Source organism: Aquarana catesbeiana, linkage group LG04 (genome assembly GCF_042186555.1).
Source record: "Aquarana catesbeiana isolate 2022-GZ linkage group LG04, ASM4218655v1, whole genome shotgun sequence".
NCBI lineage: Eukaryota > Metazoa > Chordata > Amphibia > Anura > Ranidae > Aquarana > Aquarana catesbeiana.
Window position 1 is genome coordinate 434,729,499 of NC_133327.1, and position 288,358 is coordinate 435,017,856.

The following is a 288,358-nucleotide window of genomic DNA, read 5'->3' on the forward strand; positions in this document are numbered from 1 at the left end:
ACGACTCTAGGTATCCGGATCAGAGTGTCACAGGCATCATGGGTATCTCCCCGGTGTCAGCAAGTAAAACACAAAGAGAAATCTTCTCTAAGAGTAGTCCGTTTATTTAAATAAGAATTGTGTGGTAACAACCACTATTAAAAAGCGCTCACGGGCGCTAAAGCATACAGTGTCCACAGTACACAGTCGGGCTGCGGTGCACAAGCAGACCCGACATACAGACGGAGGCAGCGGGTGACGTCCGATGATAAGCTCCTCCCCCCGTATGCGGCGTTATGTCCTATTGGACTTCGTCAGCGAGACCCCTCGCTGACGAAGTCCAATAGGACGTAACGCCGCATACGGGGGGAGGAGCTTATCATCGGACGTCACCCGCTGCCTCCGTCTGTATGTCGGGTCTGCTTGTGCACCGCAGCCCGACTGTGTACTGTGGACACTGTATGCTTTAGCGCCCGTGAGCGCTTTTTAATAGTGGTTGTTACCACACAATTCATATTTAAATAAACGGACTACTCTTAGAGAAGATTTCTCTTTGTGTTTTACTTGCTGACACCGGGGAGATACCCATGATGCCTGTGACACTCTGATCCGGATACCTAGAGTCGTTGGGGTCTTTTCCTATGGAAGCTTACCTTTGCCTATTGACATCAGGATTTGTGACTCGGCTCCAGTGACAGTATCCAGGACACCATCATCCCTGAGGGGATATACGTGAGTTTGACCTCTGCTGTGCAGAGGTCCACAGCCTCTGGTGAGCACATACACATATCGCTCTTGGATCGTATCTCCTCAGGCCATTGAAAAACAGATTTCATCTGTTTGTAGTGTTATCTTGGGGACTTTTTTATTCATTTATTGTTTTATTGCGCTGCACTTACCTTGTTTTATGTCAATTCTCAGGCTTTGTTGTGATTACCTGTAGTGTTCAGCTTGCAATTTGGTGAGGGTTTTGGTGTTTGCGCTGATTGCCATTCTATTATAATAAATCCTGAATGACTTTGTTTACTTTGTGCTTGTGTAGGCCTTCCACCCTCACAGAATAATTACAAATTATATTTAGTTGGGGGGGGGGGTAACAAGATGAGAACCTGTAGTAGGATGTCAACCCCCTTCCTGCTGACTAGATGAATATATGCGGCCTCACGTAAATGGGTCTTTATTTATGCATATCTCTCTTTGTGCTGGGAGTGCGCCACACAGCGAGCTCCAGGAACAGAGACCAGGCTCTCACCAGGTACTAACAATCGGGGGCTCAGGACTCCCGGTTGCTGTGATAGCCTCTCACTGTGAGCCTGCCCCTGTGTTTACTTCCTCTTTAAGGGCCGGTTCACACTGCTGCGATGCGGGAACCCTGCAAATCTACTGCGGTTCCCGTATCGCATGTGTCCCAGCGGAAGTTCACACTGACCTATACGAACTGCTGGGAGTGTCATTCCTTTCATCAAGGTAAGAAAAAAAAACATAAATTGCCTCTCCCCCCCCCCCCCCATCCCTAAATGCTTACCTGACTCCTCTTACCAATCCATCACTGTCCCGGCTGCAGCATGCTCTCCTCTTTTCCTGGTCTCACAGGAGACACTGAGGGTTGGAAAGACATAGGTTCCTTCTGCGGTCAGTCAAACTCCAGTGAAGTGGGGGTGTGGCTTACCTGTGCTGTTTGTGTCTATGGATGCACACAGCCCGGCTACAGAGCATGCCCGCACAGGTACCCCCCATAACACACAGCTTGCTAAGGGGGAACTAACTAGATAAGGGAGAAGTGGACTTCCAGAAGAGGAGGTAAGAGACTGCTCTGAGCAATACTGTTGCACAGAGCAGGTAGCCTTTATCATTTTTAGTGTTTTACTTGTGTTCTAGGGCTAGCATCTTAGTCAAGGAAGTAAATAAAAGGGATTTCTGAGGAGAAATTAGAGCTGCACGATTCTGGCTAAAATGAGAATCATGATTTTTTTGCTTAGAAGATAGATCACGATTCTCTCACGATTCTCGCGGCGTAACATCATCTTTCACATTAAAACAAAAAAATTGGGCTAACTTTACTGTTTCTTTTTTTTTATTATTCATTGAAGTGTATTTTTTCCCCAAAAATTGCATTTGAAAGACCGCTGGGCAAATACAGTGTGACATAAAATATTGCAGCAATTGCCATTTTATTCCCTAGTGTCTCTGCTAAAATATATATAATGTTTGGGGGTTCCAAGTAATTTTCTAGCAAAAAATATTGATTTTAAACTTCAGAAAGAAGTGTCAGAAAAAGATTTAGACTTTAAGTGGTTAAACTTCCTGCATTTACATTTCCACAGAAGTTCTTTCCCTTTGATCTAAGAAGGAAGCTTAGTTACAATGTTTCAAGTTAAAAGACTTGACAGACTTCCCAGATGCTTTCTTTTGACAGCTGAGTGAGCAGATAAAGTCTCTCCACTTTGTTTATAAAAAAGAATCAGCAACCTCTGCAGGATCATCAGGGGAGGTGAATCGAGATCACGATTTTTTAACGATTAATTGTGCAGCTCTAGGAGAAATGATTATGAAAGTTTTGTTGGTGTGGAAGGAAATAATTATTTTTTTACAACATAAGCCAAGTTGTATTTCAAGATCATCGGTCTTTTAATTGTGTTTCAGATACTATATACAATATATTTTGGTTTTGCTTTTTAATGCAGTCTGTATTTTTTGCATATTATTATCTACCCAAGCATGCCCAGATTATAATTACAATAAGTAATTTTGTATTTTTTGCTTTTCTATTTTAGGTGGTATTGGCAGGGAGCAAAGTTGAAGCCTTATGTCGATTTTATGACTAAAAATTATCCACCTGGCTTCAGATATGAAAACTTTGGACCCCAGTTCACAGCAGAGTTTTATGATCCACAGCAGTGGGCGAATACATTAAAAGCATCAGGGGCCAAGTATGTTGTTCTTACTTCAAAACATCATGAAGGTAAATTGCAGGATGAATTTTGTTTATTATTTGTCATTATTGACAATGCACCAACATATACCTAAAGTGAAAGTTTTCATGTCAAAAGCATTGTTATTGTATACAGTTTCAGCTTTCTTAAACCATTATGGATTCTTGATTGTTTTCTTAAAAAGGGACAGAGCTCTGGAAGCTGTACCCTCAAAAAAGGCAGGCATAGGGCAAAGGACTTTTCACCAGCATTTTTTTTTAGGTCTGTCTTGTTCTGCCCTGTGCTTAGTTTTTTTTTTCTCTAGTCAATAGGAATGGAAAAGCAGCTTGCTGCAGCATAAGCTCACATCTATGCATGTTGCTTTTTAGCGTTTCTGCAGTGCTTTTTGCTGTGCTTTCTGCGATTTGCGTTTTCTATGGCTTTTTTTTGGGGGGGGGGATTTGTTGTTGGGCAGATTTAAAAACAGAAATTGTGGCAAAATCGCAGTAAAAACCCACTGCATGCTTTTCTGCAGCTTCTCTGTTGAAGTCTTTTGAACCAAAAAAGCAGTGTTTTGCGTTTAAAAAGTCCCTGACCCTTTCCAAAAATGCAGAGGCACAAAAATGCATTGATGTGAACAAGTTCCATAGTAACCCATGTTAAAAAAATGTCCTGCGTTTCTGCGAAAAGCATGAAAAAACATATTGATATGAAATGAGATCACTTGCAGGTCAGAAGCAGCTGGAAATTAACTTATAAGCATCTTTTAAATGCAACTTGATTGCACCATTTGTCCATCTACACCCCTTTCACATGGGCACTTTCAGGCAGCAATAATAGGGGGTTGAGGAGTGTTTTTAAAGTGGTTGTAAACCCTCACATATACCAGTGAAGTGACTGGCCTCAGAGAGATTAAACAAATCCTCTTACATACAGTGTCTCACAAAAGTGAGTACACCCAGTATTTTATTCTATCTTTTCATGTGACAACACTGAAGAAATGACACTTTGCTGCAATGTAAAGTAGTGAGTGTACAGCTTGTATAACAGTGTAAGTTTTCTGTCCCCTCAAAATAACTCAACACACAGCCATTAATGTCTAAACCACTGGCAACAAAAGTGTAAAAAATATCCAAATTGGGTCCAAAGTGTCAATATTTTGTGTGGCCACCATTATTTTCCAGCACTGCCTTAACCCTCTTAGGCATGGAGTTCACCAGAGCTTCACAGGTTGCCACTGGAGTCCTCTTCCACTCCTTCATGACTACATTATGGAGCTGGTGGATGTTGGAGACCTTGTGCTCCTCCACCTTCTGTTTGAGGATGCCCTAGAGATGCTCAATAGGGTTTAGGTCTGGAGACATGCTTGGCCAGTCCATCACCTTTACCCTCAGCTTCTTTAGCAAGGCAGTGGTCATCTTGGAGGTATGTTTGGGGTGGTTATCATGTTGAAATACTGCCCTGCGGCCCAGTCTCCGAAGGGAGGGGATCATGCTCTGCTTCAGTATGTCACAGTACATGTTGGCATTCATGGTTCCCTCAATGAACTGTAGCTCCCCAGTGCCCATAGCACTCATGCAGCCCCAGACCATGACACTCCCACCACTATGCTTGACTGCAGGCAAGACACACTTGTCTTTGTACTCCTCACCTGGTTGCCGCCACACACTCTTGACACCATCTGAACCAAAGAAGTTTATCTTGGTCTCATCAGACCACAGGACATAGTTCCAGTAATCCATGTCCTTAGTCTGCTTGTCTTCAGCAAACTGCGGGCTTTCTTGTGCATCATCTTTAGAAAAGGCTTCCTTCTGGGACAACAGCCATGCAGACCAATTTGATGCAGTGTGCGGTGTATGGTCTGAGCACTGACAGGCTGATCCCCCACCCCTTCAACCTCTGCAGCAATTCTGGCAGCACTCATACGTCTATTTCCCAAAGACGACCTCTGGATATGACGCTGAGCATGTGCACTCAATTTCTTTGGTCGACCATGGCGAGGCCTGTTCTGAGTGGAACCTGTCCTGTTAAACCGTTCTGTGGTTTTGGCCACAGTGTTGCAGCTAAGTTTCAGGGTCTTGGCAACCTTCTTATAGCCTAGGCCATCTTTATGTAGAGCAACAATTCTTTTTTTCAGATCCTCAGAGTTTTTTGCCATGAGGTGCCATGTTAAACTTCCAGTGACCAGTATGAGAGAGTGAGAGCAATAACACCAAATTTAACACACCTGCTCTGCATTCACACCTGAGACCTTGTAACACTAATGAGTCATGTGACACCGGGGGAGGGAAAATGGCTAATTGGGCCCAATTTGGACATTTTCACTTAGGGGTGTACACACTTTTGTTGCCAGCGATTTAGACATTAATGGCTGTGTGTTGAGTTATTTTGAGAGGACGGCAAATTTACACTGTTATACAAGCTGTACGCTCACTACTTTACATTGTAGCAAAGTGTGATTTCTTCAGTGTTGTCACATGAAAAGATATAATAAAATATTCACAAAAATGTGAGGGGTGTACTCACTTTTGTGAGATACTGTAAATTGTACCTTTTTATTGCCTCTTCTTTACATCCATTCACAGTGCTGAATTACAGCTTGTCTGAAAGTTCAGGAAAAAGAAGGCAGTAAGCTGAAGTCACACTCTGCAAAGCTCAGTGAGGAGAGCTGATTGGAGGGAAGGGAAGGGAAGGCTGTCAATTAGCTGGAGCTCCCTTCCCTGTCAGCATTCTTCTCTTGGTGTCAGAGATCAATGGAACGATCCCCGCTGAGCAAGCGGATGTTCACGTAGCGGATCATCACTGATCCGGCTCGTTTGAAAGGACCCTTAAAGTCTAAACCTTTTTCTGACACTTGTTTCTTACAGTTAAAATCAGATTTTTTTGCTAGAAAATTACTTGGAACCCCCAAACATTAAATATATTTTTTTAGCAGAGGCCCTAGGGAATAAAATGACGATTGTTGCAATATTTTATGTCACACTGTATTTGCACCGTGGTCTTTCAAACGCAATTTTTTGGGAAAGATACAGTTCAATCAATAAAAATAAAAACGAAACAGTAAAGTTAGCCCAATTATTTTGTTTAATATGAAAGATGATGTTATGCCGTGAGAATCGTGAGAGAATTGTGATCTATCTTCTATGCAAAAAAATTGCGATTCTCATTTTAGCCAGAATAGTGCAGCTCTAAAGGGCATGTCATAATTTTGCTAGGCATACCACCTGCACTGACCCCTATAGATGTAAATGGGGCTTCAGCATTAAATCCCTCTTCTAACAAGCGTGTGGGAGGCAGCATATTCCCTCCTATCACCTACTAACTGTGGGCCAGCTGCTGCTGACAGACTAGCTAGGCCCATGTCAAAGAGGCCTAAAGGGGTTCCTAAACTTGTGCTGTGTAACTAAATGTAAGGCACCAGTGTTAAGGTTACCATTGCATTTTGGTAAATTGCAGTGTATTAAACAAAACCCTGCTTGTTGGAGTCTCCAGCAAAATGCACTTTCTATAGGGTTGCTTGATAACATATGTAAAACATGTCGGAATTGCATAAAAAGAAAACACACTGCATTGTCACGCAGAGATGTGAATGCAGCCATAAAGATTTGGCAACCATATCCTTGGGCACATATAACAGATGTTGACATTCTATACCCCAAGCTCATTGTGTGGGGTAAGACAAAAGCAGTCATACACTGATGCATCCCTATTATACACAGGTCCAAAAATGATCTTTTACCCAGTGATAATTTTGTCTTTTGGAGACAGTCATTTACATGTATTTTTGCCTTTTTAGGTTACACTTTGTGGGGCTCTAAATTTTCATGGAACTGGAATTCTGTGGATGTAGGATCAAAGCGGGACCTTGTTGGGGAGCTGGCTGAGGCCATCAGGAATACCACAGACTTGCATTTTGGACTTTATCACTCTCTATTTGAGTGGTTCAACCCGCTCTTCCTTTTTGATAAATCTAATTCTTTTAAAACACGCACTTTCCCAAACTCAAAGTCCTTACCTGAACTGTATGAACTTGTGATGCAATACAAGCCGGAAATTCTGTGGTCAGATGGAGATGGTGATGCCCCAGACACATACTGGAACAGTACTGGTTTTTTGGCTTGGCTCTATAATGAAAGGTATGATAACCATTATTTTAGGAAAGGAGGGATAATGTCATTATATCCAGGCAGACTATGTAAGAACCGATTGTGCGAAAACTCCAGTATGAGTTTTCAGAGCTGATGTGTAGGAATTTATGGCAAATTGTGCCATGAGTAAGTGTGCAAAAAAAAAGCTTTCCTTTCTCTTTCATTAAGGAACACAAGATTGCAGGGCCTGCTTGGACAGTGACTTGTGGGCACTGGGATCTGCTTGTAGAGCTTTGCAGATCTTTGTTTATTGTGTTAACTACGAACATACAAAGGAGAGATGGAAGCACACAATGAAAGCCGGTCAATGTCAAATATGACAGGAAGGATTCAGCTCGATTCCCCCAAACCATGTTCCTCTAACGCTTTTCTCCCATAATGGGCTTAACTGTAGAGATGACCTCTACAATCAAACCCATGACACGTGAAACGCATTAGTGGGATGTGGTTTGAGGTTCGGAGGGGGGGTGGAGCTGAAGCCCTCCCATCATATTTGAACATGAGCTGCTTTCAGTGTGTGCTTCCACCTCTCTTTTGTATGTTTCTAGTTAACACAGTACACAAAGAGCACACTGGTGCACAGACTGTAGGCCATCCAGTAACACGCCCATCAAAAAAGCTTGCCATCGCTGCAGGATCTTGCATACATCAATTTTTTGGCACATCGGGATAAAAATCCAACACAACAGACTTTCAGCCAGAAGAGGAGAAGATCTTGAATACCCAGAAGCGCTGGGTATTTTGAAGGGCTCCAATAGATAAAGGGAGCGGCTGGCAAGCATAGCGAAGGTCAATGGGTAGGGGGTATTAGCTTTCAAGAATACCTGTCACCTTGCACTGAATGAGCAAAGTAACATTCTTTTGAAGGAACAACTCCAGGCATCCCGAAAAATCATAATATGAGCCACTGAATAACGGAGAGTGCGTAGACTGCTATACACAATACCATGTTTACTATAGCTGTTTATTCTTCTTTTGTGACAGCAGACCATTTCTTAATCTTTTTTTTTTTTTTTTTATATAATTTAGCCCAGTTCGGGACAATGTTGTGACTAATGACCGATGGGGATATGGTAGCATTTGTAAACATGGCGGCTATTACACATGTAGTGATCGTTACAATCCTGGGCATCTGCTACCTCACAAATGGGAGAACTGCATGACCATTGACAAACGTTCCTGGGGATACAGGCGGAATGCTTTAATCTCTGAAATGCTGACCATTGAAGACCTGGTGCAGGTGGGTTCTCACATACATTCTGCAAAACTGTTGTGGGGTCAGTTTACAAAGCCTCACGAGTTACAAGTGTAATCAACCTCCATTTTTTTGTGTCAAAGCTTAAAGGAGAGGTACAGCCAAAGCACGTTTGGATGTATTTCTCCTGTGCAGCACAGGCGTGCAGTTCGTTTTGCATTCCTGTGACCCGTTTTCAGCAGAAGCCCGCTGTCTTCTGACATCACAGAGCCGGTCCAGGCTCGGGCAAGATCACTATAGTGGGGTCAGGATCCGCACACATGCCTGGACCGGCACCTGGCTCAGCCTCTCAGAGCCACTAAGAGCCTAAGCCAGCTGTGCCCCGTCGCCCCCACAACCCAGCGCTCCAGTGAGTGAGGAGTGGCAGAGCACAGTGACTGACAGTCAGCAGCTCTTTGCTCGGGGAGCCATGAGAGCCGAGCGATCTGCAGTGTTAGATTGCTCGGTTCTCAGTGTTAGAGCCAGTGGGGGACAGATGCTGCATCCACCTAGATAAGTATGAAACTGCAAAAACCCCATACTTCTCTTTTAATTGAACAAGCTGAAGTTAGAAGCTGATTGTTTACCATGCACAGCTGCACCAGATTTTGCACTCTCCAATTTTAGTAAATTGGAGAGTTTATTTAAGTTTATCTATAGCAAACATTATTATTTAAGTTTTGCATGGCACATAGAAGGGTAATGCTGGGTATACACGTAAAGTTTTTGTTCAACCCAGCGGGCTGAATGAAAAAAAAAAAACTTGAGAGGTCGCCATACTAACTAAGCAATGTTAGTGCAGCGATCTCCACCACTGTGCCTTTGTGTTCTGACAGGGGGCCTGCCCCCTACTAGAACACACTGATCAGAACTTGCAGACATTGGATGGTTTTCCAGCAAGACCATTGGACAAAGGCCGGTCAGGCAGCTGTACACACTGTCTCTGCTGAACCAGCCGATATTTGGGTCGTGTGTACCCAGCATTAGAACCCATGCTAGGTTTTATTGCAGTCTGTGCCCACTTTCACCAGGTCCACTGTTTTGCCATGATGACCACTGCCATCAGGACAGAAAGTGATGGGAAATGTAAACACTTTTGAACATCAACAGATGTGAAGTGAAGGTAAAACTTCCAATGGGGCAGCTATTCTAGTGACAGCTGTCTCAAAAGGAGACTTCCCCTTATTTGAGAAATTTCAGTACCCGAACACTGACAGGAAAAAACTGGCATAGCGTTCCTTGCTAAATAAGAAATGATTTACAGATACACTTTTAAAGGCACTTTTAAACATTTAGGTTTTCTAATGGCAACAGCAACTCACTCACTGACCCAGAGGAGCTTACAATCTAATACCTCCAACACAGTAAGTAAGGCACACACATTCCCTCGAGGATGAATATGGTGAGGCCAGATAACCTACCAGGGATTACCCTGGAGCCAGCAAAAAAAAAAACCTATGCAACAGGGAGAACAAAAGGGTATATAGGGGATTATTTACTAAAGGCAAATCCATTTTGCACTACAAGTGCAAACTACAAGTGCAAAGTGCACTTGAAATCGCACTGAAAGTGCACTTGGAAGTGCAGTCGTTGTAGATCCGAGGGGCACATACAAGGTAAATAAAAAACAGCATTTTAGCTTGCACATGATTGGATGATAAAATCAGCAGAGCTTCCCCTCATTTCAGATCTACCCCTCAAATTTACAGTGACTGCACTTCCAAGTGCACTTTCAGTGCAATTTCAAGTGCAAAGTGGATTTGCCTTTTGTAAAAAAAAAAAAAAAAAACCCCATACTGTCCCTTATTGGAACTGAACCCAGCACTCCCAACACTGCTAACATTTTTTTTTTTTTTTTTCAGCTTTGGAAATATGATATTTGAAATGCTGTATTTCATAGTGTGCTGGCATGCATGTGTCATCATGTACTATACTGTTGTTTAATAACTGTTTTTCTCACTTTCTAGGAGTTAGTTGAAACTGTATCCTGTGGTGGGAATTTGCTGTTGAACATTGGTCCAACGCATGACGGTCGAATCCCGGTAGTATTCGAGGAGCGCTTGAGGCAAATGGGTAAATGGCTTGAAGTAAATGGAGCAGCTATTTACAGCACAAAGCCTTGGAGAGCACAAAATGATTCACTGACTTCAGGAGTCTGGTGAGAATGAGAACACAATAAATAGATCAGTAGAACAAACCTGTGATATATTTGTACTGTTAAGAGTGGTGCATGTCTTTGTGATTTTTCTTGTTTGCCCCTGTTCTCTTTTTTCCCATTGCTAAGAAACTTTATTGTGCACGCTGGATAACATTTTATCCACAGAACAGTTACTGTATTTATTGGCGTATAACACTCACTTTTTCACCATGAAAATTGGGTGCAAATAGCGTGTGCGTGTTATACGCCAATACGTCAATTTTAGCTGCCTCGGAGGGGACAGGGAAGGGGGGCGGGACGAGCGCCGTCAGATTACATACAGTGAGAAACTTCTGTTTACTTGGCGTCCTCTGTAATAGGAAGTCCCGTCTCCTGGGCCGCCATTGGACCACTGTTCTGTCTATCATAGGAGATTCTCACTGTATGTAATCTGTCAGCGCTCGTCCCGCCCTTCTCCCTGTCCCCTCTAGGCTGCAGATGGGCATTGATCAGGCTGCACTGATGGCAATGGTGAGGCTGCTGCATTGATGTGGATTGGTGAGGCTGCATTGATGGCACTTGTGAGGCTGCAGATGAGCACTGACCCTTATTTTGCTTCAAAGTTCCTTATTTAAAATGTAAGGGTTTTTTCCTGAAACTACCCTCTTAAAATGAATGTGCGTGTTATATGCCTGTGCATGTTATACGCCGATAAATACGGGTATATGCTTTATCCACCAACAATGCATGTGTTTTTTTTTTTTTTTTTATAGATAAGCAGTAATACAGCTATCACAGTTGCTAAATTTAGACTCTACTACTACTGCATTCTTGACTTTTCAAGTTTTTGGGTTCTGCAGTATACGGCTTACTTTAATATATAGGATATTATGTTTATTAGGGGGGATGCATTATGTCTTGCAAATTATGCACTCTATTCTGGTTTTAGTTAAGATAAATAGGCTTAATCAGACCTTTTAGTTTCATTGCAGTGCACAGAGCCCATTCATTTATTTATTTATTTTTTTAGGGCCTCATTCACATGGGTGTACCTTCGGGTGTACCAATCTGTTCATGCATGTATGCACATGCACTGGTTTTGTGTGCATTTGCATGCAGGCAGTTCCATTCATGTCTATTGTCCATAGCGGCTTCACAGGCACAGCCGCTCATCCTAGTTTGACAGCCATGCTGATGCGTGTCCCTGAACAAACACTATCTGTTTGGGGATACGCGCCCGCCCAGCTATCAAATTGAGATGAGGGGCTGTGTCCCTGCATAACGTTCATCCCAATAGACATGAATGGGACTGCTTGTATGCACCTGTGCATCCCATGCAGGTGAAGATGACCCTTTGCATGGGTGTACAGATAATTACAACCATGTAAATGAGGCCTAAAACACCACATCGCAATGCATGTAATGAGTATTGTGGTGTGCTGTAACAGGGGCCTGTGTGTTGGGGTGCCATTCTAAATATATGTCCCTGCAAAGCACTGCCCAAAATGCCATGTGTTACTGTGTGTTAAAACAGTAAACGCACATTACCACAACACATACAGTGCCTTGCTGTCGCAAGACTTGAAAATTGCTGTTCACAGAGGCTCTCCATCCAATCTGACAGAGCTTGAGCTATTGTGCAAAGAAGAATGGGCAAAAATGTCACTCTTTAGATGTGCAAAGCTGGTAGAAAAAGACTTGCAGCTGTAATTGCAGTGAAAGGTGGTTCTACAAAGTATTGACTCAGGGGGGCTGAATACAAATGCACGCCACAGATATTTATTTGTAAAACATTTTGAAAACCATTTTCATTTTCTTTCCACTTCACAATTATGTGCCACTTTGTGTTGGTCTATCACATAAAATCCCAATAAAATACATTTACGTTTTTGATTGCAACATGACAAAATGTGGAAAATTTCAGGGGGTATACTTTTTCAAGGCACTGTAGGTCCAAGAAGACCTTTTGGGTTAGTTTTTATGTAATTTTTTTTTTCTTTAGTTCATGAGTTTTTAAGCTGTTTATAAATTGTATTCAGGTAGTAAAAAAGGCAAATAAAATACAACAATCTATGACAGAAATTGCAATGTTTGAAAAGATGGACTTTTAAAGGCACGTATATAGATTTTTAAACAAAATTAATTAATATGCATATATATATATCACAATATTACAGTACATATATAGCGTCAAACATAAAAGTTGGACTACTAGTGGTTGCCCTAATGTACAGACTAGATATCATTTTACTGTGTGACAATACTGAAGATGCATCCACACGAGGATATCCTCTTAATTGGGGTTCCACTTCTCCATTAATAGATTAAAAACAGTTCTGCTCTACATGTTTTGCGACTATATCCGACACTTCTTCAGGAGCTTGAATATTTCTATATGGAAAAATATTTTTAGTAACAATATATTGTATGAAACAACTTTACAATTAAAAAAAAAAATAAAAGTAAAAACGAATTGCTGCAAAAAATACATTTGATGTATCTAAACTCACTTGCGCCGTAGGTACCAGGCAGCAAGACTCCCCCCAAGAAGAGAGGGGAACAAACAACCACCAGGGCCTCCAGAACCAGGAAGTAACCGCAGTTAGCACATGAGTTGGGGTGTGGGGACATACAAGGTAACTAAAAAAGTAATAGGAAAAAGGGGGGTAGTATATCATTGGGGTAAGTGGCCCCGGGTATGGTGGTATATAACTGTATACTAGGGTACTCCCTCCCAATACTCACATATAAAGCACACTTGGCTTGTTTGATTAAAGCAGGCTTTCTTGGCAGTTTTATTTTTTTTTTATTTTTTTAAATTTTTTTAAAATTTTTATTTAGGGAATGCAGATTATACAGAAATGCAATGAATCAAACATGTCAATCATCTTTTTCTATGGTTAGGCTATAATAATAGCTCATCAATTAAGTCAATGTACAATACTGGGTCTTGGCAGTTTATATAGGGCAGGGATATGCAATTAGCGGACCTCCAGCTGTTGCAAAACTACAAGTCCCATCATGCCTTTGCCTCTGGGTGTCATGCTTGTGGCTGTCAGAGTCTTGCTATGCCTCATGGGATTTGTAGTTCTGCAACAGCTGGAGGTCCGCTAATTGCATATCCCTGATATAGGGCCTTGCAGGTCTAGACGCAGAAAGGAACGGGCAGAGAAACAGGCTCAATATCAGAACAAAAAGTACAGGCGTACTAGTAATGCAAATAGTGCAGCAAGGAGCATGGATTTACCTTGAAGCCGTTGCTGGTATTATAAAACAAAGTCTGCTACTAGTAAAGAGTAAAAAGAGTTTTGCTGCTGACAGACAATGCAATGCCAAATTGATACTGTACTATTCGGCACATGCATGACCTACCTGAATGATGAATTCTTCCCAAATACATCCTGGGTAAAGCCAGAGGAGCGAGGGACGTCCATCTACCTCGAGGCACCTGGGGAAATGGCGACCTCGCCTCTGTTTTGTATGTCCTGGCCGGGATCATACGCCAGAACGGCGTCTGACGTCGCCCAGTTCAGCCGAACGCATTGCTGTTTTTAAGCTGTTTTTTAAATTGTATTCAGGTATTAAAAAAGGCAAATAAAATACAACAATCTATGACAAACAATTTCTAGAGTACCATTGCTTTAGTTTACAAGATAACACCACAGAAGCAACCTGCTTTGAGACACACTTTGTCTGATTGAAACTTTGGATAGAGAGATGTGTCACATTTCTGATGACTCCATTTATGTGTGTACATTTCAGCTTGAACTGATAAGTTCTCTAAAAAAGCTTTTTCATCAAAGAATTAAACAAACAGCCTGTGCAAAAAGGAGTCTATTGCGCCACGTGCCTGCCAATTACATAAAAAAAAAAAAAAATGATTGTCCTTTTTGTGGTATAGAAATTATGTACACCACAACTATACTTTTAATTAAAAAAAAAGTAGAGCTGGCACAGCATTACCATATTTTACAATGCATTCTCTATAGCGCAGGTACAGTATGAAAAGTCAACTACTTATTGGGACATTTGCTATTTAGTGTTTGATTCTTCCTTAACTTTTTCAATTACAGGTTGAAAAACTTAAAATAAGAGGCCAACTGGTTGCTTTACAAATAGAAAGAAATGCAGGAACAGCAATTGCAATAATTCTCCTTGTGTACTGTTTGCATTGTGTGTCCTCTATTCCTTCATTGTAGTGAAAATGCAGCAGTGGTTAGGACTGCTGAATGGGAAAGACAGCCATGTATACAATTCTGTACAATATTTTTTTAATATAAAGGTTAGGTGGCAGTGGACGCTCTATATAGATATAAAATATTTGATGAAAAAAAAAGAGAGAGCCCAAAGAACACTGATCACTTTATAGGACTCTGTTCCAGCATACGTTACAATTAAAAAGTGGTGCTGTGCTTTTAAGCTGGAAAGACAAATGTGTGAAGATGGTCCTCGCTCAGGTTGCACAGCAAGTTTCCATTTTCACACTCTACTTCACACATGTATACTGCATGTTTTGACAGCTTGATAAAGAAATAACCTAGACCAGTGGTTCACATCCTGGGGACACCTCAGTGTGTACAAGTGGGCAACTCAGATGCTTTATCCAGTATTGCTGATTGCTTGATTTTGACCACTTTAGACTCCATTCACATTTGTGTGACACCAAAGTCGTGTGATTTAGAGTGCGACTTTGATCTTTACACTCTACTGGATCAAAGTCTCATCAAAGTAGTGCAGGCACCTTTTCAACGTTGCTGCAACTTTAAGGGCCTTGACTTGTCATGCCAATTTGTATCCAAAGTCGTGTATTGGTTGACTTGGTTCACACTGAGTTGTGGGAATGAAGCTGTGCGAGTTCAGCTGAACTCGCACGATTTCACTCCCACATGTCAGTCTCGGTTTCAGCTGCGACTTCAGAGACATCTGTGCAAGTTTCTGCACAGATGTCAATGTAAATCGCAGCCCGAAATCGCAAAAAGTAGTATAGAAACTACTTTTTGAAATCGATGCAGCGCCGTACCGATTAGGATGGTGCCATTGCCACTGATTTGACATGCGATTTGACATGTCAAGTCGCAGCATGTCAAAACGCTCTAGTGTGAACCAGGGCTAAAGGCTATCCCCAAAGCTCACACTCCCACACCCAAGACTTCAGACTGTGTCTAACTTTCAGTTAGAGAAAACTTCCCCGCTAGAGAAGTTTTAAATCTGTCATGATTTTCTGGGCGGTGAATTAGCAGGATTCCTTGCATGAAGCATGGACTGATAAAAAAAAAAAAAACATAACCTTTTCTAGTTTACAATTCATAAGCAAGTATAAATGTGTGTGGTAAGAGGAATTGGCTCAATATGTGTTGACAATGGTAGACCATGCATGGGACTCCTAGGAACAATCAGGTTTGCCCTGCACTTTATTCAATAAGGCAGCAGACAAACACAGTTTAAATGCAGGATGGGTTGTTACAGTAAGTCCACAGCATAAATAAAACCTCTGCATATCCAAGCTAGTAACTAAACTCAGATCAGTTCCTCATTAACAGGGTGCCCCTCAGTGGGTTGCCAACACAGGCAGCCCTTATTCCTTTTTTAGTGTTTTGTTGGCACTCAGCCTTTTCAACTTGCAGCAGATAGAGGGAGAGATACCCGAGCATCTGTAAGCTTGCTTAAATAAAGGCATCTGCAAAGCTGAAACAAATAACGAGTTTTGGCTACCAGGTAAGATGTGGGCCCTAAATGGGGGTTTTATCCCACCCAGAGCTCTACAAAGTCTCCAGGCTTAGGATTCTGAGAAAACAAAAAGTTTGTTATAATTTCTTCTATTGAGGGACTCGGGAAGCCATTCACCTTTGGGTTATACAGCTAACTAAAGAAGGAAAAAACTGTAGGGCAGCCCAGGATAACCGTTCCAACTACGAATGCATCTTAGCTATTTGCTAGTGACTTCCTTTCTTCAGCTCTGCTGTGTAAAAAAAAAAAATGGAAGGCACACTTCACTTAGTGTGAGTCACGTGGCGTGCATCCTAGGAGCTTCTATGTGGGATGAATCCTCTCCTTTCTACAGTGAGCAGTGTTTGGCTGTTAGCAATATTGGAGCTTCAGTTTTCTGTTCTTTCTATCTTGTTTCAGAGACCTTTGGTTTCTCATTCCTTGATCAAAAACCTTGTACAGAGAATCCCTGATGTACTTCCCCTTTTCCCTTTGACTCTGTGATCTAAATGTGGCCCTCTCTGTGCTTTCAAAACAATTGCTATTTAAACTATAATGCCCCGTACACACGGTCGGACATTGATCGGACATTCCGACAACAAAATCCTAGCATTTTTTTCTGACGGATGTTGGCTCAAACTTGTCTTGCATACACACGGTCACACAAAGTTGTCAGAAAATCCGATCATTCTGAACGCAATGACGTAAAACACGTACGTCGGGACTATAAACGGGGCGGTAGCCAATAGCTTTCATCTCTTTATTTATTCTGAGCATGCGTGGCACTTTGTGCGTCGGATTTGTGTACACACGATCGGAAATTCCGACAATGGATTTTGTTGTCGGAAAATTTTATAGCCTGCTCTCAAACTTTGTGTGTCGGAAAATCCGATGGAAAATGTGTGATGGAGCCTACACACGGTCGGAATTTCCGACAACAAGGTCCTATCACACATTTTCCTTCGGAAAATCCGACTGTGTGTACGGGGCGTTAGAGACCATCTTCTCTCTACTCCCACCCAGCAGGTGGTGTTCCTTGTAGCCATCTTCTCTGCAAGGCTGACAACAACCCTGCCGGGCAGTTCCTCACATAATATAAATAAATAAATAAATAAATAGATATAGATATAGATATATATATCTATATATAAATATAAATATCTCTCATATATATATAATACGCACATAAAGAAAGGACAGCTAGCTGACCCTCACTCTTGACGCAGTTTCTTTGTTAAAAAGGTTGAGAACCACTGAACTATATAGTATCTACTACCATGGTGCCCAACTTGTGGCAGTTTGGCATTTACTGTTCAACTATTGGGGCCCCTGCAGACATTTTTTCAGTGTTTTGGTTTACAGTGGCGAGGGGAGTGGATATTCTTTACATTGTATTCTAGTAGTTGAATGGTCTTGTTTTAACTATTTTCACGCTCTTACCTAATGTGTGCTGTCCATCCATTTTTTTCCGTATTTTTCATTATAATGCATATTTATTAGAGCAATAACAAGTAATTGGGGGCTATGTGGAGTATAAATGTGGACGCATTGAATTGTAAACTAGTGATGTCTAGCAGTTTTATGTGTTTGCAGCTCATGACTGACTTTTGAAGTATGTCTCCAGTTTCCAATAAGCCCTATAGCATGTGCCCAGTCTGTGACCATCTCTTAAAGCATGCCCATAATCTCTGACCATCTTCTGTTGCCTGACTGCAATCTCTACCAAGTTTTTGTAGGATTACAATCCACCGAATTTTATGTGCAGTCCTTTGTCATGTCAGGAGCTGTACTTTTGAGGCCTCATATAACGAGTAAATCATCAACCACTGAAATAGTAGGTTTAATGAAAATATACAGAGTATTAAAGGAAAATTGTAACCAACAGGTATACATGCAAGCCTAAAGAACAAGCTGTGTTTGCTGTATTTCTGAAGTGGCCCGCCAACCGGAATATTGTACTAGGAGAACCCAAGGCATCTGAACTAACAGAGGTTAGTAGCCGTATTCACCAATGTATATGTGGGTTTTACATGTTGGTTTTTTTTTTTTCAGTGAAAACATTAGCTACATTGCCTATAAAAAAAAGCATTCACCCCCTTGAAAGTTTTCATGTTCTGTCATACAACATTGAGTCACAGCTGATTTTTTTTTTTTCTTTTTTTCTTTTACACTAATTAACAGAAATATACTTTCTGATTTCAAAGTGAAAACCTCTCTGTATATTGATTTAAATTATTATATAAAATTAAAAACAAAATAACTGACTGTATAAGTAACTTTTTCTTTTTAGTATTCCATGAATACTATAGGCGTTTCACTATCATAATTTTCTGAGAGTGAAGTAAAAAACAAAAAAGCTAAAACTTCCATGACATCTCACCTGCACATTGCCACAGGGCACCTGGGAGACTCTGAAGATAACTGGAGAATAGCCAAAAATAACGAACAAGGCTCTATAGCAGGGATATGCAATTAGCGGACCTCTAGCTGTTGCAGAACTACAAGTCCCATGAGACATAGCAAGATTCTGACAGCCACAAGCATGACAGCCAAGGGCAGAAGCATGATGGGACTTGTAGTTTTGAAACAGCTGGAGGTCCGCTAATTGCATATCCCTGCTCTATAGTATGAGACCAAAACTGAGCTTATTGCAAATCATTACAAAACGCACCACTCCCACTTTAAAGTGGTATTAAACCCAAAAGCAAATATTTATTATATTGCTGCTTACCATTTCTTAAATGTGATGGCTGCATTCGTTTTATTTTTTAAGCTTTCTTCTATTTTCACCTGGTGATCTACCTGTAGTCTGTAGTCTTTCAAAATAACTAGCTCTTCAACAGAATGTATCAGTTACAGAGATTAGACAAACCATTTAACCTTAGCAGGGGTGCTTACACTAATCAGTTTTTATTTATGTAAAACCTTTATCCAAAAAGGGGAAAAAAACTGCTGTAACTGCTTATAAAGTAATACCTGGAGTTTGGCTTTAATTTATTAGTGTATTTAATTCCGATAGTAAATCTAACACTTCTCTCCCCCACACTGACAATGTTGCTGTCCAAAGGTGCCCCCTGTACTTATTCATCCGGAGAGGGGGCACTTTAAGGCTCGATTCACACCTATGCATGTTGCTTTTGAGCGTTTTTGGAGGTTTTTTTTTCATGCTTGCCACGTTTTTGAGCAGCTTTTTTGCCGCGATTTGCGTTTTGTTTTTTTTTTTTTGTTTTTTTTTTTACAGTTTTTTTTTACAGTCTAAAAAAAAAAAAAAAAAAAAACGGCAAAAACCGCAAAAACGCTGCAAAAACGGTGCACTTGCGTTTTTGATGCTTGTCCATTGAATTCTATTACATGCAAAACGCTGCATTTTGCATGAAAAAAAGTCCCTGACCCTTTCCAAAAATGCAGAGAAACAAAAAGGCATTGATGTGAACATGTTCCATAGGAACCCATGTTAAAAAATTCCCGTGCATTTCTGCAAAATGCAAAATGCATCAAAAAACGCGCTAGTGTGAATGGAGCCTAATACAGGAGTTGTGTTACTGGACAGATCACCAGGTGAAAACAGAGGGATAAGGCCAAAGAATAGAAAATGATGCAGCCACCACATCTAATGATTGCTTCAATATATTACATTTTTGGTTTAGGGTTTATAACCACTTTAAATCTTGGTGGTGGCAGCATCGCACTGTGAGGATATTTCTCTGCAGCAGACCCTAAAAAGCAGGTAAATGTAGAGGGTAAAAGGAATGCAGCAAGAATCAGAAAATCAGATTCTTTCTAAAAGATCTGAGCAGAGGTAGAAAATTTGACAATGACCCAAGCATAAAGCCAAAACGACATAGTTGCTTAAAAACAGGAGCGTTAATGTTCTGGAGATCTGTGAGTGTATATGCAAATCAGATGTGTTTTGAACCACAATCAGTTTGCATAACACGTGAACCAGACCGACTTTCAATGGACTCGGTCCACATACATGCGGGCCGGTTGCGGTGCAAATTAAAAAAGGGTCCTGTGTGTTTTTCAGACCGGTTCAGGTGCGATTTCTGTGTCAAATTCACACCTGAATCTGCTTCTGAACCACTGAATGAAAACCGCATTTGACTTTGCACCAAAACTACATTTGCATATTTGTGAACCCAGTCTAAGGGCCCCATACACACTATTAGATTTTCTGAAACTCTTAATGTTTGACCTCCATATTATATGGTTTTGGTAAATCTGAAGACAAAAATCTGCAGAAAATCTAATAGTGTGTATGGGGTCTAAAGAGTATTTCTGTTCACTGGGTTAACAATATAAACCCACTGTAATTCAATGTTATGTGAAAAGCCTCTATTATCAACAAACTTTACCTCAAATTGCCTACATTCTCGCAAGACTTTAGTATATAACATGCATGATATAACATTGTTGTGTGCATATGAGAGCGATAGTCTGACCATCAGCTGTTGTTTCCTTGTGGAGTTGACTCTATAGCCCAGTGGTTCTCAACCTGGGGGTCGGGACCCCTTCAGGGGTCGAATGATGATTTGCCAGGGGTCACCGAATCCTGGGCTGTTCCTGAAGCCCGCACTGCTTTCCCAGCCTTTTTGCGGCTGCCCAGCTGGGCTGTCCCTGGAGCCCGCGGCCGCCCACTTAGCCTATTCTCAGCCGCCCATTCAGTTCACAGCATGGCTGGGGGACAGAGACTAGAGGTCAGCTGACTGGTGAGGAATGTGAAGTGGGAGGGGCTGGAGGAGACCCTATCTCCTGATTTCGGCATAGGTGCCACTGTTACGAGACACCACAAAGTCAGAGACACAGTGAGTAACCTGTGATTATGGTTGCCATTAAAAGTGCCCACTACAGTTCTCAGATCAGCAGATGACCTTGATCAAGAGCACCTAAGTTGGCTGATCAGAACTCCCCACCAGCACTGCCACTCATCCCATTCCCCCCACTCCCCACCAAGGAGTAAGAGAAGGAATAAAAATAGAGAATACATGGAAGGAAGAGGAAAAGAGGGGGAGGAACAAAGAAAAAGGGAGAGAAGAATAAGAGAAAAGACGGCTAGAGAGAGAAATGGGGAAAAAAATAAGAAATTAGGATGGAGAAAGAAAGGGAAACAAAGAGAAAGAGTGGTACATCCTAAAATGTACCATAAGGGGTTTCAAAACTGTGCGAGTGGAAGGAAACCAGGGAGCGCTGAATGTCCATTAAGGGCGCAAATTACTTGTCTTGCCTTGGGTGCTGACCACCCACACTACGAAAATAATTTTACTGTTGGGGTCCCCACAACTTGGGAAATTTTATCAAGGGGTCAAAGCACTAGCAAGGTTGAGAACCACTGCTATAGCCAGTCAGTGTACCACCAAGCACGCTGGTTTTTTAAGCCACCAGAGGATGTATAGTTTTGTTTGTTTATTTCTTATGTTTCCTGACTTTTTCTTATGTTTGCCTGACTTCCTACGAAGGGTATCACTAATAAAAGCCATAAATGCAGTGCAGGGCTGGAGCCTTGTTAAAGGGAGGAAAGCAGTGGCCCTGCTGTTTGATATAGGACATGCCCAATTATATTTGTAAATCCATAGCTGTTTAGTGTGTTGCATAGGGACTATAGGGCATGGTATTGCCCAGTGTTTAATATCTTGCTGGCCAGTGCTTTGGACTATTGCCATTTTTTCCTGTGTTTTAAAACATCCATTCTTGTACCTTAAAGCAGAACTACACTGCATCTGAACACCAAAAACTGTATTTAAATAATCTTTAACATTCAAAGCAAACTCCCCATCCCTCCATATCTCCATGCTTTATGCATTATTTTGCTGAGAAATCACTTTGAAAAACACCCCCAAGCATTTCTGGCTGTGGCCATCTTGGGTAAGGGCAGATAATTGATGTAACATTTACTTCCTGGGATCCATTTGCCCTTAGCTCAGGCATGAGGGTGTGCTTAGCTGAGAATCCCCCCCCTCCCATCCTGAAAACTCCTGGGATGTATGACATCATTTGCATAGGCCTGGAAACCAGGAAGTAACTGATAAAATGTAATAAAAAGTTTAAAACAAGTAAATATGACATACCTTCCTATCTATTTACTAATGCTATCAGCATAAAGATTAAAAAATACTCAACGTTGATTGAGAGAGTGAATTTCCACTTCCACTTTAATCTACAGTATAAATCCTCTTTAACCTCAAATAAGAAATAAACCTTTAAAAGACAACTAAGACATTATTTATTTGGTCATTTATGGATTTATTTATTTTTTCCATGCGTGTCTTCTGAGGTTTTTCTTTGGACAAAGTAGGATTGGTCTAGTAAACTAATGTACAGTAAACATGCTTTTTTTTCAGGTTTACTTGTTGGGGTATGATGGACAGCTTGAATGGATAGCGCTTGGAGACAAAGGAATGGTTGTTATATTACCCAGACTTGGACCTGCAACTCCTTCTTGGGGATGGACTCTCAAAATATCCAATGTGAATTAAATTGTAGTAAAAGCCACATAGCCGTGTACATAGCTGGGAGAACTGTACATATTTTAACTACCGTACTTAAAATAAATGCTTTCTATTTGTGCGACTACAACTCAGGAAAAAAAAACGATTTTATGATGATACACTGGGTGCTCTGATTTTCCAAATAGAGGTGGGATTTACTTGTTTCCTCATGAAGAATATGTCTGATGTTTTTACTACTTAAGAATACTTTGTTAGCAAAATGAATAAAACTTACTTTTAAAAAAAGTTATTTGCTGACTTTTCAACAAGGTAACCTTAAAATACCAATGGAATCATTGTAGTTTGTTTCAAAAAGCCAACCTTTGCATTGTAGAACTGTTTCTTCTTTCTTCCTTATCCATTCGGTGGTCTGCACTTTCCGGATGGCTCCTCTTTTAACATGCTGCTTATGATTGATCTATAGATGCTTTTCAACTGCATTAGGAAGCTACAGGAAGCTGATACATAACATAACAAGCATTCACAGTAACCTCTGATTGCCATTACTTGTGTATGAAAGACAATTATCAGACATGGTCTGTACAGGCCTAATTTTCATGAAAGTGATTGCTGATGGAAGAAAACATTCCTGTCATGGTACATTCTTATAGCCATATATTGCATTTGCAGTAAGTGGTAGTTTAGCGCAGTGGTTCTCAACCTCAGTCCTCAAGTACCCCCAATGGGCCATGTTTTAGGAACTTCCCTAAAATAGCTTTTATCAATACCATGAGGATTAAAGTAGGTGTGGCGCTGTTCTTGTATCCAGGGATCTGAGTGCTCCAAATCACACTCTAACCAGTGACCTTTGTCTAAACAAACTTAAGTGCATTAATTATATAAAGAGACTGGTGCTACAATCAAACATAATTCATATTCATAATGTGCAATCATGAAAAAAGTGACTAGTGCTAAAAAAAAACAAAAAAAAACAACAGATGATGTATACAGTCCTTATATAAATATAAAGGTTTTCCAAAGTGACAAGTGCAATTGTGTGTCCTTTGTGCTAAATGAACCAATTGATGTATACAGTCCTTATAAAAATCTATACATTTTTTTCAAAGTGACAGGTGCTCTTCAATCATGTGTCCTTGGTGCTGGTGCTTCTTACAGTGCCCCAATGGGTAATGCACTTACCAAAGATACTCACCCCTTGAAGGGGTATTACATGTTCACAGCACTTAAGTTTGTTTAGACACAAGTCACTGGTTAGAGTGTGATTTGGAGCACTCAAATCCCTGGATACAAGAACAGCGCCACACCTACTTTTTTAACCCTCAATCTTATACTCCACCTAGATGGTTGTATTTGTAGGGGCGGCAGTTCTCATTTCACCAAATTATTTTAGCCATCTACACAGGACCGCCCATAATCTCTTCCTGATTTATCAATACCATGTCATTGATTTAAAGTAGCTGTGCAAAGTAAAGGAAAACCTGAAAACATGGCCCGTTGAGGGTACTTGAGGACTGAGGTTGAGAACCACTGGTTTAGTGGACAAGTCATTGTTCTAGCTTTAATAACTGCCACAAAAATAGTTAAATACAATAAAAACACAGAACTAGTAAAAAAAAAAAAAAAAACTATTTTCAAGCTCTCTGATAGATCTGAAGTTTAGTAAACAGGTTAGTTAATAAAAAAAAAAACTGGATTTTTGTACTTACTGTAAAAGTTTAATGGAGTTCATTAAGGGACACATAATTCAATATTTGGAGACAATTGGGATATACTGCTGTCTACAGAATTTGAATACTGACAAAGGAAAAAAAAAAAGATGGCCAGCTAGGTATAACCTTTCCTTCTCCCAGCATGCTTCAGTTTGGTAGAAAAGCAGCGTTTAGGAATAGGTCAAAAACATAGAGGTGTAGGACCTGCATCCCTTAATGAACTCCATAAAAAGAATTTTAAGGTAAGTACATCCTGTTTTCCTAGTTTATTAAGTGATACAGAGATCAGTATTCAGAGATTTTTTTGGGCCCATGTAAGTAAAACAAAACAGTAAACCAGAGGTAGCCCGCAGCTGAAAGAGCTGCTTGAGGGACCTTATGCCTGAAACTTGTACAAGTACAGGAAAGTTGCCTGATCCCTAAAAGCTCAAGAAGCACAGATTTAGGAGAGTGCATAGAAGGCACACTCAGAGGTGATGGCAACAAGCAATGCAACCTTGTGAGTCTACAGTGGAATATTCCTGATAGGTCCAAAGGGTGGTTTTTGAACAGCCAACAGAACCAGTTTAAAGACCCCGAAATCATAGGAGGTTGTACAGAAGGAACAACATGAGACAAGCCTCATCCAAAAGTCCTAACCAATGAATGGGGGACTAGTAGTCTTATGCATGTTCACAGCAGGCAAAGCTAGAATACTTTTCTGCTTCTCTTGCCAAAGCCATACTTCTGGTCCCTGCCTGATGGTTAAGCTACGCCACTGCTGTGTCATTGTTTGACTGATCAGATGATCCTCTAAGACCGGGAATGCCCAGGATTGCAGAGACAACCAAATTGCTCAGAGCTCTGGAATGTTGAATGGCACAGGCGATCCCTCTGGTTATCTGCTGTGACATTGTCCAACTAAATCCTGAGCGTAATTGATCGGAGATCCAGAAAAGATTCCGCTGGTAACTAAGTACCCTGCACTGGCAAGGTGCCTAAATTTTCTCCCGAGCCCTTCACAGGCTGGCATCCCTTGTTAGGAATTTCCAAGACAATGGCAGTACAGAATTTGCTTAGTTCAGAATTAGAGTCTTGAGTCATCATGCCAGAGATAACCTGTCCTTCAGTGTCAGGCAAATCAGTATGTTCAGAGACTGAACTGATTTGTCCCACAACGACAGAATGTTTTGTTGTAGGGTTCTGAAGTGGAACTATGCAAATAGAATTGCTTTGAAGGAGGCTACCGTCAAACCCATAACTGTTGTGTAGAATCGTAGAGTTGGACAGCTCCTGGACTGAGATCGGGGAGTAAGAAGTATTTCTTGAGGAAGAAAAACTCACAGTTGGGCTTTGTCTAAGACAAGATCCAAATATTCCAAGCGATGTGTCTGTTCCAGTGCAGATTTTTGACAGATCATTACAGGCGAATATTGAATGATCATTATGATTTATTTGTGGTTGACCATGTGTCTCTTTTCTTTACTTTTTATACATATGTTGTTGATGTTTTGCTGCATTAAAGTCCCATGGGAGATATTTTCCTTTTTGCATTTACCTAAGGGACCTAGCAGCCTCTGACTTATGAAGATGCACCTATTTTTCTATTACTCTGGATGAATGAGCACTGGGGCACCTTCGAACAGCAGCCTGGTCAGTCTGGAGGGAGGGGAGTGTTAGATGTACTAGCAGATTTAGATACACTAACACATTTAGGGCCAAACTGCACCTCACAGTGCAGTTACACAAGCCATTACAGCAACTTTGTTTTTTTTTTCTTGGGGGGAGGGGTGTTACATGAATAAATAAAAGCTGATCATTTTAAGCACCCCTGACAGTGGTAAATGGTTTGTCTCAACACTCTAGCTAATGCATATACAGTAGAGCTTTTTCTGTTAAAAAAAATAAGAGACTTACTGGTAGGGATGCACCAAAATTTCGGCCGCCGAAACATATCAGCCGAAAATGGCCCTTTCGGCAAAAAGCCGAAAGAGAATTTTTGCCGATACCGAAAGGGGCGTGGTGCCGCCTATCAGGGGGGCTTCCTAGATCGTAGAAGAGAGGAGAGCCGCCGCCTGTTTGATTACAGCGCCGGGAACATCACAGCTTTCATTTCAATAGCTGTGTGTTCCCCGCTGCGCGCCGTCACATACAGCCCCTCCCCCTTGTCCGGGCACTTTGGGATGGGTGATCTGTCTATCAAAGTGCCCAGACAAGGGGGAGGGACTGTATGTGACGGCGCGCAGTGGGGAACACACAGCTATTGAAATGAAAGCTGTGATGTTCCCTGCGCTGTAATCAAATAGGCGGCGGCGGCTCTCCTCCCTTCACTGGCTGCACTCCTGGGGACACTGGCTGCACTACTGGGGACACTGGCTGCACTACTGGGGACACTGGCTGCAATGGGGACACAAGCTGCACTACTGGGGACATTGGCTGCAATAGGGACACAGGCTGCACTACTGGGGACACAGGCTGCACTACTGGGGACATTGGCTGCAATGGGGACACAGGCTGCACTACTGGGGACACAGGCTACAATGGGGACACAGGTTGCACTACTGGGGACACAGGCTGCAATGGGGACACAGGCTGCACTACTGGGGACATTGGCTGCAGTTGGGACACTGGCTGAACTACTGGGGACACTGGTTGCACTACTGGGGACACTGGTTGCACTACTGGGGACACTGGCTGCACTACCGGGGACACTGGCTGCACTACCGGGGACACTGTCTGGCTGCATCTGACGGGCACTGGTGAGGCTGCATTGATCTCTTGTATCATGTCCGCAGTCTCCGACTCTCTGACCATGTCCGCAGTCTCTGACCATCTCCTGTACCATGTCCCCAGTCTCTGACCATCTCCTGCACCATGTCCTCAGTCTCTGACCATCTCCTGTACCATGTCCCCAGTCTCTGACCATCTCCTGTACCATGTCCCCAGTCTCTGACCATCTCCTGTACCATGTCCCCAGTCTCTGACCATCTCCTGTACCATGTCCTCAGTCTCTGACCATCTCCTGTACCATGTCCCCAGTCTCGGACCATCTCCTGCACCATGTCTGCAGTCTCTGACCATCTCCTGTACCATGTCCTCAGTATCTGACCATCTCCTGTACCATGTCCTCAGTCTCTGACCATCTCCTGTATCATGTCCCCAGTCTCTGACCATCTCCTGTATCATGTCCCCAGTCTCTGACCATCTCCTGTACCATGTCTGCAGTCTCTGACCATCTCCTGTACCATGTCCCCAGTCTCTGACCATCTCCTGTACCATGTCCTCAGTCTCTGACCATCTCCTGTACCATCTCTGCAGTCTCTGATCATCTCCTGTACCATGTCCCCAGTCTCGGACCATCTCCTGTATAAAAATATTTTTTAAAACAGTCACTTTCGGTATCAGTGTTTCAGTATCCATTTTGGTTTTTGGGATAAAGGAAGATTTATTTTCGGTATCGGTTTCGGCACCAAAAAACCCATTCGGTGCATCCCTACTTACTGGCTGGATCAGCAGATGAAAATAAAGAAAAAGGCTAAAAAAAGGAAACTAATGCAGCCACCACATCTAAGGAGTGGTAGGCTGCAATATAATAAATGTTTGCTTTTGGGTTTAATATTGCTTTAAGTCACATTATATTTAAAGGAATAGTCCCTCTTTTGTAAAATATTTAATAAATGTGCTTACATTAGCCGCTTCAGCCCTGGAAGATTTTACCCCCTTCCTGACCAGAGCACTTTTTGCGATTCGGCACTGCATCGATTTAACTGACAATTGCACGGTCGTGTGACGTTGTACCCAAACAAAATTGACGTCCTTTTTTCCCCACAAATAGCTTTCTTTTGGTGGTATTTTATCACCTCTGCGGTTTTTATTTTTTGCGTTATAAACAAAAAAAGAGCGTCAATTTTGAAAAAAAAAGCATTATTTTTTACTTTTTGCTATAATAAATATCCCCCAAAAATATATAAAAAACATTTTTTTTCCTCAGTTTAGGCCGACATGTATTCTTCTACATATTTTTGGTAAATAAAAATCGCAATAAGCATATATTGATTGGTTTGCGCAAAAGATATAGCGTCTACAAAATAGAGGATAGTTTTATGGCATTTTTATTATTAATTTTTTTTTTTTACTAGTAATGGCAGCAATCTGCGATTTTTATCGGGACTGTGACATTATGGCGGACACGTCAGATTATTTTGACACATTTTTGGGATCATTGTCATTTTTACAGCGATCAGTGCTATAAAAATGCATTGATTACTGTAAAAATGTCACTGTCAGTAAAGGGGGTAACCACTAGGGGGTGATCAAGGGGTTAATGTGTTCCCTAGTGTGTGTTCTAACTGAAGAGGGAGGGGACTGTGTAGGGGAAGGAAGATCTGTCACTTCTCCCCTCAGAGAACCAGAAACTGTGTGTTTAGACACACAGATTCCGGTTCTCCGTGTGCCCCGAGCGATCGCGGGAGGCCGGCGGTGATCGCGACCGTTGGGCACTCGCATCAGCTCCGTGGGTGAGCAGGGGGCGCGCGCGCACGCCCCTAGTGGCCAAAGAAGGAAGCGACCTAAGATAACGGCGATTCGCGCAGCCGAGCCATGTTGCCGCAGTACAACTGCGGCGGCTGTTTGGCAAGCAGTTAATAAAATAAAAAATTTGCATTTAATAAATGTTTGCATTAAAGCTTGCAGAGAATTGCAGCTGCAATACAGGTGCAATGCACAGCACAGGCTTTTGGAGACTCTCTCCCCAGTCCCAGGTCTGTAAGCACGTATGGAGGGATTAAACACTTAACTACAAGTGCAGTGACTTAATCGGACTTACAGTAGCTCCATTGAGAGCTGCAAGTCCCCCTGCTGCAGTGCCAGATGGGACTTTAAATCTTTCTATTCACAGATCACTGTAAATGAATAATGCAACTGTGCAGGCAAAACCATGGGTGGGGCTAGGGAACGCTACCATCGTTCTTGTTACACTCTAGGTGTAACATGAAACATGATCTTTCAAATGGAGTATGTTTTTAAGGTACCCCCTTTTCATATTGACCATTCTTCTAAATTCTAAGCCATTATCTCCAGTGTTTCTTTTAGTGTATGTACCTATAATATACATTGTTGCAATATAGATTTATAGTTAGACCCCTTTCACACTGAGGCGCTCGAAAACTGCACATAAAACATGGGGCGTTTTTGCAGCGTTAGCGGTGTGAATCAAACAAACCATTTTGTGGCATTTTGAAACGCTTTTTGTGCACTTTTCAGGCACTTTTGAAGCGCTTCCCATTCATTCCAATGGACAGGGGTGTTTTTGAGGCGCTTTTTTAAGCGCTCCAAAGATGCTGCTTGTAGGACTTTTTTCCTCGCCCCACCAGCGCACCGCCCCAGTGTGAAAGGATCCATTGATATTAATGGGAAGCAATTTTCAGGAGCTTTTCTGGCGTTTTTTTTTTTTTAAGGTGAAAGCGCCTCAGTGTAAAAGGGGTCTTATTCAGCAGTACTTAGTGCAAAGTATAAAGGCCCGTACACACGATACGAAAATTGGATGGAAAAATACGTACGACGAGCTGTCTGACGATTTTCAGATCGTTAGTACGGTGCTTTCGACAGCCGATTCCGCTTTTTTGGCAGACAAAAGCTGGATGTGCAGACTATACAATTTATGTTGGATGTGAACTCAACGTCTGATTTTCATTTTATTAGTACGGTTTTCGTACAAAAAAAATCGTAAGAGCAAGATTGCGCATGCTCAGAAATGAAAGAATACATACAAAACGATTCAACACATTACGTGACTTCTAACGTATTCTGTTGTATGTAAATTTTCGTATTGTGAGTAACCTGTTCACTTTCGACATGAGACTAGCATGCCAAAAAAAATCGGACGTTCAGTTGTCCGAAAATCTAAGCGTGTGTACGAGGCTTTAGGCTAGGTTCACATATGTCTGGCTGTGGTTTGCAGTTTTGTTCACTGGTTCAGGTGTGCTTCAGGTGCAAATTTTTACTTGAAGTTGCACCTGAAGCGAACCTAAAATCACACAGGACTCTTTTTAAAAATGGACCGCAGCCATTCCAGAACATATGTGAACCGACTTCATTGCAAGCAGGTCCGGTTCACGTCTAATTCGCATATATGTGAACCAAGCCTTACACACATAGATTTGTTTCAGTTTTAAATGCACATTTATTAGCAAACTGAAAATGTTCTCCTCAGGCTGGGTTCACACTGCTGTACAGAGTGGCTCACAGCAGGGGTCCGATGCGTCCCTGTTCACCGTTTCAGGTCCAAATTTTTGCCTGGAGTCGGACCTGAAACAGACCAGAAGATACACAGGGATCCTGTGCAATTCGCTCCGGAGATGTGTGAATCGGCTCCATTAAGAGCCGGTCACAATCTCCCGACATGCAAATTAGATGCGAAGAAAATAGCATCCAATTCACATATGTGTGAACCCAGCCTTAATGTTTCTTTTAGTGTATCCACCTCTAAAATATACAGTATATATTGTTGCAATAGAAACTTCAGTAGTACTCAGCGCAAATATCATGTATACATGACACACGGGGGGTGAGTTACTAAAACTGGTACACAGAATCTGGTGCAGCTGTGCATAGTAACCAGTCAGCTTCTAGCTTCAGCTTGTTCAATTAAGGCTCCATTCACACTTGTACGACTCTAAGACCCCTTTCACACCGGGGTGGTTTTCAGGCACTTTAGCGCTGGAATTAGGCTCTGCTAAGTGCCTGAAAACCACCTCCCATTCATTCAAGTGTAACTTTTCACAGTTGGGCGGTGCGCTTGCGGGTTGGCCGAAGCTAGCTGTCGAAAAGCGCTGCTTAAACAGCGGTAAGGCACTCCTGAAACTTGCGGCGCTTTAGCGCGAACGCGGCCCCAGTGTGAAAGGGGTGTAAAGTTACACGACTTTGGAGTGCAACATTGGATGGGTGTGACTTGGATGTGGCTTGTCCCCCTGCAAAGTCAGACCCACATTTGCATGTAAAAAATTCAGGTACGGCTTTTAACTTTTGAGGGTTAACATTGAAGTCTTTGGCCCTATAGTTGCATGAAAGTCAGACCAAAGTAGTGCATATACTACTTTGAAGTCGCTGCAACTTTAACGTGATTGTAATTGATCACCTTGTAAAAAAAACATTTAGTTTAAAATAGAAATAAAATGCAAAACTAGTGTTTGTATAGATATAAAAAAAAAACATTATAAATACCCTTTTCCCTTTTTTATAAGTGATCACATTCCCTTTGTTCTCAGCAACACACTGATCTTCACAGTGAATGGCTGTGAAGCGGGGGGCGTGTCAAGACAAATCTGATCATTGGAGGAGAGTGCACTGGCAACGCCGTGCTCTCCTGCTTAGTGTGGTCAGTTTTTAATAGAAAAGTAAGGGAACTAGCAGGAACTCCAGGGATTTCACACAAAGGAAGCAATACAAAGAGAACAGGATACTTTTTTATACAAGTACATGGTACAGCAGGCATATATCAGGAATATGAAGTGTTGGGGTAGCAAACACTTTAAGTTGCACATAGGATAAGTTATCATTGGAAAACATGGGGTAGGACTTATGCAACTTTAGACATCAAAGTCGCATGACAAGTGTGAATGGGGTGTGAGCTTTGACAATAAACTTAGAAGCGGATTGTTTACTATGCACAGCTACACCAGATTCTGTGTCACCGACTTTAGTAAATCTCCCCCACAGTATTTGTTTCAGCAATTTATAAACTTCCATAGTGTTTATGTCTTATTACAGGTTACTGTTTTTATTTCACAAGCTAGAGGCTAGTGCACTGTACTATTGCTCAGCTGTCAATTGTTTTACCATATCTGTGTAGTTTCCATTGCCCAGGATTGGCCAAAATTGGGGGAATTGAGCAAGTGAGCCTAACTCAGTTATGCTTTAGAGACTCGATTTTGTATTTTATATTCACATAGAATTTCCTTTTAAAGTTGCTATTGCTTCAACCACATTCTCACGGGTACATAAGAGATAACATTTAGTATTCTAGGAGCACAGCCAGCACTGAATGAACTCATTCATAATGTATTTCATTATTGTATTATCATATAAACATTTTCATGCATATAATTTATACACAAGTTTATATCACGTTTTCTGAATTTTGTTTTGCCCTTGGTTATACTTGTTTTTTTCTCAAACAATAGGTGCTGGAACTCAACCACGACCCCCTAAAACCCCTCCCCAAATACACACCCTCCAAATCACATCAAATAGTGGTTGTGGTCAAATTTCACATACAGTAGAAGGGTCTTAAAGGGGCATTAAATACCAGGATTGCATTACATACAGAGTGCAGAGTAGTCACTTGTAAACACAGAAACCAGACTTCTGTGTTTACAAGTGATTGTGGTGAGCAGGTACCAAAGGGTCTGAGCCATGAGCCAGAGGTGGTGGAACTGAGTACCACCAAGTTCCCCCTGAAAAAAAGCCCTGGTTATACTTTAATAAATATTTTCTTTGCCCATAGTATACACCCTAAAATCTGGCCATAATATGTGGTCTGCTCTGTGTAAGTTTATCAGAAAGCTAAATTTGTTTCCAGGTAACCCATAGAATCATACATTGCAACATTATATAAAATGAGTTCATTTTAGTGTGCAGTTCATGTAGATATGTGTTTATTATTTGTACTTGTTATCAGCAAAATCTTAATAGGAATTTGCCTCCTATAACGTTGTAGCATCTAGTACAGAATTTTCATGTTAAAGGAGAAGTCCAATCTGAGCTTTTTAGGCTGGGCTTCTCCTAAGGGTCACAGGAGTGCAATTCGTTTTGCACTCCTGTAACCCGTTTTCAGCGGAGAATGGTCTGAAGTCCGCTGACGCCGCTGCCATCAGTCGACGAAATGCGTCATCCCGACTTCCCAAGTCTGGATCCACTAGGTGCCTTGATTGATGGCAGTCTCAGCATCTCAGAGAGCGGCTGAGATGGACTCTCCCCGCTCCTCCACAGCTCATAGCTCCAATGAGTGTGGACAAGCAGACCAGGAGTGATGCTGACTGACAGTAAGCTCTGCTCAGGGAGGAGTGAGAACCGAGCCATCGGCGGTGTTCAGTGGCTCGGTTCTCAGTGCAGAGAAGCCGGGGGACAGTTGCAGCATCGGTCGGATGCTCCATCCACCGAGGTAAGTATGATTAGAAAAAACAAAACAAAACATACTTCTCTTTTAAGTCCCGTACACACGTGATGAATATTGGCCAAAATCAGCTGGTACAGTAGAAACCAGCCATCATTCGTCCTGTGTGTACAGCTCCTTGTCTGACAGAAGCCAATCTCATGACCGGCTTCTGTCAAATGAGCATGCTGGAAAACCAGCAGCTGATCGGCATCCAATGGCTGCTAGCACTGACCAGTGTGTTCTGGCCGGAGGGCGATCCCCCTGTCAGAAAACAATAGCACAGCGAGGAGAACGCTGTACTAACATTGCATAATTAGTACAGTGACTGCCTCAATTTTTTTTTTTCGTTCAGTCCGCTGGGTTTGGCAAACTCCATGCAAACACCCTTTTTGATGTTATATTATGTATATGTAATTTTATAACTCTGGGCTTTTTTGGTAGTCCTCTTTGATATATGTATGTCTTTTTCTATACTCCAATAAATACTTATTTTTTTTATCAATATATGTGTATGGTACATAATCAGGGAACCACCATTTAACGCCCAATCCCTCAACATTTCTCCTTTCCATATATTTAATGTATAGGTCTGGTGCACTCTGATAATTTGTTAAGCTATTTTAGCCAAAGGCCTTGACTATATATTTACCGTGCTCTATTTCCAATAGGAAAAAATCCTGTAGCACAGAGCACAGGAACATGTGCTATAGTTTTCTACAAAGAAGTTCAAACACATCCTTCAAATACAGTATTAGAAAGAAAGAAAAATCAATGGCCAGATTTTTATTAGAAATCTTTCCTGAAATTGTGTGGCTATCCAAGATTTTTGGCGGGGGGGTCACTGAGTGTATAGAGGAGGTTACTGCTATTCATATACAGCCAACAGAGGAGGTGTGTCTCTTAGGACTAGTTGACGCCCTAGCTCCGAGAAGAGTGACATGTACTTTGTTGACATTTCTACTTTACTATGCTAGGAAACTAATAGTGCTTTCATGGAAAAAAGTCTGCCCCTTCATCTATTTCAGCATGGAAGACTCCTACCAACAAGGCCGCCCCCCTATCTAAGGCTACTTACATTAGCAGAGGTATACCATAGAAGTTCGATAAGGTGTAGGGTTGTTGGATGAACAGTGCATCCACGGTGTCTGATTAAGGGGCTATTCTTGTGATGAATATATATCGTAACCTATAATATGTGTGGATACTGATCTGGGGATGTGGGTAGTTTGCCGTCTTACCATTGGAGTGACCGTGGGCTCATGCATCAACATGTCAATAGTGCTGAAATATTGCAGGAAGGGTGGTATTTACTGGTTGGGCCAAAGAGGTATTTACTCTCTCACTGGAGTTTTATATTTTGTACATGGGGGTCTTTACTCTTGTTCCTTTATTCATAGATATGGGTCTTGGGGTTGTACAATGAGCCAAATGCTGAAGAAGTGTATTTTGTAATATTGTGTGTGGCCCGTTGGACTTTCTTTGTTAATGTTTCTTGTAATTATTATTGCAAAACTTGGTAGCTGCCAGGCTGTCATGCTGAATCAATTACTGTAATTCTTTAAGTCCCTTAGCTATAACAAGAAGTAAGCAGACAAGTATTTCTGCCTTTACTAATATGCACAATTATGCTGAATTAGTGAGTTAGCAATCGCTTAAGTCAGCTGTTAAGAAGAACATCCAGGGAGCAAGCAATTTTCTGAGATGGTAGCCCACATCTTTCTATTGCAAAGGTTTACTTTATGGGCTTGTTTACACTTGCGGTTGGGGGGGGGCTGGGGTCAGTAAAAATACAGGGCTGAACCACATTTTTACCGCACCCAACTTTTCGCCCTTAAACTGCAAAGGCAGTGGCCAGGGGTGGACAGCTGCTGCATCCATGATGCTTTACTTGGCAGCAGGAATTAAACCCCCTGTAAAATTTTTCAATTGAATGGGGCTGTGCTGCAACCGCTCCCAAACCACTTGCATTTTTAGCACAATAGTGCAGCATTTAGGGGGCAAACGGATGATGAAGAGGTGACATATCGCCTTCTTAATGCCTGTCAAATGCAGTCCTTGCCACATGTGTTAACAAGCCCTACATGTCTGGCTACATATACTTTAAATGGATCATTGTGCATTGAAATTGATTGCTGAGGCTGATTCTGTATTCATTTATGCTGGGAATTGGATTCACCCTTGTCTGCATGTAGTAGATAAAATAAAAAAAACATTGGATGTAAAATTATCTATCTGGCCAATACTATACAGTGTATAAGCACTACTTGTATACGTGTTTTTTATGTCTATAATGCTTTAGAAGTAATCAAACTAGATAGGTCATGTACCTTTATTGTAGACGTTTATTATTGCAACTTATAAAGTATGTTTCTGCTCCCAAAAATAATAAGTAATACCTTTATTGTAAAACCCATATTAAAATAAACAGAATGCCCTACTTTGATATAAGAACATTGTCCTGCAAATATCAAATGTTTTCTTTGCTTTTACTGCTAGTTTACAGTACAGATTAGCCATTTTCTGCAAAACAAATTCATAGAAGATTATGTTTTATAATTACAGTAAAATCGTATTTTGCCATTAGTATGGATAGCGCCACTATACTAGGAATACCATTCACCGCACTGTGGGTGCGATAACTGGCTTATAGCCTGGAAGAGCATTGATTTTACACTCGCTAGTCCTTTTTTCTTCTTCTGGTTTTTACATGCCATGTGTAGGACAACCTTAATCCACCTCCCCTAGTAGCTGTTCTTCACAATGTACAAGACATTAAGCTCTCTCTCTCATATGACATGCTTTAGACCAGGGGCATGCAACCTTTTAACCTTCCTGGGCTAAATTGGAGGCTCGGGCCACGGCAGCTCATTCATTTGAACGGGCTAATGCTCCTGCGTTTCATGCAGGAAAAAGGATCCTGCACCATTTTTTAATCAGTCAGAAAATCTTCGCTTTTAACCACTTGCCGACCTTATCACTTATATACAGTGGCAAGACAGCTCTACTGCGCTGCATACCTAACACATGATCCAGCACTTCTGGGTTGGGAGCGCACAGGTGCACCGCTGGCGGCCCGCTTCCACTGTGATTATTTACAGGGAAAGCCAAACAGCGGGTACCGCGGACTCGATGTCCGCCGACACCCACCAATCCTTCAATACAGAGGCAGAATGGCAGTCTGCCTATGTAAACAAGGCAGATTGCCATTCTGTCAGTAAGGAAGGCATTGATCCTGTGTTCCAGGAAAAGCAGGGACACGGATCCATGCCTTTCCCTAATAAAAGCACCTCCCACAGTTTAGTAAAACACTGGCTAGGCACACATTTAACCCTTTGATTGCCCCTGTTAACCCCTTCTCACCCAGTGTCATTAGTACAGTGACACTGCATATTTTTAGCACTAATTACTAAACTAGTGTCACTGGTCCCCAAAAAGTGTCAGTGTCCTGACTGCTGCAATATCGCAGTCCCTCTAAAAATTGTTGATCACCCACACCATCTCTCCTCTTTACAAAGCGAATTATCCAACTTGTTCGCTAAGTTACTGGAGGATGTGCAGGCATGGTCTGATGTAAATCTGTCATGGATGGGTAGAATTGCCTTAGTGAAGATGACAGTTCTGCCTAGGTTACTTTATTATTTTCGCACTTTGCGTATCCAGGTCCCGGTTCATGCCACGCGTGGGTTCCAATCCAAAATCTTTCATTACATTTGGGGAACCAAAGATTCCAGGATAGCTCGGGCCACAATGTATGCTTCTAAGGATTCGGGTGGACTAGGCATGCCTGATTTTAGGAAATACTATGTGGCTGCACAGCTCACGCCACTGTGCCAAATTCATAGCCAACATTATCGACCAGATTGGGTTTCTATAGAGGTCTCTGCTTACAATAGATCTTGTCCGTTGGATTCCACCAAAATATCGTAAAGCTATACTGTGCGCCACGCTCTCCCACTCATTACATGTTTGGGACACGAGCTGTAGGAGATGGCCTTTGTGCTTCACACATTAATTGTACCGTATAGGCGACTATCTCAATCAGAAGGGCAAACCGCCCCCCCCCCTCCTATTTTATAGGCAGTCTGGAGATGCCCCCCCGGAGAGCTTCCACCTTCCACTTGCAACAAATTTACCACTTTCTCAACTCTCTGCAGAAGGAAAGCTCTGACTTAGCAGTCTGAACTATGTTTGAAAACAAATACATACAGGGTGCTGCTATGCAAGGGGTGTCTCCATGCTATACAAACTGTTGGTTGACCAATGCTAGGTTATCTTACCAGGTGGCATGGGAGAGGGATCTGTCCATAATCCCTGAGGTAGAGGACTGGCGTAAATGGAGTATGCGAATCCATAAAGGGATCCTTAATGTTGCCTTGATTGAGGCAAGTTACAAAGTCCACACCAGATGGTATTTAGTGCTGGAGCGCCTATCAAAAATGTACCCTGGCACCTAGTCTACCTGTTTCAGGGGCTGTGGCCAGATAGGTTCACCAATGCATGTTTGGTGGTCATGTCCCAAGAACCGTTGTTTTTTGGATAAGGGTTCATTCATTTATTTTTACAGTCACAATGGTCAACATCACTAAAGATGCGAGTATTGCCCTACTAAATAAGCCTGTTGAAAATGCTCCACGACATACTCAGACCATGATCTAGTTTACGTTTAAAGCAGCCAAAATCGCGATAGCGACAGTGTGGAAAAGTCCAATCATAGACATTGCGATAGTAAAACGAAAACTCACATGGATCATGTTGAATGAAAAAATAGTCAGTGTCATACGAGATAAACAATCAATTTTTGACAAAATATGGTCCCCTTGGCTTACTTACAGGTTCCGAATGACTGAATCTTATAGTACGAATAAGTTGATGCTGGATCCCCGGACTGTTCCATTTTTTTTTTCTTCTCCACTTTTTCTTCTCCTTTTTTTTCTTTTATTGTTCCCTTAATTTTGGCCAGCCTTGGCATCGTCCGCTTAGCTTTTTCTTCTTATTTCTTAAGTTCTTGATGTTCATATTTGGGGGTCTGGAGTCCCTTTGTAGAACCGTTACAATGCTTGGCAATGAGCAATACTTTGCGAACCAGGCTCTCTAGACGTGGGCCTTACTTCATGTTGGGCCTACTTCCAGGGATTACGATTTAAGATGGTCTTGGCCTTGATATCTTGGCTTTTGTTGTCTCACACTATGATCCAAAGGTTTATCATATGGAAGACCACTTCCTAGTGTCCACAATAGTTTTGATGTTTTATACCCATTTACTAACACAAAATATGTTATTCCGGTTCACTTCTGATGGTGGTCAAATGCTCACTCGTGAGCTTACCAAATACCCACCTAATTGCCAAGATTTTCGATGTTTTGTTTCCCCCCCACTTCTGTACCATTGTTTATACAGAGCTTGCAATGATTGTTCGCTGTTCTGCACAGTACTCTTGTTACTTTTACTGTTTTTAAAACATTCATAAAAACGATTGAAAACAGAAAAGTCGTTGCTCGCTGCCATTACTAATAAAAATATAAATAAAAAAATATCCCATAGTTTGTGGACGCTATAACTTTTGCGTAAACCAATCACTATACGCTTATTGGGATTTTTTTACCAAAAATTTGTAGCAGAATACATATTGGCCTAAATTATTGAAGAAATTTGTTTTTTTACCTTTTTTATTTTTTTTTTCAAAATTGTCGGCCTTTTTTTGTTTAAAGTGCTAAAAATAAAAACTGCAGGAGTTGATCAAATACCACCAAAAGAAAGCTCTATTTGTGGGAAAAAAAAGGACATACATTTTATTTGGGTACAGTGTTGAACTGTCACGTAATTGTCAGTTAAAGTAACGCAGTGTCATGTCACGAAAAATGGCCTGGTCAAGAAGGAGGGTAAATCTTCCAGAGGTCAAGTGGTGAACAGCTGTGATTCCTGCACCCGCTACCACCTGCAGTAGTGTAAACCTAGCCTAAATTCATGGTGTGACAGACCTAGCCGGGACAGAGACTTTTGGAGAGGACTGAATGCTAGCCTCTTTCCTTGCGATTATGAGCCCTCGCATTTGGGGGAATGTGTATTGTAGTTAGGGAGTCACATCAGCTGCTTTAAGGGATTAGTTAATTAGCTCACGTTAATTTATGTTTCTGGTTACAGGTGTATTATTACAGTAATATGAGCAGGAGGGAATGGGCAGCACAGTGGTGTAGTGGTAGCACTCTCGCCTAGCAGTAAGAAGGGTCACTGGTTCGAATCCCAACCACGACACTACCTGCTTGGAGTTTGCACTTACTCCCTGTGCCTGCGTGGGTTTCCTCCGGGTACTCCGGTTTCCTCCCACACTCCAAAGACATGCCGGTAGGTTAATTGGATCCTGTCTAAATTGTCCCTAGTATGTATGAATGTGAGTTAGGGACCTTAGATTGTAAGCTCCTTGAGGGTAGGGACTGATGTGAATGTACAATGTATATGTAAAGCGCTGCATAAATTGACGGCGCTATATAAGTACCTGAAATAAATAAAAAATAAATAGGTAGGAACCTCCTCTTTAACTGTATATAAGACTTGTATTCTTGTTCTAATAAACTGTCTGATGTTTTACCCTACACTGAGCTACGACTAGTGAATGAGAAAGCTAAGGGGTCTTGGATAGTGTGGTATCGGACAGAGGAGCGATACAGTGGACAGACTCATCTTGAGTATGGGGGTCCGTCACAATTGGCTGGCAGCGGTGGGATGTCTCCTGCAGTCTGGGACATCCAAACCACCACCAGGATTCAAGACCCGTGCAGCCGCAGAGGAGCGATACGGGAAACGGCCAGCATGAGAGCAGAGTTTGGGAGGAGGCTGCAAGGCATGCGGAAGCAACATCGGGGACCAGCAACGGAGCACACCATGCTCGGCTCGGGGGGATGTGATTGGTCGGCAACTCTGGCAAGAGAAGCTAAGCCACGAGCGGCACCATCAGGGGAAGATCCTTCCCTCCTTCACAGAGATGTACTGGACGCAGTACCGTGCACGAGAGGTGTTCCTGAGGGAACGACTGTGAGATGGGTGGAAGTCGGAGCTTAGAAGATTGGTCCCAAGAGGAGATGAGGCTGGCCGCCAGCTAGAGCCCTCCTGTGGTTTGCGGCTCAATTGTGGCCAGGTACAGCAGATGGCAGCCCGACAGAAGGCGTTGGCTACGGCGGCGTGGGGCTGCTCCATCAAAAAATGTACGGAGACCCAGACTTTGGGAGCGAGGAGGAGTGGCGGACTTCTGAGATGAGGCACTGGACCTCCCTGAAGAGGCATGTGACTTGGAGGAATTGGAGTTCCTGGTTGAGCAGGAATAGGAGCTCGAGATTGCCTACAAGCAGCTGTTTGGCGGTGATCAGCAGCCTGGCATGGCTCCCGTTGCCTGGGACTGTCTGGGAGAAATAGCGGACAGTCGCGAAAATGCAGAGCAAATGGGGCCAGGGGTGCCTCTGTTTTCCCGTCCTAAGCGCAATGGAAGAAGCAGCGATGATACAGAGGGCACTGCGAGTGCTAGAATGCCAGAACGCACCGGAGGTTCCCCAGGCAGCGAGACAAGCGAATAGAATAAAGGTCTCAGAAGGGGGGGGTTTAGACGGGCGCTGGAAGGCTGGTAGATGGTGATCAGCAGCAAGTCTAGAGTATCACATCTGGTGCCCCAGCAGAAGAGATGGCTACGAGGCTGAGCGCCGCTGGCCTCTCTCAGAGTTGGATTCGGAGAGTCCGAGAGATGATCTTCGGGAGCTGTTTCTCCAGCAGCAGATATCCCCACAGGGAGTGGAGAAAGCCATTCTCCCTCCCCAGCAATTAAACACTACCCCAGTGTTCATCTTCCCAGCAGAAGTGCTGGCTATGGGGCAGAGCGCTGTTGGTCTCTGCCCAGCATCAGAAAAAGAGACAGGGAGTCCGGGAGATAGTCCCTGCAAGATGCCTCCCCAGCGGCTGGTAACTACCCCAGGAGAAAAGCAAGTACCTTTTCCTCCCCAACAGTCGGCCAGGGTGGAGGAAGCATTCTTTCCTCCCCAGCACAGATCCGTACACCTGGGAGACAGTACCACAGACATGTCATCCCAGCAGTCAGATGAGGGAATGGAAAAGGAAGCAGCCGGCTCACCTCCCCAATGGCAGCTACACAGTTTGGGAGTGGAGGAAGCCAGTCTTCTGCCCCAAAGGTTAGCCGGAGCAGAGAATGTGGAGTCCCCAGCAGAAGTACTGGCAACAGTGCAGAGTGCTACCAACCTCTTCCCAGCACCGGCAACAACTATGGAGTTCCAGGGACAACCTGAAGTAGTGAAGCTGCTGCTCCCAGCTGAATCACTGGCAACAGGGCAGAATGCCACTGACCTCTGCCTTGCACCTAATTTCTCTACAGCTTCAGGAAGCTGGGGCAATTGGCCCCTCTGCCCAGCGGCAGACCGAGCCCCGGAATGTTAATTGGCAGCCGAACAGAGTCAATGACCTCTGCCCCACACCTACTGATGTCAACTACTCCTTGCAGCCAAGATTAGAGATCATGCGGACTGACTATGTGAGTTCACTCTGCCTGACTAACACATGTCCAGACCAGGTGGAGGTCTGGGACCTTGTTAGTCGACTTTTGATGGGGGAAAAATGTGACAGACCTACCCGGGACAGAGACTTTTGGAGAGGACTGAATGCTAGCCTCTTGTCTTGCGATTATGGGCCCTGGCATTTGGGGGAACGGTGCTCTTTGTGAGCTGTATGCCTGGGGACCCCTGAGGTGGTGTTACTTTGGATTCAGGTCCATGTCCCACCAAGACACACAGACTCTGGGAACCCTGTATATGTATATTCTTGTTCTAATAAACTGTCTGATGTTTTACCCTACACTGAGCTATGACTAGTGAAGGGGAAAGCTAAGGGGTCTTGGATTGTGTGGTACCGGACAGAGGAGCGATACGGCGGACAGACTCATCTTGAGTACGGGGGTCCGTCGCACATGGACAGTTTGTAAAATCCATGATTTATACATCTCTCTGTGAATATCCATTACAGACATGCAGACTGCATGTTCATAACAGACATTCATGGACAGATGTAAAAATCATGAATTTAACAAACTGTCCTTAATTTAATGACAGTTGGCAACCCTGGTATGTGCTGTGTAGAGAGATAGAGGGGAAGTTATAGGCAGGGGGCGCAACTAAAATCTGGGGGTTGCAGCGCACCCCAGCACCCCCGTGATACAGCCAGGTGGAATTTACTTGTCTGGCGCTATGTGGAGTCACTGCATTTGCTGTTGCTTTTACAAAAAGGCACCCCCGACCTCCCTTCAGACTCAGTGATGTTGAGATAAGGACTCTGTTGGAGCCTGATCCTGGACTGTCTGTGATGGCTGCTGCGGCCTCTATGCATATACGGCCCTGCCTTTTCTTGAAGGGCATTTCTCCAGCCATGTCCGGGCTGCATTCTGAACTCTTCTGGGTCGCAGGTTGGACACCCACGCTTTAAATAATTATTAGCCATTTGGGTTGGGGATGGCTAGGCGGTATATACTGTATAGAAGAACATGAATGGTCAGGGAAGCCTGGAGTGGTGAAAATCTACCTGAACAACAAGAGATCAACGATCAGTAAGGGTGGAGCATTTTTTTAAGGAGATAGCTTAGCATGGCCACATTAAAAGGTATGAGTAGTAGAGTAAGTAAAGTCCAACTAGTAGTTACCTCACCCTTCCCCACCCCCCGGGCCATCCCACATCTACTTCCCCCCAATACACACAGCCACTCATATTCCTGAAACATCATTACAGCTTCTTATGGTTTTTCAGGAAGCACACAACACACTGCACCCACCAAGCAGCCAAAAAGGTGACAGGGACTTTCTTCTTTTTCTCCCACTGACCAAATGCAACATCTTTCCTGGTCCAGGCGAGAGCAGCCTGCACCACCTCCCTGCTCTCTCCTCTTCCCCAGCTTCGGCTTGCCACTCTGACTGCTATCTGACAGGAGTATCGAAGCTGCTGTCATTACTCTTCTCAGTGGGGTGGTACAGACAGTAAAGCCTAGTTGTGATCTACCAGTGACATGGCTGCCATCACTGGGTAGATTGAAACTGACCTGTTCCCAACCCCTGGTCTATATTATCATATGTCCAGCTGTGTGCACTTGGACCACATAAAAATCCAGGATGATGCTACTCAGCAGAGTGCAGTTAAACAAAGCTCTGTTGGGTCTAAGTAGCTTGTGGGCCATTGGTTAGCAATCACAGGTATGGAATATGTAAACAGTTATTAACAAATGTGTCAGTAGATCCACAATATAATTTAATAAAACAAAATGCATCATCCCACAGCAATCATTCTGAACTGCTTATTGTTCTGCAATAATGAAAGCAGAATTTTGAAATTTTCATGCACATCACCACACGTTGTATGCCCTCATGCTTATTTTTCAGTAGCAGTACAAACAAAAAATGCACCCAAACTGCAGGTTACACTAGTTATCTCAGTTAGAATTACCATAATATTGCTTGCTGCACTCTGCAGAATCTTATTTATAGCCTGATCTTCAAAATGTACACTACCGTGCAAAAGTTTTAGGCAGGTGTGAATAAATTGCTGTAAATTAAGACTGCCTTCAGAAATAGAGGTATTAATAGTTTATTTTTTTTATCGATTAACAAAATGGAAAGGGAAATCTAAATTAAATCAATATTTGGTGTGACCACTTTGCTTTCAAAACAGAATCAATTCTTTTAGGTACACATGCACACAGTTTTCCAGTTTTTGAAGGAACCCAGCAGGTAGGTTGTTCAAAACATCTTGGAGAACTAACCACAGATCTTCTGTGAATGTAGGCTGCTTCAAACCCTTCTGTTTCTTCATGTAATCCCAGACAAACTCTGTGATGTTGAGATCAGGGCTCTGTGGGAGCCAAACCATCACGTCCAGGATTCCACGTTCTTCTTTATGCTTTAAGATAGTTCCTAATCCCATTGACTGTATGTTTGGGGGTCGTTTTCCTGCTGCAGAATAAATTTGGGGGCCAGTCACACACCTCCCTGATGGTATGGCTAGATGTTTAAGTACCTGCCTGTTTTTCTCAGCATTGAGGACACCACTGATCCTGTTCAAATCTCCAACTTCATTTGCAGAAATGCAGCCCTAAACTTGCAAGGAACCTCCACCATGTTTTACTATTGCCTGCAGACACCCATTATTGTACTTCTCTCCAGCCATTCAGCAAACAAACTGCTTTCTGCTACAGCCAAATATTTCAAATTTTGACTTATCAGACCAAAGCCCCTGCTGCTATTTTTCTGCACCCCAGTTCCTACATTTTTCCATGCCAGAGGTATGGCTTTTTGGCCGCAATTCTTCCACGAAGACGATTTCTGGCCAGACTTCTCTTCACTGCTGGACATCTGATATCAAAAGGAAGTAAGCATGATGCATCTTTGTTTTGTATCTATTGAGATCACATTGCAATAATTCAATGAAGCTTAGACCTCCGTGGTGTATTAACCACTTGTTGACCAGCCGCCATAGGTCAGCTCTATTGCACGAATTGCCATACTGGTACGTTGGTTCGTGTAATAGATACAGCAGGCGGAGCAACGATGTCCGCAGGCCACCCGCGATCGCTCCACAGAGAGGTAGAACAGGGATCTGTCAATGTAAACAAACAGGTCCCTGTTCTGTCAGGGGAGTGTAGAGAGATCGTCTGTTCCTAGTGATCAGGAACAGCGATCTCTCTTCTCCCAGTCAGTCCACTCCCCCCACAGTTAGAAACACCTCCCTAGGGAACCCTTAACCCCTTGATTGCCCCTTAGTGTTAACCCCCTCCCTGCCAGTGTCATTTATACAGTAATCAGTGCATTTTTATAGCACTGATCATTGTATAAATGTCACTGGTGCCAAAAGTGTCCGATCTGTCTGCCGCAATGTCAGTCCCGAAAAAAAAAAAAATATATATATATATAATAAAAATGCCATAAATCTTTCCCCTATTTTGTAGACGCTATAAATTTTGTGAAAACCAGTCAAACGCCTTTTGCTATTTTTTTTACCAAAAATATGTAGAAGAATACATATTGGCCTAAACTGATGAAAAAATTTGTATTTTTACATTTTTTGGTGGGATATTTATTATAGCAAAACGTAAAAAATATTTTTTTTTTCAAAATTGTTGCTTTTTTTGGTTATAGCGCAAAAAATAAAAACGCAGAGGTGATCAAATACCACCAAAAGAAAGCTCTATTTGTGGGAAAAAAGAACATCAATTTTGTTTGGGTACAACATCGCAGGATCATGCAATTGTCAGTTAAAGCGACGCAGTGCCGTATCGCAAAAAATGGCCCGGTCAATAAGGGGGTAAATCCTTCTGGGACTGAAGTGGTTAATGTGCTTTTACTAAATGAAAAATAAAATGCTGTACATACAAAACTATTACAATTCTTTTAGGAATACAATACAAGACTGGAAGATATACAATACAACAAGCAAAATGCAACCTACTTCAAAGCAAATAAGCAGAAACTATGATGTGTAAACAGTAAAAAATAAGCTGAAAACTTACACTGTAACTCCGGCTACTGTGGGTCCACAATCTCCGTAGGCAAAGAGGATCCCAGGCTTAATCCATAAGTGGTTGCTGGAGATCAGGTGAAAGCGTCGAGATCAGGTGAAAGGGTGGGGCTTTGATAAGGCTTCCAGTGAGCTTTGCCATAGACTTCTATAGAGGCTTTGAAGCACCACTAAAGCTACATTGGGTATAATTTTTGAAGCAAAGCAAAAGCAAGGTGTAAACAGGACTGTAATCTAACCATTTTATTTAGTGACAGGGCTTTGACTAGCGTTCAGAGCGCTTTACCAAAGCCTGTCCTAAGCCTTGTTTTGAAGCAAGTGTAAACTAGCTGTTAATGTGTGTTGAAGCCGAAGCAAGTGTAAATGAGCCCTAATTCAACCTCGAGATAGAACTGTTGTATCATACACGTCAAAGGTCATACATGTCAAAAAGTCAAGCTGTGTTTGACCAGGTTACAAAATAGATTAGTTCAACTGTCAACCGAAATACAACAATGGTATCTATGTGACCGTTGTATCCAGGGCATTTGATAAGTATCCACTTAAAACACTCCAAGAAACCTAATGTCTGCCTCCAAGACAAACATCTGAACATAGTCTTCTTATGCAAGTCTGAGAAAAAAAATAAAAATAAAACAGACATATATTTGAATCAAATGCAACACAGTCTTTCATCTGCTGCGTTAAGTTTCCTTGACTGTCCACTGCCTCTACGGACCTCAACGTTGCACGTTTCTTTGTGTTTTTCAAAAGAGCTTGAACATGCACACCTTGAGACCCCCCCCCCGTCTGCTTTGAATTTTTTTCCTGGGGGAGACCTCGCTGATGCAGTAAATCTACCTTGTGTCTTGTTGCTGTTCTTAGTCTTGCCATGGTGCTTGACCTGCAACATGAAACGGTCTTCCACAACCTCACCTTAGTAGCAGAGTTTGGCTGTTCCTCACCCAGCCCCATGCACAGCTATTTCTGTTTCAGTTATTGACTGTTTCTTTATTTTATGTATACATTCTGTATTTTTCCAGATATATAGAAACAAAACAGGTCAAATTAACATCAAGAAAATACAAAATTTGGTAATAACAATATTATAGTTATATCTATAAGATTAATAAAAAGCTCTATTTAAGGATATATTTAGAAATAAATTACTCATATGATTTCTAGATCTATACTTAAGGTTAGTTCTGCAAAATAAACAGTAGTCAGGAGGTGGATAAGAAAAAAAAAAAAGAGAGACTTAGAGAAAATTCCTTTACAGTAACCAAGGTGTCCAAATTTTAATTTTAACTGTTTCAACCTACATATGAAACTGATGCTCATTAGAACCTACTTGGTGTAACTGGTTAATCATACTCTAAACCTACAAAACCACAGACTTTGTGCAAGTGTACAAACTGCAAGTGTAAGATTTGATGCTGACTTGGAGCCAAAGGGTCATCACACCAAATTTTGATTTGATTTAGATTTATCTTCTGTTCACTCACTTTGCAATTTGTAAGTTGATATATATATATATATATAGATATAGATATATATACATATACACACACACACAGCATTTCTTCACATCTGCCTAAAACTTTTGCACAGTACTATATTTTAGAACCAATGGCATCCAATTGTCACAATTAATGTTCATTAAAAGTTGATTAAACATAGGCTAAACTGTTTGAAACTTGCTGTGGGTATGGCTAGCAAAGCAGAAGGTGTTCCATCCAGAAAAGCAGCATGAATATGGTAAATTCATCACAAATGTACTTACTGGCAGCAGCTAGGCCTATTCATCAGTAAAAACCCATTTTTATTACCAATAGGTTTAGCAATATTAAAATATTTTACAGTGCAGCAATATGCTGGTTACAACAATTGGCTAGTAAGGCAAGTTAGGAGTCTTATTTAAACACAGTGTGTTAGCCATGCCACATTTGTTTATAACTTTACTGACTCACTTATATGAAAATGCAGATTAATAAATTACTTAAACTAATAATTAAAGACTCATATGTTGAATACTTCTCACAAACCTGCAGCAAATAACATGATGGAAAATATAAAACAGATGTTGATTCTGCACTGACTGAATGTAAAAATTGCTGTCCATTGTCGCGTTAGGCAAAGTATCCATTCTTCTGGTCAGGATGCAGTCATTTTACCTTACTTTAATTAAAAAGGAATGGTACGCACAATCTGTAAACATTAGTGTTCCTCTGGATTCTGAGGAGAGGTCTGGCACATTGGTGCCCAGTGGAGTGACACTACTTCTCTAGTTGCTGGGGTGTGCTGAAAGCCTCATACACATTAGCAGCAAAGTCCTTCACTTGTTCCATGAGTAGTAGTTCCTGCAGGGTAATCACAATACAGTATGTGTGCGTACAAATATTAAAAGGGGTGCGTATCCTTTGTAAAATGTTGTCATCTTTGTTGGAGCTGCAACTATAACATCCAACATAATATTTCTAGAGATATATTCAAATTTTGTCAAAACTTGTAAGTATAATCACAATAGTACTTATTTAATAGTGTCTAAAGGAAGTAATTTTGCTGCCCAGTGCAACTTATACACAGCAACTACATAGCTGGATAAAATCCCACGTGTCAAGTATTCATAGTTCATTTAAGGTATATAAAAGGGGGGCAAACGCTATACCAGCTAATTGTACAATCTCTGTACGATCTCCTTTAGATTTACCAAAACATAATAATTAGAGAACACACCTATCTATCTAATCACTCTGCATCCAATCAGGCAGGTCCATGCACTACATTGTTGATGATAGCTCTAAAGGAGATTGTACAATCAGATTGTATAGTGTATGGTGAGCTTTACAGACTTCCAGGAACACACTTCTTCTGATTTTAGTACTACAGCTCTGCTCCACATAGGCCATTATGTGATTGCGCATATCCTGCACACCTTGCCAAATCAACGATCTATGCAAGAAAAAGGTAAGGTACAAAATGATCGATTAGCAGAAGTCAACATCGGTTGTATATTCAGGGAGAATCGTGCTCACCGACAATGACTGCATGGAATTACAGAGGTGGGCAGAAGCAATCCCCTGGAGGGGGAGGGCAGGTGCAGGGAGTGATTTAATGTGGTTAGCTGCACCAGGTACTTCCTCACTCTATGAAAGCGTCCATACATGGATTGAAATTCACCTGTTTCAGCAGGGACTGGCTGAATTTCGAACCAGGTATGGGCAGGGAGGTTGTATAGTAGTCCATCAACTTCTGTACAACTACCCTGTTGGTTTTTCCCTGCCGGATCAGTGCCACTGGCTATGGCCTGCAATGCTGATCGGTGTAATCTGACAGCAGGGAAGTCTCCTCACTGTCAGAATACAAAGCTCAGTGGGAGGATTTCCCCATCCAAACACTTGAGTGTGTGGACGGGGGAATCAAGTCATTTTTTTTCCGTTCCACCCCGCTCATCTTTGGGCTAACAGTTCTCCCATCCTGCAGGACAAATACCAGGAAGTCGTGAAGGTGTTTTCTATAGAAGAAACTGAAGGATGAGGTAATGCCTGCCCTAGGACATAGAAACAATTTTAATTTTCTGCAACAGAAGTACATTAATGGTATATTGCTACATAGGGAAGCTGTACTTTCACAAAAAAAAAAAAAAAAAAAAAAAGAAGGTGAACTTTGCTAATAAACAATGCCAACTCCTAGCAATGGTAACACCTATATATTGTTCTTTAGAAAGTACAGAATGGTAAGAGCTTTGAGGACTTGTTAAATAATTAATGCAGGGTTTCATTTTATCATACTCTGCAGTTTTTAGCAAGGAAAACACTTGAAGGACCAATTCTGTGGTGTTATTGCATTTTAGGTTATATTTATAGTTAAAGGAGATGTCCAGCCTGAGCTCATAGGGCTTCTCCTAAGCAATTCGTTTTGCACTCTTGTGGCCAGTTTTCAGTAGAGAGCCGATTGAAGTCCGTTCTCTGCTGACGTCACCAATATCAGTCCAGGCACCACTTCATCCTGACTCTGGGAGTCTGGATCTGTCAGGTGCCTGGACTGATAGCTATCTCAGCGAGGCGGTTTCTGATGTCACAAAAGGGGAGGAACAAGAGATGTTCCTCTCACTCTGTCTCAGACATTGGAAGTGGACAGTCATGTTATTACCAGGCTCCCTGATTGGACTGGAAAGAGGCCTGTAAAACTGATCCAGTTGCTGTATAGGCACTTGGATCACTTTTACTTTATTCAGAATCACCTGCTCTAAAAAATTATATTTTGATCATTGCTGCAGCAATGACTGAGATATCGCTGCTCCCATACCAGGATGTATATATACACGTACGGTGAATAGGAAGAAGTTAAAACTCAAGATAAGCACAAAACATGCTATAAGTATGCTGGACTTATAGAGGCAGGTAACAGACAAATAACTACAAATGTCATATGTATGCTCAACCTTATGACAAACCTTCAAAAGCTAATCTTGTTCCACAATTCCTTTTTAAATCTGTTAACTACACCAACTGATCAAACATTGCACAGAACATTACACTACTTTGAAGAGCCATGCCAGAAAATTATACTTTTGATTCTACTAAAAATGTCACTTTCACATGTTTTTTTTTTTTCAGCCTCTAAACGCACCTCTATGTTAGCCTATGTGGCCATGCACACAGAGTTGTTTACAGGTGTATTAAAAGAGCAGTGTTTAGAGAGGCTGAAAAAAACAGGATTTTTATAACAGCTTACCTGTAAAATCCTTTTCTTGGAGTACATCATGGGACACAGAGCACCATAGTAATCACTATGTGGGTATATAGGCACCTTCAGGTGATGGACACTGGTATACCCTATACAGGAAGTTCACTCCCTATATAACCCCTCCTCCTACCAGGAGTTCCTCAGTTTTTGTACCAAAGCAATATACACAAATCCCAAAAGAAGGGCGGGACCTCTGTGTTTCATGATGTACTCCAAGAAAAGGATTTTACAGGTAAGCTGTTATAAAAATCCTATTTTCTTTATCGTACATCATGGGACACAGAGCACCATAGTAATCACTATGTGGGACGTTCCATAGCAATGCTATTTTAGGGGAGGGAGAGACAACCCGTAGGGCACCCACAGACTTGAGGACCTATACTGCTGCCTGTAGCACACTGCGCCCAAAGGCGATATCCTCATGCCTTCTTACATCCACCTGATAAAACTTGGTGAATGTATGTACTGAAGACCAGGTTGCGGCCTTACAGATCTGAGCCATGGAGGCCTGGTGACGCATTGCCCAAGAAGCACTAACCGCCCTAGTAGAGTGTGCTTTGACTTGAAAAGGTGGAATCTTACCCCTTAAATCATAAGTCTGAATTATAACCTGCCGAATCCACTTAGCAACAGTGGATTTCGACGCTGCCTGTCCTTTCTTAGGACACTCTGGCAGTACAAATAAGACATCAGTCTTCTGAATCTGAGCAGTCGTCTTTAAATAGACTTTGACCGCTCTCACCACATCAAGACAATGTAGTGACTTCTCTTCCCTGGAATATGGTTTTGGAAAAAACGATGGCAGGACAATATCTTTGTTCATGTGGAAACCTGAGCCCACTTTTGGCAAAAAATCTGGACGAGGGCGTAACACCACTCTGTCCTCATGAATAATCAAGTATGGCTCTTTACAAGAAAGAGCAGTCAATTCCGAAACCCTCCTTGCTGAGCATATAGAAACCGAGAACACTAGCTTCCTTGTCAGAAGGACTAAGGGAATATGCTGTATCGGTTCAAATGGCTGTTTTTGCAACACTGACAAAACTAAGTTCAAGTCCCAAGGGTTCAAAGGTGATTTAACTGGCGGATTAAGCCGCATCACCCCTTGCATAAAACCCCAGACTAAAGAATGTGTAGCAAGCGGTCTTTGAAATAAGACCAATAAAGCTGAGACTTGGCCCTTAATAGTACTCAAGGCCAACTTCATCTCTACCCCTAATTGTAGAAAGGCAAGAATTCTGCCTATGATATACCTCCGATGGTGCCAAGCCTTGGATTAGGCTTTGGGACACCCTTGGGGACAGCCGCATTAACAAGTCTAAAGCTTGAATCCTTTTGTTCCAAGCAGACAGGATACTGTTTTGCAACAGTCTCGAATGGAACTGGGCATAGGGAACCACTTTGAATGAAGCCACCATCTTTCCTAACAACCTCATGCAAAGCAAATGGAGGGATCTCCTTTTGACCTGACTATCCGCACCAGCTCTCTTATGGAGTTGATCTTTGCCTGAGGCAAGAACACCTTTTTCTGGGCTGTGTCTATGATTAGACCCAAGTACTCCAGCCTTTTTAGCGGTTTTAAGGAAGACTTCTTCTAGGTTGAGAATCCAACCCAGACTTTCCAGGTAACTGGTTGTAATGCACACGCTTTGTTCCAAACGAGCCACCGACTGGTCTATTAGCAATAAATCGTCTAGGTACGCAAAGACTGTTATGCCCTGTGCCCTTAACCTGGCTAGAGGTGGTGCCAGGACTTTTGTAAACACCCAGGGTGCTGTAGCTAGCCCGAAGGGCAAGGCTACAAACTGGAAATGCTGCTGTTCTACCCTGAACCACAGAAACCTTTGGTGAGCAGGAAATATAGGGACATGCAGATATGCATCCCTGATGTCGATAGACACCAGAAGTTCTCCTTCTAGTAGGATAGACACCACTAACCTGATCGACTCCAAAGGAGCGGATCTTCAGGAACGGATTTAGATTCTTTAGATCTAGAATGCGTCTGACATCTCCATTTGGTTTTGGTACCGTAAAGAGGTTTGAATAAAACCCCAAACTTTGCTCTTCTATGAGGATTTGTATGATTTGTATGATCACCCCCTGAGCCAGTAATTGGTATAGTGCCCGAAACAGAGATAGCCTTTCCCCTGGATCTTTGGGAACGTTTGACCTCAGAAAACGACAGTGGAAACTCCTGAAATTCTAGTTTGTACCCTAGGGACACTGTGGAGATGACCCATCTGTCCTGAATTTTCTCTTGCCAGAATTCTGAGTATTGCAGAAGTCTTCCCCCCCACTCTGGCGAGGGGGGACCCCTCTTCATTAAGAGGCTTTGGAATTCTGCTTTGCAGGTTTCCGCCCCCAGGACTTCTTTTGTGCCTGGGCCTGACCCTGAGGCTTTCCTCTAGAGTCTGATGGCGAAGGCCATCGCCACTGCCTAGAGGCAGATGCCCCTGGCGCAAGAGAAAGAGTCCGCTTACATGCAGGGCATTTATACGTTCTTTTTACTGGCAAAAGAGTACTTTTCCCACTAGAAATCATTTGGATGTATTTGTCCAAATCATACCCAAATAGCCGATCACCATGAAAAGGAAAACCAGTCAGGAGCTTTTTGCATGGTGCTTTAGCTGACCAACTTTTTAACCACAGGATCCTATGCATGTGTACTAGCACAAGTGCAAGGTAGGACGCCTGGTGAATAGAATAGTTCATGGCGTCTATGGCAATACATAATGCCCTTGGCAGTTCGGCCAAATCCCGGGCTTGTTGTGCAGGAACCTCCTTAACGGCCTGTCTAAGCTGGTCCTTTAGGGACTGACAGATGCCTATTGTAGTGACTGCAGGCTGAGTAACGGCATCTGCCAAGGAAAAGGAGGATTTTAACAGGAATTCCAACTTTTTATCTGTTGGATCCTTAAGCATCTGTGCATTGTCTACTGGACAAGTTAGACTCTTATTCACACTGGAAATTGCAGCGTCAACTGCTGGTACATTCCATTTTTTGGTGAATTTCTCCTCCATGGGATAGAGTGCTGTGAATCTCTTTGGAGGGAGAAAAATAACCAGTTACACTTACTGGTAACGGTGTTTCTGGGAAGTCTTCCAGGACGGCACCCTGAGAGATGACTGGTCCACCTGACAGGAAACACAATCAATCAAGAGGTTAAAGGCCCCCGCCCCTCCCGATGCTCCTCAGTTGTGACAAAGTATTGACCCACACCAGTGCACGAGAGTGAAAAACATAACCACCACAACACTCTAAACATTACATCTTTCCTAAATAGAACGGGTGGGAAGTAGGCCTGCCATCCTGGAAGACTTCCCAGAAACACCGTTACCGGTAAGTGTAACTGGTTACTTTCTCAAGTCGTCTTCCAGGACGGCACCCTGAGAGAAGAGCAAGTAGCTCAGGCCTACCTTTAGGGCGGGACCACCGCTTGCAGGACCTTCCTGCCAAATGCCAGGTCCTGAGGAGATAGTAACTCCACTCTATAATGCCTCAGGAACTTGTTCTGGCTTGACCATGTAGCGGCTCTACATATCTGCTCCACCGAAGCTCTGGCCCTTTCCGCCCAGGAGGTTGCCAGAGATCGCGTGGAATGCGCTCTAAGATTTCTAGGAGCTGCTTTACCTGACTGCTCATAGGCTAACGAAATGGTATGTTTAATCCATCTAGCTATAGAAGCCTTGGATGCCTGTTGGCCCTTCTTTTGGCCAGAAAAATTAACTAAAAGATGGCTGGACCTTCTGAATTCCTTAACCCTTTCTAGGTAGGATAATAAACAGCGTCTGACATCCAGACAATGAAAAGAAACTTCCCCTTCACTTTTGGAGTTACTACAAAAGGAAGGCAGCACCACTTCTTGAGTCCTATGGAACTTTGATGCTACCTTAGGGAGGTACAGGGGGTCCTGCCTAAGTATAACCCTGTCCTCGAATAAAGAAAAAAATGGTTCTTTAATAGAAAAAGCCTGAATGTCACCTACTCTCCTAGCTGAGGTGATTGCTAGTAAAAAGGCCAATTTAAAGGTCAGGATCCTAAGGGGGATCTGATCTATCGGTTCAAATGGGGCCTTTGTTAACCCCTCCAGTACTAGTGTAAGGTCCCAAGGAGGACACCTGGACATTTGAACAGGGGACAACCTCTCCCTGACCAAGAGAAATCTCTTGATCAGGGGGTGTAATGCCAAACGTTTCTCAAGGAAACAGGACAAGGATGAAACCTGCGCCTTAAGGGTCTTGGTTGCCAAACCTAGATCTGCTCCATCCTGGAGAAATTCTAAGATAGCAGGGATCTCTCTTTGAGAAGTCCCTCTCTCCTGGCACCAGCGAGAGAAAATCGCCCAGGTCTTGGCGTAAATACGCCTTGTGACTGGCTTTCTACTAAGGAGCAGTGTATCCACTACTCTGTTCGACAGTCCCTTCTCCCGCAGGTTCTGCCTTTCAAGAGCCAGGCCGTCAGCTTGATGAAGCTGGGGTCTGGGTGGCGGACTGGACCCTGAAGGAGAAGGTCGCCCCGGACAGGGAGGTGAAGCGGTAGGGCTATGGACCAACCCTGCAGGGTTGGAAACCAGGCTCTCTTGGGCCACCAAGGGGCTATTGGAATCAATTTGCTTTCCGAGAGGAACAGTTTTTGAAGGACCCTCGGAATTAGTCCCAGAGGGGGAAAGGCATAGGCCAGTCGGAAGTCCCAGACCTGCGCGAACGCATCTATCCCCTCTGAGCCTCTCTCTCGAGCAAGGGAAAAGAATCTCTTTACCCTTCTGCTTTTCCTGCGGGCAAAGAGATCTATCTCTGGAACGCAGAATTGCCGACTTACCAGGGAAAAGACCTCTGGATTCAGTTCCCATTCCCCCTGCAGAATCGGCTGCCGACTGAGGTAGTCTGCCTCTACATTTAACATCCTCTTTATGTGGATTGCGGAGATGGAAGGAATCCGACTTTCCGCCCAGGACAGGATCTCTGCTGATAGGGATAGGAGTGTTGTAGATCTGGTACCCCCCTGATGATTCAGAAACGCCACTGCCGAGGCATTGTCTGACAAGACCTGCACCTCCTGGCTCCTGATCCTTCCCTCGAAAGCCTTTAGTGCTTCTCCTACGGCCAACAGCTCTCGAAAGTTGGAGGAGGCCCTTCTTTGTTCTGAATCCCAGGACCCCATAGCTATTAGATCCTCCAGGTGGGCTCCCCACCCCCAGGAACTTGCATCTGTAGTTATCCTGAGAGGCTGAAGTTGGCTCCAAAGGAGGCCCCCTTGAAGCCTCTGAGGAAGGAGCCACCAGTGAAGGGAGTTCTTTACTTCGACCGGGATAGCTATCTCTATGTCCAGAGAGTCTCTTTTTCTGTCCCAAGAGGATAGAAGAAAGTGCTGGAGGGGCCTGGAGTGTAGCTGTGCCCAAGGAACTGCTGGGATAGCTGACGTCATTAGACCCAGAACTCTGATGATGCCTCTGTAGGAGATGGTGCTTGCCTGTAACAGCGACGTGACCGCTGATATGAGGCCCTACCTTGCCCTCAGGAAGAACTAACTTTTGCTCTGAGGAGTCCACCAGGAAACCCAGATACAGCTTTGTCTGAGCAGGAGTCAGAGAGGACTTTTCCCTGCTGACAATCCATCCCAGGGCTTCTAAGGTCTCCATTACTCTGGATAGATCCAGAAGTAGTTGATCGCGACTTAGACTGTAAATCAAAATGTCGTCCAGGTAGGGAATCAATGCCACTCCCTGGAGGTGCAGAAAAGCCACCACCTCTGCCTTGACCTTTGTGAAGACTCTCGGACTGGATGCCAGTCCAAAGGGGAGGGCTGTGAACTGCCAGTGTTGCACTCCCTCTGGAGAGGCGATCGCAAATCTCAGGAAGCTTTGATAGCCCTGAAAAATGGGGAAATGAAGGTAGGCGTCTTTTAAATCCAAGGTCACCATAAACACTTCTTTGAGGAGATGTCTCCTGAGAGAATAGACACTCTCCATGCGGAACTTCTTGTAACGAAGAAAAACATTGAGGTTCCTTAGATTTATAATACGATACCTTCCTGAGGGTTTTGGTACCACGAAAATGTGGGAATAAAACCCCTGACCCTGCTGGTCCACTGGAACAGGTATTATAACCTCCTGACTGGCCAGCTCTCTTATATTCTGAAGGATTCCTACCACCTTGCAGGGATCCCTGGGAAGGCAGGTCAAGAGAAACTTGGGGGGTGGAGGGGAGAGAAACTCCAATCTTTAACCCTCTCTTATGATCCGAAGAACATAGGGGCTTTGGGTGATCCTTTCCCACTGAGAGGCAAAGTGGGAAAGTCTGCCTCCTACCGGAAAGTAATTTGGGGGTCTTGTCAACTGACTTCTGGCTGGAAAAGAGAACGCCAGTCTTTTGTTTGCCTTTTCCTGCGCCCCAACGTCTATTAGGGGAGACCTTTTTCTCGGAGAAGCGATTCTTTGCCTGGGGGCCACAAAAAAAAACGCTTCCTTTCTCTCCTAGGTTTGGTAGGAAATTTTTTCCCTTTTTCGGTAGATCTGGCTAAAGCCTGATCTAGGCCAGCACCAAAAAGGAGCGTCTCTTCAAAAGGGAGACCACATAGATGGGTTTTGGATGAGCTATCCCCATCCCAGGTTTTAACCCAGAGGGCTCGCCTGGCTGAGTTTAGTAAGGCACCTGTCTTCGTGGTTGTACGCACTGTTTCAACTGCAGCATCTGCTAAATATGCGACAGCATTCCCTATGACCACCAGAGAATCCAGGACTTCCCTGCATTTGGAGGTTCGGGATACGTGGTCCATTAATTTACAGACCCACGTGTCGGCATTCCTTGCGATGCAAGCTGAGGCCAATGCGGGGCTCATAGCCGCAGCGTTAGCTTCCCAGGCTCTGCGTAAAATGGTTTCAGCCCTGCGATCCATTTGATCCTTTAAATTACCGGTATCTTCGAAGGAAAGATCCGACTGCTTAGAGACCTGTGCTAAGGAGGCGTCTAGTCTAGGAGTTTTGAAAAACTTTTCCTCATTCTCCTCAGAGAAGGGGCATCTACGCTTCCAGGTTTTATATTTCAGAAGCCTTCTTTCTGGTTCTTTCCATTCCCTTAAGATGACTTCCTTAAGGGCGGAATGTACCGGAAGGACCCTGGCCTGAGGTTTAATCAAGCCTCTATACATCCTATCCTGAGTGGACACCTGTGCAGCAGGCTCCTGAATCTCTTCTGAGGCATAAATAGCTTTCAGAAGATCTTCCATGTCATCGGCAGAAAATATATGTCTGCTAGACCTGGATTCCTCCCTCCCATCCTCCTCTTGGCTGTCCACCACCCCTTCATCAGAAAACTCCTGATTAGGAACTTCTAAATCACACTCTTCCTCTGAATCGTGGGGGAGTGGATACTTCAGTACATCCACCCGATACCTCCTAGAGGAGGCAAAGCTCTCCTGGGAAGAGGCATCCTTACTAGAGTGAGCCTCTGAATCCCTAGGCTTAAGGGTGGCCTGAAAAGACTTTAAGGTGGACAGCATCTCAGTTTGCACAGTAAGGAATTCCTTCATCATCTGAGATGTCTCCTTCCCTGTCAACTTCTGTATGCATTTAAAACAGAAGGGCTTTGGATGATCTGGGGGTAGCCTGTCATTACAGTTCCCACATCTTTTAGAGTGGGTGGAAGATTTCACAGGACGGCTGGCAACCTCACGGGCAATAGCATTGTCCCCTGAAAAACACACAGGCATACACTGTAAGAATCGGAGGAGAAGAGTTGGGGTACCCTCCCCTCTAAACCTCCGGAGGCCGGTCAGACTCACCCCCTGTGGTCTCTTCCATGGCCGCAGACCCTGCAGGTCTCTCCTTCTCATGTACCATGCTACTTCCGATCTCTCCCTGGAGGTGCTGCATACAGGAACGCAGAGGAGACATGGGCGCCTGTTCCCTGTGGCTTTTTATATCCTCTGTATACTGGCTGCATCGCGCCACCGCCGCCGCCATCTTGCCGAAAACCGAAGTGGTACCGAAGTGGTACTGGACCTGAGGTCACTTCCTGCTGCAGCCTTCCCACTCCCTCCTCTTAGAGGAGGAAGTGATGTCATTCCCTGATCTTCAGGGAAATGGCGCTGAGCGCCAGGACGCTGAGCTACACTCAGCAAGGAGAAGGTCGCCCCAGAAGAAAAAGCTCTCCATGCAGAGCTTCTTGCCACGCGACCCCCGCGAACGGGGAGGGGAATCTAACACGCTTCCTATCATTTTGGATGGAGGATGCGATTAAAGCCACTAATCTTCCTTCTAGGCCCTGCAGGGCGGAGGAAAATGCATCTTCAGTCACATATACAGGGGCTGAAATGTGAGAAGCAGCTGCACCACCAATTGGTTCCAATGACTTACCCTGGCTTGCCATATCTGGTATTTCATGAGCAGATGACAGTGTGGAGGCATGGCTGGAATTCCCAGCGCCTGGGGATGGAGTTTTTGGTACCTTTGTGGTGTCTTTTTTTGGGAGCCATAGTGCTGAGCATAAAAAGCAAAGGCACTAAATTAATGCACAACTTGCTGAGCAATAGTCTAGCAAAAACAATGCTGCTAATAAAGTTCAGCTTTGGTGCTGAGTATAAATGTTATTTCCTGTAGTGGAAATGCCTGTATGTAACCTTACGTGCCCCCAGCGCTCCTGTGTCCTATGTGCCAGACTGCAGCTGTTAACTGAGAAGCGTCTGTGCCTGTCTCTGTTTGTTGCCAGCGCCTGCGCTGTGTGCTCCTCGTGGATTTACATCCTGCACACGGCGACGTGCCTTAAGCCACGCCCCCTATCATTCAACACGTCCTCCCCCGTTTAAACTAGCCGTAGTTCGCGCGTGCGTGAACAGCATCGCTGCTTTGATCAGTGGAAACCCAGCGGGAGGGGAGGAAAGGAGGGCTGGGGAGGCAGGATTTAAAAAACAAAAAAAAAAGTTATGAGCTTCTGTGGGGATAAGCGAACATAGGAAAGCCGCTGCCCTGGGTCCAGCCCTGCAAAGAGAGGCGTTACAGGCAAAACCTCGTGCTTCATATACGAGGCCCGGGTACCATTCGCCTTGGCCTCAGTGGCACTTTGGATGGATCTTGTCTTTGGAGGCTATTTAAATCCAGCATGGATCCCTCCTGGAGCTCCTCAGAGCACATCTTCACTCGTGACCAACACCTTAGACACTGGCGAAAAAACTGAGGTACTCCTGGTAGGAGGAGGGGTTATATAGGGAGAGAACTTCCTGTATTGGGTATACCAGTGTCCATCACCTGAAGATGCCTATATACCCACATAGTGATTACTATGGTGCTCCGTGTCCCATGATGTTTGATAAAGAAAACAAAACCTCATCACTTGCACGTTCATGAGGGGAGCGTTTGAGCAGAAAAAAAAAAAACACTTGCATGCCTAAATGCTAGGCCCATATAGTGCTTCTATAACAGCTTACCTGTAAAATCCTTTTCTTGGAGTGCATCAAGGGACACAGAGCAATGGTATTTACTATATGGGTATATAGGCACCTTCAGGTGATGGACACTGGCACACCCCAGACAGGAAGTTCACTCCCTATATAACCCCTCCTCCTACCAGGAGTTCCTCAGTTTTTGTACCAAAGCAATATACAAAAATCCCAAAAGAGGGGCGGGACCTCTGTGTCCCGTGATGTACTCCAAGAAAAGGATTTTACAGGTAAGCTGTTATAAAAATCCTGTTTTCTTTATCGTACATCACGGGACACAGAGCCATAGTATTAACTATATGGGATGTCCCACAGCAATGCTATTTGAGGGGAGGGAGACACAACCTGCAGGGCGCCCACAGACTTGAGGACCTATACTGCTGCCTGCAGCACACTGCGCCCAAAGGCGATATCCTCATGCCTGATAAAACCTGGTGAATGTATGTACTGAAGACCAAGTTGCGGCCTTACAGATCTGAGCCATGGAGGCCTGGTGATGCATTGCCCAAGAAGCACTAACTGCTCTGGTAGAGTGCGCCTTGACTTGAAAAGGCGGAATCTTACCTTTTAAACCATAAGCCTGAATTATAACTTGCCGAATCCACTTAGAAATAGTGGATTTCGATGCTGCTTGTCCTTTCCTAGGACCTTCTGGCAGCACAAATAAAACATCAGTCTTTTGGATCTGAGCAGTCGTCTTTAAATAGACCTTGACCGCTCTCACCACATCAAGACAATGTAGTGACTTCTCTTCCCTAGAACATGGTTTTGGAAAAAATGATGGTAGGACAATATCTTGGTTCAGGTGAAAACCTGAGACCACTTTAGGCAGAAAACTTGGATGAGGACGCAACACGAGCCTGTCCTCGTGAATAATCAAATATAGCTCTTTACAAGAAAGAGCAGCCAATTCTGCAACCCTCCTTGCTGAGGATATAGCAACCAAGAACACTAATTTCCTTGTCAGGACTAAGGGAGTATGCTGTATCGGTTCAAAGGGCTGTTTTTGCAACACTGACAAAACTAAGTTCAAGTCCCAAGGGTTCAAAGGTGATCTAACTGGCGCATTAAGCCGCCTCACCCCTTGCATAAAAACCCGGACCAAAGAATGTGAAGCAAGCGGTCTTTGAAATAAGACCGATAAAGCTGACACTTGGCCCTTAATAGTACTCAAGGCCAGCTTCATCTCTACCCCTAATTGTAAAAAGGCAAAAATTCTGCCTATGCTATACTTCCGAGGGTCCCAACCCTTGGATTCACAGCAGGAAACATAAGCCCTCCAGACTCTTTAATATATGATTCTGGAAGCTGGCTTCCTTGTATTAATCATAGTAGAGTCTGACCCGGATAGCCCACGTTTCTTCAGAATGTGGGTTTCAATAGCCAAGCCCTTAAATTTAGAGACCGTAAGGTAGGATGGAATATCGGCCCTTGTGAGAGTAGGTCTGGACGTAGTGGAAGGGACCATGGATCCTCCACCGCCATCTTTACGATTTCTGCATACCAGGACCTTCTGGGCCATGCTGGGGCTACAAGAAATACCGTCTTTCTTTCCAGCTTTATCCTGCAAAGAAGTCGTGGCAGCAACTGAATAGGGGGGAATGCATAAATCAGTGAAAACTGATCCCACGGGGTCACCAACGCATCTGTTCCGCATGCGAGTGGATCCCTTGTCCTGGACACAAAGTTGACCAACTTCATGTTGAACCTGGATGCCAGAAGATCTACGTCCAGTCCCCCATTTTTGGCAAACAGCCAGAAAAATGTCGGGGTGAAGGGACCATTCCCCCTAGAGCAACTGCTGGCGGCTCAAGTAGTCCGCCTGCCAATTCTCTACTCCCAGAATGAAAACTGCCGATAGGCACGGGACATTCCTTTCTGTCCAAGTTAGAATATGGTTCACCTCCCTCTGTGCTGCGAGACTCTTGGTGCCCCCTTGGTGATTGAATTAAGCCACAGCTGTGGCATTGTTGGAATGGATCCTGACAGGACAACCCCGTAACCTGAATGTCCAGGCCTTCAGGGCCAGATGCGCTGCCCGAATCTCTAGGATGTTGATGGGCAAGGTTCTCTCGGTCCTTGACCACTGTCCCTGGACAGTTGCCTTTTCTAGTACTGCTCCCCAACCTGAAAGGTTGGCATCTGTCGTTACCACTTTCCAGATAACTGGTCTGAAGGATTTTCCATTCAGCGGATTCTGGGTTACCAACCACCAACTGAGGCTCTGGGACACTCTTGGGGACAGCCGCATTGACAAATCTAGAGCTTGAACAGTTTAGTTCTAAGCAGACAGGATACTGTTTTGCAACAGTCTCGAATGGAACTGGGCATAGGGAACCGCTTCGAACGAAGCCACCATCTTTCCCAACAACCTCACGCAAAGGCGAATGGGGGGATCTCTTTTCGACCTGACCATCTGCACCAGCTCTCTTATGGCGTTGATCTTTGCCTGAGGCAAGAACACCTTTTTCTGGGCTGTGTCTATGATCAGACTCAAGTACTCCAGCCTTTTTAGTGGTTTTAAGGAAGACTTCTCTAGGAAGACTTCTCTGGTCTATTAGCAATAGATCGTCCAGATATGCCAGGATTGTTATTCCCTGCGCCCTTAGCCTGGCTAGAGGTGGAGCCAGAACCTTTGTAAATACCCGGGGTGCTGTAGCCAGCCCGAAGGGCAAGGCTACAAACTGAAAATGATCCTGTTCTACCTCGAACCGCAGAAACCTTTGGTGAGCGAGAAATAAAGGAACATGCAGATATGCATCCCTGATGTCGATAGACGCCAGAAGTTCTCCTCCTTGTAGGATAGAAAGCACCGACCTGATCGACTCCATGCGAATAGAGCGGACCTTCAGGAATTATTTAAGATTTTTTAGATATAGAATGGGTCGGACATCTCCATTCGGTTTTGGTACTGTGAAGGGGTTTGAATAGAACCCCAAACCTTGCTCCTCTGTGGAGATTTGCATGATCACCCCCTGAGCCAGTAATCGGTCTAACGCTTGAAACAGAGATCGCCTTTTCCCTGGATCTTTGGGAAGGTTTGTCCTCAGAAAACGAGGCGGTGGAAACTCCCGAAACTCCAGTTTGTACCCTAGAGCTATCATGAAGATGACCCATCTGTCCTGAATTTCCTCCTGCCAGACTTCTGAGAACTGCAGAAATCTTCCCCCCACCCTGGCAAGCGGGGGTGCCCCTTCATAATGAGGCTTTAGAATTCTGCTTTGCAGGTTTCCGCCCCCAGGACTTCTTTTGTGCCTGGGCCTGACCCTGAGGCTTTCCTCTAGACTCTGAAGGCAGAGGCTGTCACGACTGCCTAGAGGCAGATGCCCTTGGTGCTGGAGAAAGAGCCCGCTTAAAAGAAGGGTGTTTATTCCTTCTTTTGACTGGCAAAAGAGTACTTTTCCCACTTGAAATCTTTTGGATGTATTTGTTCAAATCATCCCCAAAAAGCCAATCCCCATGAAAAGGAAAACCAGTCAGGAGCCTTTTGCATGGTTATTTCGGCTGAAAAATTTTTCAACCACAGGGTCCTACGCATGTGCACTAGCACAAGCGCAAGGCGAGACACCTGGTGAATAGAATCTTTAATGGCATCAATAGCAAAACATTATGCTCTTGGCAGTTTGGTCAAGTCCCGGGCCTGTTTTACAGGAACCTCCTTAAGGGCCTGTCTAAACTGGTCCTTCAGGGATTGACAGATGCCTATTTCAGCGACTGCAGGCTGAGTAACTGCACCTGCCAAAGAAAAAGAGGATTTTAACAGGAATTCCAATCTTTTATCTGTTGGATCTTTAAGCATTTGAGCATTGTTTAGTGGACAAGTTAGACTCTTATTCACACTGGAAATCGCAGCGTCAACTGCTGGTACATTCCATCTTTTGGTGAATTTCTCCTCCATGGGATAAAGTACTACAAATCTTTTTGGAGGGAGAAAATGCTTATCCGGATGATCCCATTCAGCATAAATAAGCTGTTCTAGTAATGCATGGACGGGAAACGCATGCAAAGTCTGTGGAGGTTTTAAGGAACCCAAAGAAGAAACTGAACTTTCGGCTGACTCAGTTAGGGGCAGCTTGAAAGCAGAACGAACCATATCCGTAAGAGACTGTACCAGCAATTTTTATGATTGCGAGGCTGAAAAGGGTTCATCCCCCGTTGATTCCTCCGAAGAGGAGTCATGGGATTGTCTTTCCTCCTGATCCCCTGAGGGTAATACCTCATCCTCCACCCACTGTTCCCTTGTTAAAGGGTCTGCGGTGGGGGAAGGGGATCTACCACGCTTCCTATCCCTTTGGATGGAGGATGCGATTAAAGCCGCTAGTCTTTCCTCTAGCCCTAACAGGGAGGAGGAAAAGGCATCTTCAGTCACGTATACAGGGGAAGCAGTATGTTAGAAGCAGCTGCAACACCTACTGGTTCCAATGGCTCACCCTGGCTAGCCACTTATGGTATTTCAGGAGAAGATAACAATGTGGAGGCATGACTGGAGTCCTCAGCGCCTGGGGGTGATGTTTTTGGTACTTTTTTTGAGGTTTTGCACTGGCCTTTTTGGGAGGCATAGTCCTAAGCACAAAAGCAGAGGCACTATTTAAATGCACTATTTGCTGAACAATAGTCTAGCAAAAGAAATGCCGCTAATAAAAGTTCAACCTAGCGCTGAGTAAAATGTCTTTCCTCTATTGGGAATGCCTGTATGCAGCCCTTATGTGCCCCACTGCTCTTGTGTCCTGTGTGATTAGCCAGCGTGCTCTCCAGCTATCCAGCTGAGGAGAGTCTGCTCTTTGTACTCAACTTCCTGTGCTGAGTACAGGGCGCTCATGGATGCTACGTCCCGCACACAGCGCCGCGCCCATGCCCCATCCCCTCCGTACATCGCCCGCCCCCCTCCCATTTTAAAATTCAGATATTTCCCATGCGCGCGGCATTCAGGTCTGTCACTCGGCAACCCAGCAAGAGGGGAGGAGAGGCAGGGTCTAATGGTACTACTTGCGCAGAGTGGGGAAACAAATAGAGCAACGGGAGCAGCCACACCCCCCGCGGGAGGGGGGTTTCAGGGGGAGCACAAACCATTGTTTTACTACCCAATGCCTTAGTCCCTTCAGGGGGGAGAAGTGCAATATGGCAAATCTCTTTCCTGCATTAGGAATCCCCGCTGAGACAAGCTGCTGCTAAGCCCACACACATGCTGTGACACTGAGCTGAAGTGAGAGACAACGAACTAAGGTATGTGCATTTACTCCCTCTAGTGGAGATTTAAGGCATGAAGACATTTTACCCAAGGAAGAAAACCATAGGTGAACTTTTTACAGTTCCTAGGCTTCTTTCCTTACCTTATCCTCGCTGCAGGACACCGCTGATGACAGACGGATCCAAACTTCACCCATCACGGTGGGCTACGTTTAGCAAACCTTCAAGGACCGGGTCCCTTTTTTTCGGGGTTCCACACCCTTGGACCTGTATAGCACCCTGCCAGGAAAAACTTTAGGTAATGTGAGCATGACTAAAGCACTGGGTCCCGGGGTCAAGCCCTGCAAGGAGAGGTGTTACAGGAAAAACCTCGTTCTTCTTATACGAGGCCCAGGTACCATCCACTTTGGCCTCAGAGGCACTTTGGACGGATTCGGTCTGTGGAGGCTATTTAAATCCAGTAAGGATCCCTCCAGCGGAGCTCTTCAGAGCACATCTTCACTTGTGACCAACACCTTAGACACTGGCGAAAAAATAGAGGTACTCCTGGTAGGAGGAGGGGTTATATAGGTAGTGAACCTGTCTTGGGTGTGCCAGTGTCCATCACCTGAAGGCGCCTAAATACCCATATAGTTAATACTATGGCTCTGTGTCCCATGATGTACGATAAAGAAATTAGGATTTTGGCCATAGAAATGAAAGAACGCCCATATGCTTATAGTGATGTCTAAAAACCATTAATAATTTACATACCTGCACAAAGTGATTGGGCATCTCGCTACATATTGAGTGGATCTGTCCGTTGACAATTGGAATAACTTTGGCCAGAGGAAGACTAATGGTAGAAAGGCTTAAAAAAAAAAAAAAAGGAAAATAAAGAAAAAGTACTGCGAAGGGTCAACATACTTACACAAGTATATAGGGTCTCTGTACAAAATGTATAACACTGGATTAATCTCAAATATCTGCTGTTTCACGCGCTTTTACAGTTAGGCCTGGTTCACACTGCCGCGACTTTGAAGACGACATTCCAGAGCAACTTTGGCACGGCTTGCATACAACTTTCTTAACAGAAGTCAATGCAAGTCGTGCCGAAGTTGCACCAATTTGCACCAAGCCTTTTTCTAAGTTGGAACGACTCAAGTCGCTCTTATTAGATCGGTTCTATTGCACTTACTGGGGTGCGATTTGTCATGTGACATGTGCTTTCAAAGTCAGATACATACATTTCTGGGACTTCTTTTTTCTTTAAAAGATAATATGTATATGTCTGATGCACTTTGCACCTGCACCAACTCAGTATGCTTAACTGTGGACACATTTTGTCAGCTATTTGCAATTTATAGTTGTTTTGATCAATCTATTCTATTGTATGCACCATGCACTTTATTGCAATTCATTATATATATATATATATATATATATATATATATATATATATATATATATATATATATATATATATATATATATATATATATATATATATATATATATATATATAAACATTTGTATTATGCACTTTAAAATGATTTATTAAAGTGGTTCTAAAGCCTTAAGGTTTTTTCCTTCATGCATTCTATGCATGAAGGTAAAAAAACCTTCTGTACTGCACACAATCCCCCCTTATACTTACCTGAGCCCGATCCTTATCCACCAATATGAATGAGAGCAGTGGCTCCCATCGCCGTCTCCCTCCTCACTGGGCAGATTGATGACAGCGAGAGCCATTGGCTCCCACTGCTTTTCTTCTTTAGTATTCAAGTTTCGAAAGTACAGAGTAAAGACCTTGGCATCATTTTTTAACAGTGTAGTTTTTATAGTCCATCAAACATACAGTATAGGCAAGCACAATTCGCCTCCTGCTCTTTCAAGGCCATTTATCAAAGATCTGGTGTCGACGTTGCCTTATCTACGTTATTGATTTTGATTTGTATAGCAGACTACACGGTGAGTTATCCACCTTACGCATTACACTATACTCTGTATCCTTATGTCAACTTCATAATATAGGCCTCAGAGTACATCCCCCAGACCCCTGCCTCCCAGCAATCAGTTGGGGAAGCCCGGTCCCCCAAGTCATGGAGGAGCGCAGTCCAAACCCCACAATGCCAGGGTCCCAGAGGAGAAAAGGGGGATAGATGAGAGGGAAGGAAAAAGAGAATCAGAGGGATTAGGAGGTGGGATTGGGGGGAGGAAAGGGGGAGACGGGGGCGGGAAAGGGAGGACTCCACGCTCCTTGTTACGTCAATCAGGAAAGGTCCTAGTTAGTGATTGTCCGGGGATCATTTGTTAAGTATCTGATCCATGGGTCCCATACTTTATTAGACAACTTCAGCTCCCACTGCTTTTAGTCAAATTTTTACCCAGGGAGTAGGGGCGGGGCCCAGCCGCCTGATCTGTGTCAACAGATGCACACAGGGTGGCTCGGGAGCAAGCACGAGTGCCCCAAGTTGTTTGCTATTGGGGCATTCACCAAAGAAGAGGGCCGCAGCTGGGGACCCTAGAAGAGGAGGACCGGACTGCTCTGTGCAAAACAATTGCACAGAGCAGAAAAGTATAACATGTTTATTTTAATACAAAAAAACCCAAAGGTTTAATGTCACAAAGGCACATTGCACTTTACAGTGAATAATTGAAGTAAGGTTTAACATTTTATTCATTTATTGAATAGTTGGGGTGCACCTTTTCACATATACAGTATATTTTTTTGTTTGAGTCATTTAGTGTTTTCAGCTTTTTAGGTAGACTGGCACAAAGTTTTTTTTTTTAACTAGCAGAAGAATTTGTAAATTGAAACAAAATACTTCAGGAGAACTTGAATTTTATTTTTTTTTTTAAGATTCCTGCTTTAAAGCAAAACTTAGAAGAAATAAGTACCTGTCTGCTGGACTATGCTGGGTAAGCTCTTGTTGATTAGGTCGAAAGAACTCAGCGATGCTGTCAAGAAGCCTCCCGAAGCCTCGACTTAAGCATGAATTCAGCACTGTGCTAAAATCCTGACTGTGAAAACATCAGACATATAATAATTACATAATAGAATTCATAATGCACTCTTTATTTCTGGATGACTATAGCTGCAGCTTTTTTGTTTTCGTCATGTAAAAAAAGCAACATTTTGTAACATTTGGCTCTGGAAAATGTGAATTTCCTTCTCCCATTTCAGTGGGAAGATGCAACACCTCACAACTCTATGACAGAAATTTCATGTACACATTTATTCTTGTGAAATTTATTTGCTCGTCTGAAATAAGAACCACTTTAAAATATTGAAATCAAAGGAATATATAAATGGGAGGATAATTCTATATAAAATGATAGAACACTGCCACATTGAAGCCTGGAAACATTTTCTTCAAAAGAAGACTAAAAATGACTACAGCAGAGCATCCATCTTTATTGATGGGACTTCCCATATACCATTATAGTGTATTTTTGAAGCTGTAGCACATAAAAATTGGTACTGCTGCAGTTGGAAAAATGGGCGAACGGTGTGTAAAAAAACACCTTGCAGGCCCATTCATACTTATCTATTTTCCCCTTTTACTGCACAAAAATACATTTTATAGAAAAATTCCCTTCACTACTATTTGGCTAGATCATATGTACGAGGGACAATCAAAAAGTTTGTGGAAAATAATTTTATTAAGAAAAAGAACACAAAAAAAATATTTTAAGAAAGCAATTTAATATGTGCTTATAGAAGAGTAAACTTGGACTTACATGTTGTAACATGTATGAACAGAGTACTATTTAATGGTTTTAGATCGAAAAGTATGTCAGTGTAAAATCAACCCTCTGTGGAGCAACATTAATTCTGATAAAATGGAAGCAAGAACTAAATTCAAATGTATGAAAATTGGTTGGAAGAATGTAGACATCTTTACCACTTTGATAAAAGTTTATGGAGAGGATTCACCAAAAAAAAAAAATCAGCAATTTACAAAAGGATAGCCCGTTTCAAAGAAGGACAAGACAGAGTTGAAGATGATGAATGAAAAGACAGACCATCTACATCAGTTTGTGAGAGAAAAAAAATGAATTCTGTTCGAGATTTATAAGAGGGTGACTGACGATTAAATGGCGGAAAAAATAGATGACATCCTAGACATCTCAGTAGGTTTTGTTCTTACAATGTTATCTAAGTAATTATAGCGAAAGCAAACTGCTCGTTGGGTACTAAAACTGTTGTGCCAAGATCTGCAACAGACAAGAGCAGAGCATTCAATAAAATGTTGAACAAATGGGATCAATTCAAAGGACTTTCTGAAGTGAATTGTATCTGGAGAGGAAACTTGGCTTTATCAGTATGATCGTGAAGACAAATCTCAGTGGAAACAATGGTTACCTAAAGAAGGAAGGGTTCAGTCAAAGCAAAAGCAAGCCTGACAGGAGGAAAGATTATGACGACTATTTTCTGGGATATTGAGGGAATTCTGCTAGTTGACTTTTTGGAAGGGAACATGATGGTAATATCGGCTTATTATTTAAGTGTATGGAAAAAATTAGCTAAACAGCTAGCCAAAAAGCGCTGTGGAAAGCTTAATCGGAGAGTCAACTTCCACCACAACAATGCCCCTTGCCCATTCCTCTCATCAATTAAAGGTAGCATTGCAAGCCTTTTGGTGAGAAATCATTAGACATCCAACGTACAGTCCTGATTTAGCACCTTCTGACTTTGGCTTCTTTCCAAACTTGAATTTTTTTTGTGTGTGAGTGCACTCTCAGCCCAGAAACATTGGCTACCCAGCGACGCATATGTGCAGTGCATGGGCATTAAAGCCCACCCGTTTCCCCTGTATACAGTGGGAAAAATAATTATTTGATCCCCTGCAGGTTTTGCAAGTTTGCCACTTACAAAGAAACAAAGGGTCTATAATTTTTTATCATATGTGTATTTTAAATAAGAATATCAACGAAAAATCCAGAAAAAAAACACATAATACAAATGTTATAAATTGAGTTGCAGTTCAGTGAGTAAAATAAGTATTTGATCCCCTACCAACCAACAATAATTCTGGCTCCCACAGACTGTCTACTGCATGTGCTCATGTGGTACACAGATTAGTCTTGCCAATGTAAGAAGGTGCTCCTAACGACAACTCGTTATGTGTATAAAAGACACCTGTCCACAGAATCTTTCTTCCATTTAAACCCACCATCATCGGCAAGACCAAAGAGCTGTCAGGGGCAAGATTGTAGACCTGCACAAGGCTGGAACGGGCTACAAGTTAATCAGCAAGAAACTGAGAAGGGGACAACTGTTGGAGCGATTATTCGCAAATAGAAGAAATACAAAATAACCATCAATCGCCCTTGGTCTGGAGCTCCATGCAAGATTTCGCATTGGGGTAAGGATGTTCATGAGAAAAGTGAGGGATCAGCCCAGAACTACACGGGAGAAGCTTGTGAATGATCTGAAGGCAGTTGGGACTACAGTCACCAAATAAACCATTGGTAACACAATACGCCGCCATGGATTGAAATCCTGCATCGCCCGTAAGGTCCCCCTCCTCAGGAAGGCACATGTACAGGTCCGTCTGAAGTTTGCCAATAAACATCTAAATGATTAAAAGAAGGATTGGGAGAAAGTGCTGTGGTCAGATGAGACCAAAATTTAGCTCTTTGGCATTAACCCCGACTCACCGTGTTTGAAGGAAGAAAAATGCTGACTATGACGCTAAGAACACCATCCCTGCAGTCAAGCACGTAGGTGGAAACATTATGCTTTGGGACTGTTTCTCTGCTAAAGGTACAGGCCGACTTTGCCGCATTGAGGGGCTGATTGGCGGGGCCATGTATTGTAAAATATTGGATGACAGCCTTCTTCCCTCAGCCAGAACACTGAAGCTGAGCCGTGGATGGGTCTTCCAGCATAACAATGACCCAAAACATACCGCCAAGGCAACAAAGGAGTGGCTCAAGAAGAAGCACATTAAGGTCATGGGGTGGCCTAGCCAGTCTCCAGACCTTAATCCTATAGAAAATGTATAAAAGGGAGCTGAAACGTTGAGTTTCCATTCGACAGCCAAAAAACCTTAAGGATTTAGAGAAGATCTGTAAAGAAGAGTGGACCAAAATCCCTCATGAGATGTGTGCAAACCTGGTAACCAACTACAAGAAACGCCTTACCTCTGTGCTTGCCAACAAGGGTTTCTCCACTAAGTACTAAGTCATGTTTTGCTTGGGGATCAAATACTTATTTTACTCACTGAACTGCAACTCAATTTATAACATTTGTATCATGTGTTTTTTTCTGGATTTTTGGTTGATATTTTGTCTCTATCATTTAAAATACACCTATAATAAAAATTATAGACCCTTCATTTCTTTGTAAGTGGGCAAACTTATAAAAATCCTATTATTTGATCCCCTGCAGATTTTGTAACAGCTTACCTGTAAAATCCTTTTCTTGGAGTACATCACGGTACATCGAGCACCATAGTAATTACTATGTGGGTTATAGACCACCTTCAGGTGATGGACACTGGCACACCCTAAACCGAACGTTGCCTCCCTATATAACCCCTCTCATACTGGGAACACCTCAGTTTTTGTAACAAAGCAATATACGTATACACATACCCCAGAAGAAGAGGGGCGGGACCTCTGTGTCCCGTGATGTACTCCAAGAAAAGGATTTTACAGGTAAGCGGTTATAAAAATCCTATTTTCTTTATCGTACATCACGGGACACAGAGCACCATAGTAATTACTATGTGGGACGTCCCATAGCAATGCTATTTGAGGGGAGGGAGAAACAACCCATAGGGCGCCAACAGACTTGAGGACCTATACTGCTGCCTGCAGCTCACTGCGCCCAAAGGCAATATCCTCATGCCCTTTTTTACATCCACTTGATAAAATCTGGTGAATGTATGGTAAAATCTGTTGAATATATGGACTGCAGACCAAGTTATGGCCTTGCAGATCTGAGCCATGGAGGCTTGTGATGCACTGCCCCAGAAGAACTAACTGCTCTAGTAGAGTGCACTTTGACATGAAAAGGTGAAATCTTACCTTTGAACCGTTAGGCCTGAATTATAACTTGCCAAATCCACTTAGCAATAGTGGATTTCGATGCTGCCTGTCCCTTCCTAGGACCCTCTGGCAGCATAATAAAACATCATCATTCAGACCTGAGCAGTCTTTAAATAGACCTTGACCGCTCTCACTACATCAAGACAATGTAGTGAGTTCTCTATCCTAGAACCTGGTTTTGGAAAAAAACGACGGTAACACAATATCTTGGTTTAGGTGAAAACCTAAAACCACCTTAATAATTAAATATGGCTTCTTTACAGGAAAGAGCAGCCAACTCCGATAGCCTTTTACAGAGGGTATAGCAACCCGAAACACTATTTCCCTTGTCAGACGGAACAAGGGAGTATGCTGTAACGGTTCAAAGGGCTGTTTTTGCAATACCGACAAAAAACGAAGTTCAAGTCCCAAGGGTTCAAGGCTAATGGCTGAATAAGCCATATTACCCCTTGTATAAAAACCCCCTGGACCAAAGAATGCGAAGCAAGCGGTCTTTGAAATAAGACCGATAAAGCCAAGACTTGCCTCTTAATAGTACTCAAGGCCAGCTTCATTTGTACTTGTAGGAAACAAGAATTCTACCTATGTTATATTTCTGAGGGTGCCAACCCTTGGATTCACACCAGGAAACATAAGCCCTCCAGAGTCTATAATATATGTTTCTGGAAGCTGGTTTCATTAATGAAGGTAGAAATCATTGACCTGGAGACACTACGTCTCTTCAGAATGTGAGCTTCAATAGCCAAACCGTCAAACTTAGAGTTTGTAAGGTAGGATAGAATATTGGTACCTGTGAGAGTAGGTCTGGCCGTAGTGGAAGGAACCATGGATCCTCCACGCCATCTTTATGATTTCTGCATACCAGGACCTTCTAGGCCAAGGATATGCAATTAGCGGACCTCCAGCTGTTGCAAAACTACAAGTCCCATCATGCCTCTGTCTCTGGGTGTCATGCTTGTGGCTGTCAGAGTCTTGCTATGCCTCATTGGACTTGTAGTTCTGCAACAGCTGGAGGTCTGCTAATTGCATATCCCTGTTCTAGGCCATGCTGAGGCTACAAGAACTACTGGCTTTCTTTCCAGCTTGATCCTGCAAAGAAGCCATGGAAGCAACTTAATAGGAAAAAAAGCCTAACTCAGTGAAAACTGACCCCATGGGGTCACCACGCATCCGTCTCGCATGCGAGTAGATCACTTGTCCTTGACATAAAGTTGACCAACTACATGTTGAACCTGGACGCCAAAAGATCTATGTCTGGGATCCCCCATCTTTGGCATATAGCCAGAAAGATTTTGGGGTGACGGGACCACTCCCCCGGGAGCAACTGCTGGCGGCTCAAGTAGTCCACCTGCCAATTCTCTACTCCCAGAATGAAAACTGCCGATAGGCACGGGACATTGCTTTCTGTCCAAGTTAGAATATGGTTCACCTCTCTCTGTGCTGCAAGACTCTTGGTGCCCCCTTGGTGATTGATATAGGCCACAGCTGTGGCATTGTCGGATTGGATCCTGACAGGACAATCCCGTAACCTGAATGTTCAGGGCTTCAGAGCCAGACGCGCTGCCCGAATCTCTTGGATGTTGATGGGCAAAGCTTTTTCGGTTCTGGACCACTGTCCCTGGACAGCTGTCTTTTCCAGTACTGCTCCCCAACCTGAAAGGTTGGCACCTGTCGTTACCACTTTCCAGGTAACTGGTATGAAGGTTTTTCCCTTCTGCAGATTCCCGGATACCGAGCACCAACTGAGGCTCTGGAACACCTTTGGGGACAGCCGCATTGGCAAATCTAGAGCTTGAACCGTTTTGTTCTAAGCAGACAGGATACTGTTTTTCAACAGTCTCGAATGGAACTGGGCATAGGGAACCGCTTCGAATGAAGCCACCATCTTTCCTAACAACCTCATGCAAAGGCGAATGGAGGGATCTCTTTTCGACCTGACCATCTGCACCAGCTCTCCTATGGCGTTGATCTTTGCCTGAGGCAAGAACACCTTTTTCTGGCCTGTGTCTATGATCAGACCCAAGTACTTCAGTCTTTTCAGTGGTTTTAAGGAAGACCAGTTTGAGAATTCAACCCAGATTTTTCAGGTATTTGATTGTAATGCGCATGCTTTGCTCCAAATGAGCCACTGACTGGTCTATTAGCAATAGATCGTCTAGGTACGCCAAGACTGTTATGCCCTGTGCCCTTAACCTGACTAGAGGTGGGGCCAGAACTCTTGTAGCTAGCGGGGTGCTGTAGCTAGCTCCAAGGGCAAGGGCAAGGCTACAGACTGAAAATGCTGCTGTTCTACCTTGAACCGCAGAAACCCTTGGTAAGAGGGAAATATAGTGACATGCAGATACAGTCAGGTCCATAAATATTGAGACATCGACACAATTCTAATCTTTTGGCTCTACACACCACCACAATGGATTTGAAATGAAACTAACAAGATGGGCTTTAACTGCAGACTTTCAGCTTTAATTTGAGGGTATTTACATCCAAATCAGGTGAACAGTGTAGGAATTACAACAGTTTGTATATGTGCCTCCCACTTTTTAAAGGGACCAAAAGTAATGGGACAGATTAACAATCATCCATCAAACTTTCACTTTTTAATACTTGGTTGCAAATCCTTTGCAGTCAATTACAGCCTGAAGTCTGGAACGCAAATACATCACCAGACGCTGGGTTTCATACCTAGTGATGCTCTGCCAGGCCTCTACTGCAACTGTCTTCAGTTCCTGCTTGTTCTTGGGGCATTTTCCCTTCGGTTTTGTCTTCAGCAAGTGAAATGCATGCTCAAGCGAATTCAGGTCAGGTGATTGACTTGGCCATTGCATAACATTCCACTTCTTTCCCTTAAAAAACTCTTTGGTTGCTTTTGCAGTATGCTTCGGGTCATTGTCCATCTGCACTGTGAAGCGCCGTCCAATGAGTTCTGAAGCATTTTGCTGAATATGAGCAGATAATATTTCCCCAAAACACTTCAGATTTCATCCTGCTGCTTTTGTCAGCAATCACGTCATCAATAAATACAAGAGAACCAGTTCCATTGGCAGCCATACATGCCCACGCCATGACACTACCACCACCATGCTTCGCTGATGAGGTGGTATGCTTTGGATCATGAGCAGTTCCTTTCCTTCTCCATACTCTACTTATCCCATCACTCTGGTACAAGTTGATCTTGGTCTCATCTGTCCATAGGATGTTGTTCCAGAACTGTGAAGGCTTTTTTAGATGTCGTTTGGCAAACTCTAATTTGGCCTTCCTGCTTTTGAGGCTCACCAATGGTTTACATCTTGTGGTGAACCCTCTGTATTCACTCTGGTGAAGTCTTCTCTTGATTGTTGACTTTGACACACATACACCTACCTCCTGGAGAGTGTTCTTGATCTGTTGTGAAGGGTGTTTTCTTCACCAGGGAAAGAATTCTTCGGTCATCCACCACAGTTGTTTTCCATGGTCTTCCGGGTCTTTTGGTGTTGCTGAGCTCACCGGTGCGTTCTTTCTTTTTAACCACTTGAGCCCCGGACCATTATGCTGCCTAAGGACCAGAGGTCTTTTTCCAATTTGGCACTGCGTCGCTTTAACTGCTAATTGCGCGGTCATGCAATGCTGTACCCAAACGAAATTTGCGTCCTTTTCTTCCCACAAATAGAGCTTTCTTTTGATGGTATTTGATCACCTCTGCGGTTTTTATTTTTTGCGCTATAAACGGAAAAAGACCGAAAATTTTGAAAAAAAATGATATTTTCTACTTTTTGTTATAAAAAAAATCCAATAAACTCAATTTTAGTCATACATTTAGGCCAAAATGTATTCGGCCACATGTCTTTGGTAAAAAAAAAGTCAATAAGCGTATATTTATTGGTTTGCGCAAAAGTTATAGCGTCTACAAACTAGGGTACATTTTCTGGAATTTACACAGCTTTTAGTTTATGACTGCCTATGTCATTTCTTGAGGTGCTAAAATGGCAGGGCAGTACAAAACCCCCCCAAATGACCCCATTTTGGAAAGTAGACACCCCAAGGAAATTGCTGAGAGGCATGTTGAACCCATTGAATATTTATTTTTTTTGTCCCAAGTGATTGAAAAATGACAAAAAAAAAAAAAAAAAAAAATATTTACAAAAAGTCGTCACTAAATGATATATTGCTCACACAGGCCATGGGCCTATGTGGAATTGCACACCAAAATACATTTAGCTGCTTCTCCTGAGTATGGGGATACCACATGTGTGGGACTTTTTGGGAGCCTAGCCGCGTACGGGGCCCCGAAAACCAATCACCGCCTTCAGGATTTCTAAGGGTGTAAATTTTTGCTTTCACTCTTCACTGCCTATCACAGTTTCGGAGGCCATGGAATGCCCAGGTGGCACAAAACCCCCCAAAATGACCCCATTTTGGAAAGTAGACACCCCAAGCTATTTGCTGAGAGGCATATTGAGTCCATGGAATATTTTATATTTTGACACAAGTTGCGGGAAAGTGACACTTTTTTTTTTTTTTTTTTTTTCATAAAGTTGTCACTAAATGATATATTGCTCACACAGGCCATGGGCATATGTGGAATTGCACCCCAAAATACATTTAGCTGCTTCTCCTGAGTATGGGGATACCACATGTGTGGGACTTTTTGGGAGCCTAGCCGCGTACTGGACCCCGAAAACCAATCACTGCCTTCAGGATTTCTAAGGGTGAAAATTTTTGATTTCACTCTTTACTGCCTATCACAGTTTCGGAGGCCATGGAATGCCCAGGTGGCACAAAACCCCCCCAAATGACCCCATTTTGGAAAGTAGACACCCCAAGCTATTTGCTGAAAGGCATGGTGAGTATTTTGCAGCTCTCATTTGTTTTTGAAAATGAAGAAAGACAAGAAAAAACATTTTTTTTTTTCTTTTTTCAATTTTCAAAACTTTGTGACAAAAAGTGAGGTCTGCAAAATACTCACTATACCTCTCAGCAAATAGCTTGGGGTGTCTACTTTCCAAAATGGGGTCATTTGGGGGGGTTTTGTGCCACCTGGGCATTCCATGGCCTCCGAAACTGTGATAGGCAGTGAAGAGTGAAATCAAAAATTCACGCCCTTAGAAAGCCTGAAGGCGGTGCTTGGTTTTCGGGGTCCCGTACGCGGCTAGGCTCCCAAAAAGTCTCACACATGTGGTATCCCCGTACTCAGGAGAAGCAGCAGAATGTATTTTGGGGTGTAATTTCACATATTTCCATGGCATGTTTGAGCAATATATCATTTAGTGACAACTTTGTGCAAAAAAAAAAAAAAAAAATTTGTCTCTTTCCCGCAACTTGTGTCGCAATATAAAATATTCCATGGACTCGACATGCCTCTCAGCAAATAGCTTGGGGTGTCTACTTTCCAAAATGGGGTCATTTGGGGGGGTTTTGAACTGTCCTGGCATTTTATGCACAACATTTAGAAGCTTATGTCACACATCACCCACTCTTCTAACCACTTGAAGACAAAGCCCTTTCTGACACTTATTGCTTACATGAAAAAGTTTTTTTTTTTTTGCAAAAAAATTACTTTGAACCACCAAACATTATATATTTTTTTAAAGCAAATGCCCTACAGATTAAAATGGTGGGTGTTTCATTTTTTTTTTTCACACAGTAATTGCGCAGCGATTTTTCAAACGCATTTTTTGGGGAAAAAACACACTTTTTTTAATTTTAATGCACTAAAACACGCTATATTGCCCAAATGTTTGATGAAATAAAAAAGATGATCTTAGGCCGAGTACATGGATACCAAACATGACATGCTTTAAAATTGCGCACAAACGTGCAGTGGCAACAAAATAAATACATGTTTAAAAGCCTTCAAAAGCCTTTACAGGTTACCACTTTAGATTTACAGAGGAGGTCTACTGGAAAAATTACTGCACTCGATCTGGCCTTCGCGGTGATACCTCACATGCATGGTGCAATTGCTGTTTATGTTTGACGACAGACCGCCGCTTGCGTTCGCCTTAGCGCGAGAGCAGGGGGCGACAGGGGTGTTTTTTTTTTTTTTTCTTTATTATTTTTTTGCTTTTTTAATCTTACTTTTAAACTGTTCCTTTCATATTTTTTTTTTTAATCATTTTTATTGTTATCTCGGGGAATGTAAATATCCCCTATGATAGCAATAGGTAGTGACAGGTACTCTTTTTTGAAAAAATTGTGGTCTATTAGACCCTAGATCTCTCCTCTGCCCTCAAAGCATCTGACCACACCAAGATCGGTGTGATAAAATGCTTCCCCAATTTCCCAATGGCGCTATTTACATCCGGCGAAATCTAAGTCATGAAATACTCGTAGCTTCCGGTTTCTTAGGCCATAGAGATGTTTGGAGCCACTCTGGTCTCTGATCAGCTCTATGGTCAGCTGGCTGAATCACCGGCTGCATTCTCAGGTTCCCTGTTGAGACAGGAGAGCCAGAGAAAAACACGGAAGACGGTGGGGGGGGGGGGGCATTCCCTCCCACGGCTTGTAAAAGCAGTCTAGAGGCTAATTAGCCGCTAGGATTGCTTTTACATGAAAGCCGACCGCTGGCTGAAAAGAATGATACCAAGATGATACCTAAACCTGCAGGCATCATTCTGGTATAACCACTCAAAGTCGTGAATGGCGTACCTGAAGACAAAAAAATGGTTAACAATGGTTAACAATAAAGCACAGTAAAGTGTAAATAATTACACACCTGAAAAACAAACATGATAAAACATAATAACAATAACAATAACAATAAAACATTGCAGAATAGAATACAGTAAAAAAGAGCAGAACAATAGAGAGAGAGAATAGAGAGAGAGAGAACAATAAAACAACAACTATTTTTTTTTATTTCATATTTTTTTTTTTTTTTACACTTTTTTTGTAACTAACTTTTATAACGGTAACCGGTTCCAGGTTCGGGTCTCTCAAAATGCGATGGCATCTTGGGAGACCCTGTGAAAGTGTGCCTAGTCTGTGCAATGCTGTACCCTACGCTAATACTCAACTAGTGAATGGTAGCGTTCAAAACATTCACCAATGCAAGACCAGGATTGTCAGGACAGGAGGGACAATAATAGCGGGTGTCACGCCTATATCCGCGCTCTTACTGCAGACACAACATCTTTTTTGGGGAGGTTCGTTGGGTAGGGGTACTCGGGAGGACATAAAAATGCCTCTCATGCAGCCGACTGCATTTGGTTGGGGATGTGAATGGGGGAAGTACGGGCGCTGCAGAAGCGGTGGGTTCCCAATTAGGATTGGCGAATGCAGCAGGAAGGGCACTATGGGCACGATGGGCCTGTGTTTGTCTTTTTGGTGGCAGCGGGACACTACTTGTGCTTGCCACCTCACCAGCTTCAACTGCACTTATGGGACTCGCCACGTCACCACGTGTTACTGCAGTGCTGGTTTGACTACGACCGGGGTGTACTAGGCCGCTGGCGCTTGCCAGTTCACCAAAACGCTACCAAAAAACGTTAGCGATCGCAGGGATCAGGCCTGACTCTGCGAACGCTGCAGTTATGCGTTTAGTGTTTTGTAAGTGTCAGTGATCGATCGATACTGCACTTGGGTGGGCTGTGCCGGGCCGGGCGGAGGGGCAAAACGCAGGTGCTAGCAGGTATCTGGGCTGATCCCGCTAACACTGCGTTTTTGGGAACCCTAAACTGCTGGTGACGCTAGTATAGATCTGATCGGATCAGATATTGATGCGATCAGATACTATACCACTAAGGGAGGTGTACGGTGCGTGCGTGGGTGTTAGCGGTACTGGCGCTAATCTGACGCTGCCTGGGGCTGGTGCTTGCCAGTTCACCAAAACGCTACAAAAAAAACTGTTAGCGATCGCAGGGATCAGGCCTGACTCTGCGAACGCTGCAGTTATGCGTTTAGTGTTTTGTAAGTGTCAGTGATCGATCGATACTGCACTTGGGTGGGCTGGGCTGGGCCGGGCGGAGGGGCAAAACGCAGGTGCTAGCAGGTATCTGGGCTGATTCCGCTAACACTGCGTTTTTGGGAACCCTAAACTGCTGGGGACGCTAGTATAGATCTGATCGGATCAGATATTGATCCGTTCAGATACTATACCACTAAGGGAGGCGTATGCTGCGTGCGTGGGTGTTAGCGGTACTGGCGCTAACCTGACGCCTGGGGCTGGTGCTTGCCAGTTCACCAAAATGCTACCAAAAAAACTGTTAGCGATCGCAGGGATCAGGCCTGACTCTGCGAACGCTGCAGTTATGCGTTTAGTGTTTTGTAAGTGACAGTGATCGATCGATACTGCACTTGGGTGGGCTGGGCGGAGGCACAAAACGCAGGTGCTAGCAGGTATCTGGGCTGATCCCGCTAACACTGCGTTTTTGGGAACCCTAAACTGCTGGGGACGCTAGTATAGATCTGATCGGATCAGATATTGATCCGATCAGATACTATACCACTAAGGGAGGCGTATGCTGCATGCGTGGGTGTTAGCGGTACTGGCGCTAATCTGACGCTGCCTGGGGCGACGCATATCACCGCCGGGCGATCAGGGGGCTAAACCTTTATTCGGTAATAAACGGCGGGTGCCCTGACACTATAAAAAATAAACGAACTAACCAGCGTCATCCGTAACGGTTATACGGTGATCAGTGGTGAAAGGGTTAACTAGGGGGCAATCAAGGGGTTAAAACATTTATTAGGTAGTATATGGGGGTCCCTGACGCTATAAAACGCTGACGGCGAACCTAAATATTTACCTCACTAACTAGCGTCACCAGCGACACTAATACAGCGATCAGAAAAATGATCGCTTAGTGACACTGGTGACAGGGGGTGATCAAGGGGTTAAAACTTTATTAGGGGGGGTTAGGGGGGTACCCTAGACCTAAAGGGGGGTAATACTCACTGTCCCAACACTGTAACTGTCACAAACTGACACTATGCAGTAATCAGAAAAAAAAAAAAAAAAAAAAAACTGCTGGTGTCAGTTTGTGACGGGGGGGGGGGGGGGGTGATTGGGGGGGGATCGGGGGGCGATCGGGGGGGGGATCGGGGTGTTTTGTGTGCCTGGCATGTTCTACTGTGTGTGTGTGTGTTGTGCACTCACATAGATGTCTTCTCTCCTCGGGCCGGAACGGAAAATACCGACCCGAGGGGAGATGACATCACTTCCTTTGCTGCTGTTTAGCATACAGCAGCAAAGGAGTGTTCTCATTGGCCGGCGGCGATCGCGAGGGGGGGGCCACAAACGGATGGTCTCCCCCTCATCACGGATCGCCGCTGGACAAAAGACGACCGCCTCGGGCACCGGGGGGGGTCCGATCGGACCCCCCACCCGCGGAAGGCAAATCACGTACATGTACGTGATTTTGCCTGTCCGTGCCACTTTGCCGACGTACATCGGCGTGAGGCGGTCGTCAAGTGGTTAAGGATGTTTCAAACAGTTGATTTGGCCACACCTAATGTTTTTGCTATCTCTATGGTGGGTTTGTTTTGTTTTTTCAGTCTAATGATGGCTTGCTTTACTGATAGTGACAGCTCTTTGGATCTCATATTGAGAGTTGACAGCAACAGATTCCATATGCAAATAGCACACTTGAAATGAACTCTGGACCTTTTATCTGCTCCTTGTAAATGGGATAATGAGGGAATAACACACACCTGGCCATTGAACAGCTGAGCAGTCAATTGTACCATTACTTTTGGTCCCTTAAAAAGTGGGAGGCACATATACAAAACCTGTTGTAATTCCTACACCATTCACCTGATGTAAATAAATTGAAGCTAAAAGTCTGCAGTTAAAGCACATCTTGTTCATTTCATTTCAAATCCATTGTGGTGGTGTATAGAGCCAAAAAGATTAGAATTGTGTCGATGTCCCAACATTTATGGACCTGACTGTATGCATCCCTGATGTGGATAAACGCCAGAAGTTCTCCTTCTTGTAGGATAGAAACCACTGACCTGATCGACTCCATGCAAAAGAAGCGGATCTTCAGGAACTGATTTAGATTCTTTAGATTTAGAATGGGTCTGACATCTCCATTCGATTTTGGTACCGTAAAGAGGTTTGAATAAAACCCCAAACCTTGCTCTTCTGTGGGGATTTGTATGATCACCCCCTGAGCCAGTAATCGGTCTAGTGCCCGAAACAGAGATTGCCTTTTCCCTGGATCTTTAGGAACGTTTGACCTCAGAAAAACAAGATGGTGAAAACTCCCGAAATTCTAGTTTGTACCCTAGAGACACTGTGCAGATGACCCATCTGTCCTGAATTTCCTCCTGCCAGACTTCTGAGTATTGCAGAAGTCTTCCCCTGACTCTGATGAGGGGGGGGCTCCCTTCATAATGAGGCTTAGGAATTCTGTTTTGTAGGTTTCCACCCCCAGGGCTTCTTTTGTGCCTGGGCCTGACCCTGAGGTTTTCCTCTAGAGTCTGACGGCAGAGGCCGTGGCCACTGCCTAGAGGCGAATGCCCCTGGCACAGGAGAAAGAGTCCGCTTAAATTAAGGGCGTGTATTCTGGCAAAAGAGTATTTTCCCACTGAAAATGGTTTGGATGTATTTGTCCAAATCCTCCCCAAATAGCCGACCCCATGAAAGGAAAACCAGTCAGGAGCTTTTTGCATGGTGCTCTGGCTGACCACTTTTTTAACCACAGGATTCTACGCATGTGTACTAGCACAAGCGAAAGGTGGGACGCCTAGAGAATAGAATCTTTAATGGCATCTATAGCAAACATAATGCTCTTGGTAGTTCGGCCATATCCCGGGCTTGCTGCACAGAAACCTCTTTAAGGGCCTGTCTAAACTGGTCCCTTAGGGATTGACAGATGCCTATTGCAGCGACTGCGGACTGAGTAACCGCACCTTCTAAAGACAAAGATGAATTTAACAAGAATTTCCAACCTTTTATCTGTTGGATCCTTAAGCATTTGTGCATTGTCTACTGACAATTTAGACTTTTATTCACACTGGAAATCGCAGCGTCAACTGCTGGTATAATCCTTTTTTTTGGTGAATTTCTCCTCCATGGGATAGATAACGGAGAATCTCTTTGAAGGGAGAAAATGCTTATCCGGGTGATCCCATTCAGCATAAATAAGCTTTTCTAGTAATGCATGGACAGAAAATGCATGCAAAGGCTGTGAGAGTTTTAAGGAACCCAAGGAAGAAACCAAACCTTCAGTTGACTCCATTAGGGGTAGCATGAAAGTGAAATGAACCATCTCCATAAGAGACTGTACCAGCAATTTCTCAGATTGCAAGGCTGAAAAGGGTTCATCTACCATTGTTTTCTCCGCAGAGGAGTAAATCGGTTTGTCTTTCCTCCTGATGCCTGAGGGTAACACCTCATCCCCTACCCACCGATCCCCTTACAAAGGATCTAAGGTGGGGGAGGGGGAGCTAACACACTTCTTATCCATTTGGATGGAGGATGCGATTAAAGCTCCCTCTAGGCCCTGCAGGATGTAGGAAAAGGCATCTTCAGTCACATATACAGGGGCTGAGATGTGAGAAACAGCTGCACCACCAATTTGTTCCAATGACTCATCCTGGCTTGCCCCAACTGGTATTTCAGGCAAGGATGCAGTGTGGAGGCATGGCTGGAGTTCCCAGCGCCTGGGGGTAAAATCTTTGGTACCTTTTTTGAGGTTTTTGTGGTGTCTTTTTTGGCAGATATAGTCCTAAGCACAAAGAGCAGAGGAACTATTTAAATGCACAAATCGCTGAACAATAGTCTGACAGAATAATTCCGCTATACAAGTTCATTCTAGTGCTGGGAAAAAATGTCCTTCCATATTAGGAATGCCCGTTTTTGCACTCTTACATGCCCCACTGCTCCTGTGTCCCGAGTCTAGCCAGCTTGCTTTCTCCTTGCTGCACAGCCAAGGAAAGACAGCTCCAAGCAATAACTCCTCTCTGCGCTTGCGCCATGCGTCCTTGTGGATGTTTATGTCCCACACACGGCACCGTGCCTAGGCCCCGTCCCATCCGTACAACCCGCCCCCCCTTTTGTTTGAATTTTCAAATGTTCCCGCGGGCGCTTTCGGGCAGATCCAACACTAAGGAAGGGGGGGGGGGGGTAGAGGCAGAGCCCAAAGACAGATGGTAGGGGAGTAAAACTTCTGGAGCTGAAACCGTGACCTCGCACCCCCCGCGGCGGGGGGTATTACAAGGGGCACCACAACAATTGCTGTTCCCTAACCCCTCATGGTCCCACCAGGGGGGGAGAAATGCAGGATGGCAGATCTCTTACCTGCAAGAGGAATTCCCCACTGTGCAAGCTGCTGCCACACACGGACTGACATTGAGCTGAAGTGCAGACAACAGATAAGGTATGTGCATATACTCCCTCTAGTGGAGGATTTAAGGCATGACAACATTTTTTCCTTAAGAAAAATCATAGGTTCCTATGCTGCTGCCCTTACCTTATCCTCGCCACAGGATACTGCTGAAGTCAGACAGATCCAAACTTCACCCATCACGGCGGGCTGTGTTTAGCAAACCTTCAAGGACCCAGTCCCTTTTTATTAGGGTCCCACTCCCTTGGACCTGTATAGCACCCCTCAGGAAAAACTTTAGGTAATGTGAGCATGACCAAAAAGCCCTGGGTCCCGGGGTCCAGCCCTGCAAAGAGAGGCGTTACAGGCAAAACCTCGTGCTTCGTATACGAGGCCCATGTACCATCCACTTTGGCCTCAGTAGCACTTTGGATGGATCCGGTCTGTGGAGGCTATTTAAATCAAGCATGGATCCCTCCTGGAGCACCTCAGAGCACATCTTCACTCGTGACCAACAGCTTAGACACTGGCGAAAAAACTGAGGTGCTCCCGGTATGAGAGGGGTTATATAGGGAGGCAACTTCCTGTTTAGGGTGTGGCAGTGTCCATCACCTGAAGGTGGTCTATAACCCACATAGTAATTACTATGGTGCTCTGTGTCCCATAATGTACGATAAAGACAATTATTTTCCCCACTGTATATGTATTATGCACAAAAAGGTTGATGATGAGGATAGGATACTGCACACCAAAGGTAGCCCACTCTGTTGGTTAAGGATCGGCTTTAGCCCATCTCGTCCCAGGGCACGCCCCTCTGACACGTTTCATCCCCCCACAGGACTTAATCATTGAAACTCTACGTTTAAGCCATATGGGAGGGCAAAATATGTCAGGGGGGCAGGGCCTGAGAGGAGACGGTTTGAAGCCGCTCCTTTACTCATAGATCAGCTGTCTTTGGTGTGCAAGTATCCTATCCTTGTCATCGGGTATCTCATAGCAAGCCGCGACAAATTTCCTGGATGCCAGCACCCGTTAGCGAGTGAGAGCCACCAGATGAGTTTAAAGTTGTGTTTTGTGTGGCGCTCTATGTGTTTTGTGAAGATGCAAAAGAGGTTGCTTTAGGCAAATGGTTAATATCCCCTGTGTAATTTAGTGCAATTTTATTGTAATTTAGGAACCCAAGATAACAATTTCTTAGCCCAATATAATAAACCTTTTACAAATGTAATGTTACATGTTATCTGAAAGAACCTGCATGTGCTTATGAAAAGTGTTACGCTATACAGTCGTTCCTTGAAGTTTCTTTGTTACATTGTTGACACTATGATTAAGGTGTACCTAAACTCAAGAACAAAAATGTAACATACCGCAGCTTACCAGTCCTCAGATGCGGTGACTGTATTCATTTTTTTAAATTTGGGGCTTTTTCTCTCATTTATTTTTACCTAGTGATTCTGCCAGTAATTCACTAGCGTGACAACTTTCACTCACTGTACTGTATCTTTGGAGGACTAGCTTTGTCACCCTAAATTGCTCACTCTCAATTTTAACTATGGAATAAACCCCCCTCTCCTCATCTCTGTAATACAGAGGGGAGATGCTCTGTAGCTCACAGCCGTGAACTGTAATTGGCTGATAACACTATTTAGGATAACACTGCAAAGTACACAGGGCAGCACTAGATTTCTGGCAGTATCAACAGGTAATTTTTTTGCACTTATGTAACACATTTAACAGTGAGGGTAGCGCTGCACTACATACTGTATTTTGTTACTGGAACACATATAACAAAACACTTTCAATGGTATACTGAACAAATCAAAAGAGAGCAAATAAGAGATATTCATTTTTACATACACTTTAAGAGCAAGATCACTTTTACGTGCAAGCAATGGACACAACATACATCCTTTACCTTTCTAACATATCCCTGGTTTCATTTAGTAGCCGTATTGTAATGACATCTTTTTCGGTCAGTCCACATGCCTAAAAAAACAAAGGTATACATAATCAGCAAAGACAACAGGGTTACAAGCTCTGAATTATTTAAAAGAGAAATATGTTTTTTTTCTTTTTTTTTTTTTTATATTCATACTTACCTAGGTGGATGCAGCATCAGACCGATGCTGCAGGTGTCCCCTAGCGTCTCTGCACTAAGAACCAAGCCACCGAACACCGCCGGTGGCTCGGTTCTCACTCCTCCATGAGGGGAGAGATGCTGCCTGTCAGTCAGCATCTCTTCTGCTCTGCTCCTCCACGCTCGTTGAAGTGCTGAGCTGTGGAGGGGCGGGCAGCGGCCATCTCAGCGACTCGCTGAGACTGCTATAAGTCGAGGCAGCTGGCGGATCCACACTGAAGTTGGGATGACACGCTGCCTCGACCGATTGCAGTGCTCTCCGCTGAAAATGGGTCACAGGAGTGCAATACAAATTGCACTCCCGTGACCCTTAGGAGAAACCCAGCCTAAAAAGCTCAGGCTGGACTTCTCCTTTAATGTTTGTCTCATTTCTCTAAATGGAATACAATGCACAGGCAACATTGATTCCGCTGTGTTTAAAAGGGGTTACTGAATGATGCAGCTAAATAAAACTAGAACTGGGATAGAAAATACCTGAGATGTTAATGGGTTCTCTTCATCTGCCATCATAAATCGACACAACATTGACTTGCTTTGAGATGCCTTTACAGCTGGTGTTTCACAGTTTTCTTCCACCAACCTTCGTATTTCTTTGATATGTTGCTCCAAATCCATAAGAGAGAGAGAGTGCTTCAGAGATAAGCTGTTAACAGAGTATAATCAATGTACCTGTATGCTAACATTTTTTATTTCTAAGACTCTGAACATGAATTTGAGATAAAAACAATTTGGTTGGTCAGGAAGTTTTAAGCACCACACTCCAAAAATATCAATGAAGAAAATTAATGAAGACTCAATGGACTTTTAAGGTGCTAGAATAAAAAAAAAAAAAATCTACAGAATCTAATTAAAAATACATACAACATACAATTTTTGCTATACCACAACAAGGACTGTACATTATAACATTTACAAAACACACACACACATTTTTTTAGAAGAGTTTCCACTGGTAAAAGGGGAATAGTCTTTTCGGATGTGTTTTGCACTTTTGTTTCTTAAGGAGATCAAGAAAAGAAGATCTGTTTAAACACTGTCCACTAACTTCAATGGCAGAAAAAGTGAACAGAGGTCAGCTTCAAATCCCCAACAGGGAGAGAAGAGCCCTCTGGGATAACCCTCAGGAGCCAGCGATTGGTGTCTGTGTATATTTCGATTTTTTATTGCTATACACATCAAAATGTTTGGATTGGTTGACATAATAAAGAAATAGGTGGTAAATGAGAAGAGTCTATATACAAAGGAGCTGTGATTGCAATGTTTTGTACATGTTATCATGTATTTGTTATGATGCCATAACGGCAAGCTTTTCATGTTATATTATATGTATTTTTAACAAGTGTTGTAAATAAAAAAACAATTAACATTTTATGTGCCAGTGATAGATTAAAGACAAATTCAACCCCAGCATGTATTAACCACTTACCGACCCACCACAGTAAATATACTGCAGCGGAGCACCACATGCAGGCACAATCTCATACATGTACGTCATGTGCCTGCTCCGGGTTTAGGAGCATGCTGCACGCCCCCCCGTGACCGCTCCACCAGACACAGCAGATTGCAAGTCCTGTTACTCAGGGCCTGGTGATCACAATATCAACAAAGCCGTTAGAATGAATGAATTAATAACAGCTGTGCTTCCTATGCTGTAATTACATATACACATATATACATACACACATATACATACATATATATATATATATATATATATATATATATATATATATATATATATATATATATATATATATATATATATATATATATATACACATAAACATATAAAAAAAATATTGGGTTTTTTTTTTTTTAATTTCAATCTTTCTTAGTTTATATTGCGAAGAATAAAAAACCCATTGGTGATCAAATACCACCCAAAAAAAAAGCTCTATTTGTGTGAAATGTTAAAATTTTCATTTACGTACAGTATTGCATGACCACGCAATTGCAAGTTAAAGTAGCACAGTGATGAATAGCAAAAAAATACCCTCACGAAGGGGGTAAAACCCTCCGGAGCTCAAGCATTTCTAAAAAAAAATAAAAAAAATAAAAAAAGTACCTTTCTTTTGTCTGAGGTCCTCAAGCTGGTTATGTGACAGGAAGGGTCACGTTTCCAGCACTGGGTGGCACTTGATGATGCAGAGAGCACTGCTTACATGATGATAAGAGCATCATTCTCTGCATCAACAAATTATGAGTGCAGGGCATCATGGGGACACAACCACTAATGGATCCCGCAATCACAGGAAGCTGGTTGAATGGTGCTGGGATTTTTCGATTTGGAAGAGAAATGGCACTCAGTCGTAGAGCAGTTAGTCTGTGAAGAACGGTGCTGGAGAGGAGGCAATCATAACAGCAAGAATACTGCTTTCTTATTTTTACAATTGTGCTAAAACGCCTTAAAACCGCCTCAGTGTGAAAGGGGTCTAAGGGTTACAAAATACACATGCTCCTTTATTGTAGTTTTTAAATATTTTATTTTACCAACAATACAAATTACAGTAAATGAAGGCTTTTATAACTAGCAGCTAGTTTGCTTCACAGGAAATGGAAAGTTTGTAACCTGTATGAAATCTACTTCTAATTAGACTTACCTGCCAAGCACCTTCTGCACTGCTTGTTTTACTATTGTTATCAGTTCTGTCAGGCCTGAGGAAAAAACATAATAGATTATGCCCTCCACTTCCGGTATAAGCACAGGTATTCTGACACAGAGAAACAGCCTAACATCAGATACTTCAAGATTGAAATTATATCGTACCATCTCCTAGGAGGTGTTGAATGCTAGACAAATACTGTTGTTGTACCTCTGGGGATGCTTGGAGACCCTGGTAAAAGAATAAAATGATGTTTTACTGTCAAGTCACCCATGTGTGTAACACATTTAAAAAGCAGCATTTCCAGTTTTCTGTTCAAGTAAAGAAAAAGCTTTTTTCTCCTTTAATTTTAGACAAAAAAAAAAAAAGGGGGGTTTTAAAGGCTAAGTTCTACTTTCTGAACATGTTACACCCATAGTTAGGGGGTTAGCATGCACCCCCCCCCTCCCGACAGAGGGTGGGGGGATCCTTTCCATGAATTTTAAATTTGAAAACACGGCAGCGTTATTCATTCACAGTTTCCTGTGAATTAATAGACCACAGGTACCAACAGCTATTGCTGCTGTCGGCTTGTAGTTCTCAATAAACTGTGAGGGGTCACTGGTGAGCGCTCTCGTAGTTCCTTGATCCTCCTGCTCTCAAGCAACTGCCTGCCCACATCGGAGGTATGAGCAGGCAGCAATCCTGGGAATCTGCAGAAGCCTGGCATTGCACCCACGATCTGATGATATAGGGCGCAATGCTCTGCAAGCTCCCTAGAAAAGAAATAATAAATGCATATTTTTTTTACTGACTAAATTTTAAATTTTTTTTCAAAAGCTGAAACTTATCCTTCAACTAGTCTCCCTACACTATTCAGTATATATCAAATACATTTCAGTAGGGATGCACCAATACAGATATTGGTGCGGATACCAAGCATGCCATCGCACTGCAAAGAATCACATGTGATTTGAACAGGAATGAGGTGTGAAAGGAATCACACTGCATTTCAGTTCAAATCGCATGCGATTCTTTGCAGTGCGATTTGCGCCCATTTATTTTGTATTGACACAGATCGCACCGCAAAGTATCGCTACTCGGTATCGGCAAGAACTTGACCGAAAGTATTGGTACTCATACGCGTCGATAAAAATAAACGGTATTGGTGCAACCATACATTTCAGCAATTTCTACAGGAAAAAAAAATCTATAGACTAGAGCATCGTGTGGGGGATGTGTCTAAATCTTGAAGTTAATAGATTAGTCTGTCGGCTTATATAAAGGCCTAGCTTAGACCAATGCACAGACAATATGCAGGTGTGTTTCTTGACTTACATTACAGGGTTTTCCTCCTGATGAGTTGTCCAGATAGATGTATCCACCGATAATATTTAGCTGAACACGAAGCAGAACAACCAGCATACATGTGCTATAAACTGTTCCTATACTCCTGGTAAAACCTGAGAAATTACAGAGTAGTGTACCCTTGTGTTAAAACTTTGATACCATTTATTCATAACAAAAAAGGGACATCCCAAATTAATTAAATGTAGAAAAATGGAAATTTCACAATCAGATTTCACATTAGTTCTGTTGTATTAGTACATACAGTATATTGCAAAACTTTTTTTTATCAAGGAGAGAAAGCCATCAGGATAGAGAGATAGAGATATATATATATATATATATATATATATATATATATTTTTTTTTTTTGGGGGGCACTGCAAACACAAGAAATTGGTTGCTAGTATAATGATCAGATCAATAGTGCTCACATGCTGCAATTGTGAAGGATGAACACTGATGTGATGTGGGTTTCGCACAGGAATCACTGCGTTTCCCACATCACATAGCAATCACACTGTGTTCATGCGATCAGCCGCGGGTGTCAATAAAACCCGGTTTACACTGTCACATCGCATGTGACTTGCACAGGAATCGCACCGCATTCCTGTGCAAATCACATGCGATTTTGTGCGGTGCTATTTGAGACCATCATTTTGTATGGCTCAAATCGCACATTTATGTGAAAGAGGTGCAGGCACCTTTTTTTCCCCACAATGGAATCAGATCGCATGGGTGTTCATACCCATGCAATCTCATTCAGGCAAGCGCACTGTTTTGGGACCTGCTTTTGTGGTGCAGGAAATGCAGCAATTCCTGTGCATTTTCAGCATCAAATTAATGTGAACCGGCCCTAAAAGTTAACAACACTCCAAAAGCAGGTTGCAGAATACGGTGCGTTTGCCTGAATCAGATCGCATGGGTGTTTATACCAGTTTATATGTTTATATCCAGTGAAGCAAAATAAAAAAAAAAAGGTACCTGCACCTTTTTCATGCGGATGTGGTGCGATTTGAGCCATACAAAATGATAGGCTCAAAAAATGCACATAATCACATTTGATTTCCACAGGCATGCAATGCACTATTCCAATTGCAAATGTTTCTGTTTCTGGCTGTGTATATAAGTGGGTGCTGAAGCAACCACCAGCTGGAACCGTAACTAATAAGACAGTGAGTGAGTGAGACAATGTCATCAGCACACCATGAATCCCCAGAATAGGTCCAAAGCTTTATGCAACGACAACAAATTGCAATGTTTCGGAGCCTCGCAAGATCCCTCCATCAGGCATGCAAAGGGGTCCTGCAAGGCTCTGAAACATTGCTATTTGCTGTAACGATGTGATTAATGAATAAAGCTTTGGACCCATTCTGGAGATCAATAGCGTGCTGGTGACATTTTCTCGTTCCATAGGAATGTGGTGCGATTCCTGTGAGAATCACATGCGATGTGACAGCATGAACTGGGGCCTCTTTCCCATGGATGGTCAGTGAGGATGGTAATAACAGACAGATGGGCCACTGAACCAACCATTCACCTAAAACCTACCATACAGCTGGTAGGTGCTGTATACATGCCACAGCCACAGTGCTTTGTCTCATGGTCACAACAATTTGTTGAATTTACAGCTCGACAATTTAAGTCAAAGGGGCAGCACTGCAAACACAAGCCAAGTGCTTGACTTACAGTTTTGGTACGTTAATAGGAATGAAACATTTCCGTTCAGCAAAGAAAAAAAAAAAAAGGAGGACAGAAAATAGGATTTTTTAAAACAGCTTACCTGTAAAATCCTTTTCTTTCGAAGGACATCACGGGACACAGAGCCACAGTAATTACTGATGGGTTATATAGGTATCACTGGTGATTGGACACTGGCACACCCTATCAGGAAGTTCAACCCCCTATATAATCCCTCCCCCTTGCAGGGATACCTCAGTTTTTGTAGCCAAGCAATATAGTGTATTAGAAGAGGGGCGGGACCTCTGTGTCCCGTGATGTCCTTCGAAAGAAAAGGATTTTACAGGTAAGCTGTTTTAAAAAATCCTATTTTCTTTCTCGAACATCACGGGACACAGAGCCACAGTAATTACTGGGATGTCCCAGAGCAATGCTACCTGAGGGGGGGGAACCACGACCAATAGGGTGCAATCAGACCTGAGGACCCTGTACCGCTGCCTGCAGCACGCTACGCCCGAAGGCGATATCCTCATGCCTTCTCACATCCACCTGATAGAATCTCTTGAATGTATGAACTGAAGACCAGGCTGCGGCCTTGCAGATTTGAGCCATAGAGGCCCGGTGATGCACTGCCCAAGAAGCACCAATAGCCCTTGTGGAATGTGCCCTGATCTGAAACGGAGGAATCTTCTGTTTCAAACCGTAAGCTTGAATGATCAACTGTCAAATTCATTTAGAAATGGTAGCTTTTGACGCTGCCTGTCCTCTATTGGGACCCTCTGGCAGCACAAACAAAACATCCGTCTTGCGGATCTGAGCAGTTGCCCCTAGATAGGCCTTAACTGCTTTTACTACATCCAACGAATGTAGAGATCGCTCTTCCGGAGAACAGGGATCTGGAAAAAAGGAAGGTAGAACAATGTCTTGGTTTAAATGAAAATCAGAAACCACCTTCGGTAAAAAACTAGGATGAGGGCGTAGTACCACTCTATCCCTGTGTATAATCAAATAAGGCTCCTTACAAGAAAGAGCTGCTAATTCTGATACTCTTCTAGCAGAAGAGATGGCCACCAGAAAAATTAATTTCCTTGTCAACAAGACTAAAGGAATCTGACTTATTGGTTCAAAAGGCTGTTTCTGTAACACAGCCAGGACCAAGTTCAAGTCCAAGGGGTTTAGGGGCGCTTTAACCGGGGGGTTAAGACACATCACCCCCTGCATAAAGTTTCGGACCAAAGAATGCGAAGCAAGTGGCCGCTGAAATAATACTGATAAAGCAGAGACCTGGCCCTTGATGGTACTCAAGGCCAGCTTCATCTCTAATCCCATCTGTAGAAAATCAAGGATTCTACCTATGACATATTTCCTGGGATGCCAACCTCTGGATTCACACCAGGTTATATAAGCTTTCCAGACTCTATGATAAATCATCCTGGAAGCTGGCTTCCTTGCATTAATCAAGGTAGATATGACAGGACCTGAGAGCCCACGACTCTTCAGAACGTGGGTCTCAATAGCCAAACCGTCAATTTTAGCGTTTGTAAGGCAGGATGGAACGCTGGACCCTGAGATAACAGGTCTGGGCGTACCGGTAGGGTCCACGGGGAACCTACCGTCATCCTTACTATTTCTGCATACCAAGTCCTTCTGGGCCAAGCGGGGGCCACCAGAAGTACCGACTTCCTTTCCTGCCTGATCCTGCGAAGGAGTCGTGGTAATAGCAGAATAGGCTGGAATGCGTAAATCAGTGAGAACCGATGCCACGGAATCACCAACGCATCCGTCCCGCATGCAAGAGGATCTTTTGTCCTTGCACAAATCTGTCTATCTTTGTGTTGAATCGGGATGCAAAGAGATCTACATCTGGAATCCCCCATCTTTGGCATATGGCCCAAAGGACGTCGGGATGCAGAGACCATTCCCCTGGAAGTAACTGCTGGCGACTTAGATAGTCCGCCTGCCAATTCTCTATTCCCGGGAAGAAAACTGCCGATATGCATGGCACATGCATCTCTGCCCAGACTAAGATCTGGTTCACCTCCTTTTGAGCAGCTCGGCCAGGGGTGCCTCCCTGATGATTGACATAAGCCACTGCTGTGGCATTGTCGGACTGGATCCTGACCGGACAACCCTGTAGCCTGATAGTCCAGGCTTTTAGAGCTAGATGTATCGCCCGGATCTCCAGAATGTTGATGGGTAAGGTCCTCTCTGTTTTGGACCATACCCCTTGGACCGCAGCCTGTTCCAGAACTGCTCCCCAACCTGACAGACTGGCATCTGTTATTACCACCGTCCAGGTAACCGGCAGAAAGGATTTCCCCTTCTGCAGGTCTTCGGGTATGAGCCACCAATTGAGGCTCTGACGCACCGCATGCGACAGGTGCATCGGAAAGTCTAATGCCTGAACTTTCTTGTTCCAGGTCGACAGAATACTGTGTTGCAGCATTCTTGAGTGAAACTGAGCATAGGGAACTGCTTCGAAAGAAGACACCATCTTCCCTAGTAGCCTCATACAAAGGCGGACTGAGGGACCATTCTTGGTCCTTACTGCCAGAATCAGCTCTCTCAAAGCAGCGATCTTTGCCTGGGGTAGAAATATTTTCTCCTGGCTTGTATCTATAATCAGACCTAAATACTCCAGTCTTCTTACTGGTTTTAGGAAAGACTTTTCTAAGTTGAGGATCCAACCCAGGTGTTCTAGATACCTGACTGTGGTCCTCAAGTCTCCATTCAAAGAGGCTACCGACCGGTCTATCAAGAGCAGGTCGTCTAGTTATGCTATAACAGCTATACCCTGAGCCCTTAATCTGGCCAGAGGAGGAGCCAAGATCTTTGTGAACAGTCGAGATGCAGTGGCTATCCCGAAAGGCAGAGCCACAAACTGGAAATGGCGCCCTCCTACCTCGAAGCGCAGAAACTTCTCCTCCCTGCATGGTGGGAACTACTGTTCGAATTGATTCCATGCGGAAGGATTGAATCCTTAGGAATCGGTTCAGATCCCTTAAGTCCAGAATGGGCCTGACATCCCCATTTGGCTTTTGCACCGTAAAAAGGTTGGAATAGAAGCCCAATCCCTGGTCCTTTGCGGGAGCTATCATAATGACCTCCTGCGACAAAAGTCGCTCTAACGCTAGAAGGAGCGACTGCTTCTTCTCTGGGTCTCTGGGGACACTTGATCTGAGGAACCGAGGAGAGGGAAATTCCTGAAATTCCAGCTTGTACCCTAAGGTTACCGTGGAGATTACCCATCTGTCCTGGAAATCCTCCTGCCAGAGCTCTGAGAACTGTCGCAGTCTTCCCCCCACTCGAGTGAGCGGGGGCACCCCCTCATGCAGAGGTCTTAGTGTTTTGCCTAGTAGGCTTCTTTCCCCAGGACTTCTTTTGTCCCTGGGGTTGACTCTTGTCTCTGGACCCCGATGGAGGCGGCCGTTGAGACTGCCTGGAGGCTAAGCCCCCGGCGCTGGGGAAAGAGTCCGTTTGAAAGAGGGACGCTTACCCTTCTTCTTGACAGGTAAGAGAGTGCTTTTCCCACAAGAGATTCTCTTGATATAGTTATCCAAGTCCTCTCCAAACAATCTTGCACCACGAAATGGAAACCCAGCCAGTAGCTTCTTACATGGTGCTTCGGCTGAACAATTTTTCAACCATAGGATTCTACGTATATGCACCAACCCCAGTGAAAGACGGGAGGTTTGCATGATAGAATCTCTAATGGCATCAACCACAAAGCATAAGGCCACTGGAAGGTTAGCAAACCCCTGGGCCTGCTGTTCAGGTAATACTTTGATGACCTGCTTAACATGGTCTCTTAAGTATTGACAGACTCCAATCGCTGCTACTGCAGGTTGGGCCACTGATCCTGCTAAGGAGAAAACATCCTTCAATAGGGATTCCATCCTTTTATCTACAGGATCCCTGAGCATCTGAGCATTGTCTACAGGACAAGTCAGGCTATTATTTACGGAGGAAATGGCGGCATCAATAGCCGGAATTCCCCACATTTTAATAAACCTTTCTTCCATCGGATAAAGTGTTGAAAACTTTCTCGGTGGAAAAAAACGTTTGTCTGGGTGATCCCTCTCAGAATAAATGAGCTTTTCAAGTAAAGTATGAACAGGAAAAGCATGTGCTGCTTGGAAAGGTTTCAGTGACCCCAAAGCAGAAGAGGATTCTTTAGCAGTTTCAGGTATGGGCAACTTAAATGTGGAGCGGACCAATCCAGTGAGGATCTGCACTAAGACTTTCTCCTCTTGGGAAGTCGCAGAGGGTCCCTTTCCACCTGATTCCTCCGAAGAGGGATCATCCGTCCCATCCCGATCCTCTGAAAGGGATTCATCTCCTTTATCCCAGAGCTCCTCTTCCTGAGGGTCTTGGGGAACAGAGGAAAGCCTAGTGCTTTTTCTTCCACTGAGTGAAGACGTAATCACGGCCATTAATCTTTCCTCTAGACCATTAATGGTTGAGGAAAAAACCTCTTGTGTAATATATACAGGGGCTGAAGTGCCAGAAGCAGGTGTAGCCCCTGACCCCGATGGCTCTCCCTGGCTAGCCGTCCCTGGCCCATCTTTAGGGGGGGGAGGATGCTGCCGACAGGGGGCCTTCAGAACCTGAACGAGATCCCCTAGTGTCTCTGGTTCTTGGGGTGCTTGAACCTCTTCTACCCATAGTGCAAAGCAACAAGGTGTGAGGTATACAAATGAACACTGCCTGCTGAGCGATGTAGTCTGGCTAAAAGCCTTGCTACCCAATGCTCAGTCTGGTGTTACTTCAGTAAATGCTGCCTAGGAGAATGCCTGTGTCCCACCTTACATGCGACCGTCAGCTCTGTGTCTCTCAGAAGGCTGAGTGCACCTGTACAGAGTGCCTTTAATAGCCTGCAGCTGGCCTGAGTGGGAGTCTAAGCACCTGTGCTGACGTCCCGCCCCCCCCTCTACCGCCCCCCCCTCGAGTTTTGAAAAAAAACGAGCGTTTCCCGCGCTGGCCGACTCTCCTGTCATGCTTCTGGAGGAAGGCTGGGAGCGGGGGGGGGGGGGGGGGGGTGGAGGGGAGAGGCTGGTAGCAAGATCTGCCTGAACGGCTATATTCAGAGATGGTGGCCATCAGGCCACAGAGCCTGGGTGGTATAACCACTTTCTAGACCCCTGTGGCCCCTCTCTAGCCTGGGGGGGAACATTCAACCATGAGAAATCCCCCCTTCCATCTTACCTTGCAGCCGGCCTGAGATGCTGGGATACATGTGCAGCGAAAATAAACACTGAGACAGACAGTCAGCATGTGAAAGTTTGTGCTCTTGGCAGCCCCCGGTGGTCACAATAGGCATAGCATGCATTTACCTTAAAGGAGAAAAGCCACTAGAACTCAAAAATTCTGTGGAATCTCCTCTTACCTTATCCAGCCGCAGGGTGCTGTTTACACAGACCCAATCTTCACCTCTCACGGTGGGCTCCGTTTGAAAAAACCGTCAGAGACTGGGGCCCCCTACGAATAGGGGGATCCAACAGTTCTGGGACCGTAAAGCACCTCGCCAGAAATTAGGAAGTTTAAAGCCATTTTCTGATCTGCGGGGTCCAGCTCTCTAAAAAGAGAAGCATTACGGGTAAAACCTCGTTTCTTCGGACACGAGGCCCGGGTACCAGCCAATTCGGCCTAAAAAGGACACTTTGAATGGATCCAGTTCGCCTGGCTTGCCCCAGTATAGGATATCAGAATATTCCCTTTGGAGCTCAGCACAGGACATCTTTACACGTCCATCACCTAAGACACTGGCGTAATAACTGAGGTATCCCTGCAAGGGGGAGGGATTGTATAGGGGGTTGAACTTCCTGATAGGGTGTGCCAGTGTCCAATCACCAGTGATACCCTATATAACCCATCAGTAATTACTGTGGCTCTGTGTCCCGTGATGTTCGAGAAAGAAATTAAGGAGGCGACAGGATCATCTGAATGACTGGAAGCAGCTGCTTGCCATCCTTTGAAAAGTAATTAACTGCAAATTGTTTTTTATAGACACCCCAAGATATGGTTTCAAATCACCCCAACTGCAATCAAAACAGACCTTCCATGCAGAGATATCAGTGCTGTTCGTTGCTTAGCAATATATGCTTGGACTTTAGCTTTCAGCTAAAAGTCAACACTATTGCCATGATTGACTAAGATCAATCACTGAAAAAACAAAAAAAAAAAAAACACATCCAATCTCCATAACTTATACACAATTACAAACACAAGAGCAAATGGATATGTATTGATATATAAGATGTGTACATAATGTTTAGAGATTTTAGTGCAGTCTGGTCAGCTGGTTACTTTTAACATAACTGTCTGTCTATGTGTATGAATTTGTCTATTTTTAAAGAATAAAGATGTTGGTATTTTTTTCAATTGGGGGCTGTCACTATTCATTAAACTACGTTTTTCCTTCCTGGGTAATATAATATAGGCTTTACCTCTTCACGAACCAGTGAAGAGGTAAAGCCTATATTATATTTTCTTGCAACCCTACTCAACAAGGGCATAGGATCAGATATTTGAATTGGACATTTACTAAAAGCCTCGGCTCTCCATAGCAGTCTATGCTTCCCTGCATGACTGTGTCAAAGTAGCAATCCAGGGGTCTTAGGGAAACATGAGGCATTGTGTAAGAACAAGTCACATTATACTTACTCATAATCTTTAAATCTTCCCAAATTTCTATCTTGTTTGTTGGTCTGTATCACAAAACAAATAAATTATGTTTAAATAAATATTTCAACTTCAAATGATTTTAAATGAATACAAATTGAAAGAAAAAATAGTTTCCACGCTAAAGAGACTGTAGAATAAGGCCTCATGTACACTGTACAATGGGTAAACAGAGGTTTAGGAGCATTTGGGCATTTCCTGCATTATAGGCATTTGGGAGGGTCAACTGATTTGAAAAATCTGTTATCTGTAAAAAAGGCTTCTACATGCAAACGCTGCTCATAAACGCAGAATGTAACAGTGGCAAAATAGACGTTTTTAACTGTCAGTTACTGGCTGTCAAGTTCCAGCATTCAGAAGGAGTTTTCAAATATCCTGTGTACATGAAGCCTAACAATGGAACAGAACAAATCATACAGACTCTGCAGCAGATACTTAACTGTATCCAGAGATGGGAAATAACACAAGAACATATATAGGGGTTGATTTACTAAAACTGAAGAATGCAAAATCTGGTGCAGCTCAAACCAATCAGCTTCTGTTTTTTTTTAGCCAAAGCTTAATTGAACAAGCAAAAGTTAGTTACCATGCACAGCTGCCCCAGATGTTTCACTCTCTAGTTTTAGTAAATCAGCCATATTGTCCAAAGTAACTGGAGGGTTTAATCAGTTAATATACAATTTTTGGGCATGATCCAGATGTTTGGGCCTCAGCCATACATTCACATGTGGTGAGAGACAAAAAAAGTCTTAGTTTTTTTAGCTCCTCAAATATACAGTGGATTTCGGCACAGTGAATTTTGGCACATTGGATCTAAAACAATCATAGAAACACTATATGAAAGGAATGGTCAGCTGGTGCTCAGTCAACCTATGCCCAATAAGTCTGCACCATGAGAGCGGTATTAAACCCCTAAGCAAGAGTTTTATGTATTGTAGCTTACCAATTATTAGATGTGGTGGATACACTTGTTTTCTTTTTTATTTTCCCTTTATCTTCACCTGATGATCCAGCTAGTAAGTCTGTTCATTTTCAACTTCCTTTACCAGACCAAGCTGTCCAGCAAAAGAGGCAATGTTAGGGGTAATAACTGCGCCAACAGACACCAATGCTGGGGGTTTATTATTGCACTCATTGACACCACTGCTAGGGATTATTACTGCATTCACTGACACCAATGCTAGGGGTTATTATTGTGTCCACTAACACCAATGTATGGGGTTTTTACTAAATCCGCTGACACCAATGTTAGGGGTTATTGCGTACAAAGACCTCAATACTGGGGGTTATTTTTGCACTCACTGAAACCAATGCTGGGGGTTATTTCTGCAATCACTGACACCAGTGCTGGAGATTATTGTACTCCAATTTTCCATCTTTCCTCCATTTAAGCATTGTGATACGTTGCAAAAAATGCATGTGAAAATGCACTGCTATTGTGAATCTCTCTAGAAGAAGTATCGGGGGCTGTACTTGGAGTTGCCACCAACTCAGGTTTTAAATCACCTGTCCAGTTTTCCGCCTGAAAACCGGACACATTATGGCTCCCTAAGATAGCTGGAGAGAGAATTGGGTGTTCTCCTCCCTCCAGCCTGCAGGAGGCGATAGAGAGCCGGCACAGCTCAGTGTCAGCGCGGCACTGCAGGGGAGTGAAGACTAGAGAGAGCAAGGAGAAGCTGTATTGTTTGCAGTGGGTGATCTGTAAGTGTGGGGGGGGGGGCAACATTGATGTGTGGAGGAACACCAGGGGACTGTGATGTGTGGGGGGGGCTCTAATGGGGGCACCTGATGTCCCCCCCCTTGAGGCCCCCTATAAGTTGATCACCACTGCTGTAATTGAATAGGTAAGCTGCTTCCTATGGTGGCACACCTGTGAGCTCACTCCCAACCCTGTATCAAACAAACATAATAAACAATGGTTATAGGCAGAAAATTCACCTCAGCTCCTGCAGTTTAAGACATATAATTTTCAAAGTAATTTTTAGAAGCTACAGTATCACTTTAGGGTGGAGGAACTTGACTAGTGAGCACAGAGTCTTGATCTCAACCCGATAGAACACCTTTGGGATGAATTAGAGCGGAGACTGCGAGCCAGACCTTCTCGTCCACATCAGTACCTGACCTCACAAATGCTCTTCTGGAAGAATGGTCAAATATTCCCATAGACACACTTCTAAACCTTGTGGACAGCCTTCCCAGAAGAGTTGAAGCTGTTATAGCTGCAAAGGGTGGGCCAACTCAATATTGAACTCTACAGGATAAGACTGGGATGTCATTAAAGTTCACGTGTGTGTAAAGGCAGGCATCCAATACTTTTTACAATATAGTATATATGCACATACACATTGTATAGAGGTTGACTTTTTGCAGCATTTCTAAGCTAGCCATAAGTTTGCCAGCTTCAGTAGTTAATCATGTGACCCAATGGAGTTTCTGTTGATCAAGGCACACCATAGATTTATATCTGCATAGAGAAGTATTTTAAACAGCTAAATATCAACAGAGAGATCTGTAAATTCTACAAATCTCTGTAACAAAGTTGCTAGTGTGAGAGGATCATTAGCAGCACATTTTAAATGCAAGTTAAAAAAAAAAAAAAACCCTACTTGATGCATCTTGATGAAGTTTCCAAAATGCGTGTTATGTACATTTTATTGGGACTTAACATTGAAAACTTTTCTAAAGCACACCACGCCTAAAATGTGCAGATGTGAATGGGGCTTACAAGGCTTATGTCACAAGCACCCAACTACAAAAGGAAACTTTGGGCACAAGTCAGTTATCCCAAACGTATGCCTTCAGATCTATAGAGAAAACCAAAATACCCAGAGCACATGGGATTAAAAAAAAAAAAAAAAAAAAAAAAGAAAGGAAAAGTCATACTGTACAGAGACAAAACCTATATGCTGCGCACTGGTAAACGGGGGGTATCCATGGATATGACAAAGGTTAGACACATTATTAGACTGTTTTATTCTTCGTGGTTAAACAATAAATGTAATTTGCTGATTTTTTTTGGAAGCAAGATTTATCTATTTACCTTTGTCATATCCATGGATAACCCCCATTTACCAGTGCACAGCATATTAGTTTTGTCTTGGTTACTTTGGATTACAGTCCTCTTAGGTTAATAATTGCATCTTTACCTGCCCTACAAGTGTTTAGCATCCAGTTGTGGATTAAATTGTACAGAGAGAATATATATCAAAACTGCAAGGTAAAGGGTTCGGTTTACCATTAGGCAAATCAGGCCTGTGCCTTATGCCTAGTACACACGATCAGAAAATCGAAAGACAAAAATCGGAGGGATCGTACAATAATTTGATCATTAGTACACAGATTTCGATAGTCGATCACAACAGTTCATCCAACAATATCCGGAGGGATGAGTATGACATTTTTTTTCGGACGATTCCAGATCATCTGATTTTTGTTCATTCAGTACAGTATTCATTTGAAAAAAAAAAAAAAAAAAAAAAAAAAAAAAATCGGAAGGTCAAGACCACGCATGCTCGGAAACGAAAGAATACATTACAACACATTCCATCACTTCCCAAGTTGTATTCAGTCGTACAATTAATTTTCAAGTACTCGCCGATACCGATTGCCGATACTGTTATTTTTAATGTCACGTGGCAGTATTTATTTATTTATTTATTTTTTTTTTACAATTTTTTTTTTTTTTTTTTTTTACAATGCTTTCTTTTTTTTCTTTTGGGGGGGAGGGGGTGGACGCTGTCTGTGTGTTTTTTTTTTATTTAAATTTTTATTATTTTTTACAATCATTTTTTTTATTATTATTTATTGCAATACTTTTTGTTTTGTTTTTTAATCAGCCCTGTTGGGGGGCTTTGGTGAGATATCAGGGGTCTTAAAAGACCCCGGATATCTCCCCCTTGAGACAGAGAAAGAGACCGAGGATAGAAATTCCCCAGTTCCTTTCTCTGCAGCCTCAGCTGCACTGAAAATGAATGGAGAGAAGACAGCGGCTCCTCTCCATTCATAAACGGAGACATCTTAAATCACAGGAGATTACAATGTTTGTTATGTGAATGGACAGAGTCAGCTGACTCTGCCCATACACAAAGGAGGGAGGAGGACATGGAGAGAGACAGCGAAACGGAGGGGGACAGCGAAACGGAGGGGGACAGCGAAACGGAGGGGGACAGCGAAACGGAGGGGGACAGCGAAACGGATCGGGACAGCGAAACGGATCGGGACAGCGAAACGGATCGGGACAGCGGAGGGGGACAGCTGAACGGAGAGGGCATGGAGGATGCGGTGACAGTCAGCGGTGATCGCGTGTGGGAGAGTTACAAGCACCGATCACCACTGTATAGATTTCACTAAAGCAGCTGAAAGCCGCTGGGGGGAGAAGCTTGTAACTCCCCCACGCGCCGATCACTGCTGACTCTCAAGGTATCGGGGGAAGCATCTACGGGCAGGGTCTGCGGGCGGGGGGCTTATCGAAATCTGAAAGCCCCCAGATCCTGGCCCCCCCACCTTATGTAAATGAGTATCGGGTACATTATACCCCTACCCATTCACCTAAAAAAAAAGTGTCAAAAATAAAAAAACAGTACACAGGTTTTTGACAAAGTAATTTAATTAATCAGCTCTGGCGTTTCTTCCGATTTCTTCTCCCCTCTCTGGCTCTTCTCCCTCCTCCGGAGAGGTCTTCTCCCCTGCCAGTTCTTCTCCGAGCCTGGTATGGTCTTAGAGGGGGAACCCATGCCGTTTAAGTTTTTTTAAATTTGGCGTGGAGTTCCCCTTCAAGATCCTTAGAGCACAAGTCGCATTCCAAAGTCAGATCAGTTAAGACGATGATCCAACTTTGATCAATGGGCTGAAGTAGGATCAAAGTCGGACCAAAGTGGTGCAGGAACCTTTTTCAAAGTCAGACAGACTTGTGTCGGACCAGTTAAGACGGCTCTCATAGGGAACCACCGATTTGCATACGTCATGCGACATCAGCTCCTAATGTAGGAGCGTTTGTCGTAACAGTGTGAACCCGGCCCTAGGCAGCATGTCCTCCATATAAGTTATTAGCTACACGTTTCCCATCATTTGTTAATTTGACACCTGAAAAATACAAGCCATAATGTGGACTACTACTAAATCAACTGCACCTGTAAAATGGCAGAAGCAAGGTGAGAAAGGGTACACAATGCAAAAAAGTAAAAAAATCCCATTAAAATTAACGAGGAGATATTTTTACTATAGAAATTAATTAAAAAAAAACTGTAATACCTGCTTTTCAGAAGACTTGTTAGGCTCTCTGAATTCAGTTGTTGCATTAAAGCTTCCTTCAAAGCAGGGAGCATTGATAAAACTATGATGGGAAAGAGAAAAATATTATAATAAATTAGTGTTCCAGTATGATATTTGGTAAAAATGGTAAATAAGTATAAATAAATATGAACTTCTGTGACACATACTATGTTGCACTGAACACAAAGAGCAATATTGCATATGCAGAAAGAAATGCGAATTACACAGCTCATCTACAGCTTATATAAAGATCACAATTTGTAACCTTTAACTAAGCCAAAAGATAAAAAAAAAAAAAAAAAAAAAACTCAGAATGTACCACTTTGACTTTTGTTCTTCCTAACGCAAATTGGGAGTACTGAGTTAAAGAAAAAAAACCTGCTCGACAAAATGTTAAGCCTAAAGCAGAAGATAACGCTGCCAGCATCCTGCTTCATGTAGTCTGGACTGGATGTTGAATGCAAGGAATTCAGTCCAAAGGTATGTTTCTTCCTTATCGAAAGAAAACTAACTATAAAGGTGGAAATTGATCTGCAAACATTCAGTACAGGAACTCACAGAAAAAATGCACATAATTTGATGAAGTCTAGCAACAATTTGACTGAAATGCTACATCAGATCAGTAAATATTATAATACATTATTCAAAGACAGTTTAACAAAATAAAAACAGTAAATTAAATAAGTCTAAAATCAGGCAGCCCTTTCTAATAGTATAAAACAGCTTTGCATCTTCTGTAAGCCTACTGATATACTGCATGGTCTGTCATTTTATTTAAGCCCTGCTACCTTTTCCTCAGCTTGCACACTATATGAAGTATGCTCAGTACAGTGATACTATTGCTGCAAAAAAGTGGCCTATTTACAGTGGAAAGTGGATACTGCTATTTGCTCCCCACTTGACAGGACAGGGTTTAGTCCACACTGCCCCTGCATGCATGAGTAATTCATAAAACGCAAGCCATGGTGTGGAGCCTATGGTGGCTCAATAAAGGCTTTCTGCATAATGCTGCAGAGAACACTCCATGATGGTGAAGAGGTCAGTTCCATGACAGATGTCATGTGACTAATCTTTTTTCCTGCAAGGTTTTTTAATTCCTCATTCCTTGAAATGAGTCCAAAACAAGTGAAGTGCTAAACACATTTAGACATCAAAGAAATCCTGGACAGCAGCACTCCAAAAATATTTGCCTTTATTCAATAAAGTGTCATCCAAAATACAGGTCACAGCAAAGTGGAACAAAGCTTACGCGTTTCGCACTACAGAGTGCTTAGTCATTGAGCTATGACTAAGCACTCTGTGTAGTGTGAAACGCGTAAGCTTTGTTCCCCTTTGCTGTGACCTGTATTTTGGATGACACTTTATCGAATAAAGGCAAATATTTTTGGAGTGAGGCTGTCCAGGATTTCTTTGATGTCTAACTGCTACAACATTGCCAGCACCTGAACTTCTAGACTGAAGGAGATGCCTTTTACTTTGGTCTGACCCACCTGGAGCGGTGATACTCTCTGCTAAACACATTTGTAAAGCACAGTGTTGTGCTTATCTGCCCCCCCCCCCCTCCAGTGCCACATTTGGCACCTTTCGGGGGGGGGGGGAGCGCATAGCTGTTTTTAACAGCTACCCTGTCCCCACTTCAGTTGGACCTTGCAGCGGCAGGGTACATCAGAAATTTGGCCCCCTCCTCCCCCCGCTGTAGGGCCAGTAAGAGAGCGCAGCGCTCTTTGTGCATGCGCAGTAGGGACCCGGCCGTGAAGCTTCCCTTATCGGTAGCACCTGACAGCCGATGGAAACATTGGCTGCGGTGGCGACATCTCTGGATTCCAGGACAGGTAAGTGTCCTAATATTAAAATTAAATATACATTTTTGGAGGGGGAGGCTGGGAACACCGCTTTAATATTTGGGTGTTCCTTATGAAACACCATAAGGCACACCTCTGCTTTATAAAATAGGTCCCTGTGATGTATTTACCATTTTGATTTATTTTGTTCACATTAAACATTATAGATTCATCAGTTTGATAACGTGTGAGCAGAATAAAAATAATGACCTGTCATGTTGCATGTTCTCTGGTTGCTTTCGAAATGATACTGCCTCCTTGCCTGGGCAATGTACTCAGCAGCTTCTCTCTCCTGGATTTCTCTAATTTTCTTCTGCGCATACTTCCCCAGAAGATAAACACCTAGAAAAAAAAAGACCTAATGGATTATCTTACATGCCAATTAAAAATATACACACAGATTGCATGCCTGTCACTTTCTCGTTGTCCCATCTGTAAGAAATAAAAGGAAACATTACAGAAGATGCAGTTGCTGATCTTGTGTTGTAAAAATGTTAGTTGCCTGGCTGCCCAGCTAATATAATAATTTCAGCGTTTCTGAACTAGAACAAGCATAAACATTAATTCTGACACTTTGGCCTGAATGGCAAGCATCATGTCTGGAGGAAAAGAGGCACCGCTCATCACCGGGCAATACCATCCCTACAATAAATTTTTTTCAGCGGCAGCAACTGGGAGACTAGTCAGGATCAAGGGAAAGATGAATGCAGCAATGTACAGAGACATCCTTGATGAAAGCCTGCTCCAGAGCACTCCAGACCTCAGACTGGGGCTAAGGTTCAGACTGGGGCGAAGGTTCATCTTCCAACAGGACAAAGACACGAAGTACACAGCCAAGACAGGACAACTTTGTGAATATCATTGAGTGGCCCAGCCAAAGCCCAAACTTGAACCGATGAACATCTTTGGAGAGATCTGAAATTGACTGTGCACTGACGCTCCCCATCCAACATGATGGAACATGAGAGGTCCTGCAAAGAAGAATGGGAGAAACTGCCCACAAATAGGTGTGCATCATACTCAAAAAGATGTGAGGCTGTAATTGGTGTTTCAACAAAGTATTGAGCAAAGGCTGTGAATACTTAAGTACATGGGATTTTTTTTTTATTTTTAATAAATTTGCAAAGATTTCAAACAAACTTCTTTCACATTGTCATTATGGGGTATTGTTTGTAGAATTTTGAGGATAATGATGAATTGAATCCATTTTGGAATAAGGCTGTAACATAACAAACTGTGGAAAAAGTGAAGCCCTGTGAATACTTTCCGGATGCACTGTACTTATTTTATTGAAAAAGCTAACGTTTCAAATCATTTAAAAAAAAACACATTGACTAATCTAGGTAACAGACACAATTTTTTATCTTATAAAGTTCAACAGAAATCTTTATTTTTTTTTATATAGATTTTTTTATTTTATTGCTGCCAGTGCATGTAGTAAAGCAACATAATGAATTGAATCCATTTTGGAATAAGGCTGTAAAATAACAAAATGTGGAAAAAAGTGAAGCGCTGTGAATACTTTCCGGATGTACTGTATTTATTTTATTGAAAAAGCTAAAGTTTAAAATCATTTAAAAAAAATACATTGACTAATCTAGGTAACAGACACAATTTGCAAAATACAAAATTAAGAAAATTAATATAAGTGGCGCTAACAGTGACACTCTAATGCAGTGGTTCTCAACCTAATGTGATAAAGTGACCATACATTTGACCAATCAAAATTATAGTGTCATAAGAAAATCACAAAAAAAAAAAAAATCACCCTGTGTCAATAAAAATATATAAACATAAAGTCCATAGGTAAGTGACCACCGTGGATGATGTGCAGATTTATTAAGGTATTCACCAAATCACACGTGACAGTGATTCCTTTCCCTTCAGATTCAGAACTCACCAAACAAAAATGCCTCACACTCTCGTGTTTTGGCAAATAAGCGTGATAAACCTTACACTCAGTTTAAACGAGTAATCCAATTTCCATCCGTGTGTGTGCCATTTCAATCCACATGTAAATGAAAAATAGGATTTTTTAAAAACAGCTTACCTGTAAAATCCTTTTCTTTCGAAGGACATCACGGGACACAGAGCCACAGTAATGACTGATGGGTTATATAGGTATCACTGGTGATTGGACACTGGCACACCCTATCAGGAAGTTCAACCCCCTATATAATTCCTCCCCCTTGCAGGGATACCTCAGTTTTGTAGCCAAGCAATATAGTGTATTAGAAGAAGGGCGGGACCTCTGTGTCCCGTGATGTCCTTCGAAAGAAAAGGATTTTACAGGTAAGCTGTTTTAAAAAATCCTATTTTCTTTCTCGAACATCACGGGACACAGAGCTACAGTAATGACTGATGGGATGTCCCAGAGCAATGCTACCTGAGGGGGGGGAACCACGACCAAGTAGGGTGCAATCAGACCTGAGGACCCTGTACCGCTGCCTGCAGCACACTACGCCCAAAGGCGATATCCTCATGCCTTCTCACATCCACCTGATAGAATCTGGTGAATGTATGAACTGAAGACCAGGTTGCGGCCTTGCAGATTTGAGCCATAGAGGCCCGGTGATGCACTGCCCAAGAAGCACCAATAGCCCTTGTGGAATGTGCCCTGATCTGAAACGGAGGAATCTTCTGTTTCAAACCGTAAGCTTGAATGATCAACTGTCGAATCCATTTAGAAATGGTAGCTTTTGACGCTGCCTGTCCTCTATTGGGACCCTCTGGCAGCACAAACAAAACATCAGTCTTGCGGATCTGAGTAGTTGCCCCTAGATAGGCCTTAACTGCTCTTACTACATCCAACGAATGTAGAGATCTCTCTTCCGGAGAACAGGGATCTGGAAAAAAGGAAGGTAGAACAATGTCTTGGTTTAAATGAAAATCAGAAACCACCTTCGGTAAAAAACTAGGATGAGGGCGTAGTACCACTCTATCCTTGTGTATAATCAAATAAGGCTCCTTACAGGAAAGAGCTGCTAATTCTGATACTCTTCTAGCAGAAGAGATGGCCACCAGAAAAATTAATTTCCTTGTTAACAAGACCAAAGGAATCTGACTTATTGGTTCAAAAGGCCGTTTCTGTAACACAGCCAGGACCAAATTCAAGTCCCAGGGGTTTAGGGGCGCTTTAACCGGAGGATTAAGACGCATCACCCCCTGCATAAAGTTTTGGACCAAAGAATGCGAAGCAAGTGGCCGCTGAAATAATACTGATAAAAGCAGAGACCTGGCCCTTGATGGTACTCAAGGCCAGCTTCATCTCTAATCCCATCTGTAGAAAATCAAGGATTCTACCTATGACATATTTCCTGGGATGCCAACCTCTGGATTCACACCAGGTTATATAAGCCTTCCAGACTCTATGATAAATCATCCTGGAAGCTGGCTTCCTTGCATTAATCAAGGTAGATATGACAGGACCTGAGAGCCCACGACTCTTCAGAACGTGGGTCTCAATAGCCAAACCGTCAAATTTAGCGTTTGTAAGGCAGGATGGAACACTGGACCTTGAGATAACAGGTCTGGGCGTTCCGCTAGTGTCCACGGGGAACCTACCGTCATCCTTACTATTTCTGCATACCAAGTCCTTCTGGGCCAAGCGGGGGCCACCAGAAGTACCGACTTCCTTTCCTGCCTGATCCTGCGAAGGAGTCGTGGTAGTAGCAGAATAGGCGGGAATGCGTAAATCAGTGAGAACCGATGCCACGGAATCACCAACGCATCCGTCCCGCATGCAAGAGGATCTTTTGTCCTTGCCACAAATCTGTCTATCTTTTTGTTGAATCGGGATGCAAAGAGATCTACATCTGGAACCCCCCATCTTTGGCCTATGGCCCAAAAGACGTTGGGATGCAGAGAACATTCCCCTGGAAGTAACTGCTGGCGACTTAGATAGTCCGCCTGCCAATTCTCTATTCCCGGGATGAAAACTGCCGATATGCATGGCGCATGCATCTCTGCCCAGACTAAGATCTGGTTCACCTCTTTTTGAGCAGCTCGGCTCCGGGTGCCTCCCTGATGATTGACATAAGCCACTGCTGTGGCATTGTCGGACTGGATCCTGACCGGACAACCCTGTAGCCTGATAGTCCAGGCCTTTAGAGCTAGATGTATCGCCCAGATCTCCAGAATGTTGATGGGTAAGGTCCTCTCTGTCTTGGACCATACCCCTTGGACCGCAGCCTGTTCCAGAACTGCTCCCCAACCTGACAGACTGGCATCTGTTGTTACCACCGTCCAGGTAACCGGTAGAAAGGATTTCCCCTTCTGCAGGTTTTCGGGTATGAGCCACCAATTGAGGCTCTGACGCACCGCATGCGACAGGTGCATCGGAAAGTCTAATGCCTGAACCTTCTTGTTCCAGGTCGACAGAATACTGTGTTGCAGCATTCTTGAGTGAAACTGAGCATAGGGAACTGCTTCGAATGAAGACACCATCTTCCCTAGTAGCCTCATACAAAGGCGGACTGAGGGACCCTTCTTGGTCCTTACTGTCAGAATCAGCTCTCTCAAAGCAGTGATCTTTGCCTGGGGTAGAAATATTTTCTCCTGGCTTGTATCTATAATCAGACCTAAATACTCCAGTCTTCTTACTGGTTTTAGGAAAGACTTTTCTAAGTTGAGGATCCAACCCAGGTGTTCTAGATACCTGACCGTGGTCTCAAGTTTCCATTCAAAGAGGCTACCGACCGGTCTATCAAGAGCAGGTCGTCTAGGTATGCTATGACAGCTATACCCTGAGCCCTTAATCTGGCCAGAGGAGGAGCCAAGATCTTTGTGAACACTCGAGGTGCAGTGGCTATCCCGAAAGGCAGAGCCACAAACTGGAAATGGCGCCCTCCTACCTCGAAGCGCAGAAACTTCTGATGAGCAGGAAAAATGGGCACATGCAGATATGCATCTCTGATGTCTATTGATGCCAGAAATTCTCCTCCCTGCAGGGTGGGAACTACTGTTCGAATTGATTCCATGCGGAAGGATAGAATCCTTAGGAATCAGTTCAGATCCCTTAAGTCCAAAATGGGCCTGACATCCCCATTTGGCTTTTGGACCGTAAAAAGGTTGGAATAGAAGCCCAATCCCTGGTCCTTTGCGGGAACTATCATAATGACCTCCTGCGACAAAAGTCGCTCTAACGCTAGAAGGAGCGACTGCTTCCTCTCTGGGTCTCTGGGAACATTTGATCTGAGGAACCGAGGAGAAGGGAATTCCTGAAACTCCAGCTTGTACCCTAAGGTTACCGTGGAGACTACCCATCTGTCCTGGAAGTCCTCGTGCCAGAGCTCTGAGAACTGTCGCAGTCTTCCCCCCACTCGAGTGAGCGGGGGCGCCCCCTGATGCAGAGGTCTTAGTGTTTTGCCTAGTAGGCTTCTTTCCCCAGGACTTTGTTTGTCCCTGGGGTTGACACTTGTCTCTGGACCCCGATGGAGGCGGCCGTCGAGACTGCCTGGAGGCTGAAGCCCCCGGCGCTGGGGAAAGAGTCCGTTTGAAAGAGGGACGCTTACTCTTCTTCTTGACAGGTAAGAGAGTGCTTTTCCCACAAGAGATTCTCTTGATATAGTTATCCAAGTCCTCTCCAAACAACCTTGCACCACGAAATGGAAACCCAGCCAGTAGCTTCTTACATGGTGCTTCGGCTGACCAATTTTTCAACCATAGGATTCTACGTATATGCACCAACCCCAGTGAAAGACGGGAGGTTTGCACGATAGAATCTCTAATGGCGTCAACCACAAAGCATAAGGCCGCTGGAAGGTTAGCAAACCCCTGGGCCTGCTGTTCAGGTAATACTTTGATGACCTGCTTAACATGGTCTCTTAAGTATTGACAGACTCCAATCGCTGCTACTGCAGGTTGGGCCACTGATCCTGCTAAGGAGAAAACATCCTTCAATAGGGATTCCATCCTTTTATCTACAGGATCCCTGAGCATCTGAGCATTGTCTACAGGACAAGTCAGGCTATTATTTACGGAGGAAATGGTGGCATCAATAGCCGGTATTCCCCACATTTTAATAAACTTTTCTTCCATCGGATAAAGTGTTGAAAACTTTCTCGGCGGAAAAAAACGTTTGTCTGGGTGATCCCACTCAGAATAAATGAGCTTTTCAAGTAAAGTATGAACAGGAAAAGCATGTGCTGCTTGGAAAGGTTTCAGTGACCCCAAAGCAGAAGAGGATTCCTTAGCAGTTTCAGGTATGGGCAACTTAAATGTGGAGCGGACCAATCCAGTGAGGATCTGCACTAAGACTTTCTCCTCTTGGGAAGTCGCAGAGGGTCCCTCTCCACCTGATTCCCCCGAAGAGGAATCATCCGTCCCATCCCGATCCTCTGAAAGGGATTCATCTCCTTTATCCCAGAGCTCCTCTGTCTGAGGGTCTTGGGGAACAGAGGAAAGCCTAGTGCGTTTTCTTCCACTGAGTGAAGACGTAATCACGGCCATTAAACTTTCCTCTAGACCATTAATGGTTGAGGAAAAAACCTCTTGTGTAATATATACAGGGGCTGAAGTGCCAGAGGCAGGTGTAGCCCCTGACCCCGATGGCTCTCCCTGGCTAGCCGTCCCTGGCCCATCTTTAGGGGGGGAGGATGCTGCCGACAGGGGGCCCTCAGAACCTGAACGAGATCCCCTAGTGTCTCTGGTTCCTGGGGTGCTTGAACCTCTTCTACCCATAGTGCAAAGCAACAAGGTGTGAGGTATACAAATGAACACTGCCCGCTGAGCGATGTAGTCTGGCTAAAAGCCTTGCTACCCAATGCTCAGTCTGGTGTTACTTCAGTAAATGCTGCCTAGGAGAATGCCTGTGTCCCACCTTACATGCGACCGTCAGCTCTGTGTCTCTCAGAAGGCTGAGTGCACCTGTACAGAGTGCCTTTAATAGCCTGCAGCTGGCCTGAGTGGGAGTCTAAGCACTCTGTGCCGACGTCCCGCCCCCTCCTCTACCGCCCCCCCCCCCTCGAGTTTTGAAAAAAACGAGCGCTTCCCACACTGCCGACTCTCCTGTCATGCTTCTGGAGAAAGGCTGGGGATGGGGGGAGGAGGGAGGCTGGTAACAAGATCTGCCTGAATGGCTATCTTCAGAGATGGTGGCCATTAGGCCGCAGAGCCCGGGTTTCTAGACCCCTGTGGCCCCTCTCTAGCCTGGGGAGGAACATTCAAACATGAGAAATCCCCCCTTCCACCTTACCTGTTTGCAGTCTGCTTGAGACGCTGGGACATAATCAGCGATTACAACACCTGAGACAGAGTCAGCATGTGCGGGTTTGTGCTCTTGGCAGCCCCCGGTGGTCACAATAGGCATAGCATGCATTTACCTTAAAGGAGAAAAGCCACTAGAACTCAAAAATTCTGTGGAATCTCCTCTTACCTTATCCAGCCGCAGGGTGCTGTTTACACAGACCCAATCTTCACCTCTCACGGTGGGCTCCGTTTGAAAAAACCGTCAGAGACTGGGGCCCCCATCAGTAGGGGGATCCAACAGTTCTGGGACCGTAAAGCACCTCGCCAGAAATTAGGAAGTTTAAAGCCATTTTCTGATCTGCGGGGTCCAGCTCTCTAAAAAGAGAAGCATTACGGGTAAAACCTCGTTTCTTCGGACACGAGGCCCGGGTACCATTCAATTCGGCCATGAAAAGACACTTTGAATGGATCCGGTTCGCCTGGCTTGCCCCAGTATAGGATCTTAGGATATTCCCTTTGGAGCTCAGCACAGGACATCTTTACACGTCCATCACCTAAGACACTGGCGTAAAAACTGAGGTATCCCTGCAAGGGGGAGGGATTATATAGGGGGTTGAACTTCCTGATAGGGTGTGCCAGTGTCCAATCACCAGTGATACCTATATAACCCATCAGTCATTACTGTGGCTCTGTGTCCCGTGATGTTCGAGAAAGAAAAATGCACTAATAGTATAACGTAAAACCAGATTTAATACTGTGTGCACTTCAATCATTACACTCACATAAAATCTCTTAAAAACGAGCAAACTTCACAGCAACATCACATCACAATCCTCCTGTGTAAACGCCCAACACCAGATGCAATAAAGGTCACGGCGGACCTGAGGTGTGCGGATGAAATTCTCACCACCACTCGCTAATGCTCGCTACTCGGGCTTGGATCCATGCTCTCAGACTTAATCCAGCGCGTCCTCCGTCACACGCTGTTACCGATGGATGCCGTACAGCCACGCCCCGACATGTTTCGTCATACCTGACTTACTCATGGCATTGGCTGTACGGTACGGCACCTCCTCCTCTTATACCCCTTACGTCAGTCCCGGCTAAAGGATACGTAACTCTCAACTCCGCTCACCAGGTGTCCCCGCAGCCACAATACATCCCGTATTGGGTCGATCAACATCAACAGGAGAGGCGAATACATCTGAATACACATTTCTAACTATTACAACAGTAACAGTGATATGCGCCGGAGATCAGCAACTTCATTAAAATTAAATAGTGGAATTTACAAATAATAAAAATACGGCATCCATCGGTAACAGCGTGTGACGGAGGACGCGCTGGATTAAGTCTGAGAGCGTGGATCCAAGCCCGAGTAGCGAGCATTAGCGAGTGGTGGTGAGAATTTCATCCGCACACCTCGGGTCCGCCGTGACCATTATTGCATCTGGTGTTGGGCGTTTACACAGGAGGATTGTGATGTGATGTTGCTGTGAAGTTTGCTCGTTTTTAAGAGATTTTATGTGAGTGTAATGATTGGAGTGCACACAGTATTAAATCTGGTTTTACGTTATTACACTATTAGTGCATTTTTTCATTTACATTGGGCGGCACAGTGGCGCAGTGGGTAGCACTTTCGCCTAGCAGTAAGAAGGGTCGCTGGTTCGAATCCCGACCATGACACTACCTGCCTGGAGTTTGCATGTTCTCCCTGTGTCTGCGTGGGTTTCCTCCGGGTACTCCGGTTTCCTCCCACACTCCAAAGACATGCTGGTAGGTTAATTGGATCCTGTCTAAATCGGCCCTAGTATAGGTATGAATGTGAGTTAGGGACCTTAGATTGTAAGCTCCTTGAGGGTATAGGGACTGATGTGAATGTATAATATATATATGTAAAGCGCTGCGTAAATTGACGGCGCTATATAAGTACCTGAAATAAATAAATAAATAAATAAATTTACATGTGGATTGAAATGGCACACACACGGATGGAAATTGGATTACTCGTTTAAACCTGAGTGTAAGGTTTATCACGCTTATTTGCCAAAACACGAGAGTGTGAGGCATTTTTGTTTGGTGAGTTCTGAATCTGAAGGGAGAGGAATCACTGTCACGTGTGATTTGGTGAATACCTTAAGAAATCTGCACATCATCCAAGGTGGTCCCTTCCCTATGGACTTTAAGTTTATATATTTTTATTGACACGGGGTGATTTTTTTGTGATTTCTTATGACACTATAATTTTGATTGGTCAAATGTATGGTCACTTTATCACATTAGAGTGTCACTGTTAGCGCTGCTTATATTAATTTTCTTAATTTTGTATTTTGCAAGTTAATATAGTTTATAGTATTTATGTTTAAAGTGGCAGCTTTGGAGGTTATACACTTTATATACACTTTGATACACACACATTCCTTAGCGCAGTGGGAACCCAGGTGGGGCGTGATTTAGTACTTGGCTACCATTATTTACAACAGACACAATTTATCTTATAAAGTTCAACAGAAATTATATATATATATATATATATATATATATTTTTTTTTTTTTTTATAGATTTGTTATTTTATTTCTGCCAATGCATGTAGTAAAGTAACATAGAAAACAAGGTGATGCTAGTGGTTGTTGCAACAGTTACTGCACCATACACTAGTGTTTAAGTTCATATTAAGGAATTACCTCCTGCAAATGCACCAAAGAAGAGGAATTTTTTCTTATGACGCTTCAAGAAATTCCAGACAGACAGCATTGCTCTTGTTAAAAGGTCTAGAATGAAACAAACAAAAGGATAAAGTGAATTAAAATAATTTTGTTTTATGGTACATTGGCAAGGTTAGAAAAATGTTTTTTACGTTCTCACCTATTACCACAACAAATTCAACAGATTTTTATGATGTGGCTTGTTATTAAATTCACACAAGAGTCACTGAACATACCAATAAATGCCACTAAAAAATGACTATAAGACATCCCCCTATTAGGCTCCATGCACACTGGAGCTCATAAACGGACGTTTTTTGGAGTTTGGGTGTTTTTTTTTTTTTTTTTAAAGCCCATAAACTTCACTCTATGTTATCCTATGTGTCCATGCACACATGGACGGTTTTGGACGTTTATCAGCAGTGAAGTTTATGGGCTGTTTTCTGAACGCCATAAAATCACATTCAAGAGCAGTACTGGAAATGCCAGACACCGGTAAAAGGTGTTAAATGAGGGTTACCGCAGTAAAAAGAGCGTTAAGCTTCGTTCGGAAGAAGAAGAAGAGCAGAGGGAAGAAGACGATGGAGAAGACTGGGAAACCGCTAGCAAAAGAGCAGGCAAAAGAGCAGAAGACAACGGAGAGCGCGGAGAAGAGGCCGTAGAGCGCAGAGAAGGAAGAGACCCCGGAGCTGCCTAATAAAATTACTTTAAAAACCTGTCTAGTGTGTTTTATTTTTGACACTTTTTTCAAAGTGAATGGGTAGGGGTACGATGTACCCCATACTCATTCACATACGGAGTTGGGCCGGGATTTGGGGGCCCCCTTATTAAAGGGGGCTCCCAGATTCCGATAAGCCCCCTGCCTAGAGACCCCGACAACTAACGGCCAGGGTTGTCGAGAAGGGCCCTTGTCCTCATCAACATGGGGACAAGGTGCTTTAGGGTGGGGGGGTGCAGGCCCCCCCCCCGCCCCGAAGCACCTACCCCCCCATGTTGAGGGCATGCGGCCTGGTATGGTTCAGGAGGGGGGCGCTCGCTCGTCCCCACCCCCTTTCCTGACCGGCCGGGCTGCGTGCTCAGATAAGGGTCTGGTATGGATTTTTGGGGGGGGGTCCCCCACGCAGTTTTTTCAGCGAAGAGGGTTCCTCTTAAAATCCATACCAGACCGAAGGGTCTGGTATCGTCCGAGGGGGGAAACCCCACGCCAATTTTTTTTTCATTTTGGCAGGGTTCCCCTTCATTCTCAGCACACAAGTCGCACCGCAAGTCAGATCATGATGATCCGACTTCTGGTGCGACTTCTATTCAAATCAATGGGCTCCCATAGGGAACCACTGATTTAAAATAGAGGCAGAGAAATGCTGCTAAAAGCTAGAGCCGCTGAACATGCATTACCGGCAATGCAAAATGCTGATAAAATCACGTTTTTCAACCAGCCTTTTCTGCCAGCAATCTAGTGTCCAGAAACAGCTTTTTTGAGTTCCAGTGTGCATGGAGCCTTATCGTACAATAAACACATGTTGTCTTCAATACATTACTAAGCTCCAGTGACAAGTGAAGTGATTTGGGTAAGCCACCGCAACTGGATCCATGCAGCCCAGAAGAACATTGGACATTAGTGCTGGGTGGTACTTTTCAATAGGTTTAAGAGAAAACACACTTGAACAGATATATATCTGACAGGTTAATATAAGCAGTACAACTGTCTCCAGATGAAATAGAGCAGCTAAAGCAGGAACCTAAAGAATTGCAAAAGACTGAAAATCAAAGTATGAATAATAGAAAATCTTTATAATCCCAAGTCAGTTCTGAGGGAGTGACCTAAAGGATACCCACAGTGAGTGGCAAGGGCAGTGTTCCTGTATGCACAGTGCCCACAGTGAATAGCAGTGCCAATGCAGCTGTATGTGTAGCAACCACAGGAAGTGGTATTGGCTATTTTGATGTTTGCAGCGTATCCGCAGTGAGCGGAAATGGCAATGCTGGTGTATGTACAGCACCCACAAAAGCAGTGCATATGCTGGTGTATGCACAGTGCCCACAGTGAATAGCAGTGCCAATGCTACTGTATGTGTAGCAAATACAGGAAGTGGCATTGGCAATGTTGATATATGCAGAGTATCCACAGTGAGCAGAAATGGCTATGCCAGTCTATGTACAGCACAGTGAATGGCACTGCCAATGCTGGTGTACATTGCTTACAGTATGTGCCAATCACACTATTGCTGTATGTGCAGTGCCTGCTGCAAGTAGCAGTGCAAATGCTGGTGTATATACATGGTGCCTGCAGTAAGTGGCAGTGCTAATACTGCTGTATGCACAGCTCCATGGGCAGTGGTAGTGCACATGATAGTATATGCACAACACCCATGGCAAGTGGCTATGCTAGTGTATGCACAGTACCAATGCTGCAGTATGCAGAGCACCTGCAGGGAACGGCAGTGGCAATTTTGATGTATGCACACTGCCCACAGTAAGTCTCAGTGCTAAAACTGCTGTATAAACAGCTCCAGCAGGTAGACGCAGTGCACATACTGGTGTATCCACAGTACCCACTGCATGTGGCAGTAGCAATCCCAGTGTATGCCCAGCGCTCAAAGCAATTGTCAAAAGCAGCGCTATTAATACTGTGGGCAACAGCAACACTGGTGTATGTACATCAACCACAATAGCAGTACATATTCTGGTGCATGCACAGTGCCCACAGTGAATAGCAGTACCAATGCTGCTGTATGTGTAGCAACCACAGGTAGTGGCTTTGGCAATGTTAATGTATGCAGAGTATCCACAGTGAGTGGAAATGGTAACACTGGTGTATGTACAGCACCCACAGTGAATGGCACTGCCAATGCTGGTGTATGCACGGTGTCGACAGCAAGTAGCAGTGCAAATGCTGGTGTATACATGGTAACTGCTGTAAGTGGCAGTGCTAATACTACTGTATGCACAGCTCTATGGGCAGTGGTAGTGCACATGATGGTGTATGCACAGCACCCATGACAATTGGCAGTGGCAATACCAGTATATGCACCTATAGTAAGTGGCAAAGGCAATGCTGGTGTATACAGAGCACCCATAGTAATGCTTTATGCACAGTGTCTGCAGTGAGTGTTGGTGACAATGTTAGTGTAGGTCTAGTGCAGTGTAAAGTGTCACACTTAGCTCCTAGCCGTCTGTCCCCTAGGGCCTGAACCTGAAAGCAGGGCAACACCCTGGTCTCAGAGCAGCTTTCCATTATCTCAAGTCCCAGCAGGTGAGCAGGGGGTACACGTGTGCAGCTTTGGGGCATTGCTGTATCTTATCATTACACCCCCTGCTGCTCTCTTATACAGCCATGTAACAATACCTTCTCTCTGGATTCTCTGCTCTCCCTCCCTGACTGGTAAATCTGGTATTCAGCAGCCTCTTTCTTCCACTACTCCAGTGTGTCTCTCTCCCTCTCCTCTCTTGCCTCCTTCTGCGCTCCAAGCCTCGTTCTGGCGGTGACTACTTCCGCGTTCCACACCTCCTTCTCTTCTTCCAGCTACAAGTCTGCTTCGCCTCTCCCTTCACCCCAGACCCTACAACCTTGTGCCGTTTCAAAACAAAACTTTCTTCAGATATGTACGTATTGTATCACAATTCCAATATGGCAAGCAGGATGACAAAATATTTTCCTTTTGTTTTTTGCAGAACGTAGAAGGAAAAACATCGAGAACGAGGCGTGGAACGCAGAGACAGGAACTACAAGAGAGGCATGAGAGATACTGGAGGTATGGAAGAGAAATAATCGGGAGACGAGGTAGTAGTTCTTATATCCTGTATAATAGAGCAGGGGATGATAAAGAGACCACATATGTGTCTGTATATAAATAGATATAAGGAATGCACTGATATTGGTATTGCATGCAGCTTTAAAATCACGCTACTTCATAGTTGCCAACACTCCTGATTGGCCCGGGACATTCACAGAATTCAGACCCATGTCCCAGTCTGAGCCTGTCCTGGGTAGAATCCTGGAAAATAGGCTTTGTTCTGGGCTTGGGGTCTGATCCCCCGTAAAAAAGCCACACCCATTACCTGGCGTGAGCATGGTTAGCAAAAAAGATGTCATCCCGGGCCGCTCACATAGGACTGGGTGAGGGAGGGATGTAAGAGAAAACTTCAACCACCTACTGGCTAAGGAGGTAGCAGGAGGTGGGCTGCACCGCGTCCCAGCCAAAGGGTACACTGTCCATTACAGCCGTGTTGTGGCATGGAGCTGCTGTGGAAAGAAGTTGATTGAGGTGAGGAAGAAATCAGTGGGGTTTATTTACTAAAGGCAAATCCTCTGTGCACTTGGAAGTGCAGTCGCCATAGATCAGAGGGGAAGGTCTGAAATGAGAGGAAGCTCTGCTGATAATCCAATAATGTGCAGGCAAAAATGCATTTTTTTTATTTTCCTTTAGTAAATAAACCCCATAGTGTTATGGCTGTACAGTTCTAAAATCTCACTCTCTCTGCAAAGAATAAAGGGGGTTATTTACTAAAGTACTTACTTGGAAGTGCAGTCGCTGTAGATCTGAGGGGGACATGCAAGGAAAATAAAAAAACAGCACATGATTGGATGATAAAATCAGCAGAGCTTCCACTAAATTCAGATCTACCCCTTAGATTTAGAGCGACTGCACTTTCAAGTGCACTTGCAGTGCAAAGTGGATTTGCCTTTCGTAAATAACCCCCAAAGTGTGTTATAGCCAAACTAAAACGGCTGTATTTAGTAGGCAGCAGGGGCAGTCACTTCACATGGAATCCAGATCACTATCTCTTTCTCTCTCCGTCCATCCCTCTTTTTTCTTTCTTTCTCTCTCCGTCCATCCCTCTTTTTTCTTTCTTTCTCTCTCCGTCCATCCCTCTTTTTTCTTTCTTTCTCTCTCCGTCCATCCCTCTTTTTTCTTTCTTTCTCTCTCCGTCCATCCCTCTTTTTTCTTTCTCTCTCTCTCTCCCTCTCCCCCCCAACATCTTTCTTTCTTTTTCTTTCTTTCTCCCTTTATCCCTGTTTTTTTTCTTTCTCTCTGCCTCCCTCCATCCCTTCTTTCTTTCTTTCTCTCTCTCTCTCTCTCTCTCTCTCTCTCTCTATATCCCTCTCTCTCTCTATCCCTCTTTTTTCTTTCTCTCTTTCTCCCCCAACATCTTTCTTTATTTTTCTTTCTTTCTCCCTGTTTCTTTTCTTTCTCTCTGCTTCCCTCAATCCCTCTTTTTCTTTTTCTCTGCCTCCCTCAATCCCTCTTTTTCTTTCTCTCTTTTTCTCCCTATCCATCCCTCTGTCTTTCTCTTTTTCTCCCTCCACCTTTCTCTCTCCCTCTATCTTTCATTCTTGCTTGCTCACTCTCTCTTTCCATCACTCTTTTTTCTCTGCCTCCCTCTATTCTTTCTCTCTCCCTCCATCCCTCTTTGTTTCTTTTTTCCTCTCTCTCTCCCTCCATCACTGTTTCTTTCTCCATCCCCATTTTTTCTTTTTCTCCCCCCCCCCCCCCATCCATCTTTCTTTCTCTTCCCATCCCTCCTTCTTCCTCTCTCCCTCCCTCTTACTTGATTTTTCTCTTTTTTTTTCCTCCCTCCATCTTTCTTTCTCTTTCTTTCTTTCCATCCCTCTTTTTTTCTCTCTGCCTCCTTTTATTTTTTCTTTCTCTCTCCCTCCATCCGTCTCTCTCTCTTTTATTTTTTTCTCTTTCTTTCTCTCTTTCTTTCTTTCCCTCTTTCTTTCCCTCGCTCTCCCTCTCCCTCCACCCCTCTTTTTCTCTCCCTCCATCCCCCTCTTTTTCTTTCTTTTTTTCTCTCTCTCTATTCAATAAGAATACATATTGGCCTAAACAGATAAAGAAATTTGTTCCTTTACATATTTATTTTAATAAAAAGATAAAAATGTTTTTTCAAAATTGTTGCGGTCATTTTAATTATAGCGCAAAAAATAAAAACCGCAGAGGTGATCAAATACCACCAAAAAAAAGCTCTATTTGTGGGAAAAATGGACGTCAATTTTGTTTGGGTACAACGTCGCACAACCGCGCAATTGTCAGTTAAAGCGACGCAGTGCTGAATCGCAAAAAGTGGCCTGGTCATTAAGGGGGAAAATCTTCCAGTCTGTAAGTGGTTAAGCCACGCTTGACATTTAGCTCAATATTTAGCGTAATTCAAACCACGCCCATTTTTTTCACTTCTACTAGGCCATGCCTACAAATGAATGCCTCTCCCCTAATTAAAATAGTCCCTAACATTTTTTTGAGATTGTTGGCAACTATGCTAATTCAGCACAGTTTCAAAACTGCAAAAGTGCAATTTGGACCTCCCAATTTTATTGCGGCTTACAACTTCATTTAACAGAAGTCAATGCAAGTCGTAATGAAATCGAAAAAGTATGTAAACACTGTGTAAATCCATCTAACAGCTTTTACGATCTATTCTGGGTTACTTCAATTTAGTGATATAATTGAAGCTTGCGCCACCTGTGATGTGAAAATTCTTTAGACCATCTCTTTTCTGCACTGCCAGGACCCATTGGGGTTGATTTATTAAAACTGGAGAGTGCAAAATCTGGTGCAGCTCTGCATAATGACCAATGGCAGCTTGTTCAATTAAGCTTTTACACTAAAACCTGATCGGTTGCTCTGCACCAGATTTTGCATCGGTTTTAGTAAATTAACCCCATTATGCTTGGAAATGATTTGCTCAGTGGTTAGAAGCAGATCTTGAAAACAATGGAAATGCTTACCCGTGGTTTTTAGCATTATATGGGATGTTTTTGCATCTGGACATACAATTGTTATTTTTCTTATATGTTTTCAGTGGTATTGCTGTGAAAAGAATTCCAGATGGATACAACCCAATATTTAGAGGAGCCATCCGAGATAACCGAAGAGATGAAAAGTTGGATGGAGAAGGCTTTTCAGATGGTAGGAACAATTACAAAAGGCAATATAACACCTCTCTCTTTATTTAAAACTCACAGCCTGAACCAATGACACACAGCAGAATAGATCCATGGATTCATTTTGTGTGCCACCTTTTTGAAGAAAAAGAAGAAATTTATCAGAGAAACTGTGTTTCGTGTCGTTGACTTCTTGTCACCTTACACAACACTGGTCATTCTCTACTGCTTAAAGTATTTTTATTCACAGATATGCCACTTACTGGGTTTCTTTTCTCATCCCCTGAAAACTCTAGATTTCTAGTATATGCCCAAATGGACGGAGATAATGCAACAACTACATATAGCACTGTTAGTCAAATTTGCTTAGATCACACATCTTCCCGTTCTGATATGTGGTCAGGCAACTAAACATATTGATCATATCTGCATGTTTTATGTATTGAGTTGGAACTACATAACTTGGCATTGGTTCTATGAGGTAGCAAGCAGATATGCTTATTAATATGGCCAATGAGTGTTGAAGAGAACGGTTTGCAATTAATTTTCCTATTTGTACCCAAGTACAATAAAGAGAGAACCCATGGACAATCCTTGGTTTGTAGGATCGACCCAGGTCTATATAACTGGCACCTCTACTGTAGGTAACTGTTAACACATTCTGTTTAAATTTAGATGCCTGGAAATCCCAAAATCTCAGGAAAAAGAGCTTCTTTTTATTTTCTCCAGACATGTAGTGATTATTTTTATGTTGCCATGGCTACAGCAAATTGGCAAGTTGGGTTGCTCAGTTTAAAGCTAGGGCAAGGTGTAAAAAATAACAAACAGCACCAGATCTCATACATCATACATATCAGTGCAGTGCAGTGTATTGCTGTCTCCCAGGGGCACGCTGGAGTATTTGTATCCTGAATATGCAGCGATGGGATTGTATTGAGCCTTCAGCATTGCTGATACTGAATCCAAGATCTAATTGATGCATCCGGTGTTGGCCTTCCTCCCTCTAATGGCTGTTCCCATAATTAGTAATACTGTTTACATGCCCCTGCTGAGATATTTAGCTATATCTAATATACTTTCTAACTGCTGATTGAACTTTCTCATCCTACCGTGACTTGCATGATTTTGCATTTCAATTTAAGATAGAGAGACATATTCCCTTCTCTGTCTCATCTGTGAACCTTGGCCGTGTCCTGAGGAAGCCTAACGACGAAACGCGTAGACATACAAGGGCTCACTGCACAATAATCATAGATGCTATATGTTACAACTGTCATTTTGTTTTTTAGATATTTGTATTTTTCAATAAATTTATATTTTTTATACTGCTATATCTTCTCCATTGTTTCTTAGCCTAAAAAGTCTGCCTCCCTGGTAATACTCAGTACTACCTTATGTTGTATTTTCAATTATACATATCATTGGTGGGCCAGCTCAGAGACACAGAAAAAGAAGATAGTCACCGATGACATCTACTTTAAAATGGTGGCACGGATTTCAATGAGATTTGCAAAGAAGCAATTAGACACGTGAAGAATAAAACATTTTTTTTAAATGCACGTTCTTGTGATTATTGATGGCAGTTTCATAGAGAGAGTATGGGGGTGGGGTTTACCTGTTTTCAATGCAGTGTCATTTACACATTTTCTGTTTTAGGCCCAAGATGCTTTGGACAATGGTGAGGTCCCTGTTGGATGTCTCATGGTATATGACAATCAGCTTGTAGGACAAGGAAGAAATGAAGTTAATGAAACAAAGAATGTAAGTTTAGATGCCATTGATTGTAAATATATGTTTTTACAGCATAATATTGTGGGTTTCTTCTGAATGGATATAACATTATGTTGGACGGCCTAAAGAAAAACTGTTGCCCAGATTTTAACAAAAATCTTCCAATAAGAATACATGTGCATTTAAAGTAGTTCTAAAGTCTAACAGTTTACCTTAGTGCATTTCTTGCATTAAGGTAAAAAGCACCCCAATAACTGTTTCCCCCTAACACTTATCTGGGTCCTGTTAGCAATACATCGCTGTCTCACAGGAGACACAGACAGCAGCAGAAGCCATAGGCTCCTGATACTGCGAGAAGGAAGTGGGGGGGGTGCCTATGGACATGCACTTTTTTTGTGTGTTAGCCCATTCAAAGGAATGGGCTAACCTAATACAAAGCTGCCCTAATACAATGCATATTAACGTGCAGTTTAATGCACATGTGGTTCCACACCGCAGATGTGTAAACCCAGCATAAGTGAGAGAACAGGGTGGAAACTTCTGTACTGCATAGATTAAAGAGAGATTTGGAAGGTGCTGCAGAGCTGTGTAAGGGAAGAACCTGCTTCTCAGCTGAGAGGGAGGTTGGGTGATGAAAGAAATAAAAGAGGGGCTGCAGACCTGTGGAGGAGGTTGGCTTAGTGCAGCTGGTCTAGGAGAGAGATCAAGGTGCTGCTGAGTTTTGATGATGATCGTGCAGACTATGTAGAGTAAGTCCCCATTAGCTTCTCCTCAGTGTGGTGCATTATGGGTATGTGCACATTACATTCATTAGGAAATGGCAGCCAAATGCATTAACCCAATGCAAATCCAACACATGTATTGCAGCACACCACAACGCACATTATACTAGCTGGGTAGGGCTGAATGGAGCACCTTACAGCTAAGGTGTGATTTAATACAAGAAATACAGGATGATTATAATGTAGCAATAATATGAGGAATGCAGGTTGAGCAAAATATTAAGGGGTTACATTTACTGAGCGTAATCTGGTTTTGAGTACCAGCCACATGTAGTTTACCTACTACAATGTGTCATGTCATTTATTTGTACAGTACAATGTAGTTTGCAAAATTATCTTCAACACTTATTCAGATTGCACCCCCCCCACCTCACTTCTATTATTTTGAGGAATTTTTATGTATATGTAAATAGAAATTGCAGTACATGCAAAACATTTAGCTATTTGCTGAGTAGTTTAGTTCAATAATACTCACTATAAGGCCCCTTTCGGATGGAGTGAATCCGTCCAAGCGGAATCCGTCTGCTCAGCGAGGGATCTCTCTGCTGATCCCAAATGAGCAGGCGGGTGACAGGTCCGCTATGTAGAGCGGACACGGACACAGCCTGCTCCCCTCTATGTGGCCGTCGGATGGAAATGGACTGCATGTTTCTATCCGATCCACTGAACTGATGGCGAACGTATCTCCATACGTCTATTTTTAGCGGATTTTATCAAATCAGATCCCTGGCGGGTGTCAGTGGACACATGTCTGCTGACATCCGCCTCCTCGTAGAGAACAATGGGTGGTCCGATTGGGTCCGATGGTGTGAAAGGGGCCTAAGTGTTGAAGCTAGTTTTGATACAAAAATGTGCAATAGGGTTGATATCCCTGGAGGTGTCTAACATGGAACATGATTATGGATTGATTATGGATTGCTGGAAGATTGATCAAAGCAGTGGAGACTGCAGTTCAATGTTTCTAAATGTAAAATAATGCACCTAGGGAAAAATAATCCCTTGAGAGAGTATAACATTGGGGATACAGTGTTGGCCAACACTACAGAAGAAACATATTTGGGGGTACTTAATTCAGATGATTGCAAAATGAGCAAACAGTGTGACCAGGCAGTGGGAAAAGCAAATAGAATACTACAATGGATCACTAGAAGGATCCCCAGCAGGAGGAAGAAGGTTCTGATTCCTTTATATACAGTGCCTTGAAAAAGTATTCATACCCCTTAAAATATTCCGCATTTTGTCATGTTACAACCAAAAATGCAAATGTATTTTATTGGGATTTTACGTGATAGACCAACACAAAATGGTACATAATTGTGAAGTGGAAGGAAAATGATAAATGGTTTTCAACATTTTTTACAAATAAATATGTGAAAAGTGTGCCGCGCATTTGTATTCAGACCCCCCCGAGTCAATACTTTGTAGAACCACCTTTCACTGCAATTATAGCTGCAAGTCTTTTTGGGGATGTCTCTACCAGCTTTGCACATCTAGAGAGTGACATTTTTGCCCATTCTTCTTTGCAAAATAACTCAAGCCCTGTCAGATTGGACGGAGAGCATCTGTGAACAGCAATTTTCAAGTCTTGCCACAGATTCTCAATTGGATTTAGGTCTGGACTTTGACTGGGCAATTCTAACACATGAATATGCTTTGATCTAAACCATTCCAGTGTAGCTCTGGCTGTATGTTTAGGGTTGTTGTCCGACTGGAAGGTGAACCTCCGCCCCAGTCTCGTCTTTTGCAGACTCTAACAGGTTTTCTTCTAAGATTGCCCTGTATTTGGCTACATCTATCTTTCCATAAACTCTGACCAGCTTCCCTGTCCCTGCTGAAGAAAAGCATCCCCACAACATGATGCTGCCACCACCATGTTTCATGGGGATGGTGTGTTCAGGGTGATGTGCAGTGTTAGTTTTCTGTCACACATAGTGTATTGCTTTTAGGTCAAAAAGTTCAGTTTTGGTCTCATCTGACCAGAGCACCTTCTTCCACATGTTTGCTGTGTCCCCCCACTTGGCTTCTCACAAACTGCAAACAAGACTTTTTATGTCTTTCTTTTATCAATGGCTTTCTTGCCACTCTTCCATAAAGGCCAGATTTGTGGAGTGCACGACTGATAGTTGTCCTGTGGACAGATTATCCCACCTGAGCTGTGGATCTCTGCAGCTCCTCCAGAGTTACCATGGGCCTCTTGGCTACTTCTCTGATTAATGCTCTCCTTGCCTGGCCTGTCAGTTTAGGTTGATGGCCATGTCTTGGTAGATTTGCAGTTGTGCCATACTCTTTCCATTTTCGGATGATGGATTGAACAGTGCTCCATGAGATGTTCAAAGCTTGGGATATTTTTTTTATAACCTAACCCAGCTTTAAACTTCTCCACAATTTCATACCTGACCTGTCTGGGGTGTCCCTTGGCCTTCATGATGCTGTTTGTTCACTAAGGTTCTCCAACAAACCTTGGAGGGTTTCACAGAACAGCTGTATTTATACTGAGATTAAATTATACACAGGAGTACTCTATTTACTAATTAGAAGACTTCTGAAGGCAATTGGTTCCACTAGATTTTAGTTAGGGGTAAAGGGGGCTGAATACAAATGCACGCCACACTTTTCAGATATTTATTTGTTAAAAATTTTGAAAACCATTTATCATTTTTCTTCTACTTCACAATTATGTGCCACTTTGTGTTGGTCTATCACAAAAAATCCCAATAAAATACATTTAGTTTTTGGTTGTAACATGACAAAATGTGGAAAATTTCAAGGTGTATGAATACTTTTTTAAGGCACTGTATAATATATTAATGCAATTATACAAAATGAATCTCATAGTGACTGAGTGAGTATGACCACCATGTAGTACAGCATTTATTGATAGTTTTTATGATGTGGGTTTAATGACACTTTAAATCACTAAACCCAGTACCCTGCATTCACTATATATGGTCTCCCACAGTACACAGGACTTGGAAATACAATTATTTTAGTAAATATAAACGGCTAAATACCTTTCCTCATCAGCAGTATATAGCGTGTAGGAAGAGTTTTCATACTGCACTGAGCTGTCCTATTTGGATCCAGAACCCCTGACCCTCTGCCTGGATAGTGCTGATGAGCCCTGTGCTGATCGCATGCACTCTCCCAAGAACAAAAAAAACTCTCAAGCAATACACACCAAACTGAGCATGTGCAGCCTGACTCCAAAGGCTCTGTCTTATCCGGACGTGCTTTGGAGTCAGTGGAAGACGATGAGGATCTGTGCATACAGGATCAAGCAGCCTTTTTACACAATGCAGAGGATTAACCCCTTAGGTTCCACAGTGAGTATAACAAGTATGCTTTACTGCATATACAGGCTGATTTTACTGTTGTGGGCTTAATAACACTTTAAGGCCTGGTTCACACCTATGCATTTTTTAGTGTGTTTTCAGTTTTGCAGAAACACACTACAGTCCATTTAACATGGTTTCCTGTGGATGTATTTCAAATCTGTGCATTTTATGGAAAGGGCCAGGAACATTATGTAGACAAATACACAACTCCTAATATAAAACAAAAAGCAGGGCATGCAAATTCAATACATGTGGTTACTGTGGGCTCTGGTGGTTCAAAACATACTTCTTTTCCCTCAGAATTAAAATGGTTGTAAACCTCAGACAGGACATATGAACAAAGCGTATCCCTTTATAGTGTGTGTTTGTCTCAAGTAAGAGCACTAAGTGCAATTTCTGTCCACTGCCCCATTCCTCTGCTATAAGCATGAGCCACTTCTGACAAGTTTTCCTGACACCAAGAGAAAAAAGGTGACAGGAGGGAGCTCCAGCTGATAGACAGCCTCAGCTCTGTTTCTGTGCGCTGTTTGAAGAGGGTGTGTGCCTTATCTCCAATCAGCTCTCAGAGCTCTTCTTGCTGATGTAACTTCAGCTGTCTGCTCCTGCTTTTCAGAGCTGAGAAATCCTGTGTAAATTCTGCACTTTGAATGGATGTACTGGAACGACAACTACAGCTAAACATGTACAACTTATGTAAGGACATTTGTTTCATCTCTGTGTATCACCTGAGGCCAGTCACTTCACTGGGTATATGGAAGGGTTTACAACCACTTTAACCACTTCCGGACCAGCCGCCACAGTTTTACTGCAGCAGGTTGGCTCCCCTGCGCGAAACCATGTAGCTATACGTCGGCCCGCGAGGTCCGGATAGCAGGTGCGTGCGCACCCGCTGCACAGCGGGGGTGCCGATGCTCGTGGTCGACGGTCGCAATGACCGCCGGCCACAAGCGATCGTGAGCAGGAGACACAGAACAGGGACGTGTGTGTAAACACACACGTCCCTGTTCTGTTCTGACAGGAGTGACAGATCGTGTGTTCCTAGCTAGGAACCACGATCTGTCCCTTCCTCTAGTTAGTCCCCTCCCCCTTCAGTTAGAATCGCCTCACGGGCAACACAGTTAACCCTTTCACCGCCCCCTAGTGTTAACCCCTTCACTGCCAGTGACATTTTTACAGTAATTAATGCATTTTTAATCGCACTGATCGCTGTATTAATGCCAATGGTTCCAAAAATGTGTAAAAATTGTCCGATGTGTCCGCCATAATGTCGCAGTCACAATAAAAATCGCAGATCGCCGCCATTACTAATAAAAACAAAATAATAATAAAAATGCTATAAATCTATCTCCTATTTTGTAGACGCTATAATTTTTGCACAAACCAATCAATATACGCTTATTATGATTTTTTTTTTTTTTTACCAAAAATATGTAGAAAAATATATATCGGCCTAAACTGAGAAAAAATTTGCTTTTTTAAAAAAAAAAAAAAATGGGGATATTTTTTTTAGCAAAAAGTACAAAATATTGTGTTTTTTTGAAAATTGTCACTCTTTTTTTGTTTATAGCGCAAAAAATAAAAACTGCAGAAGCGATCAAATGCCACCAAAAGAAAGCTCTATTTGTGGGAAAAAAAACAACTCAACATTGCATATCCTGCCCCCATAGACCCAGTTTTTCACCAGTTGGGTGCTGCCATCTGTACTCTTACATAGTTGTAGCCATGTTTTCTATCACACCTTGCATATCAAAGGTACCTCTGCTCTTTTTGGTGCAGTGATTGCTTTCAGCACATATCATGAGTCGGAGAGGGCTTAGCTGCTGATGTTTGACAACATTTCAAAATCTGAACACCAGTAGCAGTGCTATTTAGTCTGCTTAGACTTTGCATTTTAGGAAAATGACATTTAATTCAGCTTATGGAGTGGATTATGCTGAAGGTACCATTATGTTTATGTAACTGGGAAATGGAAAGGTTCGCTTTAAGAATATAGTGAAACAGATTATCTCCTGATTTTAGCTTTTTATAAATTCACATGCAACTTTCAACAACACCCCTATTTGCTCCTTTAGTTTACATAGTAATTCTTCATTTTCTCTAATAGCTCAAATATACATTACAGTCATTTATGAAAATTGGTAACCATGCCAACCAGATATTTGTTTAATGTTCTACATTGCTCGAGAAGATGACAGAATCTATTTGGTTGCTATGGAAATGCCAACTATTTCTATGCTTTCTTTTCTGTTTCCCGTTATATCTGAAGTAGGTATGCTTGACTCACACATTCAGATTTAATATGCAGCGTAAAGTTCAGTAACCTTTAGCATCAAATCATATTTCACTTAAATGGAATATGATCAGCAATTGGTTGCTATGGATTACTTTTAGTATGCACATTTTTCTTTTGCTTGATAAAATACCCAATTGTCTTAGCTTAAGTAATGGTAATATACAGTTACCCAAAGCAGCCTATCAAGATTGCAGCAGTTCATTAGTTGAGTAATGAAAGTAAAATTCTGTTTATTTGCTATGAGTTTTGGAACCTGCGTTTAAATTCTCAAAGGTCACCATATTTTTATGTGTAGTTGGGTTGGGTTGATGAAATTGATTACAGGGTTATTTTCATTGGTAAATTTGCCAGCATTGAAAGCTCAGGGAAAATAATGTGTTTCTGATTTAAAACTTCTTAACTATCCATCTCTGTTACAGGCTACACGCCATGCTGAAATGGTGGCGGTTGATCAGGTTCTGGACTGGTGCAGGAAGAATGACAAGAATTCCGCACAGGTTTTTGAAAACACAATTTTATATGTGACAGTTGAACCATGCATCATGTGTGCTGGGGCTCTGCGTCTACTCAGTATCCTTCTCATTTAACTGGTATGTCCTATGTAATAAGATATAAATGGCATGCATAAGAAGCAAAACAAGTGCGCTGTGCTTATGTACTGAATGATTAAGTGATAAGGCTTTTGTAATCTTCTTAACTCCTTAATCTGTCTACTAGTAATGACAGAATTAGTACATGAAACTTATTACAGAGCCTTAGCAGTCAGATCTAACCAGTGCAGAAATATTCACAGAACTAAGGGTTTGATTTACTAAAACTGGAGAATGCAAAATGTGGGGCAGCTGTGCATGGTAGTCAATCAGGTTCTAACTTCAGCTTGTTCCATTAAAGTGTTTGTTACAATAATAAACCGGGCTGATCCTGCCTGGCTATGCCCCGACACTGTGGTCAGTTTACGTGCCTCCGTCAGCCGCAGCTCTCCTCTCCCCCCTCCTCACCTGTCAGCTCCATTCACTCTCCAGCCCTCCCCTCCTGCTGCTGTCGTAATGCAATAACCTTGGTACAATCCCCTCTGCTATATGAACTAATGTCCCCATATATCAGGATCGAAAGAGGCGGACGGTCACGGGAGCGCTGATTGGCACTCGGGAAATGAGGTACACAGTGGCATTTTTATTTTTAAAAACACATGCACTGGGGACATTTATTTCATATAGCCGAGGGGAATGTAGCAAAGTTATTGAGTGCTTTAACAACCACTCAATCATACTGCCTCCCTGGCAGTATGATTATGTCAGATTTTTGATACTCAAAGTGGTACAATTGTTTTGCATGGAAATTTGTCGTTTTATATTGTAGGCCTGTAATTCTTAGGAATAACACACTTAAATCTGTTCAAACAAGAGTCTAGTACAGTGGTCATCAACCCTGTCCTCAGGGCCCACTAACTGGCCAGGTTTTATGTATTACCTTGGTGAGATGCAGACTAGAATACTGCAATCACTGAGCAGCAAATGATATAACCTGTGATGTATTTCAGTTATCTTGAAAACCTGGCCTGTTAGTGGGCCCCGAGGACAGGGTTGATGACCACTGGTCTAGTAGACATCCCGGGTATGATAAAGTTTGAAACACAAAATTATAATAAATAATTATAACAAATAATAATATAATAATAAAATGTATTCAATAATGTAATCAAATCAAAAACACCACAAATCACTATCGCTCAATTCTGCAAGTGAAAGTCTTATTTATTATCGCTGTTTTCTAGCTGGTCTAAAACTGCTTTTGATGTAAAGGGACAATTTTGGTTGCTATGGACAATCTCCAGTTTCCAGGCAGAAAGAACAGTATATATAATATAAAACTGCATGCGGGGCACTGGACCAAGCACTAGGGACAAAGGGGATGTGAAATAATGTGATACAGTAATGTAATCTGTAAGATTACAGTGTACTTTATGTATAGTGTGTGTTTTTAACTTTTTGAATTTGGCACCGTGCTCCATCCCCGTGCGTCGCGACGCTCACAGGGAATAGAGCTCGGCACTGTGATAGATCGAGCGGAGGACACAGCTCGCACACACAGCGGGAGGACATTCCAGGATCCTGGGGAAAAGGTAAGTAACTTTACCTGGATCCTGCGATGCGATCCCGAGTGTGGCTCGGGGTTACCGCTTTTGGTACTGAAAATTCACCCCGAGCCAGACTCGGGAATACCGCCGGGAGGTTAAGCTTTGACAAAAAAAAAAAACTTGAAGCCGATTTTTCCAGTTTTGAAAATCAACCCCTCTTGATTTTTTTATTTTATTATTTATTTATTTTTTTATATTATTATAGTACATTGCAAGTTCTTTTGCTATTGCAGGAAAGTGGGCGCCCACACAAATTATTTTTCTCCCCTCAACCACACAAAAATCTACTTGCCCTACTATGCCCTGCTCCCGGTGCCTCCTTGGATATGCACGACACTCATCTCACTTATTCATAGCAGATGGCAGAGAAGGGTGGGCTAAGCAGCATGTCATCAGAGGCGGCTTCCCAAATCTGAAGAGATAGCTGCCTCCTGATGGCGCCATAGAAAAGAAGATGGCGGTGCAGGACCCCTGGTGGTGTCAGCAGAGAAGTGGGATGCAGCAGGACAATGCCGGATCTGCTGGGTGGGTGAGTATCTGAGTTGAGTATAACTCAGCATTGGGAAAGCAGGGATTAAAAAAATGGTAGGGAAGGGTGAAGTTCCTCTTTAAGCAGGCATAGCTAGGTTGTAATATAGAAAGATACCTGTAGATTACAATAAAATGTATGCATAGCCAAAATGTCTCATGGAGTTAAAATGTCAATTTCTCATGAACTGCTATTTTACTGGATGTCCACCTCAAACAGCAACTTTTTATGCTGTCCCTGATAAAACCACTGTTAACATCAGTCAGAAGCTACCAGTATTTTTAGAAACAAAAACCTGTCACCTAGTTATTGTAAATTGACTTTCACATACAAAATAGCACAAAATCGATAATGTATTGTACATAAAAACTGATGGTCTACAAGATTAATACGCCCACACTTAAAGTCCCACCACTGCACCAGGAAAAATACATGAAAATAAAGAAAGCTGCCACTGATTTAACCCTGTGTGGGTTGATGTTTGTTTGCCAGACAAGAGAGTGCAAGGCATTATCATTTGGTGAGTGCGTTTCTAAAGGGGAGTGGAATCACTAAATGCACGTGGTGTGGTGGAAGATTTGGAGGACCACAGTTCTATTTTACTTCATTTGGAGCCATTTTGGCCTATTTATGGACTGTTTAATCACAGACTGTTATTGCAGTCACTATTCTTATAGTGACTAACACTTGTCACTGGGTGTTCATTGTACAGTACAGTATTTAGACACTAGCTCCACTATTTACTTTAAGGTAAAAGGTAAATACTTTTTTTTAAATGTATTGTACACGCAGTCATTTTAACAGATCTGTGAGCTAAAAACTTTGGTGAAATGAAAAAAGAAATTGATAAACTGGCAAATAGTACATAGGAATGAAAACATTGCATATGTTAGGCTTTTGTAACTTTTGTTGTTTTTTTTAGTGATGCCCCTTTCATTTTGGGTGCTCACTCTGCATCTATTCTACTGAAAACAAAAGTAAAACAAAAATTTTTACATTCACAAAATCAATAAATACCAAGTCATTGTAAAGCCAGATACACACTATAAGCAAAATGGACAAACAATTCCTTATTCCGACAAGATCGTTCGATGTTCCCATAATGTGTACACAACTTTCGTCATCCGATTCAGACCTCCCAAACAAAAATTTCCACAGTGACAAACGCCAACATTTTTCTAGTACGTGAACAGAACTAATGATATGAAAGACTGCTCATGATCATGAAGCAGCGTACAACCCAGAAGAACATCAAGAAAATAAATGCAAAGGAATATTTGTAAGCATGATAGCAATTCAAAAGACATGAATGTCAGTGAACAGTGGTTTCGGCCCCCCTCGACAGCGAGAGAACGAATAATCCAAAACACTCTGACAGTATGGTACTGAAAGGCCACACGTACATTACATGACTTCCTCATCCACACTACAATTTTCTTACAGCAATACGAAAAATGCCTCCTTTGTAAGAGAATTTCCGTACAGTTAGCACTCTCGGGTTCGACCTGGTGTGAACAATCAAGTAAAACCGGACGATCGTTTGTCCAATTTTCTTATAGTGTGTACCCAGCTTTAGGCTTCAATGGGATACCTGGCAAGAGCATGCCCTAAGTATATTTTTTTGGAGCTATTTTCTGTGTATGTACCCTAATGCCATAAAATATTTATTTTTCCTTCCTTAACAAAGAATTAGGAATTCCATTGGTGGTATACGGTTGCCACAATGAACGATTTGGTGGATGTGGATCAGTTCTGAATGTGGCTGCAGATGACATTCCAGCTACAGGGGCACAATTTCAGGTACCGGAAAAAAAAATTTCAACTGTTATAAATTGCATTTTGAGTTTGTAACTAAAACCATCTAATTTAACCTGGGTTCACACATGTGGTGCGGGAAACGCTGCGATCCCTGCACGTTTCCCGCACCGCATTGCAATCACAGTACATTTGAGATTTGATGCAGGTGTCAATACAAAGTTAACCCCAAAAGGGATCGCAAATGCAGTGTGGTTTGCCTGCACTGGATCATATGGTACAAAACGACCATGCGATCCGGTTGCAGTGCAGCTCCAAAAAAGGTGCCTGCACGTCTTTGGTGCCATTTGAGGCCATTCAAAATGATGGGTTATAGTGTGGACCAGGGCTTACTTGAATTAAGAAGGAAACAAAACTCATGTACAAGTGTTCAAGAAATTATCTTTTACATTGGTCAAAAAAACTCCACAAAAAGCGTTACAGTAAAAGTCATTCTGTGATGTTAATAATGTGATCACCACCAAGAATAGCCATGCATAAGATAGCTGTCAAGTTGTTAAGGGTTTGAATGGCAAGGCAATGAGTTTTCTTAAACTGGAGTTCCACCTTTGTTTTTAAATAACTACCTTGATGATCGCACCTAATGCTATTCATAATGGAATGTGTATGAAATGTACAGTATCTCTTTTAATGTGACAGCATTGAAGAAAAGACACTTTGATACAATGTAAAGTAGTGAGTGTACAGCTTGTATAACAGTGTAAATTTGCTGTCCCCTCAAATTAACTCAACACACAGCCATTAATGTCTAAACTGCTAGCAACAAAAGTTAGTACACCCCTAAGTGAAAATGTCCAAATTGGGCCTATAGTGTCAATATTTTGTGTGGCCACCATTATTTTCCAGCGCTGCCTTAACCCTCTTGGGCATGGAATTCACCAGAGCTTCATAGGTTGCCACTGGAGTCCTCTTCCACTCCTTGATTATGACATCAAGAAGCTGGTGGATGTTAGAGACCTTGCGCTCCTCCACCTTCCGTTTGCGGATACCCCACAGATGCTCAATAGGGTTTAGGTCTGGAGACATGCTTGCCCAGTCCATCACCTTTACCCTCAGCTACTTTAGCAAGGCAGTGGTCGTCTTAGAGGTGTGTTTGGGGTCGTTATCATGTTGGAATACTGCCCTACGGCCCAGTCCCCGAAGGGAGGGGATCATGCTCTGCTTCAGTATGTCACATTACATGTTGGCATTCATGGTTTCCTCAGTGAAATATAGCTCCCCAGTGCTGGCAGCACTCATGTAGCCCCAGACCATGACACTCCCACTACTGTAGGCAAGACACACTTGTCTTTGTACTCCTCACCTGGTTGCCGCCACACACACGCTTGACCCCATCTGAACCAAATAAGTTTATCTTGGTCTCATCAGACCACAGGACATGGTTCCAGTAATCCATGTCCTTAGTCTGCTTGTCTTCAGCAAACTCTTCGCGGGCTTTCTTGTGCATCATCTTTAGAAGAGCCTTCCTTCTTGGACAACAGCCATGCAGACCAATTTGATGCAGTGTGCGGCGTATGGTCTAAGCACTGACAGGCTTACCCCCCCCACCCCTTCTACCTCTGCAGCAATGCTGGCAGCACTCATACGTCGATTTCCCAAAGACAACATCTGGAAATGACGCTGAGCATGTGCACTCAACTTCTTTGGTCGACCATGGGGAGGCCTGTTCTGAATGGAACCTGTCCTGTTAAACTGCTGTATGGTCTTGGCCACTGTGCTGCCGCTCAGTTTCAGGGTCTTGGCAATTTTCGTATAGCCTAGACCATCTTTTATGTAGAGAAACAATTCTTTTTTTCAGATCCTCCAAGAGTTCTTTGCCATGAGGTGCCATGTTGAACTTCCATTGACCAGTATGAGAGAGTGAGAGCGATAACACCAAATTTAACACACCTGCTCCCCATATACACCTGAGACCTTGTAACACTAACGAGTCACATGACATTGGGGAGGGAACATGGCTAATTGGGCCCAATTTGGACATTTTCACTTAGGGGTGTACTCACTTTTGTTGCCAGCGGTTTAGACATTAATGTCTGTGTGTTGAATTATTTTGAGGGGACAGCTAATTTACACTGTTATACAAGCTGTACACTCACTACTTTACATTGTGGCAACGTGTAATTTCTTCAGTGTTGTCACATGAAAATATATAATAAAATATTTACAAAAATGTGAGGAGTGAACTCACTTTTGTGAGATACTGTAGCTATTATAAATCATGATCTTTTAAAATAAACTCACTTTGTAGTCCCCAGGGAGCATGCTCTTATCTTTAATGTGGCCATCTGAAGCCCACTCGTTCCTTCTTCCGGTATACGGCACTGCTGGCTACCCAGTATGCATCTCCCGATCTTATGCATGCCCATATAGTACAAAGCACAGTGCAATGCTACAAGCGGTTTTATGTCCGCCCGCCCAGTGGCTCCTGGGATATGAGTGTCATCAATCCCAGGAGCCAATGGGCGGGTGGACATGACATAAACAGGAAGCAGAGGATTAAGCTTACATAGAAGGTATTTGCGTTGCTGAAAAAAAAAATTGCCTGGAACTCCGCTTTAATGTGAAATCTTGGGTGTTCCCAAAAGTAAACTGTGAACTTCAGACAGGCAAAGTGAGTATAACATGAAATTACAGATCAGAGCAACATAAGAAGGGAGGACCCCCACCATGCCAACATCCAATAGATATATAGAAAGGTTGAAAAGAGTAATTGTAACTCTCTTAAAAAAAAAGCAGACTTTCTGGGCATAACATGAGGCAGTAATTATAAAAATGTATCTTTATTACAAAAATATTAAAATGACATAAATGTGACAAACAACAACACCCTTTACTTGACAAAGTCAACAGATACCCAATAGAACAGACATGAAGGCATGGATCCTTTCAATAAGTTGGTGAAAAGTCCATGAATTGTGCAGAAAGCGGTATGTGTATATATCAAGGGGTGAGGTCCATGAACTCCTCTATGCTTTTTTCTGCTAAAAGGTAAAAAACCACCTGCATGCATCTTTCCCCCCTTATACTTGCCTGAGTCTGATCTCTATCCAATCTTGTGCCCAAGAGCAGCCAGCGGGTCTCTCTCCTCACTGGACAGAGATGCAGCAGCGGGTGCCATTGCTGCTGTCAATCACAGTCAATGAAAAAGGGGTGGGGCCAAGTCGCACTGTCTGTGTCAGTGGGCACACAGAGCATGGCTCGGAATCAAGCCCACATAAGTGTCCTCATAGCAGGCAGCTTGTTAGGGGGGCACTCAACAGGGGGGAGGGGCCAGTACCGCCAGCGGGAGACCTGAAAAGAGGAGGATCTGGACTGCAAAACCATTGCACAAAGCGGGTAAGTATGACATGTTTTTTATTAAAAAAATAAATAAATTGGTTTCCAATCACTGTAATCACAATTTGCTATGTTGTCTAATATACACTCACCAGCCACTTTATTAGGTACACCTGTTCAATTGTTTGGTAACACAAATTGCTAATCAACCAATCACATGGCAGCAACTCGATGCATTTAGGCATGTAGACGTGGTGAAGACAACTTGCTGGAGTTCAAACCGAGCATAAGAATGAGGAAGAAAGTGGATTTAAGTGACTTTGAATTTGGCATGGTTGTTGGTGCCAGACGGGCTGGTCTGAGTATTTAAAAAACTGCTAAACTACTGGAATGTTCATGCACAATCATCTCTAGGGTTTACAGAGAATGGCCTGAAAAGGAGAAAATATCCAGTGAGTGGCAGTTGTGTGGATGAAAATACCTTGTCGATGTCGGAGGTGAATGGACAGACTGGTTCGAGATGATAGAAAGACAACAGTAACTCAAATAACCACTTGTTACAACCAAGGTATGCAGAATAGCATCTCTGAACACACAACACATGGAACCTTGAAGCAGATGGGCTACAGCAGAAGAAGACCACACTAGGTGCCACACCTGTCAGCTAATAAAAGGAAACTGAGGCTACAATTCGCACAGGCTCACCAAAAATTGGACAATAGAAGATTGGAAAAACGTTGCCTGGTCTGATGAGTCTCAATTTCAGCTGCGACATTCAGATGGTGGGGTCAAAATTTGGCATAAACAACATGAAAGCTTGGATCCATCCTGCCTTGTATCAACGGTTCAGGTTGGTGGTGGTGTAAAGGGGTGGGGGATATTTTCTAGGCACACTTTGGGCCCTTTAGTACCAATTGGCATCATTTACACGCCACGACCTACCTGAGTATTGTTGTTGACATGTCTATCCCTTTATGACTACAGTGTACCCATCTTCTGATGGCTACTTCCAGCAGGATAATGCACCATGTCACAAAGCTCAAATCATCTCTAACTGGTTACTTGAATTTGGCAATGAGGTCACTGTACTTCATTGGCCTCCACAGTCATCAGATCTCAATCCAATAGAGCACCTTTGGTATGTGGTGTAATGGGAGATTTGCATCGTGGATGTGCAGCCCACAAATCTGCAGCAACTGCATGATGCCATCATGTCAATATGGACCAAAATCTTTGAAGAATGTTTCCAACACCTTGTTGAATATATGCCACAAAGAATTAAGGCAGTTCTGAAGGCAAAAGGGGGTCCAACCTGGTACTAGCAAGGTGTACCTAATAAAGTGGCTGGTGAGTGTATATTTCCTTTATCGTACATCATGGGACACAGAGCCTTAAGTAATTACTTAATGGGTTATAGGCTACCTTCAGGTGGTGGATACTGGTATACCCAATCCAGGAAGTTCACTCCCTATATAACCCCTCCTCCTTCCAGGAACACATCAGCTTTTTCGCCAGTGTCTAAGGTGTTGGTCACGAGTGAAGATGTGCTCTGAGGAGCTCCAGGAGGAATCCATGCTGGATTTAAATAACCTCCATAGACCAGATCCGTCCAAAGGGCCATTGAGGCCTAAAAGGATGGTACCTGGGGCCTTGTATCCGAAGCACGAGGTTTTGCCTGTAACTCCTCCCTTTTTAGGGCTGGACCCCAGGAACCCAGGGCTTAGGTCTTGCTACATTACCTAAAGCTTTCCTGGTGGGGTGCTTCACAGGTCCAAGGGAGTTGGAACCCCGTTTTAGGGACCCGGTCCTTGAAGGTTTGCTAAACGCAGCCCGCCGTGATGGGTGAAGGTTGGATTGTCTGTTAATTCAGCAAATCCTGCGGCGGGGATAAGGTAAAGGAAGAAACTTAGGTATTAAAAACACCTATGTATTCTTCCATTAAGGAAAAAATTTTGTCATGCCTTAATTCTCCACTAGAGGGAGTCTATGCACATAACTTACTCTGTTGTCTTCACTGTAAAGCTCAGTCAGTCTGTGTATGGCCACAGCAGCGTGTGCAGGGGGATTCCTCTCAGGTAAAAGAAATCTGCCAAATGTTTTCTTTTCTCCCCCTGAAGGGACCAGAGGGTTAGGGGGACATCAGCGGTGTAGTTGAAATGCTGTTACTGTTGTGTGTGCCTGCTACAAACAGGTCTCTGCCTCCCCCCCCCCCCCCCCCGTGTTGGGTCTGTAGACCTGAAAACGCCGCACACGAACGCAAGAACAGTTTTAAATGTAAAAAGGGGCGTAATTTTTTGGGAGGGGCGGGGCCTAAGCGTGGTGACGCACAGCAGGCATAAACAGATAAAACTACAGCTGTGACAGTCTCTCCTCGGCTGACGAGGAGGAAACAGCCTGCACACAGGGACACAGGAGCTGTAGGACACGTGAGGGTTGCAAGCTGACATTCCTGATACAGGAAGGACACTTTTTTCCCAGCACTAGGCTGAACTTTATAGCGGCTTTAAATGCCATGACTATGTTCAGCGATTAAGTGCAATTGTATATTGCCTCTGTTTTTATACTTAGGGCTATGCCTACCAAAAAAGACACCACAAAGACCAAAAAAGTACTAACGGTTTCACCCCCAGGCGTTAGGATCTCGAGTCGCATTTCCGCGCTGTCATCCTCGCCTGAATTACTAGTTATGGCAAGCCAGGGTGAACCATTGGAACAAATTAATGGTGCAACTGCTTCTCACTTCTCAGCCCTTGTATACGTGACTGAAGATGTCCTTTCCTCCTCCCTGCAGGGTCTGGAAGGAAGATTAGCGGCTTTAATCGCATCCTCCATTCAAATGTATAGGAAGCGTGCAAGGGGAACAGTGGGCACAGGATGAGGTGTTACCCTCAGTCAATCAGGAGAAAAAACAAACCGATCATTCCTCTGTGGAGGCAACAACGGTAGATTAACCTTTTTCAGCCTCTCAATCTGAGAAATTGCTGATACAATCTCTTTTATGGCGATGGTTCGTTCAACTTTCATGCTACCCCTAACGGAGTCTCCTGAAAGCTCGGTTTCTTTCTTTGGGTTTTCTTAAAACCCTCCCAACCTTTGCATGCGTTTCCTGCACATGCATTACTAGAACAGCTTATTTTTGCTGAATGGGATCACCCGGATAAGCATTTTCTCCCTCCTAAGAGATTTTCGATTCTCTATCCCCTGGAGGAGAAATTCACCAAAAAATGGAAAGTACCAGCAATTGACGCTGCGATTTCCAGTGTGAATAAAGGCCTAACTTGTCCTGTAGACAATGCACAAATGCTTACAGTAGGTGACCGCGATATTGTGTCAATCTCGCTGCTTTTCTCTGCGAGATTTGACACCTACGAGACCTGTCGCGGGAGCCAGCGCCGAGATGGCTCACTCATCGGGAAAGGAAAACTTTTTTTCCTTTCCCGATGAGCGACAGGCAGTGCTGACAGGTGTCTGGTATAAATCCTGAGGGGGAATGCTGCGCCAAATTTTAAATGAAAAAACCAGCGTGGGTTCCCCCCCAGGGCCATACCAAGTTGTATGGATTGTAAGGGGAACCCCCTACGCCGAAAAATCAGTGTGGGGATCCCTCCAAAATCCATACCAGACCCTTATCCGAAGCATGCAGCCCGGCCGGTCAGGAAAGGGGGCCGTTGGTTGTCAGGGTCTGCGGGCGGGGGGATTATCGGAATCCGGGAGTCCCCTTTAATAAGGGGGCCCCCAGATCCCGGCCCCCACCCTATGTGAATGAGTATGGGGTACCCCTACCCATTCACCTAGGAAAATAAAGTGTTAATAAAAAAAACACACCACACAGGTTTTAAAAGAAATTTATTAGGCAGCTCCGGGGGGGGTGTCTCTTTCGACTTCGGGGGTCTTCTTCCGACTTCTTCTTCCGGTGTTCCGCCTCTTCTCCCGGGCCCCTCCACTATCTTCTTCCAGCTCTTTTGCTAGCGGGGGCCCGGTCTGCTGCCGCTGTCCGGTTCTTCTCCCGTATCTTCTGCCAGACTCCCCCGCTATCTTCTTCCAGCTCTATTGCTAGCGGGGGACCCGGTCTGCTGCGCTGTTTTGTCCCTTCTTCTATTCTTCTGATGTTGACATGATGCTCCCTCTTGCTGGAATGGTGTGTCCGTGCTGCGGAGCCATTTATAAAGGTGGTGACCCCGCCCCCTTGTGACGTCACAGTCCCAGCATGCGCAGGGACACTGGCATCATAAGGGGGCGTGACCCCAGAGTCCCTGCGCATGCTGGGACTGTGACATCACAAGGGGGCTGTCACAGTCCCCATACTCATTCACATAAGGTGGGGGGCCGGGATCTGGGGGCCCCCTTATTAAAGGGGGCTCCCGGATTCCGATAAGCCCCCCCGCCCACAGACCCTGACAACCAACAGCCAGGGTTGTCGGGAAGAGGCCCTTGTCCTCATCAACATGGGGGCTAGGTGCTTTGGGGTGGGGGGGCCCCCAGGGCGCCCCCCTCCCCCAAGGCACCAACCCCCCATGTTGAGGGCATGCGGCCTGGTACTGTTCAGGGAGGGTGGGGGCGCTCGCTCGTCCCCACCCCTTTCCTGACAGGCTGGGCTGCGTGCTTCGGATAAGGGTCTGGTATGGATTTTGGGGGGAACCCCACGCTGATTTTTCGGCGTAGGGGGTTCCCCTTACAATCCATACCAGACCTAAGGGCCTGGTATGCCCCTGGGGGGGAACCCAAGCCAGTTTTTTCATTTAAAATTTGGCGCGGCGTTCCCCCTCAGGATTCATACCAGACACCTGTCAGCACTGCCTGTCGCTCATCGCGAAAGGAAAAAAAGTGAATGAGCCAACGCGACATGCACAGTGCCCTGTCGCCGAGAACTAGCGTGATGGGATCGCGCTGGAAACACAATCTCGCGGTCAGGTACTGTAAGGATTCAACAGATAAAAAGTTGGAATCCCTGTTAAAATCTTCCTTTTCCATGGCAGGTGCTGTTACTCAGCCTGCAGTCGCTGCAATAGTCGTCTGTCAATCCCTAAAGGACCAATTTAAACAGGCCTTTAGGTGTCCTTTTATGAAACTGAGATCAGCGGCGATCCCGAGTCTCACCGCTGATCTCAGCGCTTTACCAGTTTATGAAACTGAGATAATCAGCGGAGAACATGTTCTCCGCTGATTATCTCAGCAGAGTGAGAATTCACAGAAACGGCCAGTTTATGAAGGTGCGATCTCCACACCTCACTGGCGATCTGTGACAGAATTCTCACTTTCTGATTCACCATTTCAGAAGTGGAGAATCAGAGTGAGAAGCCTGAAACTGGCTGATATTCTGGAGAAAGAAAGAAGTCTTTTGACTTCTTTCTTTCACCAAACAGTCAGAGCACACCTTCCCCACCATTACACACCCCAAAACCAGCAGGATAGGAATTTATAGTGTATATATGTGTATATATATATATATATATATATATATATATATGTGTGTATATGTATGTATGTATGTGTATGTGTATATATATATATATATATATATATATGTGTGTGTGTGTGTGTATCTATATCTATATATATATATATATATATATATATATATATATATATATATATATATATATATATATATATATATAATATATTTTTTTTTAGATGTTCACGTCTCTGGCTGGGTTCACACTTGTGTGATGCGTGAACCAGCGTGATTCCTGTGCGGGTTTTCACATCGCACCTACATTGACATCTGCGCACCACTGCGGGTGTCAATGTAAAGTTAATGACACCCCCAGATCATTTCACAGATCGCAATGCGAACTATGTAATGGTGCAGAAATCGGATCGCATGGGTGTTCACACCCATGCGATCCGATTCCAGTGCGGACCAAATAAAGGGTCCTGTACCATTTTGGTGCAAATGCAATATGATTTAGGGCCAGTTCCCACTGCTGCGGTGTCCGAGATCGGATGTGATTCGCACCGCAGTGCAAAATCACATCCGATCTCTGTGCGATGCGATTTCAGCCATACAGATAGTATTGCTAAATTTGCATTGCCCTCGGACCATACTCTTACAGGACCCTTTTTTTGGTCCACAGCAGAATTGGATTGCATGGGTGTTCACACCCATGCGATTCGATTACTGTCCGAGTTTGCAGATCGCACTGCGATATGCGAACTGATTTGGGGGTGTTAACTTTTAGGCCCAGTTCACACTTGTGCGATGCCGGACATCGCACAGGCATCGCATGTTATTTGCAGCACACTGCCATTCACATTACATGCGATGTCTGTGCGGTGCGATATCAGCTGTACAGATAGTATGGCTGATATCGCACCGCATTCGGTGCAAACACGCACAGGACCCTTTTTTCTGTTCGGACCAGAATCGGATCGCATGTGTGTTCACACATATGCGATCCGATTCATGTCCGAACTGTCAGTTCGCAGTGCGATATGCAAGCTGATCTGGGGGTGTCCTTAACAATGTATTGACACTCCCCAGCGATTCGCATATGGCAGTGTGAACTGACATGCGAGTCGGTGCGATGCGGGAACCCGCAGTGGATTCGCAGTGTTCTCGCATCGCACCAGTTTATCAATTTTTATGTTTATCTATAATGAAATATATTTTATTTTAATTTATTAATAAATATTTATACTTGTATACTTTATTAAAATTATTTTTTTAATGATTATAAATGTATTTTGCATTTATATGAATGGTGTATAGCTGCATTACATATGTGCATTACATTCATTTACTATACACCATTCACATTTAAATAGGAACATGTATGATCTTTAAATATTGATAAAAACAATGTTTTTTTTATAATTAGGTTAATGTATATTGTGTAGGGGGAATTTATCTTTATTATTTTATTAATATGTTGGGGAATAATGTGTGCTGATTTGTGTTAAACTTTTGTATTTTATGGTTCCTCATACTGTAATCCCGCTACATCACACGAGATTACAGTGAGAGGAGCCGTTCTCAGGAGTTCCCGGCGTTTGTAGATCGCTCCTCAACTCAACATGAGAAGCGATCTACACACTTTCATAAACAGGCACTCAGAGGAGAGCGATCTCCTCTGAGAATGCCTGAGAACTGAAAAGCGGTATTTTACCGCACTTTCATAAAAGGACACCTTTAGAGAGCTTCCTGCACAACAAGCTCGGGATTTGGCTGAATTACCAAAAGCATTATTGTCATGGTTATGCAGTAATCTTTCTCTGTCAGTTTACCTGCTCCTCATGTGTTCAGACTAAGAGGCCAGCCACTCACACCTGGCTGGTTTTATAACCTCTCCTCTAACCTCTCCAGGCCCTATCAGGGAACCCTATATTAACCTGTGCACTGCAAGTCAGCAGTGCTGATCAACCATTGTGTATCCTTTGTGTGTTTGGCTTCCTGTTCCTGCTTGCCGTGTGCTCTACGTTTATTTCTGTTACCGACCTTGGCGTGTTCTCAACTACTCTGCTCGTGACCCCGACCTTTGGTGTGGCCCCGACTATCCCTGTTTGCCTGTGACCCTGAACCGTTGGCGTGAACTCTGTTGTCCTTGTCTGCTTGTGGCCCCGACCTTGGCTTATTCCCTTACTATACTTATCCTCCTGTTGCCTACTGTGGGCGTGAGCTGGGTTACCCTCGCGACCTGGAGCCAGTTGCAGCCCAGTCCATCCTCACCACTAGAGGCTCTGGTAAACACCTGCTGGCTCTTAGACTCCGTGCCCTAGGGAATCTTACGCTCTAACCCCGGTGGGATCTGTCTTGGTGTTCCAGCGGCCTTGCCTTCCTTACCACCTTGACTCCCATCCGCAGCAGTCAGCCATAGGGTCCACTACTTTGCGGTGCACTCCTGATCCCAACGGTGTGCATCTGTCACCTAGCCTCAAGGTGATATGACAATTATGCTTTGCCATAGATGCCATTAAAGATTCTATTCACCAGGCGTCCCGCCTTACGCTTATGCATATGCGTAGAATCCTGTGGTTAAAAAATTGGTCAGCTGAAGCATCATGTAAAAACCTCCTAACTGGGTTCCCTTTTCATGGGGAGCAGCTATTTGGAGAAGACTGGAGGAAAAATTTACAGCAACTTGTTTGGAGAGTAGTTGTAGAAGCCACCTACCTTTTTAATGTTCATATAATGAAATATTGAAAACCACCCTGCTCTTCAACACTATATGAATCACTCCTTTCTATGCACCCCTGAAGAAGTGCACGGTGATACTAGCCAAATCAATATTTCATTCCGATATGCATTTTTAACTATGTATAAATTATTAATAATATTTTTTTCTACTACTATACCTACATACAGTCAGGTCCATAAATATTGGGACATCGACACAATTCTCATCTTTTTGGCTCTATACACCACCACAAGGGATTTGAAATGAAACGAACAAGATGTGCTTTAACTGCAGACTTTCAGCTTTAATTTGAGGGCATTTACATCCAAATCAGGTGAACGGTGTAGGAATTACAACAGTTTGTATATGTGCCTCCCACTTTTTAAGGGACCAGAAGTAATGGGACAATTGGCTGCTCAGCTGTTCCATGGCCAGGTGTGTGTTATTCCCTCATTATCCATTTACAAGGAGCAGATAAAAGGTCCAGAGTTAATTTCAAGTGTGCTATTTACATTTGGATCTGTTGCTGTCAACTCTCAATATGAGATCCAAAGAGCTGTCACTATCAGTGAAGCAAGCCATCATTAGGCTGAAAAAACAAAACAAACCCATCAGAGAGATAGCAAAAACATTAGGTGTGGCCAAATCAACTGTTTGGAACAGTTGAACAAACAAAGAACGCATCGGTGAGCTCAGCAACACCAAAAGACCCGGAAGACAACGGAAAACAACTGTGGTGGGTGACCGAAGAATTATTTCCCTGGTGAAGAAAACACCCTTCACAACTGTTGGCCAGATCAAGAACACTCTCAAGGAGGTAGATGTATGTGTGTCAAAGTCAACAATCAAGAGAAGACTTCACCACAGTGAATACAGAGGGTTCACCACAAGATGTAAACCATTGGTGAGCCTCAAAAACAGGAAGGCCAGATTACAGTTTGCCAAACATCTAAAAAAGCCTTCACAGTTCTGGAACAACATTCTATGGACAGATGAGACCAAGATCAGCTTGTACCAGAGTGATGGGAAGAGAAAAGTATGGGGAAGGAAAGGAACTGCTCATGATCCAAAGCATACCACCTCATCAGTGAAGCATGGTGGTGGTAGTGTCATCAAACGTTTCTGCGGTTCGAGTTAGAACAGCAGCATTTCCAGTTTGTAGCCCTGCCCTTCGGGCTAGCCACAGAACCCCGGATGTTCACAAAAGTGCTGGCCCCACCTCTAGCCAGGTTAAGGGCACAGGGCATAACAGTCGTAGCGTACCTAGACGATCTATTGCTAATAGACCAGTCGGTGGCTCGTTTGGAGCAAAGCATACGCACTACAACCTAAAACAAGCTAAAAGGGCTGGAGTACTTGGGTCTGATCATAGACACAGCCCAGGAAAAGGTGTTCTTGCCTCAGGCAAAGATCAATTCCATAAGAGAGCTGGTGCGGATGGTCAGGTCATATGGCGATCCCTCCATTCGCCTTTGCATGAGGTTGCTAGGAACCATGGTGGCTTCATGCGAAGCAGTTCCCTATGCCCAGTTCTATTCAAGACTGTTGCAAAACAGTATCCTGTCTGCTTGGAACAAAACAATTCGCTTTAGACTTGCCAATGCGGCTGTCTCCAAGAGTGTTCAAAGCCTCACTTGGTGGTTATTAACCCAGAATCTTCTGAAAGGAAAATACTTCAGACCAGTCATCTGGAAAGTGGTAACGACCGATGCCAGCCTTTTAGGCAGGGGAGCAGTACTAGAAAAGACAACTGTCCAGGGACAGTGGTCAAGAACTGAAAGAACCTTGCCTATCAATATCCTAGAGATTCGGGCAGTGCGTCTGGCTCTAAAGGCCTGGACTTTCAGGTTACGGGATTGTCCTGTCAGGATTCAATCCGACAATGCCACAGCTGTGGCCTATATCAATCACCAAGGGGGCACCAAAAGTCTCTCAGCGCAGAGAGAGGTGAACCATATTCTAACTTGGGCAGAAAGGAATGTTCCATGCCTATTGGCAGTCTTCATTCCGGGAGTAGAGAATTGGCAGGCGGACTACTTGAGTCGCCAGCAGTTTTTCCCAGGGGAATGGTCTCTTCACCCCGACATATTTCGGGCTGTTTGCCAAAGATGGGGGACTCCGGACGTAGATCTTCTAGCGTACAGGTTCAACATGAAGTTGGTCAACTTTGTAGCCAGAACAAGGGATCCACTTGCATGCGGAACAGATGCGTTGGTGACCCCGTGGGATCAGTTTTCACTGACCTATGCATTCCCCCTATTCAGTTGCTGCCTCAACTTCTTTGCAGGATCAAGCTGGAAAGAAAGCCGGTAATTCTGGTGGCGCCAGCATGGCCCAGAAGGTCATGGTATGCAGAAATCGTAAAGATGGCAGTGAACTGGCTGCAGCCATTCGCATCAACCCTGACATCTGTGGGGTCTCATTACGCCAAAACAAATACAAAATGTCCTTATTCGCAGACGACATTCTGCTGACTTTGACTAGACCCCACATTTCCCTCCCAAACCTACACACCCTGCTTAAGGAATTTAGCTTCCTCTCAGGCTATAAGATCAACACAAGCAAAATGGAAGCTTTGCCCATACTCATCTCACCCTCAGATCTTATCTCCCTACAACAAAATTATTCCTATCATTGGTGTACGAAATCCCTCAAATATTTAGGCATTACCTAACCTCCTCATATTCAAACCTTTACCAGGCCAACTTCCCCCCTCTCTTCCGCGACATTGACCGACTCCTGCGACAAGGACACATATCCCATCTCTCTCCTGGGTCGCATCAATGTCCTGAAGATGTCTATCTTGCCAAGACTCCTCTATCTATTTGAAACCCTACCGATCCCCGTTCCAATGTCACAACTTAAAGCTACCCAGAGGTCATTCCTTAACTTTATTTGGCACTATAAAGCTCATCGAATAGCTAGCTCGGTCGTACTTGCCCCTAGATCCAGAGGTGGGTTGGGAGCCCCGGACCTCCTCAAATATTATTTTGCTACCCGTCTAAAACAGATCCTTGTCTGGTCACATAGAATGGCATCCAGTATCTGGTTGGAAATTGAAATGAACATTACTAGTCCAGTCCACCCCTGCTCCATGATTTGGACAAATTTAGAGATCTCCATAACCCAACTTAGAAACTTATGCCTGCACTAGATGATTTTCACTCCTTCTCATCCCCATGCTCACCCCTGTTAAATGTGCTGTTTAATCCTGACATACCGGATAGTTTATCATATACTCGAATGCTCCCATGGACACAGGCTGGAAGTCCTGCAAATATTGGAACAGATCCGCAGAATGGAACACCTCACTGCTACTATCCATGATACACTTCCTCAATTTTCAAAGATTTGGGACCTGTGGGACCACACAGAACTCAACCCTGAGACTATCCCATTACCTTCCAATAGCACAATACCTTCTTGAACATGTATGGTGAATGCTTTACTCCCCCGACCCCTCCCTTCCCCCCTTCTATGTGGGAATCCTATGGAGCGCCTCTATCGGGTATAGGCACTCCTGAGACCCCACAAACCCTAGTGAGCAACAATTTCTATGGTGTGATATACCATTATACCTAGACTGTCCCCTCCCTGGGTCCTTCCCCATTTCGCTCCCTCATTACGCCTCCCTCCTTATGATCTATATATCTGTCATATTGTAAACCTGCAAAGTTGGTAACATTGTAATCTTACCTTTAAGGCTTCGGCCTATGTTATATACTTTTTGAATGATTGTACTAATTTTGTACTGACAACTGTTTGACATTGCCTTCCCTTCTGTATTTTTGAAACCCTTTAATAAAAAATACAATTTAAATTTAAAAAAAATACAATTTAAAAAAAAAAGATGGCAGTGAAGGGCCCATGGTCCCTCCCACTACGGCCAGATCTGCTCTCACAGGGACCGATATTCCATCCTTCCTTAAGGCCTCTAAATTTAACGGCTTGGCTATTGAAACCCACATTCTGAAGAAACGTGGGATTTCCGGGTCAGTTATCTCTACCCTGATTAATGCAAGGAAGCCAGCTTCCAGAACCATATATTATAGAGTCTGGAGGGCTTATGTTTCCTGGTGTGAATCCAAGGGTTGGCACCCTCGGAGATATATCATAGGCAGAATTCTTGCCTTTCTACAATTAGGGGTAGAAATTAAATTGGCCTTAAGTACTATTAAAGGCCAAATCTCAGCTTTATCGGTCTTATTTCAAAGACCACTTGCTACACATTCTTTAGTCTGGGGTTTTATGCAAGGGGTGATGCGGCTTAATCCACCTGTCAAACCTCCCTTGAGCCCTTGGCATTTGAACTTAGTTTTGTCTGTGTTACAAAAACAGCCATTTGAACCGATACAACATATTTCCTTAGTCCTTCTGACAAGGAAGTTGTTTTTTTTTTTTTTTGGTTACTATATCCTCAGCAAGGAGGGTTTCAGAATTGGCTGCTCTTTCTTGTAAAGAGCCATATTTGATTTTCCATGAGGACAGAGTGGTTGTTGCGCCCTCGTCCAGGTTTTTTACCAAAAGTGGTCTCAGGTTTCCACCTGAACCAAGATATTGTCCTGCCATCGTTTTTTCCAAAACCATGTTCCAGGGAAGAAAAGTCACTACATTGTCTTGATGTGGTGAGAGCAGTGAAAATCTATTTAAAGGCAACTGCTCAGATTTGTAAGACTGATGTCTTATTTATTCTGCCAGAGGGTCCTAAGAAAGGTCAGGCAGCATCAAAATCCACTGTCGCTAAGTGGATTCGGCAAGTGATAATTCAAACTTATGATTTAAGGGGTAAGATTCCCCCTTTTCAAGTTAAGGCGCACTCTACCAGGGCAGTTAGTGCTTCTTGGGCAGTGCGTCATCAGGCCTCCATGGCTCAGGTCTGTAAGACCGCAACTTGGTCTTCAGTGCATACATTCACAAAATTTTATCAGGTGGATGTAAGGAGGTATGAGGATATCGCCTTCGGGCGCAGTGTGCTGCAGGCAGCAGTATAGGTCCTCAAGTCTGGGGGTACCCTCCGGGTTGTGTCTCCCTCCCCTCAAGTAGCATTGCTATGGGACGTCCCATTAAGTAATTACTTAAGGCTCTGTGTCCCATGATGTACAATAAAGAAAATAGGATTTTTATAACAGCTTACCTGTAAAATCCTTTTCTTGGAGTACCTCATGGGACACAGAGGTCCCACCCCTCTTTTGGGATTTAAGTATATTGCTTTGCTACAAAAACTGATGTGCTCCTGGAAGGAGGAGGGGTTATATAGGGAGTGAACTTCCTGGATTGGGTATACCAGTGTCCATCCTATAACCCAATAAGTAAGGCTCTGTGTCCCATGATGTACTCCAAGAAAAGGATTTTACAGGTAAGCTGTTATAAAAATCATATTTTCTTTATTGTACATCATGGGACAGGATTTTACAGGTAAGCTGTTATAAAAAACCTATTTTTGATGTATTCAAAATGTTGATTAGTTGCACACTGATGAGCATATTTTGTTTTATTGAGATATACTTGAATTTTACCTTCAGATAAAACACTGCTGTTTTAAGATTTCAGATACCTATTTTTTTTTTTTTTATATTCACTTTTTTTATTATATAATTTATCTTATCCCATCTTATCTATATTAACTTTTCAAAAAACAGTGTATTAAAGGATACAGTGCTAAGAAAGCAGTGGAAATGCTGAAAACCTTCTATAAGCAGGAAAACCCTAATGGTTAGTGTCTCATTTCTGTTTCAGTAGGCTAGTACATTAGATCGTTCCTGAATTAAAATTTTTCTTGCTTTATTTTTCAGCACCAAAATCAAAAGTTCGCAAAAAAGAGTAACCATCAACTGAAGAAACAGAACAGTTGCTTTGTAGCTGCAATGCAGCATCACACCACCAGTAAAACTTTCTATTCTTGATAAACAGAAGTGTATAATTTTATCTACCTCATTAGGAGCTACTGGACCAAGCTGCCTACTTGGCAGATTAACAAGTGTTTTTTGATTAGGAAAAAAATCTGCCTATGGTCATTAAACTCATATTTTTGCATGTTTCTGATATAAAGGAACTTTATGTATATACATTTTTTTTTTAATAGTATGTCTTGTGCTTGTGTTTGTGTGTGAAAAGCCAAATTATGTTCTGCATATAAAGCATCCTCAGTAATACAAAGCAGACCAGAAGAGGTCAGCACAGCTACAAGCACACACAGTAGTACAGAGAAAACTTGTTCCTGGATGCTACACATTCCTATCCTGAAGTGAACCATGTAGTATGTTTTTACTGTTCAGCAATAGAAATATAACTATGGAAATCTGTCTTAAGAGAAATGTTAACTTTGTTCTGAAAATGTAATCTTAACTGTTACTGTAACCAATGGCTTAAAAAAAAAATAATATATATATATATATATATATATATATATATATATATTTTTTTTTTTAAGCCATTGGTTACAGTAACAGTTAAGATTACATTTTCAGAATATACATATATATAATATGTATATGTATGTATGTATATATATATATATATACACAGTGGGGACGGAAAGTATTCAGACCCCCTTAAATGTTTCACTCTTTGTTATATTGCAGCCATTTGCTAAAATCATTGAAGTTCATTTTTTTTCCTCATTAATGTACACACAGCACCCCACATTGACAGAAAAACACAGAATTGTTGACATTTTTGCAGATTTATTAAAAAAGGAAAAACTGAAATATCACATGGTCCTAAGTATTCAGACCCTTTGCTCAGTATTTAGTAGAAGCACCCTTTTGATCTAATACAGCCATGAGTCTTTTTGGGAAAAATGCAACAAGCTTTTCACACCTGGATTTGGGGATACTCTGCCATTCCTCCTTGCAGATCCTCTCCAGTTCTGTCAGGTTGGATGGTAAACGTTGGTGGACAGCCATTTTTAGGTCTCCAGAGATGCTCAATTAGGTTTAAGTCAGGGCCATTCAAGAACAGTCACGGAGTTGTTGTGAAGCCACTCCTTCGTTATTTTAGCTGTGTGCTTAGGGTCATTGTCTTGTTGGAAGGTAAACCTTTGGCCCAGTCTGAGGTCCTGAGCACTCTGGAGAAGGTTTTCATCCAGGATATCCCTGTACTTGGCCGCATTCATCTTTCCCTTGATTGCAACCAGTCGTCCTGTCCCCGCAGCTGAAAAACACCCCCACAGCATGATGCTTAGAATTAAGGCCAAAAAGTTCTATCTTGGTCTCATCAGACCAAAGAATCTTATTTCTCACCATCTTGGAGTCCTTCAGGTGTTGTTTAGCAAACTCCATGCAGGCTTTCATGTGTCTTGCACTGAGGAGAGGCTTCCGTTGGGCCACTCTGCCATAAAGCCCCGACTGGTGAAGGGCTGCAGTGATGATTGACCTTCTACAACTTTCTCCCATCTCCCGACTGCATCTCTGGAACTCATCCACAGTGATCTTTGGGTTCTTCTTTACCTCTCTCACCAAGGCTCTTCTCCCCTGATAGCTCAGTTTGGCCGGACAGCCAACTCTAGGAAGAGTTCTGGTCCTCCCAAACGTCTTTCATTTAAGATTTATGGAGGCCACTGTGTTTGGGACGACCAGAACCCTTCCTAGAGTTGGCTGTCTGGCCAAACTGAGCTATCAGGGGAGAAGAGCCTTGGTGAGAGAGGTAAATCCAGGAAGTTCAGCAGGGACCAGTTGAATTTTGATCCCTCTATGGCCATTCCCGCTTCCCAGGAGTTGATCTTTCTGTAGAAAGGGAATGTTGAAAAACTTTTGTTCAGCAGCTACACTCGCTGATCAATGTATTCTGACAGTGGAGATTGCCGCTGTCAGAATACAATGGCACAGGGGGAAGATTTCCTCTACCCATCTCAACTGTGTGGATAGTAGAATCTGATAATATTTTTTTTTTTTTTCAGCCTGAGTGGCTGAATGAAAAATCTATAGGCAGCCTTAGAGGCCCTTGTCTATATAGATGTTTAGGGTGAGTGACGCAAGAATTTTTAGCCAGATGGTGAGCATGACAGCCAGGCAACTAGCTTTTTCAGAAGATGTTTCAACCAAAATTGTACTGATCATGTCTTTTTTTCCCCCAAGAAATTCTTGTGCATGTGTATATTTTTATATGATTTGTATGCACAAAGAATTGCGTACAGTTTTTACGCTCTATGGAATAAAATATTTCAATACATGTCTAGGTTTTTATTTACTTTAATTAGCTCAGTGTTAAACATAAATGATCTTCTGTTTAGCGATGCATGTATACATTTTCACTCATTTATTTTTCTCTTCTCTGCATTTTACTTTTGTACATTTTAGGTACAGTAAAACCTTGGATTGCGAGCATAGTTCGTTCCAGAAACACTTGTAATCCAAAGCACTTGTATATCAAAGCGAATATCCCTATAAGAAATAATGGAAACTCAGATGATTCGTTCCACACCATTTATTCATATAAAAATGATTATGGCAATGCAAAATACAGTATAAACTGTAACTATATTGCTACACTTAGAGGCACAAAAAACACAAATAAAAAGAGCAGCACCATCTAAGTGTAGAATTTTTAATGTAAAAAAGTGGTATGACACTCACAATGTTAAAAACAATATCCCATGTTAAGGAGTCTGGTGCTCATCTGTGTAAATCCACTGGTGTATACAGTGTGTGGCCAGAGGTCAGGGGACACTGGTAGCTCCCAGCGCTTCATGGAAATCTCAGACACTGGGGAACTATTGGGGTCACTTCTGGGTGCTCCGAACGCGTGTTACGCCCGCCCCACCCGATTGGGAGTGTCTCCCGAGTTCTCCAGAAGCGCTGGGAACAACCAGCACCCCCAGACCTCTGGCCACATACTGTATACACCAGTGGCTTTACATGGATGAGCACCAGACTCCTTAATGCTGGATATTGTTTTTAACATTGTGAGTGTCATTCCACTTTTTTTACATTAAAACTGTGATCCTTCTACTGCTCGTATATCAAGTTAGAATAGAAAAAAAAATGTTTCTTGTCTTGCAAAACACTCAAATATCACGTTACTCGCAAACCAAGGTTTTACTGTATTAGGGATGTGTCATTGTTGATATATATGGTTTGCCCAGTTTATATTGTGTTAACTTTGGGGCACACAAACACAAAACATTACCCAATTTAGCCCTACACATGATCAGTTTAGAGTTAATAATGGGCCTAGAATTATTGCTCCCACTCCAGCATACACAGGGTTATGTGATGTGTACCATCAACGTTTTTGTGCATAGGTGCCCCTGACACTTGCTTCTCTTTTTGTACATGCATACTGTGGAAGTTGGGTGGGTCTGAAAAAAATTTGGAGGGAATTTTAAGTTTTTGTGTTTGTAACTTAATTTTTTACAATTTTTATTTTGATTAACTTTTGTGATGATTTTTTAGTGACTGTTTCTCCTTTAATGAGACACCAGGGGTCTAAAAGACTTTTCACCTGTTCACCAGTGAAGATGATGGGAGTGCAGCTTCTGCCCCAACCATACAGGCTGGGGAAAATGAAAGGGGGACCCGAACACACGTAACTTTAGAGTCAGCAAGAAGAAAGGAAGGAGAGCGGATGGATGTTAGCTCTGTTCCCTTTACCCACCCAAGGATAAGTGTCAGGGGCACACAGCTGTTACCTGGGGTGTTTGGAAGAAAAATAGTGGCTGCCTTGATCCCCTTAAGTCTGGATTTCGCCCTCAACATTTCACAGCAACACCTCTTCTAAAACTCACAAACGATCTACTAAAGGCTAAAACCAACAGACCATATGCTATTCTGTACTCCTACTTCTGGAACTCTCTGCTACCTTTGACACAGTGGACCACCCCCTCCTCAAAAAACTCCACTCATTTGGTCTCCTTGACTGTATTCTTATCTAGTTCTCATTATACTTATCCCAAAACATTTTCAGCGTCACTTACAATTTTACTATCTCTTCTCTTCCCTTCTCCATCCAGGTCCCCTATCTTTTGGTGTGGGCTGTGTGTCCCCTGGTTCTCCTATTCTCAAATCCTATCCTAGATCTCCTATTCTCAATTTACACCTCCTTCCTGGGTCAGCTGATAGCCTCCCATGGCTTCCAATACCATTTATATGCTGATGCCACCCAAATCTATCTCTCTACCCGGCTCACTCCATCAGTCTCCACACGCATCACTCATTTACCGACTGATATCAGCCTGGATGTCACACCATTTTCTCAGACTCAATCTATCCAAAACTGAGCTCATAATATTTCCTTTCCCTGACTTTTCTGTAAAGATTGATGGCACAATTATCAACCCGTCCCTACAAGACAAGGTGCTTTGTGTAATCCTGGACTCTGCACTATTCTTTCGGCCCCACATCCAATCACTGTCCAAAGCTTGCCACCTCCACCTACGCAACATCTCCAAAATACGCCCCTTCCTAACCAATGACAACACAAAACTTCTAACTCCCACCCTGGTCATCTTTTGCCTTGATTACTGCAATTCCCTCACTGGATTATCTTTACATAGGCTATCCCCTCTAGTCCATCATGAATGCTGCTGCTAGACTCATCCACCTTACCAGCTGTTCAGTGTCTGCTACTTCTCTCTGCCAATGCCTCCACTGGCTTTTGCTCCTGGCTACATCACTAACCTAGTCTCAAAATACAAAACCAAATCCTCTTTGTTCCTCCCAAAACCTCCTGCTCTCTACCTCTCCGGCGCCGTATGTGAGGGACAGCTCCGCTCATCCCGCAGGGTAATCAGCATACAAAGGCATAGCAGACCTCACCCCTCGCAAAAAAGCCCCCGCACGATCGCCCAGCAGCACTGTGCATGGAACGGTACCTCACACAGCCGCGATCCCGCTCCGGCTCACGATCGAGGGACACGTCTCCTTCTCCCTTAGGGAACTCTAAAATGGCCACCGCAGCAGGTCCCTCGTCTCCTTCACAGAGCGCACACAAATCTCAGCGATCAGGTACTCCCAGCACAAACGAACTTTCCTGTGAAGACATGGAGGATGGTGATCTGGGGAACCAGGGGACACACAGCCCACACCAAAAAGATTGCTCAGGCTGTAGCTGCTCTTCTCTCTCCCACTATAATGCCCGCAGTGGACAGAGCAGTATCCACAGGCATTTTACAGCTGAGAAAGGAGCTAGGAGAGCACTGACAGAGGAAGAACAGCGAATATCCTCCATTGAAGATGATCAATACCACATGAGTGCAGATATGGAAAAATATTCCCAAGCCTAGCAGCACTTGCACGATCGAATGGAGGATTTAGAGAACCGTTCCAGAAGGAACAATCTGAGGGTAATCAGCCTTCCTGAATCCCATAAACAAGGCTCGCTCCTCGACTTATGCACCTCCACCATTCCAGAAGTCCTCGGAATAAACTGCAGATGCACTGGGCCCATCGGATCAGGGCCCCTGCAAATGATCACAAGCACCCAAGACCAATTATAGCGAAATATCTCAACTACGCGGATCGCACAGACATTCTACAAGGCTTTCGGAAAGCTAGATCCGTCATGGTGGAGGGCCACAAGCTCCTCATCTTTGTGGATTACTCCGCCGAAGTGTCACGCAAATGCAAAGAATTCCAATCGGTATGCGCAGAGCATTACAAAAGGAGCGTCCGCTTCACTTTAGCCTACCCAGCTACTCTCCGCCTGCAAGCTCCGGATGGAGAACAGCTCACCTTCCAATCGCCAGAAAAGGCGGGCGCATTCCTGCGCTCACTCTCATCTCCACCCAGGCGAAACCCATCTGAATCGTACGCAGAAAAAGTGAAGTTTGTGCCCAGAGAGCAAAGGGGCCCCAGGAAGGACCCCCCCAAGCGTCTGAAGCCCACCTCTCTAAGTGATCAGCAAGAACCTCGCTGAAGTTAGCACCTGATCGTTACCTCACTTTTAGGTGTTTAGAGTACTCTCTCCCACCAGTCTTTGCTCCTCAGAAGCCTTTAACCTTTGAGAGAATCAAAGGAGTGCTGCTCTAAAGCTGTCGCACACTCCATGTTCTTTTAAGTTCTTTTTACAGCAACTTTTCCTGTTGTGATGTTTTTGTCTTTTTTTTTTTAAATTGTATGACATACTAATTTACTATGTGTTCGCCCCTCTGGCACGGCTTCGGAAAATAGTTCTTGCCCTGATCCCTTCCACAGGAGAGGAAGTATGCTCCTTCACCACTTGCTCTACCCCATCGAGATACCCACAAATCAGAGCAAAATGACAAATCCCCTCATCAATTCTTGTATTCTGCGGGGGGCGAGGGCTAGCACTCGTCCCACTTCATTACAGCCTGCGGGCTGGCGGTTCGCTGGTGGTGAAATAGCATACGGAAAAAAGTGAAGTTGCGTAATTGTTTATCTCTTGTAGTTAATCTTTTTTCCCTATCTTTTCTCTTTCCCTCATCTGCACCCAACTCTCTAAAGAAGGGATGGTTCCCCCCGTCGATAATCCAGAACTCAACACTACTCTGCACGAATATGAACTCCGTTCATATGATCCAGGTAATTCTAACATTCAACCACCTACACTATATACCCCATTCCTGACCTATGGCTTCTTTACAAATTACATCCTGGAAATGTTAAAGGGCTTCCCTCCCCGATAAAAAGAATGAAGATCCTAAGACACTTAAAAAGATTAAAGTCAGACATAGCACTGCTACAGGAGACGCACTTGGTGGAAAGTGACTTCTCCAGAATGCTTTGGGTAGGAAAGGTGTTAGGATCAGCTTCCAAGGGGCGCAAGGCAGGTACACTTATACTCCTACACAAAAAAGTAGCATACAAATTAGTCTCAGTTAACAAAGACAAAGAAGGCAGGTTTGTATCAGTCCACCTGAAATTCCAATCGAGAGAGATGAGGATAACTAATATATTCCCCGAACAAGTCTTATTTCACCAATTTAACTTCCCAAGTAGCGAAAGAGGTCAGCATACCACACCTTATAGATGGTGACTTCAACTCAGTCTTACACAACAGCGAAGATAGATCTAGCCCCCACCACAGACCTAGACCGTCAACATGTGAGCAATTCACCCACTTCTACCACATGGTTAATGCTCTTCAACTGATAGATACATGGAGACTTTAACATCCCCTAGATAAGGAATTCACTTTCTTCTCCCCAGCACATGACTCCCTTGCCAGACTTGACTACTTCCTATGCACCCCATCCCTTTTGAACAGGGTTAGGGACTCTTCTATACACGACATGACAATTTCAGATCACTCCCCCATCTCAATTACCATGGACGTTCTCCAGACCTACCCAGAATACAGACAGTGGTGGTTTCCGGGTCACTTAGCCCAAAATGCGAGTTTCAAAACAATGCTAAGTGAGGCTTGGCTGGAATACTCACACAACAATAGTCCACAGGAGGATAACCCTAATCTATTCTGAGAGGCAGGGAAAGCGTTCATCAAGGGAAGGATTATATCCTTTGCATCGGCCCATAGGAAATCCACCCAAATACATTATTTGGAGGCCAGTGACAAACTACGGACAGCCCAAAAGCGACTAAACGATCGAAACACCCCAGTGGTGCTCACTACGGAAACCATCGCTACTCCACCGCCTCTGGCTTTGTCCAAGGATCACCTCCTATTGATCTTCAATCCTCACATTTATTTACGAAGTGACTAACTGGCAACCCAAGAAAGACCCTATGCTCCTCCTGTTCAGATACCTCACACCACAATCAGAATCCCTAAACACATCTAACCTGCTGCCTCAAGAAAATCGTCAATGGTTCCTCCTAACGCTGCTCATAGCCCGCAGAAACATCCTTAACCATTGGATTGTTACTGCTCCTCCGAAAGTATCCGGAACGATAAGTTCCCTCAAATCCCTGCTTTTTCAAGAAAAATTGGATGCCATGATCCAACACAAATGGCCTAACAACAAATTCACGAGAAAGTGGTCATCCTTTATCGACTGCTGTCTGACACCTTCAAAAAAACACCACCTATACTCGACATCACTCCCTCTTATCTAACAAAATCACACCCCGACCGTGCACCTTAATCACAAGCAGACGTGCCTATCCTCCCCATAAGCCTAGACACCAAGAGCTTTCCTTCTCTGAGAACAATTTGATCAGTTTTGCTTGGTCGACTCCACTTTGAGTTAATCCGTTGTCTGTTAGGATCTACACATTAGATAAACTTGTGTGTGAATTATTATTAATGTCCATGTATATAATCCTGGGTTTTTACCTGGGGCCACCGAAGGGAGACAACTAGCACCTGTCCCAAGGTGGTGTCTCCTTTTTGTTCCATCTTACATCCTTCTTCCCTTTCTCCCTCTCACCTCTAGCTGTTCCCTCTCTTCTTCTTCCATGCTCCTTTGTAGCAATGGCTGTTATTATCATTGCAGAGATTACTTTAGTTATCTGACTACCTTGTTTGTTAACTATTCCAACTGTCAAAAATATCACAAAACTAATAAAATATCTTTAAAAAAAAAAAAAAAAAAACTTTTCTGAGCCTCTAATAACCTATGGAACTTCCTACGTCATTCTGGCCTACTCTGTCTACTTTTAGATGATCGTTCTGAACGCGGTGACGTAAAACACGTACGTCGGGACTATAAACGGGGCAGTAGCCAATAGCTTTTGTCTCTTAATTTATTCCCAGCATACGTGGCACTTTGTGCGTCGGATTTGTGTACACACGATCAGAATTTAACCGATCGGATTTTGTTGTCTGAAAATTTTATATCCTGCTCTCAAACTTTGTGTGTCGGAAATTCCAATGGAAAAAGTCAGATGGAGCCCACACACAGTCGGAATTTCCGACAACACAATCCAATCGCACTTTTTCCGTCGGAACGTCCGACAGTGTGTACAGGGCAATAGAGTTGCAGTGTTCAGGGCCAGGCAGCAGAAGTCATAACAGTTAGAACAGTTAGACACAATGTGAGAGCTGAATGCAGTCACCCAGGCACTAACCTGCCAGGATCTATGTGGCATTAGCAGAAATCCAGGACTGGTTTTTATTCTTTCCCACTTTAAAACCAGAGAAAAGGTTTTGACTAGAGTACTACTTTAAGTCAAGATAAGTAGATGTTGCTTTTTTTAACACCTAACATTCACACTATTTGAAAACTATACAATTTTTTTTTTTTTTTATCCTTTTTCACAAAATGGACAGGCAATGGGGCTAGGACCCAAAGATGCAAGGATGGAAGCCCAGGTGTGATACTTTCAACACGAGCTAGAGACTTTTCAAATATACACTATATTACCAAAAGTATTGGGATGCCCGCCTTTACACACACATGAACTTTAATGGCAGCCCAGTCTTAGTCCATGGGGCTCAATATTGAGGCATACTGATGAAGCTGGGGACTCCCAGCAAAGCAGATTGATGTCATGCTCCTGTGCGTCTAGCACCATTCCTTGCATTCTCTTGGCCTCAACGCTATCTGGCTTCCATGGCATGAACATGATTGTAGGACTGTGGGCACGGAGCTACAGTGCCTGGCCGTAGGCTTATCGGAGCCGACATACACACCAAGTTATGAAACAGTCAGCAGCTTGGATCCATGTGTGGCGTGCTGTTGAGCTGCCACGAGGAGAGTCGGCGGGAGCCTGGATTTGTCATACTTGCATGAACTTCATACCGCAATCATGGAGCTCACAAGCTGACACCAGGAAACGTAACTATGCAATGAATTATCACTGTGCATCCTGTCTTCTCCCTGCGGCATTGAGATTATTTGGTGGGAGATTTACATAGGATCCGTTTATGCTTGACCCTTGATAGCTTGCCACTTCCTCAATGCTACAGCTTGTTGTATAAGGTGTTTACCATCATTCCCTCCATTTGCCTGGATTTCGGCTCATGTGTTCATGTGACATTAGTATTATATTTCATGGCCTACCTAAGGGACAGTTCCATACACAATTATGTACCTTCATTCCAGCCATAGTCTATAGCCCCCTGGATTTATAAGTCGCTGCAATTATTGATCGCTACTCCATTATTACTAGAGTTGCAGGGCTACCCAGCTACCTGTGTCTGCTAGAGTTTTCTATTTCATTATATGCTCTATTTATGACTTGACCATTATATATGTGGATGTATGGATGGTGTCTAGATGTTTATTTGTTACAGACAATGGTTTCTTTTTAGATGGTGGAAGGAGGAGGTTTTGTTTATTTAATTTGTTTAATTGGTTATGATATCAATAGACTTTTGTATTTTTAGATTTGTTTTTTCTTTATATTGTGGTACTATTTCCTTGTGACTCAACTGTGTGGTACTTGAACTGTACCCCTCTTCTTGGTACAGTTCCATTCTTTTCATATGCTGGCCTTTGCCACCGAGCCCCACTCCTATTTTGGAGTGAGTGGATGAGTATCAAGCAGTACTGTTTTGTACCTCTCATATATTTTGGCTCCCGACAATTTTAGTAATTTTAATATTGGGTTCAACTCTTCTGGGAAGGCTGTCCACAAGGTTTAGGAGTGTGTCTATGGGAATGTTTGACCATTCTTCCAGAAGTGCATTTCTGCAAGGTTTTAGATGTTGCTTTATCACCTAACATACACTCCATTTGAAAACTATACTATGTTTATTTTTATCCTTTTTTACAAAATGGCTAGGAGCCAATGATTCAAGGATGGCAGCCAGATATGATATTTTCACGATGAGCAAGAGACTTCTCAAGTATATTTCTGGAAATGCTTATTTACTGTATTAGCAAGATATAATCACATGGCTATAGGTCAATGAAGGATTCTAATTCACAAGTAATGTATGGAGTACAGATCAAGCTTGAATATCACTCACGGCTCTTGGTACATTTAATTTTCCACTGAGTAGATAGCATTTGTGCACAGTATCATCTTCCATCCTGGTCTAAAATAAGACACATTTTCTGCACAAAAACAAAATCTATTTCATTTTAAGTCCTTGGGGGAAATGAAATCTCAGTCTATGAATGTTAATGCTTTCTGTTTATATATTCACCTATTAAGCTGACATTGCTCATTGTACTTGCATGTCCTTGTCACAGCATCTCTCACCCTGAAGGAGCAGCACACAGAGTTATGGCTGTGGATGATGTCTGTGAGTGACAGTCCGCACATAGGATTTTAAGCTGAGATGCAGCTTGACACCTTTTTCCGGCAGAGAGCAGGGGCTGCTGTCACTTCTAGGTTTACTGCTATCAGAACAGAAAGACACAAGCTACAGAAGGATTTCTGATTGACCTGCAGAGCATCCAAACAACAGTGCCCAGACACACAGGGAGGGCATATGTGCAAAAGATAAATCGGTTACTTCTGTATAAAGCATTTATTGATGCCCTATTCATTTCCAGTAAAGATTATGTGTTTTATTAGTGTACACATTGTGACTTTTATTTATTCCACATGCCTTTTTTCACATTTAAATACAGGCCAAAAATATAGTGCCAGGTTTTAGGATAAATTGCCAGGGGTTCTTGAGCGTTTACAGGAAAGTGTTTTTTTAATGGAAATTATAAAGCAGGCTTTCCCAAATTTTTTAACGTAGAGGAACACATGAAATAAGTTTAAGGTCTCAGGGAACCACTTCTAATGATTAGTATAAATGCAGAGTGCATTGGAAATAAGCATATTTTAAGGTGTGAGAATTAATATTTTAAATCCCAGGGGAACGCTATGCAGAAAATATATTTTTAGTAATCATATTGAAACAAAACAAATAATATCCACAAAAGAAATGCGGTATTTGAAAATTGTGTTTCCTTCAACTGGTGTGCCATGAAAAAGTTTCCACTTACATTAGTGGCAATGAAATGCTTCCTTACATTGACAGTCAGTGGAGATGGTGGACTCTTATGCCGTGTACACAAGACCGGACTTTCGACGGACTGAATCACGTCGGACTGTTCGACAGACTTTCGACTGACTTTTCGATGGACTTCCGTCGAATCGGACTTGTCTACACACAATCACACCAAAGTCCAACGGATTCAACCGTGATGATGTACGACCAGACTAGAATAAGGAAGTTCATAGCCAATAGCTGCCCTAGCGTCGGTTTTCGTCCGTCGGACTAGCATACAGACGAATGGATTTTTCGACCGGACTCAAGTCCGTCGGAAAGATTTGAAACATGTTCTAAATCTAAAGTCCGTCACATTTTCGACAGAAAAGGTCCGCTGCATTTCCGATGAAGCCCACACGCGGTCGATTTGTCTGATGGATTTGTTTCGTCGGACAAGTTTGCTCGAAAAGTCTGGCCGTGTGTACACAGCACTAGATCAGTGAACAGGTGAGTAAGGACTACCTTTTTTTGTGGTCATTGGTAGAAAGTCCCCCCTATACTTGTGGTTAGTGGGAAGAATGCTCCTTGCATTGGTGGTCAGTGGGAGGAATGCTCCTTAATCTGGGGGTCAGTGGAAAGAAGTCTTACATTGGTGGACAAAGGGAAGAATGCTTCTTACATTGATGGTCAGTGGGAAGAATGCCTCCTAGCAGCTGAAAACATCACTGGGATCCAAGGTTACTTATCTGAGAGGCAGAGATTGTCATTGCTCAATGAACCCCTAGCAACCTCTGGAGGAACCCTAGGGTTCCACATATCTCTGGTTGAGAAAGGCTGCTCTAAAGATTTTGGGTCAATGTTATTTATTTATTTTTTAATAAGTATTCAAACTGACAATTTTATCCTCTTTTATTTCACTATTGATATAATATGCCCCTGAAAATGGGGCCATTTATGATTGCTCATGCTGTGATTACCTGCGGATAATCACCCCTGGAAGCAAACAATTACATGCAAATATTCACAAATATTGCAAAAGCGTTTGACACAGTTCCCCACACACAGCTTGGAAAGATCACTTTGTGAATGGATAGAAAACTGGCTAAAAGACAGGATTCAGAAAGTAGTGGTTAATGACTCTAAAGCCCTGTACACATGATCGGACTTTACGACAACAAAACCATAGACTTTTGTCCGAAGGGTGTTGGCTCAAACTTGTCTTGCATACACACGGATAACGTGTTATTTATTATTGGCCTTGGAGTTATTGCTTTGACATTTTTTTTTGGTTGAATAATGATTTGATTTGGTATACTTTCTATATTTTAGGATGCATAGAATGCGCGTTTTGGTTAAGTTCTATTGGCAGTTAGCATGTCTAATTTTTTTTTTTTAATTTTTTTAATGCACAATAAAAAAATTTTGGAGAATAATACTTGGCTATGTGTTTTACTTCAAATGACAGTTTGGTAGTAGGAAGTTACATTTTAAAAAATAAAATGTAAAATTGAGAAGGGACACCATAGTTGTATCTTTGATCTTAAAAACTAGGGGATAATGGTGTTTTGGTAACTTGCCCAAATAAAAAAAAAAAAAAAAAAACAGAATAATATTATTCTTGATATCACTAGAAAAAAAAAGCCTTTGAAAATTCCTTTGCAATAGCTCCATCAGTATCACCAAAGCAGCTTCATTATTATCCCATTAAAGAAGAAGAGAATTGTGCGGTGCATTTGGAGATATCATAATTTGCCATGTTACGAATGTTAATTCTCCATTACAAATGCTAGTTTACAAGACCAACCGCTTCTGCTTCCGTGCATGCGTATTTGTACTTTGGACTTTTGTCCGACGGACTTGTGTACACACAAATGTTGGCTAGCATGTTCTCAAATTTTCCGCCAACAAATGTGTGTTGTCGGAAAATTTGAGAACATGCTAGCCAACATTTGTTGGCGGAAAGTCCGACAATTGTCCGATAGAGCATACACACGGTTGGACTTTCAGCCAACAAGCTCACATTCAACATTTCCCATCGGAAAGTCCGATCGTGTGTACGGGGCATTTTTCTGAATGGTCTAAGGTTATCAGTGGTGTACCCCAAGGTTCAGTGTTGGGACCCTTACTTTTTAATATCTTTATAAACGTTATGGGGTCTGGGATTAAAAGTACAATTTCTGTCTTTGCAGATGACACTAAGGTATGTAGTGGAATAACGTCCTTACAGGACGTCTCCAATTTACAAACTGACATCAATGCACTGTCTATATGGGCAACTAAGTGGCAAATGAGGTTTAATGTTGATAAATGTAAAGTTATGCACTTAGGGGCTAAGAATATGTGTGCGTCATACATACTGAGGGAAGGTACAGTTGGGGGAGTCGATGGTGGAGAAGGATCTGGGGGTTTAGGTAGATCATAAATAGGGATGAGGCGAACACCCCCTAGTTCGGTTCACAGCAGAACATGCGAACAGGCCAAAAATTTGTACGAACACGCGAACACCGTTAAAGTCTATAGGACACGAACGTGAAAAATCAAAAGTGCTAATTTAAGAGGCTTATATGCAAGTTATTGCCATAAAAAGTGTTTGGGGACCCGGGTCCTGCCCCAGGGGACATGTTTCAATACAAACAAAAAGTTTTAAAAACAGTTGTTTTTTCAGGAGCAGTGATTTTAATAATGCTTAAAGTGAAACAATAAAAATGAAATATTCCTTTAAATATCTTGCCTGTGGGGTGTCCTTAGTATGCTTGTAAAGTAGAGCATTTTTCCCATTTCTAAAGGAAAAAATGTCATTTTGAACTACTAGCAGCTGTATTGTATTGTCGGGTCCCGGCAATATAGATGAAAATCATTGAAAAAAACATCCCCCCCTCAGTCCATTACCAGGCCCTTTGGGTCTGGTATGGATATCAAGGGAAACCCACACCCAAATTTGAAAAAAAATGGCGTGGGGGTCCCCCAGGCACTACATACTCTGAACAGCAGTATATATACTATATGGCCTGCCCTATATACTCTTCAGAAAATTGGGCCTTAGGTGTTGGTGGTACCAGAACACTAAGCCCTCACAGATACTCTTGGTGAGCGCAGGAACTACTCTAACAAAAATTTTAATTACATGCCCCTGTTAAACAGGGGCAAAAAAAATTGGGCCTTTGATGGTGGTTGTGGTGGTACCAGAACACTGTAAGTCCTCACAGTTACCCATGTTGGATGCAGGAACGGGCCCTGCTATGAAAAATTATATCAAGAATTGTAATTTCATGCCCCTGTAACATCATCAAGATTGAGAATGAATAGGATAGTCATCATAGGCAGTCTTCAAGGGATACCACATCCATAGAAAATTCAATCAGTTACATTAGCTTCAGGTGCTTGATAGCTGCTGATCCAAGACTTATTCATTTTTATGAATGTGAGCCTATCAACAGTCTGAGGACAGGTTCACTCTATGATCCGTTACAAACCCTCCAGCAGTACTGAATGTGCGTTCAGAAAGAACGCTGGATGCAGGATAGGCCAGTAGCTCAATTGCATATTGAGTAAATTCTGGCCAGTGGTCCATCCTCAAGACCCAGTAACCCAGTGAATGCTCTGTTGGAAAGGTCTCCAAGTCTGCTCTTGCGCCTAGATATTCCTGTACAATGTAATGTAGATGCTGGCGATGGTTGCTTGAACCGATCAGACCTTGGCGCTGAGAACTGAAAAATTGTTAAAAGGCATCGGTCACCCGGCCACCTTTTCCACCGCTCTTCCTCTGACTGAACGAAGCCTCAGCAACACGTCGTCCAGCACCAGGAAATTGTAACCTCCAAGCGTCTAGAAATGCATTGCACAAACCTTTCTTCAAGTCCTCTTGAAGATGTTTGGTCCTCTGCTCCTTCTGCGAAGGCAGGATGAGTTCTGCAACCTTACTCTTGTAACATGGATCAAGAAGGTTTGCCAGCCAGTAATGATCCCTCTCTTTGATACCACAAATCCTAGGGTCCTTTCGCGGGCTTTGCAGAACCAGGGAGGCCATGCAGCGTAAGTTTGCAGAGGCATTCGATTTTGAGTCCTCTGGGTCACTAAGGATCACATGATCTGTAACAACCTCCCCCCAGCCACGTACAACTCCTTGGGTTTCTGGGGACTGAAAACCATCCCTTGAAGACTGATGCTGAGTGTTGTCCTCCATGTCCATGCTGACACAATCCTCCTTCTCCTCTTCTTCCTGTGTGTTTGGTGGGCCCGCAGGAATGCTATCTGATTAAAGGGGGCTTTGAGAGGTAAGGAAGTCCTCCTCTTTCTCCCACTGTTCTACCTCAAGTGCCCTGTCCATTATTCCATGAAGCGTGTGCTCCAACAGGAAGACTAGAGGGGCAGTGTCACTGATGCATGCAATGTCGCTGCTCACATCCTTGTGGCCTCCTCAAATGGTGACAGGACAGTGCATGCATCCTTGATCAATAGCCACTGGTGTGGTTAAAAGAAGCCAAGCTCCCCTGACAGTGTCCTGGTGCCATACTCACACAGGTACTCATTGATGGCTCTCTGCTGCGTGTGCAGCCACTGCAGCATTGCATAGTGGTGGTTCCACCTGGTGGGCATGTCACAAATGAGGCGGTTGGTGGGCAGGTTGCATTCCCTTTGAATGTCAGCCAGCCGAGCACTGGCATTGTATGAACGACGGAAATGACCACAGACTTTTCTGGCCTGCCTCTGGAGATCCTGTAAGCCTGGGTACCTGCTCAAAAACTGCTGTACCACCAAATTCAAGACGTGTGCCAAAACATGGAACATGGGTCAAGTGTCCCTGTCGGAGGGTTGGTGCCTTTGTTGCATACAACCATTCCTGGCTGAAGCTGGCATGGCGTCAACCACCTCTTAGCCTGCCCCTGCAGAGCTGACAGAATCTCTGCCCCAGTGTGGCCCCTGTCCCCAAAGCAGACCAACTCAAGCACCGCTTGGCATCTTTTTGCCTGACTGCTTGTGTAGCCCCTTGAACGCTTACCGAGCACCACTGGTTCAGAGGACAAATCTGCAGAAGAGGCCATAGAGAAAGAAGAAGAGGAGGGGGTAGAGGAGAGAGCTGTGGCAGAATCACCACTAGCATTTTAGAGGCGTGGTGGCAGAACAAGCTCCAACAATAGAACAAATATAATATTTGAAGTTGGAGAGTTCACAATATACACCGCCTCCTTTAAATAAATAAAAAAATGACCAAAACAAAATTGGAGTTTAAAAGGTGCAAACAATCAATAAAAATTGATATTACAAAAATAGATAAATTTTGCAATCAGCAACTGGGGTAGGGAAATTTTCCTGCTAAAATCAGATGGTGGTGTACTGCTAGCAGATTGGCTGCAAGTACTTGGGACACCTATTGCTATACCTTCATTCCTCTCAGTGCAAGTTTTTGAGATGACTGGAGGTATAGTGGGGTTGAAGATCCCAGAGGAGGAGCAAGGAGAAGTCCACCTTTTTCTTTGATGTGGGCCTTTCAAGTGCTGTTGCCAATGAACTGCATGGCAGGTCTTCATATGTCTGGTCAAGCATGTGGTGCCCAAGCGGCTGCTCTTCTGGCCACGCATGATCCACTTTAGACATAGGTTGCAAACAGTAATGGTGCGATCTGCACACATGTCGAAAAAGGCCCACGCCAAGGAACTTTCAAAAGTCAGCGGGGAGTCAGCAGCGCCCTGCACCTGCGGAGCTCTGCGGTGTGATGCAATAGGGTGACTGCCCTTAAGCTGCCCCCTAGAGGACATCTTGCCTCGTTGGAGTTGTGCCTCCTCCTCCTCCTCTCTTTTCTCAGGCACCCAAGTACAGTCAGTGACCTCATCATCCCCTCCCTCCTCATCACTGGAGAAACTTGGCAGTATGCTGCAGCTGGGGGAACATGACTGCCAGTTTTTTGTCCTTCTTGGCCACCCCCTCTCTCTAGGCTCACGTTACTCCCTTCCTCAACCTGGAAACCAACATCGGAGCCTTCAAATTGCTGTGCATCCTCCAAAAGCATGTACCCGACACTATGGTCGAATAATTCTCAGGACTCCTCCATTCATGATGGTGGGGCTACGGAAGGAGTGACTGTGGACAAGGAGCCGGTGGAATAGGCTGCTTTGGCAGCTGCGTTGGAAGGCAAACTACTCTGAGCCTGGGTGACAGAGGATGAGGATGGCTTTGTTATCCACTCCACCAACTCTTCTACTAGTTCTGGCTCAATAACGGGGCCAGCAGTAGAAAAAAGCGTGCCCCACGGCCACCTGCAGAGAATGCACCAGCACTGTTGACTGTAGACACAGAGGCTGCTTGCTCTCTTTTAGTGGCATGTGAGTGTCTGCCTCTCCTTTGTGGCCTTCCGGACATGATGTATATTTTGTTTTGCAACACCACACTACACTGTTTTAGATACTATGTACCCCTACTCATTCACACGGGGGTAGGAAATGGGGGCCCCCTTGTTAAAGGGGCTTCCAGATTCCCATAAGCCCCCCTCCCGCAGACCACCACAACCACGGGTTGTGGGGAAGAGGCCCTTGTCCCCATCAACATGGAGACAAGGTGCTTTAGGGGAGCAGAGCCCACCTTCCCCAAAGCACCCCTTCCATGTTTAGGGCATATGGCCTGGTATGGTTTGGGGGGTGCTCACTTGTCCCCCCCTTTCCTGACCTGCTGGGCTCCATGCTCTGATAAGTCTGGTATGGATTTTTGTCGTGGGGTTTCCCTTCAAAATCCATACCAGACTCGAAAGGCCTCGTATGGATTGGGGGGGGCCCCATGCAATTTTTTTCAGATTTTTTTAATGCCGGTAATTATTTTTGTTACTCTCAGCTGTCAGCCGATGACTCATCGGTTATTAAGGGCCAGCCGATACTTAACAACTGACAGGTATTGGTTGTTAAGGATGTTGGCAGCTGCCCGCTCCTTAACAACCAGTATGCATTCCTTAAATATCACAGGCCTCGACCACTACTTAATTACCGCATGCATTTAATTATTTATTCCCTTCTGTGAACTGAGTTTAACGCCTGTTCATGCGGTATTTACCAAGTGTTTTGTGGTAAATACAGCAGAACAGTATAGTGAGGTGACAGTTTCAGGATGGCATGCAGTATTTAGGGAAAATGTGTCTGGACACCTACATACCGCATGCAATTTGGTTCTGTGAATGTGTTTTTACACAAGCCTTTTTTTAAAATGGCATGTTTAAATTATTTTAAATGATTTATTATTAGTTATTATTTTAAATCTCCTTTACATGCAATATGACTTTGTTGGTGGGGGTTTTTAATAGAGCAGACCAACCATGTTCATAGAAAATCTGCTTTAAATGGTGACAGTGGAATTTGCCTAGGCAGCATGCATCAGCACAGACAGTTATAGTTTCTTTTAGGAAAGCCTCTCAATACAATAAGAACCCTCTCTGACATGACCCTGTAGCATGGAAGACTAGTACATCCAGTGGCACATCCTTGACACCCAGTAAGTTTATTGGAATTGCAACTTGTTAGCCTTTTATTTACAGCCTTACAAGGAATAAGAAATGGGCTTTAAATCTGTAAATATTGTATACAAAAAATAAATAAATAGTGATGTGAAAATGTTAATATGCAGCTGCCAAGGCCATGAACTAGAGGAAGGTGCTGATTTTGCGGGTATGAAAACAGTTTTAGTACCAAACTGAGATACACAGGCACTGGGCATGGATGTTTTTTCCATCAAATATTTGGCATGGCAAGAATGTTACTGGAGATTGTGGGATGGGTGTTGGTGGTGCTTTAAATTTCAAGGCTTCATTCTAGTAAAGGGAAGGCAGCTTATGGCTATAGAATGGTATGCTTAACTTTTCCTGCTGCCTGCCCTTCCCCTCTTTTCCCTGGAGAAAGATATACCAGAAAAGGCCAGCAAGGACCATCTCCCACCATGTGATGCCCCTACATAATCTAATTGGGCCCCCCTCCTAGTTACAAATATTTTTTCAAACGTTACATTGCTGTCTCTGCCCATGCTTGCTTTCCCTAAAGGCATAGTTTACCTTTTAATTAAAAAGGCCCATGCAGACAGGGGCCCCAAGTATATGATGATACAATGTGTCTTTTTGCAAAATAAAGCAAAATGTGATTAGCACACCTGTAGACCTCTGCTTACACTTCAAAGCCCCCCCCCCCCCACTTTGTTCCCATCTTGTTAATAATAGATCCTCTCCTCATGCCATAATTAGGAAAGCATAGACCTGCCGATCAGGTCGACCTGCAAAACTGAAAGGTGGACCTGATCAGATTGTCCATGTGAAAGGACCTTTACTGAGTTTTTCTTTCCTTTAAAGCAAAACAGGGAAACCACAATCAGAGTACAGAAATGAGAAGTTAGAGTAACATATTATAAGAGAGGGGTAGAGGGGGCCCCTGAATGAGGTATAAACCATTTACCTGATACACAATGTTTCCAAGAGGCATACATTAAATGAACACTGGAAAGAGAGACCACATAGGGATCCTAAAGCCTCGTACACACGTATTTTCAAAGTTTTTTTTTTCCTAGTGATAGCAAGAATAATATTATTATGCTTGTTATTTTTTATTTTTTGTGCAAGTTACCACAACACTATTATCCCGTAGTTTTTAAGATCAAAGATACAACTATGTTGGTGTCCCTTGTTAATTTTACATAATATTTTTTTAAATGCAACTGCCTACTCCCAAACTGTAATTTGAAGTAAAACACATAGCCAAGTATTATTCTACACAATTTTTTTTATTGTGCATTAAAAAAAACCCAAAAATTAAATTAGAGATGCTATCTGCCATCCAAATATAAAGACTTTAACCAAAAAGTGCATTCTATGCATACAAAAATATAGAAAATATAACAAATAAAATCATTATTCCAAAACAAAAAAAAAAGAAATTAGTTACATAGTAGGTGAGGTCGAAAAAAGATCGTCATCAAGTCTAACCTATGTGTGTGATTATATGTCAGTGTTACATTGTATATCCCTGTATGTTGCGGTCGTTCAGGTACTTATCTAATAGTTTCTTGAAACTATCGATGCCCCCCACTGAGACAACCTCCTGTGGAAGTGAATTCCACATCCTTGCTGCTCTTACAGCAAAGAACCCTCTACGTATTTTCTTCTAATTTTAATGAGTGGCCACGAGTCTTGTTAAACTCCCTTCCGTGAAAAAGTTTTATCCCTATTGTGGGGTCACCAGTATTGTATTTGTATATTGAAATCATATCACCTCTCTAGCGTCTCTTCTCCAGAAAGAATAAATTCAGTGCTCGCAACCTTTCCTCATAACTAATATCCTCCAGACCCTTTATTAGCTTTGTTGCCCTTCTTTGTACTCGCCCCATTTCCAGTACATCCTTCCTGAGGACTGGTGCCCAGAACTGGACAGCATACTCTAGGTGCGGCCGGACCAGAGACTTGTAGAGCGGGAGAATTATTGTTCTATCTCTGGAATGAATCTCCTTTTTAATGCATGCCAATATTCTGTTTGCTTTGTTAGCAGCAGCTTGGCATTGCATTGCATATCTTCTACTAGGACCCCCAGGTCCTTTTCCATCCTAGAATCCCCCAGAGGTTCTCCCCCAGTGTATAGATTGCATTCATATTTTTGCCACCCAAATGCATTATTTTAAATTTTTCTACATTGAACCTCATTTGCCATGTAGTTGCCCACCCCATTAATTTTTTCAGATCATTTTGCGAGGTTTCCACATCCTGCGGAGAAGTTATTGCCCTGCTTAGCTTAGTATTGTCCACAAATACAGAGATTGAACTGTTTACCCCATTCTCAAGGTCGTTTATGAACAAATTAAACAGGATTGGTCCCAGCACAGAACCCTGGGGGACCCCACTACCCATACCCACCCACCCATACCCACCCCTCCCCATTTATCACCACCCTCTGAACTCGCCCTTGTAGCCAGTTTTCAATCCATGTACTCACCCTATGGTCCATGCCAACTGACCTTATTTTGTACAGTAAACGTTTATGGGGAACTGTGTCAAATGCTTTTGCAAAATCCAAATACACCACGTCTACGGGCCTTCCGTTATCTAGATGGCAACTCACCTCCTCATAGAAGGTTAATAGATTGGTTTGGCAACAATGATTCTTCATGAATCCATGCTGATTACTGCTAATGATACCGTTCTCATTATTACTAAAATCTTGTATATAGTCCCTTATCACCCCCTCCAAGAGCTTGTATACTATTGATGTTAGGGTAACTGGTCTGTAATTCACAGGGATGTATTTTGGGCCCTTTTTTAATATTGGTGCTACATTGGCTTTTCTCCAATCAGCTGGTACCATTCCAGTCAGTAGACTGTCAGTAAAAATGAGGAACAATGGTCTGGCAATTACTTGACTGAGTTCCATAAGTACCCTCGGGTGCAAGCCATCTGGTCCCGATGATTTATTAATGTTAAGTTTCCCAAGTCTAATTTTAATTTGTCCTCTGTTAACCATGGAGGTGCTTCCAGTGATGTGTCATGGGGATAAACACTGCCGTTTTGGTTACTGAAGCCACTCGAAGACTGAGGAGAAGAATAAATTCAATACCTTTGCCATCTCCCCATCCTTTGTAACCAGATGTCCTTCCTCATTTTTTATGGGGCCAATATGGTCTGTCCTCCCTTTTTTACTGTTTATATATTTAAAGAATTTCTTGGGATTTTTTTGCTCTCCTCCGCTATGTGTCTTTCATGTTCTATCTTAGCCTTCCTTATTGCACCCTTACATTTCTTGTTGCATTCTTTATAAAGTCTGAATGCTGATGATGATCCCTCAACCTTGTATTTTTTGAAGGCCTGTTGCTTTGCTTTTATATGCATTTTTACATTGGAGTTAAGCCATCCTGGACTTTTGTTCGCTCTTTTAAATTTATTACCCAATGGGATTCATTGGCTAATGCCCTTATTTAATATGCTCTTAAAGCAAACCCATCTCTCTTCCGTGTTCTTTGTTCCTAAGATTTTATTCCAATTTATGCCTTCTAGCAAGGTTTGTAGTTTAGGGAAGTTGGCTCTTTTAAAATTCAGTGTCTTTGTATTCCCCTTATGTTTCCTATTTGTGTGATTTATACTGAAGCCAATTGACCTGTGATCGCTGTTACCTAAATTGCCCCTTATTTCCACATCTGTGATCAGGTCTGTGTTGTTGGTAATCAGTAGATCCAGTAACGCTTTATTTGGTGCGTCTACCATCTGACCCATAAAATTGTCCTGCAAGACATTTAGGAACTGGCAAGCCTTAGATAAATGTGTGGTTGCCTCCGCCCAGTCTATGTCTGGATAATTAAAATCCCCCAATATAATAACACTTCCCATCCTTGCTGCTAATCCAAATTGTGATATAAGATCTGTCTCCCCTTCCTCCATCAGGTTAGGGGGCCTATAGCATACTCCCAGTATTATTTTCCCCCTTAACTTCATCCCTTTGGAGCTCTACCCATAAGGATTCCATCTCCTCCCTAGCTCCCTAGTGATGTCATCTCTTACATTCACTTGTACATTATTCTTGATATATAGGCATACCCTCCCCCTTTTTTACCCTCTCTTTCCTTGCGATAAAGGGTATACCCTTGAATGGTTGCCAGCCAATCATGAGAGCTGTTGAACCAGGTCTCTGAAATTCCCTCAAAATCCAAATCCTCCTCGTACAACAGTATCTCTAGTGCACCCATCTTGTCCGCCAGGCTCCTGGCATTGGTCAATATGCCACGTAGTTTAGACCGGTTGCATATTATCCTCTTATTGGGTGTTCCAAGATTGCAACTAGGACTTGCTATTATACTTACCTTGGGTTTATGTGCTTTGGTCAACCTACCACTAATGCCCCCAATACTACCCTCTGGAATATGTTCCGCACTGACTATCTCTACCTCTGGACCCTCCTCCCCATCGCCTAGTTTAAAAACCCCTCTAACTTTTTGCCCATCTTCATTCCCAGCTGATTTGCACCCTCCTCATTTAGGTGCAGTCCATCCCCTCTATAGGACTGGTTATCGACTGAGAAGTCGGCCCAGTCCTCCAGGAACCCAAACCCCTCCTTACTACACCAGCTCTTCAGCCACTTGTTTACTTCCCTAATCTCCCTCTGCCTTTCTTGTGTGGCTCGATGTACTGGTAATATTCCTGAGAATATATCAGGGTACTCACCGAAGCCAAAATGCTGGGAGCGGCTTCCCTTGCAGCTAAGCGCACTATACCCCTGGAGATGGTACAGAGGGTGTAGGGCACAGAGAGGCACGGGTCGCCAGCAGGTAGATAACTCTTGAGAGGTGGACTCCTGCAGCATGGAGATGAGAGCAGCGATGAATCTGGCCCTGGAACTGGAGAAGAAGACCCAGCTGGGGTTCTAACACAATGGGAGCTGAACAGAGTGCAGGAGATCAGGCACAGAGAACCCAGTAATAGAAAGTCTATGGTGCAGCCCGGGAACATACACTGGAAGCAAGTGGATAAGGAAGTCCTTTACACAGGCCGAGGGTCAAACACAGCAGACAGTAATCGGAGGAATCCTGAAGGCGAGCTGGAGGTGGTGCACTGGAGAGGTCAGCAGAGGAGTCCGTTAGACAAGCCGGGGTCATACACAGGAAGGCAGGAGAATCCAAAGACAGGCCAAGGGTCAAACACAGGAAGCAGATGATACAGAAGTCCTTTAACCACTTGACAACTGGGCACTTAAACCCCCTTCCTAACCAGACCAATTTTCAGCTTTCGGTGCTCTCACATTTTGAATGACAATTACTCAGTCATGCAACACTGTACCCATATGAAATTTTTGTCCTTTTTTTCACACAAATAGAGCTTTCTTTTGGTGGTATTTAATCACCGCTGGGTTCTTTATTTTTTGCGCTATAAAAGAAAAAAGACTGAAAATTGGGTAAAAAAATGAAATTTTCTTTGTTTCCGTTATAAAATTTAGTAATTTTTCTTCGTAAATTTTGGCCACAATTTATACTGCTACATATCTTTGGTAAAAATAAGTACAAATCGGTGTAAATTATTTGGTCTTTGTGAAAGTTATAGAGTCCAAAAGCTATGGTGCCAATATCTGAAAATTGATCATACCTAAATTACTGACGGACTATCTATATTCTTGAGACCCTAACATGCCAGAAAAGTACAAATACCCCCCAAATGACCCCTTTTTGGAAAGAAGGCATTCCAAGGTATTTAGTAAGAGGCAGGGTGAGTTTTTTGAAGTTGTCAATTTTTCCCACGATTCTTTGCAAAATCAAGATTTTTTTTTTCTTTTTTTTTTTTCCACAAAAATGTCATATTAGCAGGTTATTTCTCACACACCGCATATGCATACCACAAATTACACCCCAAAACACATTCTGCTATTACTCCCGAGTATGGCAATACCACATGTGTGAGACTTTTACACAGCGTGGCCACATACAGAGGCCCAACATGCACGGAGCACCTCCAGGCGTTCTGGAGCACCCAGGCCAATTCTGACATTTCTCTCCTAAATGTAAAAATCATCATTTATTTGCTAGAAAATTACATAGAACCCCAAAACATTATATATGTTTTTTTTAGCAAAGACCCTAGAGAATACAATGGTGGTTGTTGCAACTTTTTATCTTGCAAGGTATTTGCGCAGCAATTTTTTGAACGCTTTTTTTGGGGGAAAAAACAGTTTTGTGCTTAAAAAAAAAACAAAAACAGTAAAGTTGGCCCAATGTTTTTGCATAATGTGAAAGATGAAGTTATGCCGAGTAAATAGATACCTAACATGTCATTCTTCAAAATTGCAAACGCTCGTGGAATAGCGCCAAACTTCGCTACTTAAAAATCCCCATAGGCGACGCTTTAACATTTTTTACTGGTTACATGTTTTGAGTTACAGAGGAGGTCTAGGGCCAAAATGATTTCTCTCGCTCTAACGTTCGCACCGATACCTCACATGTGTGGTTTGAACACCGTTTTCATATGTGGGCGGGACTTACGTGTGCATTCCCTTCTGCATGCGAGCACACGGACAGGGGCACTTTAAATTTTTTTTTTTTTTTTTTATTGTTCATTTTACTTTATTTATTTTAGTTTGACACTTTTTAAAAAAAAAAAAAATTTTGATCACTTTTATTCCTATTACAAGGAATGTAAACATCCCTTGTAATAGGAATATGGCATGACAGGTCCTCTTTACAGTGAGATATGGGGTCAATAAGACCCCACATCTCACCTCTAGGCTGGGAAGCCTGAAATAAAAAAAAAAACAAAAAACAAAAAAAAAAACGATCCTGGCTTCGATCGTAGTGGTGAGGCGGTAGAAGCACCGGAGGGCGGCGGGAAGGGGGGGAGGTCCCCTCTCGCCTCCCATAAGAACGATCAAGCAGTGGAATAGCCGCTATGATCATTCCTATGGTGTAGGGAATCGCCGGCTGAAAAAGATGATATCTGAATGATGCCTGTAGCTGCACCCATCATTCAGATATCCCCACACAAAGTCAAGGACGTCGTATGATGGCCGGCGGGCAGGAAGTGGTTAAAACACATTTTTTTTTAACACAAAGTTGTCCAGTTATACAATATTTCGAACACATAACATGTACATACCAAAAAAGGACACCCCGAAATAGATTCACCTACTCCCCCTGAGTACGGCGATACCCCATGTGTGAGACTTCCACAGCCTGGCCACATACAGAGGCCGAGTACAGCTGAATATGGCCGAGCATGGCTGCGCATGGCAGGGTATGGCTGCGCATGGCAGGGTATCGCCGAGTATGGCTGGGTATTGCAGGGTGTTGCAGAGTATTGCGGGGTGTTGCAGAGTATTGCGGGGTGTTGCAGAGTATTGCGGGGTGTTGCAGAGTATTGCGGGGTGTTGCGGAGTAGTACAGAGTATTGCAGAGTGTTGCGGGGTGTTGTGGAGTAGTGCAGAGTATTGCAGAGTATTGCGGGGTGTTGTGGAGTAGTGCAGAGTATTGCGGGGTATTGCAGGGTATTGAAGAGTATTGTGGGGTGTTGCGGAGTATTGTGGGGTGTTGCGGAGTATTGTGGGGTGTTGCGGAGTATTGTGGGGTATTGCAGAGTATTGTGGGGTATTGCAGGGTATTGAAGAGTATTGTGGGGTGTTGCGGAGTATTGTGGGGTATTGCAGAGTATTGTGGGGTATTGCAGAGTATTGTGGGGTGTTGCAGAGTAGTGTGGGGTATTGTGGGGTGTTGTGGAGTATTGTGGGGTATTGCGGGGTATTGTGGGGTGTTGCGGAGTATTGTGGGGTATTGCGGGGTATTGTGGGGTGTTGCGGAGTATTGTGGGGTATTGCTGTTTATTGTGGGGTATTGTGGGGTATTGTGGAGTGTTGCAGAGTAGTGCGGGGTATTGTGGGGTATTGTGGGGTGTTGCAGAGTAGTGCGGGGTATTGTGGGGTATTGCGGGGTATTGTGGGGTGTTGCAGAGTAGTGCGGGGTATTGTGGGGTATTGCGGGGTATTGTGGGGTGTTGCAGAGTAGTGCGGGGTATTGTGGGGTATTGCGGGGTATTGTGGGGTGTTGCAGAGTAGTGCGGGGTATTGTGGGGTATTGCGGGGTATTGCGGGGTATTGTAGAGTAGTGCAGAGTATTGTGGGGTATTATAGTATGGAGGGATGGCTGAGCATGGAGGGATGGATGGCTGGATGTGACTGTATTTGTCACAGAGCAGCGTTGTGGGCACTACAGATGCAGCCCACAACGCTGCTACCATCCGATCCCTCCCCCGCTCCTCCCCTTCTGTACCGATCGGTACACAGAGGGGAGGGAGGAACCGGTGTCATGACATGACGCCGGTTTGTTTACATGTGATCGCTCCGTCATTTGATGGAGCGATCACATGGTAAACGGCCGCGATTAGCGGCCGTTCACCGTGATCCAGAGGACCCGGCGGTCACGGAAGTTCTCGGGTGCGCGCCCCAGGGGGCGCGCGAGAGCAGTATTCTGGGAGGACGTCCATGGACGTCCTCCCAGGATAAGCCGACCGCGCTGTGGCCATCTTTCGGCTATGGCCCGGTCGGTATGTGGTTAAACAAGCCGAGGTCAAACACTGGAGAGAAGCAAGGTAGGCCAGGTCAATCCGGGTCACAACAGGCAAATATAAGTAGCAGGAATCAGGAACGGAACACAGGAAGCTGAAAGACAAACCAGCAATTAAACGGGGAACAGATCAGTCTTTATATAGGCCAGCAAGCGGGTGTAACGCTGACGTGCGAACGTTCGTTCGCCATTACACCATTGCGCCGTGTCGTGAACCCGTGTGTGCCGCTATATTGCAAACCCGCATGCGCCGAGGCGCAGCTCTGCCGCGCAGACGCACAGGAACTTTCCGATGTTGGCAAGCTCTTTTTCTGTTACTTCTCTGACAGAATACTAACTTGGAGGTCCTTTTCCTCAATTTAGCTCCCAAGTCCCTAAAATCATTCTTTAGGACACTCCATCTGCCTCTGACTTTGTCATTGGTGGCAACATGCACCATGACAGCTGGGTCTTCCTCAGCCCCTCCCAGTAATATGCCCACCAGATTCGTGATGTGCCGAACCCGAGCACCCGGTAGATAACATACAGTTCGCGCTTCAGGCCTTTGTTACAGATTGGACTCTCTGTCCTTCTAAGAATTGAGTTCCCTAATACCAGAATCTGTCTTTCCTTTCCCTTTGCTCCCCCCCACTCTCACTGGAGAAATTCTTCCCCCGGCAGCTAGGAGAGTCCCTCAGCTCCAGCAGTGCTGGTCCCTGACTGGTTTCACCAATGTCACTCAATGGAGCCTGCTTATTGGGATGCTCCAGCCCTGGATCAGCCTTCCTGGCACTTCCCCCTCTACCCTTCCTTACTGTCACCCATCTACTCTTTCCTAGTGCCTGCATCTTTTTGTCTCCACTCGCCTCTGTGCTGGCCCCTTCCAGCACCTGCCGTGTACGTTCCTGGCTCTCCTTTAGTATAGAGGGACTTCTCAGTGCTGACAGTTGCTTCCCCAGATTCAGAACCTGGGCTTCCAGGGAAACAATGTGCTTACATTTTGCACAGCAGTATTCACCCTCGATCGGATAATCAAGGAACGCATATATGCCGGAAGATGTACAATGAGTCACCTCTCCACACCCGCAGGGCATTGTACCTATTAAATTTAATGAGGATTGGGGATTATACCCTGTCCAAATTACCTAACAACTAGCTTCCTAATACTCAACAAGACAATATACAGGTACTCAACAAGACACTATACAGGTACAGGCAGTAACTGGTAAAGGGCTGAAAATCCCCAGTCCAGCGGCCTTGTTGGGGGTCTTGTGGCTGGTATTGCCACTGTCCGCCCTGCTGCTGTGGTGGGTGGGGTGGCTGTGGAGGTGGTGGATGTGGGGCCAAAAAATCACACAGATGTGTGTTTTCTTTAATTTGGCCCCTAACCCCCTTGTTGAGGAGCTGCAGGATGAGTTCCTCACACTTGCTCCTTTGCTCACCATCCATCTGCCTTAATTTATTGGCAGTCAGCATGGCAAATCCCGCAGCCTCATCTGGGTCTGTCCTAAGGGTAGTAGTGGCCTGGCTGAGGAAGGCAGCTGTGGCCTCGTCCAGATTCATGCTCTTCCTGGCCCTTTTAGCAGGTGGGCGTAGGGGAGGGATCTGGGACTCTGGCTGCTGGCCACAGGCTCCTCTTGACTGACACTTTCCTGTGTATGAAAATGAGACATAATTAGAATCTTTTTTAGGGTTTGGTCATCAATCACACACAATTTTGATCTCCTCACTATTGCAAATTGAATGTGGACAAATAGAAAAGACTATCATTCTGACACCAGCATTTTTTATTCTTGTACAAATCATTTTTTGGTCACTACTGTCTATTGATATGGAAACCACTTTGTGGCAGAAATATTTTAACAATAACGTCTAGTTATCATCATTGTATTTTTCGATACAAATATGTTCAACAATGCTATACCTGGGTCACGATGGGCTCCTGCACATCTTCATCCTGTGCAGCAGGACCTGGGTGGACCTCTGGAGCTGTGGCCTCAGCAGATGTCGAAGGGAGTGTAGACAGCGATGGCCTGGGTTCTGTCTGGTTGGACAAAAATGGCAGGCTGTGGTAATACCACAGCCTGGGGACATATATGTCTTCTGCTGATGCTTCAGATCTCTGTGAGTCCATCACCTTGTTGAGCTCCCTTTTAAAAGTACTCCTCAGGTTTGATATTTTTGTCTTGACATAGTTGATGTCTGCCCTGGGGTACACTGGCTTCACCAACTCAAGCAGTTTCTCTAAAGCTGCCTTCCTCAAGATTTTATTTGAGTAGTCTCGACTCTTGACCATCCAGAGACAGGGCAGCTCCCGGTACAGGTCAATGAATTAGGGCAAAAAAATCAGGCGCAGTATCCGTCATGATAAATGATATGATGCCTGCAAGACAGAACACAAGACAAAACATAATGTCTGGCTTAATTCATAAGCTGCTCCCAATCTAGGCCTTAATCTAAGAAGTAAACGCCCCTAACCACCTATGCCCAAATTTCCAATTGTCTCTTTGTTTTCTGGCTCCTTTGGTGTGTTGTCAATGGCGATCGTTTGTCCTCCACTCTAAGATCATTCCTAATGTCGTTCCACCGACTGTGCGTTATGGCTTTATATACACTGCGCATGCGTGAAACTCCGCTCTCAGTGTGTCATGGTGCTGGGGCGTAGCATCTCTCTTCTGCATGCGACACACATGGCGGAACATTCAGGAGGGACAACATGGTGGATTCGGTGGATTCCAGGCAGCCCTGCGGTGGTGTAGCTCATAGGAGGCACAAAGCAACCCCCATGGGCCATGATGAGATGATGGAGATGGTGTGCATCCTCGAGAAGCATGACTACAACTGCAAGCTGCACAATTAGGAAAGGCCCAACAGCCAAAAGGACAGAATTTTGGAAGGTCATCGGCATTTTGCAGGGCGATTTTTCGGTGCAATGAACAAAGGACCAAATCAGAAAATTATGGTCTGATCTCAAACACCGTGAGCAAGACCAGATGGAGTCCATACATAAGATCATCAAAAAAAGTAAGCAGTATTTGTATCTAACCAATATGGATATGTGTAAATTAGCTGTCTGTATATGTGCTTTCTCCAAGTAGCTCGAGAGAATTATATATAATGTTTTCTATAATCTTTGTCTGAATTGTTATTTTAAAGATGAAGTAAAATAGAAAGCAGATATGAACATTCTTATTTGGTTCTGTTTTTGGACATTATTTTTGTATCTAATTTTTTTCTCTTCTTTCAACAGGGAGGCACCAAAAAAGGAGGCACCAGCCAAGCCACTACAACGAATGAAGGGAGGCTACCCTCGCTCGGACCCCAACAGGGGAGGCAACAAGGCCATCTTCCCCCCAAGAACGTAAGTGCTAACTTCAAACAAACTCATTTAGCCACCGACAGGGGTGTTTCTAGGTGGGCCAAAGGCCATGGGCTTAGGACAGAACTTAAGGGGTAAAGAACACTTTCTGGTTGCTGCCTGGCTCATCAGTGCCCATTAATGCAGCCTTGCCAATGTAGACATGGCTAGAGGAGAGGCCCCAGGGATTACAGTCACACAGAGTCACACCTGCTAGAATGATCATCATATACCCCCCCATCCCATAGGAGACAAGAGGGGTGGGGGGCAAATGCAGGACTTTTTCAATGTTGGCACTTTGCCCTCTGTAAAATGACATCACCTTCCCTTTTCTATGCATTTTTCACTGTAAAAAAAACACAGTGCGGCACAGTGGAGTCCACTAGTAAGGAGCAAACATTGTCATCAGACCAAGTGCAAGGTTGGTTAACTAATGTAGCAAAATGGATGCTAGAAACAGATGGGACTAGGGGTGGCTTAATGAATGGTGTATTGTTTCTTTTTAGAGGAAAGTGAGCGTGGTCATCTCACCCAGGATGTTGGTTTGGAGGCATGGGATCTGACTCCTCTCTGTTGTGGACGGCAAATACCCTGACGCAAGTCACACTGAGGGCTAAAGCGACTCTGAAGAGGAAGAAAGTATTCGGGAGCCTCTTGTTTGGGCAAGTAAGTATTCTTGGAATCTAGCTTCAAATGTGTCTACATGTCGAGTTTTTAGCTGAACAAACAAAACACCCACTCCACACATTAGCAAAGTATGTAGTACCTTAACATTAACATGGACAAGGAAGAGGTGGAAGGAGCTGTCATTTTTGCTAGGTACCCAAGTTTTGTAGGCTCAGGCACCAGGGCCAAGATTACTGAGTAGTTGCAGTGTGTACATTCCTAGTAGTGTAGGTGTCTGAAGGGCAAGCAGGTTGCAAGCAACAATAGACTGGGTAGGTAAATATTTCCTGAATTTGAATAGGAACTTGACCATAACTCACTATGTAAGGCCTCAGCCACTTGACCATTGTTTCCTTAATCCTTTTTTGCCTTCTTACTAGGTAATAATCTTTCCACAATTGGCCAAATGAGTGCAGATATGTTGCATTGTTTGAAGGATCTGGAGCAAATAAAGGAGGCTGCCACTGCTTTACAGCGAAGAATGTTTTTTGGACTTTTAACCCTTTCATGACTAAGCCTATTTTTGAAATTTGGTGTTTACAAGTTAAAATCCGTATTTTTTGCTAGAAAATTACTTAGAACCCCCAAACATTATATATATATTTTTAGAAGAGAATCTAGAGAATAAAATGGCGATTGTTGCAATATTTTTTATCACACGGTATTTTAGACGCAAATTTTTGGAAAAGTGACACTTTCATGAATTTTAAAAAATCCAAACAGTAAAGTTACCCCAATTTTTTTGTATAATGTGAAAGATGATGTTACGGCGAGTAAATAGATACCAAACATGTCACCCTTTATAATTGCACGCACTCGTGGAATGGCGACGAACTACGGTACCTATGAATTTCCATAGGCGACGCTTTAAAAAATTTTTACGGTTACCAGGTTTGAGCTACAGAGGAGGTCTAGGGCTAGAATTATTGCTCTCACTCTGACGATCGCGGCGATACCTTACATGTGTGGTTTGAACACTGTTTACATATGCGGGCGCGACTTCCGTATGCGTTTTCTTCGTTGCGCGAGCTCGCGGGGACAGGGGCACTTTAAAATTTTTTTTTTTTACTTTTATTGCTGTCACAAGCAATGTAAACATCCCTTGTGACAGTAATAGCTGGTGACAGGTACTCTTTATGGAGGGATGGGGGGTCTAAAAGACCCCCCATCCCTCCTTTACACTTCAAAGTATTCAGATCGCCGAAAACGGCGATTCTGAATACTGTGTACTTTTTTAAATTCGGCGCCATTGGCAGCCGAGTAAACGGGAAGTGACGTCATGACGTCGCTTCCGCGTTTACAACAAGAAGGCTGGAACGAAGCCACTCACAGCTTCGTTCCAGCCCGCCCCCAGCCGCCGAAGATTCCAGATTGGACACCGGGTCTCCCGATCGCACGGGAGGCCCGGTAACAGCGGCGGGAGGCGGCGGGAGGGGGGGATGTCCCCTCCCGCTCCTCCGGTATAACAACCGAGCGGCTTTTAGCCGCATCGGTTGTTATACTCGGGTAGCCGATCGCCCGCTGAAAACAACGGTACCGGGATGATGCCTGCAGCTGCGGGCATCATCCCGGTATAACCCCGGAAAGCCGAGTACGCATATGTGCGTATGGTCTGCGGGAAGGGGTTAAATGAGAAAGTTTAGTGTCCGAACTCAGTGTTTCTCTACTCCACTCTTCTAGGTGCACCACCAGGTCCTGTTTTCTGTATTTTCCACAGTCTAAAAATGACTGTGTGAATTACTACCATTGAAAATGACAACATCACCTGTGCCAAATTTTACAAATATAGAAAACGTGACCTGGGTTTGCATCTTGAGAAGGAGAGTTAGGAAACACTGCCCTAAGTAATGTGAATTGTAATCTTTCTGTGTTTTGAAGAATAGCAAAGCCAACATTTGAGGATGCACACAAATTGTGCCTTAACATTTTTATTTCCCTCATGATCCCATGCCTAAAATGTGTGTATTTTCATACATATAGTTTGTCAAAAGCCACAAAACACACAGTGTATCAACATGTGCTATCTACCATCACTGGGTATCAATGGACGCATTCTGGGGTGCAACCCCTTCCTCATAAATATAGAAGCTCAGAGGAAGGGGTTGCACCCCAAAACACGTCCATTGATACCCCGTAATGGGAGCTAGCACATGTTGACACACTGTGTTTTGTGGGTTTAGTAAAAAATTTGTTTATAACTACACATATATGTGGCATGGGATCATAAGGGTAATTTAACCCTTATGCCTCTACGTGTACGTGGCTTCAAATTTTGGCTTTTAAAGGGGTAAGATCACCCCATATGAGGAATGCAATATGGCCTTCACTTGACCTTCATTTTACCAAAATCTAACTTTGTAAGTTCCTGAGTTTGGGATGTGTATCTAATGTTTTGGGACATGCCTGTTTAGCCCCAAAAAAGGGGAAATAATGCAAAACATACATGTTATACACCAAGATGTTGGTTTGTTTTAAAACCTTAAAACACACATGTGAGTGTGCTTGTAATTTTTTTTTACTAAACAATGTGTGGCTTATTATTTCTTAGCTCAATACCAGTGTATTTGTTAAGTTGTAGTTACAGTGACAATGTGCTCTAAAATGTGGCCAATGCCTGCAATTTTTAGTCCTCCCAAAAAAAAAAAAAAAAAAAAAGTTGAAAAGCCATAATATTTTTGAACTTCATGCATTAGATCCACTAAGAACAAAAACATTGTGTGGGTGTAGCAGACCCACAGCACACCATAATAGTGAGCTGAAGAAAATATTGTCATGTGTCCTGGTATGGTTCAGGAGGGGTGGTACTCACTTGTCCCCCCCTTTCCTGACCTGCATGCTCGGATAAGGGTCTGGTATGGATTTGGGGGGGGGGTGCCCACCAGGGCGGCCAGCACCGCGACCAGCAAGGTGAGCTCTCTGACACCAGAAGATAAAAATAAAGGGTAACAAAAAGAAGAAAACTAAAACAGCCACCACATTTAGGATTGGTAAGCTGCAATATAATAATTTTCTTAAATTTTTTATATTGCTTTAACCAGTTGCCGACCGGGCCATAGCCGAATGAGGGCTACAGCGCGGTCAGATAACTCTGGGAGGCTGTCACTGGAGAGCACACCCAGAAATGTCCGTGACCGTCGGGTCTTCAAGCCATGTTGCTGGAGGACAAGTGCTTTCTCCCCACAACCCTAGCTCGGTAGTTTTCAGGGCCTGGGGGTAGACTCTGGAAGCACTTTTTAACATAATCTTGATGAACACTGTCCGTCTAATAAAAAAAATCTTGCTGCCTACGGAAACAATCCACTCCTGTCACTCAATGTAATGTTAACAAAGGGTGGGATCTCCCAGGTGATGTCATTGACCAAGTAATGCTCTCCCCGCCCCATTGTTTGAATGACTGGGGTGGATGATAGCACCTGCTACTTCCTTAATAATCATTGACAGGAAGGAAGCTGTCATACTATAGTAGTGGTAGAAATACTGCTACTATGCATAATGTTCGACTTCCACTGAACAAACAAAAAGTCCAGCATTTGGACGAATTCCTGAACAGCCAAAGTTGCATCCAAATTTGGCTCACCCCAATTCATCATGATGCAGGAACAACCAGCAACTGTGGTGCCATGAATTATTGCTGAGCTTTTATATGAACACAAATAAAACATGAAAGCACTCTGAATTAAATATATAAGGAGTGTCCAAATTATGAGGATTGTTATATAAAATACTAGTTTATAAACCTAAAAAATAAGTTTAAAATGACCAGAAGGCACTATAATTTCCCATTAAATGAATATATTAGAATTAATCTATTTGATTTTTACAAATTCCTAACCAGGTGCCTGGGATTACTGGAAATCATCTTTTTGAACTGTAGCACGTGTCAGTTGGATTTCATGACCCTTTCAATAAACTGCCTTAGTTTTCAATTCAACCAATTAAAAGTTGGCGGTTTATGGTGGACACAGTTTGTATTTTCACTGCAACATTGCACGTTGCTTTTATGATTCCAAATTGGTTTTGGTTATTGAATCACAAATTGAGTTTACCTAGAAGATGCTTAGGAAAATTAAAATTTTTCATTTCAATGTTTAATAACAGAAACAGTAACTAGCCAACTCTGAGTTATTAGTTAAAGTATATTAAAAGTGAAAAATGTTTTGGAAATTTTATGGAGCGGGTAAAAATCCCTTTCATTTTTTACATCTGTGACTAATTGGAGAGGATTACCTTCACTTCATGTCCCACAAACACAACAGTGACTCGGTTAAATTGATGATAGGCAACTCCTATCCTCATATTGATTAGTGGTTCCAAATTAATAATAACTACTGCAGTAGGGAACAGACACAAAAGATACGCTCAGCATCTTTCCAAATTACTGTTCTCCTTTATTATGACGCAATTGAAGGTTTTTATGCACATGATTACATAGGTATCACATTAATATTACAATTGTACATTTATGGTAACAAGGGGCGTTACATAGGCAGGCTAATTCTAATCAGGACTCGAAAGAATGTAAACATGTACTGAAAACATTATTAGTGCCGTGTGCACAGTGATGGCAGAGTGCAATACATACAAAATAGAATACAATTATATACAGAACTTACAAATTTCCATTACAGTCTCCCCTCTTTTGATCAATATTTTGATCACTAACCATACCTGCTATCACCTTTAACCTGGAACCACCACACGCTTAGGTGGAGGTAGTCCTGACCAAAGAGGCAAAAAAAAAAAAACTCCATTGTGGAGAAAATAATAGCTGAGCAACTTTTTCATTACAAAATGACCTTTCATTGTGAAAAACAAATGATTGATAAGACATATTTACAGAGTACTGGCTGTACACTCCTGTGGCCAGAATGGCCTTCTAGCAGAATTGTTGGCATGCTGACTTATCAGCACATGTAAACACAGACAATTCTACATAAAATGGAAGACGTACAAAAGACAAATATGACTTCAACATGGCTAGACTACTTCTCAAATATATATATATCCCTTACAATTAAAGTAATTGAATCAAAAAGTACCCTAGACTGTGATCATAAGAGGGAAACAAATCAAACACAGAGATTTCTTTAATTTGGTCATTTTTGCAGTGTCTGGTGTGGATCCAGGTGACTTTTCCTTCAAGTTTTGCAAAAACTGTACATGAAATAGATGCTGTATTGAGTCTCCAAACATTTCCCTATATATAAATGTCTCTTAACAATCCACAAGTCACCTGGCTTTAGTTTTAGATCCTTCCAAACTTTTAGGATCTGGAACTGGGGAGAAAACACATAAATGAGTCTGTCAAAAACCTTAAAAGATCAGCAGCATTCTCTGTGAGATCCGAATGGAGGACTTCAGCTGCTGAGACAAAATATAAGCAAGTGAGTAACACACTCCCAAACAAAATCCCATAGGGAGAGAGTCCAACATCCCCCTTAGAGGCTTCCTAAAATATAAGAAAACATTCAGGCAAAAGTTTTCTAGTTTCTTACTCTACTTTTTCCGCTACATTGTAGACAGTAGGGGGTGTAAAAATAAAACCTCAAAACTTCTAGTAAGGACTCTCCTATAAAAAATTATTTCCTCTGTTACTCTCTGTACTTTCTGCACTCTATATTTACAAACTACTTCTGATAACACGTTTTACTGTGGCCTTTGCAGTAGCATTTGCCACGGGACATCCAGAAAACATGTCCATACAGACAAAATGCATACTTGTAAGATCCTAACTTGGGCATCTGGATATATTTTTTTGTAATCTCTGGAAGGGATGTTCAGCTTTTGGTAACACCTTTGGTAACAGGTAAAACAAGAAGTGGTATGTTATAAAAACAACTGTGGAGAACCCTGGCTCTATCCCAAGCTCATTTACTAAGGCAGCCATAACTGCTTGTGACTGATGACACGGTTCATGTGTCAAGCTGGAGGGAAAAGAGTGGCTGGCAGACATAAATGATCACCTTTTCCAAAGTCCTGTTTCATAATAAGTTGCCCCCTGTGGACCACTTGTTCTTCTCGTTCTGGGGTCCTTAAAGTTGAATTATTAATCCCAGCTATACTGGGCCAGAACTAGGGTGGAATCTGTGAGTTGCACAGACCCATCAAGTGTCCGGGGCTGTAAATGCAGGATCCTTAGTGACCTGGTCTGCTTCCATGCGCTAAAGTTAATATGGCTACCTCAGCAAGAACCTGGAAGGCTGAAAACAGCCAATCAAATTAACTTGGCATGTTTTATTGGTTTACCTGCCGAAGTAAAAACAAACTTCTGGCCCTTCAAATGGAACCAAAAGCTCTCTATATCTTGACTATCTATATAAATATACATTCTTTTTATAGCTCACAGGCTTTGCTAAAACATGGAGCTCTGTTTCTTGAGCTGGGGAAAAAGGATCCAATGACTTTGAATACAGAGTATCCTTCTGGGTGATAAACAGCATACTCAAATCTACAAAAAATTAAATATCTGGATCTTCAGGGAGTGTGTCCTGCACTGGGCTCACAGCAGTTGATTCCTACGTCATCAATTTAACACATGTGTCTTTTCCTTTCTTTTGAATAAATGTACGCATTTTTCATTGTTAGATTTGTACATAAACAAACTCATATTTTAAACCTTTCATTAGACAAACATTTAGTTAGCTGTATATTTGCTGCGCAGAATGTCAGACCATTGACCAAAACAATATCTAACTTTGTTTAATAGCGCCTTTGCATAAAAGCTGCAGCTCTGATATATCGGGGTGAACCCTTCATTACTGGGTCCAGCTTGCATAAATATATTACAATGGCTTGTTTTCTATCATGCTGTTTGTGTAAGAACTCCAGTTTCATGTTTCAAAAGACAACTTTTTCCTGGCAATATTATAAAAAATGATAACAATACCCTGCGGTCATGGAGAGATGCCCATAAATCCAAAATATTCTTGCTTTTATACCACGGCACTTACAAGGAAAAGGGGCACATCATTTCACAATCCACACATTCTGCTTTGGATTTCAAAAATAAAAATAAATAAAAACAAAAGGATCAACAATCTGTATGATGCACCAGAAAGCATCAAAAACTATAAAACAACTGGCTGCAGGTGGCATCTATCCTAACAGGGTGTGTGGACTTGATGTGATGGGTCTGTTATATTTAAATGTTATTTATAACAACTCTCACATCATGGACTGACATCAAGTTATTATCAAGAACCTTGAAATTTCATTTTTGTAGAAAAACTTCTTATGTATCCCATCCATCTTGGCTTTGTTAAATATTATGGCAGCTGTATTCCAAATAACAACCTCATCTTAATCTTTTTTTTCTCTCAATAAGAGCTTATTGAATAAATGTAAAATTACAAAAATTGTTATCTTAATCTAAACGAATCCCATTTTTACAAATTTCCCCAATAACCTGGATTTCATTTCCAACCAAAGGTTGTCTAAACCAGTTTCAATATATCTATATTATTAATAAAATTGTTAAACTCATATTAGAAATTAATACTCATTATTACTTAATTTTACTTAATTTCCCTTTTTTAAATGCACTGTTTCCACTATCAAAGGATATTCAATTTGTGCAATACACGGTTAAACGTAACCTTCATTTTACCATGTTTGGAAAACAGATTCAAAATAATTGTGATCACATTGTTTAACCCGGCACATTTTGTTATAAATGTTTTGTCTAAAAAACTGGAATTGGCATGGTGTCCTTCCAGCTTATCACTGACCTCTCATCTCAGCCACATTTCTTTCATGAGAGCACAAAGGAGGGGGTCACATCTGCATACATGACACACACAAGGGATAGAACTAAAGCTCCCAGCATTCGCACACACATAAACCAATATCTCTCTAAAATCGCTTACATTTTTCCCATTTGTGCACAACACATGCATATCATTCTCTCACTTTCTTTTAACTCTTTAATATTTCCCTGCCTAAATTCTGTTTTCCTTATTTTGTTCAGATATCTTTTATATCTAGCTTCTATGATCACATGGGCAGCCAGAGTGCTCATCCCATCTTCACTCTCTGACAACATATAAAGTATTCTGTTTTAACTCTCATTTCTCTGTTTCTGACTCTAATAGTTGTAGTGCCTGACCCCAAATTCATCCCACAACTTAACATGAAAATGTCCCTTTCTGTCTAGTGTTAATGTCAGCCTTGATCCATCCTGCTCACATAGATAGCTGTTTCTCTAGCTGTTTACTCTGCATGATTCTTAGTCCCTGTGGACCTTGGTTACCCAGTTACCCATTCTGGATCACTGTCCACTTTAACCATTAATCTAGGGGCTCAGAATAGGCAGAACTGCACCTTCGGTTCATATATAGCTCTCCTCTTGCGCTGGGCATTTTTGAGGGTCTCTTACCCTTCATTCCCTTACTTAATTCAATGCCCATAATGACTGGCCAGTCTTCTCTCTCTTCTCTACGTGTGCCTATACCCTCTTGCCTCTAAACTACTTTATCTAGCAGATTTACTACATATACCTGTGAACAGCACTATTCTTCCCTTTCTTATCTATAGCACTCCGATGGACAATAGACAGGGACAACATAACATATAACCACCAATCAATACGGTTCGATTAAGGGGAGTAAAATAGGTACCCTTTGTCCCAAAAATGCCTTACCGATCAAGGAAGTCTGATAACTCAAATGTAAGCAAAAGGCTTACCTCAGCCGGCTGATTATCAGAAACTCCTGGATCGTCTCAAGCTCCTCGTTTCAGATACTCAGGGTCACCTGGAATCCCCTCCTAAGGCAAAGCTCGCCATGCTGACTTGGTTAAATTGATGATAGGCAACTCCTATCCTCATATTGATTAGTGGTTCCAAATTAATAATAACTACTGCAGTAGGGAACAGACACAAAAGATACGCTCAGCATCTTTCCAAATTACTGTTCTCCTTTATTATGACGCAATTGAAGGTTTTTATGCACATGATTACATAGGTATCACATTAATATTACAATTGTACATTTATGGTAACAAGGGGCGTTACATAGGCAGGCTAATTCTAATCAGGACATGTAAACATGTACTGAAAACATTATTAGTGCCGTGTGCACCGTGATGGCAGAGTGCAATACAAAATAGAATACAATTATATACAGAACTTACAAATTTCCATTACAACAGAAAGTAACACTATTTATGTAGCAGTGGCATCTCAAAATTTTGGATTTCCTCTCACTATTTGTTCTTGTGACAGTTACCAAGTCTCATAGAAAGGGTGAATATCACCACTAGAAGCATAGGCAGCAATAAGAACCTGACAGAGGTTCTAAATCTTTACTACGCCATCCAAATAAAAAAAATGTTTGAGCTACACTTTAAGAATGCTAAGACTCAACCAGAGCTAATTACATAAACTGGAATACATTATGAATGTCTATAAAATTTCCATCCTGCGGTAAAGAGATATGAGTTACACATTTTGGTTAATGAAAGCATGAAAATAATGAAAAGCTATACCATGCACTAACATTTTACATGTCACTATGAGCTGTTTGGATTATTTCATTAAATCCCAATGCATACTGTTGCACTATGATCAGCAGGCATAACCTTCAGTAGTAAAGCATTCTTACCAAATTCTTCCCTCTTCGGCCTGGTTCACACCTATGCATTTTTAATGCGTTTTCAGTTTTGCAGAAACACACTACAGTCCATTTAACATGGTTTCCTATGGCTGTAGTTAACATCTGTGCATTTTATGAAAAGGGCCAGGGTTATTCTTCTGTTTTTTGGTTCCATAGACTTCAATGGTTTAAAGATGTGTACTGAAAAACCTCAAAATGCACCTACAATATGCAAACTGCAACCTGCACAAGTGTGAATCAGGCCTTAAGTAGAATCTGTCACCTAATAAAAAGCACATGACATAAATATTTTAAATGCTTGCTTGCACAATTTTTCCTTTACAGAAACTATTTTTTATTTACTTGCAATGTGCCCTTAAAGTTGGTAGAAATCTTGAATACTCTGAGAAGAGTCAATTCCCTACACAGCTTCCTCCCTCCTTGAACATGATAGGCTTCTGCTCTTCTGGAAGTGTTTAATTACTGTCTGTGCTGCCCCAGCCTCTCTGCCACTCCCCTCACCTCCCTACATTTCATTTTATGTACCTGCCAGGAATAGAATGATGGGGAATTCGATGGAGTGTCACTTGATGGAGTGTCCAGTTCTAACTCTGCAGGAGCTGCTGACATCACATTCAAGAAGGTCATGTCCAGCATACGTCTTGGGGCTTTTGTATGCCTACACAAGGGATGCTTTTACAGGTTAAAGCGGAGTTCCACCCAAAAATGGAACTTTCACTTTAAGTGCAGGTGACCCTCTGACATGCTACATTTGGAATGTAATTTTTTTTGGGGGGGGGGGCTGATACCCTCTTTTTAGAGGCATCCAGCTCCCACTTCCTTCCTCTCCCCCCTCCGTCCATGCAATCTTCTGGGACACGTCACAGGTCCCAGAAGATTGCCCCGCTATGCAGAGCGCGCAGCGTGGCTCGCGCATGCTCAGTGCATGCCCGGCTGTGAAGCCACAGCCAGGCGCCCACAGTAAGAATGCTGGTGCCTCGGAGAGGAGCGGCGACGCCTGCATCTCTGGACCATGGGACAGGTGAGTGTCTGATTATTAAAAGTCAGCAGCTACACTTTTTGTAGCTGCTGCCTTTTTTTTTTTAAACTCCACTTTAATGTGCATTAAAATGTAAAATGCACATGTCTTATGGGAAAGTTTCTGTAGAATTAATAATTTGTCAATAGGATCTCCATAAAGCTGAGCTCCACCCAAATGTGAAAGCTCTGCTTGTCTGCCTCCTCCCCCCCTCCTTTGCCACATTTGGCATCTTTTGGGGGGTACCTGGTTTTGACAAGTACCTGCTCCCACGCAGCAAAATGAGACAGAAGTTTGCCCCCTTCCTTCCCCTGCAGCAGGCCCATTCACAAAGTGCAGCGTGCTTAGCGCATGCATAGCAGGGAACCGCCAGTTCCCCTTAGTCGAGATGGTGGCACCAGCACCCAATAGCCGATTAAAAGATAGCTCAGCTAAGGACACTGCTGGATTCCTGGACAGGTAAGTGCCCTAATATTAACCTCTTCACACCGATAATATGCAAATATACGGCCCCACGGGACTGGGCTTTTTTCCGTGGGGCCGCATATTTGCGTATCTCCCTTTGTGCTGGGAGCTCACCGCACACTGCGCTCCCAGCACAGAGACTGGGGTCTCACTGAGAGCCCCGGGCCCCGTTCTAAGGATTGGGACCCAGAATGGCCAATTCCGGGTCACCTGATTGCTGTGATAGTCTCTGATTGGCGATCACAGTGATCAGTCACTCTGAAGCCTGCCCCCCATGTCTTCTGTCTCTGTAAATAGATGAGAGAGATACATAGAAAAGAAAAAAAAAAGTGTGTGAAGAAAAAAAATAAAAAATAAAAGGAATACCTAGATCAAGGTTTGATCTAGGTCAGTACCAGGTATAGTGTTTGGGTCAAGGTCCGGGTCAGTATTTTTTGTACAGGATTTTTTTTCTATTTTTTATTATTTTGTTATTATTTATTATTCAATTAGTATCAGTGTCAGTGTGTTTAAGGTAGGAATAAAAAAAAAGCAAAATGTGCACTATAGTTTCTGGGCTGTACTACGGTTACAAACAACAACTAACATGCACATATGTGGTATAGCTGTGATCGTCAGGAGTGGGATAATTTATTTTAGATTGTTCTTTGGTGGTAAGTTATGGTAGTAGCAAGAAATATACAGTTAAATGAAAAACTTTTTTTTTACTATTTTGGGCCAGTTTTCCATTACCATATACCACCAAATGAAAGCCCAGTTTGTCCTGAAAAAAAAAAAAAAAACGGTGTAATTCACCTGGATGCACAAAGTAGTTGTGATGTTATGTACAGTTTTACAAACACAGGTCAAAATTGCAAATTTGAACTTAGGCATTTAGATTCGTACAGTATTTGTAGCTGCTGACTTTTCATTTTTTTGGGGGGCAGCCTGAAGCTCTTCAAGAAGGTGCTAAGAGCCTGTTGTTCTTAGTACAGATGTACAAATAAACAGACACATACTGATTCTAGCTGATTTGTTAAGAAATATGTGCATTTTTTAAGAAAACCAGGACACCCTGGGAAAACTAACACAGCCTTGGGGAAAACATACAAACTCCATACAGAGTATGCCTCTTATGTGAACTGCAAAGACAAAAGTACATACAACCTTGGTTACTGTGTAGTTCTTCAATACCTATCTAAGATCATAGAGAATAATATACCCATAAATGCTTAAAAAAGACCCAAACCTGAACTTTGACATCTTCTGATAACAAAACTTGATACTTGAATGTTTAAAGGTATAATAAAAATCCACTGTTATCTTCCTATATCAGTATTATGTCTAAGATCAGTAAACTGTTCTATTCTATAATTGGATTAGAGTCTCTACAGGGTTTGAAGGGAGGTATAACTGTGTTCATAACACACTTATGAAGCATTCATGGGCACTTTATTTTAATGACTGCCCGTAACCTGCACGGTCATCCAGTTGGTTGAGACACTTTACCGTAGTCTCAGAGACAGTCAGTATAACTATTATGGGGCACTGGGGAAAGAAATGAGCACAACACTTAAAAGAAAATAGTGAAGTTAAAGGCCATATTGTGGCTCTCCGGCTTGTGTAATAGTCTGCTGACTGAAAAAAAAAAAAAAAAATACATGAAATTATTTAGACATAGGTTTACAATGCAAACACAGAGACTAATAATATCTGTATTATAAAGTGACTGTTTACAGTATAATAAATCAAAATGCTGTGCTATTGTGAATACTGGAATACAAAATACAAGAATGCATTTGATCCAATTATATAAACATACCAGTGTAACAAAAGAATACATAAAACTGTAGTAGTAAAAAAAAAGTGTTCAGTGTATAAGCTCATCTAAGTAAATTCATCCAGTGATACATAATAATTATGAACACATAAATGCATAATTACATAAAAAAAATCATCATAAATTGTCTATAAATGCATTTGTAGCCTTCCACCATCAGAACATTCTTGCGATTGATCCCAGTAAAACCTTCAGCAAACTCTTATAGGAACTCCCTTGCCTCATTCATATCACCCTTAAGGAAAAAAGGTCTATCATACTTATCCTTTTTATAGCAAGGACGAGGCTGTCCTTCTGGAAGAAAGTGTGAGCATCAGAAGAAAGCGGTTTGTGCTTCTGGAAGTCAGCTCCAAGGAAAAAGGAAACATAGTGCTTTCCATAGTACGAAGTTTCTAATAATAAAATGGATACACTCAAATTTTTGTAAATGGCTAAAACAAGCCTTCATATACAGAGTGACCGCAAAATGCAGCACTGCTCCAGCTAATACATGAGCTCTACTACACTGCAAACAAACCACAACTCTGTCTAATATGTTTCTTTAGGGACAACTAGGATGTAGTTGCTGATGACATCATCTGGACTACTGGGTCAGATCAGGAAATAATCAGGTGTTTAGGGGCTACCCCTAACTTTTGTAGACACTCTCTGGATGACTCAACTTGGGGGAATAATCAGTTGTTTTGTAATTTCCCAATCAATTGCTTTGTACTCTGTGAGATAAGGACAAGACAAACTTCTCTGATATGCTAACAGCCTGCCTTGAGGATAGCCTGCATAACTTACCTCCTTGTAAGGTCAATGAACAGAGCGTGCAAATTATCAGTGGAGAGGAGGGACAGCAGACAACGGATAGTCCCATAGTATGTCTATGGAAAACATCACCGTCCATGCACTGCAGCTGTTGACGCTGCCCTCTTCTTTTCACTGAAGAGCGTGATTAGATTAGGAGGGTATACACAGCTTTCCTTTACAGGATAGTTAGTATAGGGAAGGTGTATTAAATTAAAATTTAAGGAGGTCCAGTCACTAAAAAAAAATTTCAGCCGAGATCTGAATCTCAAGTTTGTGCTATGACTCAGAAAGGTTGTAGTCACTGTATATCAAAAGCTGAGACATTTACTATTTCCATAGCATTTCCACAATATTTATTATCAAGTTTCAGTTACGACATTACGACATTACATCAGCTGTTCCCATCAGAGTTCCCTCTTACATCAGGTATTATCATCAGAGTGCCCTCTTACATCAGGTTATTCTATCGGAGTGCCCCCCTACATCAGGTGTCCCAATAGAGTGCCACTTACATTAGGTGTCTGCATCAGTCCCCCCCCCCCTTAAATCAGGTGTCTCCCGTCAGTGTGCACCCTTACATCAGTTGTCCCCATCAGAGTGCCCCAGTACATAATATACCCCCATCAAAGTAACCCCTTACATAGGCGCATACCATACATAGACGTATACCATACCACGCGCCATACCGGCAGTTTTAATTACTTTGGAAGCTTGATATAGAGAGGTGCACTCACGCACCAGTGTAATGTGAGTACCCCATTGTGGAGAGTGTGTTTTATAAATAAATATTTCTTACCTTATTACACTATTGAGTTTTTTCTTGTTTATGATATGGAGCTGCATTGAACCAGGCTGGAGATTGGCACCTGAAAATCAGTATAGAGCCCGGGGGTGGCTCCAAAGCGTGTTTTGACACAGTTAGCTACTGTGTCACACACTCTGAGGTGAGCGCAACAACCTGGGGGGGTCACCGAAGTGCACCGGAGCATGGTTTTGCAGCACCTAGTATTGGATGAGCATGCTGGATGACACTATACATGGACACTGCTATATACACTTGTTTTCGCATTTATTTCTAGGATTTTTTCTACTTACCTCATAGGATTGTTTAACAGGACTATATCTATCGATCAATATCTATATTGAGCACTGGGCACTTTCATATCTATGTATGCACTTTGGATTTATTGTATATGCACATTGCACTTTAATGCTGTTTTATGTGAATTTGTCACATGCGTTTTCTGTTGATTGACACATAATTAGCTTAAATTTACACTTAGGTGTACATATATCGATTTGGTTTACTCTAGCGCAACGCACATTATTTCTTTATATTAGTTTGCACATGTAGCGCTGAAAACTTTTGTTGTTAGTCATATGTGTGTTGTAAAAGAATATAAGTTGATCTAGTGCCATCTAGTGGACAATTGAAAAGGTACAACACTTTTATGTTTCATGATTAAGAGAAGTGACATGGCAGTGATTGATTGTTTACTTCTGAACATTACCTATGACCTACCCACAATGCTCCTGGATAAGAGAAGAACTGAACTGCATTATGGGAGGATATAAAAGGGCTGGGAGCGGCCATCTTAACTCTCTTGTTCCTGGGACGCGTGGCCTGCCAGCAGGACTCTGTGGCTGTGTGTGTCCCACAGGGTTGCGGCCTACCTTGTGAAGGAGCGGAGTAGCAGCAGGGATCCTGCCATCGTATCACAGTGTGCTGAAGCAGCAGAAGTGACTGTTCCGGTGACCCGTGGGGGAGGTAACCAAGGACTCCCGGTCGTTAGTAAACGGAACAGTGTGACAGCGTGGTGGTGGCTCCATACGGACTGAGAACTGCTGAAACGGAGACATCCATCTGCCCGGATCCCGTGTGGTGAGAGGGTTAACACCCAGAACTTTGTTTAATACTACACACACTTAGGACGGTTACAGAGTATTGCTGGGACTGATAGTCCCACGGAACAAGTTAAGTTGGAGAACATTACATTTGCATAGATTTCAGTATTCAAGAACTGATACTAGATGTTTGTCTTCTTCGTATAAGAACACTTAATCAATTTTCTGGATTATAATTGTCTTAGTGTAATACCTTACACTGCGCAACACCCAATAAGAACCCTCTGTGGATTACAATTACAAATTTGTAGCTAGCGAAGATTGAAGACATCAAGACTATCTCTTTTATTTCAGGGCCCTGCATCTAGTTACAAAGGGTAGTGACTTTACGGTTTAGAGCAGGGGTAGCTCCCTGGTATGCCCCGTACACACGGTCGGACTTTGTTCGGACATTCCGACAACAAAATCTTAGGATTTTTTCCGACGGATGTTGGCTCAAACTTGTCTTGCATACACACGGTCGCACAAAGTTGTCGGAAAATCCGATCGTTTTAAACGCGGTGACGTAAAACATGTACGTCGGGACTATAAACAGGGCAGTGGCCAATAGCTTTCATCTCTTTATTTATTCTGAGCATGCGTGGCACTTTGTCCGTCGGATTTGTGTACACACGATCAGAATTTCCGACAACGGATTTTGTTGTCGGAAAATTTTATCTCCTGCTCTCCAACTTTGTGTGTCGGAAAATCCGATGGAAAATGTCCGATGGAGCCCACACACGGTCGGAATTTCCGACAACATGCTCCGATTGGACATTTTCCATCGGAAAATCCGACCGTGTGTACGGGGCAGTACAGATATATATTTAGGTATATTTGTGTTTGTCACCAAGACTGTTATAACTGTTTACTATACTGTTGCACTACGTTGGTGTGATAGTGTAGTCACTGTTATAATTCTTCATATAAATATATCATTTATCCAAACAAAGAGCTTATTTTGGTTAGTACAGGAGTTCGGGAAAATTTCAGGGGTGCAAGTGTTGAACTCGCTGACAAGACCAAATTTTATCTGACCTACCCAAGGGAAGAAGGGGATAATCTTGCCACTTTCCCCCAGATGAGTTCAGCAGAAACCAAGGTTCCATCACAGTCAGTACCGGCTGCAATTGAGCCAGAACTCTTTACAGCCCTGGGAAATTTAGTGTCCCAATGTCAAAAAGGGAACCCAACATATTCAGGGACTGGGTACCGAAAACTGGGTATTTTCTTGGGCCAACGGTCTGTACCCAAAGGAGAAAACACCTTTGAAGAGTGGTTGGAACAAGCCACGCAAGTGTTGGATGAGTGGGACATCCCTGAAACGCAAAAAAAGCGGATTACTGAAAGTCTGAAAGGGCCTGCTTCCGAGGCTATTCGAAATCTGAAGCTTAGCAAACAAAACTGTGTAGCCCAAGACTACTTAGATATCCTGCAAGATGTGTTCGGACGTACCGAGAAGGTTTCTGACCTAATTTATTAATTAGAACACACCTATCAAGAAACAGGAGAGAAGTTGTCAGAATATATGAGACGGTTAGATCACCAGATATGTCATTCACCAGATATTGTTAAAGAAGGGATTAGATCCTAGTAAGGTGGACGAAGTTCGAGCCAAACAAGTTTTGAGAGGTGCCCAGCCTTTGGATCCCATCACCCTCCAGTTAAGAACTCGTCAAGATGGAGGCATATTGAAGTACCCAGATCTAATTCGGATTGTACGGGAGGAAGAAGCTATCCTAGAAAGGAAGAAGGAAAAAATCCAAGTGCTAAAACACACTGTTGGAATCAGGACGGTTAGTCTGATGGAAGTGGATCCTCAGATTGCGCTTCTTAAGACCCAGGTGGCTCAGTTGATGGAGATGATGGCTTTGCTGACTGCAAGATCCTCTGATCCGCCCAATAGAGGAACTAAAGAAAATAAAAAAGTATCAGACTTCACATTCAGAAGGGAATCTGGACTTTGTTTCAACTGTGGAGGAGCTGGACATTTTGGGAGAGTGTGCCCAAGCCCAAGGGCAGCAGTACAACATCAAAAACTGGCGGAAAACTTCAAAGGGCCCCAGTGAAGGAGTCAACTGGGTGCCCTGTAACAGTTGTCAACTCCAATGAAACCCAGGTTCACAAAGTTTTGAGAGTAAGAGGAGGAATGAAGTTGAGTGAGCGTCCATGGAAACAAGGAGTCAGGACGCGCACTAACAAGCAAAAGAAGCCGAACAATCATGGTGAATTTCCCCCCAACCTAGTGGGACCCTCTCCGATCATCCTCATCCAGGTAGAAGGAATATACACCAAAGCCCTGCTGGATACCGGAGCCCAAGTGACCTTATTATATAAAGATTTCTACATGAAGCATCTCAAGCATCTGCCCCTGCAAAAGTTAGAAGAGTTGGAGATATGGGGCCTAGGTACCCAGAACTTCCCTTATGAGGGGTATATCCCTATCAGACTTACCTTTGACCCGAGTGTGGCTGGAAAGGTGGAGACTTTTGATACCCTAGCGGTTGTGTGTCCTCGGCCCCCTGGGGCTCATGAAAGTTCCCTTATCATTGGAACAAATACTGATCTGGTCAGAAGACTCCTGACACCGCTTGTACAGAAGGAAAGTGCCCTGGCCATGAAGGTACATCCCATGCTAACCCAAGTGTACAAGGATATAGTACACGAACAGAAGGCCCCACCAGAAGGGGTGGGAAAAGTTTGGCGTTTAGACCGAGGTGAAGAACTGCTACAACCGGGTGAAGTAATATGCATGAGGGCCTCTGTCATGTTGAGCTGGAGACAACCTGGTCCTTTCGTTGTTTTGGAGACAGACACTCGAGAAGAGGATGTGGGTCTGGAAATACTCCCAAAAGTGTTATCAACTAAGGCACTCAAGAGAAGCAGAGGGAGGGTTTCAGTCAGTGTTCGGAACATGACAGCCTTGCCTGTGAAGATACCAGCAAGAATGTTGCTGGGGCAGGCGAATCAAGCAACCCCGGTCTCACCAAGTGATGTCAAAAGAGGACCTGAAGAGGAGATTCCCATAGAGAACTTCTACCCGAAGAACACCTCTCTTACGCCTGATTGGATGGAGAGGGCCAAAGCCCAGCTTATGAAATGGAAAGAGGTTTTCTCAAAGAGTGAGTTTGACGTGGGGTATGCCAAGAGTGCGGAGCACAAGATTCAGCTGGAGGAAGACAAACCTTTTTGAGAAAGGGTCAGGAGGATCCCACTGGGAGATCTTGAGGACCTTCAAGAACAGCTGGCTGAGCTGAGAAGGACTGGGATTATCAGGGAGTCCAGGAGTCCATACGCCTCCCCTATAGTAGTAGTGAGGAAGAAAAATGGGTCACTACGGCTGTGTATTGACTATAGGACCCTGAACCGACGGACCATTCCCGATCAATACACTACCCCTCGTATAGAAGATGCCCTACAGAGCCTGTCAGGGGTGAAGTGGTTCAGTGTATTAGATTTGAAGAGTGGTTATTATCAGATCCCCATGAGTCCTGAGGATAAGGAGAAGACTGCTTTCATTATCCTCGTGGGATTCTATGAATTTAACCGGATGCCACAAGGGTTGTCTGGGGTACCATCAACTTTCCAGCGGCTTATGGAGAAGACGGTAGGCGACATGAATTTGGTTGAGGTCTTAGTATACTTAGATGATATCATAGTGTTTGGCCGAACTCTTGAAGAGCATGAAGAGCGACTGGAAAAGGTTCTGAAGAGATTACATGATGAGGGCTTGAAACTTTCAATAGAGAAATGTCAGTTCTATCAATCTTCAGTGAACTATTTGGGGCACATTGTGTCTGAAGAAGGGATAGCAACTGATCCTGAAAAGTTGGAAGCTGTTACTTCTTGGCCCAAGCCCACGAATGTGACTGAACTCAGGTCATTCCTAGGATTCTGCTCCTACTATTGGAGGTTTGTGGAGGGGTTTGCGAAGATAGCCCACCCACTTACAGAGCTACTGAAGAATCAGAAAGCAGCTGATGTGGATTTGGAGGAACCTGGGAGGAGAAAGGAAGGGCCGCCGAAGAAAAAGGAGTCTATCCTGGATCAGTGGACTCCGCAGTGTGGGGAGACATTCAGACAATTGAAGTGGAGCCTTACCACAGCTCCAGTGTTAGATTATGCGGATCCTACCAAGCCCTATGAACTGCAAATGGATGCTAGCCAAGATGGGCTAGGTGGAGTACTCTACCAAGATCATGATGGACATTTAAGGTCCATTGCTTATGTGAGCCGGAGTCTGTCTCCCGCTGAGAAGAACTACCCCACTCATAAACTTGAGTTCCTGGCTTTGAATTGGATCGTGGTAGACAAGTTGGGAGATTACCTGTATGGTGCAGAGTTTGTAGTCAAAACGGATAACAACCCCCTCACATACTTGCTTACCACCTCAAAGTTGGATGCCACAGGCCATAGGTGGTTGGCTGCTCTTTCAACATTCTCCTTCAGCTTGAAATACAGACCAGGAGTGGGCAATAGAGATGCAGATGTGCTATCCAGAAGACCTCACAGTCCCCTGAGCTCCCAAGAGGATTGGATTCAGCTTGCCCCCAAAGGGGTAAGCGCCCTTTGTGAAGGAGCAGAAAAGCAGGAGAAAGTTGGAGCCAGAGCTGAAGAGATTGGAGTGACTACAGCAGGGGTACCTAGGTATTACTGTAATTTCTCTCAGATTGCAGCAGAAGGTCTGCCTAAATTATCAAGAAAAGACCTTAGGAGAGACCAACAGGAGGATCCACTCTGCAGCTTGGTATTGGAAGCTGTGGAGAGTCAGCACCCTGATCTACTTTTGAAAAGTGCTCGGAAAGAAGCTCTGTTGTTACATAAAGAGTGGAAACGGTTGCAGTTGCAGCAGGGGGTGGTCTACCGAAGGGGCCCCTCTGAAGATCTGGAGGAGAAGTGGCAACTGTTCCTGCCAGAGAAACATAGAGAGACAGTGTTAATCGCTCTGCATGATTGTCATGGACATCTGGGGGCAGAAAGAACTCTTCAGTTGATAAAGGATAGATTCTATTGGCCTTACATGAGGAAAGAGGTGGAGAGTTACTGCCATTCCTGCCATAGGTGTATCCAGAGAAAGACTTTGCCGCAACGGGCAGCTCCGATGGGTAATTTATCAAGCCAAGGTCCCATGGATTTAGTTTGCATAGATTTTCTGTGTCTAGAACCTGACTTGAGTGGGCAAGGAAATATTCTGGTAGTCACAGACCATTTTACCAGATATGCTCAAGCTTTCTCCATGAAAGATCAGAAGGCAGTCACAGTGGCAAAGACACTAGTGGAGAAGTTCTTCGTCCATTATGGCCTACCACAGAGGATTCACTCAGATCAGGGAAGAGACTTCGAGAGTGGATCTGTTGGGAATTCAGAAGTCGAGAACTACACCCTATCATCCACAAGGAGACCCTCGGCCGGAGAGGTTCAATAGAACTCTTCTCAATATGTTGGGGACACTGACCTCTGAGCAAAAGCCCAACTGTAGTAAGCATATTGCTGCTTTAGTACATGCATATAACAGCACCAAGAGTGACGTCACAGGATATTCACCTTATCGGCTGATGTTTGGGCGAGAGGCTAGATTACCAGTGGACTTGGCCTTCGGAACTTCTCTGGACCACACCTCAGAGACCTCTCATCGAGGATATACAAACAGGCTGCGAGAGAGTCTGAAGATTGCTTATGAGAAGGCTTGGACTATGTCAAACAACAGAGAGAATAGAAATAAGAGGAACTTTGACCTCAAAGTAAGGATTCAAGATATACAACCTGGTGACCGAGTTCTATTAAGGAATTTGGGTATTCCTGGGAAGCACAAGCTGGCAAATCGCTGGAGGTCACAGCCATACATTGTATGTAAACAGCTCCCAGGACTTCCAGTCTTTGAAATCAGACCAGAGGGAAGTACTGGACCGATTAAGACTTGGTATCGGAATCACCTTCTGCCCCTTACTGATGCAGTCAGGATAGTCCCCGAGGAGGAGTTATCATCTACATCAGAGGTTGCACAAAGGCCTGTAACTAGGTCTCAGTCTGGGACTTTAACAACTGAAGATGGTGAGGAGAGAGACATGGACATTAGTTGGTTGTGGTCATCTGATATACCTGAATCTGAAAAGAGTGTTTCATCTCCGACAACCGAGGAGGGTAGTGAGGCCCTCAGGCCAGACGCTCCAGAGTTTATACCATTGTCTGAAAGAGCTGAAACCTGTTTATCTCCATCTGAAGTAGAAGAAAACAGTGTTCATTCAGAAATAGAGGACACACCAAAAGAGCAAAGGGGAAAGAGGAGCATTCGCCCACCGAAAAGACTGACATATGATACATTGGGCGAGTGTTCTAAAGTAACAAAGGTTACCAGTAAAAGGAATGTCGATGAGCCTAGTCCCTCCTCAGTCAATCTGGACAATGAGAACCCTGTTTCACCCCTTGACACATCTGTATCTGATACTAGGGTGACAGTTGTGGGTACACAGAATAGCTTTCCAACACCTGAAAATTGGTGGGATGCTCCTCTGTTGATCCTGTGCACTCGTTTAGAGGCTAAGATGTGTAGCAAAAACAAGGTCTTGAATATCTTTGGGGACCAAAGATTTAAAGCAGGGGGAGTATGTAGCGCTGACAACTTTTGTTGTTAGTCATATGTGTGTTGTAAAAGAATATAAGTTGATCTAGTGCCATCTAGTGGACAATTGAAAAGGTACAACACTTTTATGTTTCATGATTAAGAGAAGTGACATAGAAGTGATTGATTGTTTACTTCTGAACATTAACTATGACCTACCCACAATGCTCCTGGACAAGAGAAGAACTGAACTGCATTATGGGAGGATATAAAAGGGGTGGGAGCGGCCATCTTAACTCTCTTGTTCCTGGGACATGTGGCCTGCCAGCAGGACTCTGTGGGTGTGTGTGTCCCAAAGGGTTGCAGCCTACCTTGTGAAGGAGCGGAGCAGCAGCAGGGATCCTGCCATCGTATCACAATGTGCTGAAACAGCAGAAGTGATTGTTCCGGAGACCTGTGGGGGAGGTAACCGAGGACTCCCGATCGTTAGTAAACGGAACAGTGTGACGGCGTGGTGGTGGCTCCATACAGACTGAGAACTGCTGAAACGGAGACATCCATCTGCCCGGATCCCGTGTGGTGAGAGGGTTAACACCCGGAACCTTGTTTAATACTACACACACTTATGCCCCGCACACACGGTCGGACTTTGTTCGGACATTCCGACAACAAAATCCTAGAATTTTTTCCGACTGATGTTGGCTCAAACTTGTCTTGCACGGTCACACAAAGTTGTTAGAAAATCCGATCGTTCTAAACGCGGTGACGTAAAACACGTACGTCGGGCCTATAAACGGGGCAGTGGCCAATAGCTTTCATCTCTTTATTTATTCTGAGCATGCGTGGCACTTTGTCCGTCGGATTTGTGTACACACGATCGGAATTTCCGACAACGGATTTTGTTGTCGGAAAATTTTATAGCCTGCTCTCAAACTTTGTGTGTCAGAAAATCCGATGGAAAATGTCCGATGGAGCCCACACATGGTCGGAATTTCCAACAACACGCTCCGATCGGACATTTTCCATCGGAAAATCCGACCGTGTGTACAGGGCATTAAGACGGTTACAGAGTATTGCTAGGACTGATAGTCCCACGGAACAAGTTAAGTTGGAGAACATTACATTTGCATAGATTTCAGTATTCAAGAACTGTTACTAGATGTTTGTCTTCTTCGTATTAGAACACTTAATCAATCTTCTGGATTATAATTGTCTTAGTGTATTACCTTACACTGCGCAACACCCAAGAAGAACCCTCTGTGGATTACAATTACAAATTTGTAGCTAGCGAATATTGAAGACATCAAGACTATCTCTTTTATTGCAGGGCCCTGCATCTAGTTACAAAGGGTAGTGACTTTACGGTTTAGAGCAGGGGTAGCTCCCTGGTACAGATATACTGTATATTTAGGTATATTTGTGTTTGTCACCAAGACTGTTATAACTGTTTACTATACTGTTGCACTACGTTGGTGTGATAGTGTAGTCACTGTAATAATTCTTTATATAAATATCTCATTTATCCAAACAAAGAGCTTATTTTGGTTAGTACAGAAGTTTATGTGCAGTGTTGTTATTTCTCCTGCAGGTGGAGCTACAAGCACCCAGGTAGAGGTAAATATAAATATAAGTGTATATTGTGGGTTAAAGTTGGTATTAATATCATTACAACACTGTACTACAGCTGTGTCAAGGGAATTGAACAATTTAAGAGGGGTGAAGAGAATAGAGGACAGGCCCAATAATAAACCAGCAGCTAAACCGAGAGTTATTGCTACACATGGTTATGAAACGTGATCTGCGTCTGCAGCTGGGTATTATTACTTGTCACTTTATTGGCATTGGACTGTTGTGGCTCGCAAGATTTTTTCTTTATTCACCATTTAGTAGTTGCAATGTTAATTGGCAGACTCCGAGACTTCTACAGGTAGATAGACAGCGATGTAGGGAAAGGCATCCAGCAAGACACAGTAGAACAGTTACTAACACAAGTAACAAACTCCTTCACTCTCTCTGCAATCACTTTGTGTAGGAGCTCAACCCACTTAGCTCCCAGTCTCTCTCACTAGACTTGTCGATTCATTGCCACCGAATCCCTTGAGCTCTTCCAATCTTCACCTAAGTATCTTCCTCAAGCGCCACCCCCGTTTATCTGCTGGGTCCCTAGCTTGGCACTCCAGATACTTCTCAAGCTTCACCCCACTGGCCTGCTCAGTCCCTGGCTTAACACAAGGTTGCTCTGCAAGCGTCACCTCCGCTGCCTGGCTTGACACCTGCTGAAGTTTCCCAATTCTTCACCGTCCCTGGTTGGTGAGAATACTGCTCTGGTACTTGCTTCAGCTACTCACTGTGGTCCCTGATAATAGGGTGCTAGGTCCCTTAGTGGCGACAGCTTCCCCGCTAACACCAACCACGACATGTTCTCCTGCCGACAGAACTGTCACTTCTGGTTGGACTGCAAGCCGCACTCCCAACCCTACGCTGCTCTCTTGCTTGTGGATAGGCCCTCAGACAGCTTAGCAGCCAGATGTGCCTGGAATAGGCCCAAACTCCGCCCTAGCAGCAATACAACACAAGTCCACTCAGACAGCTGTCCAAGTGGCACAGAACCCCGATCACCTGACTCCACCCAAAGATATAGGTTCTCCCAGCAGGCCAAGGGATTTAAGAAAACCCCTGCCATTAGCTGAGATACCCCATATACTCCTAATCTGTCCTTGCTTTGCCCTTGTCTTATCTAATGTCACCAAGTACCCGGCCACCTAGCGACAGAAGAGAGAAGTGCAGTAATTTCAGACTTAGGGTGAACTCAATTGATCCCTAACAATGAGCCAAGGTAACTACACCTGGCAGGTAAATTTAGGCGCAACCCTGCCTAAACATTAGAGTGCTACATCCTTCCCCTGCCTACAAAACTACGTCTCTTTGCATAAAAATATAATTGGAGCTCTCAAGCCTGAGAGCAAGTGTCCTGGCAAAACTGGGATGGGTGGGGAAACAAGGAAAGAATAACAATGACAATAGTACATGTGGCATCCCACATGAAACAAACATGAATATCAAACACATTAGAAATGGTAGGTCATATATGACAGGTAAATATCAATAATTATGTACAATTTTAAAGGTGAAGTGCCACCTACATTTTTAAAGGCAGACATAAGCAATGACCAAACTTCCTAACTATCTATCTAATATCTATATACACTAATAAAAGTGTATAAAAGGGTTAGTGTTGTCATCAGTTTGGATTCCTGTCTCTCCTTGTTCAAGGAAGACGTACCGATTCAGCAACACCTGAAAGAGAAATAAACAGCAATGCAAATGCATCCTATCCTATTATAACATGAAGTAATATGTACATATGTGATTAAGTGGTTTGGAATTGTCTTAATCTGAGAACAGCATAATCGTGTAAGTATACCCTATAATGCAATTATATCCTATACATCATGAAAGCGGGCCCCATTCTCAGCCGAGAATGCAGCCCCCTTTTTAACTAATCAAAAACTTTTCCTAATGTTTTGTATCAAGGAACAGTCCCGATGCATGAGTTAGTCCATTATTCACTAGGGATGGGCTGACTGTTCGAACATGAGTTTAACTCGAACATCGGCTGTTCGATCGCTCGACGAAGATCGAACATTATGGGCCGTCTGCGCCAAATTCGAGCGGTGTGTCATGGCCCATAATGCACTGCGTCATCACAGTGCATTGCTGGCTGATGATTGCCAAGCATGCACTATGACCCGCATGCTTTGGCCAATCACAGCGCCGTAAGCAAACAGAGCCATAATTGGCCAAAGGCAGGGTGCCTTTGACCAATTATGGCTCAGGAGGTTAAGTACACACCCCACACTATATAAGGCCACCTGCACGTCGGCCCTGTGTAGTGTGTTGCTGGCGGAGAGAGAGATAGATAGCGAGAGAGAGAGAGAGAGTGTGTTATTTCATTTACTTTGAGCAGGCAGTTTATTCAGTTGGCTAGATCTCACTGCAAACTGTTCCTGCTGTACTATTTCTAATCTACTTCAGGCAGGCAGTTGATTCAGTTAGCTAGATCTCACTGAAGACCGTTCCTGCTCTACTGTTTCTAATCTACTTCAGACAGGCAGTTGATTCAGTTTAGCTGCAGGGTATTTAATATATATATACACAGTCAGACTGCTATATATATATATATATATATATATATATATATATATATATATATCCACTGTATCCAGTTTAGCTAGATCTCACTGCAGACCGTTCCTGCTCTACTGTTTCTAATCTACTTCAGGCAGGCAGTTGATTCAGTTAGCTGCAGTGTATTTAATATATTTACAGTCAGACTGCTATGTTTATATATCAACTGTATCCAGTTTAGCTAGATCTCACTGCAGACCGTTCCTGCTCTACTGTTTCTAATCTACTTCAGGCAGCTGATTCAGTTAGCTGCAGTGTATTTCATATATATATATATATACAGTCAGTCTAGTATATGTATATATATATATATATATATATATATATATATATATACTGTATACAGTTTAGCTTCATCTCACTGTTTCTAATATACTTCAGGCAGGCAGTTGATTCAGCTAGCTGCAGTGCATTTAATATATATACAGACTTGTATATACAGTATATAGTCTAGCCAAGCCTATATCTGACTGTAGGCCATTCCTGGAGTACGTGTTCAAAGACACTTTCAGGCAGGTGACTCAGTGAGCTGCAGTTCATTTAATATATATATATATATATATATATATATATATATATATATATATATATATATATATATATATATATATACACAGGCTTATATATATATATATATATATATATATATATATATATATATATAGTCTAGCCAAGCCTACCTGACTTTAGGCCATTCCTGGTGCACTGTTTTTAGTAAACTTCAGGCGTTGTTTTGCTAATCTAATTGTACAGTATGTCTGGAAGGCCACCAAGGAGAGGCAGACGCTCACAGGCCACTTAAAGAGGGCAAGCAGGCTCTGTGTCTACAGCCAACAATGCTGGTCATGGACACGGTGCATCCTCAGCACGTGCTCGTGGGGCACGCTTGTCCTTTTTTTTGTCAGCTGGCCGTGTTGAGCCACAACATGCAGAAGAATTGGTAGAGTGGATGACCAAGCCGTCCTCATCCTCCTCATCCTCTGTCACCCAGGCTCAGGGTACTTTGTCTGCCAATGCAGCTGCCAAAGTGGCCTCTTCCCTTGGCTCAATGTCATCAGTCACTCCTTCCTTAGCCCCACCATCATGCCCTGAGGAGTCCCCCAAACTGTTGGACCACAGCGTAGGGTACATGCTGCAGGAGGATGCGCAGTGTTTTGAAGGCTCTGATGATGAAGGCAGTAACGAGGATGAAGGCAGTAACGTGAGCCCAGAGAGAGGGGGTGCCCAAGAAGGACAAGAAACTGGCAGTCATGTTCCTCAAGCTGCAGCATACTGCCAGGTTTGCTCCAGTGGCGAGGAGGGAGGGGATGATGAGGTCACTGACTCTACGTGGGTGCCAGATAGAAGAGAGGAGGAGGAGGCACATCTCCAATGAAGCAGGATGCCCTCCAGGGGCCAGCTTAAGGGCAGCCAACTGACTGTATCAAACAGCAGAGCTCTGCATGTGCAGGGCGCTGCTGACTCCGCGTATTTTTCCAAAAGTTCTTTGGAGTGGGCTTTTTTGAGACATGTGCAGCAGATCGCACCGTTGCTGTTTGCAACATATGTCTGAAGCATATCAAGCGTGGCCAAAACAGCAGCCGCTTGGGCACCACATGCTTGACCAGACATATGTCGAGCTCCCATGCAGTCCGTTGGCAACAGTACTTAAAAGACCCACAGCAAAGAACAAGGCGGACCTCTCCTTGCTCCTCATCAGCTGGGATCTCCAATCCCACTAAAACTTCAGTCCTCTCAGAGACCTGCACTGAGAGGAATGAAGGTGTAGAATTAGGTGTCCCAAGCACTTACGGGTAATCTGCTAGCAGTACACCAACATCCGATTGTAGCAGGCAAATTTCCCTACCCCAGTTGCTAAACCGGCGAAAGAAATTCTGAATGCTAGTTTGGCTAAATTGCTAGCACTCCAACTGCTGCCTTTTCAGCTGGTAGACTCTGCCCCCTTTCGAGAATTTGCGGTACCTCAGTGGCAGGTTCCCAAATGCCAATTATTTTCTCGGAAGGCCATTCTGGCTCTCTACCGACATATGGAAGGCAATGTCTTGGCCTCGTTTGACAGGGCAGTCAGTGGTAAGGTACATATTACCGCTGACTCATGGTCCAGCAGGCATGGACAGGGACGTTACCTTTCTTTTACGGTGCACTGGGTAAACCTACTGGCAGCTGGAAAGGATGCAGGACAGGGTGCAGTATTGTTGGAGCTTGTTCTACCACCATGCCTCCAAAATGCTGGTAGTGGTGATTCTGCCACACCTCTCTCCTCCACCCCCTCCTCTTCTTCTTCCTCCTCTATGCCCCCTTCCTGTGCAGATTTGTCATCGGAACCAGCGGTGCTTCGTAGGTGTTTTAGGGGCTACGCAAGCATTCAGGCAAAAAGATGCCATGCGGTGCTTGAATTGGCCTGCTTAGGGGACAGGAGCCACACTGGGGCAGAGATTCTGTCAACTCTGCAGGGGCAGGCTCAGAGGTGGTTGATGCCATGCCAGCTTCATTCATGAATGGTGGTTTGCGACAATGGCACCAACCTCTTCTCCGCCCTCCGACAGGGACACTTCACCCATGTTCCCTGTTTGGCTCATGTCCATAATTTGGTGGTGCAGCGGTTCTTGTGCAGGTACCCGGGCTTACAGGATCTCCTGAGGCAGGCCAGGAAAGTCTGTGGGTATTTCTGCCGGTCATATAATACCAGTGCTCGGCTGGCTGACCTTCAAAAGGAATGCAACCTGCCCAAGAACCGCCTCATCTGTGACATGCCCACCAGGTGGAACTCAATGTTGGCAATGCTGCAGCGGCTGCACAGGCAGCAGAGGGCCATCAATGACTACCTGTGCGAGTATGGCACCAGGACAGAGTCAGGGGAGCTCAAAAAAGGGAAGTGTCCCTCAAGTGGGGTTTTCTAGGCAGCAAAAATTGTAGAGTATTACTACATTGATTAAAATGGTTAATCTTTATTGATAACAACCATAACAGTTTAGCAGTGACAGTTCTAGTAAAAGCTGTAGTACAGGAGATATCAAAAGCCAACACAAATAGGGCTGAACACAATAATACACAACATTCATTGTCAAAAATGCTGATGATGCACAAATCCTGATGCGTTTCGACCTAACACGGTCATTTTCAGAGGATTAGTGTGCTGTGGAAGAATTATAAATATTAAGATTCATAGTTATTGACATAATAGTATAGGCAAAACATCTTAATGTGTAATTACCAATCACAAAGTGTTATGGAAATTCTCTTAAACCTGAAGTCCTCTAAAAAAACTTTCACTCGATCCCACCAAGAGATCCCGGCCAACCGACACTCCAGAGGGGGAGCCCCATCGCCTATGCACGGCTTGCGAGGAGTCACACTTATGGAAAAAACCCCCACACTGGGTCAGTATGCGGGGACGGAGCAGCCGCACCTATGGTCAAACATCAAAGGATAATGTTGTAGGGTACATTGATTTTAACCACTTAGCAACCAGCCCATAGCTGAATGACGGCTACAGGGCGGTTGCTTAACTCTGGGAGGGCATACAGTGAAGTCCTCCAAGGATCCCGCTCTTGCGCGCCCCATGGGGCACGCACCCGAGAACATCCGTGACTGATCGCGACCCTTTACCATGTGATCGCTCCGTCAAATGACGGACGATCACATGTAAACAAACCAGCGTCATGTCATGATGCCGGTTCCTCTCTTCCCTCTGTGTACCGATAGGTACAGTGTGAGAGGAGAGGGGGAGAGATCGGATGGCTAGCAGCGCTGTGGGCTGCATGTGTAGTGCCCACAGCGCTGCTCTGTGACAAATGCAGTCACATCCTGCCATCCATGCTCAGCCATCCCTCCATGCTCAGCCATATTCTAATACCCTGCACTACTCTGCAATACTCTGCAATACCCCGCACTACTCTGCAATACCTCACAATACTCTGCAATACCCTGCAATTCCCCGCAATACTCTGCAATACCCCTCAATACCCTGCAATATTCTGCAATACCCTGCAATACTCTGCAATACCCTGTCATACCCTACCATACCCAGCCATACTCTGCAATACCCATCCATACTCTGCCAGGCCCAGCCATACTCTGCAATACCCTGCCATACTCTGCAATACCCTGCCATACTCTGCAATACCCTGCCATACTCTGCAATATCCGGCCAAACTCTGCAATACCCTGCCAAACTCTGCAATACCCTGCCATATGCTGCACTACGCAGCCATACGCTGCAATACCCAGCCATACTCTGCAATACCCAGCCATACTCTGCAATACTCGGTGATACCCAGTCATACTCTGCCATACCCAGTCATACTCGGCGATACCCTGCAATACCCTGCCATACTCAGACATACCCAGCCATGCTCGGCCAAACTCTGCCATGCTCGGCTGTACTCGGCCTCTGTATGTGGCCAGGCTGTGGAAGTCTCACACATGTGGTATCGCCGTACTGGGGGGCAGTAGGAGAATCTATTTTGGGGTGTCATTTTTGGTGTGTGTACATGCTATGTGTTAGAAATATTGTATAAATGGACAACTTTGTGTTAAAAAAAAAAATGCATTTTAACTATTTCCCGCCCGCCGTCATACAACGTTGTTGACTTTGTGCAGGGATATCTGAATGATGCCTGCAGCTACAGGCATCATTCAGATATCAGCTTTTTTCAGCCAGCGATTCCCTACACCATAGGAATGATCATAGCGGCTGTTGATCGTTCTTACGGGAGGCAAGAGGGGAACCCCCCCGCCACCCTCCGGTGCTTCTACCGACTCACCGCTACGATCGAAGCCAGGATCGTTTTTTTTTTTATTTCAGGCTTCCCAGCCTAGAGGTGAGATATGGGGTCTTATTCACCCCATATCTCACTGTAAAGAGGACCTGTCATGCCATATTCCTATTACAAGGGATGTTTACATTCCTTGTAATAGGAATAAAAGTGATCAAAAAAATGTATTTTTTGGAAAAAAGCATCAAACTAAAATAAATAAAGTAAAATGAACCCCGTGTGCTCGCATGCAGAAGTGAACGCATACGTAATTCCTGCCCACATATGAAAACGGTGTTCAAACCACACACGTGAGGTATCGCTGCGATCGGTAGAGCGAGAGAAATAATTTTGGCCTTAGACCTCCTCTGTAACTCAAAACATGTAACCAGTAAAAAATTTTAAAGCATCACCTATGGGGATTTTTAAGTAGCGAAGTTTGGCGCCATTCCACGAGCGTGTGACATGTTGGGTATCTATTTACTCGGCATAACTTCATCTTTCACATTATGCAAAAACATTGGGCTAACTTTACTGTTTTGTTTTTTTTTAAAGCACAAAACAGTGTTTTTTCCATACTCGGGAGTAAAAGCAGAATGTGTTTTGGGGTGTAATTTGTGGTATGCATATGCTGTGTGTGAGAAATAACCTGCTAATATGACAATTTTGTGAAAAAAAAAAGAAACAAAAATCTTGATTTTGCAAAGAATTGTGGGAAAAAATGACAACTTCAAAAAACTCACCATGCATCTTTCTAAATACCTTGGAATGTTTTCTTTCCAAAAAGGGGTCATTTGGGGGGTATTTGTACTTTTCTGGCATGTTAGGGTCTCAAGAAATTAGATATTGGCACCATAGCTTTTGGACTCTAACTTTTGCAAAGACCAAATAATATACACCAATTTGGGTTATTTTTACCAAAGATATGTAGCGGTATATGAAGAAAAATTACTAATTTGCAAAATTTTATAACAGAAACAAAGAAAAATGCATTTTTTAACAGAATTTTCTGTCTTTTTTCTTTTTTAGCGCAAAAAATAAAGAACCCAGCGGTGATTAAATACCACCAAAAGAAAGCTCTATTTGTGTGAAAAAAAGGACAAAAATTTCATATAGGTACAGTGTTGCATGACTGAGTAATTGTCATTCAAAATGTGAGAGCACTGAAAGCTGAAAATTGGTCTGGTTATCAAGGGGGTTTAAGTGCCCAGTGGTCAAGTGGTTAAACAAATGGAAAAAATCCATGAGTTTAAGATATAAAAAAATATTAATACCAAAGATTGTAGATGGATGGTCATGTGCTAATTGGAGCCATACCTGTATATAAATATTTATAATGTTGGAATAAGGTAAATGAAATACGAGAATAAATGTATGTTTGTAAATATTTTTTAGAATTAATTTAGGATCACATAGTAGGGTGCATCCAATTAGACCATGAATGTGATGAAAAGTGGTGCAGAAATGGTGTTCTTTGGTGGGTGATATGTGAAGGGAGGTGTATAGTGAAACGATGATGCAGGTGCGTAGGAAGGGAATATGTGATGAACATGTGAGGAGATAACGAATAAAGGAGAAGAAGAATGTGGTGGTGATCAAGTGCAAATCATAACCTAAACCTAAATCAGTGATAAAAAGGTGAGAATGTGTCAATTTGGAGAAAAGTGAAGGAGTAAAGGAGAGAAGGAAAGGTGAAAATGTGGTGTGAAGTCCAAATGTGTGTGTTAGACATGTTATGCCCACAGGAGGAGAAGAAAAGGAAAAGCAAGAACAGAAAGAAAGAAAAGAAAAATAATAATGCAATAACACACCCCAGCAAAAGCAACACAAAAACGAAACAAATCAAAACAAAAGGCAATACATACAGTATATTGACAAGTGACATAAAGTGGTGAAACAGGAGTGATGAAATAGTTGTAAGGGGAGGGGCAGGGGAGCTTGGCTTTTCTTCGCCATGCCAGTGGCTCATGATCAAGGATGCATGCACTGTCCTGTTACCATTTGAGGAGGCCACGAGGATGGTGAGCAGTGACAGTGCATGCATCAATGATACTGTCCCTCTTGTCTTCCTGTTGGAGCACACGCTGCGTGGAATAATGGACAGGACACTTGAGGCAGAACAGAGGGAGGAAGAGGAGGACTTCCTTACCTCTTAAGGCCCCCTTTATACAGACAGTATTCCTGCAGGCCCGCCTATCACACAGGAAGAGGAGGAGGAGTAGGAGGAGGATTGTGTCAGCATGGAGGTGGAGCCTGGCACTCAGCATCAGCAGCAGTCTTTAAGGGATAGTTTTCAGTCCTCAGAAACCCATGGACTTATACGTGGCTGGGAGGAGGTGGCTGCGTATCAGGTCGTCCTAAGTGACCCAGAGGACTCTGCACCCAATGCCTCAGCAAACCTATGCTGCATGGCCTCCCTGATCCTGCAAAGCCTGCGAAAGGACCCTTGGATTCGTGGTATCAAGGAGAGGGAGCAGTACTGGCTGGCAACCCTTCTTGATCCACGTTACAAGGGTAAGGTGGCAGAACTTATCCAGCTGTTGCAGAGGGAGCAGAGGATGAAACATCACTTTTATTTTTTCACTTTAAGTATTAAAATCACTGCTCCCGAAAAAAACGTCCTTTTTTAAAACTTTTTTTTTCCATTGATACATGTCCCCCAGGGCAGCACCCGGGTCCCCAAACCCTTTTTAGGACAATAACTTGCATATTGGCTTTTAAAATTTGCACTTTTGTTTTCTCACGTTTGAGTCTCTTAGACTTTAATGGTGTTCGAATGTTCGTACGAACTTTCGGTCCGTTCGCTTGTTCTGGATGTGAACTGAACCGGGGGGTGTTCGACCCATCCTTATTATTCACATAAATAGTTTGAATTTGCCCCTTTGCCACAGCTCATCCTATCTAACTACACTCCCCCAGTGTCATTGACATGTTACAGTCCATCAGATTTTCACTTGGGGTGAACAACACTTCCCATCAGTTTCCCTTCTTCTTTAGGGAGTAACATCGGGGACAAAGAGGCACAGCTGTGTTCAGATAACAAGTAGGCGGGCCATGGTGCAAGGGACAGCACTTTGAGACATAGATCCCCTTGCAATGATATCCTCAATCTGTCCATTTGACAGTCGGAGACTGACAAGATTTATTTTCTCAGTTGAAGAAACAACAACCTGCAGAAGATCACAGGTCACTTTTCAGGGTGAAGCACCCCGACAACTTCAAACACTAGCCAACGTGGCTCAGGTGGGCACTCTCTGTATCTGCCGACAGCATTCAGTCCAGCACAATCCTAGCAGTGCAGCCCTCTGGAATGTTCTCCACTAGCAACAACTTGTATGTGAATTTGAAGTGGCTCCCAGCATAGCGTCCTTAACATCACACAACACATATTAGTAATCCACAGGGGTAAAGAACATATGCATCTTCATGGAATTCACCAGTAGTACCTGGGTTCTGGCATTGTTACATCTTCTCCGTTGGCATTTAAGGTGAAAACATAGTGTTTAGCACCCTTCTTGTCTGGCCTACGGAGGATTATGCTGTCTGGATTAATTTTATGGCTGTAGCCCCAGGTGTGTAGCACGGAAGTATATCTTTCAGCCACCTTGGGTGCAGTTTTAAGAAAGTCTATCTGAAGAGGGATCCAGAATAAACTGCACACAGCTTCATCCACCCATTGGGTTTCTTTATCCAATATTTCCTCTTCCAGGTGGATAAGGTACCCGTACTCCTCAGCCACTTTCTTTATAATGATCCGCTGTACCTTGGACAGCTAAGGCAGGGTCTTAGGGTCTCCATACCCGGGTAGGAACCATGTGCCTGGAGCATGCTGAATCGAGCACCCAGCATCTGGCTTATAATCAGGCGTGTTTACAGGCATTGGCTTGGTAGGGCGAACTTTGGGGACCCATCGAGCCCAACGATCATCGTCAAAAGACCTAATATAATAAAAATATAATTACGCTTTGCGCTTGCCTTAACTGGCACAACTGCGTTATCCCCTCTAATGGCCACAGGCATCACCTCCGCTACAGGCACACTGCTTTCACTCCTTGCAGGTTTACCCAGCTCCGGTACTCTTTTCCCCGGTGACTCAGACATTAAGGCGAGCAGTTGGGCCTGACCGCGGCCTCGAGGAGCGACCGATGCTCTTGGTCCTGGGGTAGTGGTAGCAGTTTCCTGCACGACTGGTGATGGCAGCTGGGCTCTTGATATCACTCCCAGCCATGATAGCGAGATTCTTGTCCCAATCGAGCTGTAGTATGCGTGGAGGCTGAGTTGGGGAGATTACTTCAAACAGGTGCTCTCACAGATAAGTCCCAAGGCCTCGTAGCCTCCAGCCATATACAGGGAAAGCTTACCCTTCTGTGTATACTGCACTCCGGTGTCAGTCAGGACAGGTTTTGCATCGCTCAGACCGAAACCGACACCCAGAGCGTACTTTTTCCAATCCACCATCTCACTTATGAACTGCACCATCTTTTTCTCCAACCCATAACCAGGCACACGTGGCGGCACTTCCTTATCCTGGGCAGAGCATGAACTCCTCCCCCTGCCTACAGATTGGTGCAGATGTTCTCTGGCAACTTTCATGCCCGCCTTCTCTATGCTGCGGCGCACCAAAACTGTAATGGAGTCTGTTTTAACCCTCACAGTGCTGGCGGGAAGTGTCAAAAGACCAGGCTGATCCTCTCCTATGAGCAATGAGACTTGTTGGTTCTTCCCCACGTTGTTAGTATGCACAATAACACAGTCTATGAGAAGTACAAATGTTACTTGCCACTTTCCCACGGAGCCAGACGAAATCCTGATGGAGCTGTAGCAGATTGCTATGGGCGACTGCTGCGTGGATAACACCTTTGCCCCACGTTGGGCGCCAAATGTAGCAAGGTCCCAGGCCTCCTTTAGTCTAATGTGAACCTCCAGAGCCAAGAGCTGTTGACATCCTTCCATTCAGAGTGGGTTGTAAGGCATAGTGGCTGTAGTGTAAGGTAGATTCATGGGCGCCAGACACTTCTTGAATGCAAAGAGATTTTTTTTTCTCTTAAACAGAACCGTGGGAGAGAGGGTTTAGGGCCAGGACACCCTTTAGTAGTTGTAATGTTAATTGACAGACTCCAAAACTTCTACAGGTAGATATACAGCCATGCAGGGAAAGGCATCCAGCAAGACACCACATCTGCATGTGTAGGAATGCTGCCTCCTATGGCAACAGTCTTAGAACAGTTACTAACACAAGTTGTAATGAACTCCTTCACTCTCTCTACAATCACTTCATGTAGGTTCTCAATCCACTGAGCTCCCAGTCTCTCTCACTAGACTTGCTGATTCACTGCCACCAAATCCCTTGAGCTCTTCCATCCTTCACTCAAGTATCTTCCTCAAGCATCACCCCTGCTTCTCTGCTGGGTCCTTAGCTTGGCACTCCAGATACTTCTCAAGCTTCACCCCACTGGCCTGCTCGGGCCCTGGCTTGACAAACAAGGCTGCTCTGCAAGCATCACCTCCGCTGGCTGGGTCCCTGGTTTGACACCTGCTGAAGTTTCCCAATTCTTCTCTGTCCCTGGTTGGTGAGAATACTGCTCTGGTACTTGCTTCAGCAACTCACTGTGGTCCCTAGTAATAGGATGGTTGGTCCCTTAGTGGCGACAGCTTCCCCTCTACCTCCGACCACAAGGGTTCTCTGGCCGGCAGAACCGGCACTTCTGGTTAGACTGCAAGCTGCACTCCCAACCCTACGCTGCTCTCTTGCTTCTGGATAATCCCTCAGACAGCCTAGCAGCCAGATGTGCCTGGGATAGGCCCAAACTCCGGCCTAGCAGCCCAAGCAATACAACACATATCCACCCAGACAGCTGTCCAGGTGGCACAGAACCCCGATCACCTGACTTCACCAAATATATAGGTTCTCCCAGCAGGCCAAGGGATTTAAGAAAACCCCTGCCCATTGACTGAGATACCCCATATACTCCTAATCTGTCCTTGCTTTGCCCTTGTCTTATCTAATGTCACCAGGTACCTGGCCACCTAGCGACAGAAGAGAAAAGTGCAGCAATTTCAGACTTAGGGTGAACTCAATTGATCCCTAACAATGAGCCAAGGTAACTACACCTGGCAGGTAAATTTAGGAGCAACCCTGCCTAAACATCAAGTTGCTACATGCTCATCAGAATGCCCCTTTCCATCTTAATTTCCCATCAGAGTGCCCCTTTCCACCATATGTGGCCATAAGAGTGTCCCTTTAAATCATATTTGCCCACCAGAGTGCCTCTTTGCATAATATGTGCCCATCAGAGTGGTCCTTTACATCAATTGTTGTCATCAAAGTGTCCCTTTACACCATATGTGCCCAGAAGAGTGACCCTTTACATTATATGTTCCCACCAGAGTGCCCCTTTACCTCATATGTTCCCACCAGAGTGCCCCTTTACATCACATGTGCCCATCAGAGTGCCCCTTTACACCATATTTGCCTATCAAAGTGTGCCCCTTTACACCATATGTGCCCATCAGAATGCCACTTTACACCAAATGTGGCCATCAGAATGCATCTATAAATCCCATCCAAGTGAACAGCTTGCCTGCGCATGTCCAGTAGCCGGGCAGTCATGGGTAGGAGATGGGAGAAGGGAGGAGCTGCAGGGGGCAGGAGCTGGTAAAAGGAACAAGCTGCAAGGGGCAGGAGCTGGGCTGAGAAACCTGCTACAGGAGGAGGGGCGCACATGTGACATCACTGGTTGCTGGGACACCGGCAGTCCAAGCAACTAATGACTGCTGAGAAGCATGGACCCACGTTGCAGACTGGCGGGCTGACATTTAATGAAGGCTGGTATAGGGCTTAGAATGGTGGTGGGAGCAGGTTTAAGCTTAGATAGTATTAGCCTAGACCTCCACTTTTAAAACCTGAAAAAAAGGTGCAGAAAGTGGTGCTTTATAGCAGAACGGCAGAGACAGTTTTGTTCCTTGAGCTCACAATGTGACATGAGACTGATACAACTGCACTGCGATAGATCTCCACATCTAGCTGCAGCTTTGTGAGCGGGATAAAAGTTCTTGTTCACGTCGGTAGGTTTTGCACTGGCCAGAGTACAGTAAATCCACTGACACGCTGCTAAGCAATCTGTGAACTCTTGTTTTCGCTCTAACTTAGGAGCAGATGTATAAATTTCTATCCAAGTTTAATGAGTGTAATTATCATCAGAAATCATATTAGTGTGTTTTTTCAGACTGAGTTTCAGACAGTAATCAAAAATTCATGTGTAGGGATACTCCTCCTTTTTTCATTGGGGGGATTATCTTATCTAACCACAATATTGGCTAATGATAGTTTCTTTTTTGGAACTGTCGCGGTAGTAATCTGAAATGCATACCCCTGTTGTCTAACTAATGATCTTTTTACCTAGTGCATGCTTTTAGCTCAAGGGCACTAATAGTAATAATAACCTTAAGGTCATTTTTGCTACAGATAACCGCTTTCCTCTTACAACGCAATGTCATGTTGTGGGACACAGAATGAGTTATTAGATAGTAAACCTAATGTTTTCTGGCACATCTTCAGCACTGTGTGCTTTCTGTGCCAAAACCATAGAGCTGAAAGATTTAAAACACTTTCAAACTGATAAATTATTATTGTACAGATACAGTTGATATTTATCTGTTTTAGGGTCCAATATCCGACATCTCTCCTTCACAGAAAAATATACGTCACACTGGAAAACTAAAACTAATCAAACAACTGTAAAGTTTTTTCAATGATTTAGATAAGGCCACAAGGTCTTACTATGTATTAATTGTTGTTACAGGATAATGCGATTAACCGCTTGCCGACCGGCTCACGTCGATATACGTCGGCAGAAGGGCACGTACAGGCATATTAATGTACCTGTACGTTGCCCTTTAAGAAGGGGTTTGAGGACGTGCGCCCGCCGCGAGCTCCGTGAGTGTGATTGCGGGTCCCGCGGACATGATGTCCGTGAGGATACCCTTTTTCATCTTACGGAGAGGAAGAACGGGAAATGCTGATGTAAACAAGCATTTCCCCGTTCTGCCTAGTCACACTGACACTGATCACCGCTCCCTGTAATCGGGAGTGGTGATCAGTGTCGTGTCACACATAGCCACACCCCCCCACAGTTAAAATCACTCCCTAGGACACACATAACCTCTTCACTGCCCCCTAGTGATTATCCCCTTCACTGCTAGGCACATTTACACAGTAATCAATACATGTTTAATCGCACTGATCGCATTATAAATGTGAATGGTCCCAAAATAGCGTCAAAAGTGTCCGATCTGTCCACCATAATGTCGCAGTCACGATAAAAATCGCTGATCGTTGCCATTACTAGTAAAAAAAAAAATTATTTATAAAAATGCCACAAAACTATCCCCTATTTTGTAGAAGCTATAACTTTTGCGCAAACCAATCAATAAACGCTCATTGCGATTTTTTTACCAAAAATATGTAGAAGAATACGTATCGGCCTAAACCGAGGAAAAAAAATGTTTTTTTATATATTTTTGGGGGATATTTATTATAGCAATATGTAAAAAATAATGCTTTTTTTTTTTCAAAATTGTCGCTACTTTTTTGTTTATAGCGCAAAAAATAAAAACCACAGAGGTGATCAAGTACCATCAAAAGAAATCTCTATTTGTGGGGAAAAAAGGACGTCAATTTTGTTTGGGAGCCATGTCGCACGACCGCGCCATTGTCAGTTAAAGCGACGCAGTGCAGAATCGCAAAAAGTGCTCTGGTCTTTGGCCAGCCAAATGGTCCTGGGCTTAAGTAGTTAAAGAGTGTTTTCATTTGAGTATTTTGCATGCAATTATGAGCATTTTAGATGTGTATTCACGTTTCAGACATTTTTTTTTTTAAATATATATATATAAATTCTCCTCAAAAACACTCAAAAGCTCAATTAGATGGAAGTCTATGGGGCCATAAATGCCCAAACAGGCTCATATAGCTTTTGGAGCATCAGGAGTTGAACTACAGGCATCTAAACATTTAAAAGTGAATGACAACTATTGAATTACATGGGATTTTGGATGTTGAGAGTTTTGGAGCTTTGAGCTACAAAACATTCAGGTGTAAATGGGGCCCTAAAGTGGATGTAAACCCGATTCATGAGATTTGACCTAAGCACATATATCTGCAGTGTTTACCTATCTCTCTCTAAAGCCCTAAGTCCCGTGTCTTTCTGCTGTTTCGTTCCTCTGTTATCAGCATGATAACTTCTCAAGTTCTCTGACACGGGAGATAAAAACAGCTGGAAATTTGTGTCGGGCTGGGTGCTATAAATAGATTAGTAGAGATCTGGTCTATTCACAGGATAGCTCTGCAATTCCTTCCTTTGCCTATGTGGAGTTATGGGGGGTGCCTTTCCTCCAATCAGCTGTCACACAGTGTATGCCAAGAATCCACTCCTACTGCTGAATGAGGAATTAAAAATTCTATCACAATGTTAGAATTCTAAAGAACATAGGAAGCTAAACACAGCAGATATGCATGTAAAACTTATGTAGGGAGATTTGTTTCATCCCTGTGTATCATCTGAGGCTCTTCACTTCACTGGGTATAGCAGAGGGTTTACATCCACATTAAAAGCACAAAACTGGTGTGTAAATTCTTAATGGCAAATAAAAACCTGCAATAAATAAATAAATATTTGAATCTTTTTAAGTAATAAGATATATTTTGCAGTATCACATGCATTTTTCTGTGTTGAAGAAATTATGCAAAAATGGATATTACCTGTTCCCACCCAGCCAATAGCAAATTGACAGGCGGGCGGTGGTTTTGCACAAGGATGATCATCCAGGAAGTGATACATCAAACTATGCAAATTGACATGTATACATAGCATATCTTTATAAACTTTTATGCTTGTTGCATTTACCAATATGTGAGTTCCCAAGATAGTCAAGCATCCTGAACAATCATATAATATTTAAAAAATTTGCAGCACTTTGTCCATATACCTATAACAACTATTTTAGTGAAATATAGGAAGTAGCATATTCCAAGAAGAGACAAAAAATAATAGACTGAAAGAAAGAAAAAAACAACAAAAACAACGAAAGAAAAAAAACTACAAATAATATACTACTAATAAATCTTAGGAGAGATAGAGTGATAATTCCCCTCCAGGTTTATAAATGATACAAGTTTAATCTAGGATTTGCAAGCCAACCACTCCACTGTTGAAGAAATTTGAAATAGGAGTTATTTTTAATAGCTAGCATCCGTTTCAAAGCACACTGTATATTTAGACCATTAATTATTTTCAAGAGTAGGTGGAGTAGGAGTCTTATACCTCCTAGCTATATTCAGATTCGTAGCCAGCAGTACTTGTACTAACACTGTTCTATAGAGAAGATTTTAATCTTAGATACCTACAGTATATGCAAAAGAGCTAACTCAGTAAAAAGGATTATTGGTTCAAGAGACACACTTAAGCTTAGGTTCACACTAGTGCTTCTGAATACTTGTGTGTTTTTAAGTGCATTTTTGTAGTGCATATTTATTTGTGTTTTTGATGCATTTTCATGCTTCATGTGTTTTTTTTTTTTGTAGAAGGAGATTGTTTGTTAAACACAAAACCCTGTCAAAATTGCACTAAAAATGCAGGTACAGTACACGTGTTTTTCATGTGCTCCTATTGAACTCTACGGGCCAAAAATGCACTATGCTGCACCAAAAGAAGCTCCTGTATCTTTTCAAAAATCACACTGCACCTTGTTGCATTAATGTGAATGGGCACCATAGAGAATACTGTGATTCCCATTGTAGCGTGGCAGCAGATGCAGGTGAAATCACACAAGTGTGAACCTGTTCTCTGAAGCTGATTTCCAGTCACAAAAAAAAACTTTTATTTAAATATATACCTTAATAGCCATAAAAGATATACATTACCTTTGAAAGCATCAAATGCCTTTTCAAACTCAGGTCTTATCTTATACAATTGACAATTACATCATCACAGCACAGTGGGCGGCACAGTGGTGTAGTGGGTAGCACTCTCACCTAGCAGTAAAAAGCGTCGCTGGTTCGAATCCCAACCACTTGGGATTTGTGGGCTCCTTGAGGGTAGGGACCGATGTGAGTGTGTGATGTATGTGTGGAGCGCTGCATAAATTGACGGCGCTATATGGGTACCTTAAATAAATAATAATATAATACCCTGTTTCCCCGAAAATAAGACCTAGCGTGATTCTCGGTGATGGCTGCAATATAAGCCCTACCCCCCAAATAAGCCCTACTTAAAGTCCTTGTAGGTCTTATTTTCAGGGTAGGGCTTATTTTCGGGGAAACAGGGTAGGGCTTATTTGGGGGGTAAGGCTTATATTGCAGCCATCACTGACAATCACGCTAGGTCTTATTTTAGGGGAAACAGGGTAGATGAGTATCTTAATGAGACACAATGTACAGGGATAGGGACAATTGTAGACACACACTACCTCAGGTTGAACTGGATGGACTGGTGTCTTTATTCAACCTTACTATGTAACTGTGCTGAACATAGCCAGACAGCAGAGCTGAGGATGGGGCCAGCAGAAGAGAGAGAACAGTAATCAGTCTTTATTAGAAAGCTCCTACACAGAGGCAAAGTGCAGGAGTTGTTTTGTGCTGGGTTACTGCACAGATCTGAAATAAATACACAAAGGACAGCAAGATTCAAGTAAGAACCCCCCAAGGCATCTATATTTTGACAGTATTTGTTTAGTCCAGGCTTCAGCTTTTAGGTCTACATACACATAAAGGTCATACTTCATAGTAATTATTTTTGTGTCTAGCAAACTGTTCACATATATTAGGAAGGTCACCATCCAGTTCTCCAAAAAGAAGGTTGTCCTGCACTGGGGGGCATTTTGATGGACCAAACCTTCTTGACAATAAACTTGTGTCCAAGTGAATTGCAGTGCTAGTTTTACTGTGAGCACATGAGTACTCTATTCATTTGTTAGGGGCTAATACAGGGGTTGGACAGAAATATGGAAAAACATGGATTTGCAGGTGTGTGAGTGACAACATGTTTCACATTGAAAGTGGAAGTGATGTAACATTCTTTTGCTTCAGCTGTGTGATGAGACACCTGATAGGTAGAAAGCCTCGTTTACGTCATTCACTGCATGCGCTGCTAGTAACACGAAGTCATGTCAAAGCTTATTGAGTTTCACAGAGAGCAAATTGTTGCTCTCCGCTTAGCTGGTGCCTCTGTGACTGATTTTGCCAATTTGCAGTGTCGTGAGGTACAGTATCAAAGGTTATGATGGCATATTACATGTCCTGGGAAAACGTTGTCTGATAAGCATAAGTGCAGCTGACGTGGATAACTGACCGAAAGAGACAAAAGGATTGTGACCCTGATTTTTGCATGAAGAGTTCCATTATCCACCATCCAAGACTTAGAATTTGTCAATTACCAGGAAATTTCAGGCCGTCTTGGATGCCAAAGATGGTTCAACACCAAATTAGGTAACGGTTTTGTTCTTTTACCATACTTGCTTCCATCATTTTATCCAACCCCTGTAAATGCAGGTAACTATTACTTAAGAGATGTATTGATCACTGCTTTAATAAGTGATCATTTGAACCCTCCTGTGCCTTGGAGCTTTATTTTTCTTCCTAAAAAGCAAGATGCAGCATGCATAGTATGCAGATTGTGATGCTAGTAGCATTAAACAGGAAGAGTAGGGCCAAAGTTTTTTTGGCTCTACTTCTCCAGTGGGTCACAGAAATGCACTTATTTCTGCATTCTTGTGACCGATATTCAGCTGACAGCTAGCTAAAGTCTGCTGTCGGGTGACATCACTCAGCCGATCCAGACTCTGGAGGGATCCTGACTTTAATGTCTAGATCCATCCAGATGTCTGACCAGCAGCTGGCTCAGCCTTTAAGCAGCCTTTAAGCATGATTTAAGATTTAATGAGACCGATGCTGCATCCACCTAGGTGAGTAAGATTGTTTTTTTTCAATCCCAAACTTCTCTTTTTTTTTTTTTTTTTAATAGATTTTATTGAAAGATGTAACATACAGGGTATAACATCAAAAGTATCAGTGTATTTTGTACAAAAACAAAACATTAACCTGATATGTAGTAGAAATACAGAACAATGACAAAGATAAGTAGCCTGGGGGATGTGGTAGTATGGTAACCTTCTATTTGAGAAAGAAGGAATAACTGGATGGATCTAGGTGGGGGGGGGGGGTCCCCTAGATTGCCAGAAGGATGTTGATGGTTGTATGCAAAATAGGGTAAGGGGTGGGGAGGGAAGTGAGTGGAGAAAAGCAAGAAAAACAAAATGTACAGAAGGGGGGTTAGGGAGGTTGAGCACCAAGTTCCTGTTGTGGATAAACACTGTAGCCTGTGGGTAGACAGTAGAAATAAAACTATGATTTTAATAGTAATAACATTTATGGTCACCCCCTTCCTTTGTGGGGGGAAGATAGGGGGTTGATGGGCGAGAAGAGGTCTTGTTCAATGTTGTAGAATTTGGTATGAGTTGGATTCCTTGTGTTGCTGATCTTTGGTTTGGAAGGAAGCACTCCAACTAAGGTGTAGTGGAGGGGTCATGATATGAGAAGGAAAACGTCTCGAAGTTCACTATATCACTAGGAGTGAGTGTTGAAGCAATAAAGGCACGCCATTTGTGGTAGAAGCGTGACTTGGTCCTTTCGTGCGTTAAGTCCATGTTGATCCTGTCTTTATAGAGTAGTTGTAGGAGATCTCTTTTAATTTGAGAGGTGTTTGGGCAAACGTTGGAGATCCAGTTTTTCAGGATAGCTCTTCTAGCGAGTAGGAGGCATATCAGGGTCCAATCTTTGTAAGAGGGGGTAGAGTTGGGTGACCAGGGTAGTAGCTGGGGGTCCCAGTGACCGAAGATGAGAAGTAGGGGGTCCTTAGGTAATTTCAGCAGGGTTACCTTAAATATGTATGATAGGACTTGGTCCCAGAAGGCGGAGATGTAAGTACATGACCAGAAGCGATGGGTCAGTGAAGGCCTGGGGTGTTGACATAAGGGACATATGGGGGCGGTTTGCGCTTGTTTGTCCCAGAGGAACGGTATATGAGCCCGATGAACAATCTTCAGTTGGGTTTCCCTCCAAGATTAGTTGGGCACCAGTTTGTGAATGGTGTTGAGGCCTTGAAGAAGTTTGTTTACTAGGTCGGTGTCTGGGAAGTCTTTTGCCCAGTTGGCTGCTGATGAAGACTTTAGAGAAGGAATGACTTTCAGGAGAATAGGCTGGTATATGTCTGAAATTTTATAAGAGCCCTTTGAGAGAAGAGAGTCCGAGAAAGACGGTTTGAATCTTTTGTGATCTTCTCTGCAAGCATTTTTCAGAAAGCTGATGCATTGACCATAGTGGAAGATGTGTGACTGGGGAAGTTGGAACTTCTCAGCTAAGGACTGGAAAGGGATGGGGCGACCAGACTCTAAGTCACAAAGCGAGGCAAAGTTGGTGAGGCCTTTCTACTGCCAGGTGACATACGGCTGGCATTCCACACCTGGGGGAAAACACGGGTTTCCTTGTATTGGAAGGTGGTTTGATATGAAAGGTGAGAGTTTAAGGCTTTTTCGGATTTCCCTCCAAGCAATTGCTGTGTCCCGGAGTAGGAGGTTGTGTTGAAAAGGCGGAGGAGAGGATTTCCACTTGCAGTGAAAGAGAGCTACCAAGGAGTATGGGTGAACCATTTCGGTTTCCAAGGGGAAATTGGATTAACGAGATGTTTGAGCTACCCAGTCCAAACTTATCCTCAAGAAGCAGGCTAGATTGTAGGTTCTGACATTAGGGAGACTTATACCCCCTTCGCGCCTGGGAAGATATAACTTTGTGAATGCAATGCGTGGTCACTTGTTTCGCCACAGGATTTTGGAGATGGCATTATTGAGAATTTTTGTGTCTTTATGATGCAAAAGTAAGGGAATGGATTGTAGCAGGTAGAGTAGGCGGGCAAAACTGACCATTTTCACTAGATGGCATCTTCCCAGTAGCTAAAGAGGCAGATCCATCCAGTTGTCTAGTTCTTGAAGGATTTTTTTGAGTAATGGGGGATAGTTAAGGTGATAGAGAGAGGAAGGTAATTTCCCTATTTTTATGCCTAAGTAGGTGATGTGGGATTGTGCTACAGAGAATATGGAATTCAAAGTCCATGAAGGGTTGGACATGGTGCCTATGGGGAGGATTTCACTTTTGTTGTAATTTATGCGAAGGCCCGAACATGATCTAAATTGGTCAAAAGTTGATTTAATCATGAGCATGTCAGAGGAAGGGTTTGCTGAGAATATAAGGACATCGTCCGCGAAGAGTGAGGTACGAAGCTCGTGTTTACCGACGGGAATGCCATGTAGTGGAGCTACGTGGGACAAATATCTAGACAGGGGTTCTAAAGCAATGTTGAAAAGGAGTGGTGATAGGGGGCAACCCTGCCGAGTGCCTTTGTGGAGGCGGAATTCCTCCGAGAGGAGGCCTGCCGCTACCAGTCTAGCCGCCGGGGCAGTATACATGGGGTTTATAAGATGGGTGAAAGGGCCTGAGAATCCCATTTTAGTCATGACCAAGGAAAGCCATTCGAAACTAACGTTATCGAAGGCTTTCTCCGCATCTAGGGTAATGATGGCATAATTTCCCTCTGGGTTACATTTAGCATGTTCCAGGGCCATCATCACCTTTCTGATATTCATAGTGGCAGTTCTGCCTTTCACGAACCCTGATTGGGCAGGGTGTATCAGAGAGGGTATGATGTCGGCTAATATAGTGGCAATAATTTTGGAAAGGATTTTGACATCCAGGTTTAGGAGTGAAATAGGTCTATATGAACCTGGTTCTTGAGGGTCTTTACCTTTTTTGGCCAGTAATTTGATAATGGCTTGGTTACCCGTGGGTAGGTATGAGCCCCCTGACCACATGTGGTGATAGACTTTGTGGAGTGTGGGTTCTAAGAGTGATTGTAAGGACTTGTAGAATTCACCCGTGAAGCCATCGGGGCCTGGGGCTTTAAAGGGAGCTAGGTTTCTGATAGCAATGGAAATTTCATGGAGGGAGATAGGTGCGTTTAGAGCATCTAACTTAGAAGGAGAGACTTGAGAGAGGGTTACCTTTTCAAGAAAAGAATATGCTGTCGGTGTATTTATGGGGTCTGGCGCGTAAAGGGAAGAGCAGTATTGTAGCATGGCTTCGTTTATGTCTTTCTGGGTGGTTTTGATGTTACCCGATGAGTCTCGGAGAGATGTAATATAGGTCGGGCGGTAGGGTCCCCTACATAGTTTGGCCAGGAGTTTACCTGCCTTATTGCCATATTTGTGGAGGGTAGCATCCATGTGTGCTTTTTTTGTCAGTTCCAGGGTTTCGGCCCAAGTGTCAAAGGATTGCTTTGCTGACTGCCATGTCTTCCTATTGTCAGTGGAGTTGTTTATGTAAAGTAATCGTTGGGCTTGGTGCAGTCGGGAGCTGGCTAGTTTGTAGTTTTTGGGTGCCTTTCTCTTATAAGAGGCAGCATAGGAGATTACATGGCCTCTGAGAAAGGCTTTGCCTGCTTCCCAAAATAGATTGGGGTTGTCAGAGTGTCCTGCATTGGTTGAGGTATATTCAGACCAGGCATTTTCCATGTAGTGTCGGAAGTCCGAGTTATTGTGCAGGTAAGATGGGAAACGCCATATTTTAGGATTCGGGTGTAGTTCAGGGTTGTCAATCGTGATCAAAATAGGTGCGTGATCAGATATGGCAATGTCGTGAATGTCAGCGTCGGATATCAGTGGGATAAGGTCGTCTGAGCAGAAGAGATAGTCAATTCTGGTGAAAATGTTATGGGGGTTGGAATAGAAAGTAAATTCTCTGTCAGCTGGGTGCCGGAGTCGCCAAATGTCGTGTAGATGGAGGGACTCTATCGTGGAGGCCAGGAGAGTTTGCGTATCATGGTCTGGGGAGGAGTATGGGCGTCGTCTATCAGGTGAATCGTGGAGTTGAAGTCTCTGCCGACTATATGCGGGAGGTTTGGGTCACTAAGGAGCCATGTCGAAAGTTCACTAAAAAACTGCTTAGTGGGGTTATTAGGTGCTTAAATGTTGGAGACTATCAAATCTATGGTTCCTAATTGAATGTGGGCTGAGATAAGGCGTCCCTGTGAATCTGATTTAACAGATAGGACCGTGCATGGGAGGTTTTTGTGTATGAGTATCAAGACTCCTGCTTTGCGTCCATTTGAGTCTGAGCCTAGGACCGTGCCTACCCATAATTTTTCCATGCGGTGGAAGTCTGAGGTGGAAAGGTGAGTTTCTTGGAGCAGGGCAATATCGGTTTTAAGTCTTTTAAGGTGGCGGAGGATTTTCATTCTCTTATTAGGGGAACAAAGCCCTTTGACATTCCAGGAGACCAGTTTCATATTGGGGGGGTCACTGGGGGGGTATGTGCAGGTATTACATGATTTTCATAAGTTAATATGTGGTTGTGTGTTGTAAGAATAGGCAGGGTTATGGGGGAGTTCAGGCTGTCCGAACGAGTGGGTGTAAAATCACTGGGAGCGTATGTACCATGGGATGGGGGTGCACAATGAAGGGAGGGGTTCAGAAGGAGGGGGGTAAAAAAGAGAAACAATAAAACATATTCAATAAACTTCGCTTTTTTCCGCATGGAGTCACCGTGTAGGCCAGCTCCCATTGCAAGACCCATTAATTGCTGTATGTAAACCCATGGTTAAGGGGATGATGTATACTGGCAGCTTGGGTTGTGCATAGGAAAGGAGGAGTGGGTTACACAGGAGAGCCAGGGGAGAAAATCAGTGCTTAAGGTATAACAACAAACCAAGTTAACAAGTTAACAGTATGTATAACATTAGAATACACCTCGGCCCTGTTTGCGGACGACATCCTTCTATTTGTCACATCCCCAACTACCTCACTTCCCAATATTTGCAATCTTTTAAAAACATTTGGATCCTTGTCGGGCTTAAAGGTCAACATGGACAAATCACAGGCATTAAATATTTCCCTACAAGAGGCAGAAGTAAATAGGCTCAAGCCCTCATTCAAATTTAAATGGAGCGACTCTTCGATCCGATACCTAGGGATAAACCTTACCCCCAAGTTTGAGCGACTTTTCCAAGCTAATTTCCCTCCCATGTTCCGCACACTAGAATCTGACATTCTAACATGGTCCAAATACAATATATCATGGATAGGTAGAATTCATTCTATCAAAATGACGTTATTGCCCAAGCTCCTCTATTTGTTTAGGTCACTCCCGATAGACATTAGAAAGCACCATCTTAAATCCCTCCAAGGGAAAATTCATTTGGGGTAATAAAGGCTATAGGCTAGCCCGCAATGTGCTTTTTAGTCCCAAAACCAAGGGGGGACTGGGTCTTCCAGATCTGTTTAGCTACTACCAAGCTGCAAGACTGGCCCAACTCTCAATGGTATACTTCAAAGTTGAGAAACCCGATTGGATAGATACAGAAAGACAAGCTATCCCGACACACACCATAGACTACCTCCTCTGGTGCCCCATGAAATCAAGGCCTTCCATATTAGCCCCAGCATTGTCCCAATCCTTTAAATTATGGGACTCCGTGAAATGCTTACCAGCTCTGACCTCACCCTCCCACCCTCTTGACCACATTTTTCATAACCCCTGTTTTGTGCCGGGCATGGATATCAAGTCCTTTAAATGGTGGTTGGACAAGGGGATGTACCGTATTGGCCACTTTCTTTCGCCCTCGGGTCCGATTACGCTAAAGAACTGTATAGATAAGCTTGAACTCCCAGGTTCAGAGAGATTTAGATATGTCCAGATATCCCACTTTCTTTCCTCACTAACGAAGGGACAGGCGCTCCCTCTGGAATTTACATCTTATGAGCGTTGGTGCGGCCAAGCATTAGACATAAAGGGGGGTATATCTCTCATTATCTCTTGTGGAACCCACCACAAAATTTACATACATGGAATCGTGGGAGAGGGATCTGCAGGAGACCTGGAGCCTGGAGGAATGGCATCGGAGAGGATCCACAGCCTATAAAGGTATTTTAAATACTTCATTAATAGAAGCTAATCTAAAAGTGTTTTTGAGATGGTACCTAGTACCCACCAGACTTGCAACTATGTTTACTTCCGCCTCCCCATTATGTTTCAGAGGGTGTCAAGCTCAGGGCTCCATGATTCATATCTGGTGGGAATGTCCGAAACTAAGAGGTTTTTGGAACAAAATATTTGCTATGATCCGAAAAGTTTCGGGTCTTCCTATTACTAAATCTGCCCAAGTGGCATTACTTAATGCACCAATTCCTAAGACAACGAAACACTCTCAAAAGTTGATATCCTTCATGCTGTTAGGAGCTAAAACCACCATAGCTAAGGCCTGGAAGCAACCCACAGTGTCTTTCCAGGCAGCCAAAAGAAAGATTTCGTGGATTTTGTCCCAAGAAAAAACGGTCAGCTCTCTGACGGACACCACTAAGTCATTCGAGGCAACATGGGAGCCCTGGGCTGGACATTTAGGCATTTCCCTTATCCCAGGTATCCAAACGACACAGTCAAGATGATTTCAAACTAAAATAAAAAAAAAAAAAAAAAACACCTTGGACCGGGCACAACTATATGCATCCATGCTAGCGTTCTATTTCTTTTTCTTTTCTTCTTCTCTATCCTGTCTTTCTGTTACTACAACAAATTGATATCACATTAGCAGTGTACCAGTTTTGTTTAACTTTCTGATTTACAATATGGTAGAACGTCTTATGTCGCCATCAGACTTTGAATAGTGAGTTCAAGTTATGGACTCAAAACGGATTATTGCCAGATGGATGGGAACTGCTGGAGGGGTTTAATGGCTTCTCTAGTGGTCCCTATCTCTACCTCAGGGGCGGTGGCAGGTCCCTGGGAGTGGGGACAGTAGGGGTACCGGGTTATCCTTAACACTTTCCCTGGAGATGGGGGCACTCCTAAACACAGTGTGATCCCGTTAGGGGTGTTGGGAATGTCAATCCACACAGGGAACATAAGACACAGCCTTCCCTATTGTTTCAATGGCAATTGTAAGTGGCTTTGAATCTCTGTTTAATATCTTTGTACTTTTCTAATATCAATCCCGTATTTACATGGGATTTGTCAGTATACCTTTGGATTTTTTCTTCAATGTACTGCACTGCTCTTTAATAAAGCTTTATTTTATAACAAAAAAAAAAAAAAAAAAAAAAAAGAATACACCTTGGCCTACCAGTAGCTGAAGTGCCTGGGGAAGAGAAGAGAGCAAACTCGAGGGGGAACTTTAAATTTTTGTGAGAGACATCTCGTGGAAAGTTGAACCATCATGGCCGTTTAAGGCGAGGTGGTGAGCGAAAACAGTTTGAAACCGTGAGAGTGGTCTTCAACGGGGTGTGGAGCGATGATGGTCTGGTTCAGAGGCTCTAAACCGTTTTGGAGAGTCTTTGCGTGGGCTCCTCTGGTCTAGAGCACGGTTGACAGGAGATGCTCTGGGAGAGGGGCTGAGGTAGGGCCCGTGCGTAGTGATCGTAGGAAGGCCTCAGCCTCGTTTGGATCATGAAAGGAGAGTTGGTCGCCATTCCGGGCTTTGAGTCGGAGGGTAGCTGGGAAAGCTAAAGTAAATTTGATTTGTTGATGATGGAGCTCCGAACAAACTTGTTGAAAGGCTTTCCTCTTCTTGGATACCTCAATGGAATAATCTGCGAAAATCAGGATTTTCATTCTGTCGATCTGAAGAGAACTAGATTGCCTGAATTTCTGTAAGATGAAGGCTTTGTCTGAGTAGTTGAGGTACTTGGTGATTATGGGTCGGGGCGATTTGGGATCCGAGTTGAAGGTTCCCATGCGCTGTGCACGTTCTACTGTGCAGGGGCCTGGAAGGCCTAGTGCTTCGGGAATGCGCCTGTTGCATAAGTCTGTGAGGGCTGAAGGCTGCAGCGATTCTGGAATGCCCACAAATCGCAGATTGCTCCTTCTGGATCTATTTTCCAAATCGTCCAGTTTCTCAAGAATGTATTTGTTCATTTTATCTTGAGCCTGCTTAGTGGATTGCGAGTGGTATAGTTCTTCCTCTATGTTAGCTATGCGGTGCTCAGCTTCATTTAGCCTGGAGGCATGTTCCCCTAGCTGGGCCTGGAGCTGCTGCATGCCTGTGCTGACAGCCTTCTCCACAGAAGCTGTTATCATTGGGGAAAGCAGAGCTGCCACAGCCTGTGCAATCATCTCAGTGTTGGTGGATCCTGCGTGTTGGGCTGATGTGTCGGCAGGTAAGGAGGGGGCCGCAGCGCGCTTACCTCCATGGCTGGCTCAGTTTCTGTGAGAGGCTCCGTGTAGGCCAAAGCCAGGCCTCGGTTTGCGGCTGTGCCGTCCACGCCGCCGCAGCCGCGTACGATAGCGGGCCGGATTTTTGGACAAACCGGTCCATCTCGTGACCGGGTATAGAGCGGAGCAAGCGCCGATGTAATTGGCGGGTTTGCGGGCTTTGTATGCCGGTTTTTGGAGTCGAGCTGCGGGAGCTGATGTGAAGAGCAGCTACTCCATGCGGCGCCTGAAGCAGAAGATATCCCAAACTTCTCTTTTAAAACATAAACTATTTACATGTGTTCAGAGATTGTTCACTTTTCCTTATCAGTTAATTTTGTGTGTGTGTGTTAGGCCTCGTCCACATGGGCAGCGCAAAACAAAAAATTTGATCTGCATTTCACCCCCTCACCAACCATCCACTGTTAAGTTAACATTGCCAAAGGACATGTCTGTACACATTTTCAGGCCTGTGTCATTAAAGCCAGTGTTATACAGCATATCGCATCTGGCAGGTGGTACCCCTCCCAAACACGCTGTCTTCATGTAAATGGAACAGTGTCTCAGCCACAATGCAACCGAGTCTAACTAATCTACACAGTTGCAGCAGAATTCCCACCCACATCCGAGTTGCCTGTCAACCGGATCTGCAGTGGATCATTTTTAAGAGCTGTCTAAAAATCAGTCACCCGTCTGAATGCTTTTGAAGACTTTGTTTTGATGTCAGATAACCAGAAAGTTTGAAAATCTGTTTCTTCTGCAGGAGGTCATGACGGAGAGCTTCAGTGTATGGTATCAAACAGCATATCTAGGATGCATATGAATATCTGTGCATGTGTTTAGTCTCTCAGAGTTGCGTGATAATCAACCATTGTCATTGGGTGAGACTGTGAGGGCCCCTTTATACTTGTGCTTGGGTTTTGGACTTTAAGGGGAGTTGCATTAATGGACACAATTAACTATTTTTTAGCAATGCACCACACACAAACACACACACACACACACACATACACACACACCAAGTGCCTTGTGGTGCACTTTGCGGTATATTCCTCTGGCACACCATACTGCAATTGACCATGTGATTAAAACAGTGCTACAATGACTCTGGACTGTTCACAACGTACAACATGATATGACATGCCTGAGGAAGGTTCCTGCATACAGATGAAACATTGCTTTTCATACAAGAATAAAGAGCTTTGCACTTTGAAACAATGTTGTTGGTGTGCTGGCGATATGTTTCACCCTGGTTGTGCGCTGTAGAGCATATGCGTTATTATCTAATGTATATGTTTATTGCAATACCATTAATTACCAGGGGGTTTATTTACTAGAGGCAAATCCACTTTGCACCACAAGTGCACTTGGAAGTGCAGTCGCTGTAGAGGGATATGCAAGGAAAATAAACAGCATTTTTGCTTGTACATGATTGAATGATAAAATGAGCAGAACTTCCCCTGATTTCAGATCTTTCCCTCAGATTTACAGCGACTGCACTTCCAAGTGCACTTGGAGTGCAGAGTGGATTTGCCTTTAGTAAATCAACCCCTTTGTGTGTTAACATGCATTGCCGTATGCTTTGTAAAACTGAGATGCACAGGTGTTGAGTTAGACTAACTGCTAAGGTTGGAAATTATCTTCTAATCCTACTGCCCTCAAAGTACAAAGATAAACAGATACATTTAGTTCAAAGTTCAAACATGCTCATTGGAACTGATGATAGTGGAAAAAACAAGACATTTTTTATGTCAGTTTGTTTTAAAAGAACCAACATACACCTAATAAATCAGATTAGCTCTAGTTGAATATTATTATTTAGGTTACTTGGATACAGGGACATAGTCCCATCACAGTTTTTATTCCTAAAATCTGGATTGGTTTGGACCTAGGAAATCAAGGCACTTGTGTGTGTTTATCAGTCATCCTGAAAGAGATTGTGGTAATGTTAAATTGAGCAACAGTCATTAAAGTCAACATAGGAACAACTCAGTTGTGTAAAATCTGCCCATCCAAGCATGCAATTACATTGCTCACATACATGATTGTTTAGTAAGTGGAATTAGCCTGGCATTTGTGGACAGTATTATTTGATACTTCATCTGAGCACGTAATAGAATAAAGGTATGTACAACATATTTAAAATGTAAGTAGTATTGCACAAGTGTGGCATACCTACCATATTTGATATGTATATGACATTTGTGCTCTTTTAGATGTCAAAATAATTTTCACTAAAAGTAATTTAAGTTCATTAAATATTAATAATTGCTAGAAAAAAACACTCAAGGTAGCAGCATATATAATGCTTTTATATTGACAGGCCTGGCGGGAAAGAAATTATAGTGGCAATCCGGTGGATACACATAAGCAACGAACAGTCTGTTATTAAAGTTCACCTCTTCAAACATGTTCCATCCGTATTTAGGGTGGATCATGTAACATGCTCCAGCTCCTGCAGCCTCTCCCCCCTATCCCCCCCTCAGGGATTTTCTCCCCGCGCTCTCTGTTGAAATTCAAAAACAGCATGGCTGTGCGGAGCTTCTTCCACACAGTTTCCTATGACTGAACTACAAGTGCTGTGGCTGACACAGCAGACAGCTTGTAAATCTGAATGAACTGCAAGGGCACTGATGAACACTCTCGTAGTTCATTCATAAGTCAGCCTGTATGCTGAAAGCTGCAGGGCTTGTCTGCATAAGCCTGACATTGCACCCATTTGTCAGGGGTGCAATGCTTTTCAGGCTCCTACAGCAAAAAAAAAAAAAAAGTATGTTTTTTGTTCTGCAAAATTATGTGCAATTATTATTTCTTCTAAAAAAATGAACTTATCTTTTTATATTTGGGCAACAATCATTACAATATGCAGGCCGAAAACAGCCAATTGTGAAAATATGCAGGAAATAATTAGGCAAATGTGACAAAATGTGAACACCAATACATAGCAAAAAACAAAACAAAAATAGGGCTTTGGATGTTGTTATATAATGTCAGAAATGTTTCTGATACCAATCTATCCCTAAACCTTTACCTGACTCCTTAGCATCAACATAACCACTTACAATGTAATCTTTTAACTTTGAGTTAAGCATTAGGGGTCAGGTTGAAAGTTAAGTTTTGTTTGGGATTAGGGACGGGTTTAAGCCTGTGTTAGATTTTATTATTGTCTGGGTTGCCTCTTGGGAGATTTGCCTATCCTTTACACCCTGGAGACTACTTTCTTCGGGTCATGAAATAAAGGAAATCTTGCCAGTAAAATCTGTTAGAAGTTCTGACCCTTCCTTACCCTAAAAAAACAGTGTTGCAAAAGCTGCATGTGTCTCTCACTTTCTGCCTTGATAACCATGTGCACATGAAGTGGGAGGGATCCTCAATGGTGAATAACAATCTAACAGAGATTCTAACAGAGATTCTACCCCTTCCCTTATAAAAATGGTTTTGGCTGGAGTTTCACTGTAATAAAATCTTTAAAAGTGTACCTGAATCCGGCTCTGTGGGTTGGCATGGTCTTCCTGACATTGCCCCCTCTTGAGGAGTAGCCTACTGATGGAGCTTCTTCTCAGGATAATGCTTGTATCTTAGTATCTTGGTTTCTGGTTCCAAAGAGTTCTTTTCCAGAACATAAACTTTCCATTTCATTAGATACTGAATCTATGCTTTTTGTTTTCTACAATCAGCAAACATAGTCAAGTCCCAGGTTTTTGGAAAGGCAAACCTGTGAGCAGGACAGGGTCACAGCATGCCCCTCCAACCCCACCCCCTAAGGGCCACTCCAGAAGCACACAGACGTGAACATCCTCTATTAATGCGAGTGTCACATACACTTTTAGGCCTAACCACAATGCATTTACAGCATGATATCCCTGTTGAAGGATCACATCTTCATTTCCTCAGCCAGTGACATGGTCTGTTCCTGCCTGTCCCAACACATGACTTCATAGCATTTTGAGAAAGTAATATTGAGTATGTACTGTTCTCCACCAGCCCATCCCTTATCTTCACTTTACACCTTTGTAAAATTTTTCACCGTAAGGTTTACAGGTAAGCCACCGTACTTCACTTTGCAAGGCCTTGCATTCTTTAATTCCATGCGCTGACCCTAGGCATGCCTTGTACCACAGCGGGTTTCAATATGAAGACTCAGTCACTAAGTGGGGAACAAGGAGTACACCAGTTCCTTCACTACCATGGCCCTGTCACCTGCCACGGTCACCACTTCCAGTGATGGCTAGCTGATATACCTTCTTGTTCTTTATTCTGATTCAGTACTTATAACCTCAAGGATGAACCCAAATACACTTGTAACTATATGATTTAGTCTTCGCAACCAGAAGGGGTAAAAGTAGCTCATTCCCAATTCCCATTTCTTTGTGATACACCATGGCTACACTTTGTTAGACAAAAAAAACAAAAAAATACTGCGCTACCTATAGAAAATATCCCCCCAAAAAGCAGCAGTTAAACAGTGAGATGTGCACTAAAATAACTAATAAAAAGGACATAACCGCGCTAAATATAAGTGAAACACGTGAAACACGTGAAACAATCTCCAAGACTTCCGTGAGGAAGTACATATATAAATATAAAAATGTTGAAAATTATTAACAATTAAATTATGAAAAGTACATGGGTCAACACATGTATGTGTGAATCAAACGTGAGTGTCCATATGTGATATTTGCGAATAAAAATAAGTGTCCATATATAGTAACAGAAAATAAAAATGTGAAGTAATGATCTGAAAACAGTCCAAGAAAGACCCCTTGGATGAATCCAACCAGAGTCAATGGTGTAAAAAATATGAGTGACAACCCATACAGTATCCACAAATACCCAATAATTGCGCTTACCGCAAGGCAAGCGTACACCAGCCTGTATCATGTCTTGGGTTGGAGAATCCAGATGGTGCTCTTAGACTGTATACATCGTAGCTGAAAGGATGCAATGAGGACACCAAACTTCCATCTGCTGGGTTATACTTCATCAATAGGTTAATGAACACTGGTAGACCAAAAAGGTAGTCTTGGAGATTGTTTCACGTGTTTCACTTATATTTAGCGCGGTTATTTCCTTTTTATTACACTTTGTTAGAAACCATAATTTTTTTTCCTAGTAATTGACACTGACAACTTCTTCATTAATGCAAATCCATTGATTTATCACTAAGAAATAGTACTTGCAGTAGGACATCGCTTCACATGTATGGCTAAACAAAAGTCTACAAATCCTATTAGCTATGCTGTTGCTTAGTGGAGCTGCTAATTAATGATGCTGTTCATACCTGGTAGTTAGGAAGTCCTTAGGACAACGGCCATTGTAGTGTGTAGTCCCATTGGGGATTGAGCAGTGAAAAAACGGATTACATCATATTCAAGTCCTCCGCTTTTTTTTTTTTTTTAATCATATACTTTTTTTTTTAATTTTTTCATTTATACAAGGAAAAAAAAAAAACTCCAAATCACACATATCCATTGCCCCCAAACCACCCCCACAAAAAAAACAACTCCAGATACAACCCAAAAAACTAAACTATATTGTTTCCATCTTTGCGCTCACCAGTCTACTACTCAAAAATCCTCCATCACATTATTGCTCCTTAATAAAATTCAATATCATTGTTGATTTTCTTCAATATCACTAGTATATTCAGCTATCTGCTCAGATAAATTAAAAACTAACCACCAGTGCCAGATTTTCGCAATTTTTTTAGGGCTCCTCCTATGTTTATACGCCTATTCCTCTCGTCTTATATGAAGATTAATTGCTTTAGTCCATTGGTCTAACGTTGACAGGTATTTTGATATCCATTTTTGTAGTATAAGTTTACGAGCTATATACATCATGGTTCTCAGCCACATCACATGCATTTCAACTGGGAGGGTATCCTCCATTAAAATCCCTAGCAATGCTATTTTTGGATCCTGATAAACCTGTGTAGAACTTAAGGAATTCAAAGTATCAAACACACCCTCCCAATATCGATGCAATTTGGGACATCTCCAAAGCATATTTATAAGTGTATCTGTATTAGTAGTACATCTTGGGCAGTTTGATGTAACTGCTTTACCCCAGGAGTGCAGCTTTAAAGGAATATAATGGGCTCTATGGATGATAAATAACCGGGTCAGGCACTGTGAGGAGGATAAGGATACCTCAAATAAATTCTTCAAAGCTTGTTCCCATTCCTCGTCACTAAGTGTCTCTAAATCTCTGCACCATTGCCCAAAGCAACCCTCTTGTGGATTAATTCTGATTGTCGTTTGTAGAGATGATTATATATTTCCTATAAGTCCCTGTTTAGTTCGTTTTAGAGTTACTGCTAAAGATAAAATTGGTGAAAGTCTATATTTTAATAAAAAAGTCCTTGCTTGACTCTGCAAAGCATGTCGTAGCTGTAGATATTGAAAAATAATTTATTAGGCAACTGATATCTCTCTGCCAGTTTAGCAAATGGTTGCAGATCATCATTATCAAAAAGAGTTGACAAGGAAACAGAATGCCAGCCTTCTTCCATAGATCAAAATTCTCAAGCCTCGCTAACTCTGGCAATTGTAGATTATTCCAAATGGGCATATATTGAGTAAATCCCTCATATTGAGTCTCTTGTTGAATAGTGATCCAAATTTTATGTATTAAATTAAATGTAGGATAATTACGCTTACTATAGATGTAGTAAGCTACTATTAACTACACCTGTGGGTCTATTGGTAGTTGAGAGAATATAATTTGCTGTATGGGATCCTCACAGTCTATGACATTCCATCCATATATTTGCTGGAGTTGGCATGCCAGATAATATAATCTGGCGTTAGGAACGGCCAAACCTCCTTCATCTTTAGGCAGCTGTAAAGTTTCCAATCTAAGCCGGGTTGTTTATATCTCCAGATGAGATCCCTAAACAATGTATCTATTTGTTTACATTTTTTTCAAGGGAGCCATACAGGGCAATTATGTAACAAGTATAGTAGTTGTGGCATCCATATCATCTTTATCAAATTAGCTCTACCTGTTATCGTTAAAGGCAATTTACTCCAATTTTTTCCTACTTGCTTAAACCACTTTAATAGAGGGACTAAGTTCCTCTCCACATATGTATTTACTTGTGATGTAAATTGTACACCTAGATATTTGAATATAGAAACTACAGTTATTTGATTTATTGATTTATCCTGGTTGATTGTAAACCTGAAAAAGAAAGGATTTAACCCCTTCCTGACCAGAGCACTTTTTACAATTTGGCACTGCGTTGCTTTAACTGCTAATTGCACGGTCATGTAATGCTGTACCCAAATGAAATTTGCGTCCTTTTCTTCCCACAAATAGAACTTTCTTTTGATGGAATTTGATCACCTCTGCGGTTTTTATTTTTTGCGCTATAAACGGAAAAAGACTGAAAACTTTGAAAAAAAATTATATTTTCTACTTTTTGTTATAAAAAAATCCAATAAACTCAATTTTAGTCATACATTTAGGCCAAAATGTATTCGGCCACATGTCTTTGGTAAAAAAAATGTCAAGAAGCGTATATTTATTGGTTTGCGCAAAAGTTATAGCGTCTACAAACTAGGGTACATTTTCTGGAATTTACACAGCTTTTAGTTTATGACTGCCTATATCATTTCTTGAGGTGCTAAAATGGCAGGGCAGTACAAACCCCCCCAAATGACACCATTTTGGAAAGTAGACACCCCAAGGAAATTGCTGAGAGGCATGTTGAGCCCATTGAATATTCATTTTTTTTTGTCCCAAGTGATTGAATAATGACAAAAAAAAAAAAAAATTACAAAAAGTTGTCACTAAATGAAATATTGCTCACACAGGCCATGGGCATATGTGGAATTGCAACCCAAAATACATTTAGCTGCTTCTCCTGAGTATGGGGATACCACATGTGTGGGACTTTTTGGGAGCCTAGCCATGTACGGGGCCCCGAAAACCAAGCACCGCCTTCAGGATTCCTAAGGGTGTAAATTTTTGATTTCACTCCTCTCTACCTATCACAGTTTTGAAGGCCATAAAATGCCAAGATGGCACAACCCCCCCCCCCCCCCCAAATTACCCCATTTTGGAAAGTAGACACCCCAAGCTATTTACTGAGAGTCCATGGAATATTTTATATTTTGACACAATTTGCGGGAAAATTACAAACTTTTTTTTTTTTTGCACAAAGTTGTCACTAAATGATATATTGCTCAAACATGCCATGGGCATATGTGGAATTACACCCCAAAATACATTCTGCTGCTTCTCCTGAGTATGGGGATACCACATGTGTGGGACTTTTTGGGAGCCTAGCCGCGTACGGGGCCCCGAAACCAAGCACCGCCCTCAGGATTTCTAAGGGCGTAAATTTTTTATTTCACTTCTCACTACCTATCACAGTTTTGAAGGCCATAAAATGCCAAGATGGCACAAAACCCCTCCAAATGACCCCATTTTGGAAAGTATATGCCCCAAGCTATTTGCTGAGAGGCATGTTGACTCCATGGAATATTTTATATTTTGCCACAAGTTGCAGGAAAATGACAAACTTTTTTTTGTTGTCACTAAATGATATATTGCTCACACAGGTCATGGGCATATGTGGAATTGGACCCCAAAATACATTCTGCTGATTCTCCTGAGTACGGGGATACCACATGTGTGGGACTTTTTGGGAGCCTAGCCACGTACAGGGCCCCGAAAACCAAGCACCACCTTCAGGATTTCTAAGGGCGTAAAGTTTTGATTTTACTCCTCACTGCCTATCACAGGTTTGAAGGCCATAAAATGCCCAGATGGTGCAAACCCCCCCCCCCCCCACCAAATGACCCCATTTTGGAAAGCAGACACCCCAAGCTATTTGCTGAGAGGCATGCTGAGTCCATGGAATATTTTATATTTTGACACAAGTTGTGGGAAAGTGACAATTGTTTTTTTTTTTTGCACAAAGTTGTCACTAAATGATATATTACTCAAACATGCCATGGGCATATGTGGAATTACACCCCAAAATGCGTTCTGTTGCTTCTCCTGAGTACGGGGATACCACATGTGTGGGACTTTTTAGGAGCCTAGCTGCATACGGGGCCCCGAAAACCAATCACTGCCTTTAGGATTTCTAAGGGCGTACATTTTTGATTCACTCCTCACTACCTAACACAGTTTCGAAGGCCATAAAATACCAAGATAGCACAACCCCCCCCAAATGACCCCAGTTTGGAAAGTAGACACCCCAAGCTATTTGCTGAGAGGCATGGTGAGTATTTTGCAGCTCTCATTTGTTTTTGAAAATGAAGAAAGGCAAGAAAATTTTTTTTTTCTTTTTTCAATTTTCAAAACTTTGTGACAAGAAGTGAGGTCTGCAAAATACTCACTATACCTCTCAGCAAATAGCTTGGGGTGTCTACTTTCCAAAATAGGGTCATTTGGGGGGGGTTTGTGCCACCTGGGCATTCCATGGCCTCCGAAACTGTGATAGGCAGTGAAGAGTGAAATTAAAAATTGACGCCCTTAGAAAGCCTGAAGGCGGTGCTTGGTTTTCGGGGTCCTGTACGCGGCTAGGCTCCCAAAAAGTCTCACACGTGTGGTATCCCTGTACTCAGGAGAAGCAACAGAATGTATTTTGGGGTGTAATTTCACATATTCCTATGGCATGGCAATATATCATTTAGTGACAACTTTGTGCAAAAAAAAAAAAAAAATGGTCTTTTTCCCGCAACTTGTGTCACAATATAAAATATTCCCTGGACTCAACATGCCTCTCAGCAAATAGCTTGGGGTGTCTACTTTCCAAAATGGGGTCATTTGGGGGGGTTTGAACTGTCCTGGCATTTTATGCACAACATTTAGAAACTTATGTCACACATCACCCACTCTTCTAACCACTTGAAGACAAAGCCCTTTCTGACACTTTTTGTTTACATGAAAAAATTATTTTTTTTGCAAGAAAATTACTTTGAACCCCCAAACATTATATATTTTTTAAAGCAAATGCCCTACAAATTAAAATGGTGGGTGTTTCATTTTTTTTTTCACACAGTATTTGCGCAGCGATTTTTCAAACGCATTTTTTTGGGAAAAAACACACTTTTTTAAATTTTAATGCACTAAAACACACTATATTGCCCAAATGTTTAATGAAATAAAAAAGATGATCTTAGGCCGAGGACATGGATACCAAACATGACATGCTTTAAAATTGCGCACAAACGTGCAGTGGCAAACATGCCTTTAAAAGCCTTTACAGGTTACCACTTTAGATTTACAGAGGAGGGCTACTGCTAAAATTACTGCCCTCGATCTGACCTTTGCGGTGATACCTCACGTGCATGGTGCAATTGCTGTTTACATTTGATGCCAGACCGACGCTTGCGTTCGCCTTTGCGCGAGAGCAGGGGGGGGCAGGGGTGCTTTTTTTTTTTCTTTATAATTTTTTTGCTTTTTTATCCTATTTTTAAACTGTTCCTTTCATTTTTTTTTAATCATTTTTATTGTTATCTCAGGGAATGTAAATATCCTCTATGATAGCAATAGGTAGTGACGGGTACTCTTTCTTGAAAAAATTCGGGTCTATTAGACCCTAGATCTCACCTCTGCCCTCAAAGCATCTGACCACACCAAGATTGGTGTGATAAAATGCTTTCCCAATTTCCCAATGGCGCTGTTTACATCCGGCGAAATCTAAGTCATGAAATGCTCGTAGCTTTCGGTTTCTTAGGCCATTTTTAAACTGTTCCTTTCATTTTTTTTAAATTATTTTTATTGTTATCTCAGGGAATGTAAATATCCTCTATGATAGCAATAGGTAGTGACGGGTACTCTTTCTTGAAAAAATTCGGGTCTGTTAGACCCTAGATCTCTCCTCTGCCCTCAAAGCATCTGACCACACCAAGATCGGTGTGATAAAATGCTTTCCCAATGGCGCTGTTTACATCCGGCGAAATCTAAGTCATGAAATGCTTGTAGCTTCCGGTTTCTTAGGCCATAGAGATGTTTGGAGCCATTCCGGTCTCTGATCAGCTCTATGGTCAGCTGGCTGAATCAACAGCTGCATTCTTAGGGTCCCTGTTGGGACAGGAGAGCCAGAGAAAAACATGGAAGACGGTGGGGGGGCATTCCCTCCCACTGCTTGTAAAAGCAGTCTAGAGGCTAATTAGCCACTAGGATTGCTTTTACACGAAAGTCGACCGCTGGCTGAAAAGAATGATACCAAGATGATACCTAAACCTGCAGGCATCATTCTGGTATAACCACCAGTACGTTGCTGGTCCTTGTTGGGCATATATTGTAAAATTTTTTTTCATGCAGCCTGTGGGCTGAACGAAAAAAAGAGATTGATCAGTGGGTATGCTCACCATTAGAATACCTCCCTTCATCCACCCACTTCTAATGATGGGCATATATGCACCATATATATATGCCGAAGCATGGGTGTATCCTCCCGCAAAAGTTAGGAGCAAATCGCTCCTCCGCCCTCTGCTGCCCCCATGCTTCGGCATATATGCTGAAGTATGTAACTGTGGTGGTGAAATCACCTCCGACAGTGCTGGAGTCAAGGCTTTATGTATCGTGGGAGCAAACGCTGTTGCTGTCAAGATAAATAAATCCGCGCTGCAACTGAATTGCGTACCTGCTAAGCAAATGATGGTTAACAATACAACAAAGTAACATTACAGTATAACAGTAAGACTTACCATACCTGCAAAGCAAATACAAAAAAAAACATAGTAAAAAATTAAACATTTAACGCAACCTGTGCCTAAAATATATATATATGGATTTTTTCCGACGGATGTTGGCTCAAACTTGTTTTGCATACACACGGTCGCACAAAGTTGTCGGAATTTGCGATCGCCAAAAACGCGGTCACGTACACCACGTACATAGAGAGTAGAAAAGGGCAGGTCCGAACCAAGCGCGGCACCCTTTGGGCTCCTTTTGCTAATCTCGTGTTAGTAAAAGTTTGGTGAGAGACGATTCGCGCTTCTTCAGACTCATGGCTTTCAGATCGTTTTCTGCTGTTCAGTTTGTGCTTGTGGGTTTGTATCTGGTCTTTAGTGCGTGCAGTGAGTTCGCATTGATTTATCATTGTGTTCTTGTTCGTTCGTTACTGTTTTTCAGGTCGCTCTTCACAGGCCTTGCTGTTCTTCAGTGCGTTCCGTTACTTAGTTCTGAGCAGCCGACCGTTTTCTAGCCATGTTGCGTATACGTACTCCTCGTAGAGTTTGTGCTGTGTGGGGGCTTGGTGTTGGGGTCCTTATCTTGACACAAGTCCAGTCCATAAACAGGGTTGGGAGGAGTTCATGGACCAAGAATTGGTTGCTCCAGCGTGACCAGTTCTGTCACATGCCTTTGCTCCGTGAGATCCTTGAGAATAATCCTGATGATTTCAGGAACTTTCTCTGGATGACGGACCCCGTATTTCACCATTTGTTGGCTTTGCTGACAACTTATATTAGCAGGCAGGATACATGCATGAGGCAGGCCATCACCCCGGAGCAGAGGCTAGTCGCCACCCTGCGGTACTTGGCGACGGGGAGAAGCCTGCAGGACTTGAAGTTCTCGAAAGGCATCTCCCCCTCAGGCTCTGGGAATCATTATCCCGGAGACCTGTTCTGCCATCATCCAGGTCCTGCAGAAGGAGTATATTAAGGTAAGATTTTTATCCTTTAACATCACATTTTATTGTATTTAATGTTTGATAATATATTGTATTTCTTTCCTCATTCCCTAATTACCATGATTGTAATATGCTGTGAATGTCCCCTTTGTCCTCATGCATGCTGGATTTTTCTGTAATTTTTTTTTTTTGTCCTTCATACATATTTGCCTTCACTTACCTCCCCAGCATGCTCTCCTAGCCCTATATTCACCTCCTGTAGTCACTTAACAATGTATTTTATCAGTTCCATAGTAGTGCTTTACCCTAAATACCCCCTAAAATGTTTAAAAAATGTGATTTGTGCTTTAACCACTTAAGGACCGCCTAACGCCGATTTACGTCGGCAAAGCGGCACGGGCAGGCAAAATCACGTACATGTACGTGATTTGCCTTCCGCGGGTGGGGGGTCCGATCGGACCCCCCCCCGCTGCCCGAGGCGGTCCCGTTCTGTTCCCCGGCGATCCGAGATGAGGGGGAGGCCATCCGTTCGTGGCCCCCCCCTCGCGATCGCCGCCGGCCAATGGGAACATTCCTTTGCTGCTGTATGCTAAACAGCAGCAAAGGAAATGATGTCATCTCCCCTCAGCTCGGTATTCCGTTCCAGCGCCGAGGGGAGAAGACATCAATGTAAGTGCACAACACACTACACACACAGTAGAACATGCCAGGCATACAAAACACCCCGATCCCCCCCCCGATCGCCCCCCGATCCCCCCCCAATCACCCCCCCCCCTGTCACAAACTGACACCAGCAGGTTTTTTTTTTTTTTTTTTTTTTTTTCTGATTACTGCATGGTGTCAGTTTGTGACAGTTACAGTGTTGGGACAGTGAATATTACCCCCCTTTAGGTCTAGGATACCCCCCTAACCCCCCCTAATAAAGTTTTAACCCCTTGATCACCCCTTGTCACCAGTGTTGCTAAGCGATCATTTTTCTGATCGCTGTATTAGTGTCACTGGTGACGCTAGTTAGGGACGTAAATATTTAGGTTCGCCGTCAGCGTTTTATAGCGTCAGGGACCCCCATATACTATCTAATAAATGTTTTAACCCCTTGATTGCCCCCTAGTTAACCCTTTCACCACTGATCACCGTATAAACGTTACGGTTGAAGCTGGTTAGTTCGTTTATTTTTTATAGTGTCAGGGCACCCGCCGTTTATTACCGAATAAAGGTTTAGCCCCCTGATCGCCCGGCGGTGATATGCGTCGCCCCAGGCAGCGTCAGATTAGCGCCAGTACCGCTAACACCCACGCACGCAGCATACGCCTCCCTTAGTGGTATAGTATCTGTACGGATCAATATCTGATCCGATCAGATCTATACTAGCGTCCCCAGCAGTTTAGGGTTCCCAAAAACGCAGTGTTAGCGGGATCAGCCCAGATACCCGCTAGCACCTGCGTTTTGCCCCTCCGCCCGGCCCACCCAAGTGCAGTATCGATCGATCGCTGTCACTTACAAAACACTAAACGCATAACTGCAGCGTTCGCAGAGTCAGGCCTGATCCCTGCGATCGCTAACAGTTTTTTTGGTAGCATTTTGGTGAACTGGCAAGCAAGCCCCAGGCAGCGTCAGGTTAGCGCCAGTAGCGCTAACACCCACGCACGCACCGTACACCTCCCTTAGTGGTATAGTATCTGATCGGATCAATATCTGATCCGATCAGATCTATACTAGCGTCCCCAGCAGTTTAGGGTTCCCAAAAACGCAGTGTTAGCGGGATCAGCCCAGATACCTGCTAGCACCTGCGTTTTGCCCCTCCGCCCGGCCCGGCCCACCCAAGTGCAGTATCGATCGATCACTGTCCCTTACAAAACACTAAACGCATAACTGCAGCGTTCGCAGAGTCAGGCCTGATCCCTGCGATCGCTAACAGTTTTTTTGGTAGCGTTTTGGTGAACTGGCAAGCACCAGCCCCAGGCAGCGTCAGGTTAGCGCCAGTACCGCTAACACCCACGCACACACCATACACCTCCCTTAGTGGTATAGTATCTGAACGCATCAATATCTGATCCGATCAGATCTATACTAGCGTCCCCAGCAGTTTAGGGTTCCCAAAAACGCAGTGTTAGTGGGATCAGCCCAGATACCTGCTAGCACCTGTGTTTTGCAGTCAGGCCTGATCCCTGCGATCGCTAACAGTTTTTTTGGTAGCGTTTTGGTGAACTGGCAAGCACCAGCGGCCTAGTACACCCCGGTTGTAGTCAAACCAGCACTGCAGCAACACTTGGTGACGTGGCCAGTCCCATAAGTGCAGTTCAAGCTGGTGAGGTGGCAAGCACAAGTAGTGTCCCGCTGCCACCAAGAAGACAAACACAGGCCCGTCGTGCCCATAGTGCCCTTCCTGCTGCATTCGCCAATCCTAATTGGGAACCCACCACTTCTGCAGCGCCCGTACTTCCCCCATTCACATCCCCAATCAAATGCAGTCGGCTGCATGAGAGGCATTTTCTTTATGTCCTCCCGAGTACCCCTACCCAACGAACCCCCCCAAAAAAGATGTTGTGTCTGCAGCAAGCGCGGATATAGGCGTGACACCCGCTATTATTGTCCCTCCTGTCCTGACAATCCTGGTCTTTGCATTGGTGAATGTTTTGAACGCTACCATTCACTAGTTGAGTATTAGCGTAGGGTACAGCATTGCACAGACTAGGACACACTTTCACAGGGTCTCCCAAGATGCCATCGCATTTTGAGAGACCCGAACCTGGAACCGGTTACAGTTATAAAAGTTAGTTACAAAAAAATTGTCAAAAAAAAAATATATATATAAAATAAAAAAAAATAGTTGTCGTTTTATTGATCTCTCTCTCTCTATTCTCTCTCTATTGTTCTGCTCTTTTTTACTGTATTCTGTTCTGCAATGTTTTATTGTTGTTATGTTTTATCATGTTTGCTTTTCAGGTATGCAATTTTTTATACTTTACCGTTTACTGTGCTTTATTGTTAACCATTTTTTTGTCTTCAGGTACGCCATTCACGACTTTGAGTGGTTATACCAGAATGATGCCTGCAGGTTTAGGTATCATCTTGGTATCATTCTTTTCAGCCAGCGGTCGGCTTTCATGTAAAAGCAATCCTAGCGGCTAATTAGCCTCTAGACTGCTTTTACAAGCCGTGGGAGGGAATGCCCCCCCCCCCACCGTCTTCCGTGTTTTTCTCTGGCTCTCCTGTCTCAACAGGGAACCTGAGAATGCAGCCGGTGATTCAGCCAGCTGACCATAGAGCTGATCAGAGACCAGAGTGGCTCCAAACATCTCTATGGCCTAAGAAACCGGAAGCTACGAGCATTTTATGACTTAGATTTCGCCGGATGTAAATAGCGCCATTGGGAAATTGGGGAAGCATTTTATCACACCGATCTTGGTGTGGTCAGATGCTTTGAGGGCAGAGGAGAGATCTAGGGTCTAATAGACCCCAATTTTTTCAAAAAAGAGTACCTGTCACTACCTATTGCTATCATAGGGGATATTTACATTCCCAGAGATAACAATAAAAATGATTAAAAAAAAAAAATATGAAAGGAACAGTTTAAAAATAAGATAAAAAAAGCAGAAAAATAATAAAGAAAAAAAAAAAAAAAAAAAAAAGCACCCCTGTCGCCCCCTGCTCTCGCGCTAAGGCGAACGCAATCGGCGGTCTGTCGTCAAACGTAAACAGCAATTGCACCAAGCATGTGAGGTATTACCGCGAAGGTCAGATCGAGGGCAGTAATTTTTGCAGTAGACCTCCTCTGTAGATCTAAAGTGGTAACCTGTAAAGGCTTTTAAAGGCTTTTAAAAATGTATTTATTTTGTTGCCACTGCACGTTTGTGCGCAATTTTAAAGCATGTCATGTTTGGTATCCATGTACTCGGCCTAAGATCATCTTTTTTATTTCATCAAACATTTGGGCAATATAGTGTGTTTTAGTGCATTAAAATTTAAAAAAGTGTGTTTTTTCCCCAAAAAATGCGTTTGAAAAATCGCTGCGCAAATACTGTGTGAAAAAAAAAAATGAAACACCCACCATTTTAATCTGTAGGGCATTTGCTTTAAAAAAAATATATAATGTTTGGGGGTTCAAAGTAATTTTTTTGCAAAAAAAAAAATAACTTTTTCATGTAAACAATAAGTGTCAGAAAGGGCTTTGTCTTCAAGTGGTTAGAAGAGTGGGTGATGTGTGACATAAGCTTCTAAATGTTGTGCATAAAATGCCAGGACAGTTCAAACCCCCCCCAAATGACCCCATTTTGGAAAGTAGACACCCCAAGCTATTTGCTGAGAGGCATGTCGAGTCCATGGAATATTTTATATTGCGACACAAGTTGCGGGAAAGAGACACATTTTTTTTTTTTTTTTGCACAAAGTTGTCACTAAATGTTATATTGCTCAAACATGCCATGGGAATATGTGAAATTACACCCCAAAATACATTCTGCTGCTTCTCCTGAGTACGGGGATACCACATGTGTGAGACTTTTTGGGAGCCTAGCCACGTACGGGACCCCGAAAACCAAGCACCGCCTTCAGGCTTTCTAAGGGCGTGAATTTTTGATTTCACTCTTCACTGCCTATCACAGTTTCGGAGGCCATGGAAAGCCCAGGTGGCACAAACCCCCCCCAAATGACCCCATTTTGGAAAGTAGACACCCCAAGCTATTTGCTGAGAGGTATAGTGAGTATTTTGCAGACCTCACTTTTTGTCACAAAGTTTTGAAAATTGAAAAAAGAAAAAAAAAATGTTTTTTCTTGTCTTTCTTCATTTTCAAAAACAAATGAGAGCTGCAAAATACTCACCATGCCTCTCAGCAAATAGCTTGGGGTGTCTACTTTCCAAAATGGGGTCATTTGGGGGGGTTTTGTGCCACCTGGGCATTCCATGGCCTCCGAAACTGTGATAGGCAGTGAAGAGTGAAATCAAAAATTTTCACCCTTAGAAATCCTGAAGGCGGTGCTTGGTTTTTGGGGCCCCGTACGCGGCTAGGCTCCCAAAAAGTCCCACACATGTGGTATCCCCATACTCAGGAGAAGCAGCTAAATGTATTTTGGGGTGCAATTCCACATATGCCCATGGCCTGTGTGAGCAATATATCATTTAGTGACAACTTTATGCAAAAAAAAAAAAAAAAAAAAGTGTCACTTTCCCACAACTTGTGTCAAAATATAAAATATTCCATGGACTCAATATGCCTCTCAGCAAATAGCTTGGGGTGTCTACTTTCCAAAATGGGGTCATTTTGGGGGGTTTTGTGCCACCTGGGCATTCCATGGCCTCCGAAACTGTGATAGGTAGTGAGGAGTAAAATCAAAAATTTACACCCTTAGAAATCCTGAAGGTGGTGATTGGTTTTCGGGGCCCCGTACGCGGCTAGGCTCCCAAAAAGTCCCACACATGTGGTATCCCCATACTCAGGAGAAGCAGCTGAATGTATTTTGGGGTGCAATTCCACATAGGCCCATGGCCTGTGTGAGCAATATATCATTTAGTGACAACTTTTTGTAAATATTTTTTTTTTTTTCGTCATTATTCAATCACTTGGGACAAAAAAAATAAATATTCAATGGGTTCAACATGCCTCTCAGCAATTTCCTTGGGGTGTCTACTTTCCAAAATGGGGTCACTTGGGGGGGTTTTGTACTGCCCTGCCATTTTAGCACCTCAAGAAATGACATGGGCAGTCATAAACTAAAAGCTGTGTAAATTACAGAAAATGTACCCTAGTTTGTAGACGCTATAACTTTTGCGTAAACCAATAAATATACGCTTATTGACATTTTTTTTACCAAAGACATGTGGCCGAATACATTTTGGCCTAAATGTATGACTAAAATTTAGTTTATTGGATTTTTTTTATAACAAAAAGTAGAAAATATCATTTTTTTTCAAAATTTTCGGTCTTTTTCCGTTTATAGCGCAAAAAATAAAAACCGCAGAGGTGATCAAATACCATCAAAAGAAAGCTCTATTTGTGGGAAGAAAAGGACGCAAATTTCGTTTGGGTACAGCATTGCATGACCGCGCAATTAGCAGTTAAAGCGACGCAGTGCCAAATTGGAAAAAGACCTCTGGTCCTTAGGCAGCATAATGGTCCGGGGCTCAAGTGGTTAAATTCTGGCAGAGTGCCAGAGGCTTTTTTTGGGGGGTCCCCAAATCATTTGGAACCCTCCCTCCCCCCAACTACTAAGTCAGCTGATACCAATTCTCTATTTATCCTCAATCATCTATCTGCTGACTTTGCCAAACCCATACACACTATACCCATCTCTGTTGTGGTCAGGTGTATGGATGAATTCCCCAAAGCATGTAGTGCAAGGGCCTGCCTGAATACTTTCAAATGGTACTGTTTAAAGTTTTTGTATCCTATTATTATCTTGATAGGTAATAGCGGAATTTCCAAATGTGCTCAAATGTTGCCAATAGTGTAACTAAGGAGGGGCTGGCCAAAGTAATACACATTATTTAGGCATTCATCTCTCAATGAAGTGGAAAGGGTTACCTGTCCAAGAGCCCCCCCCCAAAATGTTAGAAATTGCCCATGAGAAGGGGGGAGGGGGAATCTGATAGGTGTACCTTATACTTTGGTCTTTAAAAACTCCCTCAAATAAATGTTATCTTCATTGCGGATGAAGCGTTTGCGCTGGGGGACCATCTTATGCGGCCATTCCCGATGAGGACCCTCACCCCGGACCAGAGGGTTTTAATTACCCGCTGGCCAGAGCCCGAAGAGTGGTGGAGAACACGTTTGGAATCATGGCCAGCCGTTTCCGCCTATTTCTTACACCCATACACATGGCGGAGTACAAACTGAATCACATCATCCTGGCATGCTGTGTTCTACGCAACTTTTTACAGCAACATTACTGCCAACTATGCTGGCTCAGTTGGGCCTGAGGCCAGAATTCTACATGAAACAACCCTGACGGCGCTTGAAAGTGGCCGTCCTGGCTTGCCCCCCCTGAGTGCCCGTGATGTCCGGTTAAGATACCTTGAATACTTTGCGGGTAGGGGGGCTATCAATATGCCAGACAATGTCTGAAACCTTTTTCAAATAATAAAAAAAATAACTACTAAAATCTTTGGTGACATTTACTGCTTGTGTTTCTTTTAGCTGACCCTGACAGAAATGTGGTGAGTCCTGAAAATGGCGTGATTGTGTAACATTACAAAGCCCTGTTGGGTGTTATTTACTAAAGGCAAAGACACTTTGCACTACAAGTGCAGTTGAAACTGCACTTGTAGTGCAAAGTGGATTTTCCCTTAGGAAATAACCCCCATTGTCACTGAAAACACCAATTAGAGCACAACAAAAGTTTTGGAGCGTTGAAACAATAATCCACACATTCTTGATTAACAATCTTTTTAATACCAGCACAATCACATGTGCATTTAGAAAAGGTTTTTAAAACAAACCACAATGTTTGTTGTATAACAATTTTTGGGGTCACATTAGAAAAAGTAGAAATGTCCATTTAAGATAAAACAGGCATGTTTAAAACCAACAAGAAAGACACAAATCTTGAACTTACAAGGTTCACATTTGGTAAAACTTGAAGTCAATATCAGACATGAGTATTTACAAACTGTGTTTGATATTGCGTTCAGATGGGGTGAAGTCACCCCAGGAATAGCCAAATTTTGAAGATGCACACAAATTGCCGAATGTCAACATGTGCTACCTGCTATCATGGGGGATCAAGGGACGTGTTTTGGGGGTGCAACACCTTCCTCACAGCTACTTTATTATTTAGGAAGGGGTTGCACCCCCAAAACGCGTCCATTGATCTCCTGTGATGGCAGATAGCACATGTTGACACACCGTGTGCATCTTCAAAATTTGACTTTTCGCAAAAATGTCAAAAAATGGTATAAATTAGCTAGCTCACAAAAAACAAAGGGATTTAGATTTGTTTTAAACTCTCCCTAAAACATCAATGATGTTCTTCATTTTTTTTTGAACATCATTGATATTTTTCTGGATGTTTTCCAAGTCCCTATTACACCCCATGATCTCCCCGATCAGGATCTGTGCACTTTCAGAGGTGAAATGCCCTGGATCCACAACATCACGATCACCTAAAAAGATAGAAACAAAAACACACCATGTATTATAAAAATGCCGGCATCCATCTCTTACCTGAGCCTGTGGTCGCAGACACTCACCTGTTGTGGTGACAATTTCCACCACGTCTTCCTCCTCCTGCTCTGCTTGGCTTGGGTGGATTTCCCCTTCTTCCAGAGGTGGGGGGTCTGTGGTCTCCTCAGATGAGGGGTGTCCTCCGAGTCTTTTATCCCCTATGTAAAAACAAATAGGTATACTTAGCACACAGATATTTGATGGCAGAATTATAAATATGAAACATTGCTTGGAAGTGGGGTAAATTGTCTATTTTGGCTGAGTTCCAAGATGTTGAAATTTTATTGTCCTTTGTCAAGCTTGAATACCTACCTGTTTAGTACAAGATTCACAGATGTAGACACCCCTATAGTATACACTGGAGCACCTGTGTGGGGCCCCCTAATAAAAAGGGTGTTCTTGTGTCCCACACTAGTGCTCCAGAGTCCAGATGTGAAAACTGCTGCTGAGTGTCCTCTCCTTACACAGAAACTAGTTTGCATTTCATTCTAGTTTCAAACCCATATACACAACCAAATTATTTTCAGACAAGTAGGCCATAAAAAATGTTATAAAAAGCATATGGCCAAAACAATGGTGTGTTCTAGGCCGAACGAACAATGTTTCATATGAACGAATAATGTGCTCATGAACATGAAAGTTGCCATTTTAAACTGGACAACAGTTAAGAAAAGCACATGGAGCAGCACGAACGTAATAAACATAAAGAATAGGAACACAGCACAACTACTTACTTTTTTGCAGCACTCTCCTGATCCTTCTGTACTGCTCATGCTCCCTTAATTTGAGAGAAAACAGGTAATAAAAGAACCAATATACTCTGCGATCAAGTATTAATGAGGCAGACTGGAGGCACGAATAGCCACGTCTGTATAAGTTAAGGACAATTGCTAACACCAACCATTGATGGGTGTGTTCCTTCTTCAATTCTTCAATGAGGAACGCACAATGGTCAATATGGTAAATATAAATGCTATTTTATTGAAAAACTCACTATGAACGCCAATCCAAAAATATACTGTAATAACAGGTACCATCACCAGTTAAAAAGGACAACATTGTCATGGACAGACGCAGATGGCCACCTCTCACAGCCAGCCTCTCATGCCAAGCACATAAACTTCATTCAGAAAGGTTATACAGTGATAATTACATAAGTAAATTAAATGCACTGATGTGCTGAAAGTCCTTAAATGTCAGGAAAGAGCAGCAAATAGAGGCAGATGAAGATTGCTTAGGTGGTGGGGAATATGATGACAGACCTGATTAACAACGTGGGAAACCCCTGAAATCAGGAGACCCAGAGCGGGGAGGGAGGGGAGGAAGGGGGGATGGAGACGGAGGGGCCCGTGGTGGGGAGGGCACAGACAGAGGGACCCAGGGCTGATTCAGCAGCAGCTTGAGGTGTTGTAGATAAACGGGCCTGTATATTGAGTGTCTCTCTGGGCCAGTGATGGCTCACAATGTTAGAGGCCAAATACACATGACTGCGGCTGGTATATCTTGAGCTGAGCTGGGTGGCTGTCTCTGTTAGCTGGATGCAGTGTGGTGGGTACTGGGTGCTAGTGATGATAGCTGTCCCAAGGCTGGGATATAAACAGGTTTAATCTCACCCAGTGTCGGCTGCAGTCCACTTCAGGAACAGGGGTTGTAGCTGTCACCGTCTCCAGCTAGTAGATTTGCAAGATTGCAAGTTGTTTTATCCTCCACAGGGCCGTTCAATGTGCACGTCCGTTGGCGGTCCCGTGAAGGTAAGGATAATAGGGGGTAAGCCTAGAAGGGTACCGCAGCGGGGCCGGGTTTCCTGACACCCTCTGTCCTCCCCTCGTTCCGTTTTCGCGGGTAAGTACGGGCGGCCGCTATGGTTGCAGGCCAGTAGTTTCAGGGCTGGTGGGTGGGTCTGCGAGTCTGCCGGGACGCTATAGACAGCGTGATGGCGTCATGCTGACGCGTTTCATCCGTAACTCGGATTTCATCAGAGCATAGATGAAATCCGAGTTACGGATGAAACGCGTCAGCGGATGAAGTAAAACTCGGATGGAGTAAAACAAAAAAACATTGCAGCCTGACGAAAGTGCTCTATCCGTTCCGAACGCTAATTTTACCAGACCGTGCTGTTCCGTCTCGGAATTTCTTCTGAGCATGCGTGGCACTTTGTGCGTCGGAATTGTCCACACACGGTTGGAATTGACACGATCGGATTTTGTTGTGGGAAAATTTTATAGCCTGCTCTCAAACTTTGTGTGTCGGAAAATCCGATGGAAAAAGTCAGATGGAGCCCATACACGGTTGGATTTTCCGACAACATGCTCCCATCGCACATTTTCCGTCAGAGAATCCGACTGTGTGTACGGGGCATAAGACTTACCATACCTGCAAAGCAAATACAAAAAAAAAATAGTAAAAAATAAAACATTTGACACAACCTGTGTGTAAAATAGATATATGCCGAAGCATGGGGGCATCTTCCTGCAAAAGTTAGGAGCAAATCGCTCCTCCTCCCTCTGCTGCCCTCATGCTTCGGCATATATGCTGAAGTATGTAACTGTGGTGGTGAAATCACCTCCGACAGCGCTGGAGTCACGGCTTTATGTATCGTAGGAGCAAACGCTGTTGCTGTCAAGATAAATAAATCCGCTCTGCAGCTGAATGGTGTACCTGAAAACAGAAAAATGGTTAACAATAAAACACAGTAAACAGTAAAGTATAAAAAAATTGCATACCTATAAAGCAAACATGATAAAAACATAGCAACATGAAACATTGCAGAATAGAATACAGTAAAAAAGAGCAGAACAATAGAGAGAGATCAATAAAACTACAACTATTTTTGTTTTTTTTATTCTATATTTTTTTTGTGTTTTTTTTTTTTTACACTTTTTTTATAGCTGTAACTTTTTTAACTGTAACCGTTTCCAGGTTTGGGTCTCTCAAAATGCGATGGCATCTTGGGAGACCCTGTGAAAGTGTGTCCTAGTCTGCGCAATGCTGTACCCTATGCTAATACTCAACTAGTGTATGGTGGCGTTCAAAACATTCACCAATGCAAAGACCAGGATTGTCAGGACAGGAGGGACAATAATAGCGGATGTCACGCCTATATCCGCGCTTGCTGCAGACACGACATCTTTTTTTTGGGGGGCTCGTTGGGTAGGGGTACTTGGGAGGACATAAAGAAAATGCTTCTCATGCAGCCGGCTTACTGCATTTGGTTGGGAAAGGTGAGGTGGAGCACCGTCTGGAAACAGAAGGGCTCTGACGATCTCTTCCTGGAATTTAAGGAAGGATCCAGTCTGTCCTGAAGCTCTGTATAGTACATAAGCGATCAACAAAGCCAATTGAAATAAATAAACAGACACTTTTTTGTACCAGCGTCTGGCCTTACGGGCAACTAGGTACAGCGCCAACAACCGGTCGTTGAGGTCTACCTTTCCCATGTTAAGGTTATATTCGTGGACACAGAGGAGTTTCTCCACAACACCAGTCGCTGTAGTAATTTGGACCGTCTTGTCTGCATGAAGGGAGGTAAGAACGAAAACATTCTTACTATCCCTCCACTTCATAGCGAGCAAATTATTACACTGTAAGCAGGCTCTCTCCCCCAGCCTAAGACGGGAATCTACAAGCCGCTGAGGAAAGCCCCGGCGATTAGGTCGCACGGTGCCACATGCTCCAATCTGATGATCAAAAAGGTGACTAAAAAGTGGCACGCTCGTGTAATACGAAGAATATAAATAAATAATTGCGCTGATATTAACCTATTAATATTGCACTGTGTGCCTTCAAATAAATAGATACCATAAATAAGTGAATTACCAGAAATTAATCAAATATATAAAGTAAAGAAATTGTGATAAAACAGTCCTCCAGTGAAAAATATATACTGAGTAAATGAGTTCATACACATATATCAACCACCAAGTGTGTAACAAAAAGAATCCTCTGTGTTAAAATACCAGGACCAGATAAGCAAGCCTAGATGGACAACAACGGATTCACTGGTACCATTCCACTGCCAGTTGTTTTAGGTGGACTTTCCAGTTATCAGCGGACTTCCACGATATGTAAAACAGAAAAGGGGGATAAACCATTGCGCAGAAATCGTACCAAAGTAAATCCTAAATAAAATTTAGAGTGACCTCACTTACATATCCTCGTCAGTGTAATCGCATGTGAAAAATGGTCAGCTGCATTTAGCTAAGCGCTGGAGACTCCCCATCCACCGCCAGTGTACACACACGAACACTGCTGGAAATGTCACAGGCTCCTCCTCCTGACTGTGTATCTGGCACGCTTGCTGGGAAGGTAATGTTTGAATGACAAGTGGCCAGAAAACTTAATCAGGGACTCATCAATGCAGACAACTTGATGGGGAGTAAACAAGTCTGCAAAACGTTGGTTGAAGTGGTTTACGAGAGGCCGAATTGTGTAGAGCCGATCGTATCCAGGGACAGAGTTCATTGTTGTTGAAGTGCATGAACCGCAAAATCTGCTCGTATCATGCCCTGGCCATGGAAGCAGAGAACACGGGCATATGGTGAATTGGGTCAGTGGACCAATATGACCGAAACTCACTCTTTTTGGTTATGCCCATGAGGAGGGAAAGGCCCAGAAAGATCTTAAATTCGGAAACCGTAATTGGTTTCTAATCTCCGGCAAGAGAGGACTGGGAGTGGCGATGTGTTGACCAGCGTACAAATTGCTTTGGTCCACAATAGATCTATAGAGATCTTCGGTGAAAAACAGCGAATAAAAATCCAGTGACGTAAAATCAACGGTTTCCACCTGAATGCCGAGTTGGCCAGTGAATGGGGGAAGTACGGGTGCTGCAGAAGTGGTGGGTTCCCAATTAGGTTTGGCGAATGCAGCAGGAAGGGCACCATGGGCATGACGGGTCTGTGTTCGTCTTCTTGGTGGCAGCGGGAAACTACTTGTGCTTGCCACCTTGAACTGTACTTATGGGACTCACCACGTCACCAAGTGTTACTGCAGTGCTGGATGTATGACCAGGGTGTACTAGGCCGCTGGTGCTTGCCAGTTCACCAGAAGGAATAGCGGCACTAGTACTTCTCTGCTCCATACGAGGGACCTGCGGTTCTTGCACATCAAGGACAGAAGAAGAAGTTCGGGGTCTGGTACACCTGACCTTGGCAGGGACCACAACTCCGTCTTCAGAGCTATCTGTCATGGAGCCGCTGTCGTCTACAGGATCGTATTCTGAGCCTGAATCTGACAGATGAGTGACTTCCTCTTCACTATCTGTCATGCTCAGAAACGTGTAGGCCTCTTCACTAGTGTACCTTCGATTTGCCATTTTGTGCTCTAAATTTAGTGGTACACTAGTGAGACTCACAGGCAAAAAATCTCCTGACTGTTAGCGACTGTATCAAAATGCTACCAACAAAAACTGTTAGTGATCGCAGGGATCAGGCCTGACTCTGCGAATGCTGCAGTTACGTGTGTTTACGTTTTGTAAGTGACAGTGATTGATCGATACTGCACTTGGGTGGGCTGGGCAGGGCTGGGCCGAGGGGCAAAACGCAGGTGCTAGCAGGTATCTGGGCTGATCCCGCTAACACTGCGTTTTTGGGAAACCTAAACTGCTGGGGACGCTAGTATAGATCTGATCGGATCAGATATTGATCCGTTCAGATACTATACCACTAAGGGAGGTTATGGTGTGTGCATGGGTGTTAGCGGTACTGGCGCTAACTTGACGCTGCCTGGGGCGACGCAGACCTTATCTGACCCTAAAACTTAACTTATATCACCGCCGGGCGATTAGGGGGTTAAACCTTTATTAGGTGATAAACGGCGGGTGCCCGGAAACTATAAAAAACAAACTAACTAACCAGCATCACCCGTAACAGTTATACGGTGATCACTGGTGAAAGGGTTAACTAGGGGGCAATCAGGGGGTTAAAACCTTTATTAGGTAGTACATGGGGGTCCTTGTCGCTATAAAACACTGACGGCGAACCTATATACTTACCTCTCTAACTAGCATCACCTGTGACACTAATACAGTGATCAGAAAAACGATTGCTTAGTGACACTGGTGACGGGGGGTGATCAAGGGGTTAAAACTTTATTAGGGGGGTTAGGGGGGTATCCTAGACCTAAAGGGGGCTAACACTAACTGCCCTACCTCTTATAACTGTCACAAACTGACACCAATGCAAAAAAAAACTGCTATTGGTGTCACTGTGACAGGAGGTACAGGGGGGTGATCGGGGGTGAAAAGTGTGCCTAGTGTGTTCTACTGCTAGTGTAGTGTTGGTGCAACTCACATCGATGTCTTCTCTCCTCGGCGCCGAAACGAAAAGACCGACTTGAGGAGAGATGACATCACTTCCTCTGCCGCTGTTTACACTACAGCAGCAGAGGAAGATTGTCATTCGTTGGGAGGGATCGCGAGGGGGTGGCCACGAATGAGTGGCCTCCCCCTCAGCCTGGATCGCTCCCCTAACGAAGCCGACCGCCTCGGGCACCAGGGGGGCGCAAAGCGCCCCCCGCCCGCGGGAGGCAGATCACGTGCCGGGTACGTGATTTTGCCTTCCCGTGCCATTCTGCCGCAGTATATCTGCGTTAGGCGGTCAGCAAGTGGTTAAGGGTCTACGAAACCCAACAGTATTCGGTGATTGACGAACCAAAGCAGCTAATGATTCCAAGGCCAAAGCAAACAAAGGTGATAGTGGACATCACCGCAATAGATCTATATGGAATAAAGCCAGATTGATCTATATGCACTATCTTAGATATTACTTTCGCCAATCTAATAGTTAACACTTTTTCCAATAGCTTCACATCCGATGTGAGTAATGATATTGGACGTTGTGATTCAGGATTACTAGGATCTTTATCTGGTTTTAACAAGACTACAATAATGGCTTCATTCATGGAGGGTGGAAGATTACCACATTCCAACGCTACATTAATTCAGGTAACAAATCAGTTCCAAAAACCTTATAGACTTCCCCCGGTAGCCCATCTACACGCGGTGCTTTATTATTAGGCAGGCTAGCACAGGCAAATTTAAGTTCCTCTAATGTCAAAGGCTGATCCAACATCTCCCTGTCAGCCACTGATAGTTCTTTTACCATAATAGATTCAAAAAAGAGTTGCAGTTCACCATTCTTGTATGAAATTTTACTACTGTACAAGTTTTTATTAAAATCAAGAAACACAGATGAAATCTCCAAGGTATTTCGTACAATTTCAGTTGGAGAAATTTGTAATTCTACTGCTTGTGTCATTGGTTTGAGCTTTTACTATTGCTGCTAAGAGATGGCCCGTGTTTTCCCCATCCTCAAAATGAGGTTGCTGGAGGGAAAAACGTTTCTGCTCTGCTTTTTTATGAGAAATATTAGCATATATCTGTTGTTTTTGTATCCACTTCTGCTGTGTTTCTATAGTAGGATTCGCTATACATTGAAGTTTGACCTTTAATAGATCTTCCGTCGCTAAACGTTCCCAAGCCCTAGATCTTTTTTTAATCCTTGAGATTTGAGAGATAAATAAAACCTAGGAGTCCCAATATCTCAATAAATCTGTGAAGATACAGAGGGCTTGTTAACAGTACCGTAGGCCAAAATATCAAGCATTATTTTCTGTTTTGTAGGAAAACGATTAAACCAATAAGGGTTAATTTTCCATAGAGTGAATCTGTGTTGAATTTAAAGCTAGCATAAGAATCAGCAGAGAGTGATCCGACAATCCTCTAGCAGCATACGTCACCTCAGTTATCACAGGTAACATTGTAGAAGTAACTAATGCCAAAGTCTATTCTAGATAAGGTCCCGTGCATGCTAGAGAAACAGGAGAACTCTTTCATTAGAGTGTAACATTCTCCAGACATCCAAGGGTCCAATCTCCCGAATATAGCCAGCAAAAGTGGTACATACTGGAGTCAACGGGACGGTGGTCAAGCCAAATCTATCTAAAGAAGAATCAAGATAATTATTAAAATCTCCTACTATTAGCCAATGGATATCAGTTTTATCAGAGGTAAAATTCAAAAGTTCTTTACGTACCTCTGAGGAATATGGGGGTGATATAGATATATATATATATTGGCTATCACATATGATTTTTCCATACATTGTACAGTGTAAAAAAAATATAGCGACCTTTAGTATCTATTTGTACCTGCCTGCAGGAGAAATCAACATCATGTGCTATCAATATAGATAAGCATCGCTTAGCCCCCCTAATATTCCAAGATACTAGAATTTGCATTTTAGTTAACATATTACCTTGATATCAAACTTTAGGACCACATCTCTAAACCTAATAGTCTTTTCCAACAGTGAAAAAGATCCCTTCTTTGTGGGGAGAGATTTTCTATATTCATTTTAGCCAACTGGTGAGCCCCGGCAAGAAATCTATATAAAAAAGTAAAAAATATATATAAAAATAAAACAACAACAACAAAGAAATAAAAAGAAGATACAAAAAAAAAAAAGAAAAAAGGAAATAATAATAATAATAATAATAATAATAATATAAAGTCCCGAAACTTATAAAAATCTCACATAGACCTCTAAAAAAATACCATCCATCTCAGAATCCATTTCCCAGGGTGTCTTGTACAAAAAAAAAAATCACTATATGGACATAATTCATTTTTTGAAAGCAAATCTTGAAAACCATCCAAAAAACAAACATTCCCTGTGCATTTCTACTTAGACAAAAAACAAAAATAAACTACTTTCCACTCACCGATATATGTCGGCACAATGGCAGCGGTGGGCAAATGGGCGTACCTGTACATCCCCTTTAATTGGTGGGGCTAGCGGGCAGTTTTTTCAAAAAGGTCTCCTACATCAAATGTTCTGCTTCCCATATAATCAAACAAATCCATGGCTGCTGGGATAACCACTAATAAAAGTGACGTGTAACAGAGAAAATATAAACCTTAGTGCCTTTGGATAAGAGAACTGATAATCAAACTCCAGCTGCAGAAAAAACTCCCTAAAAAGCAAAGAACGAATGTAAACAACAGTTTGCTGCGCTTAGGGTTGATCAAATTCATGTATACATGCAGAACACACAAAACACTAATAAAATCCCATTAGGTGATGAAACAAAGTGCTCGTGCTTAGATTGACATCTCCTGTGCAATGGTGCTCAGACTGGGTGTCCCACATAGATGTACACTCACCCTGGATGTTGACCAACTATCGCTAGTATGGTCTCTTAAGCATGTGGGGATACCCCTAGATAGCCTGTTGGGATGACGTTTCATGCAAGAATGTACCTCATAGGCATGATGGAAATGAAAAAGGAAAACCTTCATTGCGCAATGCCATTAAAACGGGTTTATTCAGTACACAAATTAAAATAATTCCACTCACATTTATAAGTGCCTTATAGTCCTGGCACCCGGCGTATATAGCAAGTGATTGTTAAGGGTAATCGGCCCTGGTAAGGAAAGCCGCCACTCACGGCGTTCTGCTCAATTCCCGGTTAGTTTCGTATGGATGGAAGTGACACAATGACATGGTGTAACCTTCAACGTTTCGGCCTATCACAAAGCCATCATCAGGTCACCCAGCCATGTTTGTTATGGGCATATATACCCTTACTTCAGATAGGATTGGTTGGTTAAATGTAACACCTGCTACATACTTGGGGAGCGTGCAACCTATGTTAAACTATGTCTATAAGGACTGAACTGACATTGATATCTCCGAAGATTGTATGAATATATACATCCATATGGGATAAAAATACAAAAAATGGAAATACAAAGTGAAAAGTGAAAATGAACGTGGGAAGGGTGGGATGGTGAAAAATACAAGACCCTCTGCTGGTCATGGGCAATAAGTATAAACTCTTGCTCGATCACATTTAAAGGGGCCATCTAGTGGAATAATATGGTATTACCTTAGACTGGAAGTGAAAAAGGTGAATGTTGCAGGACAAACTACTAGGTAAGTAACACTAATACAATATTAAATATTGAGCGTGACATAATAAAAGTTTGGTATATAAAGTGATCAAATGAGTGAGCTGGGTAAATTAAGTGACCAATACGAACACTGATGAATATAAATATTAAAATATTAGAAAAGGTTGGTGGGAGTGGAATTTTTTTTTGATAAAAATATGATGACTAACTAGTCATATATTAAAACTTTCCATTCGAATACTAATGATTCAAAATAGAAAAACTATATAGAACTATATAGGATATCTTGATTAAACGGTTTGAAGATAAAGGTTATCCCCATGATATATTACTAAAAATAAGAGAACAGGTGGGAGATATGGACAGACAGGCACTATTAACAACAAAAAAGAGAACAGAAAAGGAGTATGATGTCACTTTCATCACAGGTGATGAGGTCCTTGTATTTTTCACCATCCCACCCTTCCCATTTTCATTTTCACTTTGTATTTCCATTTTTTGTATTTTTATCCCATATGGATGTATATATTCATACAATCTTCGTTTGGAGATATCAATGTCAGTTCAGTCCTTATAGACATTGTTTAACATAGATTGTACACTCCCTCTGTGTGTAGCAGGTGTTACATTTACTGAATGGTGAAGACTTTAAATCCAAACATTACACTAACTGTCGCACCGCAAGTGTAGTATATTTGCTCACCTGTGATTTTGGCAGTTTTTATATTGGAAAGACCAAACTAGAGTTTTGGCGCCGTATTTACCGACATGTTGTAAGTATCCAAAAACAAGATCCAGCTCTCCCTTTAGGCAGGCACAGTGCCCTAATACATGGAGGCAAATGTCCAAAATTAAGTTTCTTGCACTTGATCATATTGGCCCCACATCACGGGGCGATGATTACAATAAACTATTGCTGCAGACTGAACTGGAACTGGATTTTTCATCTGAAGGCCACTACAGCTCCAGGACTCAACGAGGCCTTCAATTTTAGGCCCTATCTTCCAGGATTTGAGTCTGGAGTCTGTGAATTGGATATGTAGGGTATTACCTTACATTGTCCTCCACTCTTGGCAATTACCGTTTACTTTAATGTATATCAATGGGGACCACTCACATCTTTATATTGGTATAGATAATTTCTATATAGGGTTTCTCTTACTTGTCAAGTTTAGTCATGGATATCATCTTTGCATATTACCATCTATTGTCTTTATTGCTGTTCTGCATAACTACCCTGTTTTAAGAACATGTTAATTGCTTTGAAAACTCTAGGTTATTTGTAATCTGTTCCGCGATACTGACTCTGTAATATTCTTCATATTGTTCCATAGTTCATTTACCTTGTATGTTTCCACATGCTATGTCTATCTATAGAGGCTACAATATCATATTCAGCAATTTATGTGTCCCCCAATTGTTTGCCTATCCACTCGGCGATCATGGTGGCATTTGTTTCTCCCATTCACTCAGCATCAGGCCTGGGCGGAATTGCTTCGCTCCCGACGCGCAGGAGTCCCCTGTATTTCCCTCCACCCCTTGGGGCGGGGCGGCTCAGGACGCCCATTCATTGGCATAGTAGGCCCTTCTGGGTCTCCACCGCGCTGTGTTCCAGCTTGGGACGCAGATGGCGCCATTCGCACGTTGGCGGCGTGATGACGCGTAACACAGTCCCACCCCTCTCCTTGAAGGGCAGACCTGCGCTGAGCGCCATGATGCCGGGGGACTCTGATGAGGATTATCGTAAGATGTCCTTGCACGAATCCTCCCACCTACTGCACCAGCTGACGGCAATCGCGATCAACATCGCGATGGGCTGCCAGCTATCTCACATTTGCTTTTATGCCGCTTCCTCAGCCTCTCTGCAGACGCTGAAGGAGCGCTCGGTCAAGAGGCAGAATACTCCATCTTCCAGGTTGGTTTATTCAACCTAACTGTTATCAGTACTTGTTACCCCAAGTGTATAATTTTTCTGGATGTAGGGGCAATTTATCTCTCCAGTTTTGATTTTTCTTGGCATATCCTAACAGTATCTCAATCTGATACTATTTCCTTATACATATTACAGTGATACTGGTTCAGCATTATGGGTGGCTGTTTTTTGCTCCATTAATTTGAGTCCTCGCAGCGAAGCAAAGTCCTTGTCCTCTTTTGGCTCGGGTGTTGATGGACTTGGGAGACACATGCCCTATGACCCAAGAGTGTTTTGATCAAGTTATTCCCTTCACACATATGCTCAATGTGAATTGTTTACCATGTAAGTAAATCAGTTCATGTTTATCATCACATGTCATGTTAATGTACTGCATAGTTTGTTGTTTAGCTGAAACATTATGGATTATCACTACCTTTTACTAATGTATAATTTACTTGTATACTCTTTCTTGTAGAAAATCTATACCCATCTGAATTAATAACAAAAACCTCTGAAGAAGGACCTCTAGTCTGTAACATGTAAGGTGTTATATAAAGTAAGTTTATAGATAGGAGTAAGTGGCGCTACCTGTGTTGGATACCTAATTAATTATATAATCTCTACTAGGTGTGCAAGTAAACACTTTACTCAAAATAAAAATAAAAAATAAATAAAACAAATTCCAAAATGAATATGTACCAATTAAGTTTAATGTGCCGTGCCAGTGTGTGCAAACTAATGAATCCTTATTGTGCAAAAAGGTGTAAGTGCACCCACATCAGTGACAGTTGATCAAAAAGTATATAAATGATCGGGTAAAAACGTCCCTCCTAAATGCGTTACCAATTATCTGTTACCAATTGATTATATACATCTAATATAAGTGTTACCACATTAATTAATATATTAGATGTATATAATCAATTGGTAACAGATTGATAGCAATGATCACAGCAGTTGGAAAGAGGATTTTTATTCAAGGATTCTTTTAACCCCTTTAACGCATTTAGGAGGGACGTTTTTACCCGATCATTTATACACCTTTTTGCACAATAAGGATTCATTAGTTTGCACACACTGGCACGGCACATTAATCTTAATTGGTACATATTCATTTTGGAATTTGTTTTATTTATTTTTTATTTTTATTTTGAGTAGAGTGTTTACTTGCACACCTAGTAGAGATTATATAATTAATTAGGTATCCAACACAGGTAGCGCCACTTACTCCTATCTATAAACTTGCTTTAACTTATTTCACCTCGTGAGGGTGTGTATAAAAAAGGGGGGGCTGCAAGCCTGGGTCCGTGAGTGCGGAAACCTTTCCCTATTATTAATGTAAGGTGTTATATACACTGTGTTGATTGCCACTAGTCCTTCCTGCACCAGGATAGTGACCAGTCTATACAACTGTATTATTCAGGGTATTAGATATGGCTTTTATGTTTCACATGTATGTTCTTATATGTATACTATTGTCAAGTTGTAATAAAATGTATACTTTTTTACCTTTTGGTTTGGTCTGTTTATTAACGACCCTAAGGGATCTCTCACCGTACCTTTGGTACTAGGTGTCATTTCTATTTTTACAATATAATGATGGGTGTGGCACCGCCCTTCTGTTGAATATGCATTACTATTTAAGACAAGTATATGACATGCTTCCCTATACACTGATAAAGTCATGCCCTATGAAACGATATGCATGCAAAAAGGGAGCTACGTCACCCATGGCTGTCTCCTATGCTGATTCCATGTGATTTTATGTAACAGAGTGCTTGTTTGCTGGCACTTAATGGAAGTGCCTTTTATGTAAGTTTGACTCTTATTTTATTAAATGTATTCTAGCAGAGAGCACTAGATGTTTCCTGTTTTATTTGCATATATGGGGACACTGACGATTTGATGCTGCGTTCCCTTACCTATGAGCCTGTGTGGTGATCCGTGTGATCTGCATTCAGAAGAGGTGTATCTATATCCTCCAGGATTTTGCCCTTTGGGGGTAAGCTTTTATGACCCTTTGTTGATTCAGGGGTCCCGGTGAGCAGCACAGAGTGTTTTATGTTGGAGGTCACACTTTTTGGCACAGAATTTTTAATCTTCAAGAATGCACATTGTCACTTTATTGGGAAATGGATTTGCATATTCCCACGACTGCTTGTGAATTTTTTCAATTAATTTTTCTTACTTATATTATGTTGCTACTTTAGCACTGCTATATTATTATTATATTATTATATTATTTTACATTTATTACCTGGGATATTTTTGTAAATTTGCCTGGAGTGTTTAGCAGCTGTTTGCTCTGTTTCTTATTATCTTTTTGTGCTGGTATATTTTATTTTTTAGATCTTGGCAGATTTTTTTTTTCTTCATGCAGGTTGATGGTTATTGTTTATCTTTTTTGACATGGACCAGAATCACTGAAGAATGTGAGTGATGATGGATTTACATTGGTGGACATTTTTTTTTATTTTTCTCAATAAAGGACTTGTCAAAAACTCTATTTTGTTTTTATTTTTACTTGACTTTTTTGTGTGAATGCGTAGGGTTACTATGTACCCCTTAATAATTTACATGAGGGGTGGTGGTATCTGGGGGCCCCCCTTATTATTAAAGGTTGGCTTCCAGATTCTGATAAGTTCCACACCACAGACCCCAAGAACCATGAGGCCATGGTTGTGGAGAAGAAGCACTTATCCTCATCAACATGGGGAATTAAGAAGTCTCTTTCCCTTAAAAAACAGTAATGCCCCGTACACACGGTCGGATTTTCCGATGGACATTGTCCGATCGGAGCGTGTTGTCGGAAATTCCGACCGTGTGTGGGCTCCATCGGACATTTTCCATCGGATTTTCCGACATACAAAGTTGGACAGCAGGAGATAAAATTTTCCGACAACAAAATCCGATCGCGTCAATTCCGACCGTGTGTGGCCTGTTCCGACGCACAAAGTGCCACGCATGCTCAGAAGAAATTCCGACACGGGACAGCTCGTTCTGGTAAACTTAGCGTTCGTAATGGATACAGCACTTTCGTCACGCTGCAATGTTCAAAATGGTTTAATACAGCGCACTCTCTTCTTCTTTATAATGTGACAAGAATTAAGTCGTTTTGCTGCTCATATTCACACACACTTCTCACAAACTTCTTTCGTTACTATTTATCGGGATTCCCTCAATATATTTTGATTTCTCACATCTGACAACATTTTTTTTTTTTTTTTTTTGACTTTAATGTAGAATCTTTTTTTGTGTTTCTCTTTTTTAATTTTTTTTTTGGTGATTTTGATTTGTACTCCCGAAAATGTTTGTGTGTTTTTTGTGACAAGTTCCCACAACACCATTGATATGTTGTTCTATTTAATCTGTAGGAGATTGTTTGGTGTTGTTGTCCCTTGTTAATTTCACATTTTATGTTTTTAGAAATGTACCTGAATCCTCACCAACAAACTGTCCTTTTTGGATGAAAACACACACAGGAGAGTAGAATTTACCTAAAAATATTTTATTAAGGGGTCACAACTATAAACAAAGAGGGAGGCAACGCTGTAGAAACTGCAGAAGTGGGCGAAGCCTTGGACCCCTAGGACACACATCAATTATTTAAAAGCAAAATTGGTGGCCTGAGGAGTCCATATCTAAGGGAGGGCAGTGTGGTCCAGAAGTCCCAGAGATCCGGAAAGCAGCAGATGACATCTGTGTTCCCAGGCTGTGGTCATACGAGAGACTGCATCTTCTGTCAGACCAGACTGAACCCAGGGTCATCACTCTTTGGTCTTCCTTCCACGCCTCCTTCCAGCCTTTGGCTGTGGTGGTGGAGTTGTGGCAGCAGGAGGAGGAGGAGGAGGATCGTCGATCTCAATGACATCCGTCTTGGGTGTCAGTTCCCCACTCAACCCCTTACGTAGGACTTTATAAATCAGGTCCTCAGAGATCTTGCGTTGGCCCTCCTGCATGCCCTGCAATTTGGTGGCAGCCATGCAGGCAAAGGCCTCTTCAGGACTGGGGAAGGCTCTGAGGGACGCAGAAGCCTCCTGGATCAGCCTGTATGCTGAATCCTGCACAGGACTGGGAGTGGCCTTCCTGGCCCTTTTGTATGGCAGGTGGAGGGGAGGAACCTGAGACTCAGTCAGGCTGCGACTTGTCCCAGGCTTCTCTTGGCTGACACTTAGCCCCGCCTCCTCCTGGCTGCCACTAATCCCCGCCTCCTCCTGGCTGACACTAATCCCCGCCTCCTCCTGGCTGCCACATTCCACAGCCTCCTCCTGGCTGAGGTCTTCCTGTGTATGAAAAAGGGACATAGTTTTAGTTTTTTTTACATCAATCACACACAATTTTCACCTCCTGACTGCTGCAAATTCAATGTTAACAAATATAACAGACTATCCTTCTGAGCCCAGCATTTTGCATTCTTGTCCCAATTTTGGGTGCCCACTACTGTCTATTGATATGTAAAACACTTTTTTTAATCAGCAATTAATGATCAATAATAACATCTAGTAAACATCATTTATTTATTGCCCAGAAATCTGTAGAAGAATGCTATACCTGACTCCAGCTGGGCTCCTCCACTTCTTCCTGGCTGGAAGGCCCAGGTTGGACATCGGAAGCCTCAGCTGGGGTGGAAGGAAGCGTGGAAGGAAGAGTGAAGAGGGATTCCCTGACTTCAGTGTGGTCTGACAGAAATCGCAGTCTCTCATAGTACCACAGCCTGGGGACATAAATGTCATCTGCTGCAGCTCCGGACCTCTGGGAATCCGTGACCTTCTTGCGCTCCCTCAGATATGTGCTCCTCAGGCCATCAATTTTAGCTTTTAAATAGGGGATGGTTGCTGTGGGGACCACCGGCTTCACCAACTCCAGCAGTTTCTCCAGCGCTGCCTGCCTCTTTTGTTTGTGGTTATAGTGGGGGTGTCTCACTTGCCACAGACAGGGCAGCTCCCTGTACTTGTCAATGAACAGGGGCAGGAAATTGTGGTCGTTGAACCCATCCATTTTCTCTGCAAGACACAACACAAGACAAACCCTAATGTCAGGCCAAACTCCCCTAATCTTGTTACAATATAGGCTTCAATTTCGAAGCAGTATAGGCCCAAGTTTAGATCCTACCTTCGTTAGCACGATCGGCGTCTCCGATGCTCCTTCCTCCGCTCACAGATCGTACGTAAGACGCACGCGTTACGATTTATACACACTGCGCATGCGTATAACTCCACCCGCCCCTGACGTTCTTTCTATTCTATTCCCCGCCCCTTTTCGTTCGGCGCAGTGGAGGAAGAGCACATGGCGGATAGACAGCAGGATCGTGCTAATTACAGCAACGAGGAGGAGGAGGAGGAGGAAAGGCCGGAGCCTGAAACGTCCCAATCCAGAAGGAGATTAAAGGACTCAAATATGTCCTTTGGGGAGATGTTGGAGATGGTGGACATCCTGAAGAAGGCCGACTATGATGGAAAGTATGGGCCTTACCCCAACCCCAATATACGAAAGGCCAAGATCATGGCGAAAGTGGTCAGGAGTCTGCACCGGAAATTCGGGGTACGACGATCGAAAGATCAGCTCAGGAAGCGGTGGTCGGACCTGAAATTACGAGAACATGAGCAGTACAGAAAGATCCGGAGAGTGCTGCAAAAAAGTAAGTAGTTGTGCTGTGTTCCTATTCTTTTTGTGTTTATTACGTTCGTGCTGCTCCATGTGCTTTTAGGAACTGTTGTACAGTTTAAAATGGCAACTTTCATGTTCATGGGCACATTATTTGTTCGGATCACACATTTTTATTTCGGACGATAAAACACCATTGTTTAGGCCATATGCATTTGGCCACCATTTTGAGGCCCTATACTTGTCTTCAAAGAATTGGGTTGTGTAGATGGCTTTGTTACTAGAATGAAATGCAAACTAGATTGTGTGTAAGGAGAGGACACTCAGCAGCTGTTTTCACATCTGGACACTGGAGCACTAGTGTGGGACCCCAGAACACCCTTTTTATTAGGGGGGCCACACAGGTGCTCCAGTGTATACTATAGGGGGGGATACATCGGTGAAGCTTGTACTAAACAGGTAAAGTATTGCAGGTTGACAAAGGACACTAAAAAAGCTACATCTTGGAACTCGGCTAAAATAGATAATTGTACCCCACTTCCAAGCAATGTTTCATCTTTATAGTTCTGCCATCAAATATCTGTGTGCTAATTATACCATTTTTGTTTTACATAGGGGAGAAAAGACTCGGAGGACACCCCTCATCCGAGGAGACCAGAGCCCCCCCCCTCTGGAAGAAGGGGAAATCCACCCAACACAAGAAGAGCAGGAGGAAGAAGACGTGGTGGAACTAGTCACCACAACAGGTGAGTGTCTGCAACCACAGGCTCCGATAAGAGATGGATGGCGGCATTTTTTTTATACCCAATTTATTTTGGGTTTCCTCTCTTTTTAGGTGATCGTGAGGTTGTGGATGAAGATCCTTTCACATCAGAAAGTGCCCAGATCGTGATCGGGGAGATCATGTGGTGTAATTTACAATTGGAAATCATCAAGCAAAACATCAATGATGTTAATCCAAAATATAAAAACATCATTGATGTTTTGGGGCGAGTTTAAAGCCCCTCCAAATCACTTTCTTCTTTTGTGTGCTACAATGTGCAAAATGTTTTTGAGATTTTTCCCAAAGCCAAATTTGGAGGATGCACACAGTGTGCCAACATGTGCTATCTGCCATCACGGGAGATCAATGGACGCCTTTTTTGGGGGTGCAACCCCTTCCTCAATAATAAAGTAGCGGTGAGGAAGGGCTTTCTCCCCCAAAACACGTCCCTTGATCCCCCGTGATGGCAGATAGCACATGTTGACATTGTGAAATTTGTGTGCATACTCATGTCTGATATTGCCTTCAAGTTCTACCAAATGTGAACTTTGTAAGATCAAGATTTGTGTCTTTCTTGTGGGTTTTACACAGGCCTGTTTTCTATAAAATGCACATTTTGATTTTGGATAATGACACCACAAAAATTGTTATACAACAAACATGTCGGTTTGTCAGAAAAACCTTTGGTAAATGCACATGTGATTGTGCAGGTATTAAAAAGATTGCTCATCAAGAATGTGTGGATTATTGTCTCAACGCTACAACACTTTTGGGGTGATGTAATTGTTGTTTGATGAGAAAATGGGGGTTATTTCCTAAGGGCTAATCCACTTTGCACTACAAGTGCAGTTTCAGTGCAGTTGCAAGTGCACTTGTAGTGAAAAGTGTCTTTGCATTTAGTAAATAACAGCCAACAGTGCTTTGTATAAGGTTACACAATCATGACATTTTCTGCACTCCACACATTTCTGTCAGGGTCAGCTAAAACAAACACAAGCAGTAAATGTCCACAAAGAAGAGCCTGGGGGGAGATGCCTGTCGAGAACTTGAGGTCCTGCAGGCTTCTCCCTGTGGCCAAATACCGCAAGGTAGCGACCAACCTCTGCTCCGCAGTGATGGCTTGCCTCATACAGGTATCCTGCCTGCTGATATAGGGGGTCAGCGAAGCCAACAAACGGTGAAATACGGGGTCCGTCATCCTGAGAAAGTACCTGAAATCATCAGGATTATTCTCACGGATCTCACGGAGCAAAGGCATATGAGAGAACTGGTCACGCTGAAGCAACCAATTCTTGGTCCATGAACTCCTCCTCACCCTGTTCATGGACTGGACTTGTGTCAAGGTCAGGACCCCAACACCAAGCCCCCGCACAGCACGAACTCTACGAGGAGTACGCATACGAAACATGGCTAGAAAACGGTCGGCTGCTCAGAACAAAGTAACAGAACGCACTGAAGAACAGCAAGGCCTGTGAAGAGCGACCTGAAAAACAGCAACGAGCGGGCAAGATCGCACAGAAAACTCCGATACGAACTGACTGCACGCACTGAAGAGCAGATACAAACCCACAAGCACAAACTGAACGGCAGAAAACGATCTGAAAGCCACGAGTCTGAAAAAGCGCGAATCGTCTCTCACCAAACTTTTACTAACACGAGATTAGCAAAAGGAGCCCAAAGGGTGCCGCGCTTGGTTCTGAACCGGCCTTTTCTAGTCTCGTCGTACGTGGTGTACGTCACCGCGTTGTTGTCGATCGGAAATTCCGACAACTTTGTGCGACCGTGTGTAGGCAAAACAAGTTTGAGCCAACATCCGTCGGAAAAAATCCTAGGATTTTGTTGTCGGAATGTCCGAACAAAGTCCGACCGTGTGTACGGGGCATAAGAAGCATAACAAACACACAACAAATGCACAATGTCTCAATACTGGAAATTGGATCAAGTCGCAACTGCACTAGTGTGAGAACCTGGGTTTAATCGTCTCCTCTCAAGAGACAATACATTCAGTTCAGCTAATCATCATAGCTGAGGCTTCCTATCAGTCTGCCCTCCCTTTTTTACTTTTTACATACTTAAAGAATTTCTTGGGGTTGTTTTTGCTCTCCTCCACTATGTGTCTTTCGTGTTTCGTGTTTCATCTTAGCCGCCCTAATTGCACCCTTACATTTCTTGTTGCATTCTTTATAAAGTCTGAATGCTGATGATGATCCCTCAACCCTGTATTTTTTGAAGGCCTTCTCCTTTGCTTTTATATGCATTTTTACATTGGAGTTAAGCCATCCAGGACATTTGTTCGCTCTTTTAAATTTATTACCCAATGGAATGCATTGGCTAATGCCCTTATTTAATATGCTCTTAAAGCAAACCCATCTCTCCTCTGTGTTCATTGTTCCTAAGATTTTATCCCAATTCATGCCTTCTAACAAGGTTCGTAGTTTAGGGAAGTTGGCTCTTTTGAAATTCAGTGTCTTATTCCCCTTATGTTTACTATTTGTGTGATTTATACTGAAGCCAATTGACCTGTGATCGCCGTTTTCTAAATTGCCCCATGTTTCCACATCTGTGATCAGGTCTGTATTGTTGGTAATCAGTAGATCCAGTAATGCTTTATTTCTATTTGGTGCGTCTACCATCTGAACCATGAAATTGTCCTGCAAGACATATAGGAACTGGCGAGCATGGTTCCCTCTGCCCAGTCTATGTCTGGATAATTAAAATCCCCCATTATGATAACACTTCCCATCCTTGCTGCTAATCCAGCTTGTGATAGGAGATCCATCCCCCCTCCTCCCTCAGGTTAGGAGGCCTATAGAATACTCCCAGTAATATTTTCCCCTTAGTTTCATCCCTTTGGAGCTCTACCCATAAGGATTCCACCTCCTCCCTAGCCCCCTTAGTGATGCCATCTCTCACTTGTACATTATTCTTGATATATAGGCATACCCTCTCTATCCCTATGATAAAGGGTATACCCTTGAATGGTTGCCAGCCAATCATGAGAGCTGTTGAACCAGGTCTCTGAAATTTCCACAAAATCCAAATCCTCCTTGTACAACAGTATCTCTAGTTCACCCATCTTGTCCGCCAGGCTCCTGGCACTGGTAAACATGCCACGTAGTTTCGACCGGTCGCATACTATCCTCTTATTGGGTGTTCCGAGATTTCAACTAGGACTTATTACTATACTTACCTTGGGTTTATGTACTTTAGTCAACCTACCACTAATGCCCCCCAATACTACCCTCTGGAATATGTTCCGCGCTGACTATCTCTACCTCTGGGAGGCCCCCCCGTCACCTAGTCCCCCCGTGGGAGAAAAATCAAAGCCACAATTTAGTGAGAAAGGATGCTCAGGTTTTTCATCACACTTATATGTCTCTACATCATTCTTGCCTCATGGGTGTAAGCCCCTCTTCTTCCTGTTTAAAATGTGGACATCAGGATGGAGATTTGTATTATGCATTTTGGACCTGTCCCAAGAGCAAGCAACTCTGGGCTGCTGTGGTACGATCCAGATAAAAGTGTGTGCAAGGGCGCTCTGAGTAACAAACCAAGCAGATATCAGTCTATGTAGAAATAGAAGAGGGTCTTCATGCACTTTCAGTAGCGCTTGAAGAGAGAAGCAAACTCTGGAAGTCAAATGAAAAGCAAAAAAGGCACCTCTAAGTGCAGAAGTAAAACTTTATATTTCTCAAAAGGGTTAAAAACACTTACAAAAGGGTGGATGGGTAGAAGCACATCATATTAGTAATATGGCAAGTGGTCCGGCGTTCTGGTAGTCCCAAGGAGCCTCAGTGATATCCGCAGGTGTGATTCTATTTCAGCATATTCTGAAGTGGCCAACAGATGGAAGCCACAACTCTCCTGGATACTGGGAAGACAGCTAGGCTGTCTGAGACAGCATGGACTCTGAATCCAGAAAGTGACGTCAGCAGGAAGGGACCAGCAACCAGCGTGGACATCAAGCCAGAATTGATGTCATCAACATGCGACACATTTCCGAATAGCTGACTGGTTCCTTCTTCAAGCAATGATTAAAGGTTATTATAAGCAGAGCTTGACCTCGATGCAGCTTGATGGCATGTCACTCGCTATGTATGAATACAATAAACACTAAAATGGTGAACAATATACATCAATGGATCTATGGTATATTATATTTAGTATATATGATGAGGAAGGGAATCATTAACAAATATTGTGAAAGGGGAACCACTATAAAAAATCAATATAAAAAAAAAATATATATATATATATATATATATATATATATATATATATATATATATATATATATATATATATATATATATATATATATATATATACATACATACAGTATATATATATATATATAAAATCCAGTACATTTCTAATTGGCAGAGCTTGCGGAAGCGCTCAGTGAGAGGGAGGTCTCTAGGCATTGCCTCAATAACCCAAACTCTCAAACCATCAAGAGATTTGTTATGGTACTCGAGGAAATGCCTAGGGACACTGTGGGTGTCCAGTCCCTCAGTGATGAAACGGCTTCCATAGTGGCCTTATAGTTTACCCTACATAGAAAAGGCTGCAGGGACATGTCAAACAGTAAACTACATGGTCGGTTGAACATGTGTGAAAGCCCTTGAGAGGATATGTTTTTCCTTTCACACAGAAATCCTTCTGGACATGTTTGACAAAACAGCAAGTCTTGCACAAGGGTTTTCGACATTAATATGTGCCTGTAACGGCTAAAAAAGTTGGAAGGGAATGACCTGGAGGTGGTGGTTTCTTTCTCAATTTACTAGGTGGCACCTTGCTTTTGATGTTAGGCGCTTTTCTATAAGCAAATTTAGGCTCATTGGACAGGGTAGGGAGGAGATGCTGGTCTTGTAGGAGCAAAGGCCAGTGTCTACGCACAATATTTTCCATCTGTTTGTGACAAGAATGGAATTGGGTGATAAAGCGTAGTTCATCCTTATTTTTGTCTGTCTGGATGGGGAGACATGGTAAAGAAGATGTATCTATGTAATGAGAGTAAGCTGATTCCACAATATCAGCTGGAAAACCCTTTTCAAGAAATCTATCTTTTAACAGCTTGCTCTGGGTGCTGTGGTACGATATATCACTTTACACTTTTACTTACCTTTAACTCCGGAGTGGGTGCTCTTTGGTATAGTAGATATTCCTGGTTCTCACATTTCCAGGGGTAGTAAGGAACTTCTCACCAGCATTTCCTTGGTATCCGAATATGCTATTCTGCATGTGGATATGCTCTGACCCTTCTATTTCATTGCTTACAGAAAATTTGTTGTACGTATTCCATATGGAGTAGGTGGAGGCCTATCTGAACAAAGAAATCCAGATTCAAAAAGTCTTTGAAGTATTAGAATCATATATACAAACTCTATCTGCTGATACTCAACAGTCAATAGAAGAATGCTTCGGCCATACCCAATGGAACCTAACCCAGACTACTTGCTAATGATCTTTCAGTTAATGTTTAATTTCCTGCATTGTGCACACATTTTAATTGTTCTACCTGAGGCCTCCTCAAGTAACTGACCACTGACTTCATGTGATCATTAGTTTATTAGATGGACTGGTTATTTAACAGATTTACTGTTTATTGGCTAGGTGTAATGGCCCTTCCACAGATTTTTGCTCTATGATTGTCAAATTGTGTAATTTTACTTGGCTAAATGTTGTGGTCTTATGTTTGTCATTTGCATTCTTGCTTATTAAAGAAAATCATGAAAAAAATATATTAAATTAGTACATTTCATGGCAAAATAGTAATTATTACTAGTAGCTTATATCATCTCTTTTTCAATGAAATGCTGTTGTACTTTGAATTTTTGTTCACTGTTATTAACATGCAGAATGCTGAATGTGTCAGTCATCTCCCATTCAGATATCCTGCTTTGCTCAGGAAATGATTATGTGAAGTTAAAAATCCACAGAAGGTTACACAGCAGTTGTAGCCTTTCATCAATCGCATCACCATCAGGAATAACCATCTGTACATTTTGCTGTTGGCAATAGTTCATTTTGGGATTTGGATTATAGGTGAGCTTTAGCATTAATAAATACAAAACATTTTGTTTTTTTTATGTAGTGTGTGTTTCTCAGTAGCGTTTTACACATTTGGCAAGTATAGTTTTACATAAAAACATAGGCAAATCTGCCAAAAATAAGGTTTATTCATAGAGAGCAGTGCATAACGTAGGACTGCACTCATACACTTAGATTCTAAGAATCCTAAAGGGCTAGTAAATAGGGTAAAATAGGCGAGAGCTACTAGTTGAAAGTACTAGAGTTACATTCAATAGATGTGTTCAGGATCAAATTTGTTGATGACTTATCAGAAATAAATCATGACAATTTGGGATAGGGATTACAGAGTATTCATTTTATGGGCAGAAACTTCACATTTTATATGGGTATCCACTGTGCTTGTAGGAAGGTTTATTTTACTTTGGTGGTTGGTTGGATCGAGATAAGAGGTTTGCAATGCTTTGGGCCATATCATAATGCAATCCCAACAAAATCACCCTTGATGATGCAGCTTGATTAAAATGTATATAAACTAAAAAAAAAAAAAAACACTTACAAAAAAAAAGAAAACAAACGTGTTGTTATACTTACCTGCTCTGTGCAATGATTTTGCATAGAGCAACCTCGATCCTCCTTTTCTCAGGTTTCCTGATGGTATTCTGGGCTCCTCCCCCCTGGAGCCGCTTGCTATGGGGCACTTGTGTGTGCTCGCTCCCTTGACACGCTCTGTGTGTCCATGGACACACAAAATGGGGCATAGCCCCGCCCCCGCTCTCTCCTCACAGGCTGTGATTGACAGCAGCAGAGCCACTGGCTCCTGCTGCTGTGTCTGAGCCGATGAGGAAGGAAAAAGCCAGGAGAGCAGCTGCTCTTGTGCACATAGTAGGACCAAGATCAGGCAAGTATTAGGGGGCTGGGGGGGGAGCTGTACACAGAAGTTTTTTTTTCCCTGCATGCATAGAATGCATGCGGGTAAAAAACATTCAGGCTTCAGAACTACTTTAGGTCAATTGCATGATTTCCCTGTGCTTGTGGGGGTTTCCACCAGGTACTTGGCTTCCTTGCACTCCAAGAAAATGCTGGTAGGTTAATTGGCTCCTGTCTAGATTAGCCCTAGTGATTTTTTTAATCTTAAAGATCTATTTAGCTATTTGGTGCTCCAAATTCCTAGTCCCCCTTTCTCCCCTTGTGGCTCTTTTTTGTAATCTTGATGATCAATGATTTTCATGAAAGTGAAATCAAAATACCTGATAACCTAATTTCTATCACCTATGCAGTTTCCTGCTCTATTCTGTCAAAGCTATGCATGGGTCCAGATACATGATAGCATTGACAGATATGATGTACAGTTTGATTTTAGTAAAATTGTAGAATGCCATTGTGCTAATCCCACTGCTGTAGGCAGTTTGTGTCTGGGTATTATGTTCATCCCTATAACTCTACCTACTGAATTAGTCAGCTTCTCAGGTTTTCATAAAAGTGATAGAGCTCCTGTGATATGTGACATCAGCAGAAGCCACTGAGCATCATTTAAAATCTCTGTCCCATCTCACAGAGCAGAGGTGAGAAAGCAATCTTGCAACTGGAGATAACAAAAATGTATTTAGAGGGAGTTTGGCTTAGCAATGAAGGAGTAAAGATGCAGTATGTCAAAACTCAGCACCTAATAGGCTTTAAAACAGCTAACAACAGCAATTACCTGACTCCACTCTGTGCTCAAACAGCAAAGGACAGGACACATCCAGCACCGATGATCACTCTGATATCACTGGTCTACAAATTTTGGGAAATTATCAACCTCAAGGTTTGTGGCCCCATTTTTTTGGGGGGTGCTGTGTGAGTGCTGGGAGAAAAAGTGGTGGAGTTAATGCAGCGCACGCATGTGCATCACGCTCTTGTGGGTGTGGCCAAAAGTGGGCGTGACTGAAATTGGGTGTTTCTTCACAGCCCTTCCCCTCTATATAGACAAAACAGGGCATTTGGACACACAGAATTAATTGTTAGAGTAAAACAAACCCAAATGGGAATAACAATGATAACCCCCAGCAAGTGTCAAGGTCAGCAATAGCTCCTCAGCAAGTATAAGGGCCAGATAATCCCCAGTACATGTCAGGGCCAGCCATAACACCCAGCACAACATAACTAACCCCCGACACAGAAAAAAAATAAACCCCCAACATGGCACAATATCGAACCACAAGCATGGCACAATAATAAACCTCCAATATTGCACAATAATTAGCCCCTTAGCATGGCAGAACAATTAAATCCCAGGATGGCACAATAATGTAGCACAACACAGTAATAAACCCCCAGGAATATGCATTATTATACCAGAACTACACAATTAACCCCCAACACTGTACAATAATTAACCTCCAGGATTATAGCAGCCAGTGAGCCCCCTTCATTGTACAACTTACAACAGAAAATATACAGTGAAGAGGTCAGCACATTGGCGGTCTATGTGCCCCCTGTACAAGGCATAAGTGTATGTTGGGGGGGGGCAGCATACAGTGGGGGTCAGTGAGCAGTATACAACTGGGGGGGTCAAGAATGACCCCTTATGCCGCGTACACACGATCGGACATTCTGACAACAAATGTTTGATGGGAACTTGTTGTCGGAAATTCCGACCGTGTGTAGGCTCCATCAGAATTTCCTACAACAAAAATTTGAGAGCGGTTCTCAAATTTTCCAACAACAAAATCCGTTGTCGTAAATTCCGCACATTTGTGAATCTTTTACCGCAGTGCATTCTCTTCTTCTTTATAATGCTAGAATTATGAAGTTGTTTTGCTGCTGATATTCACACAGAGTTCTCACAAACTGATTTCTTTATTATTTCTTGTGATCTCATGAATAATATTTTTTATATTTTCGCCAGATCACCAGAATAATTTATATTTTTTTTTTTAAGGAGTGATCTCCTTTTTTTTTTAATCAAGATCTCCTGTTTTTTTTTTTTTTTTTTTTAGTGATCTCCATAACATTTTTTCTCGTTTTATTTGTCAAGTTACCACAACACCATTATTATCTTGTATTTTTTAACCTCAAAGAGATTGGTTGGTGTTAGTGTCCCTTGTTAATTTGACATTGTATTTTTGAAATGTACCTGCCTACTCACAAACAAACTGTCATTTCTTAATTATAACACATAGTCAATGATTTATGAAAAAAATATAGATTTATTAGGGGTCATAACAAAATAAAGAGGAAGGCAACGCTGGATAAACTGGTGAAATTAGCGAAGCCTTTGTACCCCAGGGCACACATCAACTAATTGACATGCAAAATTGGGAGCCTGAGGAGTCCATTTAATAGGGAACACAATCCGGTCCAGGACTCAGAGAGATCAGGAACAGCAGCAGGTGACATATATGTCCCCAGGCTGTGGTCTTACCACAGCCTGCGTATTTTGCCAGACCAGACCAAACCCAGGTCTTCCCTCTCTTGTCTTCCTTACACGCTTCCTTCCATGCTTGCTTCCAGGCTGTGGCTCTGGTGTTGTAGATGTAGCAGGAGGTGGAGGAGGAGGAAGAGGATGGTCCAACTCACACAGGTGGGTTTGGCTTGTGAGTTCACCACTCAACCCCTTATTTAGGGCCATATATATCACTTCCTCACAAAAGAGGCGTTGGCCCACCTCTATTTCCTGCATTTTGTTGGCAACCATGCAGACATAGGCCTCAAGAAGACTGGGGGGGTTCTGAGGGCCGCAGAAGCCTGCCGAATTAACCCAAGTGCTGACTCCTCCATGCTCCTCCCCTTCGTGGGACTTTTTTGTTGAAGGCAGAGGGGAGGGACCTGGGATTTGGTCAGGCTACTGGGCCCCGCCATCTCCTGGCTGCCACTTACCCCTGCCACCTCCTGGCTGCCACTTACCCCCGCCACCTCCTGGCTGCCACTTACTCCCGCCACCTCCTGGCTGCCACTTACTCCCGCCACCTCCTGGCTGCCACTTTCCCCTGCCACCTCCTGGCTGCCACTTTCCACAGCCTCCTCCTGGCTGAGGATTTCCTGTTTATGAAAAATGGACATAGTTTTAGTTTATTGTTCATCAATCACACACAATTTTGAGAAATATGTTGAACAATGCTATACCTGACTCAAGCTGGGCTCCTCCACATATTCTTCCTGGGTGGAAGGCCCAGGTTGGATGTCGGAAGCCTCAGCTGGGGTGGAAGGAAGAGTGGAAGGAAGGGTTGAGAGTGATGGCCTGATTTCAGTCTGGTCTGACAGAAATCGCAGTCTGTTGTAGTACCACAGCCTGGGGACATAAATGTCATCTGCTGCTGCTCCTGATCTCTGGGAATCCTGGACCTTCTTGCGCTCCCTATTATAGTGCTCCTCAGGCCACCAATTTTGCACTTCAAATAGTTGATGTCTGCTGTGGGGATCTGCGGCTTCACAAATTCCAGCAATTTATCCAGTGCTGCCTTCCTCTTTAGTCGATTTATATAAAAGGGGTGTTTTGTCTGCCACAGACAGGGCAGCTCTCTGTACAAATCAATGAATTGGGGGAGGAAATCATGATCATTGAATCGATCCATTTTATCTGCAAGACACAACACAAGACAAATCCAAATGTCAGGCTTAACTCGCCTAATCTTGTCCCAATATAGGCTCAATATAGAATCAAAAGAGTGCTGCAAAAAAGTAAGTATTTGTTGCATGTTCCTATTATTATTATTATTACGTTCGTGCTGCTCCATGTGCTTTTCTTTACAGTTGCACAGTTTAAAATGGCAAGTTTTAGGTTCTTGGGCACAGTAATCGTTTGTAGTAAACATAGTTTGTTCGCCCACTAATACGATGTTTTTTTGCATATGCAGGTTAACTACATTTGTTCATATCTATTTGGATTAAAAGAAGTTTAGTACATTGTTGTCTAGATGGGTTTGTAACTTGAATGAAATGCAAACTTGATTCAGTGTAAGGTGAGGACACTCAGCATCTGTTTACACATCTGGACACAGGTGCTCCAGTGAATACTAGGGGTCTCTACATGTGTGATACTTTACCAAAAAAGGTAAGTATTCCAGCTTTAAGAAAGTGAAAAAATCATGTCTTCAGCTTGAAACTCTGCCAAAACAGACAATTGTACGACACTTCCAAGCAATGTTTCATATTACTATTTCTGCCATCAAATATCTGTGTGCCAAGTATACCTTTTTTTATTCACATAGGGGAGAAAAGAATCGGGACATCAGAGGACACCAGGGACCCCACAACCTCCTATGCCATTCTTCCTGAGACATCCACCTATGCACATTAGGGCAAATCTATTGTTTTGAGCTCCACGGACCCTTCCTGTTCCAGGCTAAGCGACTCGCAATATACTTAAAAACAGCCATCAATTTTCTGAGGTTGAGGACGCCGAATGTTGGGATCATTGATTATACATCCAGCCGTCTTGTAGAGTAATAGGACAGTCCAGGCTATTTGGTGTGGGGTGTCTCTGGCCCCTGGCATACAATGCGCTCAACCCAGGATGCCTTGGGAGGACATTGTGATGTATTTTCATTGAAGAAGACTGTTGTCTGTTAAGATATAAACGTTGAAGCGCGTTGGAAATTCCACTACTCTATACCAGGGTGGTCATCTAGGGTGACCGCATTGGGTAGTGTGATACATCACTTTCTTCTTTATACAATTTTCTATATGCAAATTCTATACCACTACCGTTATTGGATGTACACGTAGAATCATCTTTATGTCTTGAACTTCAATTTATGTTTATATGTTTATTGATTTAAATGTTTTTTGTGTAAAATTCATATTTTTTAACGTTGAACGATACTAAATAAAATTGGATTTTATTTTAAAACAAAACTCCAAATTCATTGCCTTTAAAATCCCCTAAGAGGTATTATATCTTCCCCCAACCTCCTAAAGAAGGGGAAATCACAAAACCACAACCTGAGGATGTGGAGGAAGGAGAGGTTTATGAAGTGGACGAAATAGTGACCACAACAGGTGAGTGTCTGAGAACACAGCTTCGGGTAATAGATATATGCCTGCATATTTATAATACATGGTGTGTTTTTTTATTTTAGGTGATGTGGATATTGTGGAAGAAGGAAACACATTTCACAAGTGCAAGTGCACACGTCCTCATCAGAGAGATCATGGTGTGCAATTGTGATTTACAGAAGATCAATTCCTGAACAGCATACAACAAAAGCCATACAGATATTATCGCTATATTGATGATATCTTCATGATATGGACTGAAGGTGAAGAAAATCTAAACCAATTCTTCTCATTGATCAACACTTTCCACCCA

General features: G+C 43.1%; 3 protein-coding genes across 8 annotated transcripts in view; 2 read left to right on the plus strand and 1 right to left on the minus strand.

The window, feature by feature from the left end:
- Window positions 1–22,889, plus strand: part of FUCA2 (alpha-L-fucosidase 2) — a 29,418-nt gene extending 6,529 nt beyond the window's left edge. Inside the window, exons 2-7 of the mRNA XM_073627415.1 lie at window positions 2,754–2,941; window positions 6,688–7,027; window positions 8,069–8,279; window positions 10,241–10,431; window positions 18,002–18,107; window positions 22,455–22,889. Of these exons, the coding sequence (XP_073483516.1) occupies window positions 2,754–2,941; window positions 6,688–7,027; window positions 8,069–8,279; window positions 10,241–10,431; window positions 18,002–18,107; window positions 22,455–22,589 (1,171 nt within the window). The 3' untranslated portion in view covers window positions 22,590–22,889. The remainder of the gene's footprint in view (window positions 1–2,753; window positions 2,942–6,687; window positions 7,028–8,068; window positions 8,280–10,240; window positions 10,432–18,001; window positions 18,108–22,454) is intronic.
- Window positions 22,890–45,758: 22,869 nt separating this feature from the next.
- Window positions 45,759–119,537, minus strand: PEX3 (peroxisomal biogenesis factor 3). The gene is made up of 13 exons (XM_073627416.1): window positions 119,368–119,537; window positions 116,001–116,087; window positions 106,338–106,469; window positions 104,266–104,347; window positions 98,998–99,041; window positions 90,646–90,770; window positions 89,493–89,559; window positions 89,326–89,380; window positions 87,200–87,368; window positions 86,504–86,574; window positions 68,180–68,302; window positions 66,053–66,149; window positions 45,759–48,290 (listed from the first exon to the last, which is right to left on the minus strand). The coding sequence occupies exons 2-13, from the start codon at window positions 116,068–116,070 to the stop codon at window positions 48,207–48,209; spliced, it is 1,119 nt and encodes a 372-aa protein (XP_073483517.1). The 5' UTR covers window positions 116,071–116,087; window positions 119,368–119,537; the 3' UTR covers window positions 45,759–48,206.
- On the plus strand, window positions 119,515–155,091 carry ADAT2 (adenosine deaminase tRNA specific 2). 6 transcript variants are annotated; one of them, XM_073627422.1, is made up of 8 exons: window positions 119,515–119,624; window positions 119,694–119,802; window positions 122,826–122,932; window positions 124,564–124,668; window positions 131,468–131,618; window positions 135,408–135,514; window positions 152,562–152,634; window positions 152,715–155,091. In XM_073627422.1, exons 3-8 carry the CDS (start codon window positions 122,852–122,854, stop codon window positions 152,744–152,746), a joined length of 549 nt encoding a protein of 182 aa, XP_073483523.1. In that variant the 5' UTR covers window positions 119,515–119,624; window positions 119,694–119,802; window positions 122,826–122,851; the 3' UTR covers window positions 152,747–155,091. The 6 variants fall into 6 exon arrangements, with proteins under 6 accessions (XP_073483523.1, XP_073483522.1, XP_073483518.1 ...); XM_073627421.1 differs by lacking the exon at window positions 152,562–152,634 and having other exon boundaries at window positions 119,694–119,805; XM_073627417.1 differs by lacking the exon at window positions 152,562–152,634.
- The last annotated feature ends 133,267 nt before the right edge of the window (window positions 155,092–288,358 follow it).

Bases quoted from the DNA above. Each gene is read 5' to 3' on its own strand.
- PEX3 (XM_073627416.1), bottom strand. From the start codon at position 116,070: ATGCTGTCTGTCTGGAATTTCTTGAAGCGTCATAAGAAAAAATTCCTC. The intron at 104,348-106,337 runs GTCATTATTTTT...TTCCCATCATAG, and splicing joins GAGAACATGCAACATGACAG to TTTTATCAATGCTCCCTGCT. The intron at 86,575-87,199 runs GTATTTTCTATC...TTGTTTTTTTAG, and splicing joins AGAACCCATTAACATCTCAG to GCATGTGGACTGACCGAAAA.
- ADAT2 (XM_073627421.1), top strand. From the start codon at position 122,852: ATGGATACAACCCAATATTTAGAGGAGCCATCCGAGATAACCGAAGAG. The intron at 131,619-135,407 runs GTATCCTTCTCA...ACAAAGAATTAG, and splicing joins TGGGGCTCTGCGTCTACTCA to GAATTCCATTGGTGGTATAC. The intron at 135,515-152,714 runs GTACCGGAAAAA...TTTATTTTTCAG, and splicing joins CTACAGGGGCACAATTTCAG to CACCAAAATCAAAAGTTCGC.